General features: G+C 32.2%; 9 protein-coding genes and 1 long non-coding RNA gene across 22 annotated transcripts; 3 read left to right on the top strand and 7 right to left on the bottom strand.

Annotated features, from left to right (window-relative positions):
• Positions 1-33,660: 33,660 nt before the first annotated feature.
• Positions 33,661-72,522, bottom strand: LOC123693141 (acid sphingomyelinase-like phosphodiesterase 3a). 2 transcript variants are annotated; one of them, XM_045638106.1, is made up of 10 exons: positions 72,371-72,522; positions 43,457-43,594; positions 43,016-43,081; positions 39,402-39,552; positions 38,098-38,303; positions 37,354-37,520; positions 36,828-37,026; positions 36,216-36,325; positions 35,045-35,217; positions 33,661-34,800 (listed from the first exon to the last, which is right to left on the bottom strand). In XM_045638106.1, the coding sequence occupies exons 2-10, from the start codon at positions 43,524-43,526 to the stop codon at positions 34,581-34,583; spliced, it is 1,362 nt and encodes a 453-aa protein (XP_045494062.1). In that variant the 5' UTR covers positions 43,527-43,594; positions 72,371-72,522; the 3' UTR covers positions 33,661-34,580. The 2 variants fall into 2 exon arrangements, with proteins under 2 accessions (XP_045494062.1, XP_045494060.1); XM_045638104.1 differs by having other exon boundaries at positions 72,392-72,522.
• A 35,740-nt stretch (positions 72,523-108,262) lies between these two features.
• LOC123693034 (oxamate amidohydrolase proenzyme-like) lies at positions 108,263-115,445 on the bottom strand. The gene is made up of 2 exons (XM_045637905.1): positions 115,347-115,445; positions 108,263-109,993 (listed from the first exon to the last, which is right to left on the bottom strand). The coding sequence occupies exon 2, from the start codon at positions 109,963-109,965 to the stop codon at positions 108,376-108,378; it is 1,590 nt and encodes a 529-aa protein (XP_045493861.1). The 5' UTR covers positions 109,966-109,993; positions 115,347-115,445; the 3' UTR covers positions 108,263-108,375.
• Positions 113,450-133,982, top strand: LOC123693033 (calcium-binding mitochondrial carrier protein Aralar1). Of its 3 annotated transcripts, none has more exons than XM_045637901.1 (15): positions 113,450-113,775; positions 115,640-115,778; positions 116,090-116,266; positions 116,345-116,436; positions 116,790-116,984; positions 122,488-122,726; positions 125,461-125,551; positions 127,041-127,116; positions 127,474-127,682; positions 128,009-128,089; positions 128,406-128,618; positions 129,121-129,243; positions 129,836-129,938; positions 130,337-130,427; positions 130,852-133,982. In XM_045637901.1, the coding sequence occupies exons 1-15, from the start codon at positions 113,725-113,727 to the stop codon at positions 131,012-131,014; spliced, it is 2,043 nt and encodes a 680-aa protein (XP_045493857.1). In that variant the 5' UTR covers positions 113,450-113,724; the 3' UTR covers positions 131,015-133,982. The 3 variants fall into 3 exon arrangements, with proteins under 3 accessions (XP_045493857.1, XP_045493860.1, XP_045493858.1); XM_045637904.1 differs by having other exon boundaries at positions 113,450-113,779; XM_045637902.1 differs by lacking the exon at positions 113,450-113,775 and adding an exon at positions 114,347-114,405.
• A 672-nt stretch (positions 133,983-134,654) lies between these two features.
• LOC123693310 (ubiquitin thioesterase OTU1) lies at positions 134,655-137,620 on the bottom strand. The gene is made up of 4 exons (XM_045638349.1): positions 137,087-137,620; positions 136,745-136,917; positions 136,251-136,409; positions 134,655-135,968 (listed from the first exon to the last, which is right to left on the bottom strand). Exons 1-4 carry the CDS (start codon positions 137,478-137,480, stop codon positions 135,759-135,761), a joined length of 936 nt encoding a protein of 311 aa, XP_045494305.1. The 5' UTR covers positions 137,481-137,620; the 3' UTR covers positions 134,655-135,758.
• A 3,430-nt stretch (positions 137,621-141,050) lies between these two features.
• Positions 141,051-188,168, bottom strand: LOC123693085 (tolloid-like protein 1). The gene is made up of 20 exons (XM_045638039.1): positions 188,072-188,168; positions 182,708-182,950; positions 160,877-161,124; positions 158,944-159,509; positions 158,557-158,860; positions 158,056-158,279; positions 156,922-157,100; positions 151,589-151,819; positions 151,125-151,265; positions 147,587-147,790; positions 146,931-147,043; positions 146,449-146,597; positions 145,926-146,131; positions 144,667-144,842; positions 143,669-143,797; positions 143,162-143,388; positions 142,850-142,964; positions 142,354-142,534; positions 141,627-141,877; positions 141,051-141,421 (listed from the first exon to the last, which is right to left on the bottom strand). The coding sequence occupies exons 2-20, from the start codon at positions 182,895-182,897 to the stop codon at positions 141,176-141,178; spliced, it is 4,080 nt and encodes a 1,359-aa protein (XP_045493995.1). The 5' UTR covers positions 182,898-182,950; positions 188,072-188,168; the 3' UTR covers positions 141,051-141,175.
• A 25,424-nt stretch (positions 188,169-213,592) lies between these two features.
• Positions 213,593-238,771, top strand: LOC123693462 (methionine aminopeptidase 1). 3 transcript variants are annotated; one of them, XM_045638589.1, is made up of 6 exons: positions 213,593-214,058; positions 235,088-235,358; positions 235,621-235,792; positions 236,211-236,505; positions 236,802-236,938; positions 237,623-238,771. In XM_045638589.1, the coding sequence occupies exons 1-6, from the start codon at positions 213,935-213,937 to the stop codon at positions 237,722-237,724; spliced, it is 1,101 nt and encodes a 366-aa protein (XP_045494545.1). In that variant the 5' UTR covers positions 213,593-213,934; the 3' UTR covers positions 237,725-238,771. The 3 variants fall into 3 exon arrangements, with proteins under 3 accessions (XP_045494545.1, XP_045494544.1, XP_045494543.1); XM_045638588.1 differs by lacking the exon at positions 213,593-214,058 and adding an exon at positions 234,762-235,020 and having other exon boundaries at positions 235,091-235,358; XM_045638587.1 differs by lacking the exon at positions 213,593-214,058 and adding an exon at positions 234,764-235,020.
• On the bottom strand, positions 214,582-234,650 carry LOC123693464. 6 transcript variants are annotated; one of them, XM_045638595.1, is made up of 8 exons: positions 234,604-234,650; positions 234,155-234,211; positions 232,926-233,112; positions 218,317-218,466; positions 217,901-218,014; positions 217,033-217,113; positions 216,467-216,511; positions 214,582-216,173 (listed from the first exon to the last, which is right to left on the bottom strand). In XM_045638595.1, exons 3-8 carry the CDS (start codon positions 233,091-233,093, stop codon positions 215,928-215,930), a joined length of 804 nt encoding a protein of 267 aa, XP_045494551.1. In that variant the 5' UTR covers positions 233,094-233,112; positions 234,155-234,211; positions 234,604-234,650; the 3' UTR covers positions 214,582-215,927. The 6 variants fall into 6 exon arrangements, with proteins under 6 accessions (XP_045494551.1, XP_045494546.1, XP_045494547.1 ...); XM_045638590.1 differs by lacking the exons at positions 232,926-233,112; positions 234,155-234,211; positions 234,604-234,650 and adding exons at positions 219,527-219,628; positions 219,790-219,973; positions 226,092-226,297; XM_045638591.1 differs by lacking the exons at positions 232,926-233,112; positions 234,155-234,211; positions 234,604-234,650 and adding exons at positions 219,527-219,628; positions 219,790-219,973; positions 225,995-226,020.
• Positions 231,421-232,212, top strand: LOC123693465. The gene is made up of 2 exons (XR_006751690.1): positions 231,421-231,604; positions 232,052-232,212. It is a non-coding gene; the product is annotated as an uncharacterized LOC123693465 (long non-coding RNA).
• Positions 238,772-240,542: 1,771 nt separating the features above from the next.
• Positions 240,543-247,564, bottom strand: LOC123693461. 2 transcript variants are annotated; one of them, XM_045638584.1, is made up of 8 exons: positions 247,309-247,564; positions 243,633-243,829; positions 243,145-243,299; positions 242,649-242,755; positions 242,475-242,573; positions 242,280-242,405; positions 241,014-242,108; positions 240,543-240,766 (listed from the first exon to the last, which is right to left on the bottom strand). In XM_045638584.1, the coding sequence occupies exons 1-8, from the start codon at positions 247,315-247,317 to the stop codon at positions 240,578-240,580; spliced, it is 1,977 nt and encodes a 658-aa protein (XP_045494540.1). In that variant the 5' UTR covers positions 247,318-247,564; the 3' UTR covers positions 240,543-240,577. The 2 variants fall into 2 exon arrangements, with proteins under 2 accessions (XP_045494540.1, XP_045494541.1); XM_045638585.1 differs by having other exon boundaries at positions 242,649-242,734.
• A 4,864-nt stretch (positions 247,565-252,428) lies between these two features.
• On the bottom strand, positions 252,429-275,048 carry LOC123693350. Of its 2 annotated transcripts, XM_045638407.1 has the most exons (7): positions 274,810-275,048; positions 265,125-265,282; positions 264,158-264,326; positions 263,580-263,811; positions 259,562-259,702; positions 253,328-254,072; positions 252,429-253,057 (listed from the first exon to the last, which is right to left on the bottom strand). In XM_045638407.1, exons 1-6 carry the CDS (start codon positions 274,831-274,833, stop codon positions 253,351-253,353), a joined length of 1,446 nt encoding a protein of 481 aa, XP_045494363.1. In that variant the 5' UTR covers positions 274,834-275,048; the 3' UTR covers positions 252,429-253,057; positions 253,328-253,350. The 2 variants fall into 2 exon arrangements, with proteins under 2 accessions (XP_045494363.1, XP_045494364.1); XM_045638408.1 differs by lacking the exon at positions 253,328-254,072.
• Positions 275,049-279,330: the final 4,282 nt, after the last annotated feature.

The following is a 279,330-nucleotide window of genomic DNA, read 5'->3' as shown; positions in this document are numbered from 1 at the left end:
GTTTAATCTACACTAATATTATAAAGAGGAAAACTTTGTTTCTTTGTTTGATTGTAATGAATAGGCTCATAAACTACTAGACCGATTTTAAAAATTATTTCACCATTCGAAAGCTACATTATACACGAGTAATATAAGCTATATATTATCACGCTAAGACCAACAGGAGCGGTGAAACCGCGCGGCACAGCTAGTTACTCATAAAGCAGGTAATAAAACGACTGTCTGAAAACTTTAAAGCAATAAAACCTTAAACTATAATTTACATTATTTTTATTTCATTAATATTTTTAAAAACAATAACACATTATATTCAACCTATTATATGCATAAATTTACATATTCGAACAGAATACCTTCATTGCCTGCGTGTTAATATAAGCTTCGACCGTTTAAAAATTTCCTTTGTATTGCAAACGTTGATTGATGAATTATTTTGTTGTTAATATTTTTTAAAGTTAAATCTTTTAGCCCGGAAACATCTCTTTAAAATTCATGATTGAAATAAACTGGTCAGAGTAACTATGAACAATATATTAAATATTCAGTGTATTTTATAAAACTTCTAGTATAAATTGTTATTATCATAATATTATAAATATTTTGCAAATAAATACAATAAATATTAATAAAAAATACATATTAATAACGTTATAATTTAAGTTTTAACTATCTTTAACATGACGTAGCAAGTACTACGCCGTAGAAGTCCGTAGCAGTAGCTACGCCATACCCAAACAATAATAATTTATTTCATTAAAATCCCACCACAATGATTATAATTTAACACAACCCATTGAACACCGAAGCTACTTATCAAGCACAAATCCGCAAGAACTCTGAGTGATGCATGGCCTATTGAACACAGACGTCGCGTCGATCCGTTCAGTGGGTACGTCTCAAATCCTTCTGACAAGCGTCAACATTTATCAATGTCTCGGCAAACGACAGCAATTAACATTCTCAACCATTGTTAGCGTCGAGACGGTCTTCCACTGCACCTATTGTTGGTTCAGCTTTGTTAAGTGTCGTCTCGCTTTAATGTACCTGCATAGTTTGGACATTGCAAGTTTATGTGCTTGCATATTTTTGTATACAGCGTTAATAACATCGTTGTGCATTTTATTAATTAGCAGTAAGTCTGGATTTATAGAAACTGATGAAACCAAATAAACAATATTTATAATACATTCATACTCATATTGTATCTAATTAAAACAATATAATAGTCGGGAAAAACAGATTAATGTTCGTTCTTCTTTAACTGATCTTTCATTATCTATTATACAATATCTCATATTGAACAATGTATGCGAAAATCTAAACTATAAACCTAATCACATAAAGTAACACAGTAAAAAAGGCGTAAACGCGTGACGTATCCTAAAAACGCATGTTCGAGTGTTTAGTCACGATGAAAGGCTATAGAGGTATGCCACTTGGGAACTTTTTGCCTCTTTTTACCTGAAGTGGTGGTTTAGTTGCGGAGTTTTAGTGGAATATAGGTCAGCAGTTGATGGACATTTTTCTGACAATTTCTTATAACTCCATTTTTAGAGACACCCCAAGCAGGCTTTTCGGAATGTTTCGGAATATTCCACTACTTAATAGACTATACTTTGAACTACATGTTCTATACGTCTTATAGTTATTATTTATAAGAAAAATGAAAAATTCGTCCACAAGCCACAGATTAAATACAAAACAGTTTTCTTCTCCATTTAGAAGGATACATACACACTCAGAATAAAATACCGTTGAATGGATTATCTTTACCTCCTATGAGTATTTGATGCAATTTTGAAGCTTCAAAGTTGCGGGAAAAACGTTAAAGTGTCAAATAGTACGTTGAAACACATCAACCACAATCTTAATCCATACTCAAGTCGTCTCTCGGTCTAAATGTTTTATGTGGCGCGTCAAGGGGTTGAATTTTCCCAAAACTCCACACTTTAGGGCAACCCGTACAAGGGAACTCCATTACTTTGTCCCCGCCTTCCCAAACCTTCGTCTAAATTCTGCTTTTTATGCACAAGGGAGATTAGCGCTCGTAAATCATTATTTTCTTTAACTATATTGTTTACTGCTAGTTATTATACACTTGGGGAGCGGAATATTTTCTGGATAGGAGTTGTTCATCGATGAAGATATAATCCATTGTATAATGCTTTAGAATTCTTAACTTAATGACTTTAAAGTAGTGTTAATTGTCAAAAAAACGTAAAGTTTTTATATTTCCTTTAAATATAGAGCATACATAAAAACATACCTACGTTTTGTCTCATACGTTTCAGTGCTATTTATTTTTAGTGATTGATATGAAAAATTCGCTCGGTCCCTCAAGAAAACAAAGGTAGCCTTTTTCACATTTCATACTGAAATATAAATTCAAATAGAAGAACATGATGCAAACATCTCATTTCATCCTACCGTAATAGGGTATAATACTATCATTGCGAACCCAACCCTGACAATATATTAACTCCGTTAGAGCCATCAACTATCTCACGAACACGTCACGGTCAATTTAAATGGGTATCCGAACTAAAAGCTATGCCGTCATGGAATATGCACAAATTGTGTGGGCACAATATACCGCAACACATTATTTGATGTAAAGTAATATTTACACACCATACACATTTACAGATGTATACACGGGTAACTTGCGTAATATTGAATACAAAAGCTTCATTAAAAATTCATCACGATGTTAAGTAGTCCTATGAGGAAACTCGTCTTAAAAACGCGTGGGTCGACCCATCTAAACCTATCTTGCTTTCTCGATATTGAATCCAATTTAGTTGGACACATCTCCCATAACTGAATGCTTATGAGAAGCTTTATGTGCTACCATGGCTTGACAAGCTAACTCGTTCGTCTACTACAAAAAGTGTCACTGAATTTAGATACTTATTGGCTGAATTCAGATACATTTGGTTTTGCGATCTTTATTTATTTCAAATACCTATCATTTACACAATTTTTTTGTGGGTAACGCCTATCACAAAGAATATAATCCGTGTTTTCGATAAATAAAAGATTTTTACTAGGTACACTGGAAAACACACTAGACAGCTTAGCGTATGTGTTGACGTTAATTTCAATCTGAAATTATTAGATGTTATATGAAATTATTAAAGATATACATACGAAGTTCTAATGAACTATAACTGTCTATACTGTCTACATGAAGGTATAATTACCTACATGTAGACAGTTAAGAATTTAGATTGCCTAAGATCCCTTTAATCTGCCAATCATTATAAATGTATAATATATTGTTTCAGAATCTTAGATACAATTAGAAGATCTAAATAATTTACCTACATATGAAACATAGATCAGTCTAATTATAAGAGATATATATATAACAAATATTCAAATATATATTTAGCTCCTTGTTTTTATTTATAAATGTTTTGGATCAAATAAACAACTATGAACAATTGTAATAATTAATCTAAGCCTTAAACTAATACATTAGCCAATTTATTGACTAAAAAATAATCATCGATAAATAAAAAATCCCGTAATTATGTAAATATAGATAATTAAAATGTAAAAAATATCATACAGCCACAAAGTGATACTGAAGCCACGGGTATTATGAGGACTTCGGTAGGGAACTTTCTATTCCATTCAGAAAGTTATATGGAAGATATAAAATTTAAATGTAATAAGCCCCGCATTCAAAGCTTTTTAATAATTAATTTTACAGAGAAAAACACTTGTATGATTGTGCTAAACAAAGTTTTAATTGATTCTCCTTTTCATTTTCATTAATGGTTTAGATATTTTCTTTTCAAATTTGTTGTACAGCTTCGAAATCACATTGAAATCATAAAATATAATGCTGTTTTTCAAAAGCTGAGTGTGAAGCCTACGATATAATAATTATCGCTTAGTAAAAATAAAATAAGTATTCCAAAATTCCTTTGTAAGATACATGAAAGGCGATGTCGTTCAATAAGTTTTTCGTATATCGCGAAATAAACATACACGTTTATTTAAACTGCGTACTTGTCTCATTTCGAATAAAATTTCCCCGTATTTATACGACTTACCTGCCAGACGGTTATTCGTTTACTTTTATTTAGAATATCTTGCGACCTTAATATGTTTCATACATTTCAATACGAATATGATTGCGGAATGACTTTACAGCAACGATAATGTTATTCAGACCTGAATAGAAAAATAATGTTCCTTCAATATCTACGTATTAACTAAGTTGGAATGTTTTGAATGAGATTACAGCGAATTGAATAATCAGAACACTCGAGTTTTGCAACAACTTCGCTAAATTTTCAATATTTGGTAAAAGTTCTTAAATGGTAATTTGATTTACAAAATCGTATTAAATATTTTGCTCATGAATGTCTGTGCTTGAATACTTTCTAAATTATTTTGGTGATGCTGATTAAGTATTGTGTATTGCAGTAAATATATTGCCAAACCTCAATAAATTTCAGTTTATATTGGCGAATTTCCATCGAAGTATATCTTGTCAATCTCAACATAGAATAGAGAACTAAAATGGAACTATTAAATACACACAAACCTTTATTTCTTTTCTTCCAGCCATTTAAATGAGTAATTTTATAAAATCACCGGTTTTAATGAGAAAGGTAATTTTAAAAATGATTTCACGTTGTACGTTGTAAAATAACATACTTATATTCGAATTGCTATTTTTTTACATAAATTCCCAGAAAAATTATTTGGTTAATAACAGAATGCTTGTAACTAATTGGTAACTGGACCATAGCGTTGTAAATCTATGTAACCATACTTGAATATGTGCCAAAAATTATTAAAACAATATACGTAAACCCAAAATTATAACTCAGTGAACCTTTTAACAAAAGAATATTTTTGCAGAATATGAGTTCACAACACTCGGCCTACATACCTAGTCCCCTAAAGTACCGTCTTGTCACGTGAAATATAAGTGCTCTGCTAATGTTGTTAGGTTATAAGTCATAACTTAGAGACTGTCTGGTAATTAAAACGTGCCGTGGCCCGTGACATACAAGCGTTTGCTCAAACTTAATTAAAAGATATAGGAATATAAAATGGGTGATATATTTTTCTGAATACCAAAATGTTTCTTTTAATATTAATTTTATAGAATTCGAGGGAGTCGAGCATGTTTTTTAATTATTATAACTTTATATCTGAGACAATATTGCTAATTAAGTAGTTTAGTAGCAATGGTCAATGTCATAGGAGAAAGTAAAACCTTATGGTTTACTCCGATCTGTTGAATTTAACTGTTGAAGCAGCATTTCGTACACTTTTTTATAATATACCTGTAATAAATGGATAACAACTTAAACGAAATAAATAACGGGATGATTGAAACTTTACTCTTATTATAATCGAACTCATCGAATATAATAGAATATATTATATAATTAAATAATACATCTTGGAAGATAATTACAATAACATTGTTTCCTGATTCCACGTAGTCAGATAACTTAGGAGTATTTTATAAGTTCCTAGAAAGTTACAGATAATAAATTTGTTATTTCATTTATAGTAACTAAAGACCTGTGCAGTTGTGTAGAAATAGATTTCAGACGTAATACTCTTATATTATTTCCTATCTATAAATATTTCCTCTTTGATGCATTTAACAATCGATGCTACTTATACAATATCTATACATATAATAAATCTGTAGAAGGGTCAATTCTGTACATTGAAAATATTGAAAAAATAAATACCAGGGGGTGTTACTGGATCGATACCAAACCCAAATATGTGATTAAAAAAATTTTTGTCTGTCTGTCTGTCTGTCTGTCTGTCTGTCTGTCTGTCTGTATGTGAAGGCATCACGTGAAAACTAGCGGTTCGATTTCGATGAAACTTGGTATAATTATACCTTATTATCCTGGGCGTAAAATAGGATACTTTTTATCCAGGAAAAATACGTAGAAAAAAATTAATCTTAATTTTTCAGTTTTATCCATAGACGTTGTTCCGTAGAACCGCGAACACACGTTGCGTATTATTATAGGCCTAACCGTATTTGGGAATTGGGTCCAATAGATATTTATAAGATGTTATTGTCAGAGGTCTCAAAATGGAGAAATAAACCATCCACGCGAAGACCGACATCCGCGCGGACGGAGTCGCGGGCGGAAGCTAGTACAATCTATAACTTTCAAAACATACAGATTTAACAGAATGATTCCATCTCCTATTTTACTAGTCATATAAATAATAAAGAAGTTGCGTACTCATAATATAATTATTCAGATTTTATATCTTATTAAAATTCACAAGAACATGCAAAAAATTTAATCTATTTGCCAAGTTATACTTATAACATAAAATTACACTTTACGCTGAAGAATTTCTTTTTATTTCCCTTAAAAAACAGTTGTGAAGATGCTCATAATTTAAAATAGTTGCCATAACTCCGAGAAATTTAATTCACACTTGGTAGAGCAATTTGGTACAAGGTTATTCTTTCAGCTTCTACATAATATTATTTCAATATTACGAATAAAACCACAGTGGTCTTGGGAAGCCAACAAGCTTTATTTCATATGATATATTCACGTACCTAACTGAAATAAGTGTCAGTATTCATGATACATTCACGAATACAGGCAATAAATATGAAGATGTTAACCGTGATTTTATTTCAAGGAATGAGGTCACCGAAATCAGTATACAAATTAAAATACATGAGGACATATTATTATGCTTTCATATAAAACATTGAAAGATAATTCAAATAATTTTGTTTGAAAGAAATTTCATACATTACCTACTTTTTCTTAAATGGAATTTTTATATATGTTACCGGAAATGTATGTAATTCGTCATTGTATACAATTCCTAGGAAATGTATATAATTCCTAAAATCGTACGGAAATGTGTGAAATAAATTATTTTATACACATTTCCTAGGAAATCTATACATTTCCTAAATAGCTATCGGAAATGTAAAATATTTAAGATATTGATATGTCGCAGGCAAGTTGTATATAATCTGGCCGTTTACAAACGGTCGGCATTTTGTAGTAACTATGCCGATAATTCGTAATCAGAAATTTTTGGTTTGGATAAGGGGGTGGGTTAGGTTAGGTTCGTGTTTTTTAAAACTACACAGAAATAGGAGCCCCACGTAGTGGGGCTCCGTCGGCTCGCGACCGTCTTTTTGTAGAATTTTGGAAAAAGATGAATTTTCGGCATATTAAAACAGCTAGCCGTAATGTAATACGGCGGATTGTACAATCCGACTGTGCAAATATACGCGAGGACAGCGGGACGAGGGGACTGATTACTTGCAAAATGAAAATTTGATTTTATAAGAATAAATATAAGTTGATTTTGTGATATTTACGTTAAAAGTTAGATAGTTGATTTTTAAAATGTTAATTAGTAAGATAATAATATTAACATAATATACATATTAACATAATATTATTACAATTTTACGGTATGAATGTTACCCGATTACAATCGGGTATTGATACATCAATAAGAGCTATAATAAAAAATAACAATGTGTTTTATTACAGAAAGCATTTACTTTACACATTTCCTAATACGATATCGGAATTGTATACAATTCCTAGGAAGATTATACATTTCCTAGGATATGCATGCATTAAATAGTTTTTTAAACAATATTTTATACATTTCCTAAATGGTATCGGAATTGTACACATTTCCTAGGAATTGTATACAATTCCTTGATTTCATACATTTCCGGTAACGTAAATATTTCGTCCAGTTTAAAAAAAACTTTATTGATGGTGGACTTAACTACAGAATATTGAATTCAAGTTTCTGCAAGTTGCATAACTGCGGAATTTGCTGACAACCACGTTTCAGCAGATTCCTTAGTTACGCAGCTCTACTGTCTACGTGTGTGCTACGATTTTAGGATGCATTGCGATAATATTATCATTATACTTAGGTTAAAATTACATGGTAATATTTTTACAAATATATTTTGTACCTCTATAGTTGTTACCTACCTGTTTCTGTTGTTATTATTCAAATTTATATTTATTTAATTGTTATTTCACTCATACATATACCATAATAGCCACAATAGATTTCGTTTACGGGTTTGTTTTAAAATAAGACGTGCTACTTCTAATATCTTCTTTTATATATAAAAGAAAGTCTGTATGTTCCAACACTTATAACTCGAGATCTGCTGAACCAATTTTCATGGTTTTGGATTTGTTGGATTTGTCACCGCCCAGAATAGAAGAATAAATCATAAAAACAACAAAAACTAGACGAATAAATATTTTCCGAAAATTTTGATTTTCGTACATGTCAATCATTAGTTGTCAATCCTGTCAAATACGGAAAATAATGCGTTCAAAAATGTATTATGTGTAAAATAATTAAAAAGTAAAAAGGGTGAATTAATGTTGGTTTTATTTATTTTAAAATCAATTATTAAATTTTAAAAAGTGCAATAAAAGCAGATACATAAAAATTTCTCAAATGTTTGTGGTTAAAAAAAACACGCGGTTTTCAGAAATTTATAAGGTATTTTTGGTGGGGAAACTAACCAAGAAGGTTGGTTCGATTAATTAATGAAAAAATTCTATAAGAGCTAGCGCGCACGAGCAACTTTGTCTCCGCAACTTTTTTGTCTCCGCAACTATTTTGTCTCTCCAGCCATGGGCTAGTATGAAAGTGCGCGCACGTAGCGACGCAACTCCCCATACAAATTGATGGGAGAGACAAAATAGTTGCGGAGACAAAGTTGCTCGTGCGCGCTGGCTCTAAAAATGTAAAAATTCTGACAATTATATTTTGATGCGATTTCGTCGACTGCGTCAACAATATAAACAAGCTAAATTGCGTTTTGAAGATTGCAACCATATATGCGATGCAATTATTACAGAAGAAGATGCAGAAAATGTTGGTCTATTGATTATTTTACCGGCGACATACACAGGCAGCCCAAGTGAATATGCGCAAGATGCAATGACATCATAATATGTTCGTCATTATGGTCGGCCAGATTTATTCATTACATTTATATGTAATCCGAAATGGATGGAAATTGTTCAACTGCTGCTTCCCGGACAAATATCAAGTGATCTTAAAATTAAATCATTTTTCTCTGAGACGTGTTTTAAGTAATAAAATAAAATACTATTACCTATCAACCCATATAAATATTTATTTTGTATCATTGTATTACGTTCATCAAAGCCTTAATTAGTTCAGCTAAAAGGTAACACAACATTCATTGACAGGGCGATACAAAGTTCGCCGGGACAGCTAGTAGAAAATAAAACATTGTCTCTTTTAGCATGAAATAAGTCATTTTGTAAAGTGACAAACTCGAGGTATCTTTCATCCGATGTCACACACCTACTCATCATACATCACATTCAGAGATATATCACCCACGAAATTAAATTAATATTTTCCACCTTTTTGTATAACAATACATTATGCTACATATATTTGATGATTACAGTAAGAAAAAAAACGACGTTTGGCACTCGGGGACTGCCGCGGTAAAGCTATTGCATGCTATGCCTTCATGCCAGCCATGCGATTCGGTTCCCGCTCTCAAGGCCCGCGATAGAAGCTATGCAATAGCTTAATAGATATTCTTACTCTCTTTTTTCTTAAATGGCAACTGCCGATCCCAATTAAGCACGGATTCTGCCAACAATCTTAAACTATTTTGACAGTTTACTCCTAAATCTTAAAATCCTTTCATTTTCAGCATTATTAATAAAAAGTTCTTCTGCAATAAGCCAAATAATTTAAGACTCGTTAAGGCATTGCAAGAGGCCATGTGCACAAAAGTCAAGTTCTGTTCTAGCATTCCGTACTGACTCCACCTATGCACGAACTAAAGTGCCTTCCATAAATTTCTCCCTTGTAAGTTTAAGCGGGATCGTGGATTTAAATATACAGGAACGGTACGAGGTAATTAATTGATGTTTGAAATTTCATATTTGTCGATGATAATATGTTAAAAGGAAAGAGTCTTATTCAAATTCAAATTACATTTATTTGCAAGAATGTAGTTACAAAAAAGTTACTGTTTTGGGTTAATGTTTAAGATAGAAGTGGTAAAAAATTGGTGCTTTTAAAATAGTATTTGAAAGAAGAATTATTATTGTATTCGTTTTGAAACAGTATTTTAATTATTTTTAAGCTATTGCATAGCTTCTATCGCGGGCCTTGAGCGCGGTGACCGAATCGAGAAATTCCGTAACGAAAAAACCTCACGCTCCCCACTCCGACGGGCGGAGGTGTGGCTTGAAGGCATAGCATGCAATAGCTTTACCGCGGCTGTCCCCGAGTGCCACACGTCGTTTTTTTTAATTAAATGTTCGTCATATATAATTCCTGTAGAAGAAAATAACAAGCAGCGAATTGATGATGTTAGGGTATATTTTTTTTATATTTTTATCATCTTTAAATTTAAAAGTAGACAGACCGTCTCTTTTAATTTTGAAAACAATCATTGCACGTAAAAAATATGTATAGGCTAACGTAATATTGTCATTATCAAAATTTATTATGTCTTCAACAAAATACAATGTACTTACATAGTTAACTTATTCCATATCCTAAAATTATTTCAAACTACACAGAAAATGAAATAACAACCAGCACATTGAAATTCAACAAGCCAAATTTATTTTCCCCATTACGTTATACATTTTCAAATTCCACCCGATCGATACACCGTACAAGCAACCAGCAATTTTGACTTGCAATCGCAATATCGTTTTCATTTCCTGCAATTCTATATCTGAAACGAAACTTTTCCCCGAAGGCGTATATTTCTCTATACACGGGCGTCTCGGTGTCTAATAAAGTGGTCACAGTCGAAGCAAGATTAACAGCGCCGGTTTATTATTGTTTGTTTAGGCGACGTGCATATGGGACACTTATTCACCAACCTTTGAGCTTGTGGATACGGTTCGTTTAAGCTGGCAATTCATCGAAACGGGCCCAATATCGGTCAGCGGAATGGGGACTCGAAATTTATGATGGAAGCTAATTTGTAAAGTACGCAGTGGTTCTGTAATTGCAAATGCTGTCGTGAATTAAGGGTTTTAGTACCATTTGCGCTATTTGTTTTGTGTCGAACTATCCTGAATAGACATTCTTGATTTCGGATTTATTTTAGCATTTAGGATTTTTTGCAATTAAGTTACCTGTAATTTAATACATACCTACATACATTTACCTACATAGTTTTTCTTTAAGGGCATTGAGAGTAAAATTTCAAGGTCCTGTTATGGCAATACCATCACGTCATGGAGTAAGGTAACGATTTTGGCATCTTTGAATATTGCCAAAGAAGTTTCACTTATGACACGTGTGCATAATGTTATGTATTAAATTTTCCACTACGTTCGTTGATTGAAAATCATTCGTGGATCAAAATTCCCGATTTAATGTCGTATAATTACTATTGTATTGCCCTTTATGCATAATTATAATAATAAAACTGTTTCATTTTAAAGAAAATCTTCCGAAATATACTTCGACAATAATCATCATGCATGATGTGAAATCTATCTTATAAAGATATTTATGAATAAATTATGTAACGAGTATTTCATATTATGTTTTTATAGCTAGTTCGATCGAAATATTAAATGCGTATCGACATGAAAACATTTAATCATAAATAGTGGAACATTATTAGAAACAAACACGCAACAACTATCCGATATTAATTGAAGGATTTGACATCAAAGCCCCAACGTGACTTCGGCTACGAGACGCATCGACCAAATAAAGGACCAAATATTCGGCAAACGAATCGCAAACAACTATTTACTTTGATAATGGCTGAATTTCATTATGATATTGTGAACGCCACCCGAAGGCCACGTGGGAAGACTTATTTAAATTAGGGCGACAATTTCTGAAATTTATCATCTAGTACGTGAGGCAAGGCATATTGGCAGTACCGAGCTTCCTTATTTAATTTAGCAAAGCATTTGTTACTCGTTTCAATTATACTGCTCTCGACAGCTTTACATGTTGCTTGCTTAAAGGGAACAATGCTTTTGAAGAAAAATGGTTTTGATAAATTAAGCTCAGACGCTTACAAGCTCATGGAGGGCATCTTCAAATTGTTCTATTAAGTTTGAAAGAATAAATGAAGTACCACGCTCAAGCTGCTACAAAGATGTGTTAAAAATATGTATGTAATCGATCTTAATCTTTCATTTTCCCGTTATTTTATTTACATAAAGTACAACCGTTCAATGGTTTCAGTTTGACTTTTGTATTCTAAGAAAGCTCACACCATTCCGATGCACGTATCGCGGCGAAACTTACATTCGACAAATCTTATCCGCCCTGAAAACATTCTAAATGTTCTAAATCCCACTGTGTGTACCAGAAGATTGTGAAGAGATAATATTTTCGTAAAAAGTGGTTCAAATTAAACTAAATTCGTGTTTACAAACATAAAACACGTAAGAATATAAATAACTAGTGTATAAATGGATTATAGATTGTGGCCTGAACCCTCATAGGAAGGTTGGATCCCAGCATTGGGAACATATTATATGGGCTGATGATGATGATCATGTTGATGAGAAGTATATAAAAACCAACTTATTTTCACTTTATAACGTGCGCTTTTCTTTTTATTACCACATAAAAATCTAGCTAACTAGATTATTATTTAAAACTTTATGTTATAGGTACTTTAACAAATAATTAACACTGAATACAATTCGATTATTAACGTTAAGTAGAAACTAATTGATAGTATAATATATTCTGAAAATGTGTCAACTATTAACATATTTAAATCGATACATTAATCAACACTTATTTTAATTTATTCTATATTAATTCAACTCGACTAAAGCCAATTAATTTTGAAGTCGAGCAACTGGTTATTAAATAAATGGAATAATTAGTACCTAATCATTTAAAAATAATGGCATAGAGCACTTAAATGTGATGCAAGTCGAGAAAAATACAATGCGATAAGAAATAGATGCAATACATGTTGTAGAGATGCACAGCGACGGTATATTCATTCTTCTGTTGAGAACAGTGACCCCACTGTCATTTGGAAATTCCTTAAAACGTTAGGTATTGGCAAACAACGAAATAATTCAATTCCATCTAATATAAACATAGAACAACTTAACTTACATTTTTCTAATTCTTCGCCTTCTTTTGATACTCAATTAAAACATAACACATTAGATTACATTTCCAAATTACCACGTCCCAATATTCCTCCTTTTAGCTTCAAACAATTTACCGAGTGTGATGTCAAAAGGAACATATTGTCCATCTCGTCGAGTGCTGTTGGTGGCGACTGCATTGGACGTACTATGATCTTACCTATCCTAGACATTGTCACACCTGTTATTACCCATATTCTGAATTATTCCATATCCAATAGCTCATTTCCACAGGTGTGGAAAGATTCCCACCTCATACCGATCCCCAAAAGAAATAACCCTTCCTCTTTTTCCGACTTTAGACCCATCTCCATCCTTCCATTCCTTTCTAAAGTTCTGGAAAAGTTGATACATCATCAATTGCAACTGTTTTTAAACTCACATAATCTCCTTAATCCTTACCAATCCGGCTTCCGTCCAGGTCATAGTACGGCCACTGCATTAGCTAAAATAACCGATGATATTCGAATGGGGATGGACAATAAAAGGCTTACAGTACTGACCTTGTTAGACTTCAGTAATGCTTTCAACACTGTAGACCACGACATTCTCCTCACCTTACTGTGTTCACTAAATATATCCGCACCGGTAATTGGTTGGTTTCAGAGCTACCTGGATGGACGACGGCAGCGAATACACATCGATGACGTTTTGTCTTCTTGGTGTGATGTCTCTGCCGGGGTTCCTCAAGGTGGTGTTCTGTCTCCGTTACTGTTCTCAATCTTTATTAATACCATATCAGATACCTTGCTGTCTCTCTACCACATGTATGCTGATGACCTTCAAATATACACACAATTTACACTTGACGAAATACACCAGGCTATTCAAGATACTAATACAGATTTGAATACTATAGTCCAATGGAGCTACCGCTATGGCTTGCAGGTTAATCCACTTAAGACCCAAGTTATTATTATTGGTAGTCCTTCGTTAATCGCAAGGGTTAACTGGGTTAATCTGCCACCCATTGTAGTTGATGGTGCGATAATTCCTTATAGTGAGTCTGTAAGAAATCTGGGTTTGATTTTTGATCAAACCTTATCGTGGAGACCTCATATCAAGGAAGTGAGCAAAAAAATGTACGCAGCAGCTGGATCCCTGAGACGATTAAGAAACTTTCTTCCTTTGCCTACTAAAATCCTTTTAGCTCAGTCCCTCCTTCTCCCTATATTAGACTATGCCGATGTAAGCTATGTAAATTTAACGATGGAACAGTTGAATGTGCTCGAACGCCTACAGAACTTCTGCATACGGTTTATATTTGGGCTCCGTAAATATGATCATGTTTCGGAGTTCCGAAAAAAGCTCAACTGGTTGCCGATTCGCTTGCGGCGGGATGCGCATGCTCTCCAACTACTGTATCGAATTTTATTTGACCCTAAAACGCCAAAATACCTTAAGGAAAGGTTTGAGTTTAGAGGTCATTGTAGTGAGGTTCGTTCATCCGAAATGTTGAGGATAATTATGCCTCAACATCGCACACATTTTTATGATGGATCTTTTACTGTACATGCTACTAAACTTTGGAATGCTCTGCCAGACTCTATCAAAAATGCTCAATCACCAAATAGTTTTAAATGTATGGTTAAATCTCACTTTCTCAGTGTTAGCCGTACATAAAATTTATTTATATTATATATGTATTATTAATTACTATGTATTATTTTAGTATGGTATATTTCTTCGAATCTCTATTCCCTTTTACTTATTTAGTTTATGTCACAATATAAATAATATGTATGTGTATCCTAATATCATAGTTATTATTGCACTACCCATTTATGTATTTTGGTATTTATTCCTCTATTGTACCAAAGGTTGTCTGGAAGAAATCGCTCTAAGCGATAAGACCGCCAATTGTACTTAGTGTAAGTTATATTTAAGTGTTTGTATTTCTTGTTTTGTTATCTTTAAGTGCAATAAAGTATTTATAAATAAATAAAATAAATAATGCTATATCAAGGTTACCTTTAATTATTTTAGTGTTTAAAATTTATCAATTATCACTTTTGGTTAAAATTGTTTTTCATTGAAATGCTTATTGCCTAGGTATTAAAGTTATAGATAAGTTCAAAACAAAATAAGTTTTGTAATAAAAAATTACGGATCATGCTAAAAACTCTACCACCTCTACCTACATTTATGTGCAATTCACAATTCTAAACAAATACATTGCTACAAAGAATATCAATGGTGTAAAATATGCTGACACAATATAATATGACTAATAGAAATGCAAATAATTTATTATAAACTAATAATCCATACTAATATTATAAATGCGAAAGTAACTCTGTCTGTCTGTTACTCAATCACGCCTAAACTACTGAACCAATTTTCATGAAATTTGGTATGGAGATATATTGATACCCGAGAAAGGACATAGGCTACTTTTTATCCCGGGAAAATGACGCAATCCCAAGGGAACGGGAACTATGCGGGTTTTCCTTTGACTGCGCGGGCGAAGCCGCGGGCGAAAACCTATATAATTTCCGTCAAAACATTTACACACATTTCATTGCACACTTAACAACTATGCATAGTTGATTTAATGGAAATGAATTATTACGCAGAAATAATTACAATGTTTTAAATGAAACATATTTATTTCGATAAAACAATAATGAGTCGTGTATTTGTCAGAATAAACGATTATTACTAGCGAAAGATACAAATATGCGGTTATTGCGGTATGTAACCACACCATTTGATGTCAATGTTTTATTTTGTTCCACTCGTGCTAACTGCGCTTTTGCAGATAATTCATACCATCCAGACACATGTGCTTTTTACTGCAATTTAATAAAAAGGTTTAATTTATAAAAGACATTCCAACCACACGGATGAACGCTCTATTTATAATATCTCAGAATACGCTCAATATGTATTATGTTATTTAGTTGTTACAAACGAATAGTAGTATAAAGTAATTTATAGCCTATACCTATAGGCTATAAGTTACTTTCAATATTTCGAAATTAACTTTTAGGTCCGCTTTGTACCTAGCGCTATTTAGAATTATTCATTCGTATACCAAACTCAATAAAGCACTCCAAACTAATTGGACCCATTCTCAACATAGGCTCCATGTCTGTCCATGATAAAGTCACACACCCGTAACGTTGATAGCTGAACCCTGAAATAAAAATAAAGAATAGCCAAAAAGTTTCCTGGGTCACATTAAGTGACCGACCACAAACCGTAATGAAACACACATGACACTATCCCGAAAGTTCCCACATTTGGACCAGACATAAGGAAATAACGAAGCAGAATAAATGTGGACGTTAAGATGAATCCTTCGGAGCCTCTCTACATAGATTAAAGACGAGCACTCAAATGGAAAATCTGTTCGACTAAGCATGTGCCTACTGTTTGATTTGTTAATACAATTTTAATTTAGCAACCCATATGTACCCTTAACAAATGTCTTTCGACAAATCAAAGATAGAATTATTTTTAACTAGTGGTTCGCCCCGGCTTCGCCCGTGGTACATATTTCGCAATAAAAGGTAGCCTATGTCCTTTCTCGGGTATCAAAATATCTCCATACCAAATTTCATGCAAATTGGTTCAGTAGTTTAGGTGTGATTGAGTAACAGACAGACAGACAGACAGAGTTACTTTCGCATTTATAATATTAGTAAGGATTGTGTTATAAAGATATTAATTTTACGAAGCAGTATTTTCGAGATCACAATGTAGATGTTGTAAATATTTATTATAAATATATAAAATGAATTATATATCATTCCAAAATAAATGATTTAAGAAGATATATATTATATATCTTTTATTCGCTATAATGAATGGCTTTACAAATAATTTTCCATGACAAAAATATAAGTGGAATGTCTACGGCGGGTGAGCGTCAAATTCAACCTTTTGAAATAATTACAAAACTTTATTTTCTGTCAAAACTTTCCCTAACCATTATTAATTCTATAATAAACGTTTGTTTTAAATTAGCGATATTTGAATACAAACCAAAGATTATAATTATAAATTCCCTGCTGAGTTTTGATAAGCTTTATGTAGTTTAGTGGTGGTGAAAAATCGTAGTACCTACGATGCAGGTACAGGAACTAAAAAAAACTGCAAACGTACAATATAATCTGGTCTTTCATAAATTAAATTCCATATAATTCGTATTAATAGCCTATTGATGCACATTTACGTTGAAGCATTCATAGGTATATTATAATCCATAGACATCTGTAGGTTTTTGTCGAACTGAATTTCCCAAAAAGGGAAAGTCTAGTCTAGCACCTATTTCTTTTCTATACGAGAGTTATTTAATGGCAGTATTGAGTGCATACCTTTTTAATCTAAACACAAAAAATACGAAATGACACAAAAACAAATAACCATTTTAAATTAATTTCATCAATTTCAATAATGATGATGAGTAAACAGAAGGGCAACATCCCTTCTGTTTACTCATACCCCAGTAAACGTATATTAACTGCATGTATCTAATTTATCACATTAGATACGTAACATCTGAATCTGATATGAGAGTCGAGACCTCTTGGAGTTAACTGGTCTAGCGCGGATGAGAAAGAAAAGTATTTGTCAACGTCTGGTGTCAAATAGCGAGCATTAAGATCCACTGACAAAGGAATTTTGTGACGATTGTGCCAACATACGGATGTGTAAATTGTTGAACTTCTTTTTTGTAATAGATATAATATCTATCCGTATATAGATTTTGAGCAAATCATAAAAATTTTGCATGAAAATCCGTAAAGCAGGCGCGAAGCAATATTACTTTCCAGATATTATCTTTTTTCCAAGTGATTACATCACCATTTTTTTTTAAAGTCGATCAGGAAAAAAAGCATAAATAGTAACTGATGTCATTTGTCATGGTATTCAATTTTCTTTATTTTAAATGTAAAACAATACTTTTGTATCTATTTTTATGTTTAACGAGCTATATTGGGCAAATTAATGAATTGTTTACCAATTCAAACGTACGAAGTTTTGTAATTTGGATGTATGTTTTTTCAAAGGTCAAACTTCCATTCAAATAATTTCAGATCGATTAAGCTATTTTGGGAGGAACCAAAAATAATAAAAGCCAATCGCTTAAAACTTTATAATTCTAAGCATAAGTTTTTTCAAGTTTTAATTCTTTAGGTATGCTCTTGTTTTTCCTCCTCCACAACTTCGTCTATATTATATTGTTTTTATTTCTCGCATCTGCACATCCTATGCAAATACCATGTAAATGCCATGCAAGTGTCTTGCAAGTGCCATGCAAGTGACATGCAAATGTCTTGTCGTGTCTTGGTTAATACGTTATTCGTCGAATAACGTATTAAACTACCATTTAAAAAATGTATTCTAATTGCCCGTATTTGACAGTTTACAGGCGACATTTTAATATGTTTGTGTAATAGTTTATTAGACGGAAACATTTAAACCAAGGAATGAAAAATCGGCCCTTAAATTCACATTTTTTTGAACTTTGTACATCATCATCATCATCATCATCAGCCCATATACGTTCCCACTGCTGGGACACGGGCCTCCTGAGGTACAGGCCATAATCCACCACGCTGGCCAAGTGCGGGTTGGATGCGCGGATGACACATGTCGTCGAACTTTTTAATTCTTCGACATGTCGGTTTCCTCACGATGTTTTCCTTCACCGTTCGAGCAGTGGTGATGTTACAACATGCGCAGATAAATTGAAAAATCAATTTATTTCCTGCGCGCTCGCCTGGGCTCGAACCCCGGACTTATCGATTCGAAGTCCGAGGTCTCACCACTGAGCCACCACTGCTCGAACTTTGTACAATTATCAAGAATCGTTCACAATACAATAATTTCATGACTAAAGCGTTAGTTTTTGTTAATCTGTTTTAGTTATTGTTGGCAACATGAAAGTCCAGTGTGTCACGGTGGAACATAATGTGCGTAATTCTGCGTTATTCGTCGTGATCCCGTTGAAATGATTGCGTCTTTATATAAAATTATGTGTTTGTTTGACATCGTAACTTACTTTTTTCGTGGAATATCTTCAATGTATCCCTTGTCGTCTTTTACTTTTTCCTTACAAACTAATTTGTGTTGAATTTGTTATGCTTTTCGAATGCCTTTGTACTTATGCCTTTGTTCAATTTACATTTTATCTTATATTGGGAGTTTGAACGAGAAATTTAAATACACTATTTTGGCATAGAATTTTATTGTTCATTGATAAAAATATAGTAAACTATAAATTAGGTAGTATAATTTGTATTCAAGGTAATAAAATAAGATTAAAAGCAAATTTCCAGCGAATGCAAGATACAATATTCTCACCAAAAAGGTTCTACTGCGAAAAAGTCTCAAAAACCCAAAAACCCTTCTATCACTATATTTTCATAATGAACCAATTTTGAGAAATTGCAAAATTTCCGATATTATTAGTACTTACTTACCTTATGTAAGTACGAAGTAACAACACTACACCCGTACACAATTAAAACTTATCTCATTAATAACTAGAGATTTAGGTCGTCGCCTGTAGTTGCTTGAGGGATTTGTGTTACCGAGAATACTATGCACTATGATTATGCATATTTGTTGAATAAACTCATTTATTTCTAGCTGTTACCTATAAACAATTTACAATTTGTTTTCATTTCATTTACTTAATTCTGTTTTTTTTTTAAATCCATTTTGGCTCTATACGGATTTAACCCAGATGAAAATTTAAAATAATGTGAAGTAAAAAATTGGCTAAGTGGTTTTAGAGTTTATAATATGCAAATAGAATAGAAACTTATCACGTTAAAACTATTTTAGTATTTTTATTTTATGGAATTGTTCATATGGGCGTAATGAAATTCATTGCATGAAATACATAATAATAACTTAATTAAAACTATTATTAATTTGATATTGACGCTTAATTAACTATACTTATATATAATATTCAATTAATTTATTTATCATTACATAAAATCATTTTATTTAAATGTTGAAATACATTTATTTTGTCTGGCATGTGTAAAATGATGATGGTTTCAATTTAATCAGTGCAAATATATAATGAAGAAAGAACCAACAATCTATATCAATATTAGAATACTGAATTTTCATATTGGCGTAACCCACAAAGCAAAACTAATATTTATTCTTTCATTCCAGGAATATGCATACACGCGTGAAATATTTTTACCTTCGTCCCGAGTAAGAAATATATGACACGACACGTCCTTGGTCGAAGCTAAAAAGAAGGATTATATTATCTTCGAGAAGAAAGGACAACTGGAAAATGCAGTCATGATAAATGAAAACGGCTCAACTAAAGCACAGACCTAAAATAACATTGTACATTCCGACATTTGCATAAGCATGTTTTGTTAGCAAACTTGAAACTAAATAAGCTAAGCCAGGCTCCAGTGCCATGATAATAATTAATAAATTAGAGTGACAAAGCGTGGGCTAAAATAAATATTGCTTTATACATGAAATTATGAAATTAATATCATAGATTCCATTTATCTTTGAAAACTACAATAGATTTGAAAAGCTATTTGTTAATTTGGAAGTTGCCCCCCTAGTTGATTACCTACTACTCAATTTGGTATTACAAACTGGCGTACTCGCTAAAATTTAATAACAAATATTTTCAGGTATCAATTTAAATTCAAATTATGCCTAACTTTTATGAAAATTTAAATTATTACAAGACATCTTTATGAGTCAAAAGACTATTGAAGCCTTTAATTAACTATCAAAATCAAGGCTATGTTATATTAAAATACTTTTATTACGTAAATAGTATAAATCTTTACTAGTTTTTTAAGAACAAACTAATAAATTAATATTAACAAATAACTACCACTTATGGCTTATGAATACTGAAAACAATGGAAGTGTTACAGGTGCTTTATCTAATCATACAGGCTCTTCTATAAAGCCTTAATATCGTAGTTGTTAAGGAACACCGCAGGTGGTAATCATTTTAAAGTTTTCCCTTAGAATGAGAGCTACCTATAAAACGTTTGGTGAAAATGCTAACTAGTATGCGTATTAACATTATATGATTATTAATATTTTGTTTCACTGAAAAATGAATTATAAAATCTTATCATTTAAATTTACATTATTTGAACCATGGATAAACTAAAACTATTTCAAACTATACCATATCCTAAAATTGTTCTGAGATTTGGAATTTACCTCGTAATAATATATTAAATTATATTTTTAAACAAGATTTTGTATATAAAACCTCTATCAAAGAGCTAGCGAATATACTCCTATTTTTATAAACACTCCACCATGACATCTGAAAAGGATAAACCTACACTTGCAATTTAAGTGTACCTTTTGAAATGCAAACACAGAATGTACATTTAATTTATGTAAAAACAAACCTATTTAATATGTTTAATGGGATACGCGGTTAATTAATATTTGTTCAATTATATTTTACTATTTCGTTATTTTTGCGTTTATTACTTCCTATGATTCGCGACTTTGTTCGTGTTTTTAAATGACTTATGATGCACGGCCTTAAGTAAGTAGATCTAAGTTAAATCCAAGGTATTTCAAATTAATTAGTAATTATGAGCAGCGTTAAGATACTTTTACACATCTGCAGGTGGCCAACCTGGCTTCGTCAACCTTTTATATATTTTATGGCAACTTTCTTTATACTTATCAGTTTAGAAGATAATAATATAAAAGTAACAAAACAACATTTAGTTACAAGATAGTATTATAACACTTATATCCTGTATGCAAATGAAGGTCGAAATCGTGCATCAAAAGTAACAAACCAACAGTCTGCTCACATTGTAACAATCTTAATAAAGCAATATAATAAACTATACATTTACTTTACATTTATTCAAATGAGTGAGACCATTAAAGCACACTTAACTTCAAGAGTTAGTATCCCAGTTGAGTATCAGACAAAGAGAAGTGAAACTTTCTAAGGCTCGAGCCACTGTGGTGGAAATATTGATAGATCGATTACAAGACCGAGATTTGGCGTTATTTTTCTGAAACTAAAATGATTTATGACTGGATTTTGATAGAACTAAGATTTTCGTTACGTGCTTTCCAATGAAACAAAACTTTGTATTTACTACTATTATACTATATTGCTTATTGCTGTGTAGGTTTGCGCTTGAGTCTGTTATTATAGATCTTGTTATGTAACATTGCAGATTTTCGTTTAATGAGAGCATATAATATTATGGTGTGAAAGCGTATTATATATTGTAGGAAGTTGGTACATAATTCTTATACCTATAATAATATTAAAATTGTTTTCATTTATATAATATGGATGAATACAGTATTTTTTAATAATATAAGTACGAATGTATTCGAAGAGGTGTACCTATCTAACAATGAAAACGTTAAATTCACATCTATACTAATATTAAAATAATATTAAAAGTTTGAGTTGAATAATATTAAAAGTTGATTGAGTTTGTTTGTTTGTTTTAACGCGCTAATCTCAGGAACTACTGGTCCGATTTGAAAAATTATTTCGGTGTTAGATAGCCCATTCATCGAAGAAAGCAACAGGCTATATGTCATCACGCAAAGACCAACAGGAGCGGAGCTACGCGGGTGAAATCGCGGAGCGCAGCTAGTATTTTATATGAAGAATCTTACATTTTTTCCTCTTGGCTAGCTCCCCGTAGCTACTTACGCAAAATTCCTATACCAATTACCTATTCCAATAAGTATATCCCTTCCTGAATTCAGAACATCCACACTATGGACATCTGCGCATTACAACCGCGTAGTCCACAAATTATTCATCCCAATATTTGGCAGCTGTCAATATGGAGTTACACCATAGCATAGCTCTCTCACATCTTGTTAATAGACCATTATGTTGCCGCGGCACGTGGCAATGTGCTACGATTGGTTGGATATTTATTGTCGAGCTCAAGAATCGGGCCATGAAAGGGTCAAGTAAGTTATATTATAATGAGTGAGAAACATGGAATTCAATGCCGGTTCTTCTCCATAGATACTGCTCCGAATCGGTGGTTAATGGTAAAACCATGCAATGACGATACCAAAGTGCTCCTAGAATTAACTAAATAAATGTTTGAGTAAAATGGATTTATTATTTCAGACATTTTAAGATATAGCTATAGTAATAAGTAGCTAATATGTTTATGCGGCTGTTTATGTTTTATGTTCTTTGGAGAATATGATTATAAATTCAATTCACAAAAAAGAAAATAAGGAATCGTCAAGATGTTTATTATATTCTTTTATTATTTCGCACCTGCTCTTTCAAGCTTATCAATAATTCTACATCTCTTTAACGTGATAATAAACTAGAGATCATAAATTGATTGGAACGAGCTAGATTGGTTTGTACTTACTAAAGTACAGTAAGTAAATCAGTAAAACCTGCAGGAATTGTAAATATCAAATGGAAAATAAGGAATCGTCAAGATGTTTATTATATTCTTTTATTATTTTGCACCTGCTCTTTCAAGCTTATCAATAATTCTACATCTCTTTAACTTGATAATAAACTAGAGATCATAAATTGAGTGGAACGAGCTAGATTGGTTTGTATTTACTAAAGTACAGTAAGTAAATCAGTAAAACCTTTAGGAATTGTAAATATCAAATGAATATTTCATCACAGTGAACAAAAGGAAAATCAATTAATAATTTATCATAACTTCAACGTTGTATATTTATTATCGTATACATTCGTTAATAATTCTATAACTGGGTAACGTAAAAAGAGAATCTTTAATGAGGCATTCATACGCAATTACACTATTTTTTAACCGACTTCAAAAAAAAGGAGGAGGTTATCAATTCGGCCGGTATATTTTTTTTTTTTTTTATGTATGTACACCGATTACTCCGAGGTTTCTGAACCGATTTACGTGATTCTTTTTTTGTTCGATGCGGGATGGTGTCGAATTGGTCCCATAAAAATTTTATTCGAATAGGCCCAGTAGTTTTTATTTTATGAGCATTTTTGTCTGTAGGTATTTGTAAATTTTGCAAGTGCAAGTTTGAAGTCGGTTGTTTTTAACGCAGTTATCACTTGTGCTATCTCTGATTATGCTAATAGTTAGTAGGTAGATGTTAAACCAACATTTAAAACATTTAACTAAAGCTCTAATTAAATATTCCTTTTCATTTCTTTACATTTTATTTATTCGATTCATCCAAATTGGAAGACAAAAGATGATGGAATGTGCAATGTTTTATCTGGTGATTTTATTCATACTTTAAATTGTAGGTGGACCTTTCAACACAAAAATAGGCACAAAGTATTTTGTCATTAATAAATTTAAAATTCAATTAGATTAAAATATGAGAAATACATCTCCCCTTATACCACAAAGAACACACGTAATTTCAATGAGAGTAATTTATTTTTAGCATGTTCAATATATTTTCTTTAAAAATAGAACATATTTTAATGAAAGCACATTTGTATTCCTATGAGCAAAGTTATTAATATCATATTTTATAAATCGTAATTGTTAACGACGTGGAAACGTAGTTATAAAATCTATTTTATTTTTACCCTCTCCTATTTCCTTAATGGCTTTAACAATAATCAATATCCTTATCCAAAAGCTATACACAAAAATTTAATTTAGAACCTACGTACTTATTATAGTGAAGCAAGATTAAACGCTAGGAGACATTTCACTGGCCCCACTTTGAGATTTACGTCGCTCTCAAGCGTAGAGCATATTGACCTAGCATAGTGGATGTGTGTTTGTATGTATGTAGCTGTATTGTACAAACAAGACGCATTGTCAACTACGGGCTCGTGCCTTTTGGAGCTTAATAAGGCCAAACATTAACCAGGGCTAGCCCAGCTTGAATATGTTTTGCTCATTACGATTTCAACAACTATGTGCATTCGTTCAACTTCTTGCTTAGAGAATGTTCACTTAAATATGGAAGGCTCTTTATGGAAGGCTTTATTATTTTTAATATGAATTATTGCTGTATTAATTATTATTTTTAGGTTTTGTTTATAGGTATTGTTCTAGAAATTAGTTAAGGACCATTACAATAACCTCTTTTATAAACGCAATCACAATCAATTGACTATTTGAAAATGTTTCTTAAAGTTTAGGAATGACATTTTTTTAGTTTATGAGTAGTTTGTTCTTAGTTATTTTGTTTATATTATTATTTTTAATATGTACCAAATTAAATTCACATTATATTCACGGTGTAGCATCTTCCGAATAATGATAGGTAGGTACATAATTATTCTCAATGCCCAATGGACCAAATTACGACTGATTAACTACATGCCTGTAATACAAAGTTAATCACTGATTACCGGTTACGAGTATCTCATCTCATTACAAACAGTCAAAACCAAAGTTTTGTCAAAAGTATGTAAAATTGAAAATACAACTGTCAACCCTTACAAAATTAAAATCATTTCCAAATTATCAAAACGAAAAAATGTTTCAAATTTAACAAAATTAGAAGTGAACTCTCTTCCCAATAACAGTAATTTAATACCTTAAAGAACTTTTTACCATTTTTTAATTTACAAAAATAATTTATTCAAAGAACTTCAATACGATTAAGTAAGGCTTTGGAAATCTAATCAAGCGTTCAGTTTGAAATTAATTTGATCTTGTTAAATATATTCTGAAAGCATCGTTTTAAACATTATTATATGTTTAAATAGTTATTTTTAATGCTATTATTTTATTATATCCAGATTCCAGGTTCGAGTCCCACCTCATGATCGATTTTTTTCTATTCTTTTTAAATTTATATTTATAAAACATTTGAATGCCATTAAAACAAAAATATCAAAATTGTTTGCTATATACGCTTGAAATTGAAGTATATAGTGGAAGTAAAGCCATTAAAAATATATCCCTGCTTTTAAGTGTAAATCAAAAATACATGTTCTCAATCAATAGTGTAGCTTACTTGTTTTAAGGATATTGTTTACATTACTTACTATATACATACATATTGTTGACATAGGTAACAAAAACTTTGTGACGTAAAGACACTCGTAGTAACGTTCTTACATTTGCAAAATGATTTGCAACTCTCACAGGACTTGTGGGACATCCTGTTTTCAACTTGACAACACTTTAATATTCACAAGAAGGAAAAATATTATCAAGGTGCAAAAAACATCGATATATTGTACAGAAAAGCTCATTTTCTGCTTATGGATTATTTCTTATACAACCCTAATACGAGGGTCATTAGCTTGCGAAATAAGTACTTTCTTTAAGAGTACGGTATTTGACGCTGCAAAATATTAATATTACAATTAATTAAAAGCGTATTTCCTATTTGGTTTAATTCATTCATGTTAAATATGTTTAACTGTTAACGAAGTTATGTTAAGAAGAACTTAATTGGATTTCAAATTGCATATAAATAAATTATAATAATAATTGACTAATCCTTATAACTAAGATCGTAATGAACAATGAATCGTTATTCGTAGCTCATTTTTTATTTAGTTTTGTTGAGTAAGTCATTATCGTAGCCAAGTCTTGTTATTTACTTACAATCATCGTAAAAAGTCATCCAAAATAGCATAACCTTTTTATTTAGAAAGGGAAATCCCAATTTTGTTATCCCACTACGACGATAACCAATAATTCCTGAAATTATCCAAGCCTTAAATTCTTTACATTTACAGGAGCCCAATTGGTATCCTATTCTTCTATAACCCCTGTTACTATAACATATTTTATAGACACGAAGAGTTTTCAAGGTTATAATATTAAAACAATAATTTTAATAAAAACACACTATGCAAATAATACCATACCAATTAATATGCTTGATCTCATGATTCCCAACTGACAGGATAACTGTTTGGATACATAGTTATGCTGTCATTTAGCAAATTACAGGAATGTGTGGTCAATGTGGTCGAATAACGTTAGGAGATCTGCACGATAATTTACACGCTTTGCCTAACCAAACAAACAGCGACGGCTAGTGTTTTCTTATTTAAATTCCCGTTACAAAAAGCACCACACAAATGCACACTATTAAGTTTGCCGCGTGGTTTTGGCGTCGCATTTTATATTCGCCCTTTGTCAAACGCGGAAATTTAGTTTACTTTTTCCGTACAAAATTCATATCTACACCGAATGAATTGTCCGCACAACGATAAAACGAACCGTGTTGATGGTTTACGCTAAATTTGCCAATGAGATAGCGTATCAGATTCATGGCTTGTAAAACTCGATGAAAAGGACTGAACGTCGGTGGGCGTATTGAAAAATGATATTTGCCATTATCGTAATCATGCTTCAGCTCTTTAATGGAAATATTTATTATGAAGAATGTTGAGTGATGGTTATCCTATTTAACCTCGGGGAAAGATTGTTTTTGTGGTGATTATGTTGATTCTGTAATGTGGCCGGCTCTCTGGGGCGATTCGTCAGGCGAGATAAAACATGCTCTACAATAATTAGGAGGAATTGAGTTTAGTGATTATTTGTTTATAAATTATATTGGAAATTATGTTTATAAATTATTAATAAATTATTACTTACATCTTAAAATATATACCAATCTTTAACCAATTTTTTAAAATTATAAAAGATTTTAAATTTGAGTAATTTTCCTTAAAACTTTTAGTGCATGTGGTATATGCGAAATATGCTGAAAGACATTGAAGAGCTAAGAGCACTTTTATCGTGTAAATATTAATCATAGGACGTACGGATAAACCTGAAATTGTAACAGTGCTTTCAGTACACATTATCTTTACGTAAAATATGTAATTTTTGAATAAACGTAATGTTTGTTACTCTTTCATGAAATCATCAAATTGGGTTTAAGTTATGCTAAAATAAAATAATCATATTTTTATCCGATACCACATAAGTAAGCCTGCAAATGGAAATAATTATCATATTTGATATTTTTCTAAAAGTTTTAATAATAAAACAAACAGAAGATTAAGTTTTATGTTCCATCACGTCAGGATTTCTTTATTCTTTTCCTCGGAAACAAGGAAAAATAAACCTAAAACTGCATAAGCGATGCAAGCAGACAGCAGTGTTTATTTTTATTGTTTTTTTAACTTTTAAGTATTATGATGCACGAGGCATGGAAAAGTCGAAATGTTTCGTGTAAATACGTAAGTTAATGTTTACTTTTACGTTCAATTATCGAGATGTAGCTCTTTTTCAGATCAATTCAAATAAGTGGGATAGATAGATTTGCTTTTTTGTTTCTTACCTGGTAACTTTTACTGTATGAACCTATTTTGATGAAATTGTTTATTGAATAATGTTGCCCCTCGTTTGATCCCATTTGGTCTAGTTCTGTTTCATGCTATATACGCTATGTGAATGAATGTTATTTTAATTACAATATGTATTCATTACTCATTTCTGCTTATAGGTAACATGAATTGTGACTAAATATAATGTAAAATACCTATCATAAACTGCAAGTAAAAATCTCTTTTTTACTTCAAGCGCTTCAAGTACTTAATTTTGTTAAATTATGTAAGGTAATTTGATGTTATAATACTAACATTTATGATTGTCATCGCGTTGTATATAATCAGCGAGGAAACTGGTGACTCATACGATTTACCCGCGTTTACAAGCGTAATTCTGTCCTTACGAACGGTTGCCAACCCATCATCGTATGTAGTTCTTTTTATATGCTATTTATGTTATAGAACCTTAAAAATATTTTATATTGATTGTCAATTATCTCTACATTTATCATATTAATAATATTAACATTACAAGCGGTAAGATGCCTTTAGAAACCTATATTGTGTCAAAAGTCGAACATCCTTTGAGCAAAATATTATACACTCGAGGGTAAAAAAGTAATTGACCAACAAGTTGTCAAGTTAATATTCTGACCAGCAATACAAGAACTACGCGGGCGTTTCGTATATTATTATCTAAGATAATTTTCGTGGTATTTATTATTGATAAATCAATTGCCTTTCGGAGGAGAGTTCAAAAATAGAACGAACGAGAATAATTACCTACTATTTTTATACTCCCTACTTGCGCAGACTAAGAAGAGCGCGTATTAAAAATATAAAAGCGTCAATAAGCTTTAAAAAATAACCCGCAACAGAGTGGAAATTAAATACGTGAATAATGAAACGAGTTAATATGGTAATTAGAGCGATTCGCGTTGTTTGCTACATACTGTAATACCATAGACCGCAAATTTATAACGCTTTATGACTGTCTGAATTTACGTAATGATGGGTGTTTAATATTTTCATTAATTAAATGTGTCTATTTAAAATTTATAACAGCAATCACACATGCTATTGTAATGAGCTATTGTATTGATATAAAAGAGGAGAAACGATTAACCTTCTTTGTAGGAGATTCTTGTTTATTTATTGCTTTATTGTTTAATTAAAAATTATTAGTATTGTTTTTAACTAAAATGTTCTTGACTTATCTAGGTATATTTAAAAAAAGTTAATAATTTAACCTAAATAAGTAATCACGGAAAATACTACATTCAATAGAAAAGGTCATTAACCTTTTATTTATAGTTACGGTAAACGACAAGTCTTTTATAAAAAGTAAGATAAACGGATAAAAAATTGGCCCACGGAATATCTTACGTTCATTTTCTTATACTTCCTTTTCAGTTAAATACCTACTAATATAAACGCTGCGCAAAAACAAACAGCGTTAAACGCGATAAAAAATCTCGTTAATTTTATATTGTAGATAAAAAGAATTCGCTTTACAGATAATCGATAATACATATTATTATAGCAGCTTAGTGCCCATCGGGCCAGTTCCGGGCTGGGAAAGACTATAATTTTATTACTCTTCTGACTAGAAATTTATTTCCTCGGTCAATGTACCTATTGTACATTTATAGATACCTAGTTCTTGTTAATTGTTCTGTTATTGGATTGCAAACATTTCTTATTTTTAGGAGCTATAAGAAATTTTATCTGTGATATAAAAATTTAATTTAATTTCATATAATTTTTGATAATTACAAAGATAGGCCTTTAGTGGACGTCTCACGCCTGAAACAACAGCAACAACAAAGATAGTGGTTAAAATATGTTAATAAAACTAATTATGTATCACAAATAAAACGCTAGTTTCTTCATACATATTTTTTTTTTTTATATATATGAGAAATGCGATGACATCGGTCGGGTCTCAAATACGATTTGAGCAAGTCGTGACGTCCTGAGCTTTGAACTGACCATGTCTACAATAATCCTAGAATACCGGGAGCAAAGTTAAAAAAAAAAAGATTTGTGTAACTAAATTAAATAGATTTTAATTAAAACCTTTCAGAAACACGACATTATTCGGTTAAAAAACGGTCGAAATGTTTCGTTGAAAAAGGAAAATTCCATGGAGCTTATAAAGTTACACTTGAAACACTAACAACGCACATATTTCAAAGTCGACGCGTTGTTAAATTTCGACCGCCGAATATACAGTGTAAAAGGAAAAAATATCTAAAAATAAACTAAAAGTAAGTGACAAACGCGCCACGGGACCGGGTTCCGGGATAACATGAATTTGCTCGCTTTGTTTCCAGTTAATATTGTATCCAGGTATTTTCATCTAGCTATATTGGAAAATTTACAATAAATTTATACAAATTAATGTATCTGTCCTCTTATTTATTTCATATTATTTCAATCATAAACGAGGTGCGAAAACAACACCTAAAGACTTCTTCTCTTCTTTAGGCACTACTTGCCGAAGCGGTGGCAAATTATTTTCTATAACGTCGTATAATAATTGTCGTTTAACGACTCTAGTGTTACTCAAATAAATTTAGATGAATAAATGTTTGAGTTTAAGTTACTTAATTAATACTTTCTGACAAAGAACGAATACGTCACAAAATCTAAGCCTGCGTTGCCTATTTTTTGCACTAAACGGCACATGGTTATTGGTTCCTCTTTTTCAATTAACAAACTTAGTTCATTAAGTTTAAATAATTGAAAGATTCATAGTATATGGCAACAAATACCAGACCTAACTTATAAATAATAGGTATTTTATAATGTACAAACCATCTATTAAACATTTTCAATAACTCACTAATTACGACCAACCATGCTCTCTTGTCTGCATTTGCCAATCGTGCCATTGAAAAAATCCCAAGCCACAAACTACATTACGTACTTTCATTAACAATTAGCGGTCGCGTACGGCACGTCTAGCAGTATTCAGTGGGCATATTAAATTGCTCTGTAAAAGCGGATTGCCTTTGCTTTATTAGTCCACTAATTTGATTTTATGTCCGGCCACTGCGGTCCTCCCGTGACTGGAAAAGTAAATAAAATATGCGTGCTTTGCAACGATTTAGCCGCGGCTTCCACATCGTATTCCGATTTTAAAAGATATAACTGATGCTGTGTAAACAAAAATACCTGAGGCGTGTTTGCGTTCGAAATGAAAAAATATACAATTCCGTTTTAAAATAATAGCTTAAGCTCCGACGTAGATTCTGTGGCGTTTAATATTTAGATTTCATTTGGAGTATGCGGTTTGAATATAATGTTGTTTTAGCGCTAGATGTGTTTAATGTGTTATTAAATAGAGATGAACGTTTGTAAGAAAATTGTAATCGTGAGAAATCGTAATTGAGATTATAGAGCGATGAATGTATAACTAGATGATTTTATAATGCGTGGAATTAAGACTATCTAGTATTTCAAAACAGAATTACTAATTCATAGCTCAATATTTTTAATTAAGATTTTAATTGTCTTATAAAGTAGAATGCTCTTGTTTAGAAAAAATATATTTAATAACTACCTCCGAGTGGGAACATAAAATCATGGGACGTTAACATAATTTGGTCATGGCCGATATGGAGTAAGTAGCTGGCGGGTCGTACGCCATTAATTTTGCAGAAAATTTAATTAGCAACAAGGGTCAGAGAGCTAAACGCGTAATATAATCAACGAAGAGCCACACAGATACATTGTACTCTAATTAGATGTACATACCAAAGGACAAACACAAAGGTTTTATTCCTGTTGATGTGACTCGCAAGCCTATTAGTGTCAACAAAGGCAAAATAATTCCTTTATTTAGGCCCTTCCCGGGTATGTTCGCTTTTTATCTTATATCCAAATATTTCATAATTTATGCGAATTATGTGCAAACAACACGCAGGACTATTTTTGGACATCTTATTTGCATAAAAGATTTTGCCTAATACTCTATAATACGGAAGTAAGAATAGAAAACATGTACCTAACTAGCTACTTCTTTATTATTAAACTACCAATAGTCTACGTGAGAACAATTTTTCAAACTTGTAAGAATTCTACTTATGAAAAATTTTCATTTCATTACTTGGGTTTTACTAAAAAGCACTCGTAACCTTTTTGAGACCGTAAGACATATAGGTTTATAATATGTGTTTTAGTAAAACTCTATATATTTCCATATCTTTCTGAAGATTAGGAACAAATTTTCTTTGTGGACCCTTTTTTATATAAGCCGCTTAAAAAGTTTTCCATAATTATGTCGTCTAGTGTCAGCAATATTGCTTACACGGGCCTTCTTTTGAATACTAAGCGCTCACAAAGAATCTCCAAGTTTGAACTATATTTTACATAAATTGAAATAAATTCATATAGAAAATATGCTTATTGCTTTTCGTCGACTGTTTCTTTATGTACATGGACAAGTAGCATTTCATATATCGTATATATGGAGGAAACAGTTATGATTCAATTGAATTTTGGAAACATATTGAAATTTGGATTGTACCATGGACGAATATATTCGTCCATGATTGTACATAGAATAGCAATGATGAGGGATAGAAACAGCAACGAAACATTGAATAAAATACTTTTTGAGTCGTTATTTTCTTGCTACCTATATGCTGGTGTTATGGTATTGGTAACGTGTTTTACATTGTTAATAAAAATCCTTTTATATAACGTCATATTTTTGATTATCAAGGTTTGTTAATTCGAGGCTAAGACGGTACTGTAAAAGGTCATCGTGACCTATATCATAGTCACGGTATTCGAACTTCTAAGTTATTAGTTATGATAGATTGATACTTGATATGTTTATATGAGGGAAAGGGGTAATCGATCCACTGTGCCGATGAAATGCCAAAGACAGTAGCATAAATTGTGTTATTTTAAAGACTCTACTTTTGTAAAAAGAAAACCAAAGTTCTTCTAGTATTTTGTTTCCATATGAGCATTATCAGGAAATCAGCTAAATTTATTCTTCAGCTGAAATGATACCTATTCATATTATCGCAATGCAAAACAGTAGTTTAGTCTATGAAAAACAGTTAAAATGTGAGCTCTTAAAAAAATGTCAGCAAAATTCTACAGTCAAATCGTTTTGGTTTCAAATGGTCTTGGGCAATTGTATCAAATGCATATTTGGTGGTCCAATATTTGTTAATTAAGTATATACTAAATATTAATAAATATTGTATAATATAAGGGATCAGAAATAATAAACACCGCCATTTTTCGATGCCTTTAATATTTCAGTTATTACAATTAGTTACTTTTCTTACCTTCTCTAAATTTATACAGATATAATATACTATCACATTGAAATTATAAATAACTAGGTTTACAATAGAATATACATAGATCATCAACTTTTCACAAAATAAAAATATCTATCTAAAGTCAATAATTATATTGGTTGCTGAAGTTTTAACAAAACTTTGATTTCGCCAAGTAATTTTCCAGATTGGAACTAAACACAACACTAACAAAAAGAAACACTAAAATCCTATGCATTTCTACAAATAGTTTCTTAAAATAATTATAATTAATCAAATGTCAAAAATCACTTTGTACAAACATCGTTGGACGAATCTGTAGAATGTGATTAAACTTGGCAGAAATAACAATTTAGGAAGCTTTTATAAAATAAAGCAAACAAGTACATAGTATTTTCTAAATAGCTTTATAGTATTATAAAATTCCAGACAACAACAAGAACTAAAAACAAAAAGTCTGATTACAACGATATTTTTCTTTTCCGTTTACTTACTTTCTTCTTAATAGAAATGTTAAGGGAGATTTGTAGTCTTAATAAAATTATAATAAAAAATATAAAAATTCTCTTAACTTGGTATCTATTCTGGAGAGTTAATCGGAATCTAGTTCATCTGTTTGTATTTAAATTTACCTAATTCTATTATTTACAAATGCCTACCTGATTTTTTAATAATTTGAACTTTATCTTTATTTTGATATGACAAATACTAGTTAGATTCTAATTATTATAACCTAGAATAATTATTGTAATTACAGTACACATTAAGTCGGTTAAAGTAGGTATATGATGGGGGCTGGGGCTTAGTCGCAAAGAGGACTAGTAAAAAATGACTAGATTCTTCTATTTATTCACTAGCAATTAAAACATTGGTTCAATATCGTTTAGAAGAAATTAACAACAAGATGGCGTAAAGCAAAATGGCGGCGGATAGGTTCGGCGCGCGCGACGCTAGCGCCGACGCGGGGTTGCGGACGCATGCGCGAAACTCGTGAAATTCAGCGTGAACTATTGCGCAGTAGTGAACGTGCACGCAGGTCACGTCGCAGTCTAGCACATCCGTTGAATGGCGTACATGAAGAGCAGTCAGATACCTATGAAATAATAATTATTTACAAAAGGCTTTAGAGGATCGACATTTGACATGAAGAACTCTACAAAAAAAGATCAGATCTATATTTTTAGAGTCTAAAATCTACATGAATTAAAAATCTTGTCACCAAAATATATGCAAAGTTTTTCTGCAGCATTCTTATCGGTTATTCGAATTTTAATCCAATTACTTCACAATAATTTAACGACTAAAAGCTGTCCTGTTTCCTTTTCGAAAATACTCACTTGTTCAAATAGGTTCGATCATTGTAGTTCCTTATTTTTTTAGATAAAGCGTCTAATGATACGGCATTTATTTCTCTAAGATTATAGTATTGTGTCAAATTATATTCAACTGCCCAATTCAGTTCACCTCTCTTATTTGTAACATCAAGATAAAATTGTGTATAATCCAAGACCTGTAAGAAATTCAATCAATCAATTACTGTAACCAAAAGCTATTACTTATTTTGAATAGATAAATACTCAAATTCTTATACAATAGCTGGGCATAAATCACGTATTTCATCGCTCTTGCTATTGTAAATGTAAAAAAGCAATATATAAGTTCATCATGCTTTCCCTTTATATTAACTTGATATAAATAAACAGTAACAGATGTAAAATAAAATACACTACACTGTATCTTGTTTCGTAGCAATTAGCTATTAAGGCTTTCATTGCGTATTTAGAAGGATCGTGTTTAGTAAGAGAAAGCAATACGATCAAACAAATTCCTAACACGGTGGGGGAGGAGTGGGCTTAAATTAAGTGGTGTCATGTACTGTGAGAACGAAATGGAAATTCATTACAGGCATTAGAAAACCGCGAGAAATATATTAGTTTGAATTTATCACAAGCAGCTCTAATACGTAGGAATTAAATCATAACTAGAAGCTTTGTTCATAGTGGGGCTTAGGCCTCATAATGCCAGGATCGGGGTATTTAATATTTATTATGACGGTGAATGTCACATGTGACATGTTGAGCCCTTTGGTTTCATTGATACGATTAATTTAACTGAATAGAATATATAAATTAGTTTAAAATATAATAATTTATATTTCAAAGAAGTCTATCAATGCCTTCCAAGAAACTCGACACCGAGAAAATACGAATCAATTAGTAATGGTTATTAGTAGAGCTTCAAACTAAACGTCAATATAATATAAAAAATTACTTTTCATTTGTGTTAATGAATATTGCATATTTTATAAGTTAAAGTAATTTACAGACTCTCGTAAAACGTTTTTTATGATTTAACCTTATTTTCCCATAATAATTTTGAAGTTCACTTCGTAGATACACAAAAACAATCATCAATGTTCAAACACAATCTTTATACCTACAATGCTCGTAGATCGCTCAAGTTAAGCACTGAATACAAACACAAACCTCGTTATTAAGCCATACTCACTTTTCCATTATTTGTATCGAATTTATACAGTCTCAATCCTGGATTAGATATACTACCAGCTCCTCTTGGAGTTATAGATGGCGCTAGCAACGCCCAAGACACAGGTTGACCTTTGAAAATTATTAAAACGAACAGTGAAACAATTTTAAAAATCTAAAATCAAATTAATCACGAAGTTGTAGCTTTTAATCGCGTAAAGCTTTGGGTTTACTTTGTTTCCAAGTTTATAACTTCATTATTATGCCAAGACTTTATTACGCAATTAAGTTTTATTGACTTTTTACATGTTTGTCGTTAGCCACGAATTCTATTTAATGATATTATATAAGTCGGTATGGCTTTAAGTTTTTACTACTATTTAAGTAGTGCTTAAGTTTCATACAATTATAACAGATTGCTCCGAATACTATTATTATAATCCAGTTCCTAGTTTTCGTATATACTACTTCGTATATAATATATAATATTTTCGTATATACACGTATATAATTCGAATATGGGAAAGTAGTATGAAAAGGTTTTAGGAATTCAAGTTTAGGAAAAAAATGAGTATTATATATTTCTGTTATTCGTTAACAAATAAAAATATTCATAAATCAAGAAAAATCTCACCATCGCTATACATCAATCGGAAGGTATCCGTATGCCGGTGACCATAAAACTGTCCAACGATGACGTCACTGAAAGCCTTAATAATTCTCACTAGATTAGAGTTAGCGGTGGGGGTGAGCTCTCCCCCACCCGCCGCGGAGGAGCTGCCGGCGTTGTGCCTTTCCTCCACGCCAGGGCCAGCGTGGGCTACTAGGTATACCTAGATGAGAAAATATGGTTGAATTTTGGCAAACTTTAAAATAAATTAAGCATCAAATCATAAGAACTTTTTAAAAAAACAGTGCAAGTGCCCTGGCTAGGATTCAAATGTTTTTATTAATTTATTGACAAAAAAATTTAATTACACATTTTTGTTTGAAATATAATTCATCAGTAAGTATGTATGTGTCTGAAAACTCCTATTAAACTGATGCATGGATTCAAAAAATAGTAAAATTCACAATTTGACTAAAACAATGGATTATTTACAGCTACACATATTATTAATATTATTATAATATAAATATCACACGGCTTCATGACTTACCATTTCATTTTTTCGCCTAGCCTTGCTTAGGACCTGTTCCAGCCATTCCCACTGAGCCCTGCCCTTATGAGGGCCCTCCGTCTTGACCGCGCCGCCAGCCCATAGCACGCTATTCAAAACTACAATACGTAGCTTACTATAGGAATGTTCTATTGTGTAATAACCACCTGAGAATGTAATAATAATGCATTAAACTTATTAAGATATAGAAGAATTATTTTTTATTTAATTACGTGCTTCGTACAATCTAATAAATTGAATTCTGTGAAATGTTGTCCTCCCGAGAAATGTTATGTAGAGTTTTCCAAGAAAAAAAGCCAATGGAGAAGGCACAATAAATACACTTTAAAGAAGCAGCAATCAATATATAATTACTAGCTATAACCCGCGGCTTATCACTACATAGGATAAAACAAAGTCGCTTTCTCTGTCCCTGTCCCTATGTGCCTTTGTATGCTTAAATCTTTAAAACTACGCAACGGATTTTGATGCGGTTTTTTTAATCGATAGAGTGATTCAAGAGGAAGGTTATAGTATATAATTTATTAGGTTTAGACAAAGCGGGCGAAGCCGCGGGCGGTAAGCTAGTAAATAATTATTAAAAATCGTTCAAAATAAAATTTCTGATATTCCATCTTTAATATCCCAAAATGTGTTTAAATATACATATAATATTTCTTATGGAAAGAGTTACATCTGTTTACATCAAAAAATACTGCAGCAATATAGTACATAGTTACCTACCTATTTCAAATGTCTGCAAAGCATCTGATGGCAGCCACTGCATCCACATCTCAATCAACTTCTTTGAAGGCGGAGGATCGTTATGTCCTAGCGCCGGGAAAATGAATTGACTGCTGAACGTTCGACCCAGCAAGTCTGTTACATTTCTAACCGCTTCCAATTTGATCTCGTCACTCAAGTGTTCCATAGATGATGAGAGAATATCCCTAATAACAGAAATCAAAAATAAATAAAAATAAGCACGTAAATTCCCATACCCTGTAATTAACTTTACTTACGAGAAAATGACTGGCAATTACGATCATGTTATTAAAATATGAAGTCAGCGGAGTGGAAAAAATTCTAAGAACATGGTAACGTGAAGGATTATTAAATTATTTAACTCAAAGGAATAAGAAATAATGCGAATTATATTTATGTGAAGTAGCTTGTGAATAACGCTATTATATGTTCGCAAGCTCACGTGAAATTCAAAATGCATCTGATAAGTATTTTCTGGACATTTAATATATTTATTAAAGCTCTAGCTAAACTAACTACCCTGCTTGATAGACAATATAAAAATGACGAAAATATTAAACTTATTTTCTCTTTAAAATACATAATATTCACATGAACCATTCAAATCCAATTTTCGTCACATAATATTGTTTTAGGAGTTCGGATCGAATCACTAACGCCCTTCCCACTACTTAAAATAATACCCTTTTACGTAACGAAAAATACTTTAAAGTGATGATTATTTTAAAGTGCGATTAAATAAGTGAGTCCTTATAAGTAATTGCAGTTAATCCTAATTTAACAATTAATATTTGCCAAAAGGTACGTATAGAAGCCAACAGCTAATAAAACCTATGTAAAGGAGACATTTTAAAAAAATTGAAAAAAAAATTCACATTGCGGGAGTCGAACCCGTGAAATTTCTCAATAATAAAGCATTTGAATGCTATAAAACTAAAGATTAATATGTACAAACTATATGCTCGTATTCGGATACAATTACCAAACTAAATACATTTATATACAATATAATTATTTGACACTGCATACTAGCCTACATTTACATTTTCAGCCACCCGCGTTACATTAATTATATGTGTTATATATCTATCCTCTACCTTAGGTGGCATAGCAGAAATCGCTAATAAGCGATAAGGTCACCTTTTGTACTTTACCTCGCAACCATACAAATATAATATATTCTGTACATTGTAATGTTAAATGGTGTGGTACAATAAATGGTTAAATAAATAAATAGCCTACTTCTAATCCTGAACCAAATACAAGAAACACTCAATACGTACCCAGTCCACAGCACGAATTCCAATGTTTCCGGGTGGCGTTCTGCCATAAACGCCACTGCGCTTTGTATAAGCAACCACGAGCTGTCGCAGGTGTGGTCGCGGTGCCGCCCGTTCCTATGGTTGTGGTCGTTGTTGCGATTGTGCTTGCAACCTTTACGGATGAATTATTCAATGTATATATGTGAGCAATACTAAACTGGGAATAGTAGGATGTCAAAATTAATGTTATTGCACGTGGTTGACTAAATTGGGAGTAATAGGGCTGGCAAAATAAGACTCTTGTTGTTGACTTGCTGTATGTTTGAATGTAGATTCTTTGATGGATTTTACGCAATGCTTTTCTGAAAATTATAGAAGCTCTCCTCTTAGTAATACGTTTAACAGTAAATTATTAATAAATTTTAAGTACATTAATTATAAAAATTTAAAAAATGTTATTTTTACTTTCAAACAAGTTACAGTCCGTAGAGTACCATAACACCACAATATATATTTTAGTTGGATTGGTTTGTTGCTACAAAACATCCCTTGAGATGCAGTGACCCTACAAATCTCCGTTTAAATGCCGCGACGAGGACAGGGAAACACCAACAAATTACAACTTATGTTATCTTTTTGTCTCTGTTTTATTTGCGACCAATTTATTCTTTCCTCAACTATTATCTTTTCGTTATCATACTACAACATTGTTTAAATTAAATCAAGCTCAGCAGATAAATTATTGTACGTATACTTTGTAGGTTCTTAAAACAAACAAAGTACATTAAATTAAAAACATCAAATTCACAAAGTTTCAAAAACGTATAAAGCAAAGACACGAGTATTACAGATTACTTCGTACATTGTTAAAGAAGGTTGTTAGCAACAAATGTTCCAAACAAGTTTAAAGAAAATATTAATAAAAATAAAACGTACAGCAACAACTAAAAGCTGTTGTGTAAGTATTTTTAAGTAGCAACACTAGGTACGGGGTACGTGATTCGTTAAATCTGCTACGAGCGAGTTTTCTTTAAGTAAGGCAATCACAGCTCTCACGACGTTTACAAAGCCAAGAAATACAGAAATATTGTTTATCTTCTTCTGCAATAATAAATTATGATTTGTGATCTTTTTGCTTGTTTACCTTTTACCGTGGTTGCCTGGAAGAGATCACTATTAAGTGATAAGGCCGCCAAAATAGTTGTACTCTGTTCTATGTGTAAGTAGTTCTAAGGCTTCTGTACAACTGTTCTGTACAACTATTAAAGAGTTAAATAAATAAATAAATTATGATTTGGTGTACACTAGTATAAGAAGAGATCAGAGTTTAAGATTAAGTGTAGGCTATAGACCTGATTGTTAGGATTTTAATGATATGAAGAAAATTACTAGGTTTAGGTTTAGAGACATTTTGTACACTGAGTATTTGAATACTAAGATACAAAATAAATATATTAAATCTCATAGATATTTAACAGACTGTTTTTAGTTCAATAATACAAATATCCTCTTAAACGGAGCGTTCAGAAAATCTTTATTTTATTCCATAAAAGAAAGAAGCGTAAAATTTTCCCGGAATAGTAAAAAGATACGTCTTTTGAAGTGATCATTAATGCCTCCTCGTGCAAAATTCAACTAAACGGTATTCCTCGTTAAATAACTGCTTTTGCTAGAAAGAACCAAACTTCTGAGGTATCACGAATGCTAGAGGATGCCGGCGCAAATTCTACAGTAAACAAATTGCAGCTTTTGGACTTTCTATGGAGAATTTCGAAAGAAATGGATTTATTAAATTCTGCCACCACAGGACAGTTCTTTGGCATATTATGATATATTATGTAGTTAGATATAAGTTACATAATATTATGCATAATTAAATTTAAATATTGACATGACTATAAATATATAGTCTATAAACTATGGAGTTTATTGCCTGTCCATCTCCATAGATACTGCTTTCCGAATCGATGGGAAATGTTAAAATTTGTAATGACGATTCGAAAGTGTCTTGTAAAAGAAGTCTAATTGAATAAATAAACGTTTGAGTTTGAGTCTGGTGCAACAGTTGCTTCTTTCAAATAATGGAAAGACTAATAATTATGATAGTCCGTTTTCTTATGGGAAAAGGTATACATTTTTGAGTAAAGCAATGCTATTTGGTACGAATGATGTACTCGTCCACCTAAGCCCAAATCGCCCGGTAGCCAGTCTTTACTCCCCTGCAGAAAGGAAGGAGGGGGGGTTATAGAAAAGAGCGCCCGGCGCTCCGAAAAAGAATTCTGGCGGAGCCATTTGGATCTTTGAGTCGAGTTTGGTATCGTTTTCAGGTAACTAGATGATGCCTGATTCATTCCCCATATTTCTTTTTTTTTGGTTTCCTCAGCAAAATATGTCACAATCCTTAAAATAATGAACTTTTGGTAGTGGCAAAATCCAAACAAACTAGTGTATTTTCATATTTTTATATTAAACCTGGTTTATAAAAAATTACTGTCTGAAAGGCAATTTAATGCACATTATAAAATTGATACCAAAAGTTCATTATTTTAAGGATTGGGACATATTTTGGTACGGAACCCTAAAAAACTGGTATGGGGAATGAATCAGGCATTATCTAGTTACCTGAAAACGATAACAAACTCGACTCAAAGGTCCAAATGGCTCCGCCAGAATTTTTTTTCGGAGCGCCGGGCGCTCTTTTCTATAACCCACAACATTCGTACCAAATGGAATTGCTTTACTCAAAAATGTATACCTTTCCATACAAGCATGCCCATAAGAAAACGGACTATAATGAAGAACGTCACAATCTCTATGCACATAAAGTAAAGGTAAATAGCATTGTCGTCCAGCCCTGTCTCTTAAACTATTGTAGGAAAATGTATTATAATTTTCCTTGAATAATTAACTTAGAATCTAAAAGCGCTTATTTAAAAAAGATTACACTGCTGTTAGTCTAATGAGCTTCACAATTAAACTCGAACAAGAAGCAATTATGATATTATTTATTCCGCACTTGTTGTCTTTATACCGAAGAATACTAACTATTACAACATAGTTGTACTAATTAAGAGAGCTTATAAAAATTAAAAAGTATTTTGTCTTTAGTTACTTAATAATAGTATAGAATAAATAAAACAGTTTTTATTAAGTAGGTAGTTATATAAACTTATTAATAAAGAAACAAGTTTTGTATAATTATAGATCTTAAATAGATTTACTTGTAGGTGTAAATATGTATCTTATAAGTTGATTCAATATTTAATTATAATAGTTAATTTCATACTTTATCATAATATTCCATTCGACATAATCTAACTCATATTTTTTTAAAGAATATTACTTTTCTCTCATAACTATTTTACGTTACATACGAACTATAAAATTGCGTATTCGAAAACAAAACATAGTTATTCCAAGGATAGAGAATAACGATTCGCAAACAGAAACAAAAACTAACAACCATTAATTCAATTTGAAAACAAAAACAATTCATATCTTTCATATTAGTAGTCGCATTGAAAAGATTTATAATCCACGTATACGAACTTTGTTGCAAACAAAGGACAATTACGCCGCTTTCCACGATACACTTTAAAAATTAAAACAAAAATTTTCCTTCATAACGAGCGTACCTCTATGGAACTCCGGGGAATTGTGGAACGGGTCATAATGAAGATCTGTGATGTGCCAAAAGTATCCTGCAAGGAAAATTTTAATATAGTATAGATAAGGTCCATTTGTAAGCAAAATTCAAGGTATAATTTCCTTTACAATTTCCAAGTATATTCCTGAACATCTTGTAAATGTATACAATAATGTAGTAGGCACTTATACTACTTGAGATCAGCCAACTGCATTTGAATATTCAAATTACGAATGTATTGATAAAGGATTACCCAAATAACGGTTATTCACAAAGCCTTGATGCTCGAATGTGAACAAAAATACGTGTATATGTGGACGTTACATTTGCTGAATTTATTAGCATATTTGTATCGGACAAAGTGGTATTACTTTTTCGGGCGTACCCTTTTAAAACAGTATTGGAATAAGCTATATTGCAATATTCTTACCTATTTTAGCGTCGCTCAGGTTTAGCCAAAAAAGGCTAGTAATGTATATGGCGAAGGTGATAGGGTTCATGTTAATATATTACATTTTGGATGGGCGAAATCGATCAACGATTGTGCAACCATAGTTGTAGTGATCACCTGTGAACAAGAAAAAACTAAATTCAAAAATAAATTCGAATCTAGGTTAACAACATTTGTTTATTTAGATTTTTGTCTTCCTGCAGGAAATTTATAAGATATTGTTATTATATTTTACATACAAAATAAATTCTTCTATATATAATATAAATTTAGCCTGTTTTTACACATTTAGTTTGCACACATAATATAACGTTTTTACAATTTGCAATTTAAATTCCAGTGGAACGCAATTTCTGTCTTGCATGGATTTATAAAAGGAAAAAGAAACCTATTCCCTTATAAAAATCCAGCTCGTATAGGTACGGCAACGTTTGGATAGATAAAAGAAATAAACTGTGCTTTAATTTGACGGCATGAATAAGCCGGATCTTCCTGGTCGAAGATCGGCATATTTCAAAAGTAAAGTCAAAGCCTTCGTGAAGAAGACGTTATATCCGCTTTCTTTTATATAATATTATATAATCGGTCTTTGTACAAACGGAACATTTTTGCCTGGAACGTAGAAATTATGATGCAATAACGATGCAATTGAAAATATTTTTCCTTCACGATGTTGCGCTGTGCTGTTTGCTTGAATATAAAATAATAATGTTTAACTTTATATCGTTATCTGTGTTATTAATACTAATGGCTTTATTTAATAGGCGGATCCTCACAGAGCGTGCAGCCTCGCGAGGAAAATGCTTCACAAAGCTCGGTCTATGACCTATGTAGACTCGCCTTTTGACATTTGGGTTGGTCCTTTTAAGAAAATCTATATATGGCATTTTTGTTTGATTTGATTATATTAAAAAGTTTGAATCAATATTTTTCCATAGGCATACAGAAAAGTTTTACAAGGGTAATTTTAATAAAACATTCAAAAAAAGACGTGGCAATATATTGTCATATCCGTATATCTATAGATAATACGAAGAATATTATAAAACCACTGAAAATATTCCTCGACATAGTTCCACTAGACTTTAATGCTACCGGTATTCATTCTCAATGTACGAAGCAATCCATTTAATTATTCATCTATTATGGTTCCGGCTAATACTGATTTCTGAATAGCATAGTGTGAAAACACCATTAACTATACAATACTAACAAAGGAATTAATATTTTCTATAACGCAATAATACTAAAGTTATTTTCAGTTAAATTATGTAGGCGTTGAATAAACATTATTGTTATATGCTGGAAAAATTGTATTCGGATATAATAAATCATTAAGCTGTATGGTGACAGTAATTTAGTGAATTGATTTAATATAATTCACGTAAATGCTTGATCAATTTGCAAAAATAACAAATCATTAAAAATAGTTTACTTTCATGATCGCAGCAGTACAAAGGATGGAATATAAAATCTTCCATCACTTTTCAAACTATTTAACCAGTCTCAAATAAAATAATACAAGAACAGAAAACACTTTATTATATTGCAGAATGCACACAAAAACAACATTTACAAAAACGCGACTGGTAATTTGGCGGCCTTATCGCTTAAAAGCGATTTCTTCTACGCAACCTTGGGATATAGTATATAATATAGTATAAAATAGTTATAAGAAATTTAACTTAAGAATTAAATAATATTATATAAAAAAGGAGAAATAAGCAGCATAGGAATACAAATTATACAAGCAATATACACACATAGTATAGAAGACCAAACAGCGAAATCAAGACATGAATTTCGCTATCATTGGTCAAGCTTCGGGCAAGCTCTTAGTGTGACGGACAAATGGGTACTTGACATGAGTTAGACCCACTAGAAAGTTTGCGGTCCAAGTACAACTACAAGATATTAAGCGGTCTAGTCGAGTTGTTTATGTTTAATTTAGGGGTGGACAAATATTGATCCTACTTTACAGTTAATTAATAGCGTGTATTGTTCTTGTTACGGTGTTTGTTAAGGAAGAGATTTTATATATTCTGTATGTTTATAATAAATTGTACTTTTTACGGTATCAGCCTTAGAGCATTAAACCAACCTAAGGTATTAACTATAGAAGATATTTTAATTTGTAAGCTTTATAGTTTATAAAAAAGAGTGTGCGTACTTATGTACACGCGTTAGAAGTTATACTTCTTTGGCGTATGGAAAAAATGCTAGAATATACAACTAGAACATGTGGTATGATATCGGAAATACATTTATTGGAGTCATTATTTGGTTTTATTTATATGTAAATCTCTTCCAGGGGGAGTATGATATCGGGGGAGGGGGGTTCAGCTATGATATCGAAAATACAGGTATTGGAGACGTATTAATTATATAGTTATTTAATATATTCTGTATCCACACTCTCTTCCAAAAAAAAGTGTACGCGTTAGAAGTTATACTTCTTTGGCGTATGGAAAAAATACTAGAATATATGTATACAACTTGAACATAGTTGTCAATTTTCATACTACCTAGCACTAACTTCATGCTGTTAAATTTAAATCAAAATATAATTTATGACTAAAGCCTGTTTGATGTTATTAATTGTACATTTGAGGCTTCGCAATTAAAACAAACTTGTGGTTTGGATGTAATATGGATTGATTGATATTTAATTGACCTATAAATGATTATTGTTAGACCGTAGGGCTTATTGCTAAATAGCAGTGACTTTTTTCACACTATATACATGAAAAAGAAGTTACATTTAGAAATTGATAAGGATTTATTAGGATTGATTTTTTGTCGCACTGTAACAATAATAACACTTATGTTTTCATCCATACATCCTTATAAAACCTTTATTCCCATAAATAACGTCTAAAGATAGTTGTTGTTTTTTCAATTATATAAGCCACTATCAGATTCGGGTTAGAAGGTTCAATAGCTAGTGATCGAGCTGTGTTCCACTATTTTATGTATAAACGAATTTTCCCATATAAAACCTGACTACATCAATCTGTCATCCATAAAACCGCTCCAAATTATTTATACCCGTTTTTTACATGACGTAGGGAACCAGGGAAAGCTTTTTTTAATGCATTTTATTTACAGTACAGAATTTTAGTAAGATTTAATCGGGAATATTATATTATTTATAATGAGAAATTATTTTTCTGATGAAAACAGTATTAAATGAATCGAAACATAATTCTCGAACTTCATTTATTCCCTTTTATTTCAAGTAATAGGTATAATAACGTCTCGATAACATAATTTTTGGCATTTATTACGTTAATATACACATTTCTTAGAGCATCCTAGCGCAAACTTTTATTTTATCTCAAGAAGATACTTTGTTATTATGATAAACAAGCGTGCGATACGCTTCAGTTTTCGGAAACACGTGCTCATGTTTTTATTGAGTCTCTGGCTCCTTAATATTAACATAAAATATTTTATGAGATCGAACACACATGATGCTGCCAGCTTTAATTCTATTATATTCTTTCTTTTTACACGTGCAAAATGTTAATTACAACGCACGAAGGCTTTTGATGTGTTTACATACATACAGACATCTGCGTAATAAAAATTGTATCCTCAAATTGATGATCATAGATGTTTGCTCTGTGTCTGGATGTAAATTATCTATATAAGTGTTTATTTAAAATTATATATGTATTTTTATCAGCCATATGGTTTCCATAACACAAGCGAAAGCTTATTATGGAATTAGAGCGTGCCGTGTGTGAAAATTGTCCCGAAATATTTATTTTATATAATTAAAAATTCTGGCATGATTTAAAAGGTCCTATTATCTTAATAATATATAAACCATTAATAGATTGCATATATCGCTTACAAATTTATTCAACTAGCCACGGTAGCATACTCTATGTTCTATAGATGCCTAAGGGCATTATAACAATTTCGAATAGCATAGCAGCTACCTACCTACCTACTGTTTCTGCTTGCCGAGAAATTATACAAGATGGATGCTTCAGTATAACAGATTTGATCAACTTATTAAAAATTGGTACAAATCTATATTGTAGAAACTAAATAATGGAATAAAAAATAAATAAAATGGGTAGCTTTTAAACTTCCATAAAGGTAAATAAACAAAAAGGTGTAGAATAAAGCTTATATTTGGAAGCTGTTTCTGTGACTTATGTGAATTGAACAGATAAACCTTTTAACTTTTTAAAGCACACTAATAGCAAGTCTATTTATATTTGTGACTCATCCATCTATCTTAGTTAGGTTACTTAGGTATGCTATAATTGCTAATGGAACTACTCAATTCCCATTATACCTACTCGAGCCTTGTTAATAAACGAAAAGCGAAAAGTCCTTAACAATTCTGTACAAAACAAGTCAGACATCACACGACCTATCACGCAAACATCGTACTCAATAATAGACTAATGATTAAATGGATCGATATAAATAATGTGGAGACAGGAAATTGTGTTCGTAATTCTTGTTATTTTCCTGCAAATCACATTGCGTTAATCTTATTGTATTTAACACTTCATTAATTCAGCGAATAACAATGTAAATGCCAAAACAATGTATCAAAACTTCGGGGTAAGTGGTTAAATGGAATTAAGAATATCAACATAATTTTGGGTTCATTTAGGGTAAATACGGCTATAATGCCTACATCTTTATTGCGAAATTTAATCTTAAAAACGGAAAAAAACAAAGAGCATCCAACACTTCTGGTGTATTAAAAAGCCTTCTTAAAATTAATTATGCGTCTATTTTGTAGCTTATTTACACAATAACTAATTATGTATATTATTATACAAAATAAATGAATAACTTTAGACAAAATATATGTATACTCTAAAATAAATATGATAAAGTCTCCATCGTTCCCATACTATATACAGCTTATTAAAACCTTAACTTGGCTCGATCAAGGCCCTTGTATTGGGACAATAGGTCGTATAACAATTTTCAATGGTCTTTGTTACTTCCTCTCTTTATTGTGAAGTTATTTCACGAAATATGGGAGTGAAGTTAGTAAGCATCGCTTCTTTGATGTCCTAACAAAGGGAAGATTCTTCAAATTGTATTTTAATCTTAAAAATCGTAATTGTTTTGTCAGTGATGGGATTTACTTGAATTGCCGAGTACTTAATAGCAGAGCTATTATTTATTATCAGTTTACAATTTGCTTAAAAAACTAATTAACTCATAGATACAATAAATGTCTTAAATTTACTGAATTGTAGACTTGTGTTTCATTTGACATTCATTAGAAACTAGCTTTCCACCCGCAGCTTCGCCCGCGCAGTCAAAGAAAACCCCCATGGTTCCCATTCCCGTGTGATTACCAGGATAAAACCTATCCTATGTCCTTTCTCGGGTATCAAAATATCTCTATACCAAATTTCATGCAAATTGGTTCAGTTTGAGTAACAGACAGACAGAGCTACTTTCGCATTTATAATAATATTAGTATGGATAAAAACATTAAAAAATCATCAGAAATTAAATATTTTTAACCGACTTCAAAAAAGGAGGAGGTTATCAATTCGGCCGGTATATTTTTTTTTTTTTTTTTTTTTTATGTATGTACACCGATTACTCCGAGGTTTCTGAACCGATTTACGTGATTCTTTTTTTGTTCGATGCGGGATGGTGTCGAATTGGTCCTATAAAAATTTTATTCGGATAGGCCCAGTAGTTTTTATTTTATGAGCATTTTTGTCTGTAGGTATTTGTAAATTTTGCAAGTGCAAGTTTGAAGTCGGTTGTTTTTAACGCAGTTATCACTTGTATTATGATAGAGCAATAGATATAAAATATTGACATTAAATATTTTGTTTTGTTTTCATTTTCGTTTAATCGATTGTAATTTCTAATACGTAAATATATAATGGATTAAAAATACACCTTAATAAACAACAGATGTAAGCTAAGCTCTAGACGTGAATATAAATAATTAAAGTGCGTGGACTTAAATATACAACAAAAAATAGCAAGACCTATCAGGTCCGTTAATAAGGTAAAGACTTCTTAATGCGCGTCCTATGTTAGACTTCGTAAGCTCCCAGAAGACTGAAGTTGACCTGGAAAAGCGGATTTGCATAGATTCCAGTAGTTTGCATGCAAATGCTGCTATTTCGTTAACCAAAAACCGATACTTGCTTGCCAAAAGTAAGACACTATGTATCTATGCGGGTATTATTTATTTAAATCTCCTCCCCTTTTATATAAATAATTCAGCGCTTTAACGGAACGATTTCCAGTATTTTAGTAAAGTTCCGAGTTTTACGGTTTCATCAAGCCACGAGGCGATGTTGATGGCGATCTAGAATATTCCAACTTACGCTTACCGAAAGTAAAATTGACGAGTTTGATAAATTGTTCAGATTCTCTTTATACCCAAATTGGCATACCTAATTATGATCTTATTAAAATTGGTTAGTATATTAACGTTCAATAATTCTGTAACATATAACTGTAACATAACATAATATAACATGTAAATTGTAACATATAACATTCTATGTAATAACACATCATTTTACGACACCAGTAGCAACGTACTGACGATGATTAATAATAAAGGATAACAAGGTTAACTAACAAAGTTCACCATCCACCTCGAGCTTCAAACTCGAGCATATACTTTAAAGAATCCTTCCTCACTTTATAAACGCACAAAGATTTATTATTACCCCTGTTTACAAGTAATGTTTCGCCCACACAAGCTACACATCATCTCTAGGAGCAAAAACGGTAAGTCCAGTGCGCAGGTGGCTCGGTTTCCTGATTTATAATTTAAGTCCGCCCATCTGGTTAAGTGGTTAAGTTAAAGTGACGCACCGACAACGTTCCCTTCTCCTTTAGGAAAAGTTGGAAATTGTCCAAGGGTATTAAGTATATTTTTATTTTTGTAATTGCGACTGGAAATTAGCTTTATGCGCGCAGTTTGCAATTAGACTGCATGGTTATGTTTTAATTTGTGGACGCATAAAGTTTGATTTCTCTGTAGATTGCAACGTTTTCAAAACTTTTTTCAACATTATACATTATAATATGAACGTTTCAGTGATTTATGTTTATTAATACAATTTCGTTATCAATTCAATTTTAAACCGTACAAAAAGTGATGGTTTTATTAGAAAGAAATTAAAAATTAAGACATTTATTTCCTGTCTGTACTTTTTACGGGTCTTTTGGTAAAAATAAAAAGAACGTGATAACTTTGAAGTTGGAACATCGTAATTAAATTTTAATTTACGTTAAAGACTTTATAAATATCCACGGCGAAAATGCTCGTTTCTTTAACCCTTTCTTTTTATCACAGTGAAATATGATTTATAAATTGTAGCTTAATTAAAAGTAATTTGAATTTAATAATTTGCTATTTTACTGGACTTCTTTTATAAGCATTTTTGAATCGTCATATAAGAACAAGCTACACTGGTTCTAAGAACAACTGCTGCAAAGAATTGACAAAAAAAATATTTCAGTAAGTACCTATGTGATTTCTTTAGTAAAATATAAACAACTATCACCATTATTAAACAGTACCTACACTACATCACATGATTTTTGTTTGATTTTGAAGAACCTTACATGCCGTTCTTCATAATATGAACAAATCTGTCGACATCAAACCCTATTGTTATACATTCGTATACCTACTAAATCCGATCAGGGAATGCCCTAAAATCTACAAATTCAATGAATTGTATATAATCAAAATTTCATTGTATCACAAAAACTGTATACTTATCTCCGATATGGTTGCTACAAAGGTTATGCGGGTTAAAAAATATACAAAAACCAATTTATCATCGCGTTCGTTAAATATTTAACTAATTTGATCCATGATTTATCTGTTTCTCAATAATATTATCATTTGTAGCATGCCTGTACTTATTATAATAAATTCGTATTAGTGTTTCATATTGGAAACTAGGATTTAGTTCAAAACCAGCGTCGTGTTCAGGCTCACGTCTGACACAAGCTGAACTATTTTAGTCTGTACTGACCGGGACACACCGTTATGTTATTAGCCACATAGCTATTTATTTCTACTTCTTTTTGTTTTGTGTTATTATGCAGGTATATGATTCCTTAGTTCTTTTATATTTTTCACTTGTAAAATGTTTTTTCTTCCTTATTTCATTCTAGAATAGCTCATTTAACAGAACAAAAAGATCTAGATAACCATCGATTTAATATTTCATTTTAAATAACAACTAGGTCATCATGAAGTTCTAGTGCTTACAAACAGCAGCACTAATTAAATAAGATATCAGGTTGCCTATCCAGTCTCAGCTGTGATCAGAGAACTTGAGAAACTTTTCTTTTTAATTTGCTTTTTAACTCGCCTCGATTATTTATAAAAATATACGTTTCTATATTTTGAACATTTAATTATTGAGTTAATATACCTACCTAGTTACTTTTTAGTATAGTATATTATTTATCCAATACCCTCGAGTCTTTTATATACCCGTAAATTCAATCAGACTTCGGGTTGATTTTTCAATGCTTGGATAAAACTTATTTTTCGAATAATGTATAAAACTACCATTTTAAAAACGTATTCTAATTGCCCGTATTTGACAGTTTATGTGACATTTTAATATTATGATCGTGTAATACTTTATTGGTCGGATAAGTTTTATCCAAGCATTGAAAATCGACCCTTAGTATTTTAGAAACTATTTCTGATATCTATATGTGTATAATGTATATCGTACTGATCAATGGATTTGAACAGGTTCCATATCATAATGTAAAGATAATATTAGGTATGTTTATTTTTAGTTATTGAATGTTTGAGATTATCCTGGTGGACATCGATGAAATCGTTAAAATTATCTCCATTAAACTGAAATTGCAGCCGTCTCTTTAATTTGTTGTTGTCAAGTTGAAAATAGAGTTGACATATTATTTTCTTATGAGGTTTGCTATGCATTGTATGTTTTGCATTTTTAAAAGCTTGCGTTAAATTAAACAATCTAATACAGCAAATGAATCTAGTATAGCAAACTAAAATGAATGAAATATATATCAAAATGGCCAGTATCAATAAAACTGGATATATGAAAAGATACGAATTCCGACTAACGATTACAATATTCGCATAAAATCCAAATAGATAAAATGAACGTGACTAAAAATATACATTAAATTCGAAACATTCCGTAGCTACGTTTGAATAAAAATATAACAAAAGTGAATACGGTTGTTGAATGACTTTGTAAAATAGAAATATAAGGCTGTTCTTACAGCTTGATATTGTTAGATCCCGTTTCAAGAGTTCAGCTATGTCCTAAAACGGTTCGGTATGGCCGTATGAGTTAACCATTACGAAACCACTCGACTTCACTTGGTGAGACTTTAATAATACAAGTTTTTCTCGTTCAGTTCACATAATACGCTTCGTTTGTCCTATGAGCTCGATATCTAGCGTGGAACTTTATCTGCTCAGTTACAATGGGCGGTATCTGCTTTTCAAATAGTTTTGATAGGTGAAATACCTTAACTTCTAACTAATGCGTTTTGGTATAAATTTTTTGCGGAAAGTTTGACTAGTTTTATGATGAAGTTTTGAAGTTCGATGAAATATAGAAAATTAATTTTTAAATTTCTATATTTATTTTTAGTAGTAGAGCTTATATTTTTTAATAATTATTTATTAACATAGGAACTCTTAGCTTTGTAAGATGATAACTAAAATCAGGTTTTGCCTTATTTTAAAATAAATTATTAATTTATTTATGTTATTTAAATATTTTAATTAATTATAACATATTTGATCATTTAAATTTCAACAACACAAGTTACGTTAAGTTAAGTTAGTTTAGTAGTTGGGTTCTACTAAATTGAACTACAATTACTAAAATCAGCTTTAGACACTTGTTAACAATGCAGCTCTTATCGAAAAAGGTAGTTAAGTCCATTATCGATATTGTTCCGAATAACTAAAACTGGCAATCAAATTGCTATTAACAAGCGAATTGGCAAGTAAATGATACAATTATACAAGTATTACGATAATGCATGTTGGTGTTTATCGATTGCGTGCTTAGTTAATTTTTGTTCGTATTTATTTATTTTATTTATTTATTTATTTATGTACAGGTACCTTACAGCTAATCTTACACTAGATATAACATTAACATTTCAATACGCCAATTAAAAGGTACACCAATAATTATTCGAGTATCTTTATAGTTTATCCCACATATTAAATGGCCGCCTCTTGTACAAACTATGCATTTATTTTGTATTGTTATTGTTTGTCATAATTCAGTTTGTGCAATAAAGTATTATATAAATAAATAAATATTTATTAAATCATCGAGCACGTAAAATATAACACTTCCGGACTCACTCAATATGTTGTTTAAAATAAGAATCAAATCATATTATAAAACTGAAATTTTTACATTTCAAAATGTAAAAAACTACGTTTATGTACGATACCTATCGTATTATTTTTCAGTAATTGCAATGAAAAATGTTGGAAATTTTATTTCGCCTACGCTTTATATATTTTATTACTCACGACAAAAACTTCCCGTAGCTAATTATTATTAATACCTAATTTTGAATTGATTCATGCAAAAAAAAATATCGAAAGAACTTTATTTTCAACCATCTTCCAGTGACTTACAATTATTAAGACCTAAGGACATCTCTGAAACTAAAAATCATCAATAAGTTTACTTCAAAATATAGCAAAGAAATATACATACTAATAAAATAACCTCAAGAGGTTTACAAAAACAAATCTCATTAGCTATTATCTTCAACGAATCCTTTGCTAAGATTCGGATCGAGTCTTATTTGCTTTTCAATAACACGATTATTGTTCCCACTGGACTCTGTTCTATTTTTATACGTCCCGTTTTAGCTGTACATTCGTGTCCCTTAATTCAGTAAAACCAATACTGGACCCGTATTTTTAAAGTACAATAGGTATATTCCATTTCTCATACGCAACCGTGAACGAGTACGTACGTAATTTCTATACGCGGGTGAATGGCGGGCGACTGAAAAGAATGTCAGATTTTTCTATTTTATTTATGATTTTTTTTTCTGTTTTTTGGTAATATTTTGAAAGAATGGATACCGTTATTTTGATAAAATTTGAAAAGAACATACGAACTGGGGTACAATAATAGGTTAGATACGGATTAATATTGTGAAGATAGTAATTAACACTTAATAAATAAAAAATGAAAAACAATCAATGTTTTTGGTTTAATATTGAAACGGAGGTATTATAGAGAGATATATAGGTAAAAGTTGTAATAATTTCCACCCTCCTAACCGTTAACCTTTTTACTATTTACTAGAACATTTTCGTTTATCAGTTCATTTTTGAGTTTTTAATCAGCTAATAAATAATTTACACTCATTAAACTCTTCTTGAAATCTAGTAAATGCTCATTCTGAGATTAATATCGATATAAATCAACTGCTCCAACAATATTATGCTCAGTGGCTGTCCGCCTCAAAACCAGACTGCATTTAAATTTAAGGTCCTTAATATTTTACATTTATACGCTTTTGTGGTACAATTTTAACTGACGGCCGCAGACATTCTGTGTTATATTGCAGCGCACAGATGACATTAATAAAAAATACTGAAAGTAAATTCTATATTTTTCCTATAAATCATACATTTACCTAAGTATTTTAAAAGAAATTTTTATGCAAAGTGGAATTCATTTTACGCATAAGTCAAAATTGACTTTGACTCGTATTTAAAATTAATAACGTTTGTAAGTTGGATGAACAATCAACAAAGATGAAATTTTCCTATATTTTATTAAATATTATATTGTGTCAAGTATTCTACGTTTATTTTGATTAGATGAAAACATAAAGGAAACGCTGCATAAAAGCCTACATAAGGCCGTCAAAAATCCACCCATGTTCCATACACTATAATATTCATTGGCTTTTCGTCAAAAGAATAAACGTGTTATCTTTTCATTTCTAAACTTTTGTCATGCATTATAAAATACCTCAGCGTTAAGGCTCATAAAAGCCCGCTGAAAAAGGTTGAGTTATGCACAGGCACTATGTATTGTGTGGCTATATAAAGTTGAAAGTATTTACATAATGTCCCCGTAATGGGTTCAAGCAGTAAAGTGCGGGGCCCACTTATGATAGACAACAAACGACGTTTTTATTTGCGCTAAAAGGTCTATAATATTCCTTACCGTATGGGAATGACAAGAGACAATATCAGATTTTTTAAGTCAAGGCTGCTCCCCTACGTTATAAACATACAATATAAAAATTACCTTAAATTATAAGAAGCGAGGGATAGAAGATTATTTTACTGGAATAACATTCAGTCATCATAATCTGAGGCTCTGCAACCGTGCCGGCCTTGATCCGGTTGATATTATATTTTGCGAATAAACTAAGTACCAATTGTATAGGAGGTATCAACGTTGACAAGTGAGAATTTTAGTATAGTTGGTTCTTTGATATGCTGTTCCTCTTGCTATTTCGGTTATAGTCTGGGCTGTCTGGCTGGCCGTAGTGGTTGCGTTTATTAGTGCGCATCTTATCTGTACAGGAAAATATCCTTAATTTAAAGTCATTTTTTAACGCGTAATTTTTAATCTTTTGCCTTTAGATAGATCCATCAGACATACATTTTTTATTGCAAGACGTTTTTTTCGTTGTTAAATAGGTGCCAGACGCAATTTTTATTTCAAAATAATTAAAATATCATCGAAATAAGTGAAATTCCATCAACATGAGTCCCCGTGAAGGATAAGTAATCACTGTGTTACATATACTATTTACAATTTTTTTGCAACAATCTACCATGGTGCCTCCTTTTCCCAACGAACCTCAAATATGACGTTAAATGTAAACTTAATAAAAACCAAATACATATCATCAAATTCATATTAATACCCAAAAGTGTTAGTTTACTAATTATTTAATATAAGTATTTAAAAAGGATAATATTATAATATAAGCAATAAAGTTATTAGTTACTTATCTTTTAAGCGGACTCATGTTGATGTAATTTCACTTATTTCGATGATATTTTAATTATTTTAATTAAAAAATTACGTATAGCACCCATTTAACAACGATTAAAACGTCTTGCAATAAAAAAATTATGTCTGATGGATCTAAGTATCTAAAGGCAAAAGATTAAAAATTACTAAAGTTAAGTATATCTTCCTGTGCAGATAAGATGCGCACTAATAAACGCAACCACTACCGCCAGCCAGACAGCCCGGACTCTAACCGAAATAGCAAGAGAAACAGCATATCAAAAACCCAACTATACTAAAATGACTTTTTTTAAAACGTTGGTAGCTCCCGTACCATAAGTATTGGTAAGCTATGTTTAAAATAAGGTGTTAACTAGGAAATCACAAGCATATAATATAATAATAATAATGAAATACATGCCCAGCAAAGAAAATCACTCTCAAAAATCATACAATCAGTCACACGGACAACAGGAAGGGTCTTACGATGTCCTTATCACGCTGAATATGCGGGTCCATCCAACGGCTCGTCAAGTACCAGAGATTATAATAATGAAAGAGACTCTTAATCACTTTGTATATGCTATTAAAGGCCGATTCAAACCAAATTTCAGTAAAAGAAAAAAAAATAATATAAAATAAACTGTTTATTATATTAATTATCAATAACAATATTCCTACAAAATTTTAGTTTATTTAATATCGTATTATAGAATTCCAATATAAATAAATTGTTATTCCAACAATATTAAATCATAATATTGATACTCTCTAAATGTTTGCGCTCTTGCAAAATCTATTTATTGCATATATTTCCAATTTAGAATATTCAGTTTATCTTCGTTGAAATATACATATTTTATAATCTGGTATGTTTGCATTCATAGTTAATTTGATAATTTCATTTTGATAGTACACTAATATTTACGGGAAAAAAGAAAATTTGAATTTTTGTTTATTTTAAATCTATTAACTAAAACTAATTTTTATTCGGATAAAATCTGTGTTTGTTTAAATAGTCAGTTAGAGCCGTGCCTAGTAATTTAGTAAATTATTCTCACATGGTGTGCATTAAATTGTTGTCAATATTTTATAATTTAATATTTAAACACTAATTAATAAAGAAAAGTCAATATTACCATCTCGATATCATAAAATTAAAACGAATTATCACGTTCACTGAGATAATATTTTCATTTAATTATTTTAAACTCGACTCGATAATCAAAGGCCCGCATATAAAGCCTTAACGAGGAAATAATTTTCGAATGAAATCATTTGCAGAAATCGTGATTTAGCCTAAAATGTGTCGCGGAAAGGTCGCACGTCAGTTCTGTCTACGTGACCGCGCCCTAAGAAGGGTGGACAAGGGACATTATGATTTAATCAGAAAGAGAAAGCCCGCCCGGCGTTTCCAAAATCTCATTATAAGCCCATATATTTCGAGAATGGAATAAAATGGAATCATCACATTCATTTTTGTCACCCGGATAGCGTTGAAGATTTCCTTTATGCTGTTTACTAAAATTCGTCTTTGAAAATAATGAAATACAATTTCGTTTAATATATTTTTAATTATATTTCAGAAGAGGGAATTCATCCATAAATGGCTTCTAAAATTAATTATGTTCTGAATCAACGAACCATTTCATCAAATATCAAAATAAAAGTGTTCGTTAACTGGTGTAATCAAAGAGTTCTCTATAAATTAACCTTTCTCGAGGATGCTCGTATTTCAGTATTTACGTAAAATTGAGCTTTACGAGGTTCTGAGAGTAATTACTGGAGCCTCTGTCCTCTCGCCTTAATGACACGGTGGGGGAGGAAAAAACTCTAAGGTGTAATATTTATTTAACCCGGAAAAAGATTGTACATTTGCTTTTATATACGTCCTATACCACTCATTAATGTGCAGGGTTTAAATAAGTATCAATATTATATTCACCTTTGTGATGTATAAACTTTAACATAAATTCTAACAGCGCAAAATATAATGATCATAGTATGATTTCTACATTAATCATACGATTAGATATTTTTTTGCTATAAGTATATTGCAGAAACATTGATTATAAATTTATTTCTTCGAAGGAACATATACGCTTCATGAATGCTTTTTATATAAAAAAATAAAGCCAACGTTAATATTATAAACGAATATAAATTTTGATTTTAAAAGGTGTTGACGTTTAATCTGCTTTTGAAAATATTGGGTTAATAGCATCTGAATTAAATTATGATGTTCGTCGATATCGATAGATTAAATGCGATGTCGTGGTAAAAAATAATATAGTATAGTATACTGAATTAATTGGTTGGGAATTTCATCTACCTGTCACTCAGGAAATATTTAAAAATCATGATAAAAAAATTATTTGATATTTTAAAATGGGTCACACTCACATTATCATTATGTATTTCACACTATTATTCACTACGGAATCTAAGAATATGGTATTAATTATTATAGAAAATGCAGCCACTAAAACAATTACATTTAAATAATTGAACCATATTCATTAGATACTATTCCTGCATTACTATTTAATCCCGTAATTTAATACAATGCAGTTAATGAGCAATAGAAAAGGGCTTTAAGAGAAAGTCTATGTTTTTATACGTTATACTTAAAGAGATAAAAACGATTAAAAAACAACATAAGTATTTTTAAATAAAGGAAAAATAGCTTTCTAATTAGGGATATTATATACCATTGAGTATTTTTTCTGGGAAAAATGGCGAAGTGAAGATTTAAATTAGATAACAGGGCAACAGCCTGTAATTAAGAAATCTTTTTGTAACAGTGACAGTTGAGTTTCAAATTAGATCAGCCGAAATTGAAAAATAAATTATAAAACTATGCTGTATTTAGGTATTAAAGACTTATCATCGAATTTTAACCTTTGAATAAGTCACAAAATATGGATATTTAAACTTCAAGCCAGAATCTTGATGATTTGAGATACGAAACACAATTAATAGATTTTTATTTAAGTTAAATACACTCTAGAAAAACACAAATAGGAAATACAGAGAATTAAGAAGTAGGTATTAGGAACATTTTGAAAACAATAATTATACTATGTAGGTATGTAAATATGTACCTCAATTTGTGAACAAGAAAATTATAATTTTCTTATTTAGTCCAGATTGAAAACTGTCGTTATAATCACTATATACCGGTGCTACAGAATAATGTTGGTTTACATCATCTACTTAATCCGACCCGGCCAAAACATGTTCATAAAATTTTAGCGTTTTGCTAGCTTAGGTTGTGATAAACTACACACCAAAGTGTACTCCATAATGTGGAGTTTAAATTAATATTGGTATACAAAATAACGATGTAGGTACTATAACAATTTAGTGATTAGATATAAAATGTTTAATATTTCCTCAAACATTCTTCTTACATCTTAAAATTCTGAATAATAAAACCGCCTTTCTTTTTACGATTCGTGGAAGACTGGAGTTCAAAGCATGATTCCGTATGAAATATATTTTGCAAGCACTTTGCCATAGATTATAATGATCAGACAACTGTAGCCTTCTGGACCAATTCTTTAAGTGTAAATCAATAAACCATGCTTTCCAAAATGTTTTTATTTGACGTAGACATGATATTATAGTATCAGTGAGGAAAGCTTTCCTACAAAAGTGAGCTTCATCTAGTCAATATTTAATGTCTGGAAAGATTATTTTACGAATGAACGCAAAAACTGCTCTATCGATTTTTTAAACTGTTTAAACAATGGAAAGCTACATATTTACCCAGTAGGTATCTAATAGGCAGAGACTATATAAATGTATGATTATGTATATATCGACTACGGCACAAGCTTAATACGAGGTCATCAATATAATGTAAAAATTTATGTAACTGAATCATGTTTGTGCACAATAGTTACTTTTAAAATAATATATTATACTGGAAGTAAATCGTTTCATAGTGTACTAAGTAGCTTACCGCCCGCGGCTTCGCCCGCTTTGTCTCAAACCTAATAAATTATATACTAAAACCTTCCTCTTGAATCACTCTATCTATTAAAAACTACATCAAAATCCGTTGCGTAGTTTTAAAGATTTAAGCATACAAAAGGACATAGGGACAGAGAAAGTGACTTTGTTTTATACTATGTAGTGATTATAGAGACAGTAAAGGTATTTTGAATATACCTATAATATTCTTGCAGAACATCGAAATTAACATCCCGCTTTGTCCTTTAACAAAACAAAGTTCCTCAACATTATTTCCCTATATAAAAACTAGGACAATAAACCTTTTTCACTGTGAAAAATAAAGATTCTTTGGTGTTCGCCGGAAAACTTTGTCATTATGCTTTGACGCCTCTTGTTTCGCAAATTTTAGTGGCTCTGGACGAATATTATGTACAAACTATTTGGAATTGTGGCTTGGAGTTTTAAATATTCGAGAATTTGATACGAGAATTACAATTTCATATTTATTGAGAAAGACTAGTTAATCTTTATCTATAAAACGCAATGGTCCGACTGACTGATCTATAAGCCCAAAGTTTTTTGGGCTTATAGATCATCACGATCGGGCTGAAATTTAGCATGCAGATAACAACTATGATAGCAATAGGCATCTGCTAAGAAAGGATTTTAATAAATTGATAATAGTTTGATAAATTATACTTCCAAGGGAATAAAATAGAAGATGAAAATGATAACCCTGAAATTTTATTTTATCACGCGGGGAAGCTGCGGTCAACAGCTAGCTTTCCACCCGCGTCATCGCCCGCGCAGATGAAAGAAAAACCCGTATAATTACCGTTCCCATGGGATTCCCGGGATAAATCCTATCCTATGACCTTTCGCGGGTATCAAAATATTTCTATACCAAATTTCATGAAAAATGGTTCAGTAGTTTAGGCGTGATTGAGTAACAGACAGACAGACAGTGTTACTTTCGCATAATTATAATATTGGAGGATTAAGGACATAGGACCTATCCTACTAATCATTTGCCCGGGAGAAAGCGCAACCCCGGATCCCACGGGAACGGGAACTATGCTTGTTTTTCTTTGATTGCGCGGGCGAAGCCGCGGGCGGAAACCTAGTAATTATATAATGTACCTTGTGTATGTACCTACTTCGAAAGGCAGGTTACATACTGTGGGTAACTAACATAATTGAATAAGACCCGTGAGGTAATGTGGGTAAATAATTCATCTTTTTCATTAGATTCGCAACGGAATCATTATTAATTCACTTTACAAAAATCAGCATTGCCAAACAAGAATAATGTGATTCTTGGTTAAAAGAAAAATATTTAAATATTATTCAAAAAGGAATACTTACTGAATAAATTTAACAGATAAAAGGTAAATGTATCAATATCGAAGTAAATAATTATTATTCAAAAATTAAATGCTAATAATGTCAGCAACTCTACTATAGCTATTTTGTTTTTCAAACTACTCTTTTATTAAAATTGCCCTTTAATACTGACACCACTGTTCTACACCTACACTTAATAATTTATAATTTTATAGTATTATAAAACTTCAGTCCCTTAGCATTACGCGCCTTGAGCATAAGGTAATTATGGCTTTCACAGTTACTTAATTAAACTTAACAACCGATCCTTTGAGGGTTAATGGTTCTTATATTCTGGTTGCATCCTCCTGGCAGCTGACATGATATTATATTGCTTAATTAAACAATATTCTATAAACCTTTCCTATACATACTTATAAATTGTTACATAAAATATTATAACCATGATTATATAAAATAGGTACGAGACGAGAGCGCGCAGGAAATAAATTGATTTATCAATTTATCTACGCATGTTGTTACATCACCACTTCACCAACGGTGAAGGAAAACATCGTGAGGAAACCGACATGTCGAAGAATCATAAGTTCGATGACATGTGCCATCCGCCAACCCACACTTGGCCAGTGTGGCGGACTATGGCCTGTACCCTCAAAGGAGGCCTGTGTCCCAGCAATAAATATAAAATGATGACATAAATAAATAAAATATGCCATTAATCTTTGAAAGCACGATAGATATTATATCTTAAATTAAAATTATCTGATATTATTGTACCTACATGAAACTTTTTATAATAATATTTATTAAAATATTTTCACCAAAAGCAAGTAATTATAATCCATGATATTTAGAAGCTAAAAATCCACGCTGACCCATATATTTTAACATTAAATTCTTAACATCGTGAAATAAATATGCACGTTATGAAGATATATTAAGCCATCATTAAAAATAATGTCTGCTCGAATGTGCGAAACATTACAATACAACTTTAATGCGATATTCGCGTACTTACAAAACCTGAAACATCCCATAGGTATAATTAGCGCTCGTAATTGACGACTAAGCATAGTTGGCAACGCGATTATTAAGTTTCCTTTACCCTTATTAAAATATTCATACTGTCAAAATTCACGACATGGAATTGTGATAAGGGACAAGAATTAATGTTATCCTTCAAAGTTACCTCTCTAACGAGAAGCTGTTTTACGCTCCCGAGGGAGGCCAGAGTGATGTTTATGATAGTCATTGACCATTTTAACCCTTCCCGACATCTTTTACACAAGAAAAGTGGACTTTTTGTTTCGAATATTATGCAAGGTAAAAAGATGAGAGTTCTCACTACATTTCTTAGCATTGTCAGCGTATTGTTATGCTTTAATGGTTGTCGTTGCAAATAGTTAGCAGAAGTTAAGATAAAATATTTTTTACGGAATCTGTAACAATGTAATTTTTAAAATTGTTAGATTTGTTATATATAAGATTTCATGCAGTTAATATACAGTTATAGACTTTCGTATGGTCGGGAGGAATTTCTAAAATGATCGCGAAATTCAACACATATTTACTGAAAAATATATCGATTTCGTAACGCGATTATAAATTGAACTTATTTGTCTATTATCATTTATTTCACTTTAATAATTATACTTATTATATACAATATTATTAAACATTTTAAAATAATTTTCCAGTTAAGCCCATATTAAAATGCGTAATGAGTGAAAAGCTTGTTGAAAGACGGTAACGACTTTTTATATCGTAATGTAATTTCAATTCCGAAGTTAGCTGCGGGAGTCGTTTGTCCGCAATTTGTACAAGGAGAGACCAACAGCGTATTTACGTATTAATTAGAAAATACGAGAAAATAGTTCATTAGTTTGTATAAACTTTGGAAGTGAGATTAAAACGAAAATAGTTCTCGAGTCCGCACTGTTTGAGTGTACTTGGCAACTCTGTAATACCCTTGGTATGCAAATACACAAGACGGTTAAAAACTGTTGCTATCAGTAAATTTTTAATGAATTTTGTTGTTTGTTGCCGAGTGTGCCTATTAGTGGACCGAGGAAGTATAATCCAATCGTAAATAATTTATATGCAAAGTTTTAAATCGTTTTTCATTAGGTTTAATTGAATATACATTTCCATCAAATAAATGTATTAATAAATTGGAAATATGCGCATATATAATCATTAATGTTAAATACATAAATATATACTTATTGCAGATTTAAACGTAAAAATTACAATTTATATTCATAGTAGGTATATTATAAATGTAACACAACATCCCGAGGGCGTACTCAACGAAATATTACTAAAAAGGTAATCATATCACGTAAACGAATTAAAATAAATAGCAGCGATATGGTACCGTCAACAGAAAAAGATAAATCTCCGATATAAGTAAATATGAAATAGAAGCAATCCGGCATGTTCGTTTCCGGGCTTGGCATTTTGTATTCTAGTCGCATATAGGATAATAAAGCTATAAAATTTTATGCGATTGTTGTAGTGTATATTTTGTGCATGTACACGGTACAGTCAGCATAAAAATGTTGTATAATGTGAGTCATTTAGGTTTCAGCTGTAGATACTGACAGTCGAGCTACTCTGTACTATGATTGCACTGCTGGGACAAGACAATTCGTGAAGCAGTAGCATTTTATTGCTACCAATTTTTTATTTGGGGAGGAAAGAAAAATTCTAACCTCATATTTGCATTTGACAGAAATTGACAGATATACGGATCGTCGTACGGATCGTCGCGACATATTTTTGCTTAATATTTTAAATATTAATAGACCTAGAGCTCTCATCAACAAATAGCAAATTCGCTTAAAGACTTCGCTTACTTTAATTTAAGGTATTTTTATCGTTTAAAATATTCATTTCCATATTCATTTACGTAGGTCGTTTAAAATTTTACCAAATTATCGATATTTAAAATACCGAAACATTTATACCTCTTTTAAAAATGTTATCATGTAAATGTAAAAGGAATTGAGTTGAATATTTTCACTTTGCTCAATGAACGGGCAGGAATTTTAATACTGAAATGTCGATAAAATTGCGCATTTGAATAGTTCGAGAAATTCCACTTTTCTTATCATTTAAAAGTTAAGTAAAGGAATTTTACTAAAGAAACGTTGAAACGTTAACAGTTTCATTATAGAAGAACATTTAATATTTCCTTTTCTACAATATTTGGTTAAATTACAATAAATAAAATATACTTGTACAGCTTTTAAGAGAAAAGAAGGATTGAGAGTGTAAAAATTAAAATAATTAGCTACTATAGTAATAAAATAAATCACATTGAATCATAGGTATATAAATGAAACGTATATACTTGTACGTTATATACAATCGTCTTACACTCCACATTGTAATAATATTATGTGATAACGCGCTATGTTTCATACATGACCCAGTAAATCATAACCAATTATGTTGCTATACTATAACCTATATCACTATGACATAATGTTACACTGCGCCGGTTAAATTACTCAATATATACATTATGTATACATATAATGTACTGTAGCAATTTGAATGTCTATGTATGTATATTAGACTAGCTTTCCGCCCGCGGCTTTGCCCGCGTAGTATAAGGAGATCACGTATAGAAACACCCCCGATTTTGAAACATTCTTGAGTGATGCTTCGCTCCTGTTGGTCTTAGGGTGATTATAATATATAGCCTACAGCCTGTAAAAGGAGATCACGTATAGAAAAACCCCCGATTTTGAAACATTCTTCATTGGTCTTGTTGGTCTCAGAGTGATGATATTAAAAAAAATCATTGCCTTCATCGGTAAATGTAATATAACACAGAAATAATTTTTCAAAACAGACCAGTAGTTCCTGAGATTAGCGTGTTCAAACAAACAAACTCTTCAGCTTTATAATATTAAGAATAGATTTAATAGTTAAGGACACAGTTTCCTTTTATTTGGGGTACGTGACGTGATATGTAGAAGTTGATGAAAGGTAATGGCTGATCGTTAAAATAAAAAATTATGATATCAAATACATAAAGAGCTATAATTTATTTCAGACATTCTGTCTGATTTTGATCTATATAATTTATATCATTCAGCCAATTTGATACGATTCATTTTACTTTCATATGCAGTGTCGAATGTATACTATACATTATTAGGGTAATTTTAACCAAAAGTTTTTAATTTCTGACGGAATACATAATTAGAAAACAAAATCAACAAAAGCAAAGGCATAGCAATTATTTAACACATTATTAATTTATCCCACAAAATTAAAAAGTGTAACTACTTCTATAACGATAATAAAACAACAAATATATTATTATAAAATATATACCTGATATTAACATATTATTATATGCGAGTTACTTTTCAACAAAGGTCTCAACTCTAAATATGGTCGATATCATTTCCAACATAGATAAGTTTCGCCTGAGTATGAGTTAGTCTCTTAATATTTGTTCAAGTACAAAGTTAGATGAACTGTGTGAAGTTGCAACAGATCCAGACTGAGCTATCTGTCTAGATGAATTTGTCAGTTAGATGTTCTATTCTGAGTTTCGTTTACCGTATCAATGTTTGATATTTTATCCCATGATAAGTATTGCTATTTCTGTTACAGTTCTTTGAATAATGAAATTGTTAATAGAAAAAATATATTAAAGTTTAAAAGTTTTACTGTTGAAATAATAATTTGGAAATTTAATAAATTGTCAATTTGTAGAGAAAGCGTAGAGTTCTACACAAACTAAATGAAAAGGTTAAACGTAATAACAAAACGTCACAGATAGCAAGTCCATTTTATTATACTAACGGCCATAAATCATGAAAGCTTTAAATCGTATTATAATATATGGAAGAGCGGAGCCCATTTAAAGAATGAGTTCATAATAACATTATATACACACGAGTTGCCGTATTATAAGAATGTAATTCATATAATGTCTATAAAAATTTCCGTTTGATCTAATGTAATAGCGGCATAAAAGTGGAACAGCGGGATCGATGCAGATGGAATGTTGACTTAACGATAGATTCTAAGTTATAAGCTTCTTATACAAAATATCAAAAAATATGTAATAAAAACTTTATCCCTTTATAAGCTGGTAGAATGGGTTTTTGATAACTATTTCATAATAATTATTTAAATCGGAAGTTTACAATGCAGATTAACTTTTAATTTTGTCGATTTAGATTTCTATGTAATCAAGTCGAAACAGGAATATTTTACACAAATCTCAAAGAATTAACTATCTACTAAATATAAAATATTTTTAATGTCAATATGTGTCATTTGTCTTGTTCTCATTTGCATTGCATGCACAATGAACACCCTTAATTAAATTTGATAATTTTTCGTATATTATTACTACTCTATTTTGAAATGGAGTTAAAATTTGTTGTAGTCTACGTAACTACGAGTCATCGATACTACTCCGTCGCTTGTTACGTACACCACACTCCCAAATGGTATTTCATTTTCTCGATTGAGAACCAAAGAACTCTTTGTAATAAAAAGCCGTGTGAATGAGCAAGCGACACGAAATTGTTTCCACGGTAATATCCTACGAGTGCAGGCAATTTGAAAGTCGCTAACAAAACAGAAAATAGCAACCAGTACGTTGTGAATGACACAGCTCTGATTTCTGTTTGTACGAATTTTGAGAACGTTGATTGCCCCCCAACCTAGTTAGCTGTATATGACAAAGATATAGGAAGGGCGGATAAAATGAAATGAATAAATGCACGATCGTACTCGTAATCAAATAAATGAATCCTCTTAATATCGGTAAAACAAAATTACATTTTCATAAATACCCCCGTTACTTAAGCGATGTGTTGACTAACAACATTTTAACATCAATTTTAACCCGATACTGATTTATATTACAGATATGAATATAGGAGGTGAAAGAAATTCAGCATCTCCAAATTTAATTTAAGTCTATCAGACATATTGTGCAATACATTCTAAACAAAACGACATCTGACAAATGTTTTTCCGAATAGCAAACAACAATGCGTCAAAGAACAAACTTGTACGGGTGTCACAAGCTCTCCGGGAGAAACAGTTTCACATTTGTTAGATCGAGTTCGCTATATGCATGTAAAATTGCAATGAAATCCGCTTAACCACGGCGTACCTAACAAACTAAGAGTAGGTACGATTTGATTGAGCTAACGGTTTTTCTAGCCAGTACGGATCACGGAGGGATTTGTGTTTTGTGAATCGATTTTGTAGAGAAAAAGGTGTTAAATAAATGTATTTTACCATTGATATTCGAGCTGTAAATACTCATCGAATATGTGTTACGATATATTATAATAGTTTTCATGGAATCAGAATATAAATTTTCTGAGTGCGTTTTATTCAGCGTTATGGGTAAAGCATGTTGAATAAAATGTAAAATAAATGAAAAGTGTTTTCGTAATATTTTACACAACTACATAATATTATCGTTTATGAAAGACTAGCTTCCGCCCGCGACTCCGTCCGCGCGGATGTCGGTCTTCGCGTGGATGGTTTATTTCTCCATTTTGAGTAACTCTGACAATGACATCTTATAAATATCTATTGGACCCAAATACGGCTAGGCCTATAATAATACGCAACGTGTGTTCGCGGTTCTACAGAACAACATCTATGGATAAAACTGAAAAATTAAGATTAATTTTTTTCTGCGTATTTTTCCAGGATAAAAAGTATCCTTTTTTACGCCCAGGATAATAAGGTATAATTATACCAAGTTTCATCGAAATCGAACCGTTAGTTTTCACGTGATGCCTGAACATACAGACATACAGACAGACAGACAGACAGACAAAAATTTTTTTAATTACATATTTGGGTTTGGTATCGATCCAGTAACACCCCTGCTATTTATGTTTTCAATATTTTTAATGTACAGAATTGACCCTTCTACAGATTTATTATATGTATAGATTACGTAAATGGATTTAGTTAATCGACTCGAACATTCAACTTTTTATATTGAACTGTCATAAAACGTTAAGGACTAATTTTTCAATCCTGGGTTAAAACTTATTAATCGAATAACGTATTACGTAATAGTGACTAATTTTGTTATAACAACGAAAACGTAAAGATTGTTAAGAACATGTTACTAAATTAATGCAACATATTATAGCCGAACGTACATTTCCTAATAGTCTCGTGCAAACAATAAATGCATTGGATCAGAGATTTCACCCATTGTGTGTTGATACTTGTACAAATCCCTAACTCCACATCCTTTCGTGCAATTCTTTCTTCCCCATAAAACGCTTCGACTAACGTTTATAAAATAGTTTGATCGAATCGAAGCTACGTTCAATGAAAAATCACAATAACGCTAGAATGACGGGGATTTATACCGAAATAATAATAAATGATATCGTTGTGACATTCCCATTTCTCTTCCGTTCTATGAATCTTTGTAACGACATCATTTTCCTTCCCATGAGATTTTTCGTGTATTCTTAACTTTTGGGATATTCTGCGGTTCGTTGTTCGATTCGGGAACTTTCCTTTTCTTTTGTACCCTTGATTCCCTTTTTATTATTTATGACAAAAGTCATAACACAGTATAGATGCCTACCGCAATTCATACACAAATTGAGAGCTTTTATAAAGCTTTCAATCAATTACTTAAACGTAATTTATTGAAGTTTTTGATTATAAACAGTTTTATAAGAATCTGCTACTCATAAATAGAATGCTATTTAAAAACAGAGTAGAGTAACGAAGCAATAAAATTCATTCATATTTACCATAAATGTAATTCAGAGCGCCATACGTGTTTAAATAAGTACTTATTCTTCAGTATTGGGTACTTACTTGCCAGCAACATGCACAATAACGTGTTCAGTGCAAAATGCAATATTGCGTGTTTCACACTCAAAAACGCGCATAGAAATATCAACTTATCAAGCAAATAAATTAAGCCCAATTTTCGATAATGTTCCTTTCACGTTGGTGTTTTAGATTTGAATCTTAAAAGACGCAATAAATTTTGTTGTAACGACCATGTTTGTTAGGAGCCTTATATGAAAATTTTTATTTGCATTTTCGTATTTAGAATAAAACCATAGTTTAATAGTTTCCAATTTTGTTGATATTGTAATACTATCGGATATCGATTTACACTATTTTAAAAGTTAAATGCATTCGATTTTGAATCTTTTCAAGTGTGATGATTTATGTTTAAAATGTATATTCATTTTAGCGTATATTTTTTCTTCAAACAATAGTTGTCAACAATATTTATATCCATTTGCATATTTTAAAAAGCTTTTACTCGTTTACATGCATCAAGTTCACGATGGTGAACGGTAACGGTTTGCTAATAGACAGACTGAATGTTCTATCTTATTTTTCATATAGAACAAAGAAACGGAAGAATTCACTATTTACGGGCTTTTCGTCGCTATTCTCATTTTAAAAACATAATTAATCAAGTATTAATAGATTTGTAATGTTAATTTTCTATAAATATTCTTGTTATAATACACTGACTAATGACTAACCAAATATTAAGAACCTCAGTATAAGAGGCTATAAGCTAATGTGAATATCCATGAGTATTCTCAAAGCCATTAATAAAGAATTATTCATAGTATAAAGATGTTTTTATAAGGTAAAATTATAATTCCCTAGTAATAAACATGCTTAATATCATAATAGTCTCTCGTCGGAATTTAGCGCAACAATGTTATTAGCGCATGAAGTGGGTATGGAAGTAAACAAGTCAATTGTTCAGAATAATAACTATACGAAATATATTAGTTAGTACATTAATAAAATTTGCATTATATGTATATTTTCATCTAATACGTTTTCTTAAAAATGTGGTTGTCTATTTTAAAATGATATAATATATTTGTATATAATAACAGAGGATAGATTTTACTTAATTATATGATAAGACATTCGTCAATAAAATATCTATGAAAAAGGCTCCTCAGAAACCAAACTAAACGTTTACACGTGTAAAATTGTTTTGTTTATGGGTCTAACAAAGTACTAGATTATATTGTTAAACTTGTCTGTATATTTATAAAGTTCTCTATCAGCCCGTAATTATTCAGGGATCGTACGAAATTTCAATAATAAAGGTTGATTGTTTTTAAGCTATTCTCCTAAAATATCTCCGAATCTAATCTCGAAACTTAACTTATTGAATATGAAATTCCTTGTAGAATTTTGATGATTTCATAACATGCATAGAAGTATGCAAAATCCGTCATTTCTTTAAAAATACATAAAAATGAATATGTTCTGTAATAAGGTATAGTGGTAAATATCAACGTGACAATTGTAACAAAATGAAAAGCCAACAAATGTATAATTAACATGCTTTAATACCACAAGCATGTGTTAATAATCATATTTTGTTATCTATAATATAAAAATGAATCGCAAAATGTGTTGTTGGTAAGCGCATAACTCGAGAACAACTGAATCGATTTCGTTTATTCTTTTTTTATTACATTTCTTGAAGTACGAGGATGGTTCTTATGGAGAGAAAATGTAAAAATGTACCACGGGCGAAGCCGGGGCGGACCGCTAGTTTAGAATAGATTCATTTAAGTGTACCCAAAAATCCTATATATAAATACTATAAGTATATGGAAGCAATATCTACAAAGGCCTTTCCTAAAATAATTATGGAATCCGATTTAACCATATTATCAAGTGGCTAATATAAAAGTTAGTGTCAAAACTTTCACCCTATCGTCGGCATAATTTTGCTTGAAAACAAACTTCAATATTGAATTTTCGAACTTGCGTTTGTCCATATTGTTTTAGAAATATTAATTTAATATTTATCATTTCGTTGATTTATAAATTAGACTTGACGTTGAGGTGTTTATTGAATTTAGTTGTTATCATTTAGAAGTTATTTATTTTAGCGTTTTCACTGTTATTCATTTTATACAAATTTAATTATTTAGATTGTATATTTTTTCAAATATTCAAAAGTCAAATGTCTTATTTGAGAGAAGATATAAAGAGTAGAGGTTTATTTTTAAAGTTTATTTTTTATTAGATTTTTTAACTCAAAATATTTTGCAATATTATGCCACAAATGTGTATATATAAATAATACGATTCTTCACAATGATAATAAGAACAAATTATTTACATATTCTATTGAATAACGTGTTAAAATTAATGTTCTACATTATGCTATAGGCCGCCAGCGTAGCACTTGCTACAACGTAGCTGCTTCTACGAAAAATCTTTATTATGTAGAGATTCAAACATAAATCATATAAGTTAAATTGCAAATCCATGTTTAGAAAATAGATTTTAATACCAAATGTTTTGATAAAATATTAAAAGAATGAGTTAATTCTAAATTTGAAATTTAATTGTAAACACGAATATAATTATACCTTTATCGTTACGATTATAATAAGATTCTACAATAATTTAAACTAAAATATTACGATAAATTGTAACTTTGCTTCAAATAAATAAGTAAAAAATTCGTAAGAAAAATAACATAAAAGTTCAAAATCACAAATCAAAGTCAAACAACGAAACAAAAAGTATTAACATAAAGGGATATTGTCCTCACGCTTTGTATTCCATCGGCGTACCGATTTGAATGTTCTCCAAAAGTCTGTACATAAATCACGAAATTAACAACAACACGTTCACACTCGCGATTTCACAGTTCTTCTGTTCACACACGACCGCTCCAGTCGAGAGACGAGCGAGGAGTGAGCATGCCACGGACTGCGTCGCCCTGCTTTTATTTTACTTGAAGCCAGGTGAGAAAAGGCGAAAGGCATGACCAACTAGATAGGGCCTGTGTTAAACCACGCGTAATGTCCTCGCCGTCAAGCCATTATAAAACTTCAGCTTTATTGTAATGATGAATACTGGCAGCTGTAGTTTTATAAATTGGCTATTACAATCCAGCTGAAAAGGTTAACCCTATTAATGATGTGCCTACGCAAAAATATGGCTTATCTAATACCTGAAAGGATATCGAAAATAGAACACAGATAAATGTTAGTTTAAGTTTACTTTTATTAATTTGAAAGTCTATTAGAAAGAGATAAATAAAGTATTTTATTTACATCTGTGTTCTTACTTCTATATTATATTTATATAATACTAAACTATTAATAATTTTTATAAAATTTTTATAATAAGTCTAATCAAATCCATGACAACGCCGTTGTAAATCGTTAAATATAGGATTTATTTGAATACATATTTGAAATGTTGATGTAAGATTAAACGATATTTGATATTTTATTAAGAACGTAAGATTAATTATTCGTGTCTTTCGATAAGTAGATACTAAATGTGACCGTAAATTCCGTTGAAAAAAAATTGTTGTTAAGCTTGAAATTGTCTCATTGGTGATTTGACTAGGCAGGTAGACTGCGTGCGTTTATAGAAAAAATCTATAGGGATGAAATGTTTGTCTGTGTGTCTTGTGATGATCTTTAGCAAAGTGTTGTGCCCACGAAGATTTCGTAGTTGGTAAGACCAAACTTTGACAGTGTACCTACAGCCGAAGCCGGGGTCCACGGATAATCTTGTATAAAACACGTCACACTCTCAATACGATATATTATGTATGAATATAATATTTGTTTAAGTAATAAATATACTTAGACATTATAATATATTTGCACAAACTCACTTCAATCCAATACTCTTTAGCTATGTCACACAAGGACAAACACTAAAACACTTTCGATTATTACATACGAGAATGAGTTTCTTTTTATAGTCATGAACTGTATTCAGTAATAAAAACATATCATTTTATCTCATAAAGTTACAAATAACAGTTGATATTACAAAACAATTTTCTGTATATGTATCTCATTTTAGTCACATGTAACTTCATAACGTCTATCTATTGTGTTTTGAATCTTTTTTGTACTTTTTCTTTAAATTATTGAAGTTTTAAAAGTATATTTTCAAATACGAATAAAATACTTGCCTATTTTGAAATAGTAGCATTCCGAGATACATACCTACTGAAAAGTCATATAATAAAATCTTGAATAAAATATGTTGAATAATAACATCATTTGTATTATATTATGTCACTAGAGGTCCGCCCCGGCTTCGCCCGTGGTACATATTTCGCAATAAAAGGTAGCCTATGTCCTTTCTCGGGTATCAAAATATCTCCATACCATTCAAATTGGTTCAGTAGTTTAGGCGTGATTGAGTAACAGACAGACAGACAGAGTTACTTTCGCATTTATATTATTAGTATGGATTTCATGTATAACTTTGGTGTTTCTACACCGATTTACATGATTCTTTTTTTATTGAATAGGTAATAAATTTATGAACATTTGTGTCGTACATGATTTCTATGTAGCTTTAACCATTAAGGCTGCACACGCGACGGAAGCTTAAAAAATGGAGTAACTTCTCCCGTTTTCCCAATATTTCCCTTCACTGCTCTACTCATATTGATCGTAGCATAATAAAAAGTATACTATAACCTGCCCAGGAGTATGAAGAATAATTGTGCCAAATTTCGTTAAAATCCGTCGTGTAGTTTTTGTTTCTATAGCGAATATACAGACAGACAGACAGACAGACAGACAAAAATTTTACTGATTGCATTTTTGGCATCAGTAGCGATCCCTTATCACCCCTTCATAGTTTTTTTTTAATATATTCCATGTACAGAATTGGCCTCTCTACAGATTTATTATAAGTATAGATTAAATATTTAAAAAAAAAATATTATCAAACGTTCAGAGGATTGAGTTTACATAGCAACAATTACCTTCTTTGATATCTAAATAAGAATCATGTTTTCTCTTTTATCATTTTATCTTATAATAAGCAAAACCACTAGTAGTTTAATAAAGATTTTATCTTTGTCAATTTTGCGTCGCTCTTTTTACAAATACCTTTCAGAATTCGATTCTGAAAACCTTTTATAAATCCGTTCCACATTTACGTTCAACGACTATCCATGATTTAATATTAAAGATCCAAGATGCAATTATTAACGTTTCCGTATTATATTCTAAACTAGTGGTCCGCCCCGGCTTCGCCCGTGGTACATTTTCGCAATAAAAGGTAGCCTATGTCCTTTCTCGGGTATCAAAATATCTCCATACCAAATTTCATGCAAATTATTTCAGTAGTTTAGGCGTGATTGAGTAACAAACAGACAGACGGAGTTACTTTCGCATTTATAATATTAGTATGGATAGCGTGAGCAAATAAAACTGGAACAATGAAAAAGCATGTGTAAATAAAAGCCGTATATTGAAGTGTCATTTTCAAATACAGACAAAAGCCCACAAAATAAACACCTCGGGGCAGTTGTCGGTAAATTTCTGCTGTATACATCCCATTGAATGGCATATAAGAGATTCCCTACATGTTTTATATATCTTGGCTTGACGCCAGTCCACCTACAGCGTACTACACTGGAATTTAGCGAATTTCTTTTCAAGGTATATAGCTTAAATTTTTAATGAGTAAAGGTGCTTTTAAAACAACACCATCTCACTCCTCTTTGTTAATAGCTCTGCTTTATAATACAAAAACGGCCTTTTACCGGAACGCTAGTACACAAAAGATATTCACAACTAGCATTTATTTTGGTAATGATGTAGTTTTCGTATAAAAATGTAGCGCATATAAACGCTTGTTCAAAATTAAAATGAACGGTCTAGAAAACACAATATTAAAGTAATATTAAAGTACGTAATAAATATTATATTTATTGGGTGATCAAATTTTCAATATACTTAAGAGATTTTTGGTGGTGATAACTCGATCTAAAAAGGTCAAGCGGAGAAATTTCGTTTCCACGAAAGCTCGGTCAACCATACTTTATTAAATAAACCTAGATTTAATCAAAAATGGTTCATAATTATATTTATAGCGAAGGCTTTTATTAACGACTTTTACTTTAATTTCAAATACCTGTTTATTCGGATAAATATATTTTATAACTCAAGAAAAAAATAATTGTGGAAGTCGAATAACTTCTGTAATTGATAAGTTTATGTAAAAATATTTGGAAACTACTTTCCTTTATTAAGAATCTCTCATAAGATTTATTATATTAAACGAATAAATCTATACATATAATAAAATCGTAGGAAAGTCAAAACTGTACATTGAATATTTTTTTAAAAGAATACTTGGGCCGTGATCTATAATCGATATAGAAGCCAAAAACATAGTTTTTAGAATTTTTGTCTGTTTGTCTGTTTGTCTGTTTGTCTGTTTGTCTGTATGTTTGTCTGGGCTAATCTCGAAAAGTACTGCATAGATTGACTTCAAATTTTGCATTAATATTACTAACAGGTCGGGTGAGGCTATAGGCTACATATTATCAAGCTATCACCTACGGGGGAGGAGCTGTGAACCTTTATTTTTCTTACATATTCCGTGTACTACGACAGCGTACAATCTAAAGACTCATGTTTAAATGTTGTTTTTGAGTAAGCCATGCTATTATCTACCTTTACACTATAAAAACTACGTCATTTATGTAATTTTGGCAGAGAAACAGTTAAATGAATCTTAGCAGTATAAAGACAAATTTGAAACAGCGCCATCTATAGCCAGTGTTATAAAAATCAAACACACATTAACTATTGGAAATTAATAATTAAATGACGCATATATAAATGTTGTTTGACAATATCTAGATTGAAACTATAAAAATTATGCCATTTAAGTAACTTGGGAAGAGAAACATAGTTTAAAGAATGTAAGTTGTATAATGTTAATTTTGTAACAGCGCCATCTATGAGATTTCGTAAAAATCAAATCAATTTACATGTTAACACTACTGAATACACTGTTGAAAATTAATAATTTAAATATAATCATGTTATTTATTTAACTCTTTAACCCATATCTTCCCTTCCCTATAAGGTATATTTCGTGTAAATAATAAATATACTACATTTTTTTAAAGTGAGGGTAGATGTTTATTATTTTAAGTAAAACTAGACACCATTATCTACAGTAATTAATCTAATATTGATTGTGTTCATTAGTTACAATTTTAAAAATCTTCGTGTGTTATAAATTTACTAGCTTACCGCCCGCGGCTTCGCCCGCTTTGTCTAAAACCTAATAAATTATATACCTTGCTCTTGAATTAGTCTATTTATTTAAAAAACCGCATCAAAATCCGTTGCGTAGTTTTAAAGATTTAAGCATACAAAGGGACATAGGGACAGAGAAATCGACTTTTGACTATTGAATGCCATAAAACCAAAAATATCAAATGCAATCTTAGTGTTTTGTGAATTTTCACCATCATGCGTTCCCACTAAAGGTAAGTTGTATACAGGTATTTATTTTTTTATAATGATAGCAATTCATGTGTTTTGTTGGTATTATATTATTACACTTTTTGAATGAAATAATAAAATGATGAATTGATGAATTCTTTTGTATATGACTTTTACAAGATTTTGAGGTGCATTGGGAACAGTAGTTTTTGATAAAATTTTATTTGTAAGTAGCTTTTTTTATAGATTTACAGTTAACTTTTGATTTTTTTATTTACAGATTCAATGCTCATAAAATTATATCGCCTTTGGAAGACGATTTCTGCTGACAATTTTACAACACCACTTGAAAATTGATGATTTGATGATAAAGATAGTGGCAGCGAGGATTATGTGGAAATTAGTAATCATCCGCTTCGTCAATTTTTGACTGAAGTTAATGTCCAACGTCCAATGGTTCAATCATTGATCAATATCAATAATAGTGTTAATCATAATGGTTCAATTATTGGAAGTATCTCGGGAAATTTTGGAGGATATTTTTCAGGAAGGAGAGGAGGGGCAGCCAGCCACATATCAAACTACTACGTTTTAGTACCGAAAAAATGTTATTGCCAAATGAAACGTAAATTTTGCACTCACAACTGTACAAGTAATGTTTTTATTTTGACTTTGCGGTTATCTGATTATAATATTTATCGTTATGGCTATCGAGGTACCGACCGTACTGGGATCAGAGTACATGATATACAGTTCATCATCCAGGATTGCTAAGAGCATTTTCACACTGAAAAAGATGTTTTCTTTGAATCGTAGTTGCTTCATTTATTTATTTTTAATCATTTTACATAACTAATATGTTTTATATTTTATAAATATATAATTTTCATTATTTATAAATAAAATGGATCCAACATAACTTTGTTGTGTATCATTTCTCTATTAATAACCCATAGGCATATTTTCCGAGCGCCCCATTTAAGTTGCGGTCCTGAAATTATAAAAAATTTATGTATACTTTTACCAAATAGGTATGTATAAGTTCATTGCTCAAGCTCATTTTTACATAAAAATAACAAAAACTAAACTACTAAATAAAATAAATTTTATAAGAAAACACAGTATATTTATTAGGAGACGGTGATCTCTTCCAGGCAAAAGATATTCATCAGCTCAATAAAATTGAATAGTATGTTGTTAGTTATTCTTTAGATTCACAATTGTAATGAGCATTTCCGCATGCAAGTTATTTCAAGTAGTATCGTAGTTTAGATATATCATAGTTTTGACACATTAAAGTTCCAACAAAACCCTCAAATTTTTGAGCAGAGTTGAGCAAGATAATTTGAAAAATGTGCCGTGTTAAGTATTATAGAAAAGGTTAGTTCGTTGGTAATTATTATTTCTTCTTCATTTACATGTTGTTAGTAAGAATAAACTTTGACTAACAGTCAAAGTATATTTTAACTAATACTACTTAAAACTAACTATTATACTTATGTTCAGTATTTATCTGTATTATTATTGCTTGGTAATTAATATATTTTCATGTCGTATACCTAATTATAAACATGAGTTTGATGTGTTATTAGCTGGATTTATTGAAGTGAAAACTTTTTTAGCGGCGTTGGGTATAAAATCTTAAACTCGCGTCAGGACACGTGACCATCGAAAAAGAGTAAGACGGATGTTAGTTTTTTTAGCCCTTATATTCCATGCGTAAGACAGATACCTACCATTCCAAAATATCAAACATGCTGAACGTTAATAATCAAGTTTTCACTTCTGCCGGCACTCCCGGAGTGCAACCCGTCTTTTTTTTTAAACACTCACAGACTTATAATATTTTATGTTAAAATAGTGTTAATCATATTAATATTTTTTCACAATTAAAAATATTTCCTTTTTTCTGATGGTGATGTTATGAGGACCATATTCGGTCATCATTAAAAATCTGTGCGAAAACTATAAACACTTGTGAGGCCCTCACGGCAGTCACGGATGAATTCTACACATACCCGTGGCCCTGTCGTTGATGCGGCTCGACGGAACACAGTGGGGTTTTGGTCGGTAGGAATCCGACATAACCCACGGCCTCTTCCCCGGAGGCCGTGGGTATCTATGCAAGATTTCCCCACTAAAAAAAAAAGGCCCTCACGGCAGATCGGGGCGGTCTGACGCAAAGTGGGGACAGCGTTGTCACTGTATCGCTTTTGCCACGCTTTTCAACAGACTTATTCGATAGTTCAGTTTTGTGTTAAGACCGCTGTGACAACCAACCCGTGAGACAAACACACCCGGTTTCCCCTATTATCCCGTTAGACCGAAACCCTCACTGAGAGGGAATTACGTCTCACTACTGATCACGACAGTCATATTTTATCTCGAGAATCTGAAACTTTACTCAATATGAAGACCGTTTGACAAATGATAGGGTGTATCATAATATTATTCGATCTCTTGAAGATGAACATGAGCATAAGCAATGACTAGAGTAGGGACGCGAATATTACAATTATTTGAGACAAGAACGATTAATATTTGTTTAATGAAAGATTAAGAATTGAAATTATTCAGTCTCTGAAAACGGACGAATAGCGAGAGGCCCGTCTTACTGCAGACGATTTCGTCATAGTCTTGATGACTTAGAGGTAAACAATCTACGAATTCGGTGGTGTGGTCCGACAAATATAAAAGTGGGTTTGCTTATAACCTCACAATTTATTACAGATCATCTTCTGTATAGGCGATATTAACGTAGTATGTTCTTTGCATGCTTTACATGCTTTAAAGTGGAGTAAGGAGACGGCTTTCGTTTGAAGATACACCGGAACCTTTGAAATCACTACTTTTAGAGGAACATACTAGAGACAATAATTAAGAACATTCAAAAATAAAGTGTCACGTATTTTTTTTTAAACGACGAATGACGAAAAACGACGTAATCGCGGACGAAGTCGCGGGCAACAGCTAGTAAATATACATAAAACTGGTATGTACTGAATAATTATTTAGGCCTGAAACAACAAAAAACGTTTACAGTTTAATCAATCCAGCGCTATAAACGCTACAACACCTACAAGGGGTTTTATCTAAGATATATTCGTGTTAATTTAATCAAACATCAGCCACACCGCGGAATAAAACACGTAGAACATTTTAAGTTGGACAATAGAATGTAATTCCGTGGTATATTGGGCTGGGTGATATAGCATAAAGTAAAAGGTTGAGTATTAGCGCACGGGAAACGCGTTTCATTAAATATTTTACAAGCGGCTTAGTGGCTCTTGTATATTAATAGAACTTTATGGTCAGAGAAAAGTTTGTACTGGAAGTTATGTTTTTTAACATTGAAGTAGATCGTATTAATAAAGTTTAGGGTGAAGGAAATGCCTTACGAAATTTATATAAACATAAAATATATATATATAAATATAATGACTCAGGCTATGGTGTACTAATAACTAAGCATGTTTTAATAAACAATTGTTTTTCGATGGCTTTTTATTTAATAAGTTTTAACATGAAATATAATTACAGTTCCATACAATACGAAACTAACTGAATAATATTTAATTTTGAAGAAATTTTAGCTGTATACGCTTTTAAATTCCGCCCATCTTATGACGAAAGCCGTTCCTTACCCACAGGTAAAGCAGCAAAAACCACGAAGGGCTAACCATAAACTTTGATTAGATTTTGTTACACGCCGCACCACGGTACATTAAAATGCGTGAATCGCGTCTGCCAGAATTGAATTTTCTAGGTCATTGCTTCAGATTTTGTGTTCGCCTTGAGATTATGCATTATTTTCTCTATCCCTTTGAAACACACAGATAAAACAGATGTCCTTTCCGCGGATTTATTCCATGTTCAAGATAAAAATATTATTTTCCATCTCCATATTCAATACCACACGAGCTCAGTCGACACAGTTCTATATTTGTAAAACATTATAAATTCAATGAATGCGACACGTAGTCGGAAGAATAGATTCAACAGCACTATTTTTCCGGTGAATAAAAGTATGAAGGTATTATCATAAAAAGTAGTTGTTTCCTTATAAATATAGTGGATGCGTGTCACGAACATCTCGCTATATAAATAAAGACACGTCCCCGTTTATTGCCGACGTCTGCAATTTGTTTCACCTGTAATTTGATGTATGAGCACTGAACAAAATAAGAGTAAATTCAGCAGTGATTTTCTCTTCATAAAAATTCAATAAGAACATCTTTTGTATGTGACAATGTTAATAAATAAATATTATTTATGGTTTTCAAAGAACATCGAAGTTTAATTGACTTCTACCTTAAATTGGCCTGAATCTAGAAGGGTTATAAATCAAGTGGCATTATTTGGCAATGACGATCCTAAGTAACATTCAAAAGCACTATTACAACATTATTGTTCAAGCTATCAAATCTGCAGAAAGGCATCAAAATGCTATAAGGTACCTTTTTTAATTTAAATTGCATTATTTACCTTTTTTAATATTATGATTATCTTATTCCATGATTAAAAAAATAAGACTTCTCATTAGTAAAACTTGGCTATCATAATATAATTAGTTCTATTATTATCGTATAATCATTAGTATTATTGTATAATCATTCATATTATTTTGTATGCTGATTAATCACAATATTATCACTGCGTTAGGAGCCGAAACTTCCGTGTGAAAATAGTAATTAAAATATTATTTAAAACGACTCTCCCTACATAAACTTTTATAAATCCATTACGATTTACCTGTTCAGTGTTCAGACTTAAGAAGTTAACGCGTCATTATTTGGACTAAACTATACTAATGTGATAAAACTGAAGAGTTTGTTTGTTTGTATGTTTGGTGTTAGATAGCCCATTTATCGAGGAAGGCTATAGGCTATATTATATAATCACATTAAGACCAACAGGAGCGGAGCACTGCGGGTAAAACCGTGAGGCAGAGAACACAACGAATGTATGTTGTTTTGTTACTAAGTATTCAATTAAAGTCCTTCGTTCGACGCAGTTTTAAAAATTGACGTGCAATAGACCGACTCTGGTGCATACTAGGTTGTTTTTTACAGTATTCTCTATTAGAATGCAGGCGACAAACGAAATTGTAATTGAATTTTTCCAAGCCGTTTGAGAATATTTTACAACATGGTATAGCACGCCACTTTTGATTAAGCGTTTATCTGTTAGAACGATTTAAACCTACATAGTTTTATAGAATGTATGTGGAATATAATATTGAAACTTTAAGCAAAAGACGCATGCTCTAGTTAGACGTAGCGTTCTACGTAGCGCATTGAAAGTGCTTTATGTAAAACATTTTAGAGAACTTGGTGACAATTTAGTACTTTCTGTAGTTAAATCTTAGGTCAATCGTTTTGCTAATTTGGTAAAAATATGTGTTAAAGACAAGAAAAGACATTGCTTGCATTCGCTTAATTACTAAAAGAGGCAAGCGCAAATTCTTTAATCTATCAAAGTTACACAGTAATTAGAGGAATGTTAAACAGTTCACTAAATGACGGCGCCGTAATGAAGTAAGCAAACTTAAGTAGAAAGCAAGCTGAGTAGAATTTAATCAGAGCCGACACGCGACGTCACTCGGCTCACCAACGTTGTTTAACTATTATCCTGTCAATTTGGCTTAGATTGTGTTTGCGATCTTTAGCGTGTTTTGTATCAAACTTTTAATACAGGATACGTGGTAATTTACACGCTGGATAGTAAATGGTTACAACTCTATTTACAAGGGAAGCTTTCCACTGTACTATAGATGTGTAAGGCTAAATATAATTTCACGGTTGTGATTGTAGATTACAGGATACCTTAACTTAAAAGATGAAGATTGATAGAATAGAATAGAAAAGAAAATACTTTATTGTACAATACACGCAAAAATTACATACAGAAATAATAGGTAACTTTAAATAATTAATGTACAATTGATCAATATTGAGTATAATATTGTTATACAAAAACTAAATCAATATAACCAGAACAGTACCTGCTGAATGTATGATTTTAGAGCATAAAGTTTTAATCAGCTTTGACGCTTAAACGGAATTGTTCATCTATGAGGCCCTATTTCAAGTCTCATTTCTCAAAATACAACCATATCAGCAATTTCCCGAAGTTGTTACAAAAATCCGCTTCGATGACAATGATGTATTAGTGCGACGTGGTTGCTACAATATTACATACAACATTTTTGTGCTTATAAAAGAATTAGCTTTTCGCCCACGGCTTCGTTTGCTTGGTTTAAATCTTAACGAAATCAATATAACACACAAACATCTAAACATCTTACAAACCTTACTCTAGAACAACCGCATCAATATCCGTCGCGAACTTTAAATATCTAGTCAAATATAAAGGCAGGCTGCGGGAAGTGAATTTGTTTATACTATGTAGCGATACCAAGATTAAAGTTCTAATAAACAACAACACAAACAATGTATAACTATTAAGTTAGGGAGAACGGTATAATCGTTACATTTTAAGATATCGTCGTATAAAATGTACTGCAGTATAAAGTAAGTACTACATTATATTGTAATTATTGTGCCGGGCATAATTACCCTGAAGTAAATATTGTAGGAAGAAATTTCATAAATGGCTTATTGGACTCGGCAATAATATGAACAATATTCTCATTATTTCCCTCCTACCATGAATATTTTAATATTCAGATTTTTTCTAAGAAAGCTCGATGTTCATTTCTAATGAGATCACGTTAATGAAATTAATTAATAAGTTATTTTTACAACAAAAAATATTTGACCTTATTTTATTTTGTAATCCCTGAATCCTTCTTTTAAGCTAAAAACAACATTTATTAATATACGATACTGTGAAATCAGTGATTGAAAATAAAACATTACCACACCCAAAACATCGCGCCATTATTGTGTTAACAAAAGATAAAAGTAGAGTTCTATGAAACATAAAGGGTGGTGGTATTTTTAATAATTCAACATCGTTTCCTCCAATCACGCGCGAGCATTCGAATTAAACTTTCATATGCCTTCACATGTCAATCAGCCCACGCTGGTTTGAATAGAACGGCCTATCTTATTAATTATGAATACCGCAATCTATTCATTTACAATACATTGATGTACCTGCAGTATCAGATCTAAAGCCTTTTATATTGTGCCCCGTTGTGACGAATACTGTGCACAAATAAAGCTTTAAAGCCACGGGGATTAAACATGCGTATCCAGTGTTGTGAAATTTTTAGATATTTTTGTAATAGTCATCAAGTTTGACATGCGTTTCAGTTTAGGATAAATTAAATGAAAAATTAGAAGTAAGTTAACTTCCGAATAATCATGCCGTATAATTATTATGCTAGTACACAAAAACTTGAACAAATATGGAACTTGAACAAAATGGAAACAAAAAATGGAAAGAACTTGTACAGTGTACACCAAAATGCAAATGAATTTTCTACGCAATTCTATTGCGCGTTTCACGCTTATGCTTCAAGGTACGTAAGCAATCTGTAAGCAAGCAATCTATTTATTTAACCTTCAATCAACAAGACAAAGAGCTCAGTTAAACTAATTAAGAGAAAGGAGGATCTATTTAAAATGCAGGCGCAACGTGACTAATCGATGAGCAAAAAATGGTTGAGAACTCTGGCTCACAACATCTCCAGCATGACAAAAGGGTTTGGAGTAAATAAAAATAAATATCTACAAGTTTTAAATTCAATTATTATTGTTTAAACACTTGTTAAACTTCTCCAAAAGCTGAAATCAATGAAACCAACACTAGTTACGTATTACGAGTGATCCTAAAGTGACCGCCAACCCGCCACTTAGCGGCAGAAGGCACACATAGGGATTTTAGTCACAAGAGGTTTCACATAAGACCCATATCTCGTAGATATATTTCTTTACTCGGAAAATTTATCAAAAAAATTATCATTGAAACACGTTTTACTCTGAGGTTAATTTCGTCATATTATGTATATTAATTATTATTAAATTTATACGACTATGTCATCAATACTCTACAAATTAGTTGGCTAGTTCCGTAACAGGAATCGGGCATAAGGGTCAGAGTCAAACAGGGTCAAATTCGGGAAAATTACCACACCCTTACATGTGAACGTTTTAGTGAACGGACGCGACTCTTACCAGAACTCTGAATATGGCAGCATGTATATACTACAGTGTGCATAACATGAAGTAACATTTAAATCAAGTCAATTATTTTTGTTTCTTTCTATTGGTAAATTAAGTTCACTGAAGTTTTTAATTAGTGTTAGGTAAGAGTTTTCTTTAGCAAAAACAAAGCTCCGAGTAATTACATAGCCGCGTTTCTAGAACACTGTAATTTACTACTCCAAGTAGTAATTGCCAGGCCTTTATCAAATTACTTATAACATTCAATACATCATTATTTGGCGTATTATTATAGGTTTTCGTCGCTTTGTCTTTTTATTTTTTAGATATTTGTCGTTTATTTGTTTATTTGGAATGCCTTTAAATTAAATTATTCTAATAGGTATTCATTTCGGCATGAATAAATAATAATACTTCGCAATAGAACAAATATAGCTTTTGAACATTAAGAAATACCAATAATTTTAAAATTACTCCTTGACAAAATTTCATTGAACCATTTTAACATCATGTGACATAATAATGTTTTAATTTCATACTTTAATCGTATAAGTATATCGTGTAGGTATAAGTAAATTAAGCTTTACGATAAATATATATATCTATTATACATATATGTTAGCGCGTTTAATTTAAACATAAAATTATATTTTAAAAGTAAATCAATTGATTATAATCATCATAATATTTCATGTCGTATTCAAAATAACGATCAAAACAAATTATTATTTGTTGCTGCGCTGACTCACACTGTCACGCCACTCGAATAGTTGTTTTGATCGTCCTATAAATAACGGTCGTCTGCAGTTGCGAGTCATTCTTGTCTTGACTTTGGTCGAGTAAAGATGTCTAAGAAATATTATATCAGTATTTAATTACGAAATACAACCACGCTCTAACATCAGAAGTGGAAGATGAACCAGCCCTTACTCGGAATCCTGGCAGGCTGGCACAAAATCTTCCATCATACTACGTGACATTGTGTACCTGTCACTATCACCATTATTACTGTGCACTTCAACCTTTGAAAAAATTGCATTGAATTGACTTCAAGTAAACAAGGATGAAGGAACTCGCACAATGTGTGTTTTCTTGTGCGTTGTGTGAAGTAAATATTTGTGATGTGGAATATTGTAACGGTAATGTAGTTCATCAATATTATAAAGTGATGTGCAATCCGGGCGGTTGTCCAGGATAGTTGAGCCTTTAATTTTGGTAAGCGAACGACGAGCTTATGTCACAAATTATAAATTATTGATTCCGTGGGAATTTAAATCTAATGTGGTGCCTTCAATGGTGCCCAGTGTAAGCTATTGTGCTGATAAATTATTATTTTTCTGTATTTTGAAGATTCAAAAGCATTTCTAAACGAAGACCAGTAAAATATTTGAGTTTGAGTTTGTCATGTGGATTTGATTGGAGTTCTATAAGGTCAGTTTGGCCGAGCGGTTATGTTTGTGTCAAAACATTGTGTTTTGACATCACGAGATAAATTACCGTACTCATTTAAAATGAACGTACGAGGACGTTATTGTTTTACTTTGACCAAGCCGGATATAACTTGTGTTTTAACTTTTAATTATGTTCCAGGACTATGGTTATCACTTGAGAGTTGAGATACAGATGAGATACAGAAGCCGCTGTTCGCAGCTGGAAAAACTCGTTGAGCTATCGAATACTATGCAAATGTTAAATCACAATAATACTCCACAATGATTGCTATGAAGCGAAAAGTACAAGCAATTGCTAAACTGCTATTGTGTCCTATGTACGTGTAAGAATAGTACCAAAGCAGAATTTAGATGACCGCGTTAGCGGTAATGGAAACTAATTATGATAATCGACTGCCACTTGTCTGTACGGGTCTTCTGTGATTTAGTCTGACAACTGGGCAAATAATAATACAAATCGAATGCCACTTGTCTGTACGGGTCTTCTGTGACTTAGTCTGACAACTGGGCAGATAATAATACAAATCGAATGCCACTTGTCTGTACGGGTCTTCTGTGACTTAGTCTGACAACTGGGCAGATAATAATACAATCGAACGCCACTTGTCTGTACGGGTCTTCTGTGACTTAGTCTTACAACTGGGCAGATAATAATACAATCGAATGCCACTTGTCTGTACGGGTCTTCTGTGACTTAGTCTTACAACTGGGCAGATAATAATACAATTGAATGCCATTTGTCTGCACGGATTGTAACAACCGGGCGGGAAATAATAATAACCTGATTGTCACTTGTCTGACAACTGGACAAAGAAACAAATAATTTGAATACTTAAAACAAGTCTGAATGTCACCAGCGCGAACTATATCATTCCAACAAGTGTGAATTATATCATTGATATTTTGAGTTTTGAATTAACGCTCAGAGCACGAGCTTTTTTCAGAATGGCCGTGTTAGCGCGTTTAATTTAAACATAAAATTATATTTTAAAAGTAAATCAATTGATTAACTTCATTAATTATTTAACAATAACCAATTGGATAAAAGTATTAACAATCATTTAATTATCGAGTAATAATAATATTTCATGTCGTATTCAAAATAACGATCAAAACAAATAATACCTGCGCTGACTCACACTGTCACGCCACTCGAATAGTTGTTTTGATCGTCCTATAAATAACGGTCGTCTGCAGTTGCGAGTCATTCTTGTCTTGACTTTGGTCGAGTAAAGATGTCTAAGAAATATTATATCAGTATTTAATTACGAAATACAACCACGCTCTAACATATATATCTTCATCATATCGGAGAACTTATTTCAATTGTAAGAAGGTTCTAGATGTTCAATAATACTTAATTACAGTAACACAGGTGCAACTGACTTCATAATTCTTTAGCTATTTTATTATATTATCTATAAGATTTAAACGAAATTGAATATGAAACTTAATCATTCTTAAATAATATGTAACCATGTAACACATTGTAAATTCTAATTTTTGTTTCCTAATAAAAGTATTTTTAACAGCGTTTCATGCCATTTAATTATTTTAATATTAAAATATATGACATTCGTTTGTAAGATGTGAGAACAGAAAAGGCCCCCCTAGACAAGTGGCTTTCTATTAGCGTAAAGTTTGATAGAATAGATTATGAATGTATGAGATTGACATAAGTTGTAGATAAACGTATCTCCAGCTTACGTCAATCTCATACATTCATAATCTATTCTATTAAACGTTACGCTAATAGAAAGCCACTTGTCTAACCCCCAAGCTTTGAATATACCCAGTACCCACTCACAAAATGACAATATTTTATTACGCCCATCATATTAAATAAATAATAAATAAAAATCATTTATTTCGGGCCACATAGCCCATATTGTAATATCTTCATCTTTTTCATATTCACAGACCGTGAGGTAATATTATGTGTATAAATACTTAACTTACGGTCGAATGAAAATTTAGATCTCCCAATTCTTATTGTACCGTAGTCGCAAACACAAATATCATTACCATACTTTTGTCCTTTCATCCTTTTTAGCCTATTTCAATAAAGAAGGGCGATATTATTATTACTTTCGCGATGTTTAGATATCCATTTCTTTTTAGGGAAACCAAATTTGCGTTGTCAGCGGTGATAAGATCTAGATCATTTTTAAAATGACTGTTTTTATGGAAATTCGCGTATCATCACTACATAGTATAAAACAAAGTCACTTTCTCTGTCCCTATGTCCCTTTGTATGCTTGAATCTTTAAAACTACGCAACGGATTTCGATGCGGTTTTTTTTAATAGATAGAGGGATTTTTGAGGTAAAGCGGGCGAAGCCGCAGGCGGTAAGCTCGTTTTAGAATATAATTCATTTGAGGAATATGTGGTTTTACGAATTAAGTAAAAAATAAATAAAATATTAGTCGTATTAATGAATTCGCTAAATTACTGTAAATTATAAATTCTGTATGAACCGCAAATACTATAGCCATTTAATATAATATAATATTAATTGCGAAGCGTTACCAATAAGCTTTTCATTTGTGAAACATTTAATTTTACAGCTTAATTTAATCCTGGAATATATTGTCCTAAAGTATTTATTAATACATTTCATAATTTATTAAATAAGACAAATTTAAATGTAATTTACATTTACAATAATTCGGATAATTCGATTAATGTTAAATTATTTGTAAATAATATTAAGTGTTTCCAATGACCTATTATACTAGTAGACGCGGCATACGCCAACATCATTGCACTAAAAAACAGCGTAATTAATACATACCTACTTACTAACGCATTATCACCATTATAACAGTTGTTCTCTCATTCACTCTCACGCACGAGACATAATACATGTCTCACTCATGTACTTCGTAATAACAACTGCCGATTAAAATATAAAAAGAACGTCCAGCCACGACGCTGAATGGTGCGTGACTAAGTGAAACTCGGGCACTTAGCTGAGTTTTTTCTTGCCAAAATAGAGAGCGGGTAACGTAGGTGTCTAGCTTTTTTATATATCATAGAGTGTTTCATGATATTTTGCGTATTTTTTTATGTCATAGCGGGCAACTGAGCTTGTTGGTCGTGAGTTGGTAAGCGACCACCACCAGTCATAAACATTTGCAGGAGGTTATGGTCTATGTAGAAATTAAATGCGTTGACTGCCTTTATAGGGCAAAGTATACATGGTTCAGGACGGGAATAAAGAAATGCACTAAAAAGGGAGAGGAAAGGATACGGGCCTCCGAACTCATCGCACAAAATACAGGTACTTTTTCTTTCTTCTATGTATTTCACTCCAATCTTCTGTGATGGTGTGGAATGGCACCTAAAAAATATTTAACAATTAATAAAAAAATTTATATATTACTTACAATACAATATAATATATACCTACTTGTGTAAAAAATAGCATTCTTACATTATTTAGACGAAATATTCCTAAGTTCTGCAAAGAATCACATTCATGATACAGTTACAAGTAAAATTATGTTTATCTATGTTTTTAGAAAAAATATAAACGTGCATTCTTATAAATCATATAAACCACCATTTCCTTTTAATCTAAAAAAGTTTCCATTATTCACTACACATTCAACTATGAATGCGTAACATTCATACGAGCCACAATGGCCGACCCCACCAAATTCATGTTTACGTCACGAGCACTGCAATGAAGTGTTTCATATTACTACATAAAATTAAAAACTTCTTTTCGACTCTATTCCCTACAAGACAACGTCTATTTTCCGTCGCGTTCGCTGGGAAAAACGCGAAAACATCAATCTTTCCGACTCATCCATACAGTCAATTTAATAGAAATAGAATGAAATACATTTGTTGCTTGGCGTTGCGACATCGCGAAAATAAATACGTTCATAATTGACGTATCGGTTTTTTGTTTTATTCTGGTTTTATAAAAGTTGTATTGAAGTCTGGGTTGCGGTATGAACTGGGAATGCGTAATTTATACTCTGGAAATAGAGTGTGTAAAATGTACCTAAAGAAGTGAATCAGGAAGATAAATGTACATATACGTTTTTAGTATCGATATCATTGTCTTTTGATCTTAATTAGACATACGGCTTCTTTTTCCGTTTTGCAGAAATATACAAAATTAGGTACTTATCTTAATATTTGAAGATCTCTTGATCTTACCGATCCGAGTCAATCATACCGTATTCGACTTCATCTTATATTAATTTTCTTCGTTTGCGTTATTCATGATTTTCTTTAAAAATCCCCGGATTAGCCGACGTAATCGCATATTTCGTGGAAAAGATTTATCATTAACGAAAATAATACGAAGCTCCAAGTTAAAACGAAGTGACACATCACAAAATTTTCATTTTACCTTTACCATATAGCTTTTTACAAAAGCGTGGTAATTCATTTGTTACTGAATAATTGAATAAATCACGGTAATGGACGAAGGTTTTAAGCAAATGGATTCCCTATGAAAAAGACAGTATGTTGTCAGTAGCGGCTTTGACCTTTTTGAATGCGAACTGTTTTTAAGTAGTTGATTTATTTACTGTTGGAATAATTTACGACAATGCAGGTACAAATTGTGTGGAATATATGAATCTGATCATTACTTACAAATTATATGAACATAGAATTTGTAAGTAGGTATGCTTAATTATTGATTGATACCTATATGTATAATATTTTATGTGAATCAAATAATTTCATTATCTTCTTATAGCATGTATTAATAGTAAATGTTAATATTGAATTATGAACCATTGTATACAAAAAGAAATCAAGGAAATTAAACTTGCTATTTTCGCTTCATTCCTTGTTATTTGTATTAAATTAGTCATTGAACTTATGTAATGGATTGTTTAAATATGGTACATGACGAAAGTGAGTTCAACCACAAGACACCCACAAGATGCTAAAAATATCTCCACTTTGTGCATGCAATAATAAATTATATCCAGCCAGGGCCAGATGTACTTGCAATTAAAACAGAGCAACTCCATTCCTTTCCTAGCTCTCTCCCTAATAAGCTATCAAGAAAACGATTCCAGTGTCACCATTTCTATTAGCTAGAGAAATAAATAAAGGTGAAGTAATAGAAAGGCAAGAGGATATTAATATAATCTCCTAGTGTCCGTATAAATTAATCCAAAACGTCGGCGCGAAATACTGGAACAATAACTGGATAGAGTGGTAAACTCGACACCCGGCTGTTTTGCTATTTACGATTAAAATGTATGGATAGAACATTACTCATATTTTTTATATTTATATATTTTGTAATCACTACATATTATTAAAGAAAGTCGTTTTCTCTGTCTCTATGTCCCTATGTATACTTTAATCTTTAAAACTAAGTAAAGGATTTTGATGGGGTTTTTTTTGAATAGATATATTTATTCAAGAGGAAGGTTTTATTATATAATTTATTAGGTTTTAGACGAAGCGGGCGCAGCCGCGGGCGGAAAGCTAGTAAGTTATAATTGATGAGGATGTCGTATTTTATTACAAATACTACTTATTTTGAGGCGAATCTGCATTATGTATTATCGTAAAATTTGATTTCGTATTTTAAAGCCGTTTTTTTTTTCAAGATAATTATGAAATCTAATTTAAAATCCGCTTTTGCGGTGCGCCGATTAACATACAGTGCGACACAAAAGAGATGAAAAAAAATGAGGGCGCCACCGTCGCTCATATAGCAACACTGATACTGCGACGCAAGCGATCTTGATACTATAGAATAAAAATCAAAATATTAAAAGTAATAAATACCGCGATTTAAAGTTGTTTCATTGATCATCGTGTAAATTTAAGACAAAAATACATTAGTATTTTAAATAACCTACCTAGGTCAAATTTTACTTAAATGTATTTGGAATTAGTTTATAGAAATCGGTCAAGCCATTTAGACTGCAGAGGCGCACATAGAATCAAACATACGAACAAACAAACATACATACATACAGCTCAAACCTTAGGCTCAAACACATTACCCTCCTTCTGGGTCCGTCAGGTAAAAAAAAAAACAAGGTGATTTGAAAACTACATATTTATTTTTTGTAGATATTCTCCTTCATTTTTACTCCATTGCTCCACTATCCTGCGTACTGTGCTTTCAGAAACCCCTATAACAAACGAATTAAGATGAATAAAATCAAATACATAGTGCATTGAACATATTTATTTAGTAGCTTAAAAATATTTTTTTTTATGTCGGAGGCCAAGAGTCACTTTGGGTCCCTGCGCCACTCTAGAGTAGTAAGTAAGGATTCATAGGTAGTTGTATGAAAATAGTTATCACTATACTATTTAAGGCTGGTTGGATTGGATATAACTTCTTGACTCAAATTGTGCTGGTCGCACTATAAAAACTAGTTTTTGTTTACATACAAATAACCTCAAATTAAATTTCAAAAACGTAATAATCGCCCTAGATACGTACATTAAACACTCGTCACTAATAGAATATTCTATTTTACGTAGTACTGAGCAAAAACAAATGGAATCTCACCGGTATAATCTGCTGTACGTTTTAAAACGTTTTCCAAATATTTTTCTCGTTTTTCAGCTTGAAATTATGAGAAAAACCGAATTAAAACTTTATACATGGCATCACGGACACCGCTACGTTTAACCTTTTTCATGATTTCTCCTTTTTTGAGTAAATTTCTTGTTCAAAATTACAATTTTATCTTAAGAATTCTCAACTTCACCAAAAAAACAACAAATTTTTATTCAACTTGACAGCTGCATTGAAAATTTAGGGTTGCCAGATAATGAAAAAAAAATTAGTTCCAAATTAATTAATTTCATCTCTTTTATGTCGCACTGTAGGTGTTCCGCAGTGATCTATCTTAGGACCGTTTTTGATCTTAGTGTATATTAATGACCTACCTTATTATTTGCAGGATATGTGTGAAATAGTACTGTTTGCAGATGACACCTCATTAATATTTAATGTGGATAGACATGACACAAATGTTGACGAAGTAAACTCTGCTCTTTTACGAATATCCGATTGGTTTAATGCGAATAATTTACTACTAAATGCAAAAAAAAACTAATTGTGTAGAATTTATCCTCCCAAATGTAAAAAAGGTGAAAAGGAATATTATTTTAAACGGGGAGGTATTATACCCTGTGGAATCTACTGTTTTTCTTGGTTTGACACTAGATGAGAAGCTACAATGGGGGGCCCATATTACCACCACCGCTGCTAAGCTCAGCTCAGCTGCATATGCAGTGAGAAGAATAAGGCATCTCACCGATGAAGAGACGGCTATATTGGTTTACTTTAGCTACTTTCATAGCATTATGTCCTATGGAATTTTACTATGGGGCAGGGGTGCAGATATAGAAACTATATTTATACTACAGAAAAGAGCCATACGCTCTATATATAATTTGCGTGCTCGAGACTCACTAAGAGATCTCTTTAAGAATACTGGTATCCTTACTGTACCGTCGCAGTATATATTTAATAATATTTTATATGTACACAATAACGCTTATTTACACACAAAAGTAGGACATTGTTATGACACAAGAAACAAAAATAAAATTGAAATTCCATTTTTCCGGCTAGCTAAAGTTAAAAATTCATTTATGGGTCAAGGTATACCTACGCTTTTACAACAGAATTCCTCATAATATTAAAGAGTTCAGTAGTTCTAAATTTAAAACTTATATAAAAAATGTACTAATTCAGAGAGCCTATTACAGTATTAAGGAATATATGGACGATAAAAACCCATGGAGGGTTGTCGCGTAAAAACCACAGGACAGTTCTTTGGCATATTATGATTATAATGTACATATAATGTATTTTGTAAAATTAAATTGTAAAACTGACATGATTAAAAAGAGCAACTATGGAGTTTCTTGCCGATTCTTCTCCGTAGATACTGCTTTCCGAATCGGTGGTAAATGTTAAAATATGTAATGACGTTTCAAAAGTGTTTCTAAAAGAAGTCTAATTGAATAAATAAATGTTTGAGTTTTGAGTTTTTTTTGAGTTTTCAAATTCTTTATCGTATCTGTCAGAACTTCTACGGCTAAGGCTGGTTGCAGAGCTTGACCGACCGTCAGTGCGTACCGTCGGTCCTGACGATACGCATCAACAATTGTATGACTATGACACTAATGCGCATGACAATACGCGTGCGTATGGTCGGTCTAGCTATGAACGGTTTTATGAATTTCCATACATATGACAAGCGCGACTGACGTACGCACTGATGGTTGGTCAAGCTCTGCAATCAGCCTTAAACTCGTTTACTTCTGACGTTTACAAGAGGATAATGTTAAGACGCCTTTCTAACGGATTCTAAGAAATCGTTCTGTGTTTTAATTTCTACTTGTATTTGTATTATTACACAATTTAATATTAATTAGTGTTATTATATAACAATATATGTGAATCAAAGATACACACAGTTTCGATCATCATCATAGTTTCTTTATCTTATCGCTCCATTAGGTACTTACTGCCAATTTATATGGCCCAATTTTAAAACTACATTAGTTTTAAAATTGGCTTTCTGGTAAACGTAAATCTCATTCAAATGTCTCATTTTGTATAGATAGTATTATTATTATATATCTATTTAAACAAAATGAGAAACATTATTCAAGCGTATCCACGCGAATCTTTCGCAAGACCTCGTCTTAGGTATCCTCTTAATTTGTTGACCGTATCTCCTAATAACCCGGCATAAACACCAAACGTCCAAAGGTCTTCTATTATCTGTGAAACGAAGCTGTTTCAACATCTGTAATTCTTATGGCCGTTGAGTTTAACGTGGTTTAATATTGCGAAACTGCCAGGACTCCGTATAGTTGGCCCTAAGGTAATTTGATCAAAGTTTTGATCAGTTCGGGATTTCAGTCTTGAGGCTTGTTAATTTAAGCAATCGAATTTGAATGAATTTACAGAGCGTCGTAGTTCAACAGTCTTTAATTAGCTCTACGGCGTTTTCTTAGATGAAGACACAAAAAGAAAAATGATTTTTTACACTGAAAAAAGATCAGTAATGCGTTAATTCTATTTTTAACCGACTTCAAAAAAAGGAGGAGGTTATCAATTCGGCCGGTATGTCTTTTTTTTTATGTATGTACACCGATTACTCCATGGTTTCTGAACCGATTTACGTGATTCTTTTTTTGTTCGATGCGGGATGGTATCGAATTGGTCCCATAAAAATTTTATTCGGATAGGCCAAGTAGTTTTTATTTTATGAGCATTTTTGTCAAAGTGCAAGTTTGAAGTCGGTTGTTTTTAACGCAGTTATCACTTGTTGTTTTATTTTGCTTTATTCAATAATATTTTATAAGTATTTTTAGGGATACAATTTAACGCCTTATATTCTTAAAAACAAATAGTAAATAAGAAATATAATACAATTATCTAAAAGCTTGAATTACAGAACACAAGAAATTACGATTAAAAAATAGAGGCCATTTAACATATCAACTGTAACAATTAATGTATCCAATACGATACGTATTACAGAAACAGAATCGTATTTTACCGTACAATAAAACGTAATCCGAACGTAAACAAAAGGCACAATACAAATGCAGACTTTAAACCGCATTATTCCTCAATAGGGGTTATTTTAATTAATGTGCTTTCATCAGAATAATAACGAACATTCTGTTGTGCAATAAGCCAAGCTTAAGTTTTATTGTTCGTATTCCATACGAGAACACTGACATATTTACAAACCACGTTTCCGTAAATAAGATTGGGTACGAAATGTATTGATAAAAAAGAAGATTATTTTTTTATTTTTAGTGTAAATTGAACGTTATAATGATAGTCTTCCGTTTGTAACTGTAAAGTTCCTGAAAATTGAATTTCGGGTAACACAGAAAATAACTGAAAATATGCGCTTATCCGTAATTTTTATTCTTTATTATTGTACCTATAGGAATTTAACTCCCCTGAATAAAATTACATCAACACCTAGCATTAAATGAACTAACTAACTAATCCTGCAAAAATATTTATTCGTAGGTACCTGTATTATATTCTAAGGCAGATCAAAACATAAAAGTTATTAGCTTGTTTGGCGCATGATGTTTTTGGAATAACAGCGTAGCAGCTCTACGCGTTAATGCTACGCTTGCTACGTAAACACCAGACTCATTATAATGTATATTATGATTATATTATGGAACATACAGAAATTTTGTCTATATCTTTTATGTTTCTTTTACTATTGGGACAAGTACATGTCTCAAAAATAATTAGTTCAAAAAAGAGAAAACTAGTTCTGAAGAATTGGATTAAAATAAATATAAACTTTTGTCCTTTTTACATAATATAACCATCATAACTTGTAAAAATATCGAAATTTTTCTTTGAAAAAATAAGCTTAAGTAAATAAGGAAAATATTTCATTACACAAAAAAATTATACCTACTTTTTAATTGAAATACCAAATCGGAATTAAAACATTTCAGTTACTCAAAAGTTCCGACAAGAAATAACAATACATTCGACGAACTGTGTCCCTTCAGAAGAAACTCTAAAGTTAAGAAATCCAAAGATACTTATGTCACTTTTTCCAATTCCGCTGTAACAGTTTTATTTATGGGAACACTTATAATTTGTTGTAGAAGAAACGTTTCGGATCCCTTCAACGAAATCAGGGCAAGACGAAGTTTTAAAGTTACAGTCGGCACCGAGCTGGACTTTGTGGGATTAAATTAAAATGTAGCAATTTATGGGCAGGAAGCCGTCATAAATTTCAGCTTCTAATTGGCTTTGCTGACTTGTTGCCACCGTAAACTCTTTTACAGCTCAATAGCACACTTTATTAAATGTTCGCGTTTTAGTGCGTGACGATAATCGTGCTCGCCTTGAAACTGAACGTACCCAACCTTAATGCTGACCTTCGTATTATTATGTTTTGCCTTTAACAACCTTATTAAAAACAATAAAGAAATGACTAGCGTATAGTACATTTTTCACGAAAATTTTAATATAACGTCCAAGGCTAGTAAAAAGAGTACCGTAATATCTCGAAGGTAATTAATTATTATTTATTACACACCTTATTAGTAGACGGGAGCATGAACACTTTATTTATTTTACTAAAATTCACGTTCAACGTTAGATGTTTTTCTGCTTTAATAAAGTGCAAAATATTATCCAAACATTTATATGTGGGAACATTAGTTAATAATTTTACTCTTTCAACTGCGACATCGCTCAAGTGTCTGATTTCCAAATGACATTAAAAGATACTATATTGAGTTCATCCGAAATAAAAAAAAATATCATTCAATAGCTCCTTGCAACATGAGGCGGATGACAAACTATTTATGTACCTACTTAATTAAACTAAAAATGCAACATAACTAGTTAACTACACATTGTACAAAATATAAGCCAGTTTAAGTAGTAACAATTAAAAAGTTGTTGTTTCCTCATACACGATGGCCGACCCGAACAACTTTTCTCGTCTAAGCCCAGCTCGTGAGCGATCCCGTTTCTATTATAGTTTAAAAACTTTATTAGCGTTTAACTTTATGTGGCTTGAGAATGGTAAAACAGTGCTGTCTTTCAACTGTTTAAATAGACTTCAAGCCTCTGTACTGACTTCAAATCTGTTTACACAGGGTTTTTTTTCGCGTCAGCACTGATTTGCCTCGAATTTGTAGTCAGTTACTGACCCTGTGTAAATCAGCACTCATGTGGAATTTGAAGGATTAGCAACGAAGAGATTTATTTTAGAACGTCAGCAAACAGCCAGCTACGTCAATCTGATTGAGCTTATTTATTTTGTAATAAACATCTATAATAGTCGTAGTAGGAGATTTTAAAATCTTGCTTTAATTGACTTTTGTAATATTATCCCACATGTCTTGGAATGAAGAAAAAATTGAAAAGGGAATTGTCCATTGCTCTGATATTGAAAAGTTACGATTGATCAAACTTTTAAAATGCCCTGGTAAGAATATAAGTTTACATTTTATTCAGCCTTCTTTTGATGTTCAAGCTTTCGGCTGAACTTAAAATATCAGATAAGTTCGATTATCAAAAGGCTTTATATATATATGCACGCGTTGTAATGATTTTTAATCCAAATACAAAGCCTATAATTGAATTCTTTTCTCGAACACAAATGATTATAATTATTGCACATAACTATGAGAATATAAGACCTAGAGATTCCAAGGAATAATTTAAAACAAAGTAAACAACAGCGGATAACTGTAGTCAAAGTGCAGAGCGGTTCGAGAAAAAACTTTTCTCATTCGGGTTCCATTTCTCAAACTAAGATGGAATATCTGATGCCAGATTGGTATATTTTTGATTACTGCAAATTTTAAACAGTTGGGAATTATTCATAGTTATTACAAAACGATAAGTTTGAACAACAATAATCAAAGAGCTTTTACTTTTGACATTTAAACTTAAATCGTTTGAATAAGTAGGTACATTTTAGTTAGTACATAATGTGTTTAACACTCTATACAGTCTTCAGTACAGAGCTTTACAGAAGCGAGCTAGCGATAACCGAAACATATACGATTTAGATTTCAGAGTTCAAACATCCTCCTGAAGGACATTGGTTTCTTTCCCACAAGTTCAAGACAGATGACGACGTAGCAAGCGACTTGTCTTATATTATAATATTATAAAGATTCAATTAATATAATAGAAACATATTTAAAGAATTCAACATGAAATTGGTTCTCTTTGCGAGGTTCTATGAAACGTATTTAATAAATGTTGCAAAGCTAGTTTTCATTAATAAAACGATATTATTTATTAATGTTACATTCAATATAAAATATTGAATAACGAAATATAAAGTTACTACTGTTATCTTAAACTTATTAAAAACTAGCTTTCCACCCGCGGCTTCGCCCGCTTTGTCTAAAACTTAATAAATCATATTATACTAAAACATTCCTCTTGAATCACTCTATCTGTTAAAAAATCGTATCAATTTCAGTTAGGTAGTTTTAAAGATTTAAGCATGCATATTGCATATGTTTATATTTTTGTGATATACGTAGCAATGTTTATCTGGCAAACGTTTATTTCGAAAACCTAAAATAACAAAAAGTTGTTTTTAATTATAAACTTGTGTAACCCTTTCTTTTCAGATACGATTCCAAATTGAAGTCCTCACCGAATAAATAATGCTGGTGGATCTGCTAATTAATCGGCCAAGATTGGTACGTGCATACTGACAAAGCCAATATAAAGATTACACAGGATGGCGTTTCCTAGTGTGTGATTATTGGTAGGGTCAGCAAAAAAGGCTTCTTACGTGACTTTAAATTTGACTTTTTGGGGAAAGTATGCATATGCTAACAGGAAATTATACTCTATTACTCAACCATTTCACTACTGATCTAGCCAGCAGATTGACTGCAAAATTATTTATTAATTTTTATGTTTAATATTGCAAACAATCTAGATTATAAAAATTATATATTTTTACTGTCAATTAACCTTTATGGTCCTAACCTCTACTTAAAATTATAAAGCTGGCATAACTACAGCAAAATATGTTGTAATATTATTATGTTCGTTTAATAATTAATTAATGGAAAACATAACACTCCAGAAATTCCTTGATTTAAATATTATTTTTATTTCAAGTCCATTTCAAAACGTCCCTTTTTTGCAGACGCTACTACACTGTGACCTCACTGATTAATTGCTGACATTTGTATTGAGAGTCACAGTCGACTCGGCTCGATCGACAGGAAAGCTTCATCTTGATTTGAATTCCAAAATCCAGTAAGGATATTCACTGAAAAATAAAACTAACTTTATATAATAAGTCTACAATTGTAAATATAAACCCTATAAAAGGTATACCCGGATTAATAATGATGGAGGTATTATTAAATATTCCACAGCCTAATAAATGTAATTCTTATGTAATACTACGTTACGATTTAACAAATTCAATTACAGGAAGGTATTACATCAAGGATGCCAACCTTTAAACAAAATTGAAAGTGTCCCTCGTGCAATTTAATATAATCGGATTATGAAGGGATTTCTCGCTTCCAACGATATTCCGCTGAACATTTGTAAGTGAGAGCTAATACAAGGTTTTATATTGGTAAATATTGCGCGATTGAAATCTGGATCAAACACCGGGTCATATATAAATTGGATTGGAAATGTAATCAACAATGCACACACAATCTAACTGTGAATTCACTTCCTATAAAATAAAATCGGATTTTTTATATATGTATTCCATTTATGTTTTGCGTAGCAATTTCTTGAATTAAACCTTATTCAAACGAGTTTGTATAGTGATCCATGATAGATTTATTATTTCATTATACATCATTTTTACTTAGCTTTAGTCGAAAATTCACATACGTAAAATCCTATTATGCGAAATCAACGTCACAGAAAAATCGATAATCCGTTATCTGCGTTGTCTCAAATAAAAACTACTATTGTGAGTATAATCGAATATAGTTTGACTTGTAAAAACACGAGCTTTCTCCCGTACGAATATTAAAATCGATTTTACAAAGGCAATCGGCGTAACCCAGCTACCGATCGGACGCAGCTCGCGCTCCAGCGCTGTTGCATTTTCACCATTTCAGCCATTTTTTTCCATTGTCGCTCACAAAACGGCTGAATGGAACGCACATTCAAATAACATTCAGCCGAATTGAACTGGGGAGTAAATTAGAAATGACTTGGAAGGTTTATTACCTTTTCCTTGATTCTTCGTATATGTTAGCAAATTCGCAAAGAACATTCTACGAGGTGACAGAGCGATATTAATATTATCATAAATTGTATACCTAGCCTTTGTCAAATCATCACGAATAACTATAGATTGGATATGTATGGATATATATTATATGGAATAATTATAGACTGCGGATCTGAACAGCATCAACGAAAAAAGCATAGATTCTAATAGGGCAAGCAATTGACGCATAGCTGAGAGACGTAGGTATACTTACCTATAATAATCTATACTTACCTGCTTTTGAATCTACAACAGAATAAAAAAAACATCGAATTCAACAACACATTATAATCCTTAGTAATATCCTTGTTTCAGATATCCTTACGAATATCGAGCTTAAGAAGAGCCTGTACACTCGCAGAAATGTTCTCAATTGCCTTTTGTTATTTGAATTGTCGTTTCAGTGACGGATCAGTTTTTGTGACAGACATGTGAAGCCTGAAGGTAATCAAGGAGAGTCACCCGCGACGAAACATCATAGGGAAGTATTGTCGAATTGTTAAGGTAATAAGGTATGAATGTATGTAAATATTTATGTATGCATGTAGATGTATATTATGTGAATAATATGCCCGATATTTTGGGAGGTCATTTTTAATAAAAATGTTGTAAATTGTGTAAAATTATATTTTTCTGTACACATTATAATATAAATAATACATGGAAGTATGCTTTTATTGTATGTAAGTGTTAATATCTATGAAGCTATATTAAGGGCCACAACTGCAGACCACTAACTACTTATTTATACGTGGCGTAATTGACGTCGGTTGCATGGCGAGTGATGGGTAATGATGAATTCCATTCCATACTGACAAGTGACGTTGTTATGATTAGTACTAACGAGCGCTCTAATGATTGTTCCACATGTGAAAGTTGCAACAAAAATACCGTTAATCAAAATTTTATTACTACAACAACATTTATGTTTGCGTACTATAATAATAATTGTACTAAGTAGATGGAATACCTAATATATTAAAAAGTTCATTTAAAACGAATCAATCATTAAACTATACCTACTCATAATTATTGATCCCTAACCTTGTAATTTTGACGTGAAACCGTAAACTTTATTGTACACCAACTATAATAACCACTAATATTATGACGTAGTAACTGCATACTGGGATCATTGAACCGAACAACGTGATTAATAAAAAAATAATTAGAGCATCATTTTTTCATTATATACCTAAACTTATTTCGACGTCCCGGCAAAGCCTGCTGCGGATTATTAAAACCAGTAAAGGTTTCATTTATTAAAACATTTTTGGGTCAAGTTATAAACGTGATTCATAAAAAATACCTTCTCATTAAAGTCTTTGATTAAGGTTGTATTTTACTTTTTCATAGTAGAATATTGTAGGCGCCTGACGCAATTAAATATTTTATTATAGAATTAATAAACAGCAACCGATATTTAAACCAATAATTAATTTATATTTATTAGGCGAAGAATTTTTTTACATTATAGATCCAGTAAAATAGAAAAGTACAGTAGAGAACTACATCTTTTTAGTTTACCATTAGGTACTCACGAATGTAGAAACTTTGTTCATGTGGCATGTGGTAATAAAATATCAAAGCATTAACGCACACATAGAAATCAACCACAAAACTTTTATTAGGCGTTAAAATCAATCCGATCAATAATTAGTACTCACATGAACAAAAATTTGAAGCATTGCCACATTAACAAATGTATGTTTTGAAATACATCTATTAGTTACGTTGTTATAAAAAACACATTTACGTTATAAAATTATCCAGCATTAACAAATAATAATCACTCTTCGTTTGCCTGTAGCTCGACGTAATTGTATTACTGTTGGAACTGAGATCTTATTTTTCACGACAAATTGTACTTCGTCTTGATGAGACGTTGAGTTATTTTAATCCCGGCGAAGCGTTTCTTTTTTCAAATTACCACCCCATTGTAGCAATGTGACGTATTTATGACGAAGTTTTCCCGTCGCCTTTTGTATACAGCTGTTGTTATAATTTTAAAACATAATGTTTGGAAAATCTAAGAATACCTAGATAAGGCGCAATCTATTATTTCTTCTAGAATTGGTAAGAAAGTATAATAAATAAATACCTGTATGAATTTTGGTGGACAGTAAGACCACGGTACTTTGGTTAATAATTATATTTCCGGACACCTGTATTCAATCAATTACTGGTAGTGTTGACACCTATTACGATTTACGACATACAATCACAACACTTTCTTATTCTTGGTACAATATACCATTCCGACCATAAATCACACACTTAAATCTGTCCTCTATTCATCACCCGAATTATCTATCGCTCCTGCTAAATACCCTCGTTTTTTTAATAATATCTCAACTACCCTCCCCTTTTTTGAACTCCTAATTTGTGATCAGGAGTTACTGAAGAGCCACTTAAGAATTAGAATAACAAGAGAAATTCTCAATGTAACATAATATTATCTTGTTATTTTATATTATTATTTATTTTTAACATTATTATTGTATATTCTTTAAAAAAAAAAGATTATGCTATTAGTGTGTTAATATGAACTGTGATAAAATAAATATGCCAAACATTTTTAATACAGAAATATGCAACCTATTTCACAATATCTGTCCAGGCAGGTACTATATAATATACATCTTTTAAAGGCACAACGAAGAATGCGGTCAATTTTGCGAACACTGCTTTATTTAATAAATAATGTTATAATAGTCAAAGCGTTCTTTAGATAAGTTCAGGTCATATTTCAGCACACTTTATAGTTTATAATATGCGTTCAGAGCTCTTTTAAATTTAATTAAAAAAGATAATGATATAGATGGCAGCAACATAAATGAATAGCTTTAATAAATCTAATTATGATAATAAGGTATACAAAATACTTCCATTTACTTACTGTCCTAAGCCCATATAGAAATAACGTATTATTATATTTTTTAAATTTTAAAACTACCAAGAGATACTTTACATTTTTTTTTGTTTTGTACAAACGGACGCTCGTGACTTCGACTGCGTATCCTATCGTACATATGATAAGATCGTAAGGCAACTTCTTAATCACTATAACATTTAATTTTGTATTAATTAGACATAGTTTTTCATTAGGCGTTATATATTATATCCATGAGGGTAGAGCTGGCAGGGTCTTAGCTTGTTTGGGCCCGGCGACGGGCTGCCGCTAATGGGGTCACGGATGAATTCTACACATAGCTACCCGTGGCCCTGTCGTTGATGCGGCTTGACGGAACACAGTGGGGTTTTGGTCGGTAGGAATCCGACATAACCCACGGCCTCTTCCCCGGAGGCCGTGGGTATCTATGCAAGATTTCCCCACTAAAAAAAAAACAAAAAAAGGCGTTATATATTATATAACGGTGCATTTACATGAAACGAGCGAATGCTCATTCTAACCCCACTATGTCAAATTCTTTTAATGTAAAAAGGCGAAGAGCATTATTTCGTTGTGTGTTGTGTGCGTTATGTGCGTTCGAAAAGATTATAATATGATTTATGAAATATTCCAACTTCCAATACTGAACGACACTGAATACGAGTTTTCATTTACACTAAAGATCTCGAAAGAATGATCTTGCTCTAGCTATAATAGCTCTACGTTCATTTTTGTAAATGCACTGATATATATTCAATTTTAATGTCATAATTATGGTAAATTTTGGTATGTTTTTATTATGTCAGTATTAATTTTATAAGAGTTTCATCATTTATTAGAATCTCGTATTTTTATTGTATTATTATTATTTTGGCTCTTCTAACATTTAGAGATAATAATATTCTCATTTCTGATTAGACCATTAGCTCGATGTGTATGTATAATAATATAATTATGTAGATAAGATTAGGGTACTCTGATATAAACATGAGGTGCAAAAAATAAGTTTGAGTTTTTCAATTTGCAAGGTAGGTACCTAAAGTTTTAATGTGGAATTTTACGTACTTAACTACAAAATGAATGCCTATAATAGAATAATACTAATTTATTACGGTTACATTATGATCGTTTAAAAAGAATATTAAAGCAGTTAAAATTACTAAAATGGATATCTACGACTTCCTCTTAGAAATCACTGCTACGTCCGAAAATAATATATAATTCCTTGCACAACTCAAAATCAGGATAGGTATGCACCACATTTTAAAAATACCAGCATACCTAGGTATATACTAGGATAAAATTATAGGCCCTGTCAAATGCATAGTCAAAAAGTTGAAAAGTTTCAGAGCATTTAAGATTTCCTTTCATAAAAATCCTTATTATCTTCGAACTCCTTTGTTAGATGAATCGCGAAAATAGAAAAGTAATTTAGTGGCGGTCTCTAAATGAACAGTTTAAATTAGACAATCTTTTTGAAATATACTCCTGCTTTCCTGAACAGTGGTCGACAATAATTCACATTTATTGGAACGATAAGGTACGAACAAAGAACAGTTGAGATGTAAATCAACATTTGCTATTATAAAATTATATTCCATACATGCGTTCATAACCGTTCATAATACATCATTTCGTGGTTTATTTAATGAAACGGATAATTAATTTATTGCTATTTTTCTGTCACGCGATTAAACTTGTCTACGCGTTTTATTTATGACCAGATAGTTTTCAATTTTATCAATCAAATAGATTATTACATCACGATACGGAAATTACAATAAATAAATGAACGTGAACAATACCGTAGCATGTCATTAAAATGTTTTTGCCATTTATCATTTCTGTAGTACCTACCTACGTAGGTAACTAGGTACCTATTAAATATTGCATTCCACTGAATACGAGGACATACCTGCTATTAACATATCTTTATAGAAAAAGCTATATTGTAACGCTCTCACTTTTAGGTTAGGTCTTTAATTTGCACCTTGTGAAAGTAGGTACCTATTATACTTATCCCAATTAATTATTCTATTAATTTAAAATGTATCTATTGTTATATTAGAGAGTGCGAAACAAATAGCTAAAACATTGTATAAAAAGACTATAAATCCTTTAATTTGTCACCGACTGGCGCTAATGCGGATGAATGGTCTGAGAGAGCGCTAAATTAAACTCTCAGAATAATGAAGTGGAAGCATTCGTCTTCATTTGAGGATTCACGGCTTATTAGATACATATTAAGTCGTCCGCGAACTTCCAAGTTTTGGGTCATTCGCGTGACAGTTCCTTGTTAGGTTGTTTGACAGTTTTCGGTTCGATATGCTATATTACCTTCGATACCTGTCTTTGTTAATACGAAAAGGAAACACGATGTTACGTGCTATAATTAGACGGCATTAATTGTTTTTTGTAAATTGTTAGAACCATTGGTTAGAACTGACAAACTTTAACTAACTTTTGTAAGCACTAAATTGAGTAAATATGTACCTGCCTATACTATGCTTACAAACTCAAAGTCACTTCCATGCCTGAATCTGATTATAGAATTAACTGCTACATAACATTATTTTTATTTAACACTTTCATTACCACTACGATTTTCACGATGTTTTCTCGGATGCCGCATACATTTTACGTTGGACTCACTAGGCGAGTCCCCGGCGCTGCAACACGAATTGAATCACTCGCCAGGCGAGTTCAGTGGCATTGCGTTAGGGTAAAAACAATGTTTTGTTATTTTTGTGGCCGTGACAGTGTACGTTACGTGTTTAACGCAATTAAAAAGAGTTTTACTAACATACGGTGTAATTTAACATATAAAAATGGCAAGAAACACTATAGATAAAAGAAAAGGTAAGTTTGTTTCGTAATTTATGCAGTGGCTCTCAATCTTTTCAAGTTTCACACATTTTTTTATTTAACAATACGAAGGGATCCTCTTTCAATTATAACTCTTAAAGTAATAGACCGAGAGTTGAGTTTAAAGAGCAATACTTACAACAATGGTTACTTAAACAGTTCCTCTGACTCACAAGAGTAATGATAACAAACTTTGTACGAGTATAATAAATATAAAATAGCTCATAGACAACTATTTGCACATTATATTCCACAAGTGTTAAGTCACTATTACATAATCCTTATTACTTTGACATAAGTTCGATAATTGCGTGTTAGTATGTGAATTGGTTCGGAATGCTTTTCATAATAATAACTATGCAATTTATTATCCTTATTGTGTTTACATAAGGTCGGCAATTGCGTGATAAAGTAGCGTGTAAGGTAACCTTTGCCTATTTAATAACACCAAATTCGAGCCCCTGCAAGGTGTAGAACACAATCCGCCGTTGTTTTACGAGTGAATGTGACTTTTGGTAAATTGAAAATAAAAGTATCAACCGTACATATAGATATTTCATTAATAAAAGTTTGAGAATCTATGTCAGTGAACTCGCCTAGCGAGTTCAAGGCATTGCAGAATAGTTTATTTTCTTTCGATTATAAACTGGGTCTGCACACCCGGCCCACCACGTAATTCTTTAGATTAGGGTATATTTAGTCTTCAGTATCATTTTAACCAGAAAATACACATGCATTTCGGAAAAAAATAGCAAACACATTGAACTCGACGGGCGAGTCTACGGCGCTGGAATAAAATTTACGTGGACTCTCCGGGCGAGTCGGTGGCACTGAACGTGTTAAGTAAAGAGAATTGATACTGTAAGAACTGTGTGTTATTTCCTCTAGTTAAATACATAAAAAAGAGTCAGAAACATTTGAAAACAACATGATAAGGTAGTTACAGCGTAAAAATTCTGCAGACTTAGGTAGTTAGGTAATATTTGTTACTTAACCATTTTTCTCGCTACATCTACAGAAGGTAAGCCTACAGTTCCATTAATTATATCGCAATCGGGATGACTATTTTTAGATAATAAGTACCAAAACTTCATCTTAAACATTTATTTTATACTTAAATTAGAGTATTTTAGTGGAGCAAAACGATATCTTTTTACAATAAAAATAACTTGTACAAAAATAATACAAAAGTATAAAAATGACTAGTATCCAGCAGCAAATCCATTGCTACGTATATCCCAACCTCCTTCAAACATGCCATCAGGGTGCTTGACTAAAGCCCCGGCCTGTCCCATCATTTCCGAAAATTCTGCAATAATTTCAATCTTATGACCTCTTGCTTTCAAATAATCTACAGTAATAGGATCAAATCTGTTTTCGAGCCGTAATATGTTGGTAGGATCCATAGTCAAAGGACCATACGCCCACCTTGGTAAGTAAATAGACTGTTGCAAGTTAATTCCTTGCACGACGTATCTGTGAAATATTGCTGCTTGAGTTTGAGGTTGACCGTCTCCTCCACGTGTCCCATACACCATGACTCTTCCGTCTTTAAGTATAGCTGCTGCGGGATTTAATGTATGGAAGGGTTTCTTTCCCGGTTCTAAACAACGTAGAGATCCTTCCTGTAAATTAAAAGAGACCCCTCTATTCTGCCACAATATACCCGTTTTAGGTAACACTACACCACTACCATATTCATGGAATATACTCTGTATAAAGGAAACAGAAAATCCATAACTATCCATAATACCCATCCAAATGGTATCACCAGGACCGTCGCCTTTAGCGTCCTCCGATGCACGCTCAAAATTAATACGACTTGCCATTTCGAAGATGTGTTTATGTGATAATAACGACTCAGGAGTCACTTTCATATATTTCGGGTCCGTGATATATTCATCGCGCATTTTGAAAGCTTGTTTTGTAGCTTCTACTGCAGAATGAATAAAATGACCTTCATTTTTACCATCAACGTGTAACTGGTCTAGTATACCGAGTATAGACAATGAAAGTATACCTTGTGAAGGTGGAGGCAAGTTCATGAGCTCTCCATGAGAGTGTTGTAAGCGTAATGGCTGTCGTCTTTCTGCGTAATAATTGGTAAGATCTGATTTAGCTATGGGCATACCGATAGATGCCAAATCTTCTGCTATAAGATCAGCTATATTTCCACGATAAAAACTATCTAATCCTTTATTAGCAAGCTCTTTAAAAGTTTCCGCTAACGCTTGTTGCTTTAATATATCGCCAGTTTCCAAAACTCGTCCACCTGGATAAAATACATCTTTAAATCCTTGTGAAAAGTTTGCGTGTTTTTTAGCGAATTCAAGGTTAGTGTGAGCCTGACTAGATGAAATTGGAAATCCGTGTTCAGCGTATCGTATTGCATCTGCTAAAAGATACGACAACGGTAATCGATTATAGCCTTTTTCAGTAATATATTTTAATGCCTCTTCCCAACCCCCAACAGTGCCAGCAACGGTAAGTGCCGATTTTGGACCTCGTGTAGGTATCTTCTTCAGCCCTGCATAAAGATCTAAATTTGCTAAGCTTCCAGCTCCTCCACAGGCTTCTATTGCGATAGGATCACCGCACGGTGGAACTATAAGCCAAAACCCGTCTCCACCAATAGAGTTCATATGCGGATACACGACAGCTATTGTAGCTGCCGCAGCAACCATGGCTTCTACAGCAGTTCCACCTTGACGAAGTATGAGTATAGCAGTTTGAGTAGCTAAGTGGTGTGGTGTCACCACCATGCCACTTGGCGCCATAACACTGACATTCATCTTGATTTACTGCAGCCGACACCAATATCTGCAACAAAAAAATATTTATTTGAATCTCTAATTTTGTTTTCTTTGAAATCCCATAGTAGAAAAATTTATTTCTTCCCCGGAGGCCGTGGGTGCAAGATTTCCCCACTAAAAAAAAAAAAAAAAAAAAAAAGGTACTTTTTCAGAAAAATCAAGCATTGTGGTAATCATAAAAGCATACATTCTTGCTTGTTGAATACGTGCCCATTTCTTAACACTATACCTTTAATTAACAATGCTTGTACTTTGTAATGCATTCAAGTGTACAAATTATTTTATTATTATTTTGAATGCTACATAATTGAAAAGGTAACTAGTTACTTAGGTATAGGGTAAGTCCGGGGTAGTTGGCCATAGTTTTTTCTAAGCTCTATCGGAAATGAAATACTTTTGTTTTTGTGATTTTATTTATATTTTATTAAACTTTGAAGATTCAACTATGATATTCTGAACATGAAAGTAACAATTTCTAATAAGATCACCTAATTAATTAAATTTTTTTAAAAATCACAATTGGCCATCTCTCCCGAGGTGTCCGGGCGTGATGGCCATGGCACTAGAGGTAAGATGGCCATAACTCAATTCTAGGCTAAGGCTAAGGCTAAGTCTAATTTTTAGTTTGAAGTTTTATATTCTCTTCTTTTTTTTTTGGTTAATGTATCCGCCTTTTCAGTTGACGTCACTTTGGAGACTGGTTTAGAATATTTTTAAGCAAGCACGTGTCCCGGATGTCTGTTAAGATTTAGTTCAGCTTCATCCATGTTAAATAAGTAGTTTGGGGGTAACGTATGCATTAACTTCTGATCTGTTCATAGTGTTGGCTCTAGGCTCTAGCAAAAAAAAAACTCTTTTTGACTTTCTAAGGATAATCACTATTTCTGCTTTAGAACATCTGTTACCAGTCATATCCCGCTTTTTGATTTTGTTGGTTAAATTTATGCTATAATTTAAAATGTTCGGCTTATTCGTTGGCTATCCGCTCACGTGATCCATCGTTAAAGGAATTATTTTTCTTTATTCTTCTTTTTAATGAATGCCTAAAAAAGTTTAGGTATTTGGTACTGGAGTCCTGCCACGCGTACGTTTATGCATTAACAGCTGCTTTTAGCGATTTTTCCGACCTTTCACAGCCACTGCCTTTTTCCTGTTTCTATAAGGCATTTAAAATAAATTTAAAAATAAATCAATTATTTGTGCAAAACGTGATTTTTATACTGTTACACTATGGCCATCATATACCGACTAGAATTGGCCATCTGTCCTTATATTCCAGGAGAGATGGCCACAACAAAAACTAAAACAAGTAACGACTTGAAGCAAATTATTTTGAGGTTATAACGTAGCACTGCTCGTATACTTTACAACAAAGACAAATATCACCATTATTTTAGTTGACATCTAAAAAATATTCAAGCTATTTGAATCAAAAACCAAAGGATTTACTTATTTTTTCTTTGTTTTTTGCTTAATATTTTGCCGTACTTTTGTCCTCACGCACGACGAGCAGCGAACTAAGCGTTAAACAGTAACAATTAGTGAGCGAATCACTGAAATATTTCAATAGGCCATCTCTACCTTATGGCCATCTACCCCGGAATTACCCTACAAAGTTGAATTAAATCTGTTCGTTTAAAGTGGGTCAAAATCGAGTATAAAGATGTGTAATGTGTATGTTTTTTGTTAAATAGTACCTACAGTATATTATGTAATTACCTAAAAGATGAATAAGGAATCCATAATATTATTATTCGTGTTAGGTACACACTTTTATTTACCGTCGTTCATAAGTTTTATTGACGAATGGTAGGTTCTTATTCGAGGTTAAGTCGTCAGATAAAATTACAAGTAGGTAATTAATTAAACTATATCTAGTAGGAAAATACAGTGCCACAAACTTAACTGACCCGGTGGCAAAAACTGAAACTACGTGCCGCCGCCCGCCTTTTCGAAATGTCATATTATTTTCACAGACTTTTCATACGGAATATTTTGTATAAATAAAAAGTTACTTATTATTGTTAATTTACACCACTGGCAATGACATTATTTTTACCCTTGCATCCGGGGAAATACCTACTATTTAGCGGCACTAAAATCGACATCAGTGACCTGTGACACCGTCACCAGATCAGTTAAATAAAGATTAGGATTTAAAAAATGTTGTGTGGTTTTATGAAACCACGGTAAAAGTGAAACTTTTTTTCACACTATAGACATTTAACTAAAAATTATCGTATTTGTACGATAATTATCGTACGTATCGTGCGTCACGCGCTACACAGACCAAAAAGTTTGAGACGATGTAATAAAAGTTTCACTTTAATATTATTATGATGCAAAATTCCCTGCCCCAATTCAAAAAAAATCTGGAATCGCTCTAGGCCCGCGATAGAAGCTATGCAATAGCTTAATAATAAACATGGACGAATATAATCTAGATATTTATTGGGTCCATGATAATAATTAGAAAATATTTTATAAAAAATTCGATACGAAAAGTATGAGCACAATAATAATTAATACCTACCTTGCCAATTCAATGCTATGCTAAGTTAAAATATTCTTATTAGTTCAGAATAAATTAATATATTAAATTTTTTCCCTATTATTAGGCATTGAGATATACGTACGTACCTACGTAGTAATAATGTTAAATTATAATGGGAAATAGGTAGGTATATTAGTTACAATAGTTTGTCAGTTTATGTAGATTGGAAAAAATGTATTTTTTGGTCATGGACTGGTTTTGTTAATAACATAATATTACATAGGTATGTATAAAATATATAGTTAATTAATATTGTATTCGTTAATTATAATTTATAATTTTTTGCTTATGTAGGTATACGTATGTAGCCATTAGGTATTTTTATTTAAGCACGCCATCTACTTCCAATCGCATACAATATCATTATAGTGTATAACAGCTGCCAAAGGTTATGAAAGTAACGTCCTTATTACAGAGATGGCTCACCTGATAAATTTCACAGATCTTATCTATCCCATACGGTCTATCAGTTACCGAAAATATTATTTTAAACATAAGTAGTTCACTGTTTTTTTCCTCGTAGATTTTATTATAAAGCGGACCTACCTATTTACCTACTGATACCTAATATTGAAAAGTTAAATTCTAACGTAGGTACATCACAGAGCAAGACATAAAGGTACCTAATATACATACATAAGTACAATAAAATAATATTATATTATTATTTCTAGGTACGTACAATGGTACTTACCTATGTACTTATAATAATTTACCTATAGTGTTCTGTAATTTTTCGTTGTTTTTTTTTTTTTTTTGGTTTTTTTATATCTGCATTCTATATTTTAGAAACCAAGTATTTTTATACAATCTAGTTATTAATTAAAATATAATCTAGGCAAACTAAATACCTAACATCAATTATGGTAACCCTAGGGAAAAAAAATTGCAAACTGTACGAGACCACGAATTGTGTCGCGAATCGGTAATCGTAGGATTCGCATTCGCTTTTGCTAATCGCAATCCGCTCGTCGCCTTTCCACAATCCACAACCGGCAACACCCGGCGGACAGTAGTTGATCATGAGAATAGTGCGTGAACATCTAAAATAGATTCATATTATTTTCTATTATTGTGACGTAATATCAAGGCGAACGAACTTTACTCCGTTTAAAAGTTCCGACTTAAATATTACAGTAATTTCATCAAAACAGAAATAGTGTGTTGTGACGAAAATTACTGTAATGTTTAAATTCTTGTCCAACTCCTTGATCACTCAAGCCAGCTGTCAAGAGGTGGGTAAGTTTATTTACAGTTGCGGCCTTGCGGGATACATAGTTAAAATTTACCTGCTATCAGTTCCCAACTGTTATCGGCTATCAATATGCGGTACTTTTGAACACAAACGCCCTTGAATAATTTGTCCTTGAAATGAAAGACCAATCTTCTACAAACTAACACCATAGTTTTCTAAACACGATTTCATGAATATTCAGTATTTATAAAATTTTAACTTATTTTCCATAACTTGTTTTAGGATAATCATAATATTAGATAATCAGTCAACCAGCTTCCTAACCTTTTTGACCTTAGTCGAAAATAATAGAAACAAATGAATTAAAAAAAATGTAGCTTTACTTTACCCTTTATTGCAAAATATATCAAACTTACCGATTTTGACACACGATTAATTAGTCATGATTAATTTTCGCTACATTTTTTATTTTGTGGGTAATACATACTAAATGAATTTAATAAATGTCAGGTTTCATGAATGATGAAAATAATCTGAACATGGAAGATATATCAATTTCTCGAGTACACAATAATTTGATAACAAATTTCTTATCTATTACGTCAAGTTGTTTAATGTCTGATAATTTTAGTCCTGCTCCAAGCTTTACATCAAAATGACTTCACGTCGGGTAACCTATCTACCTATACCTATATTATTTTATTGCAATGTTATTGAAACTTTGACTGTGTGTTATAATAGTGAATTGTGAAGTTAATTTTTAGTGAAACAAATAGAAAAACCTAGTGTGTATTAAATAAAAAGATTCTGTTCCATTCACTATTAAACCGGTATAAAACTGCTCTGAAAAATAATTTAGAAATACACAGACCAATTCCTAAAAATGTAAACGTTTGTGGATTAATAATGTAAAAAATATCTACATGAGCTAGAAATCTGTATCATTAAAAATAATTATTCCAAATTAACCTTACTTGAGATTTATTCTAAAAGAATTTGTTTTGTATGATGCCAGATACATAACACTACTAGTCAGAGTTTGGAGCGGTCAAAACATTTAACAAAATTTTTATAATAATCATGTGAACGGTTAGTGATTGATAACTTATCATGACCCTGCACTTAACTTGACAATTTTTTTACCATAGTAAAGAGACGCTTATGGCAATAATTAACGTCATAACTTATTATGTAATCAATTTATAACTTTATCACTTATATTATGATTTAGCATAATCTATACAGAGATATATGGCACATTTGTGCTAGAAGTTGTATAGATATTATATGTGTTCATGAATTGTCAATTGTTTAAGTATTTTTAATTTAATAATAGTTTTAATTTATTGGTTATAATGAAAGTAAGTAAACGCACTTTCAAAGTTTTTAATTTGAACAAAAAAAGAATTGTTGCTTCATGCTATGTACATATAATTTTAAATATTTTTATTTTATTAAAGTTAATCGATTTTTAACTAATATTTGAGTGGGAGACTGAAATTTATAAATAATATATAAATAATAAATTTATTGGACATAAATTTAATAAATACCCATAAAAATCAAATAAAAATATTGAATAAACAACTAATAATAAATATTAATACTCACATAAAACTTGTATTCCCAGTGCAACACTATTAAAATAATATAGGCTAATATAAAAATATTATTTTCGTTTATTTGTTCATCTGATGATGCTTATTAACTAAATGTTAAGATTTTATAACATCAGATGCTCTTATATCTGTGAAATCAATGAATTCATATCTTAATTAGTGTATAATAACATTTACAAACACAAGTTTGTATCTCCACTGGCCAAATATTCTAATTATCTATATCAGTAGATAGTTAAAGTCAATTCCTAATGTTTTTTTTCTAACTGCCAAGTATATTTTCAGGGGGCTGGTTATTTAAAACGGGCCGAACCAGATAAACTTCGAGAGATATTCTTGAGGTATGCCACGGTAGAGAAAAATGGTGAAAAATACATTACTAGTGAGAATTTTGTCAGGCAATTCCTTGGACTCTTTGATGAAGGTAATATTGTTATCACTGTTTCCTTTATGCATAATTGCTTTTTATAATGCATGAATACCATACTCCATTAGTTTTATCTATCTAAGGTTATTGATAGTTAAATACAACAATAATTGCAGGTTTCATTGCTTGCTGATATGTTCTGTTTCATTTATCCGTCTTTTAAAGTTATGATGTTTCAAAATTATTGTATTTAATTGCTATAAGCTAGCGATAAGCCATCAAAGACTTTATCAGCAAGGGTTAAAGCTATCCCAAGCTTAATAACTTCCAAAAAAATTGCGAAACTAATACAAAATTTGTACATACAGATGACTACAACAAGGAGTCAGTCCAGCTCATCGCTGGCATCGTTGACATGGACAAGGATGGATTCATTTCATTCTCCGAGTTCCAGGCGTTCGAGGGACTCCTGTGTGTCCCCGATGCACTGTACAAAACTGCCTTCCAACTATTTGATACTAATGGGAATGGACTGGTCACATTTGGTATGAAAATTACCTTTTTATTTGATGATTATGAGTATGAAAGTTATAAGAATTAATTTTTTATTGATTGAATTTCAGAGGAGTTTGCGGACGTCATGAAAAAGACGGCTTTGTACAAGAAACTGCCGTTCAACATGGAGAGTACGTTTGTTCGCCTGTACTTTGGAAAGGTAACATTTGATTATTGTTTTGCTTGATTGTTATTGATAATATAAGAATAGGGTTGACGTAATAAGTTTGTACTACAGCAAATTTTGTGTATTTCGCCTAAAATGTATACATTTCTGCTCTTCAATACCGAAGCCTGCATTCTTGCAAATTATGTGAATAAAATTTCATGTTCTGATTAGCTTCTGTAACTTGAATAATTAAAGAGTAAGTAATATTGTTTGGCATGAGCTAATCAATCAAATATCAAAGGCGATACTGTTATATTAGTATATGAAGCATTTATGACTCAATCAGGTAAAGAATAAATTGATCACTTTTTTTCTTTCTACAACTATTCTTTATTTCTTCGCAGGACAAGAAACGTCTCGTAACATACCCAGAGTTCAGTCAATTCCTACACGATTTCCATGAGGAATACGGAGTTGAGGCTTTCAAGAAACGGGACAATGATGGCAGCGGGTTCATCAGTGTTGGGGACTTTAGGGATATCATGCTGTCCGTCAAAAACCACCTTCTCACTAAGGAGTTGAAGACGAAAGTCATTGAAGTGAGTTAAAGTTTTATTATAATAGTTTTTATTTTAGTTTAAGAAAATTTTATGTTAGATTATATTTTATGGAATTTTAATAATTAACCCAGTTCTTTTTTATTTGTATCTTTTGCTTGATTTATCTTATGCCTATGGTTATTGATAGTTTCTTTTTAGTGTTCCATGATGAAAGAGAAATCGAGACCGTATTACTGAGACTTTGCTTTCTATCTATATGTCCGTCAGTCTCACAGGGCTGTATCTCATGAACCGTAATAGACTTTTTTAATATCTCATTTTGCATTTTTTTTCTTGCAATATGACCTTCAAGCAACATAATCACACAAAAACTAGAGCTTCAACTATTATTGTAGATAATGATTATGATGATGCTATTTATTGTCTTATGCCTAATCTGACTCGAAAATGATACAATTATAAATAAATTACCACAAGTCTATATAACTGCGTTAAAAACAACCGACTTCAAACTTGCACTAGCAACATTTACAAATACAGACAAAAATGCTCATAAAATAAAAACTACTGGGCCTATCCGAATAAAATTTTTATGGGACCAATTTGACACCATCCCGCATCGAACAAAAAAAAAGAATCACGTAAATCGGTTCAGAAACCTCGGAGTAATCGGTGTACATACATAAAAAAAACATACCGGCGGAATTGATAACCTCCTCATTTTTTTGAAGTCGGTTAAAAATGATAAACTTTTTGCTTTGTAACAATAACTTGCATTTAATCATAGCAATTAGATTGTAGTTAAAGTTTAAACCATGCTTAACTACTTTTTAATCATGTGCTAATATTATCTACATTTGGTTATCCCTTAATATCACACCAAGACCACAGAAGTAACCACACTATTATTATTTTATATTGTAGGTACTAATTATAATAAATTTAATTATTTTCGGTTCGATTAGGTCGAGTAGTAACTATTATTCGAAACAAAAAAATAAATAAATCTTATCACGTTTTAATTGGAAAATTAGATTCAATAACTATCTACCTATAATTTTAGGGTTCAAGTTAAAACTATAGTTGCTCATGAAATGTAATGTGGTGAATATATTTTCGGTATAAAATCTATGTTCTCATAGAGTGTAATTTAAATACACAGTGCATTTATAGCTTATTTATGATACATTGTCTCCTTTATCTTTATTAAAATGCTTGACACACTTATTATTTTTATGGCGTTTATCGGTGAAACTAACTAGTTATGTGTTCTGTATAACTATGCTACATAAAAACTATTTTTATTGTGACTTAAAAATAATCGTAATAGTAATTAGAATATGTATTGAAAATATTTTATGCTGTTATCTAAAAATACAGTAATCATAAATTTCTGTGCTACATTGGTCATACTAGGTATTACTTTGTATTTTGGCTTTACCTTGTATTTAAAGAAAACAAAGAAAAACCACATTGTTGCGTATTGCATATTAATGCGCAAAGCATTCCGGCACATTATCCTGATATGCTTGCTTCTTTTGTTTCTGATAATATCCATGCCATCCTAATTTCCGAATCCTGGCTCAAGCCATCCCTTCCATCCTCAAATTACTCCCTTCCTGGCTTCAATCTAATCCGTAATGACCGCATTAGTAGGACTGGGGGAGGAGTCGCGATATATCTTCGCTCACATATACCTTATTCCCTTATCAGCGCATCTGCTCAACCCCCTCCTCCTGATGCGGCCGAGTATCTCCTTCTCGAAATTCTCCTTTCTAACACTAAAATACTACTTGGAGTATTTTATAGCCCCTCCCTTACCGTTAACTTTTTTCCTTCATTTCATCTTCTCCTTGATAAATTTGTTCCTCTTTACCAACACATAATTTTTATGGGAGATTTTAATACTTGTTTACTTAGGGACGATTCCCGTAGTAAAAAACTTCTCTCTCTACTTGATTCCTATAACCTGAATACCTTACCTTTAAATCCTACTCATTTCTATCCCAATTCCGCTCCATCCCTCTTAGACCTCATGATTGTTTCTAATCCTCAATCAGTCGCAAGCCATGGTCAGTGCCCAGCTGATGCGTTTTCGTACCACGATCTCATCCATCTATCCTATGCCCTACGTCCTCCTAAACCTAAACCTACCTACATCCTGCGGCGTAATTTTGGTGGGATCGACTTAGAGAGTCTCTGCTCTGACGCTACTAGTACTAACTGGGACATGGTATTCGAAACTAGTAGTGTAAATGATAAAATTAATCTATTCAACAATTTGCTCATACAGATTTTCGATAAACATGCACCTCTTAGACGTATTAAAGTTAAGCACCTTCCAGCGCCCTGGCTTACTCCAGAATTAAAAATTCTAATGAATAAAAAAAATCGTGCTAAAGCCAAACTCAAATCTGCTAAGACCGATTTTGCGCGGGAGAAATATAAAAATATCCGGAATCGTTGCAATACATTGTGTAGAGATGCACAAAGACGCCATATCCATAGCTCCGTCGAGAACGGCGACACTGGTAAAATATGGAAATTTTTAAAAACATTAGGAGTTGGTAAATGCGCCTCAAATGAATTTCCCACCAATATTGACATTGACTCATTAAATAAACATTTTGCATCATCATCTTCTATTTGTCCAAATCAAAAAAGGTCTACCCTTAAAAATCTTTCATCAACCCCAATTCCTACTTATCCACCGTTCTTTTTTAATCGATTTACTGCTAGTGACGTTAAAAAGAATATTTTGTCCATTTCGTCCAATGCCATCGGTTGTGACTTGGTTAGTCGTAATATGATTGTCCCTATCCTAGATATAATTGCCCCCGTCATAACCCATATTCTTAACGCCTCCATTGCCTCCAGTAAATTTCCTGATGTCTGGAAAGACGCTAAAATTATTCCACTTCCCAAAAAGACTAATCCTAGTATTTACTCAGATTTTCGCCCTATCTCCATTCTGCCTTTCCTTTCCAAAGTCCTTGAACGCCTCATTCATCAACAGTTTTGTTCCTTCCTTTACACCAATAATATCCTCAGTCCCATGCAATCCGGTTTCCGTCCAGGTCATAGTACGACTACCGCACTCGTTAAAGTCACGGATGATATACGGTACGGAATGGACAAGAAGCAGTTGACTGTTCTTACTCTCCTAGATTTCAGTAACGCCTTCAACACCGTCGATTTTGACATACTACTACAACTGCTTCATTCTCTTAACGTATCTCCTACAGTAGTTGATTGGTTTCAAAGTTACTTGCATGGACGCCGGCAACATATTTTACTGGAGGAGAAGAAATCTTCCTGGTGTGCCGTTACTTCCGGTGTCCCGCAAGGTGGCGTTTTGTCCCCTCTCCTTTTTTCTGTATTCATTAATTCTATAACAAAAAATTTGTCTTCTCTCTATCACATGTATGCCGACGATCTCCAGATATATACCCAGTCATCCCTAGAGAATTTACCTGATGCTATCAAGACTACTAATACCGATTTGCAAAAAATCTCGGATTGGAGCCATAGTTTTGGTCTAAATATCAATCCTGCTAAAAGCCAGGTAATAATTATTGGTAGCTCTTATTTTATATCGCGCATTGACTGGGAATACCTCCCTAAAGTATATATTGGCGGCACAATAATTGAATATAGAGATAGCGTCAAGAACCTGGGGATACTTCTTGACTCAAATTTGTCTTGGTCATATCACCTGAAAGAAACCAGTCGAAAACTTTACGCTGCTTTTAGTTCTTTGCGTCGTTTACGTTATTTCCTACCGATTTCCACCAAAATTATGCTAGCTAAGTCCCTTCTTCTCCCACTCCTTGATTATGCTGACGCTTGTACCACTGATCTAAATGAAGACCAATTAGATACACTTGAGCGTCTCCAAAATTTCTGTGTACGTTTTGTTTACGGTCTTCGTAAATACGACCACGTTTCCCAATTTCGAAAAAAACTCAAGTGGCTTCCTATAAGACTTCGCCGGAATGCAAATACGTTGAAGCTTCTATTTTCTATCCTTTTCGATCCCAAATATCCTTCCTATTTAAAAACCCAGTTCAAATTCCTTGATTCAGATAGTTACTCCCTTCGCTCTGTTGATAACCTAATCCTTAGCTTTCCTTCCCACCAAACTAATTACTTCGGAAATTCCTTTGCTGTAACCGCTGTCAGACTTTGGAATTCTTTGCCATTAGCTGTAAGACGAGCTTCCTCTCTTAGGTCCTTTAAAAATCTTTTACACCAGCATTTTTTAAATATAGCATTTCCCTGATATTAACTGTACCTATGTATTTTATTTATTTATATTTTTATACACACTATAGTTTCTTTATTGTATTCTTTTATGATTAATACAGGTTTTTATTATGTAATATATTATATTACTTCTTATTTTATTTTTATCTCATAATATTATCTTTTTTTTTTCTCTTTTACTTTTTCAGCCACCCGCGTTACATTAATTTTATGTATTATATATCTATCCTCTACCTTAGGTGGCCTGGAAGAAATCGCTTTTAAGCGATAAGGTCACCTTTTGTACTTCGCATCCATACAAATATATATCAATACTGTACATTGTAATATTAAATGGTGTGGTACAATAAATGATTAAATAAATAAATAAATAAATTGTTTATCAAATAGATCCTACAGTATTTGTTACAAGGCAATGAGCATGCATCAAAGGCTAACATAATCTATACATATAATAAATCTGTAGAAGGGTCAATTCTGTACATTGAAAATATTGAAAAAATAAATAGCAGCGGGTGTTACTGGATCGATACCAAACCCAAATATGTGATTAAAAAAATTTTTGTCTGTCTGTCTGTCTGTCTGTCTGTCTGTCTGTCTGTCTGTATGTGAAGGCATCACGTGAAAACTAGCGGTTCGATTTCGATAAAACTTGGTATAATTATACCTTATTATCCTGGGCGTAAAATAGGATACTTTTTATCCTGGAAAAATACGTAGAAAAAAAATAATCTTAATTTTTCAGTTTTATCCATAGACGTTGTTCCGTAGAACCGCGAACACATGTTGCGTATTATTATAGGCCTAGCCGTATTTGGGAATTGGGTCCAATAGATATTTATAAGATGTTATTGTCAGAGGTACTCAAAATGGAGAAATAAACCATCCACGCGAAGACCGACTTCCGCGCGGACGGAGTCGCGGGCGGAAGCTAGTAAAGAATAAGTCTTTGAATATTAAATTTAGTACCTACTTCGTATTTTATGTATATAAAAGATAATCTTTATAGTTAGTTATTATATTAGGACTCTTAACTCAAATTCAAACATTTATTTATTCAATTAGACTACCTTTAGTAGCACTTTCGAATCGTCATTACATAAGTATTTTTAACATTTAACTAAATATAGTGTTTTACGTTTACAACACGTAAAACATTATATATACACTATGTGCCCTTAAATAGACTTACTAACGTCTTACCTTTGGGCAGGATTAAGTGTTTCCTAGTCCTGCCTTTAAAACTTCTATTAAATACCATATAAAAATCTTCCAGGCGTCCGGATTCCCGCAAGGCGAAAGAAAAATCAGTTTCCCATACTACATGGCTTTTAATTCCCTCCTAAATAACATGGAGCTAATCAAACGTGTATATTTGAACGCAACGAACGGACACCGAACACAAGAAGTAACGAAAGAGGAGTTCCTACATTCTGCCCAAATGATGAGCCAAATCACACCTTTGGAAGTGGATATATTGTTCACTTTGTGCGATATGATACATCATACTAATGGGTGAGTTTCGATTTATTTCTTAGTAATAATGTTAATAAGAGATATAAAGTACCTAGGTACTGTTTAGCACAAATATGTGCTGTATATGTGGGGCAAAATATGTTTCTGTTAGGAGAAGTCACTTAGAAGAGATAATTGAGAAACAATTTATAGATTTTTCAATTACATTCTAGTGTGTTCCTGAAATATTAGATATTTGTTATGTTTATATTTTGTAAAAAAGTAAACATTTATCTACTAGGGTGATGTAATAAAATAATTGTTTTCATTGGATTTTAAGATTATCGTGAAGCAGAAAAAATTATGATTTTGTTATGAAAATGCCTATAGCACAAATGTATTTGTCCTTAATGGTATGTTGTAGCTATTTTCTGAATCATTCCAGTATATTATTCAGATAAATCAAAATATTTCAAAACATATTGAGATTAACAACATGAGCTGAGTTAAAGTCGATTTTTTCTATTCGATTCTTTTTGGATTTCAATCTATACTTCGTGCTATAAATTATTTCATTTAGATGATTGCTTCATTGAAGTAGATCAAACAAACATTAATTTCTACTATTATACATTACAATTGCGATTTCTCTTTCTCGAATTTGTAAAACTAGCATTGAAATCTGTTAATCAATAATAATTACGAGGTTTAATAATTCAGGTTAGTTAAAGTCATATTAAAGCATTGGAGTCGTTATTATCGAAACAATCAGACATGCAGTCGATAAATTCTATATAGTGTGTTATTATCAATACCAATATCTTAGTTCGCATTTGTCTCCCAAAATATTAACAAAGTAATTACTACAATAATTGTAGTATCTATATTATCCACAAATCTAATCATCCTACCGCTAATTGTTTATTTACAATCCAATTAGAATCAAACACAAAACGGTACTATTAATGAGCGATATTAGCGTAAACCAATAATTACTTTGCTAATAACTCGGGCCTTATTGATAAAGAGAAACGGTAAACAGCTGATCTAAGCAATAAAATATAACCTTTAGGCTGGTTGCAGAGCTTGACCGACCATCAGTGCGTACGTCAGTCGCGCTTGTCATATGTATGGAAATTCATAAAACTGTTCATAGCTAAACCGACCATACGCACGCGTATTGGCATGCGCATTAGTGTCATAGTCATACAATTGTTGATGCGTATCGTCAGGACCGACGGTACGCACTGACGGTCGGTCAAGCTCTGCAACCAGCCTCAAGCGTTTTGTTCAGAAGAGATCGAACCTTTAGATACACGTGTGTTATAATCTGATAAGGCGTAATCTGATTACATACATATGATTATGTGTTATAGCATACGTACTATGTAATAAACAGTATTAATGGCAAATGCACTTAATGCTAACTACGCATTGAGTATTGATATACCAAAGTGACTTAGCATAATATTATGAATTTATTTGAAAAAAAATTCCCATCAATTCATAAAGATCGCTGTGATGTGGAATATTCTAAACGTATACTTACGTAATTAAAACAAGGTCTTTATTTATCTAAAACAATAAATAAGTCAATAATATCAACAATGTTCTTGCAAATGACTTTGAAATTGCAAATATCATTTGCCAAACCTAAGCTATATCTATAATTATCAGGAAATTATTTTAAATACAAAAGCATGGTAATAAAGATTATGATTGATAAAAATACGCAAGAACGTAGAATTATAAAAAAGTTCCACTAAATTTCCACATGCGCGTTACGCGTAAGAATATAAATGTCTTTAATCTTTCTTATCTACACAAGATATCCCTAAATTATCGGTAATCGGTAAAGGTAAAGGTAACGCCGAGACATGTTTATCACGCTAGCTGAATTATTATTGTCATAATAAAGATTTGATATGGACATTGCAAATCGTTAACAGTATGATAAAAACAATATTTAGTTCAATATTACATCTAAACTTCAGTTATTATCGAGTAATCTGCTAAATTACATTTTTATGTATAGTAGGTATACTGCAATTTGCTTGTTTTTGATGTAACATTAGTATATATTTTGTTAGATAACCTTTTGTACCAAATAGAGGTATAGATGGATTGTTTTGCTCTATTATGCTTAAGTAGGTATAAAGTTAGTAAGTAGTTAGGACTCAGGACTAATAACAAAGAATAAAATCTGCAGCAAAGTGATCCTATAAGGGTACGTTTTTTTCCTTTTGAGGTTCGGAACCCTAAAAAAGTATTGGTTTAACAGGGGGAGAAGAGTCATCAACGAAACAGCACAAGAGGACACAGAACTTTATTTAATAAATTATTATAACACACAAATCTGCAAAAAATTGAAATATAACTTCGTTTTATTATACATAAACAAGATTTTAAAAAAAGTATGCACTTGCGATGTTATTCCACAAATTATTTAATATTATTATTTTATGTAATATATTATATTATTCTATACCCAGTCCTGATTCGGCTACATCAGCGACTCCCGCGGACTTGGCTTACAATACGAGACAATCTGGGTTCGGTTGCTGTGTGAAAAAAGTTTGTTACAGCTTAGAATTGCACTACAAACCACTCATAAGTTTCCACGCATATTAATATTATTTTTGTGTCACATACATGAAAACACAGAGATCGCTGCGGGGTGTCTATCAAATCCATGATGAATGGAATTTTTCTGAAATAATTACTTCGTTTTTTCGCATTAACTGCAAATACAATTGTTTAACTATCCTCTCATAAATAGTATGATTTTTCGCAGACGTATCGTCTACAATGACTTGAACGCAATCACACCTGAACAATACTTCAAACAAGTTACAAGAAGAGTTGCTGAAATCAAAGCAGTGTCGGTAAGTTCACCTTTTATCTTTAGCATATCATCTCACAATGCTTCTAATCCTTACAGGGGCAGTCTGGAAGACTAATGTATGTTTGTAGTTGTATGTATAGTATGTTGTTAATATGAGTTTCGGAAACATCACTAACTCACCGCTATGTATTTTTCTCTTTCTTTCAATGCTCAAAAGGAGGAGGTAAATATGTTAAGAGGGCCTTTTCGATTAGTAAACTTGTTTCGGAGCATCTTGGTGAGTACAAAGGACATTGAAGTTATGATGTTTCTATGTTTCTTTTACTTGCTGATTGTGAGATTTTGGTTATGAAGTAAGAATTTTAAAGGCAAAGTGTATATACTGCATAATATTATGCAGTAAAGTGGTAGCAGTGGGTAAATATTGCCAAAGATGCTGAAATCTCGCGACCCTCCTTAAATTTCCGACATTTAGAAATCACTACCTAATTTTTCTTTATATTTGTTTATTATCTACCTACTTTTATTTTTTGGATATTTGAACACTTCTCACTGAGATTTATTTTTGGAAACAGGTGATCGTTAAGCATAATTTATGATCTGCTATTTTACTTTCTTCCTTTCATACTGCTAATACAAGAATTGTAATTTTTGTACATGCAATATTGTTTAATGTTAAGCTAATTCATCTTGTTAAGACACACTTAAATTCACCATATTGCGTCCATTTATAATTAAAACCTGAAACTACAAGCTGATTACATTCAAAACATCACGTATATAAAAACAAAAGTCCACTGTTAAAAATACCATAACAGGTCATAATATTATATACTTGACGGTATTTCTCCTTGGAAACTGAAAATTTTTAACAAAATGTGATGGGCTTGTATATTCTTACTATTTAAGTATTTCCACCTGATACCAGACCCATTTTTACGTATATTGCTAATACAAAAGCCTCAAAATATACATGTTTAAACCAATCAGGAGCTTGCAGACACCATAATGTAATGCACGTTAGCTTATTTTAATACTTGCGTTGCCGCGGATGGCCATATTAATCTTAATTGGCAGAATAAGATATAATTTCACTAGCCTGAAATATTCATTAATGATTAAATATTTTATGTTGGTTATCTGTTTTCATTGATCTTTTTATTTATTTATCTTTTGTATTTTGTCTTTTTTCCGCTCGACTCGCGCTTGTCTTACAAAACTTAAAAGTATTTAGGGACCGAAACATAGTTTACCCCAAAATGAGTATAGGAGAAGGATTCAAAAATCTTATGGAAACAAATAACTAACTTCTAATATTCATTAAGGTTGATGGACATCTCTTATCCCATATTTAAAGGTATTTGCGAAATGCTAGAAGCAGGAGAAAAATGTACTAAATAGAATTGATTTTTCCAAATTATACAATGAATGATGTTTTGATATCCGTGTCAACGCACTACATACTAAGCAAATCATTGAATAAAAGAGTATAAAAGATTCCGATAAATATGATGTGTTGCTTGTTTCAGAGTCCCGAAGAAAGAAGTGTTTTAATTCAAATATTGGAGAGCACATATAGGTTTACCCTGGGTTCCATCGCTGGTGGCAAGTATTTTAACATTCCTGATATTTTAGCTACTAAATAGATATTATGGGAGGTTTATAACTAATGGGAAAGCTGACTCTTTAAGAGCAAATAACATATGTCATCAAAAGATATGTAGATAATCCTCGGTACACATTTTCAAAATTGATATAGGATAGGTTAGGAACTTAAAAGTAAAGTGGTATGATTATCATCTTGCTTATTGAAATGAATTCTAAGTTTCGACATCTATCTTTCTAAGATCTCTTAAAATTGTAAAAATGTAAATGATATTTTAACGCAACATTTTCAATTCGTAAGACTTTTAGGTAATTTATCAAAATAACCTATTAATTTAATTTAAATTCGTCTTCCAGCGGTGGGAGCCTCAGCGGTATACCCAATAGACTTGGTGAAGACCAGAATGCAGAACCAGCGTACAGGCTCGTTCATCGGTGAAGTGGCGTATAGGAACTCGTGGGACTGCTTCAAGAAGGTCATCCGGCATGAGGGTGTCTTCGGTCTATATAGAGGTCTAGTGCCTCAGCTGATTGGAGTCGCCCCGGAGAAAGCTATTAAATTGACTGTAAGTATTAGTTTATTTTTGAAGTTAATAATATTCAAATGTTTTTATAAGGTGATTTTTTTTTGTAAAAAATCGTTTTTGGGTTTGGTTTGGGTTTAGTTTGTAATTTGTTATTTCATTGTAATATTACATCTATCTCACTAAAACCTTGAGAAGTTTAATTTTTTGTTATTTAAAAAGGTTATCAAATTGATCTAAAATTCTACCATTACTCAAAAATTAGATCAATTACAATATTAGTATGGAAAAATATTAGTATTCAATTTTAACACCTAAATAGTCTATAGAGAATAAATCATACTAATGAAAACTAACTTATATTATAGATGAACGACTTAGTCCGAGATAAGCTAATGGACAAGAATGGCAACCTTACTCTTACTGCTGAAGTTATAGCTGGTGCATGCGTAAGTATTAAAACTATATTTATACTTTAATTGAAATAATAAAAGCTTTTAATTGTAGAACTTCTAAATACAATCATTAGCAAAGTTATAAAATTATTTTTGATCACTTGTTGTAAATATTGTACCTGATTATTTCGTGTCATTTTCATTGAAATGTATAGGTAATTCATAAAAATCAAATCATTGCAAACTTAAAACTAACAGTGAATTAAATTACAGGTTTTATTTTTTAAAGTTAAATCTGCGATTATGTTTTTTTTTTTTTAATTGTTTTTTAGCCTAAAAAAATATATTTTTTAATTTCGTTTTTTTACAGGCTGGCGCGTCTCAAGTAGTATTCACGAATCCGTTAGAAATAGTGAAAATCCGTTTACAAGTGGCGGGTGAGATTGCTGGCGGTACTAAAGTGAGGGCGTGGTCGGTTGTCAAGGACTTGGGGCTCTTCGGCTTGTACAAGGGGGCGAAGGCCTGTCTGCTGCGTGATGTTCCCTTCAGCGCTATATACTTCCCCGCGTATGCGCATGTTAAGGTGGGTTGATTGGTTTGTAAATATTTTGTTAATTTTATAGCAGTTAGTTATTGATCAATAGTAAATTAAAAGATAAAGCTAGACAAGATTGCAAAAAAATAACTTGACATTATCCACTTCCCTATTACTTGAATCGATTTAGCAATATATAACCAATATATAATATAAAACCGGTGCTGCGATGCCTCTGCATCACAGAATATCACCGAGTGGTTTCCTTTTTTAATGTTTGATGCTGCACAGACCCTATGTGTTTAGGTTTAATTAGTATTTAATATAATTTTCTGTTTTCTTCGCATCCAAACTTTATTGTATCTTACTATTCTCAATTTTTTTCCTGTGTGGCAAGACATTAAAATAAATGTATTTTCTTTCTTTCTTTCTTTCTTTCTATATATACGAATTCAGCTAGTTCGGATGCGTTTTTTATGGTCTGATGATTATGACAACAAAATATAATACATATCCCCATATATTTCATCACCTTACATTTTTTTTCCAGGCCAAATTCGCAGACGAAAACGGCTACAACCATCCCCTAACTCTGTTAGCTGCGGGAGCCATCGCCGGTGTGCCCGCGGCTTCCCTCGTTACACCCGCCGATGTTATTAAAACAAGATTACAGGTATGTTTTATTAGTTATATTATGTATTAAAAACGAGCTGCTCAATGCTCATCCCTTGTTGACCCGGGATAAAAACATCATCTACACTAATATTATAAAGAGGAAAACTTTGTTTGTTTGTTTGTAATGAATAGGCTCATAAACTACTGGACCGATTTTGATGAAATTTGGCTACTTTTCAGGCTACTTTTTATTGCGAAATATGTACCACGGGCGAAGCCGGGGCGGACCGCTACTAAAATATAAACTAACAATGACGATAAAGCATACAATCAAAACTCTTTGTAATATTAGTATAGACTAGATATTTGCCACAGCTTTCTGACTTTCTAAGTTCCCACGAGAACAATCGCTTTCGTCTGATTTTTAAAGAAATTATAATAGATATGAGATGTTTTACCGCGGTAAAATATACCACTCTAGTAAGCTAGACGCACCTTTCTCGGGACAAAAGACTTAAAAAAAAGACAAACCAACAAACATACTGTTACTTTTATTCTATTTGTAAAGAAGAAAAAGCATGCCACTTTATTCTTCACTTATTCTATAAAAATTATATTTTTAAAGAAACTAAAATAATATTATTTTCTAGGTGGTAGCGAGATCCGGTCAGACGACATACAACGGAGTAATCGACGCCACTAGGAAAATATACGCCGAAGAAGGTGCTAGAGCATTCTGGAAGGGTGCTATTGGTAAGTGATAGATAAATGGAGCCCAATATTGTCAAAATGTATAAAACTAAAATTATGTGTTTTCGCATTAAAGCCAAATCGTTTATTTGAAAAAAATATAAATTTCTATTACGCTACCATATTCCTTCCGTAATGCATGCATTTTCAGTATTCGTAACCTACCTAAACTCCGAAGTCTAATCTAAATATTTTTATATCCGCCATTGTTAGATTGATCAAAATTGATGTACCTGCTTTGGCGCGAAAACGATACATAACATAATATACATATTATTATGCATATATACATATTTACGATACAATGTAATGTTAATAAAAATATTATAATGCATAAAATAAAAGTAGTCTTTTTTGTACAAAAGTTAATACTTTAAAATTACTTTATTAATTTCCCATAGCTCGTGTGTTCCGTTCTTCGCCGCAGTTCGCGGTGACGCTGGTCACGTACGAAATATTACAGCGTCTGTTCTACGTGGACTTTGGTGGATCGTAAGTATTTACTTTTTGTATACATTATATTATTGCTCTCTCAAGGCTAATAGGTCGATGTCACGGTTAGATAATAATGTGTAAACAAAGTAAATAATAGTGGGAGATAATGATTGAATCACATGATTTTGTTGTTAAGGTGTCTCTAAGCAAGTTTAAATTTAATTCATTTTGGATTTTTATATATTTTTTTAAAATTGTGAAACTGATACTGTTTAATAGTTCCACAATGTTTAATTAGTTTTTATTTCTTAGTTTTTATTTTCTTAAGACTCAACTTTTTTTTTTTGTATTATAATATGATAAAAGGATGAATTTGTTTTTGTATGTAACGAATAAAAAGCTTAGTTATTTTAACTATCGATTTGCTATTAGATTATTTTTCTGGACAAAACCTATTAATAAATAATTTATTTCCATCCAGTCGTCCAGCGGGCTCCGAGCTCACAGTGGCCACGCCAGTAGAAGAGACAAAGAAGAAGCCGCATCACATTGGCGGGTACCAAGTAGCGATGCCGATACTAACAGGCCTAGAAACCAAGTTCGGAATCTCGCTGCCGAGGTTCTCGTACCCGAAAACACAGTAAAATGGTGCGAGAGATGTGTAGGAAGTGAAAAAATTTGAAAAAATGTCAAAAAATTTGTGAAAAAGTTTCAAAAAATATCTTGGGAAGGGATTAAATTGGAGAATGTCAAATATCTGGAACCAACTTTCCCTAAAATCGTGACAGAATATTTTAATTTTTAAGCAATGTCATTAACAAGTAAGGTTCTATTGTGAAAAGGACTTTACTAATTTTAGCATTTAAAGTGATAAATCGCTGTCTCGCTCATACACACGAGATATATTCCATAAATACGACTGCTATCTTAGTCACACGCATCAGTTGTTATAATATGAATTATGAATACTCTGACATCCTTCATTCAAAGGTATTGGAGAATATACTGGAATCTGTACACTTTTTAAAAGATTTTCTTCTAAAGAAACAAAAAAGGAAACAGATGAATTGTCTAAAAAGGTATTCATATGAAATATCACATAACTATATTTCCCTTACTGTATTCCATGATGGTTCCAGTTATTTGACTAGTTTAAAATCAACACCATAATCTATTATCAAAATAAAAACCACTTCGTTTGTAATTCTTAATTTTTGAAAGCTGAGAAGTTTTAATCCATACATAATTCTGAGATTCGTGAGATACAGTTACTTCTAGCTATCAAAATATTAAATTTAAATTAGTTATTGTTTTTAATATAATAAATAAAAATTCACACAAAACGGAGAAAGCCAGAAAATAATATTTTCTATACATCTCTTCCATACATTTATATGAAGACCCGTAGGGGGAACTATAGATCTACTAAGTATCGTGTGCCTACAATAAACACAAGTCAATAAACAATATTCTAACGTGAAGACATTAATAATTACTATTGAGATTTCAATTGAATAATAGATAAATTACGCAATCATCTTTCGCAAAAACATTTAAAGATGGCATTTAATTTTAACGAAATCGTTAAAAAAAGCTATTAAAATTGAATTTGAAGGTCGTCAAGTCCAAATACTAATAACATTTTCAAGGTTACCTAAAAACTTCTTTGCTAAAATTGCTCTATAAATATTGCGATTAAATCTAATACTTATGATCAAGGTAATAAGTATCAGAATAGGTCATCAAAGTTTCCCGGCATTAAATTACTGCCATCATTAAATATTAGTTTATTTCTTTTAAATCGGAGTTATTCACTGCCTGTGCGTGCGTGCGTATCGATTTAACTTCAATTATTTAATTTTTAGGTTTTTAATTCTTATTCATTTATTAATAATTGTTCCAAAATGAAGCAATTTCATAAGCAATATTAATATGAAGAATTGGTGTTTTACAACCGAACCATATATTTAATTTTGATAACTATCATAGGTATGCACCTCGCAGCATTTTATACTCCAAAACGATTGATTTATATTGTGTATCTTATATTTTTATACAATTATTTTGCCATATTATCTTTGCTTATGCAGTTTTATATTATTTTTAGCGCTAAGGATAACGTCGAATCGATTTTTTTTTTTATATTTACCGATGCCGTCACATTTTCTGCTTAGATAGACAATTATACGCATTATAAGGCTTTTGGACACTTTTTCAGTAGTTGCTTTGTAAAGCTGTTGTTCATAAGTTATTTACATGTTATTTGGTTTATAAATATGTCGATTCATTGCGACCTATATCGTGTCTATGCAAGACAATATCATGAGCGAATTTGGTTATATTGTGATTGTACAAAATTGAACACGGTTACCTTAAACAGTATAAAGACGAGATTATTCTTGTGTAGTTAGACTTATTTAATACTAATTATCTCGCATATTTTGTCTGTTATATATTTAAATAGCTTGGGTGCATCCATAGATAGTCTTATTCAATCAGAGTACAAGGATCAGGGGTAAATAACGTTTTTAAATGAATTTCTGCACTCGCACTATATTTTACTGTCTTGTAATAAATTGCCAAAATTATTCTATATTGAACAAATTGGTCATGTTATAATGTTTAAGAGATTATACATAATTGATTAAATTTTTACCAATACACTAATAACTAAATTTTTGTATGGAGTGGACCGTCTGTTGTATACGTAGTATATTATTATTAGTCTGTGCTAATAATGTTAAGTACATATAAATCGCGAATTGCTGACTATCTTTAAATAAATTGTAAATTCAGTACCAATATTATATAGAATATTTTGGCAATTTATTCCCTTCGTGTTTTATCTATTTCAATACACACTAGCTAGTCCAGCACGGTTTGAAAATAGCCATTTTGTGTGTAAAAATTTGCCTGGATTCTTAATAATTGTAAATAAAAGTTGTGAGCTAAGCAATACACATCGGCAATATTAAATGATATTAGATTTAATTTTGTATACAAATAGAGATTTACGAAGCAATTTTTACATTGTCTTTTCAAAATTTCAGTTTTCTAGTCCTGTGCTAATATGTTGTGTGAATCAATTATTGGTTGTTATTATTGTATAAATTTATTTGAATACCTTCTGAAAGGCCTATTACGAATCGCGAAATAAGAGATTGTTGCCCTACATTGTGTTGGTTAAAATAATGTTTAAAGCACAATTCTTAAAAAAAATTTACAATGTCCACAATAAGAATAAAAACGTACTTTTGTCTAGTTCTAAATCATAAGCTAAGCTTCTATCTAAATGTATTTTTAATAACGGGACTTAATGTTCCTTTGTAAAAGCGGTAAAGCAGTAAACAAAATGATTACTATATACATTATAGAGTATGAAATACTCACAAACTAAAACTTAACTCGATTCTTCACTATGGATGGCCCGCAGTGCACAATTTCAATATATTACATTATAATATATAATATAAATTTATAAGCTTAATGTTGTTAAACAACATTGTATAAAAACATAGGAGTAACGACAAGTGATAGCAGCCGACGTGACTAGATACTATATTTATTGATACTGTACATTTTTGTGTTGAAAATAAATCATGTCAAAAGATATTATCTTGTTTTATTTTTCTTAAACCCTATGAATTATAATAAACATGTACTAGTATACCAAGTGAATGTGACATTTTTTGTGTAGGATTTCTGCTCAGCGAGGGCTTCTGAAGCTTAACCGGCCTTGCAATATTATAAAATATGCAAGGTATGATTATGATAGATTTTTGTTGCGCAGTTATTCTAAAACTACTGAAGGGATTTAGAAGATTTGGCAGTGTTCTGTGTTGTACAATATGTACCAGAATAACACAGTCAGAAATACTGGCTTTATGAATATTATTAGTTAATGCGCAGTAAACATTCTTTCCTTGCAGGTGTCACAATGATACACCTTTATCAGCGCTGTTTCTGTGCAGCATTTTGCTGAGGCTGTCCATTTGCCTTATTTAATTTTAAGAAGTGTAACGTTTTTGGCAATCAATTTCTTTTGTTTTTTTATTTACTGATCAGATCGGATTTTGAGTAGCTGTAGGGCGTCTAAACTATGTATAGTTACAAATGCAATGGAAAAAAATGATTCTAATTTATATGTGATCAGTTAACTTCGTTATAACTGTGTTACTAACCATCGATTCTAAAAGCGTTTCTAAAAGAAATCTAGTAGAAAAAAGTGTTAAAATCTATTAAAATGAATAAACATTAGAAAGGGTTTGAAATAAAAGAAAATAATAAAATGATGGTGTTTATTTGCATTTCCAAGTCAACTTTCCCAGCTAGAACTAAATAATTCATGTAATAATTCAAACATATCAATGACATTGTATTGGTAAAATGGTATGATCTAAGATAATAATAATTACATATTTAAAAAAAAATGCATTGATAAAAATCGAAGGAACACGAATTAATAAGTGCAAAAATGAAGTTAAAATATGCACACATGCTATGAACATAATATCTACAAGAACCAAAACTTATGTTTATTGTCATTAGTAAATAATCTGGTGTTGGCGATGAACAATGATGTTAAATATTACAAATTGCTACATTTCTAGCCCTTGCTCTATGCAATCTCTTTTCAAATCCAATAATTGTCCCAATATTATCAATATACTTTCTATAAATATTACGTAAAAAATTATCAAATTGTAACAGTTATTTCGGTACTTACTATATCAGCACTTAGTGAATTTACAAATTTTCAATCTCTTACTTTTTCTATATTTAATACTAGCTCCAGAACATAGCAAAAACTTATTACATAAACTATAAGACATTTGTTTATGTAAATCTATTTCAGTCTCAAAAAATAATCATGGTATATAATATATATTATTAAGTAGCTAAAACAATTATTAACATGAAATATATAATTATTTATTGCAATATTTCTTATATTTATAATCTTTAATGTAATGAAATATATTATGTTACATGACCAAACTCCAAAGGTATTTAAATGGTATATAACAATAGACTGGACATTGAAATACATTATCTCAAGCATAAACAACAGTTTTGAAAATCCTAGTTATTCTAATAAGATTGTAACATTCTTCACAAAAACGTGCCGAAAAGCACAGACACACAAAAATAAATGATATTTTCGTTTTTCTAATTAAAACTAGATGGTGTCACTCATAAGACCAAATCTGTATAAAAATTCCCTAATGGCCACTCTATAGTATATATTATTAAATCTCTTTGATAATAACTAATTCACAATTGCTCAAATATTTTTATAGTAACAATCTAGTTATGAGCTTGAAGAAATTTCTGTAGCATCTTGTTGAGTGATGATAACAAACTCCGTTTTGGTTCTTTTAGCAAATGCTAGACTTCTCCAAAGCTTGTGTGCATTGTTTCTTTAGCGTGCTTCTGCGCCTCAACCTGACCCGTGAGGAGCTTGTCACAGATTTGACATTTTAAAGTGAATTTATTCAAGTCCGTGAATTGTCTAGACGATTTTGCTTCTTTGGCAAGCTGTTCCGCTTCTTTGTAAATATCCATATCTTCAGCGGGGAACACAGTTTGGATTCCACCCTGTAAATAAGTTTTGTTTAAATATTATGAATTGTAAAATTTCTTTTTCATGCCTTATAAGAATACTCTGACAGCATTAGATACTTTCTATTGTAAAAATAGTTTTAAAAGTTTTAGTAATAAGTTTTTTTAGTCTATATTAATGTTCCCTTAACCCATTGAGCCCCGAGCGGCCCGATCCGACCACGACACAATAGATTTTCTATTATGTCTGTGATTCCGGGGCCTGAGTTATTAAATTATAATGCACTTTCCTAACTAATAATAGTTATGAATACTCACATCAGATTGCTCCAAATATAAAGGATCATAGTGCACCCCATCAAACAATAAAAATACTCTCTGTCCATAATTCTTGTCTTCTCCAAATCTATTGATGATTGCATTTAATGTGTCTACAACAGCCATTTCCAAGCCATAAAATCTAGATAAAATTGCTACCTGGAATAACAGAACATTTGAGCCATCAATTAATTATTTAAATCAAATATTTGAAGTCTTAAATCTTGGTAAAACCATCATGGAAGCATATTATCATGTATCATTTTTGTTCTTTAATTATGAACAAACAGAGAACACAATTAGATACTATTATTATACAAGTGAAAGTATGTCTGTCTGTCCGTCTGCAGATATTTAGCTTTCACTGGGTACAGCTGGTCAATAAAAGCTGGAGGCAATTGATTAGTTTTAATATTTACTATGGAAAAAAAACAGGGGCCTCCAATTTTTCATGCAATAAATCTAGTAGGCCATGCCTATAAAACAAACTTCACCTCAATAGCTCCTCCCCAAGAACTTGGCTGCTGAATCCATGCACAGTACTCAGCGTTGGGCTTTCCTAGCATTGCCTCATTGTATGTCTCATGGTCACTAGCCACTTCCATCGCTATGATTTGTCGCATGAGAGTGTGAACTGTCGTATCTACATTGCCGTTTAACACAAACCCTGTGTAAACATATTGATAATTGAATTCACATTGAAATAAAATGTGTAGAGTTAATAGCATGTTAGAGCAAATTTATTTTTTATTGTATATAATAAAACTGAATGACACAAGCTTACATTTAGTATCAGACAATTAATAATTGATATTAAATAAAAGTTTATAAATTACCTATACTAGTAAAAAGGCAAGAATTATCTGAAGGAACAACTTTCTTCATTAAAATGCCAGGCCTACAAGGAGTCTGGTCTTCATGGGACACAATTCCGTTCTCAATTGGTTTATCTTTACTAGCTTGAGGCACACTCTCTCCAACAGATACAGATTTCTCTTCTATAATTAATGTTTCACCGGTTTTCAATCCTATTTCACACAATTTTTTGTCATTGTTACTAATGTCCAGAGGTTTAGGCGGATAGCCTAGTAAAACGCTTATATTCTCACAGCTTACATCTGTAAGACTAGATAGAAACATTTTTAGTTCACCCACGGTACTATCAGAGGTCAAGTCTTTTAATATCTGCTGGCCGTTTTTACTTTTTACTTTAATAGCTAACGATGCCATTTCTGAAAGACAACTAGCACAACGACGTTTAATTAAACTAATTGAAGTGTTTAGGTTTGTTAAATAGTTATTAGCAAAGTAGTATTTTAATAAATAAATAACATAACGTTACGTAGGTAGACGTTTGACTTTTTTGGCTGAGGTTGACAACAACTGTCAAGTGTCATCATAAACTAAGAAGTTTCATGTGGTTTCATTCAAATGAGAAGTTAGTGGATAAATCTAGGATGAATCTAAAAATCAGCAAATGGTAGTTTTAATTATGTATTAATAGTATTATACAAAATTGGAGATATTATATTTTCATTAAGTATTGTAATTTAATTGTTGAAAATTTGCCATTTTTATTAATAGTAACATTAACTGAATAAAGTTCGCCACAAAAAAAGTCTCGCACACGCGGTGCTCTTGGCGCCCAAAATAATATTGCCAGTATTATTTAATCGAAACAAATGAAATTTGGACAAGTGCAGGCTAACTGCGTTATAAAGTGGTTATAAACAACCGACTTCAAACTTGCACTTTGACAAAAATGCTCATAAAATAAAAACTACTTGGTCTATCCGAATAAAATTTTTATGGGACCAATTCGACACCATCCCAAAAAAAAAGAATCACGTAAATCGGTTCAGAAACCTCGGAGTAATCGGTGTACATACATAAAAAAAAACATACCGGCCGAATTGATAACCTCCTCCTTTTTTTTGAAGTCGGTTAAAATAGGTTTTTTTTTATCAGAAGGGTTTTAGAAAACACAACTTCACTATTTGTCTTGATTCTATAATCACGCTTCATATTAATCGCAATCGTTAAAAATAAATAAATTCTCATTAAAATTAATTTTAAAATAATTATCCAATGCATTTAATTAGGTATGTTTGTTTTAAAAATATTTTATAATATGGAGAAAAATCCTAACTAAATCGCAATGACTAATCGTAAATCGTAATCCCATAAAATATTTTACTGTTTAAAATAGATATTATATTATGAAAAATGAAAATAACACTGTCTGCAGCCTCTTCCGGGCCTATACAACTGAACCGATTTGAATGAAATTTGGTACAAAGATAGTTTGAGACCGAAGAAAGGAGAGGACAAAGGATAGGTAACTAGCTCATTTTAAGGTTTTCTCATTGAGCTATTATTGGTTTTCTACGAGCACGTACTATATTAAGTTATCTATCACGCATGGTTGATTTGTTGTGTGTGAAATTTGAATTGTAGGTAGCTATAATATGCACAGTTTTTACAACACGGTTAATGGTTAAAACCAAAAAATGAAAGGTAGGTAGTTAAAATGAAAAACGCTCTCCTTTTGCATTGTTTAATACAAACTATATAACATTATACATATACAATATTATACATACACATATTGTATTTTTTTCGTAAAATACCTACTGTCCCTTAATAAGTAGGTAACTTTTGGCACTGAACAATAACGTTAGGCATGACAATTTTATGTTAAAAAATTAATCTTGCATACAACATTCAAACACTACTTGCTACGTTTTCTCGTAAAAATATAGTAACCGTCTACATGAAATTGTATAAATTGTGTTCGTACACATTGAGATAATAGTACTATGTAGGTATCTCTCAATGTTCGTACCTACATAATAATAATATATTATCCTTATATTATATTATTTTAATCCTTAACTATATGGCCAAGATTATCAGGATGTAGTACCTAATGACGTTGGCGGTTGATTGTTTTTTTTTAAATAATGTTAAAAAATTAAATTAGTTTAAAGTTAAATATCACTATGATCATTATTACGAAATTATCTTGACCATGTTCAATTTAGATTATTAATAAACTACAAATTACAATCTAAACTCCATACTTAAATAGTTAATAATTAATGTAATTACTAATAATAATATGTATTGTCTCATTATCGTTTCTAGATTTTGCTTTAATATTACAGCATCTAGGAACAATTTTTTTAATATCAAGATTCTTATATTTAAAAAGAATTGTACGTACCTACTTTTAATAATTATTGTAAAAATTTAAAGATAACTGCGTTAAAAACAACCGACTTCAATCTTGCACTTGCAAAAATGCCCATAAAATAAAAACTACTGGACCTATCCGAATAAATTTTTTATGGGATCAATTCGACACCATCCCGCATCGAACAAAAAAGAATCACGTAAATCGGTTCAGAAACCTCGGAGTAATCGGTGTACATACATAAAAAAAAAAACATACCAGCCGAATTGATAACCTCCTCCTTTTTTTGAAGTCGGTTAAAAAAACTTAGACAAATAAATTATTTAAAAATGTTTTGATCCATCTGAGATTCTTGAAATGACTAAGTACAAATAAAAAAATGCCTAAATTATAATATAATGTAAAATATTCTTATGTAATATTCTTTGGTTTGAACAATAACTTATAAAAAATCTATAGAAACATTAGAACTACTCAAAATATTGTCTTTCCTAATTATTGAACTTCTAAGATGAGTATTTTGGTAACTGATGGGTTTTACTAAAACTAAGTACCTAATGTATATCTAAAACTAACTTATATACAATTAAATTCAGTCAAAAAAATAATAATAGTACAATAAAGTGTCCTGCCTAATAAATAGTTAAGTAAATTGTACTTGCGTAAAATGCGATTTATTATTTGAATTATTTAATTCATTCAAAGTATTTTTTTTAAGAAGTTAAAAAGCATCTTCCGCTTTTAAGTTGCTACAGGCACGATCCTTTCTAACATACTTATTGAAATTAAATTTTACCGCCTTTAAATTTAATTCAAATTGTATGATGGTAATGATACATAGTGCCTTTGATTTTACAGTTCAATTCTTTTGCAGCTTTTTATAAGATGTTAAAATATGTATTTTCCGTTTTATTGTGAAGGTAGATATTATCTGCTTATTGTTTTGGCAGCAACGAAGCCTTTCTATAATTAAAAATAAATACCTAAAGAGGAGTGGTGGTAATAGTCAGTAGGTAAAGAGATTTGGCAGCGTTCATTTAAATAACTTAAACTGTGGTTTAATTATTATCTGCGAGTCTCAAACACACGTTCTTAAAAATACAATAAACAAAAATGTCAGCAGTACTCATAACTTCCATGTATAACAAAAGTTGCGAATGACAGCTTACGCATACATATTAATTTGATGTTAAATCACAGAATACGTCATAATAGTAGCTAAACGCTACAGAACGGACACTCTCCGCCTCACGCCAAAATTAAACACTTACCTCACCCCGCACGATCAGACATGTTATGGTACCCATTTCCCCGCAAGGACGATACCAACGACGTCTTTAGACGAAATGCAACGAAGATTGACAACATTAATCAAATTGACTTAAAGCAATTTTATTATTTTGGATTTGTGATTATCGTTTTTCGTAGAAAATGGTTAGATATTGTGCTGTTTACGGATGTATTTCATCAGAAAAACGCGATTTTTTTTTTACGCTAGTCACAAATGTGCCAACCATAAAGAGTTTACACACACATTTGCAGTCTCTACAGTGTGACTGTCAAAACTATAATTTTGTATGGAGTGTCCGGGGTGTGGTTAAATGCCCAGTAGGCACTCGAAGAGTAAATCGATCAAAAAGGCGCATTAAAATGGACCGTTAAACACAGACTTGCGAGTTTTGGTGTTGCGATGCGGGCGCCTGTGCTTGGGATGCCTTATAGGCCACCGTCACGTGGGTCGTCTTACGAATCTGGAGGTGGGAGCCCGTAATCCTCTCCTCCCAACCACTAATGGGGGCATCTCTTCATCCTCTTCTTCATCCTCATCCTCGCCACCCTCAGAACTGTCCTCCTTGCTCCAGACGTCTGGTTTAACCGCTTGGTATGACGCAGAGAATCCTTTGAACACAATGGTGTCGTCGGTACGGAATTTGACTAGAAGCGCTTCACTTGTTGACACGATTTCTGGTGGCATCTACAAGATAACATCTATTAAGACTAATTCTTAAAACATAGGTAAGTACTTAAAAGTGCATCTTATCTGAATAGTATTCTATTTCCTACATTTGTTATCCTACGTATTCATAATATTTAATAGACAAATATTTTAAATTACTTACTAATACTTATTACCCACAAAATATTAAAAGTGGTAGTAAGAGTTTAAAATATTACTATACCTTTGTACCGCAATACGTTCCATAGCATCCCCCACTTCCTTCCAATCCACCAAAGACTTGTACGAAATCATATCCACAATTCGTCTCCGGTTCCAGCTCAAAGGTAAGGAAGGTGAGTCTCACGAAATGGCCGACGGGAGCAACAATACTCCAATCACAGTTGGCTCTCGACTCGTACGAATCGTGCCCGTATCGGGCGTGTGAGTAGAGATGCTTTACAGATTCCGTTGCTGTCAGGTAGCCGCCGCAAGCTGTTCAAGTTAAAATTAAAGATGTACTTTGAATCCATACTTAATATTATAAATGCGAAAGTAACTCTGTCTGTCTATCTGTTACTCAATGACGCCTTAACTACTGAACCAATTTTAATGAAATTTGGTATAGAGATATTTTGATACCCGAGAAAGGACATAGGATAGGTTTTACCCGGAAATCCCACGGGAACGGGAACTATGCGGGTTTTCCTTTGACTGCGCGGGCGATGCCGCGGGTGGAAAGCTTAGTACACTATAAATATGACACGAAAGTAGACAATTTCTTTACCTATTCAAAATGTTGATAAATTAATATCTAAGTGTCATATACAGTTTCAAACATAATGAGACCAATTGACCCCTTATCATATTATTTTGATTAACAACAATACTACACATATACTACACGTATACTACACGTTACACATATACTACACGTTGATTAACACGATTATGAGCGAAACTTATCTTACCAGTAGAATAAGTAGCAAGGAAGCCCTTCCTTTGTACGGATGCATCAGACTTGAACACGACATACATTTGATTCTGCGAAGCTACTACGGGATGCGGTAACTTGCTTCCACAGAACCTGCCCAGTGTCTTCTCATCAGCTGACGCACCATCGTATATTGTAACATGATCGTATGTACATTCCTAGAAGAATTGACTTTTGTTAAATATGTGACTTACAATTTATAATAGGTAAATAATTTTAAGAACTGTAAACATTTGGATCGATCTCGCTCCATTTTTATGTGTTGCTCTGCTCCATGGAATCAGCGTGATAGATTTATGAAATTTTATAGGTTAAAATATTTTTATTCTCCTAAGTTAGCGTTTAGCTACTATTATGTATTCTGTGCCTAAGTGTAAAGTTATAGGTAATTGACAGAAGAACGTTTGGCAGATCAGTTATTACTTTAAAGGTTCTTAAGAATTATTTCGTTAACATACAGAATAGGTTTTTACCTGATGCGGCTCAAGTTCAAAGACATTGAAGATAAGCTTAATTCTATGTCCGGGCGTGGTGGAGAACTGCCACACGCAATCTTTTCGCGATGGATACGAGTCGGGATAATTCGGACTGAAACAATATATGTATTTCCGTTTTGCTTACAACTAATCAGTGTAAATTTGAAGATGTTGAAGATGCTACATTATACAACACTGGCTAAGACAAATGACATTATTTTATGCACAGAATAAGGCACCACATAACAATAATCCATATAAAAGATAATTCGTACCTTGTCAAAATAATATGTGATAAGAGTTTCTTACCTAAAAATAGTTCCATGCGGATGCGTAATATCATGCTTGCATCCACCCTCCTTACAGTCATGTTTGTTGGGATGCAACGTGAAGCCGCTGTGACACGCGCACTCATACCCACCGAGGGTGTTGTGGCACTCGTGCTGGCAACCACCGTTGTTCACTGAACACTCGTCTACGTCTATGTAGTATGCTGCTGCGAAGCCCGAGTGGTGGACTGATGTGTCTGATGTGAACTGGACGAATTTGTATATTATTATTATTTAACGTGTCTTATTTCGTATGTTACAACTACGTTAACAAATTTTTACTTTGAATTCTTATCATTTAAATGTATCTTAAAGTCTTTGATAAAAGTTGTTTGAATAAAAAAAAAAAGAAAAGAACAACTTCATGCAAGAGCCAGGGAATACCATGTTGACAACCTAAAGCTCGAATCATTAACTACCAAGGTACACGTCTGTACGTATTTATGCCGTATTTATACCATTACTGTTAATGGACAGGATAACTTACCTGTACACGTAACACAGATCCATCTGAAGTTACAGGTGGAGGTAAAGCAGTTCCACAGAAAGCTCCGTGTCGCCGCAACACATCAGCGCCGAGCCTCGAGTGAACTGTCACACTGTCGTATTCACATTCCTGTTAAATGAAGTAAATATAAGTAGCATATATACCTGAAGAGCAGATTTTTAGTCCATGCAATGCCTTATTGCTACAGGTGTTAGGTGTTTCCCGTAAATATGAGTCTCTTCTATGGTGCCTTATAATAATTAATAATAATGTACTTTTAACTTTATAATAGGTAGGTACTGCTTAAAAATAGTCATACAAAAAAATAAAACAATAATTGATTAATTAAATTACTGTAACAATTGATCTGTCTGTCTGTATCACCTGTTTACCTGACAGTTGTTTCCACTACAATGAAATTAAATCTTATATATCTACTTTTATACCGAATTCTATTGACAGTTTAAATTGCATCAATATTAGGAATTACCTAGCGGCCCACATGTCATCAAAATTGCTGTCTTCCTACTAATTTAGATCTGGCCTTGTTTCGATATTATTCGTAGTACGCGTACTTAAATCACCTCGCAAATGTTCCGACATCTATATTGCTATGATCTCAGACTAACTGCATACTTCAGTAGACTTATAATAGCTTCATTTATTCTACAGTGATGATCTAAAGGATTCATCCTGATAAAAAGTCTAAGTCTAGTTAGATAAGACAGTTTTTTGATCAGTTTCTCTTTATATTCTTAGTAAGTTAAATTTTTACTTAAGTTGAACCATTGAGTATGGATAGGATTTCTAAATGATATGCAACTCAAGCTATTCATTACAAGCAGAAGGAAGATAATATTTTCCCTAATTATTCATCTAATTACAAAAAACTACGTTAATGCGTTTATATTCAATCTTTATTCGGCTTGTTTGGTGAATTTTATCCTAATAATGAAACTTTTAGATAAGGATTCAATTATAAAGAAGTAGATATTTACCTGATGATACATATTATTGCTGCCTTCTAAATCGAAGTGTGTAAAGTTAAGGGTAATACGGTGTTGTGGTGGTGCAACTATCTCCCAAAGACAGTTCTTAGAAGGCGGGTACAGGTCCGGGAAAGATGGAGAGGTGATTGTACCATTTGGCGCGTAGAGCACACCTCCGCATGCGTCTGAAATAAAATTGCATAGGAATTTAGGACATACTAATGAATAAATCGTTATACCAAAATGATAATAATTTGATATCGTGGTACATATTATAAAGCTATATTCATACTTATAAAGATAATCGTCGTAAATATCACTAATTTTGTACGTGATACAATACTAAACTCTACCGTCATTACCATAGTTTAATTTAAATTTTTTGATATTTTTTAATAATGGTCCTTGTGTTGTTTGAAAATTACTATTGATAATTAATAACTACTAGATAACTAGTAAGATACAGAAAATAAAATTTTTGCAAAAATGTTCTAAAAATATTCAGTTTCAATTTGCAGCGCTTATCATAATCGGACGTTCGACGAAAAACATAAATCTCGCTTGATCGCTATAACAATATTGCGAGCATTACACTTCATTCCCTGAGTAGATACCTCGAGTTCTAGTGATATTATACATTTTAATTAATCTGTCTCTTTTATTTCTTCCTTTGTATGTTTTGTGTAGCGGAAACTAGCTACACTATAATAGCTATACTATCCTACACGGTTTGACAGAATATTCGGTACTACTTTCATAGGAAATTCATAACCCAGGGCCCTTTCCCCACATTAAAATCTACATAAACATCACCTACGTAACTAATATCTTATTTTCCATCAGAGTGCATTTCGTAGCCGATTTCGCAAGGATACTCGTAACCACCTAGACTGTTGACGCGTTCCGTAACAAAGAAATGTACTTTCAGTCGTACTCGTAGCCGCCTAGTATGTTGACCCAGAATTCACTACAAACTGTAACCAGTGACGATCAACCTGTAAAAACAACCATATCTTAACCATATCTTACTTTCATATTTCTTCCCATCGGAGTGCAGTTCGTAGCCGACATCACAAGCGCACTCGTAGCCGCCCAGACTTTTGATACAGGATCACAACAAAGAAAAAACTGTGACAACATCATGTACGTAGCTAAACAATATCTTACTTTCACATTTCTTCCCATCATAGTGTTGAACGCCCCTCGTAGCCGCCCAGCAGTTGACGCGTGATAAACATCATGTACGTCGTAACTAAAGAATTACTTACTTTCACACTTCTTCCCATCAGAGTGCAGTTCGTAGCCGATATCACACGCGCACTCGTAGCCGCCTAGCGTGTTGACGCAAGAATGGCTACACCCATGGTCGATGGACGCACACTCGTCGAACTCCTTCATGAAAGTGGCAGAGAAACCCGCTTTCTGCACTGAACTATCTGATTCGAATATTACGAGCAGCTTGTTTGATGTTGATCTAAAATAATCGATATTGAACAGTTAATATTCCACAGTTTTTTTATTTATTTATTACATCAAAATATCATCATGAAAAAAATTAGTACTTAACTTAATACGGAAGTTAATAAGTATTTTTGTTTACTACAAATAATCAATTATTAATAATTTATGTATGTTACTAGATAAGAGTCTTTACATTGCAATACAGACACAGTTAACGAACGAATTTAAGATCAAGCATAGGCAAATTCAAAACGTTTTAATAATCATAATCGAACATTCCTACAAAGACTATAAATATTGATGTCTGGTGGTGGTGGATTAATAAAATACCTGATATCTGGTGGAATCTTGTGTCCACAGAACATGCCGATGAGCGGGCTGTCCATCGAGTCTCCATCTCTCACTTTAACTTTATCATAGTTACACAGGTCGTGGTTTTCCACCTCGAATGAATGGAACCGCAATGCTACTTGGTAATCCTAATTAGAAGAAACAAATATTAAGTATTAAAAATTGTAGTCTAAATAGATAAAAATATATCGGTATTAATTTATCAATTTTGTAATGTATTGTAGTTGGATTGAATTATAGAACCTTCCCTTTTATTTAATTGCTTATTTAATGATTAAAATAAATTTAGTATCGGTAAAATTCAATAGAAGTATCTATACAAATAAATGGACCTACTTATTTCAATAGAGTTGTCGGGTCGGACTTTAAAAATAAGCTGGTCTACTCCTACTTCAATAAAAGAATTGTTCCTTATATTAGGTGAGTCGAAATTAATTAAATAATGGAAGATAATTATTTACCTGTGGCACAGTTAATTTCCATACGCATAGCTTATTGGGTTGATAATCGTCGGGATAGTTGGGTGACTCCAAATGACCGCTGCTATCTACTTCTATATTTCCGCCGCACACCGCTGTACAAAATAAATTAAATTTTAAACACATTCTGTTAGGATATGCGAGTAAGATTTAAATAGATATTTTTATTCCTTTTAGATACTCTCAAGCATTTGTTCATGAATCAAATTCTATAATTTATTTCTTTTACTTCTTTATAAGAATAAATAAAAATTAATGTCTTTTCCATGAAATAATAACAGAAAGTAGGACGTATATTTTTTATTATGCTGAGAGATGTAAATAATTTATAAGCTTGAGGAAAATGCGCATTAAGTTCATCCGAAAGGTGAGATTTCTTGGAAAATAATTCGATTTGAAAGTGTGAAAAATTGTGTATGACGTAAGAAAAATAGATTTTATTACAATATTTTTTTAAACATTTGCATGAAATGCTGTAAATGTAAACTAGCTTTATTTTAGTTCAAGTCATCATAAGATAAACATAATATCTAAATTTGCTAAAATAAAATAACGTAAATCATTAGGATTTGCATGGAATACATTTAAAACAATAAATCTAAACTACAAATTCTATCAATTCATACTATCCAACCCACCTTCATAATAAGCCCTAAATCCGCGATGCGGTTTGGGTCTCAAGCCGGGATGATATACAACGGTCAGTCTGGATCCCGTGGACCTCATCATGGGCCCCTTGCCTGAACCGCAAATCCTGCCAAGCACTGGTGCGTTGGGCATGTACCCGTCCAACACTTCTACCCACTCGGAACGGCATTCGTCTGACTTGTGGATGTCTATCTCTGGAAATAGATTTAGAGTTAATTCTACGCCTATTGGGACAAAGCTTCGCTTCCATTGTGTTAGACTAGTTCATGTCACAATACATATTGTGAAAAAACACTGATCACTGATCGCGTATATGAAAAATTATGAAAAAGCAATTAGATAACAATCGCTCATTTACCTCTACTTTTACATTATCTATGACGTGATTTCGCGTCCTTTTACAAGACACGCAATACAAGAATATACGAATAATTTCCCTAAAAGAAAAATGTGTACAAATATTTCACAAAAATGTACAAAGAAAAAAACAATCAAAATATGGTTTCGTAAACGACCACAATGTTCTTTAAATTGTATTTCTAAACCTTCATCTAAATGAATTCTAAGATAAACCTAAACCAGCACGTGCAGATGAAATCCCGTGTGTTGGAAACTCGCATTAGATAGAGTGCCTTTTATTTTCCCAGCCTCGGAACCCATCGAAATCACTTATACAGTGTGTAAAGGGGAAAAACACGTTGAACCTATAATAAATCGATTAATAGGAACATTTATTTAAAACGATGATATATTAAAGGACTATAATAAAAAGATTGGAATCCGAATATATCAGTGACAGTAATTTCGCAATCATTGGATAAATTATATAATTACACGAGCTGTAAAAGGTTCGTCGAAGAAATTAGGAGCGCAGCTCTAAACATCAATTTATTGTGGTCCAGCCTTCATTATCCCTTTTAATATGGGTTATATGGAAACATAAATGTATAAATTATTTCCATTAGTATTAAATGTGGGGTATAAATTTCATTATTTCAAAGCGATTTTATTAGGGTAATTTTCAATGAAAAAGGTACTTCTAATAGATAGCTCTGTTATTACAGCTCCGCAATCATTTGGAGATTTTTATTGCATATTAAATGAATTGTTTTTATCGCCTGTCTTTTTAACATTTACGATTTAACCTGGCCTGGCTTTAAATAGATGTCTGATAATACCTAAATTATTTCCTGGTTTCAATAGAGAAAACTTTTTTACGTGGTTAATTAAATACCTGAATTACCCATTGATTATTTTGAGTTATTCTAATAGAACAGCCCTGCTTATTAAATTAACGAGGCAGTCGCAATACTTATCAAACTGACACATTCTTTGCCTCAATTTGTAACTCAAATCCAAGTTCTCTTTCAAGAGGTTTCATTACATAGCTCGATGAAAGCTGTCTCATTGTGTTACGCATACAATAAATGTTGCGAAGCCCCAGAATGGTTTCGTACCGTACCGTCTTCTCGATAAAGGAATTTAGAACAATATACGTGTTTTATAGAGAATTATTTACTACCTATGGTTGAAATTATTGTTGTCGGAATTGAGAGATGTGATATTGTGTTCGTATAAATATGAATTGGTTAATTGTATCTGATATGTAAGGAAGAGAAACCAATAAATAAATGTATCCATAACGATCGTAGCCTTCGCCTAACTTGAACTACGATAATGTTTTTAGATGCAATTAAATTTGGAAATTAAAGTTCCTTTAGGAAGTAAAAAATTAAAGTAGCTCTTATATTAAACTACTCTTGCGAAAAAAATTAACATATAAGATAAGGATTATCAATCATCTCAACTAGCAGGAATATCATCAACTCAACAAATTACGAATAGCATTAGTTCAAGAATCGTTTCAATCTATCTCCAGATAAAGTTATAAAGAGATATCTATTAATCTTTAAATACGGACTTTATATCGGTACGCATCAGCAGAATAAAAGTGGTGCTCAGTAACATTGAAGAGGTACTTTGCACAAAATTAGGGTGGCCCTTACAGCCTCCGGCGAGCCCCGTAACGCTTATGGCCTTTACAATCCCCTGACCCTGTTAAAATGTTTAATAAAAGTTTAGTATAGATCCGATTTAAATGGATACGGACTCTTTGTCACCTTCTTGCAGGTAATCTCTGATTATGTTGGAAAGGTAACTGTGATTATTTTTTATTGGATTTTTGTTAAAGAATTCTCGTAGATTGTAGAGTATGATATATTTATTTTTTTAATTGAATATTTGAAAATGTCTTTCTTTAACTAAACCAATTGAAATTTATTTTCAATTTATTATATGTATTGATTAAAGAACCTTTTATTAATATCGAAGTTTGTAATAGGTACAAAATTATTTTAAGAATCGAAGTTTCTGATAAAATCAGCTCATATTTACTGACCTAAGCCTTCAATATTATAAAATATATGTTATATGAATATATTTTTTCATACAGTCATTAGGAGTTCATATCCTGCGATGATGGTGCAAAACTTTGTAACATTAACCTAAATGACTAGGTTAATAAGTTATATTTGAGTCTGTATCATTGTTAACTTGTTAAAGTATTAGAAGTTATTAATTCGGGTAAGTCGCTTACAATGTAATTAAATTCCTTGATTGCTAGAGATACGGGACTCATTCATTAACTTGTCGTATTGAGTCTAGTTTAAATTAATCCTGTTTAGGGATTTGCAAAATTTCGCGTTCAGAATATCGCTTATTGATTATTATCGATAGGCATAATAATTTTCATTCCTTCAACTTGTTCTTCCTACTGTTAGGAATTATTTTCTAATCCAAGGGAAAATACGAAAACATTAATTATTTTTTCTTCAAGTGCAAAATTCCCAATTCGGTGGTCTTTAAAAATGTTTACCGTGATATTATATTATTTACATTTTAGTCAAATTTAGAAAACACATTGATGTTTCATCTCTTAATCATATCTCAATCGATTCAAGAATTTATCTATTAAATACACATTAGCTGGACAGAACTATTTTAATGGTACATATTTATAACATTAGCAAGGATGTAACAATTTATTACCACCGTATTGTATAATATGAGCTCGCTTGTTCTCCTTAACAAAAGACGAAGGAATGTTTAGATTAAGTTAGCTCAGGAATTTCTTTACAACTTGCTAACCAAACTTTAAAGTAAGCCCATTAATGTGTTGTGCTTGAGATATTCCGGATTCTTTGGATTTTTGTTTATATGTATATCACAGCAGATAGCGCCATTTTCATACAAAAAAGAAACTTCGGGGTTTCATTTTTTAGAACTAAAAAAGACTTCGGACGTCAATTGTATGCACTACCAGCATAACTACCATACCACTAACAGCATACACTGCAAAAGTATTCGACGTCCTTTTTCAGCATTTGTAATAATATTATAGAGTCATAATAATTGAGAGAGGTTCCTGAGCCTCGTCGATAAACTCATCGATAAGTTATCCCGACCATAGCAAAAGGCTAGGAGTGGTTCTTGTATCACAAAGTTTATAAATCTATCTCTAAATATTACCTGTAATATTAAGTACGACTCGCTCTCCGTGTGTAGCAACTATCCGCCACTCGCAGGTCTCAGCGGTGGCTGGCGGGGTCTCTGTTCCCCACCCGGGTGAGTTGAACCATCCCGAGTTGCCGAGGATTGTTTTGCCGCATTCTGTTCAAAAAATGTGTTGTTTTAAGCGAATGGATTTTTAAATGTGTGTTAGACGTATGTTATTTGGCTGCTTCTACACGATGATTTAATGGTGGGATGATTTGCTTCTAATTGAAAACATTGTATCACCATCAAGATGAAATATAACATGTTTAACTCCTATTCAAACGAATGAACCAGTTTTAACATAAGCTTTAAGTTGAAATCGGAAATGCTATGTTTATAATGTAACGTTTAAGAAAACAGTGTTTAGATATACAGTAAATAACAATGCGTCATCATATTGAAACCATACATGGTTACGAGGTCATTATCAAACTTACTTGCACACTTATAGAGTAGATTCGTTTGGGCAATATCACTAGCGCTCAGGCGCACTCTTTGCCCGATCTCTGGCCGTTTCTTCCCGTGCACTTCTAGGGGCAGAATTGTGTCCAAGTACGTGCCCTTGCTGAAGGTGTTCCTTGCGTAGTGCATGATGGAATCATAGTCGTACGTCTGCCCAAGCGAGTTCACTTCTTCTTCGGTTAATTTGTTGAAATTGTACTCTTGACCTGGATACATGTAAGTAGTTAAATAGTTTTTGGTACATAATTTATTTCATTGTTTTGACAATAATTAAAGAGGATTTTAATTCTTGCCAATAAAACGAAAGTAAAACAGAATTTGAATAATTTTTAAACGTTATAAAATCCATACTAATATTATAAATGCGAAAGTAACTCTGTATGTCTGTCTGTTACTCAATCACGCCTTAACTACCTACTGAACCAATTTGTATGAAATTTGGTTTAGAGATATTTTGATACCCGAGAAAGGACATAGGCTACTTTTTACCCCGGGACATAGGACAGGTTTTATCACGGAAATCCCACGGGAACGGGAACTATGCGGGTTTTTCTTTGACTGCGCGGGCGAAGCCTGGTATAAAATAAAAATAATCCATAATTTGATACTATTATCCCTAATGTTATACTGTGCTTTTATTTGATTAAGCTTTAAGGTACTGTGAAATATATTCCAGTCGGCTGTAAAAAAACAAAAATAAGATGTGATTTGAAGTTATTCTCGGTGAAGCTATATTCTCAACGTAATCGTAATATTTTGTCTTATAAAAAGATATAGGTAATTAAAATTCCAGAGATAACTTGCAAAGTAAGTAGTTATGTGAATCATGAAACGATAATATCAGTAGGTATTATTAAAATTCCTTGACAATATTCTTTTTCATTTTGTCAACATGAGATACAGCGGGAATATACCTAAGATATAATAATTATGTCATATTATTATCTTATTGCGTAACAATTTTGAACCCAATTATTCGTTAATGAGAAGTTCCTCAGAGATGGGATGTAGGGAATATAGGTAAACACAAACATTCATGCGGTAAATACCTACTGTATATTAGGAATGCACTATGACAAATAAACGACGCATTATTGCAGTAGTACTGGTAACAACAATATATTCACAACAGACTCTCATTTATAAGAAAATTAGATGAAGATTAAAGGATACCTCCGAAAAGTGACGTTACTTATCATCATCATCATCATCATCATCAGCCCATATACGTTCCCACTGCTGGGACACGGGCCTCCTATGAGGGTACAGGCCATAATCCACCGCGCTGGCCAAGTGCGTGTTGGCGGATGACACATGTCGTCGAACTTTTTAATTCTTCGACATGTCGGTTTCCTCACGATGTTTTCCTTCACCGTTCGAGCAGTGGTGATGTTACAACATGCGCAGATAAATTGAAAAATCAATTTAATTCCTGCGCGCTCGCCTGGTCTCGAACCCCGGACTTATCGATTCGAAGTCCGAGGTCTCACCACTGAGCCACCACTGCTCATAACGTTACTTATGTTGGCGGGAAAATATATCGTCATTGGCAAGTGAAAATTATGACGTCACTGACATAATATTATGCTGATCTGCACATTTCAGCTCAACAAGTTGAGACGATGACAAAACAAGTAGATATCTAATTATCTCACCTACGATACAAATTAAACAAGGTAAGCAGTATATTCAAACAGTGTAAGCAATTTCATAACTGTTTGTTTTGTCTAATTGAACAAATTTAATCGGTAGTTGTAACAGAAAAATCTTTCTCTAAATTTCATTACAGTGACAAATTCTATTCAAAAAGGCCTGAGGCCTAATTCCACAGCGGAAGAAATCCAGGATGATAAATAATTTCAAAATCCACAATAGGTAATATAATATTGATGTTTAAAGTTCAAAATACCTACATGTCTATTATATTATGGAAGCAACATTTCGTAACAAATCAGTGGGCTATACACCTCAAACACGTTTTGAAAGTCGGTCACGATCAGAGGGGCACATTGAAGAGTATTATAATACACAGGAAGAGATCCTGTTCCCTTCCTGAGGTAACTTTTGATTGCAACGTGAAGGTGATATCTGTGTCTATGTTATATTGCATAAGTTTAATATTTTTACTCGACATCGAAGTACTATCTTTATAGTACGGGAGCTAGCAACGTTTAAAAAAAAGTCATTTTAGTATAGTTGGGTTTTTGATATACTGTTTCTCTTGCTATTTCGGTTAGAGTCCGGGCTGTCTGGCTGGCCGCAGTGGTTGCGTTTATTAGTGCGCATCTTATCTGCACAGGAAAATATCCCTAATTTAAAGTCATTTTTTAACGCGTAATTTTTAATCTTTAGATAGATCCATCAGACATAATTTTTTTATTGCAAGACGTTTTTTTCGTTGTAAAATAGGTGCCATACGCAATTTTTATTTCAAAATAACTAAAATGTCATCGAAATAAGTGAAATTACATCAACATGAGTCCGCTTAAAAGGTAAGTAATAACTTTATTATTTATATTATATTATCCTTTTTTAATACTTATATTGAATAATTAGTAAACTAATATTTTTAATAGATGGTTTCATATTTATTACACTTTTGGGTATAAATATGAATTTGATGATATTTGTATTTTCTAGTGTTTGATTTTACGCGAGTATTATACATTTTGAAATTAAAGACTTGGGAAAATAATACAATGAATAAATCGCGTTTAAAATCCGTTAAAAAGTCTTTAATTTCTTGATGATATTTGGTTTTTATCAAGTTTACATTAACGTCCTATTTGAGGTTCGTTGGGAAAAAGGAGGCGATATGGTAGATTGTTGCAAAAAAACTCTAAATAGTAAAATGAATATTATATATAGTATAAGTAACACAGTGATTACTTATCCTTCACTGGGACTCATGTTGATGGAATTTCACTTATTTCGATGATATTTTAATTATTTTGAAATAAAAATTGCGTCTGGCACCTATTTAACAACGAAAAACACGTCTTGCAATAAAAAATGTATGTCTAATGGATCTATCTAAAGGCAAACGATTAAAAATTACGCGTTAAAAAATGACTTTAAATTAAGGATATTTTCCTGTGCAGATAAGATGCGCACTAATAAACGCAACCACTGGGGCCAGCCAGACAGCCCGGACTGTAACCGAAATAGCAAGAGGAACAGAATATCAAAGAACCAACTATACTAAAATGCTCACTTGTCAACGTTGCTACCTCCTAGAATATTAGTAGTTCGATGAAACGTTCCTGAAACTAGTACAATTTTTCAGTATTATAGACCTTTAGTTAACTAAACTGATGCAATATAATATGGATCAATGTGTATTGTGTACTGTGTAACTGTGATGTAGGTACTGTGTGAATTGACATAAGATAGAATTAATGTCAATATAATGTTTGTCTATAATATTGAGCTTGTTAACTCGCGTGATCGGGTTTAATTATTATTTATTAATGCATAATATAGCTTATCGCTGTTACTAGTGCAAAGATTTCTACATAAAGTGGATGTGATTCACCTCAATACGCACTAGAATTAAACGAGTCTCTATTCAGGATGGCGTGTATTTTTAGCCTACGCATACAAAGGGTGTAAGGTTCGTAACTAAGTGGTAGAGGACTTCACAGCGTGGAAAATAAGGTAGCATTTGTAAAGATTTCAGCGAGGGTGGATCGGGGTCAAGCAACACATTCAAAGGCTACGCAGCATAACGCGTAACTCGACGAACTCCAACATTTACGGTTATTATATCTGCGATGGAGGGCAATCCCATGTAAGCTGTGTACGTGAAATTGTTTTCGCTTAGTCCAATTGATTTATTTACATATTTCGCCAATTTATCAACGATTTATGAGGCAGCTTCCTCGGTTTATGAAGTCAATTTGAAAGTAATCTCGCTGGGATAACGCGCGTAAATTTAACGTGTAAATCAGTTTGACGAAACTTTTTTTTTAATTTCCTCCGCTTGTGTTGTGAACTTTTTATTGCCGCACAGGTATTCTGAAGCGGCCGTCGTGACCGCAATGAACTGGGGCAAACGAGCCGTGTCCGCATTTTCTAATTTGTTTTATTTAGCGTATACAGGGTGACTCTTTAAGTGGTCTTCAGGGTCAAATGAGAAGCTACAAAACATGTCTAAGTGATAGTCGATGCTCGATAGGGTGCTTTTAAAAAGAAGTGTATATTATAAGCATAACATTTTTAGTAACCTTAAAAAATTGAGTTTCATAAATATTCATATTTCAAACAAATACTACTTATTATGAACGCACCCAATTACTAAAACATTAAGACTACTTGTAAAATACAACTGCTAAGCTTTTAATAAAGCTTATTAATAAGCGGTAATCTACTATAAATAGATGTTTAATTGGGTATAAATAGTCCCTTGCACTAAGCAGATTACATGATGAGTTAAGAGCTACCGGGCGATGTGCACGCGACGCCACTTAAACCAATTTCAATCCAAATTAGGCGAAGACGGCTTTTCGACAATTACGGTTCACTTTGAATACTTTGAAGTGTATTATCGACGACTGGAGACTGATTCAGGCATGATTGTTCCAGTAAAAAGTGGAATTCTTATAGAATTATACATATAATCTATTCTAAAATGATGAAATAGACATTGATTGTTATTTGCATTGATGATTATTTGAGTTTTACGCTAAAGTTTTCTTGAATGCAGTATCGAAGTTAAAGTGTAATTTTGATTGAACTTTAGTAATAAACTATTCATAACTAATCCCGTGAACTGAATTAGACGATAATATAAATCTGCTTATAGCTGATACTAATTATAAATAATTTGGTGATAAAATTTTATGGCGTTGAGTCCTTCAACCTATTATTTATTTTTGATTACAGATAAAAATTATATTGATTTGTTTAACAAACTTTATTCTTAAATGAAAATATTTGGGTAACCAAAGTCTGTACAAATCAAAGATTACAACAATATCGAGAATATGTTTATGCCATTCAGTTCCAATGCTTTATTACTTCTGCACGTAAGTATTTACCCGCCAATTTTACGAGAGCTACATTTCTAGATAACTAGCTACCGATTGCGATTTTGTTCTTGTGATATGATATACAATAAAGCTTATTTGTTGAGATTTTTTATTATTGGGAAATATCATTAATGTGAAAAACCTTTATAGTTTTTACATGCCGATAAAACTGATAGCTTTTGCGTTTTTAGATGACCTAACAGACAGTATTTTTACAGGATTGCCAGTTCGTTATAAAATATAAATTAAAATACCACGAGGAATAAATATCAACTTACCAGTCATAATATTATCCCGGATTATCTGAACATGTCTATCCCGATCAGGCCGCGTGTGTTCATGCCAGAAGCCAACAACGTGACCAAGTTCATGTACAACGATGCCGAATTTATCACAGTTCTTTCCAATAGAAATCGCTTGAGCTCCATTACCGCGCTTTCCGACGAAGGAACAACAACTGTTGGACAAAAAAAGCACATAACAATAAGGTCAAAGTAAAAATAAGATCTGGTTTTCATTGACCATGATCAATATACAAAATAACTAGATGTACCTATATTTATTGTATGGCTATTGTCCGTGACTATGGAAGAATTTACTTGGCTCTTACATATTATTATGTATGAATTGTTTCAGCTTAGAAACATGGAGACAAGTAGATTTTAGATAATATGGTATTATAGATACTAGAAAATGTGCTGAATTTACTCATCTATGTATATGATAGAGCAACGAATGTAAGGGAATATCTTACACGTGCGTAGAAATAAGGCTTAGACTTATTCACTAATATTTGTAAAAGGATAGATAGGTCAACGAAATAACGCAATGTCATAGAAAGGATATAATCATCTATCACTTTACCAGCTCGTCACGGCTCAGGAAATAAATTGATGTGGTCAATCACTAGCAGAATAAATGCTTTCCAATTACATATTACGGAGATTTTGGATTTTTGTTACTAAATATTTCAAGAGATTTTTTACGTGTGAATGATACACCGACGAGTTTGTCTCGATATCTCAAAAATATTTTAAAGCTTTTCCGATTTTAATAGAAGTCCCTTCATAAATTTAATGATTATTTTAATTTAGATTATTGGCAATTTGAAATATTTTGGGTATAATTTGATATTAATTTGCCAATTGAATTGATTCATTTGGCTTCATTTGATTAATCAGGGAAATTGCTTACGCATTCATTTGAAATTTATTTTAATTTAATTTGGCTTTCAATTTAACAAAAGTTACTATAAGGTAAAAATTTATTAATAACTAAGTAAACACGGCTTAGATAATCAACAATACTACAAATTACAATGAGAATACAAATCTCAATCGGATGTATGTTCCGGAAAGACCTCACACATGCACAAACTTTGTTTATAATAAAGTTTAAGATTCAGTACTTACCCGCAGGGTCGTTCCGTGAAAACAATGTAGTCTCTATGTAGATCGGGATCTCTCTCAACGAACTTAACGCAAGTGAAATTCTCCCAATGCCTCATCGCTTGTTTGAAGAGAGATTTATGTGCGCCACTAAAATTACCATCAATCTCGTAGGGAATGACTCCGTTCTCCCAGATACGCTCCTTGCGATTTGTGGCCGCCCGGGCGCTGCGATGCCGTATTTTTATCTACAACAGTATGAATATTATAATTATAATACTAATAAAGCTTAGAACTGTATGAAATTGTATATTATATTAATTGTCATTTGTAAGAAGGTACCTACTATATAAGTAAGAACTATAATAAGATGCTAACTTTCGGGCATTTTTTTTTACTAAAAATTAGATCAAAATATAACTTATTATTCATAATATTGAATACAGTCTTTAATTTAAAATGATTGAATTAAAAATGGTATTAAATATGTATGAATTATTAAATTTTAATAATTATATTTTTTACCTCTGAGTTATTATACATTTGGCTCTCAGCTGCTTCTAAATCCAAGTCCGAGTCCCGAAAAAACCATTCCTTAAATTCTTGTGTGTCATTGTTTTGCAATTTCATTTTAGTTGGAGAAATTACTTCAAAATTTTCTTCGAATTCATGCTCTGGCACTTCGAATTTTGGATATACTAATTTATTTTTAACTTTTTTCTCATGACGAAAAAACTTTTCTCGATTAGGCTCTGCTTCAATTTCGTCTTCTTCGGACAACTTTAAACTGTTATGTCCTATCCTCTCAATCGATTGTATGTTTCGTAACCTTTAATAGTAAAGATCTTTGTATTAAATTTACAAAATACTGAAATTTATAATCTAAGTGTTAATACGATGTTATTTGCTTACCTTCTTCTATTGCCATGCCTTCTTCTTCTATGGCGTTTATGAGTTGTTTCATCGATTAAGCTTTGTAAACTCTCTGTAGGTTTCAATAAATCGTTAGATTCGCTCTTTTCAGTTTTTAATTCATATTTAGTTTTGTTTGCTCCTTTCGCAATGCTATATTTATCCTCATCACGATCATTGGGAGATAATTCTCCGTTTGTCGGAGCTGGCGCTACAGTCATATTTTCGGGTAACTTAAATTTTATATTATTATTATTATTTGAGTCACCGGTAATTTCACGACTGTTGCTTTGTATTTTATTTGTTACTTCATCCGTCTTTGGTGAGAAGTTCGATGATTTGAGATTTACATACATTTCGTCAAGATTGAGAATGTTATCCGAAGAAATGTTGACTAATAAGACACCATCTTGTTCCAAACTCTCAGATTCTGTAAGATTATCTACAATAACGTTTTGATTTGTGTGGTTATATGAGTTCCCTGAGTCTAAAATGTCTAAATTTTCTCCTGGTGGCAATTTTCCATTCTTCATTAAAAGAGATTTGTCCAATCCTGCAGGTAATACCTAAAAATAACTTCTATTGAATTCAATGAATTCCATGAATCTTTTAACCTCCTGGGGCCTGCGGTCATATATATATTACATAAACAATAAAAAAATATTTCAACGCCATCTTTTGCGTATATGCGCGAATAATACCTCAAATCGATGTAGTGGTATGTCATCCACTATACTAAACGGTTTTTGGTTTTATAAGTGACAGTGATTTGAAGTATTCTCATTTCGAAGTTGACGGTGGCTGTGCGACGGCAAACACGTGGTCAGTAATCTTATATTTCTAGTGGAACCATTCGTATATTGCAGTATATCTTTGTATATCTAATGATAATAGATATTATTTCTGCAACTGCAATAGTTATTTTGTAAGATAAATCTAAAACTTGTGAAAAATATTAATGTTTTCTTTTATGTCATACTGGTAAGACATTTGGTCTCAATTCTTGCCAAATTGGTATTGGTTACTAGAGCCCCATGTATTACCTATATGACATTCTTTAGTTTATGTTACAGATTTTATTATAATTTCCAAGGATTATAAGATACTGAGATCTACCAACACCTGGATGAGTCAAATATTGACCTATATGATGGACCTATGGAGTTTCTTGCCGGTTCTTCTCCATAGATACTGCTTTCCGAATCGGTGGTAAATGTTAATACTGTTGTGACGATTCAAAATTGCTTTTAGAAGAAGTCTAATTGAATAAATAAATGTTTGAGATGAAGGTAATACCCCAAATGATACCGATGAAGCCGCCCAAATACCAGAACATGATTCTTCTTCCATTCGTCCAATGAGTATGAGTCATTTCAGAACAGAATCGTCACTATGTATGTCATCTTCAGTTGTTGGCAGACCATCTCGGGGACGCACATGACGTGGACCAAGCTTATGGGGAGGCTGACCGAGAGGATGGATTAGAAATAAGACCTAGGGGTGGACGTGACAATATAAATACACCACCACGCCGGTGCAAAATACATGAACTGGTCGTTTCTCACCCTTAAAAATACCTATCTATGAACCAAGGTACAAAAAATAGACACAGAACAATGGATAGAATAATAACTATTTAGATTCAAGTTTAAAAATATATAATAACTAAAAAAACATGTAGTTTTTCTTCATTTTCATAAACTTATTACACTTGGAACTGGGACCCCCTGTAATATATACATGACATAAAGAAAATCCAAGATTTCCACGAAAGATTTTTTTTACCATTTTTTTGAATATCTATAATTGCATTAGAACAGATACAGCTAATTTTTATTACAAAAGAAAGAGAAAAAAATCCTGGGTCTCAGGAGGTTAAATACTGGGTAAGATTTAAATTATGAATTGAACAGAAATAATACGGAATTAAAACCTTTGTGACGATGGAAGCTTCGTTGTACTTCTTTGGTTTTTCTTGAGGCAGTGGTAGTGGTTGTTTTGTTCTTTTTCTTAATATATCAGGTAAGCCTTCCTCTTCAACTTGCAGTCCTTCCAGAAGAACTTCTTTTTTTAACCTTTCAACCTCTTCTTGTAACGACTTATTAATTTTGGTTGTCGAAGGAGCAGAATTACTAGGTTTGAAGTAGTCGTCCGGAATTGCAATATCTCCTTGAAAATTATCTGTAAAAAAATTCTGAGTTTATTTGAAAGAAATTGGTGAGTTGCATCTCTATCACAAACATGTTTTATCGAAGAATAGCGTAGAAAGGATATGGTTCATAATGAAAGAAAACAAAGCAGTTGTCTGTTGATAATATAAGCTTCTTAAATGCTTGAAGCATCGTTAGTTGTATAATACTTTATACTTAGCTATTCCAGAGACGTCTCTAAGAAATTTGTATTTTTAAAGTTTTAGCAGACGTTTCTTAAAATACTAACAATCTCTGAAATTGTTGAACTAATTACACCAAGTATCTGCGCATTTCATTGTACATGTTACCTTCATAAACTTCTCATAATACATTTTTGTAGACAAGATATTATTAATTAAGTATAAATTATAATAATGTAATGTTTCAATCTTCAGTAACAGTTAATTCGCTTTGATGTTGCGTTTCTGTCAAGTAGATGAGCATTCCACGTGATATCAGTTTGTGTAATTAAGACTCAGGATAAAGGACATAACACGAAACCAATTATCTTCGAGCGATCAAATACACAGGAACATCAATTAGCAGCCTACCTTCGGCAATGCGCGTGAAATGCTGCAAGCTATTAACGATGTTAGCATCTGCTGCGACCATAAAATGTAATGACCGCATGTTTCTGTCGCAGCTGCGACCAACGCTTGCTGCCAATTAATTAATTCTCAACATACGCATACACGACGGGAATTGGACAGCATGGTTTACGATAGTTCCAGCCAATATGAATATTCATGCCTATACGTGATGAAGTTGATTATGCGCGCCAATTATGATTTTACGAGTACGCTGTTTTTAATTTGAGAGTTAACAAGTATAATGTTATACACGACAACATTATATATGAAACACCATAGTATTATAGAATGTGATTCTTAACCATATTAATGACAGGCTCTGCTCAGAAGTAGAGTTTATAAATTTATTACTAAAAATCTATATACGGAATAAAATGTGGAGTGGTTTCATCAGTTCTACATTGTTATTGGTTTCTAATAAGTACTTACTAATAAGTAAGTGGGTACAATAACTAGTAAATTTTCTAGGAACAATGATTGTTAGCAAATAATAAAAACAATTTAAACTGCAAATATTTGTATTGTACCTACGTTCGTTAAATTATCAATTGGAAATATAGAAATCGTCGTAGCGTAGTTTTGTAATAAGAAACCAATTTAAACTCGACTTTATGTTGTTCTCGATTTCCGCTTCTATAAACCTGATATTTTCTGTATTGAATCTGAAGTATACTTTAACATTACTAAGGAGAGAATTCTTAATAACACTTTTGTGTTTGAAAAGAAAAACCTTTGAATATTAGAGGTAGAAGAAAAAGACAATATTCTCGTGTAGGTATGTCGAACATAACAAACTGAACTTGACTATATATTAACCGTAAATTAAGTACCTATGAAAGGTATATTTTACGGAGGGAAATAATAAGATAATGCCTGAGGGCCTTCTGATTATTCGATAATTATTTTTCTTCCTATTTTATACGGGCTTTTGTGTTTACTCGTAACATAATACATAACATAATACATCTATAATAAAAACAAGATTCTCAGAAAATATTTGAAAACTTTCTTATTGCTTAATATCTACCTACGTAATAAAAAACATACCAATCGGCTGAAAATTAATCCACAGACGTATTCAAAACTCATTTTTGTACATTGAAAAGAAAATTAAAATTTTATGCTTACTTTCTTTCTTCAATAAACATTAATTTATCAATGCCAACTGAGCAAATGTGCGCTCGGCTATATAGCTTTGGGGAAGAAGTATAGGTAACTTAAAAAGTTATAACTTATAAGCCTATAGGAACATTCTAATAACATTGACTTTAATATATTTATAATATGTAACAACCTCTTTTATATTTTCATATTAGCAGCCACTAGGATTATTTCTGACGAGTTATATCGTATCTATAGGTAAGTACTTAGCGATTGTTAAAATATATTTTAAATCACATAATATCTTCTCTGATATACCTGTAATATCCAATCATATTATTATGTAATATACAATTATGCTGTGCCTTTTTATAAAATGAAACACGACTTATTCCTAGATATTTCCGACCTTGCATGCATTGTGGTTTACAAGGCCTACATTGTAACCTGGTCGGTTATTTATAAATTCTATTTTACCCTCTTTTTAACCTATTCATATTTTATTACTTGAAGTTATAAAGGTAGGTACATACAATAAAAACTTTAAATTATATGTAACTATACTGTATGTACCTACAGCTTATTCGCTGATTTGTAAGTTTTAGGGAAATATTTCATGAAGATTTACTCAGCCGTTTTTGCGTGAAAGAATTACAAACGTCGTTTCTTTCATAAGTTCGTCTATCCACTGAATATTTAGAATAAGGTCAAACAAAAATTCTATGGGTGATATTAGTAGAAAGCAACAACATGATCAATTATCAAACCTACCTTACATATATAAAGTAATTAAAAACTCGTTTATCAGATCGATCAATGAGATATTTATACTTGGTATCGATATCCAGCACCGTGGTTCTGTATTCCATAAAAAAAGGACAGCCATGTTAGGTTTTACCTATTTCACATTGTAAGCGAGTCTTATTGAAATAAGCTCTTCAATACCTTTTAGTTAAGGATATATTATATGAACATATACCTAGAAATTGTACTGGTCTTAGTAGCGGTAGGTTGTTAGATCTTTCATCTTCCCAAGGAATACACTACTCTGTACCGAGAGTAGATCTTCCGTACAATGTTTATGCATTAGTGAAACAGAATTGATATTCGTTGTATAATTTAATCTGAGTGAACCGCATCGATATCGATTGACGGACTGCATACTGCATAACCAAGTTTTGATTGGTCTAGATTATGATGGCTAAATAATAACTCAATAGGCATTGTCTCAAAGAGTTACCTGATAGGTTCATTCGCAAAACAAAACTTCTGATTTGAAAATAAGTATCAAATACGTATCATATAATATCTATATATATATATCAATCAATAGGTACTAAGTCGAATACTCTGGTAAAAGCTATTTTAAACAATTATTTTCATTTATGTGACTAGATTCACATCCAAAATACCTACTTAGATCAATCTATCCAGCAAGAAAGTTAAAAAATACGTAGAAATTTTGATAAACATGTTTTAGAAAATATAATCTTTTAGGTGATGCCACATAAAGTACCTAACTACGTAAACGTTTATACATAGTTATTTATAAACAAAGATTAAAAATGAGTCAATCACAGAACATATTATACGACATCGATAGCAAAAAAATCATACGAAATTATTAATAAACAAAACACTCACAAGTAAAAACCAATTAAATGGAAGCTTTCCAAATAACAGCAGCGTAAACTTTAGTCGTACTGAACTCCATTAAAACGAATTTATTTTTATTTTATATTAATTCGCGCTCGAGCAATCTGCAGTGGAGTAAACAACGACCCGATATTGGCAGCGATATTTCTTAGCAAAAAATATAACAGTACTCGTATCATTAAATTATATAAATCTTTGCTTAAATGACCCGACTTGCCACATATTGAAAATAAACGGTTTTGGAAGTAGTCTTAGAGCATTACCATTTGGTTCGGCTTCTTTTATATAACTAATACCTTCATCGTTTGAAAACTGATTTGGATGTTTTTGTTTTGTGTAAGAGTATTATTATTTACTTTAAATCAGTCCCATAAAAATAACATTAACGATCGGATATCGCTTCAGATATTTTTCACTATGAATATGCAGCTGAAAATCGTTGCCAAAACGGAAAAATGTGTCGACTATTGAACAATTACGCTCTACTTCCTCTTTCCAATATTATCGTTAATTTAAAAGTTGTATTCTATGTCGATTACATAACACAACAGAACAATAATTTGTAAATAACTTACTACTTACTTTTAGATTTAAATATATAGATTTATAGCTTCATTCCTTTAGGTAACCTTAATAATTGTTGTTGTACAGTGTAAACATTTAGTTTTCTATCTACATTTACGCATGAAGGAATTGTTTGTTCAGGCTAACAAACGTTATTGCGGTCTAACTACGTTCATAGCTTCGTAGTTAGACAAAATTGAAACGAACTTCACAACAAAATATTCGCAACAGTAATGAAATGCTTTAAAATATTATGTAGGTACAATGTAGATCCTTTTTTTAAAGTTCTATTAACTTGCATGTATGTGTGTGTTCGGGTGAAACTTGAAATCAATTTCGAAGCATTTTAATACTTTTAATTTATTAATCGATAATAATGCAAATAGTTACCACTATAGGTAGGTTCCTACATAGATTTATCATTATTTCATATACATTTTTAAATCAATTATTTTAAAAACTAAGTATATTTTAGACATAGATATATTTATCACCAACTAATATTAATATTATAGGTATGCTTGTTGATATTTTAAGGAATTACGTCCCTGGAAAGGACTTTAAACACTTCGATTGGTAGCATCTTATCTTTGGACACTCAACTTCAAAAGTCCTCGAAAATCACCCGCGATTTTTACACACACAGTTATTAACAAATTGTTTGATTCAATTCTCGGTTCACCGTAATACAGCTGGGTACCGAAGCGCGAACTTCTGTCGTTGACAGTACGATATTATGATATAGGATGCCTTTTTGTATTGCGAAACCGAACTTATCGATTTAAATATAGAAGAAAATATTTCGACATGTGTACGAAGAAATTGAAGAGTTTGCACAAATAATTAAAAAGATGCACAAAATCGGCAATGTACAATTTAACATTTTTTTTATCACACGTGATTAAGATCAGTTTTCGGTCTGAATAGTACGTACTCTTTTCGAAGTTTTATTTTTTTCATTTAGAGATTAGTGCTATACTTTTTATGTGTAATCTTCAAAGATACAATGTCCTGTAGGTAGAGAATAGAGATCATCTTAAATTGATATAAGATACCTATTCTGGAATATACACATATACTATACTAGTATCGTTTGCGTTAGTAACACAAATATTATCACATATTGTTTGTATTATTAATGATAATACGTTAATTAATAGACGTGGCTTTATTTATAGATCTAATGAGATAATTAGCAGAGCTTCAATCGAAGTACAACAAGGCCACAAAGCAAAATATTTTATACATAATATTTATCTAACTCTATTATCAAATAAGTATATTATGTGATCAAATAATTAGGTAGGTACCTAAGATAAAAGAGCGTGCGTGCCGAGCACACGTGTCAGAAGTGAAACTTATTCAAAGACACCAAAATCGTTGCCTTACTCCATGACGTGACTTGAAAATTTTACTCTCAACGCGCCTAAAGAAGTTTCACTTCAAAAATGTAAATAAGGCATACCACAAAATATATATTATCCTAATCTATATAAAGTTATTTTTAAATTAAAACGTTATAAGACAAAACACAATAAAAACGGTGTAAAAGCAAATAATTCATTTTAAACTCTAACATAAAATCGTTTAACCAAAACATTTATAATTCAATATAACTGCGACGAGTAAATAATGTCTTCCATTTATTACTGCTATGTGCTGAGTGTGATAATTTTCTGCTTTACTTCTGATGCGCCTATAAAACATCTCCATTTAACTTCTTCACACGAAAAACAACTTTATTTCTACTTAATATAGTTCAATTTACAGTCAGATAGAAATTGTAGAGCTATTTTCTTGCGTCAAGATCGTTAATTGCAAAGGCAATTCTATTTGTAAGTACCTTCTTGTCGCTGATGTATGTAAATGAGTTAAATACTCTGTTACGTTATCAATTAGAGAAATGTAATGAAATTTTAAAACCTATATAATAACATTATATAGGTTTTAAACATGATTAAACGTATAAATATAAATATATATAGCCTATGTTCTTTCTCAGGGTCTAAAGATTGTCTGTGCCAAATTTCATCAAAATTGGTCCAGTAGTTTATGAGCCTATTCATTACAATCAAACAAACACACAAAGTTTTCCTCTTTATAATATTAGTATAGATAAAGAATAGAAAAAAATGATTTAACGTTCTGAATATTTACGCTAGTTATTAATAATATGAAAGGTTGTTTATTTATTAAGATTTTATTAATATTCAAATCTTATCTCTTCTTCATTCTAATCTTTCATAAATTCACAAAGGATCACAATCGTACTACCATCAAAATATAGTTTTCTATTATTTAGACATATCAAGAATATAAAAGAAAGTCTTCCAAATCTTAACAAAATTCTTAACAACGCTACTTCATATATAAATTTATGTAACGCTACTTCAATCCAGATTTTATTTTTATTGAATTTAAGGCATAGTGGAATAGGTGGAGTATCTAGATAGTAAAATACTAAATTAGATAAACTTTTAACAATAAGGTTTTTGTGAATTATTGTTGTATTCAAATAAGATTAAAAAGGCGAGGTACATGTACGCAATCACTATAGAAAATTAAATGACCTAATATTTTGGACGTGAATTGTAATAGCGTGTTCGAAGGTCAGTTTTATTGTAATTTTTTAAGCCTATTTTTAATAGGATCATGTCATATATTATAATAACTATAATATACGCTAAAAAATACCTTGAAGCTATGTAAATTAAAATCTTGTAATGTAATAGTTCTCATAAATATTGTACTTTTATTTTAGGTTTTCAATAGCGAAATAATATTTCTAGTAATATAAGTAATACTATAAAAACAAGTTCATCCAGAAAATAAAGTTCCGCCAAACTGCCACAATATAATCCATTTCTAACCATTTAGAGGCGGAATTGTTCATTTAAGTACAGTTCGTATTTTATGCGCTGCTTGGCCTGAGATTGCCTTTTGAAAGCCAACTTTAAAATTATCATCTCACGCCAGGCTTCTATATCAAGTTCTATTGTGTTTGGCAGTCGTGCTTTGTTTTTAGTATTTAATTTCATACAGCAATATCATATTAGTTTATGATAATGCGTATACAGGGTCGTCCCACTATTGGTATACTAAGCGCAAAGAGACTTGTAGTTTAGCATACACTGATCATATAAAAAATACTTAAACAACAAAATTACCTACGTCAAAAATTTTTTGCAAATTTTTTCCTGAATATCATGTTTTCTTCTCTAGCTTCGCGCAGCCGGCACATCGCTAATGTGAGCATTTTGTCTATGAAAACATAATCTTAAACGGTAGCTCACGTGCTAATCACATAGAGTTCTAAGAATTCATCTATTTGAAAAAAAATGCGTCTGGAATTTTATAAGTATTATTTACGAACTCAGCGTATGCAAAACTATAACTTCCTTTGAGCTTAGTATACCAACAGTGGGACACCCTGTATAATTATTCTGGTGGTAAAAATGTTCAACTCTAGATCTAGGTTCGAGTTTTGTTTTTACAGCTGATTCACTGCTTTTCAAATTTCTAAGAACCCATAGAAGGCGGCGGAACCGGCGAGTCTACCAGAACCAACAACTACTTATACTAATTTTTCTCGTAGAGAAGAGTTATACCTAGTTGTCCTACGCCCGGACGGGTCGTGGCGATCTTCCGTCAGATCAGACTACTCCTAAGCTAAGCAACAGGGAGTGGAAGTGTTTTGCCATACTCATGCATTTATAACATTTCTCTTGCTCAGTTAGTAATCACAGTTAAGTGAACTATTAGTAACTTATTACATCTCTCTCTATCTACAAGGGTGAGCCCAATGAAAGGCCAGTTCATAATTAGCAAAAATAACAGTATACAAAGTATATGACGATGAGAGCTCTTCAATATCATCAAAGGCACACCCGATAACAAAATGCTGATATCGGGGTTTTTAAATGACAATATTACATTCTTGGTCATTTACTTTGCAAAGTAGGTACGTAATATAAATAATGCATGATAATTATGAAGTATGATTAAACTTTGACTATGTTTACTTGCATATTGTATGAAAACAAATGCTTTTATAACCAAAATAATTTATGTTTGATTCAATTAATAAATAATGGACTAAAATATGTATCTCCGTCTATATCTTAACTATCTATAACAAACAAAGAGAAGTAGAGCTATAGCACAGTATTACAATATAGATATTGTAATACTGTGGCTATAGTATATGAATTTTTTTATAAAATTTCAAGTAAGTAGGTACACTAGGGAAAATGTTTTCTTGAAAAAAATATATTTTCTGGTAATAAAAATTAATGCATGCACGTTCTGTTTATTCAAATGGTCTTTATAATATCATATATGTAGATCAGCGTGACAGCTCTGTCTTTTTTTTTCGCTAGGTCATGTCAAGAGGATTATTGCTTCTTGGCGAAAGGTGGGTGACGGGCCATACAATCCAAACTTATTAAATATTTATTTCTTATCGTACCTATTTCGCTCGTATACATTAATGTTATTGAGAAGTAAACTTCTGTATTCCTCCTTAGTCCTTAGTTTAATCACTATCAAGGTTTAAAATCCACTATATAAGAATTATGATTTTCTTTTAATATTATATTCAACAAATCGCAGTCTCAATAGTTACTCTACAGATTATTTCTAAAGTAATAAGAGTATTAAAAGAACTATTCTACAAAGTATCAAAGCAAGTCTTGGAACCTTGACTTCGACGTCTAAACTTTTAGCTTTGTACGACTTCATGTACGATGCTCTTAGCTAATTCAATGGGAAACCCGATTCATTATATAAGGGATCCATTTGGGTTGTATAGCATCGCTACTTTCTTAAAAAATGTATTATGTACCGTAATGGCAAGAAAAATGATATGAATTATTTATTGTTTAAAAAGGCCACGGTTTCACCTGCAGTCAAAAACATAGCCACAAACTTTCATCGAATACCTATTTCAACGTTAGAATTAATTTTTGAAAAAATGATAGATCACATAATAAATAATGTATTACTTATGTTTGACTCTGATACGTAGTGTTTAATTACTTATCTATAATATAAGCATAAGCATGTCATAACTCATAAGACATATATGAGTAAACAAACCAATCTAAAATAAATACGGATTAGGGGGTTATTGTAAATTTGCCACAAAGTTAATTCGTCACGTTTTTAAAACTCCATACATTGAAAGTAAATTCGTCACATGCCTTAAAAAGTATGTGTAAGTTCGTCACAGGTATATTCGGGTTATTGTAAATTTGCCACAAGTAGTAAAGTACCGCCAGCAAGCAAGGCAAGTGAATTATACCTGTCAGCCTGCGATGAAACCAGCAATATAATGATTTACATTTTAATATTACAGTCATCATTCACATAAGGTAAATTCATCAATAACATAAGGTAAATTCATTATTGAGTCAAATTGATTTGCGCTTTTTAAAAGTTTGAAATGATTTTTTATGTATTAGAATTTTTATTTTTATGGAAAACGAAAGTTGACTTATAAAAATAATTAATCTGATTTTAACTGTGATTTATTAAGTGTCATGATCATGAAACGCGCTAGTCTGTTTGAGTTTTGATTTTTATTTGCTTTGTGTTTTTCTAATATTATAGGATATGATTTAAGTAAAGTAAGAGCAATATCTTTACTTGTTAAAATAAAAGAATAATATTTTATCCTTATTTTTAGGATCCTTATCCTTAGGATTGTTATAAATTTTGTAGAGCCGCTTTTAGTTCATTGCATTTTAAAAATATTTATAGAGAGAACTGTGATTTTTACCATTACCTATGTAGAATAATGTAGATGTTAAGTAATACTCTTTATAACTGCTGTGAATTTTTAGAACATATACAAAATAGATGTTCCTTGGTTTTTAGCAAAATTTATCTTTGTTATGCTTTTCCTTATGTTTTTACAAAGTCCATCCAACCAAAACCAAAATCTAAAACTGATTAAGAAATAAACATTTTAAATTAATTTATTGTTTATTTTTTTTGCTATCTGTACTTAAATTATCGATGTGACGAATTTACAATACTTGATATTAAATCGTGACGAATTAACTTTAAAAAAATAAAAGTGTGGCAAATTTACACATACTTTTTTATGTGACGAATTAACTTTGTGGCAAATTTACAATAACCCGGATTAGGGGGCTTAAAATCAATTTGTCAGGGTCGCACCTTCGGGAAAAGTCAATTTCAATCTGGTTACCCAAGTTTTATATCATAAATGACGTTAAATTTTAACCGAATGTTTAGAAAACAATTTTTGGATTAGGAAACTTAATTATTATAAGTACAACAACAGTCAAAAAGTTCAATCAAGTCGATCAAGTTTCTTAACCTCAAAGATGATATTGTGTTTGAGAGATTTAAACAATATCTTATTTATGTTTAGATTAACAAATATGTTAATAAATTTGTAGTGCAAAGTGATAATTTCTAAAAAAAACTTTGAAAGACGATTTTTCTCAAAGTGTTAAAATATGATCCTGTTTATGGAGGTTCTAATTTTTTATTTTATACATTGTTTTTCATATAAAATAGCAATTGTGCATTTGCGATGGGTAATTATTATAACATTTGGTCATGAACAAAGGTTCTTGACCAACGTCCAGTGTCAAGGTTCTGATAACGACAATAATTTCTGCCGACGCTTATTAATATTTATATACTTAGCTTATTAATTTAGATCTTTAAATTAGTTTTACAAATTAAACCATTTTAATCTCAATTTTAATATAAATTGAAATGTTAATTTATCAAAACATCGACTGATTCGACTCTACAGAACATTCAGAAACGAGTTAAATTTTGCCAATCATATTTGTATAATAGATAATAATTGATTAAAAGCTTCAATAATTACCACTTTCATTGAATATTATGATGATTACGATATTATAATACTGTTTCATACTCTTTACACATGCTTATACAATTAAATCGTACCTCATACCTCATAACATAAAAATATAGTACAACTAGCTTTCCGCCCGCGGCTTCCCTAGCTTTGTCTAAAACCTAATGAATTATATACTAAAACATGTCTCTTGAATCACTCTATCTATTAAAAACCGCATCAAAATCCGTTGAGAGGTTTTAAAGATTTAAGCATACATCTAGGGATATAGGTAGCCTATAGGAGATACATACGATTGTTCCCTACAGAGAAAGTGACTTTGTTTTATACTATGTACCTAGTGATGTGTTAATCAATTCGTATAACCAAGTTTTCTCATGTCTATCAAATTGATACTGTATACTTTGGAGTATTTATTTATAGTCCCTATAAAACACTGCTAACTCGTAGCTATGTGTTAGACGTGTCAACAGTTATCAACTAATATATCGAATGCTTCACACCCCGTGGGATCGATCAATGGTTCCCATGGACCAGTCATGTTTCAATGGACCACTCCTCTCGATTGAATGTGTACTACTGTGTACAGATTTATTTAACTTGTCCATTTATTTATTGTGTTATACCTAATACAAACTCGATACGAATTACGATATACACCCCGCGGGGATCCTAAATCGGCTTATTACGTTGTAAAAATATTTTCCTGATCTGATTCTTGCTAGAAATGTTGGTAACTAAGAATAGTATTGGAATTTGATGATTGTTATTACTTATTGTACGCTTATAAATTAATATGATGCGTTATAACTTCAAGTTGTAACTTGATTTAAACATCACTGCAATATAAATAAATAAAATAGATAAATAAATAGGTAAAAACATAAAGCTCTTTAAACAACGAGTGATAAAAATGATGATAAGAAATCAAAGTAAGTAATTATAAATTATTTAACGATTCATTCTTCTTTGTAACATCTGTTAAAAAATAATGTGATTAATTAAGTAAATTTAATATTAATTAACTTCTGAAGTACAGAGCTCTTCAAGATCCACATTTAAACATCTAATTAGAAGGAGAACATGCTTTATGAACTAAATTTGCGTATGAGCTAATTTATCCGCTGTATTTTGAAGTGAGCACCTCAGTACTCATAACATTAATTAAAATATATACCCAGTACCATAAGTATCATTAAAACTGACATGACTTATAAAATACTTTCTTAATAGGGAAAGTAAGAATAATAAACGCTCAGACCTAAATTTTTATTTTTAAAACAAAAACTAATAATTATAACTGAACAAGGTTTTGCACTCGATTGTACAACATTCGGTTACAGTTCACAATAATAGATCTGTAGGTACAGTCGCGTATATTACCGACGGACGCACTTGGACAGTTGCAGTGATCGTAAAATGTGCCGCCAGCTTCCGGCCTTGCTAGTGTTGTATCGAACACAACACTGAGTTATCGATTTCGTTTGGAACACAACACTGAGTTATCAATTTTGTTTGAACACATAAGCACAAGTTATAAATTACTTGGCTAGTTTTAACTAGATCTTGTTTTCTGTTATAAGTACTCACATTAATTCTTTGAAATTTAGTTCGAGCTTTTTCGCTCTATTGCAATCGCAAAATAAACGAAATACAAAAGCATACAAAAATTGACACTATCATATTTAATTTGTTCCACATAATTATATCGATATTGTAGCATCTCTACATTCATACAAATATGTCGATAGTTTTTGAATCGACACCTACCAGCCTACTATAGAATATCAGTAAATGAGGTAGCGCTGTGCGTGTCCATGCCCACACATGATTTATTATGTGTTACTTTTCGACTGAATTTAACCTTTATTACCACGTGATAAGAGTTAATATGATAGCTTTACACTTGCAGAGCAGACTGTCAACAGAAGCTGCTAAAGAGCTCTTGAATAAACCTCTCCATATAATATAGGCTGGGGAGTAAAATATTTTAACGGCTATTTCTTTTAGCGTATTTTTGTTCTGCTTTTAAATTCCGAGTGTTTATAAGATAAACATTTATACAGGGGCAATAATGCAAGGGGCTTCTTGGGCGATAGAAGGTTGGATAAATAACTGTTTTATTCATTCATTGGCCGAAAAGGTATACTAGATCGGATGTCTGGCAAATTTCAGTATTATGTCGAAGTAAAGAATCTTGTTTTTTTTTTCTGTGTTTGATTTGTTAAGTTTGGTTTATTAATAATTATTTAATTATTAGTTAAATTAAATAGTAAATACATTCAAAATTGAAGCGATAAGAGAGAGTTATCACATTGTTATTTTCGCAAATAATATTAATATTTTCATCAAATTTCTAAAGGTATTCAAAAGTAACACGTTTTTCAAAACAGCCAAACCAGTATTCAAAACCCTTTGCATCTATAGAGTAACCGTAATTCATTTTGCTTTCATACCTAGCTTTTTCCCATGTTTTCTAACATTTATAGTGGTATTACATTTCATCAAAGGCTGTTTCAAGCAAAGCGTAAAATTACGTGGCAACAACAAGCTGTGCCTTTTATACGACATAATCTGGGAAACGCGTTTGGTCATATAACTCATATATACATGCCCACTTTATTTCCAACCTTTTCACTATTTATTCAATGCGGTTATGTCTTAAGTGGAACACAAACTTGTATCGAAAAATAGTTACACAATTGCTTAATATTTTGAATGTCTCTGATTACTTCGTCAATTACGAAGCTGAGTTGCTCTTATTTAATTGTTCATTTTTTTAGTTCCTATACTTAAATGTTTCCTATTCTACTTTTTTGTTGTCCATTTTTTTGATTAAAACTGTCTCGACATATAAATAGCATTTCATTATCTATTTATTTTTATTTCTCCTTTATTATTTTTTTATTTTAGCAGCCAGTTTATCATCGTATATAGTAACATGATTATGAAACAGTTTCTGTGTCATTAGGTTGCTTGGAAACCCATTTCCCTTGGGTAAAAACGCTATAATGAAGACTCGTCTCGCTAATTGAAGGAATTATAAATTAAAAGTTGTGTTTTAATTAGCTGTAAAGTTTATTTAATGTATTTTATGTAAAATAATAATTAAAAGCGTGTATTCGGAATCTATCCAATTGTGAATTACTTCATGTTTACCTAAATAATGTTTTTATGACATATTAATTTAATTTAATAGATAAATCTGTGTAATAAAATAGTTAGTTGGTATCTATACAATTTGTGTAATGTATAAATAGTTAGTAATTGAGGGGCCACACCATCAACGCCTGTAGGTAAACAATTTAAAATACATACGCAAACATTCAATAAAAGTTATGCATGACATTATTTCTATTAAAGTTCTTTGTTCTGTTATAAACTATCGCGAATGAATGCAGGATACTTTCTTTTACCAAGAGATGTGTGTGTTTAATAAATAAAGAATAAACTAAAATATGTAATAGTATAAGGCAACTTGTATATTCTATTATGGAACTCGTCAAAGTTGCCTTGTTAGACATGTGGGCGTGCGTAAAAGATATTTGATACAATATGTCTCCAGGTATCTAGGGTATTACGGTAGGTTTAAAAATATAAACCTATTTTATAAATTAAAGGCTTATCTTTTAAGAATATTGTGCCGTTGTTTTAGTATTAATAAAGCCAGCTAAGACTGCCGTATGCATTTGCGTATATCGTAACATTTGTACAGTATGTTCTGTAATCTGTATTATAAAAATGTGTTGTAAAAGCACCGTTTTCATTCATCAATTTGATAAGACAAACCATTCACAACTGACAGAGAATAATACCCCAAAATAAAAGCGAAGAAAACCCTACTATCTCCATAATATCCAATATCATTTGTAAAGCGCTTTAAACGCTTATTAAATAAATAAACACAAGCCCATCAATTTGTAAGGGCAGACAGCGCAATCCTCATCGCTGTATTCCCACTAACTATGACAAATGCGTTGGGACCTCATTCCTGCCGGCCCTTTGAGTTTTTCATCCTCAAACGAACGCGCTGTTTAGTACCGCAATATTTTTCTCTTAACACTAATTTGTTTGGACAGACGTTTAGAGTAATTAATATTTATCCCTTATACCGTTATTCATGAAAATTATCTTGGGTTCTAGGTTTAAAAATAAATTAACGCCCTCATACTGAACGATTTCAATATTTAATACAAAAAAAATTCCAGCTTTTTAGGCTTCGTTCGGAAAATGACTGTAGGTAGGTATATTTTCAAATTCTAGATTTTATGATCAATTTCTCCGTATAAATGAATTTTGTTATTCATAGAACTGTGTAAAGTAAACAACTTGAAAAACTTTCACAGGATTACAAATACAATTTGGGCTAATTATGTCTAAATAAATCATTAAAAAAAAAAGGAAAAATCCACCCCGTCCCATTAAGAAATACCAAAATTCTATTTTTGTCAATAAATTACTTACAACGAGTTTTTCTGAGAATTTGAAAAGCTGTCTTTTAATAGACGTATTCAGTTCGAATTATTTTACTCCCATTCAATTACCAAGAAAGACGGAAAATTATTAATATCTTGAAAAGCAGTGTTGTGTTTACGACGTCTCGAGTGGGTTGGATTACTTACATAAAAGTTTGTATGCCATTGATAGTTATTTGGGTATTATTCAAATGCCCTATATATTTTAACATTATGTTTAGTGATCATATACTAGAAGTGTAAAAAATGCTTAGGCCTTTTAACAATAAGACAAAAAGCTCTGATTCCTCAATCAAGATTATCAAAATGAAAAACTGTGTCGATATTAATGAAAAACTTGGCTTTAATTAAATGTTTTAATAATGATCCAAGTTGATAATTTTATCTAATATTGGAACAAAAACAACGGAAATCTTTAATGGGTAAAGTAAGAAAAACTTATTTGAAAAGCTACAAATATAAAATACAAATAAAATATAAAGAAAACACGCTTAAATTCCTTTAGTAGGTATATTCATTTCATAATAGGTATGTCACAAAATATTACTCTCTCGTCTAACCTAATATCCCCATTAAAATTTGCCACATAAGTTTTGCTCGGGGATTATACACATTACCTGAACAATACATCTTAAAATTATTCTATGAGACGGGATTAAATTAATTAACCTACGTCTTAGTAGAACAATATTGTCATTCCTCTGCGTTATTATGGTAATAAGTAGATAGGCAAATTAGTTTCTATATTTGTTAAGGTTAAGGCTATTCAAATCTCATACTCATAAGAAAAATAGGTGGTACTTAAGTCTATTATATTTTAGCATATTATATATTGTATGGTATTATTCTATTAATATAATTTGATAATGATTCAACTGTACGTTAAAACTGAATTTGCTAGCTCCTAACACAGTGTGTGCACAGGAGATAATTCCGTAACTAACGGTTATATACTTTAGTATTTTTTTTAACCGTTACTTTTAAGTAATTTTGAATAAACTTATATAGGAAGTATTGTCACTTCTTCTTTATGACAGTAATAACTTTAGAAATATAAATATCAGTTTAAACTTTGGTTGATATCTGTTAATAGTTACGGAATAATCACCTGCGATTACACCCTATGTATTTCTAAGTCTATGATTTCATTTCCTCAACTGTCGCCTACAAATTAATTTCTGTTCCTGTCGGACATCATTGCTATAAATAGGTGACGTTGCTTGAATCATATTATGGTTTACGCTGATTTAGTATTATTTTATATCAAATGCGGGATTGCAGGAATATACAAAAAGAATGAAAGATTGCTCTAATTTGCGTATCAACTCACAGTTATAGCCTGGTGCCTCTAAGGTAGGAGTTACATATTGTTTTCTTGTACAAATAATAATATTGTAAATTGAAATATAGCATGGAGCAGTATTTCTATCCATACTAATATTATAAATGCGAAAGTAACTCTGTCTGTCTGTCTGTCTGTTACTCAATCACGCCTAAACTACTGAACCAATTTGCATGAAATTTGGCATGGAGATATTTTTATACCCGAGAAAGGACATAGGCTACCTTTTATTGTGAAATATGTACCACGGGCGAAGCCGGGGCGAATCACTAGTATTTCATAAATCTCGGAGAAACTGCGCCTGTTCATATGATAAAATAAAGTTCTTCGAAAGATAAAAGGTAAACAATCATAAAAAAAACTGTGTGATAACTATAATTATTTATGATAACCCCAAAATCAATCCAGATTCAATTATCACTTATTATAAGATTCATTTCAATTCCAAATAATTATTTTTTTACGTTTTATCAATTTCTTAAAAGCAAAAAACCAATCAAAGTAAGAAATTAATGCTTTCTAACTTTTAGAAATGTTTTCAAAGTTTAATTTCAAATATTGAGTCTGCAAAATTTCTCGATTACCGCGTATTTTTTAAGAAGTGAATCCGCAAAGAGGTTTTCCCTAAGTTCATACTTTTAAATATATTACATCAATATTACAGCTCCTTCTCAATATTAATCTATAGTTTTCTCTAAAATGAGAACTTTATAAATACGACTTTAATCATTTTTAATTTTTATACTACTTAGCTACATTTTATCTACAATGAAATGTAAATATTAATAAAAATAATTATTGAGACAATTTACTACTTTATATTTTTAATGTTTAGTGTCAACAACCGTTCCATAATGGTTTCATATTAATTTTTAATCCTGTGAAGCTTTCAGGTGTGAGGTGTTATGGAGTAGCCATGCTCTATCTTCTATCTATGAAACCATTGCCCTACATACAGGGCGCTTATTAGCAATGCCATACGTGCTTATACTAAGGTGTTAAGAAAATGAAAATAATGACAAAACGTATTTTACACATTTTTTTTAAGAATTAATAAAAATGAGATCATATCAGATAATTATATGATGAAATAAAAAAGAAGTAGAACAAATGTTGTTACTTATGATGTTAGCTATCGCCTATCTTGTCCTGCGAGGTTGCTGGTGTTTTACAAGTAACCCTGTATAATCTCTATAAAATAACCAGTTAGTTTCTTTGAACACTCAATAAATAGCGTTCTAAATACTTAATGATAAGGCGCTTTAAAAAAACATTTTACACAAAGGAATTCTCAGCCGATCATTGTTAGACAGACCTTTTCTTGCAGTCTAATCCCTCATTAGTGGTCTCATAAGGCTGAGTTATCCGTCAAGTTGTTTGTTCGGAAACAATACAGCTCTTTAGTTATCTACGGGTATTAGTTGGAGGGGATCTATTTCTTTCTCTGTGTTAAGTATTGGGAATTCTTATTTTCAAATGCCTTTGTAATTGACCTAGAAGCGATAGTCAGATTATTTTAGAACTGTGCGAATTTTTATTTTATTTTAGTTTAAAATAAAATTACCGCCCGCAGCTTCGCCCGCTTTGTTCAAACCTAATAAATTATTATACACTAAAACTTTCCTATTGAATCACTCTATGTATTAAAAAAACCGCATCGAAATCCGTTCCGTAGTTTTAAAGATTTAAGCATACAAAGGGACATAGGGACAGAAAAAGCGACTTTGTTTTATACTATGTAGTGGTTTGCGAAGGAGTTGTATACAATATTAAGATTCTGATATACTTTGTTATTTTTCAGCGATAGTTATTTAGCGATAATTTACTGATGTAAAGGAAAATTATAGAACAGTATCAATTATTCTGAAGTTCAATTATGAAAAGATGTACATAATATTTTAATTGTTTCAAGATCGTTGACTGTTGTATTCATTAAAACTTTTCAAAGGATTTAATTCGATGTATAATAATATAAGTTCATAATTAATTCAAGACGCTTTAGACTTTACAAGTTTATATCTTCCACCATTCATAAAGGATTATTAGAGAATGCACACTATTACTATAACACAACTAAGTTTATTATTTTTTTCTGTATTAAAGGATATAGTAAAAGATAAAAGATATGATATCAAAAGTAACTCTCTAATATAGAGTATCGCTAATCAAAGTCTAAAATAAGTGATAACTGCGTTAAACACAACCGACTTCAGACTTGCACTTGCAAAATTTACAAATACCTACAGACAAAAATGCTCATAAAATAAAAACTACTGGGCCTATTCGAATAAAATTTTTATCGGACCAATTCGACACCATCCCGCATCGAACAAAAAAAGAATCACGTAAATCGGTTCAGAAACCTCGGAGTAATCGGTGTAGGTACATACATAAAAGAAAAAAAAAATACCGGCCGAATTGATAACCTCCTCCTTTTTTTTGAAGTCGGTTAATAACATAAAACAGATGATAATGAAAAACAATTACCGTAATCAAAAAATTAGAATGCAATCTACATATTTGCTAATTAAACATCACACAGAGTAAAAGCTGCTACAAAAAGAAAAACAATAATTCAACGTCAGCGCCACTTAAACAATTTGCATATTATAAACGAACAAGCACTTTTGTATGGCTCACACAGAGAATGCTCTATCCCGCAATTTGTTGCGTTATACCATTTTTATTTTGCGGATGTCGCATCATTCATACAGATTACTTTGCCTAATGAGTTTTTTCATTTTAGACGATTTAAAATGCAAATGAAATTGGTGTACGTTACAGAGCCGTGGGTAAAATACAACCGTGTAGATAATATGAAACATGATGTAAAAAGTTTTTGGTTTCATGCTTTTTTCATTTATTTAGTGATACCTAATACTCATTTATATATCCTAATTAATTTGGTTTATATGTCATAAAGATTAAGTTCTTCACAAGCAATTTAAAATGTACTACGAGAATATGTTTAAATTTAGCGTAGCACTTTCGTCTTCGTAGCTGTTTGTAGCGCTGTAGACATTTATTTAGTTTGTAGAAAATCTAATTATTCTAAGGTATATTTATGTGCTTTGCTTGATTTTCACTAACAGTAAGTATAAAAGTTTTTTTATATCCTGTCAAATACTTTGATTTTAGTTACAGCGTTTATATTATTTTTTATCGTAATATTGTGCTCATAAATAATCTCATACAAATCATATTTTACAAAGGAAGCTAATTTTACACGGTAGTAATAAAGGAAGATTTCGGCGTTTTGCTCTATCAACTAAAAAGAGATAGGTATACAAACAAACAAACAAACAAAAATACTTTATTGTGCACCACAGAGAAAAGTACAAGTAAGGACACAATACATTGTTAATAAAAGATATAATTATGATGGTATATTAGGATAAATGGAACAAATTCGATTTACTTCATAATATTTGAGGTTACCATATTAAGGTTATTATTTGTGAACATTTTTCAAATACAATTCTATAAAAAGCATTACAAACATTAGGATTTTCAAAGGCACCATTGTGTATACAATCTGTCTAACAAAACAATCGATTATTTCTTTAGAATATAGATTGAAATAGACGTCGTATTTGAACTTTCCCTTATATTGACGGAGTCTTTCAAGTACAGCAAAGAATCGTTCTACAATAAATTTGTTTCACATAAAGGTAAGGCTCAAAAGGCACCAGTAAAAGGTAAAATGTTTACGTCTTACTTTATTATAGGGAGGTTAAAGTGTGATTTCTTTTTTGTTACCCCTTTATTTTTGAAATCGGAGGGTTGTTTTAAGAAATACTACATTTATTTATCATTCGCTAGGTCTATTGGTTTTACAGGCTGAATAATCTAAATGACTCGTTATTCTGATATGGTATATTTGACCTTATATTTATTGGAAATATTATCTTCTTTCTCTCCCTAACCTTAACTATAATAAAAGGAAATTCTTACAATAATTTCATATTACATGTCAACGTTTACTTTACGCGTAGGTGACTCTCATAATTGCTTCGAAATCTGTCGTGTAAAATATATAGTTTGACGTTGCGACTAACGAGCTGACCATATGTGAGCTGGATTACCCAAGGTGCAGTCACTAGTCAAGACTAGTGACTGCATTAAACGGAGTTATCTGATGGATCATGGGACATCTCAAAATCAAAAAAGGAGCTTTGGGCCTTGTCAGAAACTTTTTAGGGCCCCTTATTAAAGAGGCAAAAATGGTGTCAACAAAATTAGAAGATGACGAAAATAAATCCAAAGAGGCTGTCATCATTATGATATACATAATCAGTACTCAGTTATTTTGAAATTAATATAAGAAGTCTTTATTTCAATAGGATAACGTTAATTATCTTTAATATATAGTTATATTAAACTAGCTATCATACATTAATTTTTTTTTTCACAATTAAATCATTCAAACTTTTAATGTAAACCTATGGCAGTGCAACTGATTATATAAGAAAGCAATTTGGAGCCATTTTTTTTATTCTAGTCGTGTTTGCGTGGAAATCTATCCCAACGTCGATGTCATTAAAAAGAGCTAAAACTGAAATCAGCAGAGGACGATGAAATCCACCCTGTCTCCTCGATCAAACCCCGTAAGTCACGTCCTAACAAGGGGAGGCGATGAAACAAATAATAAACATTCAATCGTAAAGGACCTCTCGAAACACATTAATATCCGACTCCTTGAAGACATTTCTATTTTCGTGATGCTCAAGCGCCTTTTTAATTTGCGACTCACCGATCCGGTGTACGGGATGTCTTGTAATGAGCAAATTAAATTTAAATGATGTAATTTCTTTTTCTACTTAAGTTCTTAAAATGAATGAGGAAAATATTTTATGCTCGAAAAAATTGTTGATGGAACATTACCATCAATTTCTAACATATTTGAGCACTGTTTATTTAGTTGCTTATAAAGTTTGCAAAACATATTTTAATTCTATTTTTTTTTGTTTCGTACTAACCGGCTTTACAAGGATCCATGCCAAGGTCGTTAGACGCTTTATTTTCATAATTGTTAGTCAGCAATTCTTCTATCGTAAATTTTCGAGATTCTTCTCTCCCCTCCACCGAACTTACTTGTAGACCAGCACACAATGCAATAGTCATTAGAGCACCAACCACCCGCGTGAACGCACTACTATATAACGTCATTTTGAAGACGTTCACTGGACACAGCACTTAAGCATAATTCATACTCGTTTAATCTGAAACAAATGAAAGGTAATTTTGAGTTTCATTGAGAAAACATTTATTAATAAAGAATATAACGTAATATACCCATTTATTAAGGTATTAGTTTCGAATATAAATGTGGCTTGGAAACCGCCTGACAAATAGTCGCATTGCTCCAACTTTAGCGAGGCTAAGCCACTAATGGGACTACAGATCATTTGAAGGAGTTCTATTACAAATTGTCTTCTTGCTAACAAAGACGTATTTATTTGATTTGAAATGAAACTTAAGAAAATGAAAAAGGTCGGATTTCCTTTAATCTGAGTCCAATTCGCTTCCATGATTGCTTCATAAAATACGAACCAAATATTTTTTATATAATTTGTTGTTATTTTTACAACCAGTTTTTAGTGTCAAGGCAACGTCATCAGTTAAAAAACCAAACGACTGATAAAACTTTATGTAGGTACATTAGAACATGACTAATCAAGGAAATTTCTTCAAAATGTCTTGTGGTCTGATTTATTAATTTTCTCTATGATGCGATAATGATTAGCCTCTTATGTATGTAAGGAAGTTCCCGAGAGTTCTGGCGAAAGTTGAGTTCAAATTTGCAAAGATAGTTTCTTGTTGGAATTTCAGGCGTGCAAATGACGGTAATAGTTAATTTTAGATGGAATTTAATAAATTAATTTCACGCTTGTTAATTATAATTGATGATATTAAATATTCGAAGTAGATATTTCTCGCTTCGCAAAAGTTTCAAGAAATAAAAGGCGACGGTAGTGGAATTTCTTTAGAAATATGAAACCTGAAATTTCTTATCAAAGACATAGGACAAAAAAAAACGCTACAATTCTTTTCTGAACTTTTTATGATAACTTGGGTCAGGTTCGAGATAAGACGTATTCTTGTATGATTTTTTTTCATTTGTCGAATTTTGAAGCCGATCTTTTTAAATTATTTATGTTCTTCGTTCAAATTGACTAATGTTGGACGCAATGATGAAGTTATCTTTAAGTACAGTAAATTATTAAAATGTAATGTTATCTACATGTAAGTTTTATTTTTTGTTTCTAATTTTAAGGAGGATAAAAAAAGCTGATATTTAAATGATTATAGGTTAAGATGTATCGAATTGAAAAATGTATTTAAATTAAGATAGCACGTGAAAAAAAGACGTGTGGCACTCGGGGACTGCCGCGGTAAAGCTATTGCATAGCATGCCTTCAAGCCACACCTCCACCCGTCGGAGTGAGGAGCGTGAGGTTTTTTTTCGTTATGGAATTTCTGGATTCGGTCCCCGCGCTCAAGGCCTGCGATAGAAGCTATGCAATAGCTTAAAAAAAACATTACTTATATTTTACATTGCATTGCAATCAATCTAGAATTTTCGACTCGTAATTACTTACAACATTCATGAATAATGACTTCACACAATAAGTGAAATAAACATACCTAAAGCAATTATAATCAGATAAGGGGGTCATTCAGATATTATATTATAGGTAGGTATGTGATTACAATTTATATACAAATAAAATAAATAAAACAAATAAAATACAAATTGCGCGAAATTACATCGATGTGCCTGGCGACTAATACAAATCATCAGTCCCGATAAAAACAGTTGTTATTCTAAGTACACAATCGTTGTAATAACTAATCAGTGTGTTCTTTGACCTTATATTCAATTTCCTTCACTAAGTCCCCTTTATGATACAGGCGAATATGAACTCTTGCACTATACAAACAGGGATGTGTTTTTAATAATTTCTATTGGCAGTTAATATTTTGTGCAACGCGAAAGGTTCGGAGCCCGGTCAACATTATCACTAAATGATAAGGGAGACACATTTCAATAATGGTTCGTTCGCTTTCTTTGTGTCTCTTATTCCAGGTCTTAATGGCTTTAATGCAAAAGTGAATGGGAATATTCTATTTCATTGATAAGCGACGGCCATTAAAAATACCTACGCATTTAACTTTTCCTCTTTCAATACCTAATTACGATTCAGTAATTACCGTGTATTTTAAATTTTTATGAAAAATGTGTTAAAAGCGTTGAGTTGAGTGCTGCGTTTTGCATAAAAATTATACGCGCGTTTGTTGTTCGATTTTTTTAACGGATATTCCTATTAGAGATTGTTAACCTTAGTGTTCATTTGTTTTTAACATCAAATAACTTGTATATATATTATGTATCTACTTTTAAATATACCTATTATATAAAGAACTCTACCTACCTACTTTGTTTTACAATAATATAAACTAAACTGCCTTCAAATAGTCAGACTATTTTAAAGTATAAAACAATCTTCAAAATCGGTTCCCGTCTTGTCGAAAGTCCGAAAGTTCTGTATCAATCCCAAAAATAGGTACTGTCGAAGTGAGAACCTCCTCCTATTTTGAATTAATTTGAAAAGACTCACTTCACACCCTTTTTACCCTGTAATCCATCTATCTGCCTAAATGTGTGTAGGTACTATGTATACACACGTAAGAAGTGAAACTTCTTTATGACTTTTTTTTTCAAACAATAATTTACTATATGCAATTTTACAGAAATACGTCGAATCACGCTTGGTAGGGATAAGAAAAACATGGCGCGTAACGGAAAAATGTCACGCGTTACGAAAAAATGTTACTTACACTAAATTTTTTTCCAACCCCGATAAAGAAGTTTCACTTAAAAAAAACTGTTCACATTCATAAACCTATAAAAATACATAATATTATATACCGTTAAAACTCTACCATGTTAGGGAGTCAGCCTTATTTCATCAGGTATGTCTGTTTGATAACAATTCGTTTGTTATGAATCTGTGGACTGTATATAAACTTTAAATTACATGTGCGTGTTATTGTCTTGTAAAATATAAAACTCTATACACTAGGAAATCGATACAACTAAGTACTATTAAAGAAAGAATACGATCGGAATTTGTTGGCATACTGTGGGAATAACATCGAGTTTATTTGAACACTAGCCGCGCCCTGCGGTTTCGCGTGGCTCCGTTCCTGTTGGTGTTAGCGTGATGATATATAGCCTATTGCCTTCCTCGGTAAATAAGCTATCTAATACCGAAAGAATTTTTCAAATCTGACCAGTAGTTCATGAGATTAGCGCGTTCAAACACACAAACAAAACTCTTCAGCTTTATAATATTAGTATAGATTCCACAGCCTATTTCATTTCATGAAATTTCATTACTTTTCAATATTAAGTTTTATTTAAAGCCGCATGTAAATATATTAATTAATAGTGCAGCATAGGCAGTATTGCGTTTTATAAGAGCATGTTCAATATAAATATGATTGTTATGAATGCATATATTGTTTATTATTAATAGAACTTGAACTATAATATTGATCTCTATAATGACTATTTTTACCCTGAGCTCATATCTTTATTTGCGTGTCAAGTTGCAAATATAGTGGCAATGAAGATACACTTTATAAATAATAGGTAGGTATGCGAATATTTTTTTTATAATTCACATTTTTTTGTAAAATAAGATAGGACTTTTCAGGATCAAAGGTATCAGCAAAAAATAGAATGCATTAAGTATTTGTAAATGAATGCTTATCTCTTCTTAAGTATAGTTGGGTAGTGAGAATTTGTACTACCTACTTCTGAAATACCTACTGAAAATTGCATGAATCTCTGTCAAAAAATTCACGCGGGAATCGATTACGAAGAGAAATTAAGATTAGCACCTAAGCCCCCCTAGCCAAGTGGCTTTCTGTTAGCGTAGCGTTCAATAGAATAGACTACGAATGTATGAGATTGACGTAAGCTGTAGGGCTTTCTGTTAGCGTAGCGTTCAATAGAATAGACTACGAATGTATGAGATTGACGTAAGTTAACTACAGCTTACGTCAATCTCATACATTCGTAGTCTATTCTATTGAACGCTACGCTAACAGAAAGCCACTTGGCTAGGGGCTGGTCTAAACATATTTAAAATATTGAAGCCTATAAGTATTAATTAAACATCCTTTGCAACTTGCACTGAATTTAGTACCTATTACTTCTAAACGACTTGCCCAAAACCGACTGAATAATGTGTTCTCATTTCGTAGCATATTTTGTATTTATATGATTAGGTCAATGTGTCATATTCAGGCTCGTAAAGTTAACAAATTATGCAATCGAAATGTAACCTAAATACCTATCTTTTCATAATATTACCTGATAACAATAGCATAAATTAAGAAAAGGAGAAGGGAAAATAATGAATAAATACTAAATAGAAGCCTATAAATACAAAGATAAGATCTTCTTTCAATTTTTGGTAGAAACTGAGAAAGCACTAACTTCCCAACCTTGAATTTAAACTTTGATTAAAACCCTTCATTTATTTTACTAGATACCTATTTTGAACTAATCTAGACGTCCCATTAAATACCAGGCTATTGTTTATTCGAAAGAAATTTCGCTTCAAACTGTATTGAGTCAATCGCGCATAATATGAATTATTAATATTATATTATACATATAAAATTTATAAGTTATTTTTTTCGGTTACACATCTCTACAATCTAATTGTAGATACTTTATGAAAAATATACTAGCTGCCCGCCCCGACGCGACTCCGCCCCGGTAGACTTTTATTTATGACGGAATTTATGTAATATGCACTAGTTAGGTATTTCAATTAGATACTTATGTTATAAAATAGAGCAGTCTTAGTCTTTAGTGTTTATTTTACAACAAATTAAAAAGCATTTAGGTACAGTACATAGGTATACAATTAAATTAAATAATTACTGTAGTACAGCTACATAATATTATGTATATTGTATACCAAAAGTTAATCAATTTTAAGTAGAGTCGGTAGGTATTATTATTGTTTCATAAGTTTATAAATAACTTAAAACCACACAAGCATATTATGCGTAGGTAGGTACATAAACTTGGTGTTCATCCACATGCATTATTGCATTATTTCAAAATATATTTTTAATCGTTTTTTTTTTCGTTATAACTACCTATAATGCATATTATGTATAGATTGTAAAACTTAAGAGGATTTTTTGAAAATAAATCCCGTCCCAAATTCCACAAAATAAAATAAATAAATGCAAAATACGAACAATAATTCATAATTCGCACAAAGCTAAGAGCTAAAGCTGTTTAAACTACTTACATGCACTCGTAAAAATAAACACAGTAACACACTAATTTACGCGTCTGTAAAGGTTAGGTCACACTCGACAAACGACTTGACAATGCGGCGTCCCGAGGACAACTGATATCCTAGCGATTCGGTCGGGAACACTTGGTACTGTTGCATTCACAATTGTTATTAGTATTTTTATTTTTACAAAAATAATTATGTTCATTAATTATGTAGGCATTTTTTAATCTTTGAATATTTCCAAGTCTTTTTTCTTTAAGTATATTATTTGGATGTAACATGAACACAATATGTTCTATGTATCAATAAAAAAATTGGACAATAAATTATTCTTGTCCTACTCTATTGATCAAGTCAATGAGGATGTAACTTTTTTTTTATATCGTAGCGGCAAATTTACTGAGTTGTTGTGGATGGTAGGCGATCGCAAGTCGCAACCGCCCATTAACATTAAACAATTATTAAACATATAATTTTGCAGATCTCAGCAAGTTGTTACAAAAAGAGATTTTTTTTATATTTTTAAATTAAATAATATAAACAAATTTCGCTTCAAACTGTATTGAGTCAATCGCGCATAATATGAATTATTAATATTATATTATAGATTGGCTGAAGAATATAAAAAAAACTAGTGACTATCTAAACGTCCGCGTCGTAGAGACACAGATAATGTTGGGTGTAAATTAGCTTTACTGCAATTGAAATAATAAAGGACAAAAACACTTCTATTCACAACTGTACTGGCCTTTATTTAAACGTTTGTCAAAACAGTGTAACAACCAGCTATTCATTATTATGTTAAAGTTTATCTTGTTAAGTAAACAAGCAGTAATTACCATATTCACGATGTATGTAATGTGGAATGGAAACATTTAATTAGTAGTCTGGACTGGATGTACATATGTGAGAAATGTAATATGTATTAATTGCATATTACATTTCTTTAAATTTCATTAATCGTAAAAAATAAAACTTGAACCGAAAAAAAACATTACTCTTATAAGTTTTTGCAAGTGTTTGTAATTTTCTTTCAAACAACTACCGATCCGGAAAGTCAGGGGAAAAATTAGCAAGAAACTCTAGGTATGTGTATCTTGTTCCCATTTTTAAGCATGTTTGTGCATATTATTATCTACAAACAGAAGACTTAAAAACAAGAGTAAGAACAAGAGTTTTCCTTGTTCATATTAAGCAATGTTACAGATAATGTTCTATATTATGTTTCAACCCGTAAAAAAACTACATATAAATATTGAGTTGGACATTTTAGCGTTATTGAGTAACTCATATATTGATTAAAATCTGGACCAATATATACTGTACGATAATAATAGTGGACTTTGATGGTTTAGTGATAGCCTTAATTAAAATCTAAACTAACCGTAAACGAAGCGGCCAATAACTAATTAATTTTACGAACCTTAATATTACCATGTTAAATATTTAACATATACGTATTATTATAATTATTGTAGTTAAAAAATATAAAAATATAGCTTTTTTAGGTAGGTGTTGAGTTAATTCGTAACAAAAAACAACCAAAACAATTTAAGTTTATATTGATAAATTTAATAAGGACATACTTACTTAGTTAATCGTGCAAGATAAAATAAAACCATAGATAGTTTTAACAATAAATCTCCACTTCATATTATTGAAATGGGAAATCAATAATTGTTACTAAAATTGGAGTCTAAGGGCGGCCGTACACGGACCGCTCGAGCAGTTAACGGCTGAGCGACGTACACGGACGGCTCGAGCGGTCGGTCGTTGACGGCTCGAGCCGTCGGTTCTTGACTGCTCGAGCCGTCGCTACCAACCGCTCGAGCCGTTGATTTTTTGACTAGTCGCGTCATTGATTTTCAGGGGGAGAGGAAGCCGTCGACGGCTCTAGCGCAGTCAACGGCTCGAGCAGTCAGTGTATGCCTCACGACCGCTCGCGAGCCGTCAACGGCACGATGGAATTTCGTCATGCAGTTGACGGCTTGAAGCGGTCGCGACGGCTCGAGCCGTCACGTGTACGGCGGTGAATGAATGCCTATAGTTCACCGCGCGGTCGCGGCTTCAAGCGGTCGGTCTCAACTGCTTGAAGCGGTCCGTGTACGGCCGCCCTAAAGGATAAAGTTTCTTTCAAAGTTTAAATGAATCTAACTGTTCTAGAACAATAAATGAATTGAAGCCCGGTGTCAAATATTAACTTAACGCGAATTGAGTGACAGAATGAGGAATAGGATCTTGTTAAATAGGTTTTTACTACAAGCTTGGATACTTCAATATTGTGATAAATTTCAAACCAAGAAAGTAAACATTTAAATGATATTTTTATGAGAAAGAAAGCACACAATCCGCTTTCTCAATACTATATTATGTAGCTATTATAAGAATATTATTATTTTTAAAACAGCATAATAATACTAAGCTTGTCTACACTATCAGCTTCTTTTTAAACCGTTTAATTCGTGTACAATGTACATTATTATGAGCTTAGCTCAGAAACGCCGCACTAAGTACATATTTTCCTATATATACGTAAAGCTTAAGCTTTCCTTGATTAAGAGCATTATGCTGCTAATATTTATATGTCTATACCCTGTCTATGCAACTGCATTGTTTCACGGACGCATAATGTATATGATTTATGAATGCATTATTTTATTTTTAACTAGCCGCGCCGCGCGGTTTCACCTGCATGGCTCCCTGTTGATCTTAGCGTGATGATATACTATAGCCTAGCCTTCCTAGATAAATGGACTATCTAACACGAAATAATTTTTCAAATCGGACCAGTAGTTCCTGAGATTAGCGCGTTCAAACAAACAAACAAACTCTTCAGCTTTATAATATTATTATAGATTCTTCGGTCTATCTTTTGTTGAAGATGATATAATAAGAAGCTGCTTCTCCTGTTATTTACTTAGATAATAATATTATTATCTTCTAACAAATCATTTCGTTGTGTGTTAAATCGTATTTACATTATGCTATCACTATTTTAGTACGAGTCATTTACCTTCAAATAATTTAAAAACTTTATCATTAGAGATAATCCTTCATTTTTAAAGTGAAACTTTTATTACATCGTCTCAAACTTTTTGGTCTGTGTAGCGCATGTCGCGTGACGCACGATAATTATCGTACAAATACGATAATTTTTAGTTAAATGTCTATACTTAGTGTGAAAAAAAGTTTCACTTTTACCGTGGTTTCATAAAACCACACAACATTTTTATTTATATCCGCTTTTCATAAAGTTTTATTAAAATTCTGTAATATTACGCATCTACCCATTATGATAAATTATATGACAAATGCGTACAAAATTCACAGCCAGATTTTCCAATAATGGGAGCTTCGATAATAGATTATTGAGATCGATCATCACCTTTGTTCACATTTTAGTAAATTTTTCATATCCACGTCCGCTGTTATTTATTACGAACAATATTTTATATCGCTGCAAATATTTACAGATCTCCACTCTATTATATTGTGGGAATGGAAACAATATTGTTAATTAAATTTAGAGCTCCTGGATATTATCATCAGACATTGATTGATATTTAAAATACAGATATTAATTACATTAAATTTGATGATTTGTTTCCAATATAATGTTTGATACTCTTCTTTTTTTCAAAACAAATTAATATGAATGGATCTCCAATTAAACTAAACTTAACAACTCCTTTAAAATAAGATTCATAATAAATTTGAGTATAAATTGTGTATTTTTCTTAAGACAAATTGTTAAATGAAAAAAATTAAACCTACCACATTAATCTACCTATTATAAACGTATTTGAAAATATGTGTGTCTATTTTGATTAGATTTTAAGAATTGACGGAGTTTCACAATTCGCTTTAATAGAGGTATACCGAAAGCACAGTTGGATAGAATTCGTGAAACAGCTTTGTTCATGGGATTTTGACAGCACAGAACAATGTCTAACGGTTCAACAAGTTGAAAATATATTCAGAATTTTTAACGATGCTGTAGAATTTAAAAACTATTGGAAATAAGTATTTTAAATGTGGATGAAATTGCAGTACGTGTAGGAAAAACTAAACTCTTAAAAAAATTTATTTCAGAAATTGTTTTAAGAGTTAAAATAAATAAAAAAAGACAACATAATGTAGGGAGATCTAAGGTGGGGAGTAACCACTGGTTTGTAATAGGCAATATTATGTATAGGTAGATATGTATTATTAGTTCCGTTGATCTTCGCTGAATATATTATAACTGGGTCATAATTATTGTTTGAATGCATTTCTAATCTCATTAATAAAATACTTAACTATAGTTACCTATATAGTTTTTGACCTGAACCTTCATAAATTCTCTCACCGTTGGAATGAAAACTAAGTGCTATACCAGACAGCGCAGGACAATGAGCCTCGCGCCTCACAAGTCACAGCCGAAAAAAAAAGTAATTAAAGTTCACGCCACAAGCTTTTAGGTACTTATAATGAGTACCTAGTAGGTACATGTAAATGAATGCTGTTGTTCAAAACTCTCTAATCTGTATTCTGACTGGCTAATAACCTATTTTATTTAAAATTCTCTTCTGTCTCATGTACCACAGGCAAAGCCGGGACTGATTCCTAGTAAAAAAAAAAATAAAAAAGTTATAATCAGCAAGAGTCGTACATCTCGCGTGACAGGCGAAGACATAACTCAGAAAGCCGACACTTTTTTAAGACCCCATAAAGTTGCGCTAATCTTAAAGCGAGTGATAACACGAAGGCCTTAATTAACACTATTAAAGCCAAGATCTTGTCTGTGAAAATGATCGTGAAACGCGACGATTGTGATTTCCACGTTTAAGATGAGAGCACAATATGAAAGAAAGAAATACCTACAAAGAAAGTGTTTATTTGGATTTATAGGAAATAATAGCCTTAATTTTGTTGTATTTTAAATCTTAAACAAAAAATTAACTGATAGCTGTGTGATAATTAATTTATATACCTTACTAGCTATTCCCCGCGGTGTCGCCCGTTAGTCTTAGCGTGATGATATATAGCCTATAACCTTCCTCGATAAATGAGCTATCTAACACCGAAAGAATTTTTCAAATCGTACCAGTACTTAGTTCAAAAAAACAAACATCAAACTCCAGCTGTATAATATAATTATAGATAAGAATTCTTGTACCTATACGTTATAAAAATCCCTTAAGGGAGGCACGTGTCCCAGCAGTGGGGACATAATATTATGATGATGATGATGATGAGAATACTTTTATTCAATTGTAGCCAAATTGTAGCTATCTACTTACGTTATTATTTTTTAGCATTTTCAACTGTAATCAAATATTTTTTTCAAAAATTAAGCTCATCCCATATAATTTAAACAAAGCCTTCATAGAAATTTGATAGCACTTGAAAAGCCGGTGGGAGTATATTTTTAGTCTAGATCCTCTTTAAATCGACCACTGAAATCGACAGACGTAGGTACGTCGTACACGAACTCAATATTCTAGGAGGTAGCAACGTTGACAAGTGAGCATTTTAGTATAGTTGGTTCTTTGATATGCTGTTCCTCTTGCTATTTCGGTTACAGTCCGGGCTGTCTGGCTGGCCGCAGTGGTTGCGTTTAATAGTGCGCATCTTATCTGCACAGGAAAAAATCCTTAATTTAAAGTCATTTTTTAACGCGTAATTTTTAATGTTTTGCCTTTAGATAGATTCATTAGACATACATTTTTTATTGCAAGACGTTTTTTTCGTTGTTAAATAGGTGCCAGACGCAATTTATATTTCAAAATAATTAAAATATCATCGAAATAAGTGAAATTCCATCAACATGAGTCCCAGTGAAGGATAAGTAATCCCTGTGTTACTTATACTATATAATTAAGTTAAATGAATATCATTTAACTATTTACAGTTTTTTTGCAACAATCTACCATATCGCCTCCTTTTTCCCAACGAACCTCAAATAGGACCTTAATGTAAACTTGATAAAAACCAAATTTCATCAAGAAATTAAAGACTTTTTAACGGATTTTAAACGCGATTTATTCATTGTATTATTTTCCCAAGTCTTTAATTTCAAAATGTATAATACTCGCGTAAAATCAAACACTAGAAAATACAAATATCATCAAATTCATATAATTATACCCAAAAGTGTAATAAATATGAAACCATCTAATAAAAATATTAGTTTACTAATTATTCAATCTAAGTATTAAAAAAGGATAATATAATATAAATAATAAAGTTATTACTTACCTTTTAAGCGGACTCATGTTGATGTAATTTCACTTATTTCGATGACATTTTAGTTATTTTGAAATAAAAATTGCGTATGGCACCTATTTTACAACGAAAAAAACGTCTTGCAATAAAAAAATTATGTCTGATGGATCTATCTAAAGGCAAAAGATTAAAAATTACGCGTTAAAAAATGACTTTAAATTAAGGATATTTTCCTGTGCAGATAAGATGCGCACTAATAAACGCAACCACTCCGGCCAGCCAGACAGCCCGGACTCTAACCGAAATAGCAAGAGAAACAGTATATCAAAAACCCAACTATACTAAAATGACTTTTTTTTAAACGTTGCTAGCTCCCGTACTACAACATACATTGATTTATTATTATAAAATATAAAATGACACACGAGTGTAGAACCAGCTTTATCTTTCAAAATAAAGTGTATGCAAAGGGGAATACGCAATGAAACATTTTTATGTTTAAGAAGAATGTTGTTAAAATGTCTTGAACGTTATCTTTAAATGGGCTCTTCATAGTAAATGGACTGTCCCGAGTTCCAAACTTCTTTGTCTCCTTCTGAATAATTTTTATACCAAATGACATTATTTTAATATTTTGCATTCAAATGTACATTTTGAATTTTATCGAGTAAAATAATAAAAATAAAAAAATAATCAAAATGCTATAAAGATCTTGTGATAACGATTATTTAAAGATTCTGTATCATTAATATCACGTCGTGTCTTAAATAAAATTAATATCTAAAGCATAAAAACACGGTTTAATTAGGCTAATCTATTTAAAAGTGACGGACATAATCTCTGTGGCTCCCGAAACGTCACGTTTACGGGTCATTATTATTCTAAATTGTTGCGAAACATCAATAAATTTATTTGTGTTTCGTTAAAATAAAATGTGAAAGGGTATTTTGATAACACCTCATTTCAAAGTGCTTATTGCTTTTAGCCTAACAACGTTATTACAGCGTTGTAAATTTTAATTCATCACTGTCACCTGCATACCTTCAGTGTAAGCTTTTGACGAAATAATAAAATTGATTCTTTCAAAGGGGATGCCGACGCGTCGCCACCAAACATTAATTTGTTTCGTGTTATTGGAACGTTTGCTGAAAAGTAAAATGTATTTTATGCAACGTGAAGCAAACTATGAATATGTTTATTTATTTTTCCAGAACGAATAAAGCTCAGAACCGTTTATAAAATATTATCTTCCCGCCCGCGGTTTGCCCGATTTGTCTAAAACCTAATGAATTATGTACTAAAACCTTCCTCTTGAATCACTCTATCTCTTTAAGTAACTCTATCTAGGTATTAAAAAAAACGCATCATAATCCATTGCGTAGTTTTAAAGATTTAAGCATACAAAGGGATATAGAGACAGAGAAAACGACTATGTTTTATACTATGTAGTGATAACAAAATATACCTAACCGTTTCTAATAGCGATCCATCTCTCTATGTTTAAATTTATAACCCAAATTATCTCTATATCGGATATCAAGAACTTTTTAATTTATCTAATTTACACACTATCTACAAATCTTTTCAAAGGTTTTTTTTATAAATTAGGTACCTATAATGTTAAGGACAATAATTTAGATAATTAGGTAATACTCCTAATTGAACAATGTTTTAACAAAAATGAATAAAAATAGTCTTGGATTTAAGCCTCAAATATCATTTAAAAGCAAAACGGTGTTTACAGCTGTAATAACTAATAATGCCCGAAGGAAGGCTTTTAAAGGGTCTAAATATTAAATTGAAAAGGTTTGTTCCCGTAAAGTGTTTCCTTTTAACTTAAAAATTAACCTATTCACTCCCTTGTTATTGACTCCAGCATCCCTAGAACTAAAATTAAATATTTAATTCATAATATTATTATTTTGAAAACTGAACCGCAGAAATAAGTTAAGGTAATCACTATGGTCAAAACCGAAAAACACCTTATACATATTGAATTTTGTTGAGAAAACTGTTGGTACGATTGTCTTAAAAAAAATATATGTGATACTCAAGGATATAATTAACAAAGTATATTGTTTATTTTTCATTTTAGAACGGCCTAAACATAAAAAAATACATACAAATCAACCCCTTTTCGAACATAAAACGCATTTTGTTAGGAAAACGGCTACATATTTATACATGAAATTTATACCAAAAAATATGTTATGATATTTGTAACAATTTGTATTCTTTATTTTTTCAATTTTCATTATGATCGTTAAATTATCAAGAAAAAACTCGAATTTATAATAAAACCCACATAAAACCTCATCTCTATTGCATATTTTCGACGAAATTTGACGGTGTCAGTTCGACTCGGACGGGGGACTGTACGTGCGGTTTTTTTTGCAAAATAATGCTTAAATTCAATAATTTAATTTTTTAATTAAATTAAACCACTTTTTAAACAGCCCGGACATAAAGATTTACACAAAATAAACTACATAAATACGGTTGTAAATATATAAAATTTAGTTTTTGTTTTTCAAGCACGTCAAAGAATAAAGATGCCTAAATACAAAAATAAATCTAAAGTGAAGCGTGGACGAGATCTCCAAAATAATTGGTAAGTAACTGTTCGCGACAAGACTGATCGATTTAGTAATGTATGTATAAAGTTATAATAAGTTTAGATTCATTTAATATGTTTAATTCGTTTGCATAATATAAGTTTAGTTATTTGTATTCAATTTCTTTACGTAGCAAATTTAGTCGTTTATAATATGTGTGTTATAATTATAACTAGTTGTAAGAAGCTATATTGATTGTAATAAGTCTAATTTTGTTATGTTATGTTTGTTATTCGCGATAATATATACCTAAGAAAAACAGTTTGTGTTAGTAAATAGTAAACGTTCGTATAGTTTATAGTTTATTTATGATAATAAAGATTCTGATTATTGGTGTGATTATTTAGATATAAGTAAATAGTATACAGGGTTAGTTTTCAATGACCAGCCAAAATTTAAAATTAAGATCTAGATATTAAACTAAAGGTACATTTGAAACATTATTGTCGAATAAAATAAAATAAAAATAATAGCATTCATTTGAAAATGTCTTAAAAATTTCCTAAATCGTAAACACCGCCAGAATCAATGCACTTGTGTGCGTGCGCGCATCGCCAAATTTATGTGTGTGCTAACTTCTACCTATCTAGGTTGTTGAACTGAATTGTGCATTTGTAATGTCCACACGTTCGCTTTTTAGTGGCGGACAGGAATGAAATCTAATTTAAAAAAAAAAAAACGTTTTTTTTTTCATTAGATCTAAAATGTTATTGATTCTGAACCATTTCTGAAAATTTGGCCGGTCATTGAAAACTAACCCTGTATAAATAAATAGTATATAAGTAAATAGATATAAGACATTAATGTATACAGTTTTGTAAAATAAATGGTTACTGCACGGAAGTTTTCCTACCGCGCGCACAAAACGTAGTAGCGACATTAATTTGCCAAAAACACACACGACACAACACAGTTCGAGGCAGCAGTAGGGAGCTTCTCGCGCAGTGAAAAGCGACATTCGGGCTTTCTTTCTTCACCAACCCCAGCATTAATAGGGTGGAAGCCTCCACCACATGTGAGCAATACAGTCCCTCACGGTAACATTTCTCAATAGCTACGATATTTATAATAGTAACATCGCACATGAGTGTCAGGGTCAGGGTAATTTTCTTGAACATCCCACAAGCTTAGCTATTATGAGAAAATTGATTGAAGGAAGTTGAAAACATACCTTAGGGTGAGCTGCCAGGGTAAATGTTGAAATCTCACACTTAAATCCATCATGTTTGGGGTTATGTATATAAAAGGATTCTTGGAGAACTAAATGACTATGACAATTTTCCGTCCGTGTACGTCGCTCAGCCGTTAACTGCTCGAGCTGCCCGTGTACGGCCGCTCTAACAGTTCGTTTTTAGGGTTCCGTACCGAAGGGTAAAACGGGACCCTATTACTGAGACTTCGTTGTCTGTCTGTCTCCAGGCTGTATCTCATAAACAGTGATACCTAGAAAGCTGAAGGACGCTGTCACATATCTGCGTAACTCAAATTTAGGTATCTAACGTCGCAACGTGGTTCGCGGAAACATCACGCTCACGTAAACATAGCGCATTCCATTTTATAGATCATCTTCATATTTGATATTATTTTTATTTATTTTTTTATTTTATTGAAATTGATTCCAGAAGATTACTGGGAACTTTAAAAATTCATTTTGTTAATTTTAATAGTAGGGTAACGGGTACTAACCTTGGCACCCCCCCAGTGATTGGCACTTTGAGGTTTAATATGCAATTATTAAGGTTCGCTGACTAATAACCAAAAATATAATTTACCAAATAATGCCCTCATTATTTATTAGCAACACTAAAATGGTAGTTATGAATTTTAATAACTGGTAACACTGAGAAAAAAAATCTTTTCTGTCGTGGTTCCGAGCGCAACAACTTTATCGTGATTTTTTAACAAATTTTGCTCATACTGGCTAAGTTTGTAGGTTGTTTTTCTTTGTTACTAGATTAATAAATGATTGTTGTGTTGTTTGTACTTGTTAATGAGTTATTATATTACAGTTTTAAAGCAAAATTTGTCATAAAATCTATTGATTTTTGAGTTCTTGGGGTGCCAATGGCTATGCCCATGTTTTGTATGAAAGTACAGTTTTTTGGCACGGGGGCCAATGAATAGATAATAGTTTAACAATTATCGATGTTAGATTTTGGACTTTATAAGACGTGTATTAAAAGTTCTATTCATAAAAAGCCATATTATGGTGATAGTGAGTCTGCATCCAAATTTTGGCAGGGCCAATTATTGTACTTTTAAGGCGATTGGCAGGGCCAATCATTATACTCGTATGGTCCCAATAATTATACCTACTTTTAGTGAGGAGTAGTAGTGATGTGCTAACATTCATGTGATTTATTAGGTAAATAATTATATGATATAACAATAACAGGCCTGATAGAAAGTAACATTGCCACCTACGCAGAAGGTCCTGGATATGATTTCTTCATAACAAAATCATGTTGCGTGTCTAAGGTGCTATAACATGTAGGTATATGTAATTAAAAAAAGGTGTTTAATTTAGGTGGTAAACACAATGTTGGGTGGTGCTGTGTGAATTAACCCAGATTTTTTTTATTATTATTCAATTCAACAAAGATGTTCAAGATACATTTTTTCGTGTAATAATTTTATTATCAATACTTACTATTATATAATGTACTATATTCTATAATGGCGCGCACAAACTGTTTCATTTACGGATGTAAATCTACAACGTAGGAAAGTTCCCAGAAGGAAACAATATTTAAGAAAGATTGTATTAATTGTATCTGTAGAATTTAAATAAAAGCTATGGATAATAATTATGTTGTCCTCATTATTTTCTTATCAGATTGTTCTTCCCAATGCAATGCATTAACTACTTAGTAAAATTTTATAATGAACATCCAAAAATAAAGTGTCACGTAAATATTTAGTAGTGCAATATATGTAATCCATACTTCCATACTAATATTATAAATGCGAAAGTAACTCTGTCTGTCTGTCTGTTACTCAATCACGCCTTAACTACTGAACCAATTTGCATGAAGATAATTTGATACCCGAGAAAGGACATAGGCTACTTTTTACATAGGATACGTTTTATCCCGGAAATCCTACGGGAACGGGAACTATGCGGGTTTTTCTTTGGCCGCGGGTCGAAAGCTAGTTATATATATATATGAACAAATAATTACATCATTAATGGAAATTATTTTAAATGTACATATACATAAATGATTACATCATAATAGTAATAATCACAATTGTTTTATTTCCCATTTGTTGCAACCCTAGCATATTTTCGTGTGGCAGCGTAAGTACCTACACTGGAGGCGGCATCGCACGACATCTTAGGCGTTACCTTACTGTAGGAAATAATATTATTGTAATACCGTAATACTGTGGTATTACATCGGGCCTAAAGAATATGTGATTAGTAGAGTCAATGCTGGCTAAGAAGGAACAAAACAAACATACACAATGCTTACCGTGAATAAAATTTGATACATCTGAGAGAAAACGTATATTAGGCAAAAACTAGTTCTTCATAAATTGTAATATATTGACATTTCTATACTTTTAATCTTTGGTCACTTTTACTTCAACAACAATATATATTATAGAGGGCGGTTAAAAAAACAAATTCAAATGTAGTGACAGAATCATCAAGGTCCTTGAACCACGTAATTGCCTTAAGTGAGGCAGTTAGATATTGTTTAGAAGAGCAATCATATATTTTTTATTGGCTTTAATAGTTTCAGGTTTTAATTGAATCAGATGATTTCATTAGTTTAAACCAATCTTAATTAAGACAGTGAACAATTATTTGGTTATGTACAATGAGATAAAAATAAACAATGACAAAGGTTTTCTTGAGTTGAAAATTAAATAGCCCTTTTCCGTTGACCACATTAAATTACACACAATGTGCCAAACAATGAAAGCGAAAACATGTTCCTACTTACGTAAAGCTTTTTTTAAATGTATCTAATACCAAAATTTCACAATAGATATATTATTAGAATAAAACTAAAAACTTTGATATATGATTTACCTAAACAAGGAAATTTCATAAGAATCCAGTACCTATTTTTATGAAATTGAATTTTTGGAGTTTACTTACTAGAGTCTGGAGATTCTAGTGTTGCTAAAATTATATATTCAAGTACAAGAGACTAGCTGATTTTTGAAATAACTGTCCTGTATTTTTTTCCTTTTTTCGAAGTATAGATACAAAATTTTAAGCTTAATTTTGCTAATTGACGAAGAACTGAAAATCGTTGCTAAGAGATTTACCCAAGTTTGAACTTAATAGGGAAAACAAGATTGAAACTACGGCATTCATTCAAACTTTATCAAGGGATCACTGGTATAGTGTTATAAGGCGTATTACAGGAAACACTTATCTCTTTGGTACAACTTAAAAGGCTTCTATAAACATCTACCTCTTTTTAAATAAACCTACTTACTATATTTTAGTCTACTTCTACATCTTGTGAACTTTATTTAAAATATCCAGGAGAATGACATCGTCTTGTTAGTCTTTTCTGTTCTGTTTCTATGTAAAATAATTAATTCCTATAGTTTTATCTATTGAATACATTTGAAATTATCGTGTTTAAAAAAATACTACGATGACTCGTACAACCCGTTTCATACTTAGATTAAGATAGAAGTTTCTAATACATCATCATCATCATCATCATCATTCCAGCCTTTCAAGACGTCCACTGCAGGACATAGGCCTCCCCCAAAGATTTCCAAAACGACCGATCACCAGCGGCCTGAATCCAGCGGCTCCCCGCCACTTTGATCAGGTCGTCTGTCCACCTCGTTGAAGGCCGTCCCACACTGCGACGTCCTGTACGTGGTCGCCACTCTAGAACCTTTTTTCCCCAGCGGCCATCGGTTCTGCGGACTATATGCCCAGCCCAGCGCCACTTCAACTTACTAATACGGTGGGCTATGTCGGTCACTTTAGTTCTTTTGCGGATCTCCTCATTTCTGATTCGATCACGCAAAGAAACCCCGAGCATAGCCCGTTCCATAGCTCATTGAGCAACGCGAAGCTTGTGCACCATGCCCGCGGTTAGCGACCACGTCTCAGATCCATAAGTCAACACCGGTAACACACACTGCTCGAAGACTTTCGTCTTCAGGCACTGAGGGATTTTGGACGAAAAGATGTTGCGTAGTTTCCCGAACGCTGCCCAGCCGAGTCGGATTCGACGATTGACCTCTTTCCCGAAATTGGACTTACCTAATTGGACGCTTTGTCCCAGGTAAACGTATTCGTCAACAACTTCGAGAATAGAGTTTCCAACTGATACCGGAGTGGGCACAACATGGACATTTGACATGATTTTCGTCTTATCCATGTTCATGCTAAGGCTCACTTGTTGTGAAACTCTGTAGAGGCCACCGAGCATTGTATTGAGGTCTTCCAGGGATTCTGCCATGACTACGATATCGTCGGCAAATCGAAGGTGAGAGATGTACTCGCCATTAACATTAATGCCAAGTTCTTGCCAGTCCAGGAGCTTGAAGACATCTTCCAAAGCAGCGGTAAACAGTTTCGGAGAAATAACATCTCCTTGTCGGACCCCGCGCTGCAGAGGAATTGCCTTTGTGCAATGCTCCTGAACCCGGACTGACATAGTGGCGTTTTCATACAAACTTCTCAACACTTCGATATACCGATAGTCAATGCGGCAACGCTGAAGAGACCTCAATACGGCCCAAGTCTCGATCGAATCAAAGGCTTTTTCATAGTCCACAAACGCCAAGCATAATGGCAGATTATACTCCTCCGTCTTCTGTATAATCTGCCGCAGCGTATGTATGTGGTCCATGGTGCTAAAGCCTCTTCGGAAACCGGCTTGTTCGGGAGGCTGGAAGTCATCAAGCCTGCGTTCGAGACGATTCGTAATGACTCTCGAAAACAGCTTATAAACATGGCTCAGCAGTGATATTGGCCTGTAGTTCTTCAACAGGGTTTTGTCTCCCTTTTTGAAGAAGAGGACAACCATACTGCTGCTTCATGCTTTTGGCGCAGTGCCCTCGAGTAAGGTGGAAGTGAATAACCTCTGTAGCACTCTGAGGATTGGTGTGCCACCCGCTCTCAGAAGCTCAGATGTGATTCCATCCTCACCCGGCGCCTTGTTGTTCTTAAGCTGTTTGAGAGCCATTTTAATCTCGTACAGGCTGATGTCCGGGATATCTTCGGTGTAATGTCGGGTTAGTCGGGCTCTAGGATCTTTCGCCGGACTCGCAACAGGCTTAGCAATGGAGGTGTAAAGGCGTCCATAAAACTTCTCGACCTCGCCTAGTAGCTCCGGTTGAGACGACACAATTTTGCCACTATCCGTCTTCAGCTTAGTCAACCGGCTTTGCCCAATAGATCCATCTCTTGCGAACACTTTTGAGCCTTTATTTCGCTGTATCGCTTCTTCAATGTTTTTTGTATTGAAGGAGCGGATATCGTGTCGCAAGGACTTTGTAATTCGTCTATTGAGCTGCCTATATGACTTCGCTTCATCGGAAGTATTCAGTAGCAAAGAGCGTCGCTCTGCCAGGAGCTTGAGGGTATGGTCGGAAAGTTTTTGTGTTCGATTCTTACGGGGAATCTTGCAGTGATGCAACCCTACCGTACGAATCGTTTCGATAAGCCTGTTGTTCATATCGTCCACAGATACGTCATCGCCTAGGCAAGCGAAGCGATTTTGGAGCTCGAGTTGAAAGCCTTCGGGGTTCTGAATTAGGGTGCGGAACGGTCGAAGAGTTGACTTAATCAAGCGAGACCTTTCGAGTTTGATCACTGTTGATCACAGAAACATCATTGAATATATGTCTCTTTGTAGTCATGATAAAGTCAATCTCATTCCTCGTTTTACCGTCGGGGCTTATCCAGGTCCACTTCCTATGCGGAGATTTCTGAAAAAGGAAATCATCATGAAGAGTCCTTCTTTCTCCAGAAACTCAGCGAGCCTCTGGCCCCTCGGGTTGCGCTGCCCAAATCCAAATTGCCCCACTCTCAACTCATCATCGCCTCTTTTGCCCAGTTTCGTGTTGAAATCCCCCATCACAACATTGAAATGTGTTTTCGAGGTGTGTATGGCTTTACTGATGTCCTCATACATTACCTCCACATCTTCATCTGAGTGTGCCGAGGTCGGAGCGTAGACCTGAATCACCTTTAAAGAATATCTATCAGATATTTTGAGGATCAGGTACGCTACCCTGCTCGACACACTTTCGATGGATATGATGTTGTTAATGAGGGGTCTGCGAACGATAAACCCTATTCCACCTTGGGACTGTTGGTCGCCCTCCCGGTAGAAGAATAAATTACCGGATGTCAACGTTATCGTGTCCTCCCCCTGTCTTCGGACTTCTGATAACCCTATGACATCCCAGCGTAACTTACTCAATTCTTCTTCCAGCTCAACAATCTTTTCGTCCGTCCTCAACGTGCGTGCGTTGTATGTTACCAGGGCCAGGGGTCGTCGGGAGTGGTAGCCGGATCGCTTCCGGTGATTCTTAGCACCCCTTGCCCCGCCGTTACCATGGCCGCTACCGTAGCCAGGAATAGCGGAGCTGCCGGGTACTAGGGGCCTGGTTGTTGTTGCACTATTCATGTGTTTTTATGTGTATCTTTTTGGGGGGAAAGAATGCCAATACTCGCCACGCTTGGCAGGCGGGTTGGCGAGCGCAGTTGATGGTGGGGGAGATCATGCATAACGCTGCTGCCCGTTTGCATGTAGTTAACCCTTAGTCGCCTTTTACGACACCCACGGGTAGAGATGGGGTAGTGCTATTCTAGGCCGGCACCACACGGCACTAATACATACATAAAACTTGGACATTTATTATAGGAACTCGATAGGTTAGCTTACATAATTGATATTTAACAGATAATTAATAGCTGAAAAATAAATAATCCAGTTAAAGACAAATCCGCTGAACGGATTGCGAAATCACATTCCAATTCGTTATTACAAGATGACATCGATAGAGGTCGGAATTTGTAAGACGCGTCGATCGTGACAAACTGGGCCCAGATTATCTTGATAGAGGAATGCCGACGATATTTCGCTAGGCAACACCCTTTGGGTGATTTAGGGCGAAAGTCAGAACAGGCAGCGATATCCTGTACTCCCTCCAGTAGGTATTTAAATAAAATTTTGATCATGATTAGGATAGGTACACCGTACATGCTTCAGTTCTGTTAATGTACTGTAATCACGTAATGTATTATTTTAGTGTAACTATAACCTTATTAAGGAAAGCGACAAAAAAGGTAGAAGTGGAGATTTTTGAAATTGTATGTTGGTTTTATTTTTTTCATTTTTTTGAATCTAAAAAGTTACTAGTTCCCTAATAAAAGTGTAAACATAATAAAAACGCCGCGAGAACATTGCAAAGCCGACTTGCAAAAAAAATACAAACAAGCTCTTTCAATATTGAGCAATATTCTTCGTGTATTTCCATATTATGACCAGTATAAAACTACGACTAACAACGGAAATACCTACGTCCTACAATTTGTACCACCCGTTGTTTTTTCGTCTACCCTACCTTATCGTTTCAACATAATCCTTATGGATCGCGATCGCCTCTACACGGCTCCCTGCAGTGAAATCTGCTTGTGACATGCCATTAATTTGCGTGCAACTGCCTCCAAATCCGGATAACTGATTAGCGAATACTCCCAATTTAGACGAATTTCCTATAGGGGGCGCCGAATTTAACTGCCTATCTATAGATATGATTTTTAATGATGTTATATGTTTATTAATAATGTTATTTATTACAATATAAGTATAGGTAATGATCGTTATAATGTGGAGAAATTAAGACCCACTTCATCTTATTTTGCATTTTGCATAGGTACCTTTAATAATATGTATAGGTATTAATAGATATCAAAAAGCTCTAAAGGTTCTTGTAATGACATAACTGCGTTAAAAACAACCGACTTCAAACTTGCACTTGCAAAATTTACAAATACCTACAGACAAAAATGCTCATAAAATAAAAACTACTGGGCCTATCCGAATAAAATTTTTATGGGACCAATTCGACACCATCCCGCATCGACCAAAAAAAAAAATCACGTAAATCGGTTCAGAAACCTCAGAGTAATCGGTGTACATACATAAAAAAAAAATACCGGCCGAATTGATAACCTCCTCTTTTTTTTTGAAGTCGGTTAAAAATGCTATGATTTGAGAAACTCCTTCGTTATTTGGAACGTCTTACGTCAGTTAAAAAGAGAACCCCTGCTATATTTCACAATAGCTATTTGGGGATGACATTGATTTTGATTTTAATATGTCTCACAACTTTCAATGTCGTTACTCCATGAGTAATTCCCATGTAACCAAATATTTATTATGGCTTGGCTTATTTATGGCTATTGTATTTTTAGATATATTATGACGATTCCATAACAATTTTAATAGATATCTAAATTATTAATAGTACTTGAGCTGAGTTAGCATGTTTCAATATTAAAGACCATTAGATATATCAGACTCACAATACGTAATCTTGTTAGGTACGGTCTATACATGTTATAGCGCAATTTCATGTAATATGTTTAGCTTTGAACCTCGATAAAGCCTAGATTAATTTCACAGAATAGGTGTAGTCTGAAGATTATACAATTATATCAGTTCCATATCTTCTATCATTACGTATCTATATTCAGTACAAGTATACATCAAAGCCCATTAACCCTTAGCAGGTATCGTGGGTCAAATTTGACCCAGAAGCGAACATTTTCGGTTATAATTCTTTAAATATTTATGCAACGACTGTGCGCTTCTAAGTATTCTCAGTGCGTCGCTAGCTGCAGCGGGGGGTGGATGTGCAGAACTGTAACTATCTTAGGAGCGGAGGTAAGTAGCTTTCTGGGTCACGTTCGACCCACGACACCAAATAAGTAACTTTTTTCACTGAGTGTAATTACTTACTTTTTGGTTTTATTGTTTATTTGTACTACATTGGAGGGCTTTTTGAACGACAGACAAATCGAGGAGTTGATGAACGACTAAAGTGATGATTTGGAATTGAAAAATGAAAGAATACCAAATGTAAACCAACTTTGTGACGACGAAATCATCAGCGATCGAGACAATCCCTAATCTGTTAGTTGCTTAGAAGACAGTGTATTTGGAGTAAGTTCTGACGACGATGAAAACGAAGAGGAGATACGAGAATAATGAAAATATACGAGGATCGAAAATACGAGAGATGAGAGTGAAGAAGATGAGGATGATAGTTGATGGTAGAAGTCATTTTGGTTTTGGCTGTCATTTTTTTTATTTTATGCTGATTTCAGAAGTAATTTGTTTTTTTGTTATAATAAAGATATGAGAAGTGCCATAAATATATTTTTGTTAAAGTTTTTCTAACATTTCTATTTTTTTTTTTATGTTTTAAGTTCACATTAACCAAAAAGTGCCAAAAAATAAGGTTATTTTCAAATGTGTGTAAAATATGATATTTTTTTATATTCTAAAATTAAAGAAGGTTATTTTGTAAAAAAATATTTTTTTATTTCTTATCTAACCATATTTTATACAAATAATAAAAAATCTACGTTCTACAACAGATTGTTTGGTATGGGTAGAATTTGACCCACGATACCGGTAGTGTTGCTAAAAAAGGCGATACCAGCTAAGGGTTAATATTAAAAGCAATTAGTAAATCATGTCGTCTACGCGTTCAAAATTTAACTGATTGCAAATATGTTATTGAAATGTATATATCACTATTCAGGCTTTATAATTAACATTTAATGTTATAACTTTGATAATTATTTGACGCTTATAATTTTATTACATAGAAAGCTTTTAATATAATAAGTTCGTTCCATCATGTAATTCATGTATTGTTCTTAGTGCACCTAATAAATGTTTGTGTATGAATACCTACTGCTATTTTTAGTAAATATTATATTCCCACTAGCAGAATTAAGAGGCCTTCTCTGTATATAGTTAGTTACAATGTTGCAAACAGTTTTTTTAGAGAGACATTTTAAAATAACAATATATGGAACTATTATTTTGGACTAAAAGATGTTTGTTATGCTTTCATAAAAAATAATTGAAAACGAGTTGTTTTTACTGTAATAACTAAAATATACCCATTATTATTAATTATTGTTACTTTTTATACACTTATTTAATACAATTATAAACAGCAAATGTGGAACCCCAAGACATATGCATAGTAGAGCAATAAAATCTAGATAATAACAAATTGAACACAAAACGTTTTATTTCGAAAAAGCCTCAAGCTTTCCAGGATTTGTTACCAGTTACAATTATGGGCAATGACTGGCTAGAAATTGTACATAAGGTTAGAAAACTAAGGTGTTTTCTAACGAATACGGACATTTGTGAGAACAACAATGCAGTCACTAGACGCGACAAGTAATCAGTGGAGAGCTCTCTGCATAGGGTTGTACGGGAAAATGTGGCTTTCCAAGGAATATTAATCATTGTGACTTTGACTTATCACCCGGGGAAGGTTTGCTTATAGATTGACGGTGTATTTGTGTAAATGAATTATATTAATCTCTATTATAGCGTAGCAATCTTAAAGTATGCAGTGATTAGTGGTTTAATATCAACATTCATCAATTTAGAATAGGTACAAATAAACAAAACATAGTTATTATTTTAAAGCAGGCATGACATTAGAAAATCTTGTCAATGAATTATGTGAAAAATGATATTTAAATAATTAACTAAAGGTAAGACAAGGTATTAAAAATTTGTCAATAAATATTTTTTTAATTATTTGTTTTTATTTATTTTCACTTTACGGTTCCTCTATTTCCAACAATCGAAGCCATAACAAATATGAAAGAGTCAGCTGATTGATGAAGTTGGCTAGACCGATGAAAGATTGGAGTTAAAATCGATTTTATCTGTATTCGATTCCATTCGAATTCGCAGACACTGCGTCATATAAAATCTGTTACTTACATACTTATTCTCCCTAAACTCTCCCCACGCGGCGTGTCAACATTGAAAAGTTTTTTTCATTTCGAATGCGTAGCTACCGACGTTTCGTTTGTTGTGATTGTGTGTTTGTAACCGTTCCTTGTCTGGGAAGTGTGTGTATGTATTTTAAATTGGAAATCTTTTATTATGTACCTACTTATTTGTATCGATATAGGTACCTATATAGTGTTTTCCGAGAAAAGTATAAAGCCTTACTAAATTATTATTATTATTTGTACTTATTAACGCAACTGTTTCTATACAGAGAATGCGAAATACCTACGGAATACCTTCATACCTAACTACTACCTTTAGTCTTTACCTACTATAAATTTATCTATACGGATAAAATTTTCCATTAAAAAACAAATAAATCAGATCGGTTTCAACCCCAATCACCAATTATTTTAACTTATAGGTTATATTTTATAACATAGGTAATTTCCGTAAAAATATTGAAGGTATACAATGCCCATGCCATGGACGGGACGGAGAAGATGGATCCATGGATGGAGAAGACCGTTTTTATGATAATATTTTACCTTCATACACGCTAGGTAATATTTTACGATCGGAAAATTTAAGAAACTCAAAAGGAAATGTTTATTAAAGTACTTCCTCATATTTACGGTTCTTTATAGAACGTGCTATTTTATAAGCGATAAAGCCTCTCCTATACTTCGTGAAAATGAAAGGTTAATGGCCCATCTGAGGGTGTAAATGAAGTTCTTTCTTTTACTAACCCCTCATGCGGAAAGTCACTAAAGTGTGTGAAAATTTACACATTTTTAGTAAATATAGTGTTTCTGCAGCGTTTATTTTTAGCTCCCTTTTGACATTTTATCACTTTCTTCATTATCGAAGTTTATTTTCCTTCCTTAAATGGATTTGGTGTCTCTATATTGATTACAGATTCCGAAAATATCTTAGAGCATTAAACCAACATAATATTATACATTATACAATATACATATTTGTGGTGAATTCTTATAAATACACAGCCATTTTAACATAGATTATAATATTTTGTATAGAATTTTTATTGAACAATATACCGTGACGAAAATGCCTATCACTTTAAAAAGCATCAATCACCTTGGGCCTACGTGGTGCCCGGTAACACTAATATTTACATTATTTACATACTTTAATTTAATATTCGCAATAAAATTGTACTAGTATAGAAAAAAATACTGTTATATGTTACTTAATGATCTAAGGTTATATGTGCATAATCGTTTATACCAACGTTAAAGATAATACCCGAATATCATAATTATTTACAGCAATTAGGGAAAAATAAAAAAATATACCGGCCGAATTGAAAACCTCCTCCTTTTTTGAAATCGGTTATAAAAAAAAAACTATTTTAGAAACACTGAGATAAAAGTTTTATCAACACGAGATAAATTTACGTTAAAACACAAAAATAATCTGTGAATAAAATCTGTAAAAGAAGTGCAATATCTTAAATTACTTACCAAAAACAAGAATATAACTTTTCCCGCGGCTTTCCCGGCAGCGCTGTGCAATACCGTTCTGCACGGATGCCGCCTACGATCTGTCCAAGCTACCCCTTGGCTTTATCAACTAAGGGCGAAATGGTAGACATGTCGCATTACATTGATGCTCATGTAGCACACAACGATAAACCTTTCGATTGCAAGCGAGCAAGCTATGCTTACACGAACAAAAAATGCAAGTGTGAAGTACTCGTATTAGGTGTCAACCTTTTGTGAATTGACCCTTATATCTAAGAAGATCGGATTATGTATGACTAAAAATGAATCATGTGCTAATATTATTTCACGGATAGTCATATGATATTGTTCATCTTTCTTCTTGTATACCTAGTAATGGGCGGCAAAATGATATCATTCGTCACAGTTAAAAAATAAAGCTCCTGGACATATTGTACCCAAACAAATACATAAGAGAAAGCACCTCTACTAACAATATTTTAAGTCTCTCTTATCCCCTGACTTTACAATTTTAGGTTACATAGGTGTCTTGTCCTTTTCTTTAACAATGTATTTAAAGTTCACCATGCTGCATACATCCAGTGTTCCACAGAGAACAGACAACGCAATTAAAAAGTTAACATGGACAAAGGAAGCCCGAAAGTTTTATTTAAAAATATCGTTAGTAGCATACAATTTATTGGAGTATAAAGGAAATCTTGTTGACCTCACTCAAGAGGTCTCAGGTGCACTGGTTAACGTACAAATTTCTTGTAAGTTGTACGACTTAAGTGGTCTTAAAGCAGCTAGTCTAGTTAAGCGCAGACCTTGTTGCATAAGCTTTAGTATCTCTGGATAGCTTAAGTAATTTTCTTCTTGTTTATCCTTTGGTTTGGGATTATGGAACTTGCTTTGGAATGCTTATTTCTTAGTCTACTGTTTGTGAATGCGGAGTTTTCATATAATTTCACATCTTGATTTTATCGTTAGGTTTTCTCATTGAAAAACCCGCATAGATCCCGTTCCTTCAACTCTTAATCCAAGTTACCTTCAATGTGAGTGCCAAATTTCATTGTTATTGGTTCGGTATTCAATAACAAACATCCATACATACATACTCACAACTTTTTGCATTTATACGTACGCAATATTATCTATTACAATACGATATAGATACCTAGGTAGCTAAAATATGTAAATGTTCCCTTCACGAGTTTTAAACTCTACCCACACGTAACCAAATAGCAGCTATCATTAAACCGCCATAATTGGTTCTTCCCACCCTACAATTGTCTTATAATGACTAAAGTTTCAGAGTAAACACAAAGAAGTTTGAAATGCCCGTTGCATTTCCTTTGTCAAGCGCCGGAAAATTAGCGTCGCAAGTCCCAACTGTTTGTGGTCGGCCGGATACTCGAGATTGTTCAGCATTAAACACCCTTCAGTGGCTCCTTTACCTACTGCAGCTAAAGACAATATCTATATTATGTACCTACATTGTACAATGTTAAGTACATAAACGTGAAGTCCCGTGTCGCCTAGTGTGGTATATTGTGGCAGATGCGTTATTATGCGTTAGATGCGCTATTTAATTACTGATGATCGTCTGGCAGAACACAGAAGGCTGATCACCATTCATCTACTTGTCCCTAAAAGAAAATCGATCAGTGAAACAATGTACCAAAACAATGTAGGCAGAGGCGGCTCGTGAGTCGTGACAAAATTTTATGGGTGTTCACTTGAAATAAAACACTGAAAATACATGGTGTAAAGCAGTACAATTTATTAAAAAAAATACTTATAAATTAAATAGTACCGAGATTGTGAATGTTTTTTCATCTTGATTGAAAGATGCGCTAAGTCGTCAACGCCCGTTTCAGTCCAAGCAGAGTGCTCCGCCGGCCGCGCCCGCTTCAAATAAAAGACACGGAAAACAAAATAGTTTGTTGCTTTCATCACAACCACGGTGTTTTCACATATTGTTTAGATTTAAACACACGCGTATATGTTTTCGTTTTTGTCGTACATTTTTGCGTAAGTTCAAGGGCGTGGCGATCTCTTAGCTTTCAATTCAAGCCGAATTTGTAACGTTTTAACACACTTTTTAATGAACGCCACTTATAATTGTCCATTAGTAGTTAATACTGATAACTACAGGCTATTTCAACAGTCAACACGTATCTTATGATTTTAATTAGAAAATTCCCGAATTTGCATTCGCGCGCGTGCAGTCAAGTTGACTAGAGTGTTTGTTTATATAAGAGTGGCAACGTCGCGCGCAATCGCTGTCCTGTGTACGGGCGCCCGGGCGCGCGGTAAAAACGAACCGGCAACGTTGCGGGAGCGGCGGCGCGCGCTCCGAATTTTGCTATTTTTTCATAGAAAATCTTCTGTTTCACGCGCAGGACTCTGGCAAACTTTCTCTTTGACTCTTATTGGATTTCGTATTAGGAAATGTACTGTGTATGTAATGTAATATTTTTTCATTGGAGCGCAATCGTGAGCGCTCCGCTACGCGCGTTATATATTACAGTATTATACCTACAGCTGGTGTATGGGATGATGGAATGATGGATATATTCATTGGTACCTATTGCCAGTAGTTTTTTACGATTACGATTGATTTTAAATAGTAATAATTAATATTAATAATGAAATTAAGGAGTATGATTTTATTATAATTATTTATGGGAGTTCACTGCACCAGCGCTCCTTAGGGCGAGCCGCCTCTGAATGTAGGTAATGTGAGCAATGCGCGTTCGTTTCGATTGTGTATGATATAAATACATGTATCTACCTAAATGGTAAGATACTCGTATTGTTAATAGATAATTATGATAACATAGCCACGATTACATTTAATTTTATAACTAAGTAAGTAGCTGCTCACCCCGGCTTTGCTCTGGTAGGTATATTTTGTTTAATTGAAGCGTTATCTATTATTCCATTTATATTATAAATATATTTCTAACTTAGCACGACTTTATACTGAGATTTTTTTATTAAGTTCTCTGTTGTTCTATATATTTTCGATCGGATTAAGTTCTATGATGCATCGCATCATGATTCATGAGTCGTGCCAAATAAAAAATACAAATTACCTAGTAAGTCATAAGTAAATCTTCAATTTTACAAGCTTTCTCGGAATTGTCTCTATTGTGTTATTCATATCAATCTAATCTTATCAATGGACAAACCGATAACACTCAATTTATTCAACGGGCGTACAGTTGTTACAAAAGTATGTTAGACAACATACTTTTGTTAAGTGCCGCTAAAAATAAATCTACGAACTTTTTTATTACCCACTTTATTTACTAACTTTGTAGTTTGTGACCAATTTTGAAGCGTACTTATTTTCAACATAAGGCAAGAAATTTACCCGTTTTTAATAAAGACAAACTTTGATCAATAATTTTAAAGACGGCTTGCGGCTTGCTGGATATTACTGGAAGGAAATAAACACAACAAAAATAGAACCACTTTTAAAACTAAACCAAACGTCATAGTGACGCATTTGAGATTCGTTGTAAAATTTTCGTATTGATGGTATTTTGTGATTAAAATTTATTAATTGATTGTGCAATGAACGCTCAAGACTTGATATCTGGATTTAATTTTTGGTATATTCAAGCAAGGAACGCTTTTATCAGGTCCACGGATTTACCAGACGGTTATTTAAATCGGCTTCATAAATATTTAGTCTATGGTAAGTGTTTTTTCAAAATATTATCTTCTTATTATTTGTAGAATACCCTCAAACACAGGAAATATGAATTACAAAAGTTCCTTAAGTTACGAATTACGATTGATTTGAATTTATCCTTTCACAACATTTAGAAATAATGAGGAAGTTAATCACGTTTTCAGACATTTGTTTATTGTCTTCTCCTTATTTCATGACAAATACTCTTCGATGTAACTTGAAAGCTTCGGCAAATAGTAAACTCGTATGTTAAAATGACAATGATGTAGTAACTTTTCCTATATTTTTAATGTAGTCGAGAATAAGTTTTGAACCTTTATTTACTTGTATTTCCAACAAAGATTTCAGAGAACATTACATTTGGATCTGTTCATAATATGCTACTTAATTTGAAAGACATCGTCATTTTTTGTTGTTATTACAGACCAATAAGAAAATGATTGAAGTGGAGATTCCTTTATCCGAAGTTTTAGTAATAGGTACGCCATAATGTATTAGACAACAATTTTAGAATAAAACTACACTATTAGTGAACTCAATAGTATTTATTATAAAAATTAAAGTGGATTGACATCCGCAGGTGGCGGGGTTACCATGACGTCTTAAAGAAGTATTCATTCCAGTGTGGAAAATAAAATTCAAATTCAAATTCAAATTATTTATTTGTCAGATTTGTGGTGATACAAGGTCACATGATTTAATTAATAAAATAGTCCACACAATTCGTCAATAATTGGCATACTTTTGATTTAATTCGCCAATAATAACAGCTATATCGTCTAGTTGTCTAGTGCCATCTCTTTCCCTCACTGGAAATAATGCTGATAAAAGACATCATGGTAACCCCCCAGTTCATACAGTATTGTATCAGCTAGTACGTGCTAAAATCTATATAAACATATTTTTCAACTACGAACTTAACGATAAAGTCTTTTAAAATAAACAGGTCAAAGATGAATGAAAAATGTTTAGAAGTGAAACTTCTTTAGGCTCTTATTAAGGTCGCGTCATGGCAATAACGTTACGTTGTGGAGTAAGGTGACGATTTTGGTACCTTCTAATCTTGCCAAAGAAGTTTAATATCTGATATGTGTGCTCGGCACATGCGCTCTTTTTTTTTCTTTAATGTGGTGCTTCAAATGGCGCCAATTTCCACATTAATTAAACAAGATATTAAGCATTGCATTATTATATTTTATTAGTGCTGATTTACTCAGGGTCAGTAGACAAGTCAGTCGCGGCGCCAATTTCGGCGCCGCGACTGACTTTAACTGTTTACATGAAGTAAGTAGTAGTGGTGCGTTTCTCACGGTGACCACACGTTTGTGAAGTCAGTGGGAAAAATGAATTCACGAAAACAACTGAAACGACGATTTAATTTTTTTTTTTTTTTTAATTAAAAATTTATCAATTTTGCTGTTGAATGAGTTAATAAAAATTGTAGAAAATGAGATAACTAAAAATAAACGACAATGGGTAAGAAAATGGATTTTGGGATTTAATATCCCAAAGGCACTCGTTTTTGCCATATAATTGCACCAATTTTAAGATTTCGTCTTCGCTTACGGGTCATTTTTATCGTCAGCAAAAAAAACGTGGTCACTCTACAACGCAGCGGCAGTGACTAACCACGCACTGACTTGTCTGTTTACACGGGGTTTATTTGGATGACGCGGGGGTGCGCGGGTGGCGGGGGGCGCCAACTGACTTTAAAATATTCGTGTCCGAATATTCAACTCAGCGCTGAGTTCAAGCCTCTGTACTGACTTCAAATCTGTTTACAAAGGGTTTTTTTCGGGTCAGCACTGATTTGCCTCGAATTTGTAGTCAGTTACTGACCCTGTGTAAATCAGCACTTACCTAATCATTTTTTCACTTGCTGTCACTGTCACTGTCATCATTTATTTTAGCATGACAACAACATTTTCCCTCTTTATATGTATTCACAATAGTCTTAAGGGAAGCAACTTTTTTTGAAAGCCTTTGATTTCTTTTATGAAGTGCTCTGACTTTATTTTGAGTTTTTTTGAGCAGTTCCAACCTCTTTTTTAACTCTTTACGCATCATTGATACTTTTATCGATTCTAATGCTTCATCTACATCAGAACAACTTAAATCCTGAAAAAAAATTGCCTTGATTAATAGCGGTATCTTATTTTATGAGAAATAATAAACCACCTTCACAACAGGACAATATTTTAATGAGACCAACGGAAGGCACTATTGAATAGAATTTTGTGATGACAAAGAGGATGGAGTGGCTCATAGGCTATTATAACTAAACAATTTGAAATTTCGGCCCTTTAATGCCTTTGTGTTATCTATACCTATTCCCTACACTCAAATTTATAAAAATAAGTTCATATTAGAACACATATAATATGATATACCTAAGCAAAATATAAACTTACAGAATCTGATAGATTTCCATCATCAACCGGTTCCGTAATTGATATCTAAAAAGAAAACGGTAAAATTAGTTTTTATTGTTGTTAAAATCAATTAAAAACTCATATTATTATATAATAATTTGTCGTGTCCGCACATGATAGCATGTTGTCCATCACAACACATCTGAGTGCAATGTCACTTAAAATTTATTAAATGATTGTATGCAAAAAAAATGAATTTTCAAGCTCAAACAAACAAACTTGCATGGGCGTAGCCACGGTGGGGCAGGGTGGGGCGCTTGCCCCACTCTAGCTTTGACCTGGAAGGTAGGTAGATACCTAACCAAATCTACAAATTGAAGTACCTACCAACTACTAAGCTTAATATCCGTAAGAAAATTTACACTCGATTCTCGAAAGTCAACAGGCGACACAGACAATGCGACCTTTATAATTAGTATTATTTACCTCTAAATTGACTGACTATAACAACTAACAAGTGTCGCCCAGCGACCAAACGGCTGAAGATTTTTGGATCTATTTCGTGGTGTGGTAGGTGAACAATAAGGTGTTTTGAATAAGAATACCTTCTTTGTTGATTTTGATTCATTGTTGTCTTCCTCCATTTCATCGTCACTGGGTGATCTTTTTATGTATACACTATGGGTCTGGAATTTAAACGAAATAAATAATGTAATGCTTGATTTAGTTCACAGTAAAATATAGTTGACGCGTGAGCGTAGAACCGAGGGGTCTTGGGCCGATTACAGAGCTTCACCGACCGTCAGTGCGTACCATCGGCCCTGACGATACGCATTGACCGACCGTCAGTTTGTATCATTAAGTGCTCTCCGTACCAATAAACTGGCCAGACCTATTCAGTATGGTCAATTTACTGGTACGCAGTGCACCGGTCGGTACAGAACTGAACGCGTTCATTTGTTTCCATAGCGCGCCAGTCGACCGATGCTACGCACGCGCACGCGCTCGACCGACGTGACGGTCCTCGTACGCAGTGCGCAGCAAAATATGCGTGCATATGGTCGGTCTAGCACTGAACGGTTGATGAATTTCCATACTTAAAAAAGACAACTGACGTACGCACTGACGGTCGGTGAAGCTCTGTAACCGGCCTTGGGTTCGACTCCCGGTGTAGACGAAGTAAAAAAAATGTCTCGGACTGCAGGCAGGACACAGAAGACCAATCATCTAATTGTCTCTGAAGAAAATCGATCAGTGACCCAAACAGATGTATGCATGCATCTGCACCTTACCCCACTAGAGACACGGGACTTCACGGGATAAAATTATTTGCAATATTTCAACATTCTTATTATATGCCTAAGTTTAAAGTTCTCTGAATTAACTAGTATTATTAGCTTTGTATGTGCATATACCTACATGGAAAATTGAGTCAAAACTAGTAAGTTAACCGTAGTCCATACTGATACCTACATTTGTAGCTGCTCCAGGATTACTTATTGTAATAGGTTCTGACACTGATTCATCTTTATCTCCTCCCAATTCATCGTCACTGGGTGATTTTTTAATGTATGTATTTTCATGGGTCTGAAATATAAATGAGATGTTTAAAAGCACTTTATCGATTGTAATTATTTTTGAGTAAAATCTGTTGTTTCGTTTCGTTCGTTGGCGGTACGATCGCCGATCGCCGCAAATTGTTACCTACTTATTTCGCGTTAAATCAAGATAGCTACACTATACTACACCTCCTAACAAACTGTATTTATTAATATTTTCATGGTTGTTTGTGTTGTACCTACTTATTCTGTAAAAGTAGGTATTAACCCTGGTACTGGAACCATATTCACACGAAAGCGATTCACTAGATGAAGATGATAGATAGGTACCTCTTTGTTTAAAAGTTGTCCACGTTCCATTCGATTACATTCTTCATAAGGCTTTTGACAGTCGAATTTATGAGGATTTATATTCGGTTTTATCCTCAATGTTCCTCCAACGAGTTTAAATTGAACAAAATTGTCGGTATCATTTTCAATCTGTAATAAAACGACCTATCAATAAAAGTTACATAAATACGAAACGGCTAGACCGTAGACACCAATTATATTTTAAGAAGATACTATGCGATCAAACTTACGAATAGGATCGATTCAGAGCCATATAATGTGATGTCTTAATAGCAATGATATTATAGGTAAAAAGGTGTAGGTAGTTAGGTTACCAAATACGAACACAACATTTGATCTAAGTACAAAAACGGCACATTACCTACATTACGATTAGGCGTCAAAGAGAAAATTACGATAATTGAATAATTTCAATCGCTGTGAGAGAAAAATGACAAATAAAATTGGATAGAATAGAACGTTGTATCGTTTAGTACCTATAGCCTACGGGTACAGCGTGTGAAACAATCTATAATATTTAATCAAATATTATATTTTGATTCAAATTAGGCTAACTTAAGCATGTGATAAGGGTCAATTAATAACCTTGCTGCTTCGCTATCAAAACGGTTTTAAAACATTTCGGATTTTTTCAAATTGTCAATCGTCAAAAGTTGCGACGCAAACATATCCTACTGGAAGTTTCCAGTCCTCAATAAACGCAGTTAAAAGACTTCTGTTACTATTTGTCGATATTGGCGAAATCCACCTGTCTTTTTCCCAGTCAACTACTTAGTTACAAGAGTGTAGATCATTATTTTACTTGAATTTTCATTTCTTTTCTTTATAAATCAAATGCTTCATCAGTTCATCAGTTCATCCTGGTGAAATTGAAACTTGCCCAATACATTTTGGGTATGCCAGAGTTTTTTGAAAGAATCGGCTCACATAATATTATTTATCCACAGCTGGTGAATAAAAATCTAAAGTAAGTAATTGCGAATAATACCTATGCAAAAATGCAATAATCGAATAGTGCTTTCATTCAGACTCAATTCGTTTAATTGTTCATCAGATATGTAATTATTCTTAATTTTTAAATATTTTAAATATTTCACTCAAATGCGCTATACTTACGTGATACGTCTTTATAACCTTTTGTTTTTTTCTCTTCCTATATTACTAATATTATATCTTTTTGAATACTTACTCGTGCAGCTTTTTGAGGGGTATCGAAGAATGACTCTAAATCAGACGAATTTTCTTGAGTAAGGCTGTTAGGTCTGCCAGATATTGATTGTGCATTAGGTAACTGGAATTTGTTTTTTTCGGAATTAAGAATAAAATATTCATGTTAATATGCAGCGACTATAAACATTGAAAATGCAAACTTTACAAAAAAATAATATGTTGCCTGAGATAGAACATTATCAATGTTTACGCGGAAATAGTAATCATATTGTTATAAATTACATCCAAATCAGGAACCGCAGTATTTTTTAAATATATGTTTCCCTTGTCAGATGTGTACTTGTCTTCGTCTTTAAAATGAACGGAGCATATTTTGCTCGATTTATTTGGTTTCCAGAACTTTTCCTTCCTCTGTTTGCGTACAATTTTAACCCACTGGTGGCACTTAAGTTCATTTGTTGGAAATCTAGAAACAAATTAAAACATCGCTGAAACGACAGTTCTGGCTCTAGCGCATATTGTTGTAAGTTGTAACTAAATAAATAAGTACTTAAATAAAGATTGGGGTCTAAGGATTGGTTACCCAAATTATAAATATTGACACCCTAAAAATTACGCACACGAGACGAGAGTTAACAATTATTACGCGACCAAGTATTTACGATTAAAGTCGGGCCATTTAACCCGAATTTATGGTGGCACTTCGTGAGCGCGTATAACGTATCTACGCCCTATTACCTAGGTATATTATATCGTTGAGATTTTTCACATCCAAAAAATCCGGTTGAATCCAGTTGAAAAAATAACTTAACTTACTTAAATATTTTTGATTACAATAATGCAATATGCATTTTACATTATGTATTTGAATGGATCGTAGATGAAAGGTGACATCGTTTCGTAACTCATACGCCAATTATACTTTCGCCATTAGTACAGGCCGACTAAGGAAAACTGGCATCTTCACGGTACTCAAACTTAAGCAATTTTACTGTACAGTATATTCAAAAGTAAAGGCAACTCTAGTTTAATTATTTTAGACTTGAATTGTAAAATCTACCACGCACTGTTGTAGATAAAATATAATTATTAAAGCTCTCACAATTTATATGTAAAATTACAATTTTAAAGTAACTCAATCGATGAACTTAATGAATTATTCTCATAAGTAATCAATTGTAATATAGTATTGAAAATCATTCAATTATCAAATAATATTTAAATTTCATGTCATATTCAAAATAACGATAAAAACAATACAAATAACACGTGCGCTCACTCCCAAGAAACAATTCAAACGAAACCCTAGAACGTAAGGGATAAGGCTACATTAAGAATTGGGTGAATAATCTTAAATCTAAAAATAAAATACAAACATGTAACACGAACTTGAAAAATAATTATCTTAAAGAAATGTCTACTGAAATTAATTAATAATAAATCTGACAATTGTAAATTTCGTATAAATAATTTAGAATCAATAAAATTAGGAGAACGGCTTATACATAATCCTGAAGAAATTTCTAGAGCTTTTAATTACTATTTCATAAATTGTAACATGAATTTGAAACCTCATTTTATTAATAAAAGTTTCAAAGGAATAAATTCTTCAATGTTTTTATTACCATGCTCAGAAAACGAAGTTAGTAAAACTATCAGTCACCTAAAAAACACAAACGCAGTAGGTTATGATGACATATCGACGAACATACTAAAATGGTGTAATAAAGAACTTACATATGTGCTGACCCATATAATAAATAAATCACTTGACGAGGGAATATTTCCAGATAAACTTAAGATATCGGTTGTAAAACCAATTTACAAAAAAGGTGAGAAACAGGTAATGGATAACTATAGACCAATTACCCTCATCCCCACTATTGCAAAGCTATTTGAGAAACTGATGTATGTAAGAATTGAAAGCTTTCTAAAGAAATTCTCTATCATAAAAAAGGAACAAAATGGATTCCAAAAAGGGAAATCTACTACGCTTGCAGCCTATTCACTTACGAAAGGTATTTTGGAAAGTATTGATAAACGTAGACCAGTGAGTGTAATATTCTTTGACATGTGTCGTGCTTTCGATTGTGTAGATCAGGGATGGGGAAACTTTTTCCTTGGCGTGCCAATATAATACTAACGAAATATATGGCGGGCCAAGTTGTTTCATTTTTGGCTATGTTAATCACCGAAATAAAAATATTGATATGTATTTTTGAAACACTAATTTATTGTGCAATTTAACAAAATAATTATTGGAATAAAAAAGAAATTGGAAATTGTAATTAAATTAAACTTTTAAGTTAGCTGCGAATTAGAAGGTTGAGGAGCGCTGGTCTTTGTGGGGACATGTGACATGTGGAACTGTTTTTGTTTTTGCATGATTTCATCATAAACCGGCTCCATTTGTGATGCTGAACATTTTAGTAGTGAATAAAGGTGGTCATCCGAAAGCCTATTACGAAGACAATTTTTTCTTAATTTCATTATTGAAAAAGTTTGTTCGCACAAATAGCTTGTACCAAACATAGCCATTATTTTTTGGGCGTGGGCAACTATATTTGGGTATTGTGTCCTAGGTATGGACTTATAAAATTCCAATTTGCTGGTGTTAAGAAACAGTTGCTTCAAATGGGTATTGCATTGCATCTCAATTAGTTCAAGTTGGAGGTTGGCGGGTGTTTCATCGATGTTGACATTAAAAGGCATCGAAAAAATATTTAGTGAAGGCTCAATTGTCATAAAATCTTGAAATCTCTTCTCAAATTCTTCGTGCAGTTTCTTTAGCTGTTGAGCGAACCTTTTTAATTTGTCGTTTGAGACAGGTGATATACTGCTCAGATTGGGAAAATGGGTAAGTTCATTTTTCTCTATACAACAGCAAAACAATTTAAGCTGCAATTTGAAGGCTTTTAAATGTCCCCAAAGCTCATCTAAGAATTGATTCTTGCCCTGAAGCTTTGTATTCAATTTGTTTAAGTGCGACAGCAAATCTGTGAAAAATGCGAAATCAGCAAGCCAATTTTCGTCAGACATGATCTTAAAGTCGTCCCATTTGCCTTGCACCGTCAGAAAGTCTTGAATCTCCTTTCTTAAGTTCCACACTCTCTCAAATGCATTGCCACAGCTTAACCATCTCACTTTAGTATGGTAGAGGAGATCAGAAAACTCGCTTTCGGTGGATTTTAGAAATGCTTGGAATTGTCGATGCATCAAACCCCGTGAACGTATTGTGTTGATAAGTTTAACAACCACACTCAAAACGGGTTGTATGTCAATAGCTGCTTTACACAACACATCTTGGTGTATTAAACAGTGCAGAAATAATACATTATTATTAGGGTTTTCTTTGCAAAATATACCCATAAACCCCAAATTGCTACCCACCATATTTGGTGCTCCATCCGTGGTTATGTTACATAATTTGTCCATAGGCAAGTGAAACTTTGAAAGACCCTCAAAACAAGAGTCGTAAATATTCTTTCAAGGATTGTAAGCATGCTAATTCTTCGGTTATGTTGAATTCTGAATCAATTCCTCGAATAAAAATCAGCAATTGGGCAGTATCGCTCACGTCTGTGCTCTCGTCCATGGTTAGAGAGAAGTATTCAAATTCGTTACAGTTCTGTTCCAGCTGTGACGATAATTGTGCAGCGATGGCGTCAATTCGATCAGTTATCGTTCTCCGTGATAAAGCTAAAGATTGAAACTCTACTTTTTTCTGGACAAATAATGTTGCTTACAGCCACCATGCAATCTTTTACAAACTCACCATCCGACAAAGTTTAATTGCTTTTTGCGATTTTGTAAGCTACAACATAACTTGCCAGTGTTGCAGCTTTCTGAGTATCAGATTGCTTCGTGAACATGTTCTGCTGTCTACGTAACTTATCTTTTTGCCTTTCAACAAAGGACTTTCTCTCTGCCTCTGTCATAGACGAATATTTCGCATTTGCATGTTTTTTTAAGAAGTGTCGAGACAAATTAAAATCTTTAAAAACTGCAACTGTTTCATTACAAATGAGACAAACTGGTTTGTCTTTAAATTCTGTGAAAAAATATTTCCATGACCATTCTTCTTTAAAAACTCGACACTCAGAATCAACTTTCCGTTTTTTGGTCGTCATTTTGCTGCTGTAACAAAACAACAAAACCAACATCACTACATCGCTCAAACATATTTTACAATTAAATCATTTTAAGACACAAAATGTGATGAAATTTATGCTACTTGTATATTATTATATTAACAAACTGTTTTCAGAATTTACATACAAAGAACATGATAACATGTAAGATGTTATCTTGTGGATTTAAAAATGTCACCACTCACCGTCTGTTAGGCGACTGTTGTAGTTTCGTAATTAAGAATATACGGCGTACAATCATGCGATCTGAAGTAAGACAAAACTCCGACTGCGGATAAAAAATGTACTCTGGGACTGCGGCGGCCGGCGCGGGTGCGGCGCGGGCGGCGTGTATACGGGAATCCGAGGGTGGGCGCGCGGGAGGGGTGTCCGACGTTCGGACCGCACATGCACAGCACATGCCACGACCCATTTGACCAAACAATTGATTGTTCTATGCAAGCTGGCCATTGCCAACGAGAATGAAATTACTAACAATACGAAATATTCTCTTGATTTTTGTTTGATGGTCGCGGGCCGGATTTCAAGCCTTCGCGGGCCGGAGATGGCCCGCGGGCCGTAGTTTCCCCATCCCTGGTGTAGATCATGAATTACTTCTACACAAATGTGAAATTTATGGTCTACGTGGTCCGGTCCTTGACTGGATCAGATCCTACCTCAGTAATCGCATGCAATGTGTGGAAATTACCTATACAGATAATAAATCACAAGAAAATACGGTAAAATCGCCATATCTCCATAATAAATTAGGTGTACCGCAAGGCAGTATTCTCGGACCTCTTCTTTTTATATTATATATCAATGACTTGCCTAGCATCACAAATTATTCATGTAATTTATTTGCGGACGACTTATCAATAACGATTCCAAACTCAAATACTCACATTACACATGATGACGAAATTAATATCACTATACAAAAAGTAATGAAATGGATGACATCTAATAATTTGACAATAAACTTAAGTAAAACAAAAATCATTAATTTTAGAAATTATGGCAATCAACCTAGACATCATAAAATATTTCATGAAGGAATTAAAATTGAACAAGTAGATGAAACAACTTTCCTAGGTATTGTTCTGGATGCTCACTGTAACTGGAAGAGCCACGTAAGTATCGTGTGCTCACGTATTAACAAATTCGCCTTTGCATTGAGAAGGCTCAGGAGACTAGTAAATCAACAAACTGCGATAACAGCATATCACGCATACGTCGCATCTATTCTAAGGTATGGCCTAATTTTATGGGGTAACTCCACTGATATAAATAGAGCTTTTATAGCTCAAAAAAAATGTATACGAGCTTTGTGTGATGTTGGGCCACTAGATAGCTGTAGACCTCTTTTTAATAAACTTAAAATCATGACCCTTGTTTCGCTATATATTTTTCAAATTGGTATTTTTGTTAAAAGTAATCCACACTGGTTTTTAAAAGCGAATGAATGTAGTCTTTTTCCGTCCCGAGATAAAGAAAAACTCATGTTACCGATGTGCAAAACTGCTTTATATCGCAAAAGCTGTCATTTTATGATTATTAAAATTTATAATGCCATACCAAAATCAATACGTGAATTACCAATTTCATTGTTTAAAAAAAGACTAAAGAAATGGCTTATTGACGGAACATTTTATAATTTAAATGAGTTTTTCTCTACCCAGACATGAGTATTATTATCGGTTTATTATTATTATATTCTTTTTTTTTAAACGCTGACATTTTTTCACTATACAATTGCATGCCAGTTCACATGGCGAACACTGTTACCCAATACTTTGTAAAACATCTAATGTACCTACGTGTTCAAGCAATGAATAAATGAATTTTGAATTTTGAATTTTGAATTACAATAAAAGCTGTATAATTGTTCAGCTTTGTATTAAAAAAAAATCATTTTGTTGACAAACTTATTAAAATGATTACATAATATTTTAACCTAGGTAAAGTAAAAAAATATTCTAATCCGCGTGCCGTGAAGTATCTCGTCGAAAATAGTTAGTAGTAGATAATATATACTAAACATCTTTGTTTAAATTACATCGCCCTGTTTTTATAAACAATTGCAAAATAAAAACAATAATAATTGTCCCCTTCACCCTCATAATCTAGTCTGCGCGCGAGAGAGACGGACAGACTTTTCATGATGCGTATGCAGTATGACGTCACGCCGCGCGCGTCTTCACAGACACTACACAATATGTGCAATGTGTAAATGTTGTAAATGTTGACGTTCCAGCTCTTCTTAATCTGCCTGTACATACTTAACTGGACTTATCTGTTCCTTAAGCGTTAATTAAAATCAATAACAATAAGAGAGAGAGAATGAGCATACCTACTTTTGTTGCATTCAGTCTTCTCTGACGCCACAATATTATTTTACTAGTATATAATATTTCATGTGTCCAAATAATTAAGAAAAAATAGTAAACTTACGAATGATATGTTATGCCTTGACGTTTACAAGTTTTGCTTGTATAATTTGTGCAATATCTCATGACACACGACGGCATTTTCGATAGTTTTGAGTTTAAATAACACTCGGCATGTGTTGTGTATCTTTTGACAACAGCATCGCGATACTGAAGTCAATTCTGGCTAATAAGCCACATTTCAACGTGCCACTGACAGATAGGGTTGCCAGTTGCCACCCGTACTATATTTTATCTATACCACATCACTAATATTATATAGTACCTAAATAAGTTAACTGAAATACATGTATTATATAGTGTAATAATGAAAAATACACTACCTATTAAAAAAATGAAGTAAGAATAATTTTACATTTCCAGCGGTAATTCAGTACTTGAGTTTTTTTATTAGTAGTTACTAATTGTAAGTTACGTTACTGCGGATAATATAACGCGGCCGCTTCACAGCATTTACTTTTAGCATTTTGCTTCGATCCCTTAGATAGGTATATCAATCAGAAATAAGAAGCTATTTAATAATAATATTATGTAGATACCTACATCAAAATGATCTTCACACACGTAGTGAGTAGTCTACTTGCACGACTTTTTCCTTTTTAAAGAAATAATTGGTACACGAAAAAAAAAATTTTTTTGGAGTTTTGACTTTTGTGCTTTTATACATAGGAACAATACAATATTTGTAGCTTTTATTGTAATGACACTGGATTTTAACTTCTGCCAACGTATAATAAACAAAATCGAACGGCGCAAGCAAGAACACAACAATAGGTACTAAAGAGGTACTATAATACAGGCTACGTACTCGGCAAACAATAGAACTAGCTGTGTCGGCAAATACCTACGAGCTAACGGCCTGCCGCGCCGGCTGTGATGTTGGTTGGTCGTTGGTCAAACATTATTATGACGTCACACGATATAGCAAAGGGTTAAGCTACGCGTGTCAAGCACGTGCTACCAAAGAAGTCCCGTAGACGTGGCGCATTCAATAATTATTAAAGATATGTACCAGTTTTTTAGCACGTAGGGTCCAGTTGTTAATGGTATGGTGATATTAGGAGTGTGATTTGTCTTACAAACATGTTACGTACATATTTTTAACTAAGACGTATTTCTATGTACTAATAGGATATTGAAAGAACTTTAACTGAATAGTGAATTAATAGTTTTTAATCAAGCCAAAAGGAATGTCGCGTCACACTACACTCTTCCCGCGCAAATCGACTGACATCTGCCATCATTAGGGAGGGGACGTGTCCGCGACTAGTGATGTACGTTCTTGATTTCATCTAACAGTACATAATTCTTCGTTTGATCGAAATCCATAATAATTTTTATAGGGTTTATCAGGGGCAGATTTTCATTTATTTAATTAATCATATCCCTATTTTTGAAGTGAAACTTCTTTATAGGGGTTAGAACAAAATTTAGTGTAACATTTTTTCGTTTCGCGTGATATTTTTCCGTTACGCGCCATCTTATAGAAGTTTCGATAGTTTTGCGTTTAAATAACACGTTCTTACGTGTGTACACTAGTACACACACACATTTTTTACACTACAATAATTCTTTTTTGTTTTCATCCATTACTTAAAATGGAAACTTCCGAATTAGTCCATTGAATAAAAAGTTCTAGAGTGCGTGAGTTAGTAACGTAAGATGTTTCTTCGGAAACATGTCAAGAGTCCCTAGCTAATAAACATACTAAAACCCCGGGACACTAGGAGGAGCCCCGGAGTGGGGGGAGGGAGGAAAAGGTCCATTTTTTCATTTTTCGCTTAAATCTCAAAAACGGTACATGTTAGAGAAAAACTTTCAAGGAAAAGTTGAAAGGCCATAAAATTATCTACAAGTTGTACCTAAATCATTTTTTCCTATATCCTACCGTTTCTGAGTTACACGCAGTAAAAAATGATTTTGGCTCAAACAATTTCCCCATACGATCAAAAAATATTTCTTTCTTCCAAAAAAACTCAAATGTGCAACTTGTGACCAGGTCTGATAGATTGCTCTTAATTAGTTTTATAATTGGTAAAATAAACACATTCCAAATATTATATTAGGGTAGTTTGAGTTACTGAACTTGATCTTTTTATTTTATTCTTCCAAAAAACTCAAAAGTGCAGATAGATTGCTCATAATTAGGTCTATCATTGATAAAAAAAAACAGATTCCACCATGGAGGCGTTTAGGAGGTATTGAATTTATTAGAGTAGTTAGGTAAAATAAAAAGCTTTCGAATTTTTCACATTTCATGGGATGTAGCTCGAAAACAGCTGCGAATAGAAAAAAATGATTTAGGTACAACTTGTAGATAATTTTATGGCCTTTCAACTTTTCCTTGAAAGTTTTTCTCTAACATGTACCGTTTTTGAGATTTAAGCGAAAAATGAAAAAAATGGACCTTTTCCCCCTCCCCCCACTCCGGGGCTCCTCCTAGTGTCCCGGGGTTTTAGTATGTTTATTAGCTAGGGACTCTTGACATGTTTTCGAAGAAACATCTTACGTTACTAACCCACGCACTCTAGACCCCCCTTGGAGGGACTCATTCAATGGACTAAATTGTTATGTATTGATTTTTGAGCGTATTTAAATACGCTCTTATAGTATTATTTTGATTCAGTTTGTGAATTACGTAACATTTCCTTGAATAAGTTTAAGAACCTAGTTATTCCTTTTTTGTCGTCTGTAATTTTAAATGTGGATTATTTTTATGCACGTAATGTATGCGTGCATTAGTAAACTTGCTGAATGTTGTGTTCGTATTATCCTGTGCCCCAGTGGGGAAAGGGGCTTCCCCAGGCATTATCTTCTATAATCGCAGGCATTATGCATAAATCTGTTACAAGAGAATCGCAAAAATGTATGGGATTGACATTAGATAGACCACGTGATCTAACGCGGCGTATGTCAATCCCAATGACTAAAGTAGCCTACTCACGATTCAATTTCAGTAACAATCTGTTGACACAATCTGCAGTGAGCTGACAGATTGTGTCGTGAATAGTATAGTTGAGGGCACGTTGGGGGCGTAACCCAACATGTTGCGAATTGGATCGGCGCGGAAGCAACCCGACAAATTGTCTCAGCAGATTGTGTGCGTGTTGAATCGTGAGTATTGTGATTGCTCCAATCTCGGCTCAATCGCGCTGCGCAGTAATCGCAAAATGGCGGTTTTGAGATAAACGCGGGAAAGACATTTTTACATATTTGAGGAAGATGTTTATATTTTATAGCCGTTTATACTTTATAGCCCTTGAAATCTATCAATAAAATTGGAAAAAATACAAGCTTTACAAAGATAATTATCTTATATTTCATAAATTAGTATATCCATTAATAATGCGTATTATTGCGTTGAGGTTTAGCATCAGGCCAGGTATCAACGTGACGTGCACACGTTGTGGCAAGCAATCGCGGAATGAAATTGTATCAGCAGATTGAGGGTTGGATGAATCGTGAGTAGAGAACGCTCAATCGCGACTTCAACAAATTGTGTCAGCAGATTGTGGGTTGTGTTGAACCGTGAGTAGGGCCTTTAAGCCCCTAGTACACAATGGCCCATGCTGATCCATTGCAGGCCATTGCCATTGTGTACACGGGGCAATGGTATATGATGGCGGGCAATGGTCTGTCGTGGCGTGCAATCGGGGAGTTGTCGGTTTTTTGGGCACACTTCAAAGGAATCGTGGCGTAGCGTGGCCTGCGGTGTTCACACAATGGGCCATTGTTTAGTTCGTAACCGACCGCTGACCGGATTAGAGCACTTTTTTGTTGCGTACTAGAACTAGAATTTTATTTTTATATTAAAATATAGTATTTGATCGCCTAAAATGTTAGTATCGTGGAGCAATGAAGAAACTTTCAGGTTTATTGATTTATATCAATCTGAGCCCTGTACGTCCATCGCAAGTGGCTTGCCAGGCAGCAATGAGACATGGGCCATTGTGTGAACAGCAATTGATCGTGGCCTCCAGTTGTGCATTGCCTGCAATGGATCAGCATGGGCCATTGTGTACTGGGGCCTTTAAGGAATCCTATGGACAGGGCATAATGTTCTATACAAACAACTGATTATACAAATATCATGCATTTCGATACCGAAATAATAAAACGAATACTGTCTCTTTCTAACTAATAAATATTCTGCTAAGTGAAAATATATGACTATACGTCAGTCAGTGCTAATTCTATACCGTTTGACATTTGAAGTTAGCTCAAATACCTACTGTGGCCGGGCGCCATTTTGTGTTCTCGCTTCTCGTTATTATGATGTGCATGCTCTGTCATTGCTCCGTAGTAAACATTGAAAAATATTGAATATTTTTGTGATTGTGACAAACATTTGTGTCTAAAACATATAGAGTGGTCAAGGACAAATAGTGGCATAATACCAAAGCGCAGTATTGTGGGATGTGGCTCCAGAAAGAATGAAAACTAGAAAAGTTTGTCTTTGCACCGGTATGTATACGTTTTGACTGAAATATTAGTTATTACTTTGCTGATTTACTTATTTTCATGTATATTGAATTGAGGAGTATTCACAGACTATGTTCAGTGTAAAATTGTTACCAAATATAGCTTTATTTTGTATATTTTCGTTCTAGTAAAATAATGAATTTGGGTGCTAGTGATGACTTATAATATCGACATCAGCAAAATGTTCGATGAAGACGTGCGTCTCCCAAGGCTGTGTCATTAATCTTAAGAATAGTTGCTTTGGTGAATACACTTCCTAAATAACAAATTAATTTTGCCAAGAGCAGCAGAAGGAAAAATAAAACACTTAAATTTACCTAATATGAATTTTAACTTAAGTAAGATTAATCGCTTTTATAGTAGGTACTTTAAAAATGTATTTATAAATAAGTCAGGTCAGGACTAAAATTATAATAACCTAAAAATTCATTTTTTGAAGGTTACCAAGAAGCACAGAATACATAATAGTAGCTAAACGCTACAGAACGGACACTCTCCGCCTCCCGCCAAAATTAAACACTTACCTCACCCCGCACAATCAGACATGTTATGGTACCCATTTCCCCGCAAGGACGATACCAACGACGTCTTTAGACGAAACGCAACGAAGATTGACAACATTAATCAAATTGACTTAAAGCAATTTTATTATTTTGGATTTGTGATTATCGTTTTTCGTAGAAAATGGTTAGATATTGTGCTGTTTACGGATGTATTTCATCAGAAAAACGCGAATTTTTACGCTAGTCACAAATGTGCCAACCATAAAGAGTTTACACACACATTTGCAGTCTCTACAGTGTGACTGTCAAAACTATAATTTTGTATGGAGTGTCCGGGGTGTGCAAGAAGTGAAAATAGAAAAGGAGAATGGTTAGAAGCAATTGAAACTGAAAATATCAAGCCAAATGTAAAGGATATAATATCATAGTATGTTCCCTACATTTACCCGAAAGTGCTTTCAATAGAACAATGGATGTGATTAGTCTGCATGATGATGCTATACCAGTATGTCTGCCGCTGCATTCACACAGGGTGAGGTTTTTATCTGTAGACACGTGATGTCTTCCAATTTACTTTTGATCTTTTTATTTAGATTTAGGGCTGTCATTTATAATCTAACGTTTCTCCTATTCTGAAGGAGGCCTGTGAACAAACTGAGATGGTTTTATATGATTTTTTGAGTACAAACTTGGGTGATATTTGGTTGTTGAAATGTTATTGACTGAGGGAAAGTGCAATTTACTTTAAATACATGGGGTGTTTTAAGTTATTTTTCTATTCTTTATAAATTTATATTTATAAAGCATTTCAATGCCATAAAACCAAAAATATAAATTCAAGTTCCGCTATTGTAAGCCCTAATGTTGATATTAATTTCAAACCATCAGCATTGCCCTTTTAATTAAAATGTATTGCATTTTAGTTTAAATGTAAAGTGAACAATGCTAGTTAATGTAAACTGTGACATTTCATTTCCAGGTACCAGTTGAGCCTCAAATCCCGAACTCAAAAATGAACAGAGTGTATCCGAGTGCATTCCAGGCTGCACAAAATAGTTTAGCTCTATAATTTTCTCTATTATTATATATTATTGTTTTTTTTTGTCTATTATTTATAAATAAATAAATACAATTACTGTATATTGTGTTGTTCATCGTAATAAAATACTATTATATACCTATATTAGTATATATTATATGTTGTTTCATTATATTACATTCCTCAAAACTGAAATTACCAAATTGTAAGTCTACCGTAATCCTTATATCGAAGTCAAAATTGAACTAGATTTATCAAATTATACAGGGTTAGCTATCTTGTCCTGCGAGGTTGCTGGTGTTTTACAAGTAACCCTGTATAGGTGTTACCGTCACGAGCAGCCATCGTCATACTTAATTTTATTAATTGGCATTGTCATTTTTTCCATTTGTAATTTTACTTCTATGTTTTGTACAATAAAGTTAAAATAAATAAAAAAGAGTGTGTGTTTATGTACACGCGTTAGAAGTTACGCGCCAAAAGAAGTATATATTAAAAAAAAATATATTAATATTATTTTTATATCGATAAATATAATAATGTTTATCGATATATTCTCGGCACTAAACACCGCCATGTTTTGTTACAAGCAATATGGCGCCGGCCACACTTTTTTTGTAGGTATGTCACTTCCATGTGATTCCTTATTCATTGGTCAATCCCATACATTTTTGCGATTTCTAACTTCGTTATCGTTTTGTAATTGTTACTTTGTCTAAGGCCCCAGGTCAATCCAAGGTACTTTTTAATTAATCAATAAGCAATAATGTATATAATATAATATAATAAAATGGAGTATTGTGTAGGTATTTACCTTGATCACAGGTACCGCATTTTTTTTCAGTCTTCGCATATTATTCTTTTGTGTAGTTATAAAATCAGATGACAGAAAATGTTCGGAACATACTGTAGAATAAATAGTTGGCATCCAATCATCTTCACTTCTTTGATTCCTAATTACATTTAACCATGTGTCTTTCATTGGACCATACTTGGGTAAACTGAAATAGATTTAAGCAAATGATAAGTAATATTGTTAGTAACTACCTATTTACTTTATAAATTTATATTAGTGAGTATGAACAATATTCCTGTGAAATCTTTATCGTTAATCTTAGAAAAAAAAATAGCTGAATGCGTAGACAGTTTCCTATTTCTACGGCTGAACGTGACAACGATTGTGCTTCTTTGTCGCTCGTTCCGCGCTCTCGCTTGCACTTCAAGCCACATGGAACGCCTCAGAGCGAGGTAACGCCGCATGAGTCATGTTTTTTCGTGCGTGCAGCCGGCTCTATCGAATTATAAGACGTTGTCACGTCAAAAAAATTCTGAAATTTTCCCTAAATATGGGTATATTCCCTAATATGGGTATTTTCCCTAATATGGGTAATTCAAACTTGCACTTGCAAAATTTACAAATACCTACAGACAAAAATGCTCATAAAATAAAAACTACTGGGTCTATTCGAATAAAATTTTTATGGGACCAATTCGACACCATCCCGCATCGAACAAAAAAAGAATCACGTAAATCGGTTCAGAAACCTCGGAGTAATCGGTGTACATACATAAAAAAAAAAAAAAAAATATACCGGTCGTATTGATAACCTCCTCCTTTTTTTTGAAGTCGGTTAAAAAAATTTTATTCGAATAGACCCAGTAGTTTTTATTTTATGAGCATTTTTGTCTGTAGGTATTTGTAAATTTTGCAAGTGCAAGTTTGAAGTCGGTTGTTTTTAACGCAGTTATCACTTGTGGTTATTACAATACTTGTATCTGACGTGTTGCGGTGGTAACATGATACATTGCATGGTTATTTTGTATTTTCACATGTAGCAGGCTGTTGGTTTTCCTTCAGCCGCGCCTTACTTTCTCTTTCTCTCTCACGCATAAAAAAAAGATAAATATTATAATATTATAACAGCTAAGATTATATTATTTCACTCACTGTCGCTCGTATCAACACCTTTCAAATATAATATTAAATAGATACATTATTTCATCATTACATCTCTTGTAAGTATTAATAAACAATGTGCTTACGTATGAAATGATACGTTTTTCTTGTTTCTTACAGAAGCCGTGTAGTTTTTGCACCACCTAAAAACACAGGAAGGCATTTTGTTCCATTACACTTAATAAAATATTAAAACGTAGTACCTAGCGAACTTCACTCGGCGCGAGAGCGTGCCCGACTGACAGCGATTCTGGCATTTACCTGACCTTGGTATTGCCATTCTGAAACGTGTAGAATAAAAGGTCTTTCTTCTTGCTGTATTACTTTTATAACTCTTTTAAAACGCAAGGTGCGTTAAGTGCTGTGGTTTAGTGCTGTGGTGTTCCAATAAATACTAGTTTAATGTGGTATTTTAATTCAAATTGTAATTAGCGAACTGACTAATGTAGTCCAATAATATAATTTTAATTGGGTACAGTTGAATTGAGATCCGACCACCTTTCCTGAGCTCGATCGACAAAAAAAATGTACATACCCTTTTCAAGTTACTACTACTTGTTGTAATATATAATTTGAAACTATATTTTTAGGTACTTATCGATCGACAATATTATCTTTTGTAATTTGGACATTAATTATTACCTATATTTTGATGTATAATCTATTTTTAGTACCTTTGTCAAATGTCAATGTCAATTGTCACCACTCACAACTCAAGAGTTGTTTCACAGATTCACAGATTAGTTATTTTTGTAATAATATAATATTTATCCATCAATTAAGTTAAGAAAAATGGCTTCAATTGGAATGTGTGAAACGCCTGGCTGTACTTCGAATGCACAGCTACAATGTCCTACTTGCGTGAAATTAGGGATACAAGGGTCCTTTTTCTGCAACCAAGACTGTTTCAAAAAATCATGGAAGACTCACAAAATCATCCATACTTTAGCGAGTGAGTGTTTATAGGTTATGTTTCGGTGACTAGCACTGAAGTTCAATTCATTGATACTTTGTTGTAGAAGGTGAAAATACAGATGCATCTAACGGAGAATATAATCCTTGGCCGTCTTATCCGTTTACGGGGAAGCTGAGGCCATACCCACCTGGACCTAAGCGTACTGTGCCGCCAAACATCGGCCGCCCGGATTATGCCGACCATCCAACGGGATTTCCAGCATCGGAAAACGCTGCTAAAGGGTCTGGCCAAATAAAGGTGTTAGATGACGAAGAAATAGAAGGCATGAGGGTTGCCTGCCGCCTTGGAAGAGAAGTGCTTGATGAAGCAGCCAAGTTAGTAGCACTACAAATTATTCTTCTAAGGGAAATTTACAATACTTGTAACATAATCTTTAAATTGTCTTAGAAAATTTGTGTGTATTTAAATATAAAAAAAGCTATACCATCATGAAATACTTTTAATGATAACAGATTATTTAGACTAATATGCCAATATATTTTATCTTTGTAAAACATATCTTGGTTTTGTGTTTTCATTAAATTGTTCCTGAAATGTAAAAATAGTCAACCTTACTTTAATGAAATAATTTTTCAGGGCGTGTGGTGTAGGAGTGACTACAGATGAAATAGACAGAGTGGTTCACGAAGCGTGCATTGAACGGGAATGTTATCCCAGCCCTTTGAACTATCACAATTTTCCGAACAGTTGTTGCACATCTGTTAATGAGGTTATATGTCATGGTATCCCAGACACCCGTCCGTTGCAGGTATTTTTATAACAGTATATTATTTAATGATGTTTACCTTATTGATATAAGTCATTAAAAAAATAATATTTGAAATGGTTACTTGGAAAGGATTAATTTATAAACTAACATTATTCATACATTGAAAATTTTCCTATGTTATTTCTATACACTTTATTGGCTTTCCCGGCAAATTTTACGAAAGCAAGTCTGTACAATTGTTTTTAACTCTTTCACGAAAATATGTCTGATCAGGTATGTATGCGATTTGGTACATAGGAATATCATAGTATGGATTAGCACATAGTTTTTTTTGCGTGGGTGCCTCGAGAATGCCGCCGATTCCAGCTAGTATTTTAATTTAATTACTTAAAATAAATTGTCCAGTAACTATAAATAACTCCTTTTATCTTATACATGATCATCTTGTTTATTGCAGGACGGTGATCTTTGCAATGTAGATGTAACTGTCTATCACAGGGGCTTCCACGGTGATCTGAATGAGACTTTCTTTGTTGGTAACGTTCCAGAATCCTCTCAAAAATTAGTTCAGGTCACATATGAATGCTTGCAAAAGGCGATAGCTATCGTTAAACCGGGAGAGAAGTACAGGGAGATTGGAAACGTGATACAGAAACATGCACAGGCAAACGGACTCAGTGTAGTAAGGTCATACTGTGGTCATGGAATACATAGGCTATTCCATACAGCGCCAAATGTTCCTCATTATGCTAGTAAGAAAATATTTATACGTTAATTTAATCATTTTATCTTTACAAACTAAAATATCACACTTCAAATTTTTGTTAAATCTTTACGTGCTAATTAAATTCATGATTATTGTTATTTTATTAATGTAGGAGTAAGAGTTTTACCAAACAGATTTTATTGCTTGAAATCAAAAAATAATTGCACAAGTTATTCCCATTTAAATAATTTATATTTTATTTGTTAAAGTTTTCTTTATAATATATTATTTAAAACACAAATTATGCTACACTGAATCTATTAAATCCAAATCACATTACAGAAAACAAGGCAGTTGGTGTGATGAAGCCGGGACATTGCTTCACAATAGAGCCGATGATCAACGAGGGTGGCTGGCGAGATGAGCAGTGGCCGGACCAGTGGACTGCAGTCACTGCTGACGGCTCGAGATCAGCTCAAGTGAGTTTCTTACCATTTCAATACATACTAGGTTTCCGCCCGCGGCTTCGCCTGTGTAGTCATAGAAAATCCCCCATAGTTTCCGTTCCCGTCGGATTTCCGGGTCTTTTCTTAGGTCTTAAGCTATCTCTGTACCAAGGAAGTGAATACTTGCAGTACTTTTTGAGTTTAGCTTGGACATTCATACAGAGAAACAGACAAACATTCTAAAACTATATTTTGGGTTTTGATATAAATTGTAGATCACACACCCAATATTATTGTATGTATAGATTCTGTCTCTTTTGTGTCTGTGTTTATTTCAATGGTTGACATTATTTTTTTTTACAAATTTTCTGGATTAAATGGTATTCTATTATTATTTGTCTGTTAACTTCATGTTCAAATAACTTGACAAATAAATGTCATCAATTTATTACAAATGTACGCAGACCGTTTGTTTATTAAGGGCTGATTTTTCAATCCTTGGTTAAAACTTATTCGTCGAATAATGTATAAAACTACCATTTTAAAAACGTATTCTAATTGCCCGTATTTGGCAGATTATTGTGTAATACTTTATTGGACGGATAAGTTTTATCCAAGCATTGAAAAATCGGCCCTTATTCTATTAAAAAGTGTAGTCATTTTAACCAACTTATTCCTATTATAAGAAATAAATTATACTTTTTTATTAATTTTCAGTTTGAACAAACACTTCTAGTGACTGAAACTGGTTGTGACATACTCACGCAGCGAGCGTCCGGCCGGCCTTGGTTCATGGATCAATTGGAAAAACTTAAGTAGCGCTAGCGTTTTGTTTGTGAATGCTGTACTAGGAAAACAATATACAAACACTTGAATGGTTATGTCCCGGTGGATTATAGTGATTGTTTCAGCTGGTTGGTTAGTTTTTCTTTGATTTCTATCATGTTAAAAAATGCTGCAAATTCTCATGATCACGATATTAATTTATCACATGCAAATGTTTTTGTGTTTTATGTTTTATTATTTTTGTACAGATTGTTAATGGGAAAATTAATTCAAATGCTGAAACACTCAACTAAACAATCAAGCATCAGGGTCCAACCATTTAGGAATGCATAATGCAACATTAAATCTATTTGTTTTGTAGACCCTATTGCTGTTTCTGTTTAATATTTAGAATTAGAGACCTTGCATAATACATATAAACAGACAAATGGTCCATAATATATTAATTTAGTAAACTGTAAGTGCAAAGACCTGCATAGAATTACAAATTATAATAAAAAAGAAAGTTATTCTAATATGTCATATATTTAAACATTATTTTGCCTTACGTTCTCATAATATATTTGTTGTCACAAATTAAACAAATGATTTTTTTTTATAAATAATTATATTTATTAAAAAACCAGCAATATTTAAGAAAGAAATAACTTCCACACATATCTCGATACCTATATGACACTAAAATAAAATTACTCAATACTCATGGTAATAGAAGCCAATGTCTCAAATACCAATAATTATTATTCAATTTGTGATAGGAAGCAATAACTTAAAGCCCAGTGACTTGATAATAAGAGTTTTTACATTTTTTAACTGTTGAGCGTAATCTTATAGACTTTTTTATAATAGTTGTATGCCTTAGGGTGCTTTTCCATCAATAATATGCGAGGATGTATAGCGATAATGTGTTTGTAAATAACCTATCACATTGTTTCATTTAGTTCGAAGTTTGAAGCTATACCACAGAATATAAATAATAGTACTACGTACAGAAGGTTCACTCCCTCGCAAAAGTCAACTTTAGGCATAAATAAATACTAGCTGTATAGCTATTCGTTGTGTGCGCGATGACAGCGCCCCTAGTGGCCGCAACTATTCAGGATTTGTCATCTGTCAAATCATGTCAACTAGATGATATTTTTGTGATATTGATTTTCGACTAGTTTTTCAACGAAATTGAAAAAAAATAGTGTAAAAAGTGAGTGTGTATATTATACTTAGCGATTTTCTTCCTCGTGAAAAATAATTTTTTCTCTTCACAGCAGCTATCCATTTTTGTCTTTGCTGTAATGTCCACTTTGATGTTGGAAACAAATTAAACTTGCAGGAACTGTTTTTCTCATTGTTTTTACAATTTACGACACAGCATGTACTATGACCCATATCGCTAATTTTTACGTTTTTACTTAAAATTATAAAGGAAGTTAAGAAAATAAAGCAATTTGACACGTGACAGCCCAGAAATAATTCACATTTCTGCCACGTCATGCGCTACGGTCGATTTGCCGTTCCCCACCACCCACTTCGCACATAGCCAATAATAGCTTAGGGTTGGTACTCGCCGCCGATTTATCATAGGTACGCGAACACACGTCACGCGACCAACTCAGTGAGCGCGCGAGCGGCGAGTGGCAGGCAACCCGAGCTCGACTGCCAACTCAGTCGGCAACGGCGCGAAACATACCTATACTTTGTAGTGAAACCCCCTGGCTATACTATTAGTTATTTACAAATACATCCCTGTTTTCACATCCTCATACATTATTGGTGTAAAAGCACCCTTATCAAGCCAGTAAAATAAATGTTACTATAATTAGAAAAGCGGACAGAACGGAAGATATAAATTATTATTGGAATGTTTTACATGTTTGTGAATGTTTTTTGTTTCAAAAAAATATTTTAATTTGTTCATATTTTGTGTTGTTTTCAATTGTATGGTTTAAAGCTCTGTTTACTTTGTATTCTATAAATATTTTGTGTACAAAGCGGAGATGTGAAATAAAAAGCGTGTATTTAAATTGTTTTTTATTGCAATATTACTATAAATAATTATTCTATAAAGAAAATAAATTAAATGCTCAAATTATTGAAGTTAGATTAATATTTATTAGTCAATTCTATACCAATTTAATACCTTATTTTCCCTAAAATCTGTTAGTAGGAATAATTTATATAACATAACACAAATTTAACTACATATGATTATCTGTAATCTTGTTTAAACATTAAAGAAGCATACCTTATATTTGTCGAGTAAGTATTGTAATAATTAAATACAGGCAAAAATTAACTGTATTAATACAAATATAAAATACTATTTTACTTTCAGTTACGGTGTATATCAAACTAGCGAATGCTCATTCTTGGTTCTAACTCTACTATGTCAAATTATTTTTAGTGTAAACAGGCGTAGAGCATTCTTTCGATGTACTTAGTGCGTTCGAAAAGATTCAATGGAATGTTCTCATACTGAACAACAATATAAATACAAGTTTTACACTAAAAGATCACGAAATAATGCTCTTGCTCTAGCTGTTCGTTTGATGTAAATGCACCGTAATATAAAATATACTACATGTAATATAAATGTGTAATCTGAAATCAGTTTAATTAAACATTATTTTATAGCAATAGGAATTTTTAAAACAGTCATAATTATTAGTCTTGCTTTTACTAAAAGAATTTTTCTGTAAGTCAAGTCTTTGGAATATTTATTGTTTATTAAAGTTAAATATTTACATCTTAAAACTAATTTATATCTATTTATGAGCAATTTGTTATTTTTAAGTCGAACGTTAGTAATTTTCCTTTTATTATTTCGTAAGTAATTTAAATTAACCAATACTAAAAGAATAGTTTAATTATTTTAATTAATAAGTGTATGTATTAATTATATTCGTCTAATAATATTTGTCTGGCGGCGTCATTTCTCGATTTTATCTTCTGGCCAAAATTATTGACATCCGATGCTAAGGCATTTACCGTGGCGGCGTCGAAGCGTTCTGGGCTTTCTGGCTTCTTTGGTACCTCTCTTAGATGCCTCATGTTGGTTAGTTTTTGAGTGATTGCTTCTTTCTGGAAGAAACGGTTATTTGCTTTGTAGCTAAATTGTGATTTGCCTCTTTCTAAAAAACGATAATTTGTGAATTATTGTTAAATGAACATCTGAAATCATAGCTGGGTAATATAATCAAAACGTAATGATTATTGCGTGTTTTAGTCTAAATTAGTGGAATATTTTAATTTTTTCAGTACATCGTGAACGTTATATTATAATATGAGATTGTCAAATTTTTATGTATTAAAATAATTAATAACTCACCCTTGCTGGATTATCGACATAACTTGCATAAACCCTTAAAATGGGTTCTCCAGTCTTATCGTCGAATATAAGTTTGCTTTTTGGCGGTATTTTCGCTTTGACCACCTGTTGTGGATCGCCATCAGCTGACCTTTTATCCGTTAGTGTAAACCTTATGGGTTGTCTGTTCAAAAATGATCTTTCTCTTTGATTATCTTTAGTCGCATTTGCAGTCGTTTCTACCGGTTTTTCTGTTGTAGTAGTGGTTGTTATTGTCACATTTTGATCTACTGTTGGTGCTGTTGTAGTTCTTCTTAGCAAAGAATAAACTATATTTACAGATTCTGCTGGCTTTTCAAAGGGTGATGCTATGAAATTTTTATAAACATGTATTATTTCATTAGCTTCTGGTTTATCTTTACTGTCCAAATAATGCGTCGTATCGGGTTCCTGTGTAGTTGCTATTATAGTTGTGCTTTCCGACTTTACAATGCCTTTATCGAAATTTTTGTTAATTATTTCTTCCTTCGGCGATATTTCCTTTATATCATTGATTGCTGAATAAAAACTGTTTGCTTTAGCACTGTTTACTGTTTGTCCCATCTGTGAGTAATAAATTGCAGGATTTGATCTATCGTTTTCTGATTTAACTTCAATCCTTTCGGTTGTTGTTGTAGTAGTTTGAGGATCAGTTACTACATTTGAAATGGTAGTTTCAGGGGGATTTGTAGTCGTCACTACTGTTGGAGTTTCAGTAATATTGTTTGGTATAAACGATTCTGGGGATAGAGATTGAACAGTTCCTTCTTGTGTTTCTCTCTGCACAATGTTTCTGTTCCCATCACTAGGCACAAAAGCCATAGGAGCTTGTTTAATAAAGTGCTCATTCTGCGAGTAGTATGATGGCGCTTGTGGTTCTTGGTTATGCGAAGGGATTTGAGACTGTATTTCTGGATTGTACGGTATAAATTCAACTGCTGGATATCTTTGCAATAGTTGTGTTTGTAGTTTTTGTAAAAACAGTGGATCTGATTGTAATAACGCGGTTGGGGGTATAATTATTCCTTCTGCACCAGAATGTATCAAGTCCTGATGAGACGGCAAACCGTTATATCTCTGAAATTTTGTTATGATATGAAGACATAGACGAAAATAACATTAAGAAGTCTAGTGGAATGCTTCAAATAGAAAGGATGAGATGATAGATTCAGAAATTTTATCAATTAAATGAAAGGGTTGCTCAAAATGTTTGCGTAATAATTTATAATGATGTAATTTTTTATGTACCTGCACTGTAAACTCTTGGGGTATAATAGAAGACATTTGTTGTTGTACTTGTATAAGTCCATATTCCTGATTATATTGTTGAGGTGCTTCGTTGTTCACATTTTTGAACTCGTAATTGACCCCAGACTAAACGTGTAAAATGTTTAATTTCAATATATTTAGAAAAATGCAATGTCATTAAAGAATATCACTTACATCTGGCTTATAAAATCCCGTAGGTGCCTCTATTTTTGCCTGTACGTCATATGAATGATTCTCTGTGACCTTTTCTGTAACCTCATAGGTAGGTTTCCCCTGTTAAAGGTTATAGTCATCAGTATGTTAACAATTTAATGCATACTCAATTGTAGGAAATAAAAACTGTCTTACCCCTTCAGCAGTGTTAGCTTCTCTGGCTTCAGATGTCAGTACTTCAGCTACTACAATGGGTTTCTCTGACAAGCTCAGATTCGGCGCTGGTATAGTATGGATCGCACCTGTTAGCATAAGGACTTTTACCAGAGTGTCCGTCCACAGCATTGAGGATGTTTATGAGCAAATTAACGGGTAAAAATTAATACAAAAGGTAAATTGCAGTTCACAAGACATCCTCTTGCCGTGGACGAAGGTAGTTATAACACGTGCAAAGGAAAATGAAATGCAGATTAAGTTCATAAAAAATCTGGATTGCAGTACAAATCCAAGATTGGAGAAAATTTTGATAAATACAGTAATTTTTTTTTTTTAGTTTTTTCAGTCTGTCTCACCTCTTGAATTCTAAGTACATTAAAACAAGAACACATAGTACAAAATTACCTAACTTTGCACTATTGAAACAACAGAAATAGTTTAAAAGTATTGTGCATGGTGATTGGTGGAATACTACCGTCATTCCGAATCACCGGTTGCGCAGACGCAGCAGTTCTAGCGTAATCATAATCTGGAGTTACGGGAACTGGTACGGGCAAACGGGCTGTGGTTTTCCATGGTATACCAAACACATTCCGTGTTGTTACGGGCGGCATTGGCTTCATTGCGTATCTGTGCAATAAATGTATAGTTTTTATAAGTTTACAGCTTAATTTGCTTTCGCTTGGGATGATCCGGGTAGATAAAAATAGGAATTGTCTACGTTACAAACTAGTATTTACTATGGTAAAAAACAACATATTAAATCTTTCTCCTTAATAATATGATCTCAAGACGTAAGTATAAAGGAAAAAAGTGTAAAAATAATTATCTCTTTAAAATATTATAGTATTGTAGTTAAGTTGGTATTTAAAGTTAGGATAGGCTCTCGCAAACATTGTACGATGTTAAGATGACGTTAAGTTTTGTTTTTTTTTTTTCAATAACTTATTTTGAGTAACTAACCTGTGTGGAAGATTCCTATAAACAACAAAAGGTGTTCGATGTGACGCTGCTGGCATCATCCTGGGGGGGAACATATTCGGCCTCTGCAGGATGAATCCCGGCCGAAACGCTGTGGGCCCTCGAAACCGGCTTATAGATGACATTCTACTCATATAAGCTCCATGGCTTATTGACCACAATGCACAGAATATTAGTAGCTGAAACATAGGCATTAAAATTATAGGAAACTAGCGATCCGCCCCGGCTTCGCCCGTGGTACATATTTCGCAATAAAAAGTAGCCTATGTCCTTTCTCGGGTATCAAAATATCTACATACCAAATTTAATGCAAATTGGTTCAGTAGTTTAGGCGTGATTGAGTAACAGACAGACAGACAGAGTAACTTTCGCATTTATAATATTAGTATGAATTCGTAGAAAATATGTGGTTCTCAAGACTCATAATAAAGTTAGGTGCTATAGGTATATGAAATTAATACCAGATTTGAATTGTAACGATCGAATGAAACGGGTTGTACTGCCTTTTATCAACACATACAGGAAACTTATAAATGTAAGTTACTCGGGAAAGCCAGTTTTTGCTGCTGTGCGAAACGCAACCGGTTCATCTATTTCTACTTGAAGAGAGTTGAGAGACATTTGCCATTATTGGCTTTCAAGGTAAGGAATTCCGATCGAGATACGAGACGGGATGTAGTTTTTCCTTTAAAATGTATGACTAATGTTGGGGTTTAGTAACTTTTAAAATTTATGAACATAGTTTAGTCTTTGACTTTTCACTAAACTAAAACTTAGCAATGCTTGCACCTACCTGACCTAACCTAACCTTAGTCACACCTAGATAAATATATCTACATATAATTAATTAACCTGGTCAAGTTTCAGCACTGCTTGCATTTGCATAAATTTTGATCTAGAATTTATTCAAGACGAGAAAATAAAATATAAATACTTAGGTATCTATTTAAAACAAGTTACATAGTTAGTAGGTACCAAAGCTTAGGTAATATTCTTCGTAAAAAAAACATGAAAACATTTTAAACAGGGTACCTAATTTACATAGAGGTACACTAGGTACTTAAATACTGTTTTCTTTATAATATCTCCCTACTCCATTTTTGTCCCTCTAAGTTCTAATCTCAAAACGGCTAATTTGTCGACGTTCTAAGATTAGCATTGCATCTGTAATTACCTTTTTCTAAGCAATATGTACATTGTACATCATTGTGCTTAATTGTCGTGATCATGCAAGACGTTTTCATGTGAATGTCCTGCCTCGCGTCACGGGCGGCTGGTTGCGAAATCGTCTCAGTCAAATTCATTTGTAACGCCTTACGATTACATAATTAATGCTAGTTTTGTCAATTATTCAGTTGTTCTTACTAAGAGTGATGTAGCGGTTGCTATTAGAAGATGGAAAGTATGGCTGATTATAGACTTGAGTTTAGAGCGCCATTTATTTTGGCCGTTGAATTTTAATTGTGGTTTATATCTCTGGCTTGTCTCTGGTATCTCGTATCTTTTTTGTTCTTTATAAGAGGAATGGTATGTAAAAATTATACGATTCTATTTTGCTATTATAATAGGAGTATTGAGTATCTACCTCTATGGAATAAGTAAAGTTAACTACTTACTTTATTATAGACACAGATTATTAGATAATATTTTGTCATCATAGCAAGCAGAGAAATGAGTTTACCTATCCTTTATTTTATGATATAATGCGTTACTATATATAATTTAATTACTAACTAATTTTTAATTCAGCCGAATTAAAAAAAATAAGTTAACTATCTAGTTATCTAACGGAGGCAGAGTCGGAACTCTGTCTTCCCGGGTTTCCGTTCATATACTACACTTTTAATAACTAAGCACGTTTATTTAACAACAAATACATGAAATATGTTAAATGAAATAGTTTTCGCTTTTCATTAATCTAAGAAAAAGCGAATTAATTAAAATAATGTTCCTTTTCTATTTCACTGAAGCGTTTGCAGTGTCAACGATCGCGTCGCGTGCGCATTAGAAACAGTCTTGTAATATTCATATAAATGCTGTTTTTAGGTAGACATAATATCGATTACAATAACTACCTCCTTAAAATTGACAGCTGAAAAGTGTTTGTAAAATAACTAAAGCTTCTCGTGGTAAGCTTGGATATAATATGTTGGCAGTCATTATCATAATGGTGTTTTTCTTAGTTTTTGGATCATGACTATTAACATTTCTAATTGTTAAGGCATATTTGCTATATTTAAATAGAGCTATAGAGAATTCTTACTACAATCTATTAATTAAGTACATATAAGAAACTAGAGAAGGAAGTAGTTACAAGTTGACTAGTTATACCTACGCCGTGATAAGATTAAAACTTAAAAGGTTACGGAATGTCCAAGATGCGTCTGTTTTGAAGCTAGAGTCTAATATATCAATGAAGTTAAAGAACAACCTTATAAATATAAATTTAAATATTGTTAGATTTAATATAAACATCCGTTAAACCCATAATTCTTTGTAACGTTACGTGCAACAAATAAAGCAGAACGTTAACTGTTCTCTTCAGTCTAATTGTTTAGACCGCTAGAGAAATTACTAAATGTGCTCTACTTCAAATAATAGATAAATTATATATATGTAGGTATATAATTTGAAATGAAACTAGTCACGTACTTAATTGCTTATGATAAATTTTTTGGAAAAATAAAATTTCATTCAAAGTTCTATGAGACGGTTGAATATTTTTACGTTCTTTGTTACGTTACATAACTACGTATGATAATATCTCCTCGTAAGTATGGTAATGTGAAAAAGAGATAATGCATAGTAAAGTACCTAGGTATGTTAAATATTTCTACAAAAAAACATAGTTAACTAGGTAGGTATCAAAATATTGGCTTCTCTGTTTACAAAACTATAAAATTAAATGAATAATTGAATAACCAATAATGAAATCAATTAAAATGACTCATTTTCTAAATACCTATAGGGTATAGATGTAGTGAGAAATCTAGATAGACCAGTTTTTAAGAGAGTTGTTCTGCTATCTCGTACATTTCTCATTATGATGTAAATTTTAAAACTCTCTACATTTAATTTTTTGTACAATCACACAATAAAACGTACCAAGTTTAAAAACGAGATTTGTAAAAAATTTCTAGTTGAAAATATTTTGTATAAAATTAGCATTTCTACTTTGATTTTAAACGTAACGACTGTTTGTTTATGGATAAGCAACACTTTATTTGGTAAATGGATACAAAATCCTATACACAACGCGACAGTTCATTAACCAGGATATTTATAATTTAAAATTAGATAAAACTCATATACTTAATCTAAAATAAGTAATGACTGAAAGAATAATAGAGCGAATCAAATGAGAATCACAGGTACTCTTCTTTTCGGTAAATAAACGTTGTATAAATAAAAGATGAAACAATAATTTTACGGTTTAATCAAAACTGCTGATACCGTGTAGGTCCACGTATTATTTAAATGTATCTACTACTTAACTAAACTATTTTTTAACGTAATTATATTACTGAGTATTAGTAAAAATTAACAATACTTACACAATCATGACGTGTCATCAATCATTTGATGTGTTCGTATTTTGTTTTTTATTTTGATATGGGTAGGATAACTAGGCAAAATATATGTCTGAAAATTAACTTACCTTATACATCTTCTGGTATTAACAATATAACACAATCCACAATAGTTTAACAAATAGTCATTTCGACAACTCTATGAAATCTATTCAACAATATTGTTTTCACTAATTCACTGCACACACGAATTATTTATTATTTTTCTAATATAATTCTTAAAGTTTAGTGACCATATCAAACACGACAGCGGTATGAAAAATGAAATAGGTCAGTGTTCGATTTTATATGAGCCCCACTGCGCTCGCGCACATTATGGTCAGAGAATGGACAGGAGAGAATTAATATCACACTTAGCTTCTTGCAGTTTTCTATTACATGTAATGTGACGAGTTTGGGTTAAACGCATCTTTATAACATCTTATAGATCCATCGTAGTCAGATTTTACTGGAGTTAATGGATACGATGATAAACGAAGATTTAATGGATATTGAAACGAATATATCTTTGTTACTAGAAAAGCTATACTACCTATAGGTATCTAATCGTATTATAAAAAAGGCTTATCAATAAATTAAAATATCTGTGATCTATCTCTAAAATAAAATGCAAGGGAAATATACTTTTTATGTTTCACCTATATATTAAAACAAGCTTTCCGCCCGCGGCTTCGTCCGCGTTTTCAAAGAAAAACCCGTTCCCGTAGGATTTCCGGGATAAAACCTATCCTATGTCCTTTCTCGGGTATCAAAATATCTCTATACCAAATTTTATGCAAATTGGTTCAGTAGTTTAGGCGTGATTGAAGTAACAGACAGACAGACAGAGTTACTTTCGCATTTATAATATTAGTATGGATAACATCGTAAATTAGATGCTATGTCTTAAAATTATAGAGAAAATGAATTTATGGTTGTAATATGCCTAATGAATAACCAAACTTGTCTACACGTTGTATTTTTTTTGTAATATCAAATTCGGAAGTAAACTTCTAATTATAAACTTTTCCGAGGAAATTCCCTCACTCGATCATTATGATGATAAGAATAAACATTGTCCCAATCATGAATGTGAGCTATCTTATATAAAAATCTCATCCGTTAACATACCTAATGAACATCCGCTTTAACTTTCATATTAATAGTTTACAATGTGTTTTACTAGTTTTTATCTGTCTTTTCGCAAAAACTAATACGAAAACTTTCAACTAGAATTCGATTCCCAGTTGAGCTACTGTCCAGGGCTGAAGCTCAATAAAAACGTAAGACGATACTTTGTAAAAATAGAAGAAAATAGGTACTAGGTTTATCTTTTACCGGCAAAATTGGATATATAACAAAGATGTTGAATTTCTTTATGTTCCCTATACAGCATGTTATGTAATGTATTGGGTAAACCAAAATATATTGTCTTTGCGTAGGTACCTATACCTACATCCAGATGTGACCGAGAACATATTTGATCTTACTGTCGCTTATGCGTATCAATAAAGATTTTATTAGAATTCGAGGCTTCACTTTTACGTTATAGTACCTACCTATCTATTCAGGATTACTGCGTTCAAAAACGGCTCACTAACGGACATACGATTAGACATCAAAGTAAGATAGCATGATTCAGTTATCATGAGCGAAAAGGAGAGAACTGAATAAATTCTGGTTAATTAGCCACATATCAACGTGTCACTGCATGAGCGCTTTTAACTTATCTAGACACTTTGCTTATGATATCGTTAATCGACTTCAAAAAAAAGGAGGCACCGACATCAAACCTATATAAATAGCATTTATACAACATATAAATAATATGTAGGTATGTGGTGGTGGTAGGTGTAAATAATAATATGTAACATTAATAATATCAAATCTTTTTTTTTTTAACACAGTTATTTTTTTTGAATAAAAAACTCTCCTACAGGAAACTACCATAAGCTGCACGTCATAAACACATGCATTATATTGAAATGTCACTTGTTTAGTGATGATTATAGCTGCAGTATGGAAAGCGAACGCAATGACGCCCAACATACAGGAACTACTGCAATAATCTCCAGATCAATCAACTCACATAAATATCAGTGATTTTGCTTGCCTTCCGCTTTCAATGGTGAAGGTAGAGTTTATTTGTAGTATTTTAAAGCTTCAATTTTGATATGACTTCCGTTGTAAGTTTGAAATGAGAATAAGTTAACGTTTTAGAGCTTATCCCATTGGTTAAAAAGCAATTCAAAAGGAACATTGTCACACAAAAGGCTATTCGAGCTATCCACAGACCACAGAGAAAATATCATAGCAGATTTAATATACAGGACCTTACTATGTTCTCATTCTTTTTTCTATACCTTCCATTTTCCATAGAACCCATAAAGAATTGTTATATTTTCTATAATATACGTAAGTATAAAGATGAAGACCTGTACACTGTAATAACATGGAAAATTGTTGTATAGAAAACGTGCGTATTGAAAATGAGAAAAACCCATGTACGCAAATTGCATGGTAGGATATAGGTATCATTTGCTTCAATCTTGTATAGCTACAAAAGTTTTTGCTCTTTCAAAAATGATATTTCTAACTCAGTTACAATATTGACGGAAAATTTACTTCATTTTATGTACAAAACAATACAAAAGCTTTTGCATGTTTTTTTAATTTTTTGCAATAACTTAATAGTTAGGTTAGGTTTAATTTTTTGCAATAACCTAATTTCTGTTCAGTTTTTAAAATTTAATAAATGCTTAGAAATGTATAACGTCACGAAACTAAAAAGCGACCTCTGGTGTTAATCTAGTGAATGATGCATATTATACAAGAGTTGTAGCGTGCACTTACTTTCTATTTTCGCTCATATTATGGAAATCTGAACCAGGGGCGATAGATGGCTCTATTTATATTTCACTGAATTAAAAAAAAAAACTTTTTATGTTATGCTTTAGATTTTTTTTAATAATTTCTATTTTTATATATCTGCTGCTAGTAAAAAAATCGTGTGTGCCGAGCACACGTGACAGAAAAACTGAAACTTCTTGGACAAGATTCAAAGACACCAAAATCGTCGTTTTACTTAATGACATGACGGTATTGCCATGGCAATGACGCAGCCTTGAAGTTTTACTCTCAACGCGCCTAAAGAAGTTTCACTTCAAAAATATATTCAACTTTACCTTCCTTCATTATCGTCTTCTAGCTTTCCACTCGCGTATTCAAAAGGAAAACGCGCATACGTACCATTTCCGTGGGATTACCGAGATAAAACCTTTCCTATGTCCTTTCTCAGGCTTCAACCTTAGGCTTCAACTATCTCTGTACCAAATTTCATCCAAACCCGTTCAGTGTTTTAGGCGTGAAGAAGCGACAAACAGACAGACAGAGTTAGTTTTGCATTTATAATATTTAATGAATACCTAGTTAAGATTTATGACTAGGTAGGTACATTTTAGCTTACTATGGAGGTATTTATAGTTTAGTAATATTATGTTTTTATAGGCTATATCTGCGTCTGTAAATTGTACATAAATGACTACAATCTCTTGTATAGTATAAGTACTAAGTAGTAGTACTATAGTACTTATTTATTGCCCCGATTTTAATTTTCTTTCAGTGTTGGATAGCCAATTTATCGAGAAAAGGCTGTATATCACGCTAAGACCAACACGAGCGGAGCAATGCGGGTAAAACTGCTGGGTATAACTAGTTGTTCATAAAGCTCCTAATAATTTGAGAAATATGTTATTGGATTCGGATTATTCCGTATCTTCTAGAAAATTTAGGTACCTACCTATTAACACGTTCACTGCGGCACAGAAATATCTGTACTTTCCATTACTGCGTTACGGGTCGTTTTAAACCTTGTCCTATACCAGAGATTGTGGCGGCACGAGGCATATTAAACCCCACCGCCCGTAGGAGACCAAAATCGTTTTTTTGGCGCCAAAGAAGACAAAGTGTGCGGCTTTTGTCGTGATTATTATTAACAATGAGTTCATTAACCTAAATCTACCGTCGCCCGTAGTTAGATTAGTTAGTTTAGATTCTAGGGCTAAAATAAAATGTGGGGTCTGATGTACCCCATACCGCACTGAACAATAGCAGTTTTTCATATAATTTAGTGATGGGAAAAGAAATATCGATTTTATTTAATTGTATTTATTTATCAAACTTATGGATGTTTTTCATTAAAACAGGCCAAACAATAATATTGTTTGCAAGCAGTGCATTCTGTGAGAATTTTCTTTACCTTTTTCGGCCTCACAACTTGTTAAGAAGATGCGGAGTTTTTCGTAACATCCTACACATCTACTCTTCTTTGATCCCTTTAAGAGATGATCTGCCTTGTTTGTTGGCTTGTTGACTTGGGCAAGAGTTAAATTTTGATGAGCCATACACCGATTGCCGGGTGTTTTGGATTTGCCGCTAGTTGATTCAATGAACAAACACACTAATAGTAATCATGAATATCAACCTATTTGAAGAAAGTTACTCAACATGTCACATTCACGATTCTATTAACGATATTTATTATAACGAGTAATTAGGATGTTTGAAAATTACCTGTATCCACATTCAAGTCCTTCTTTGTAAAAGCTTCAATAAGTTGTTCCACAAATAGTCTCGAATGCGTTGCACAACACTAACCGCGTGAAGCTAGCTTAGGGTGCGGTACGAGGTGCGTGGTGGTACGAGGTGTTCGCAACCTCGTTCCGCACTGTGTTAGAATTTTTATTTGTTCAGTGCGGCACGAGGTCTAAGAAACCCGGTATTAAGGTCGGTATACCATTGAACTAGGAATCAATAGCACATCTCAGATATATAGATATCACTTTCCTACATTGAACCAGGTGGAAGTTATGCCTCCCGCACGACAGAGAAGTTTAAGTTTTTTCCTACCGCTATAATGACGAGACACGGACAGGGTGTTTCAAGCCCTGTTTCGCAGCTAACGTGTTAATATTCTTGAAATATTTAGATCTAGAGTATTTATTACAATAAAAAATGCAATAGGTAGGAATTTTAAATTCATTTGTTATCAAAGGAAATTTTGGTTCATTAATTACATACTTACTTTGCTTAAATGAAAAATTATTGTTAACTTAATAATAAGAGATATAGGAGAGGTGCAAAGGAAACAAAATAATATTTTTCACACTTGTATTTATTTACAATTCATTAAAATAGAATGAGTCTTGAGCAAAAAATATTTACAATGTCATTTTAATCGCGTTAATTTACAAATATTTGATTTTGTTATACAGTAAAAATAATAATAAATAGGTACTGTTTTATAAATAGACCAAAAGAATGAATCTGACAGTGAAAGCTTTATAGATATTAATAAATATTTAAACACACACCTAACAGTAAACTTATAGGTACGTAACTTCTCTAATTAACCTAATTCATAATTTATATAATCAATTATATATTATATATCGCTATTTGTAATTAATCATTAGTAATTACAATCGTTTTTGGCTAACACTCCTAAGTTTACATACTTTGTTGGTAATTCCATACTTTCATGACGCATCTAAGTATCACTTTTAAAAGAGAGAAATTTAAGCGACAGTCGGTCTTGTTGTGGTAAAAAATGTATAATACAAAACCATTGTTATTATAAATCATTATTATAAGTCTTGCAAAAGTGTATACAGTCATTAACAATTTCTACGAATGAATTATCGAAAAGACAAATCATTACTACAGAAATTATATGACTTTATACCACTTTACGTAAAAATCAAAGGCGACGAGATTATTAAAATTGATAATTCTGCAAATGTTCGCCACCCAGCTGCACTGTATTATATCCAGGAATTTCTGTAAATAAATATAAAATATATTAGTACACATGCAAAGATTTTTAATTTTATGACATAATTTGGGAAGAAAGAAAAAAAATAAGAAAGCGTATTTTTCACTTTTAAAGAAGATACGATAATACCTGAAAAAGGCATCGTAGAATACGTTGCGTAGTGCATAATATTGAAGTGATTATTTTCTGTCAGTGATTATTATAACTAAGTGCTGTGAAAAAATGTTAAACCTGGAAGACAGAAGATAACAGTCACTCGTCAAGTCAAAACATACCTCAGTCAGTCAACAGTCATATGTCAAACTTGAACAATCTTGTTTCCTCGCAGTATGAATTTTGTGTCCTTCTTCCTTCTGGTGTTCCCGTCAGTCGTGTTTGGTTTTGTAGTAGTCGTAGTAGTAGTAGTTGTAGTCGTAGTGGTAGTAGTCAAAGGATCATCGTCAGGAAGTAATTCAGCGGGAAGGACACCGATTTCATTATCGCTTATCACAGGAGTGGGTAGGAACGGAATCTGGCCTTTCCTTAACATGTCGACGTAATTCTTGTTAAACTTAGGAAGCACTTCGGCTGATCTTTGGTTTTCGTTTAAATACGCTTGTACTTTATCGAGATTTTTGTTTATTTTTTGTATTTTCTCTGGAGTCAGGCGTTCGTTTTTATGGAAGGTGGGGATTGCGGATTTTTTTGATGATGCTCTACTATAAGGATGGGGAGAGCGAGGGTCATAATCTGAATAGGTTTCGATCATGGCGGGTTCGCCGTAGGAGTCGACCGCTCCCCATGTCATGGGCCTGAAAGGAGGAGCGGGGTGAGGTGGAGGAGTTTCTTGGTGTGTAATGTAAGACTCGGAATGTGGAGCGGCGGAGGAGAAGACGCCCTTTATGGCGGAATATACGCTGTTGATAATGGAAGGTGGAGATTCAAGGTGCGTGTATCCCGAGTGGCCCTCGCTGGTGGCGGCGTGCTCGAGCGGGGTCAGTATTACAACACCGGCGTGCACTCCGCTCAGTTTTCCATGTCCTGTCTCAAAAATATGTTTGTAAGTTACGTCAATAGTCACCTGAGTTGCATAAGGATGTTAAGTGTTCCTCCTTTCTAAAGTTGATTTTATTAATGTATATGACAAAATATGAAAGGATTATAATTATGCATAGCCATTAAATTTGATAAATTATGTTCAGAACATGTCTGTGTAATTTCATGTTTTGACATAGATTTTGATGCCACTATTAACATAAATTGCATCAATGCGTCATTTTGCACCTAGAGTTTGTAATTTGTAATTGTATTATCGTGTCAAGCAATACTATAAGAATGAAAAAGAAATAGTAGCGGCTAAATAATTTGTCAAAAACGGATCCGCAACCTGACCTAACAAAAGATGAGAATATCAGCCGAGTGTAATGACCTAGTCTCAATTTATTTTGGATCGAAACCTTTCACGAGCGTCGCTACACTGACTATTACGTAATCGTCAGTCCTGTAACAAAAGTAGGTGATACTTGATAGTAATAATACGTCTTTAGCGATACCTCATTCAGGTGTTAAGTCGACCGTATCGCATTAGGTATACACAGTAGCGTTTCAATCAGTTTGGCAAATGTTTGAAGGAGGTCAATGATGAGTATGTAATATGTATCGTTTGTATTTGGGACATATTGATTCGTAAGCTATGCATAATGCAGTTAACAGTTATATATAACTTTCGATTTCAATCCAAAATTGAATTTTAGTTTTGAGGGTTCGAGTTTTATTTAGGTACCTATTATTAATTAATCCTCCTGAGTTGACTGGCTTTGTTTGTGGATATATTATTGAACGTAAAGCATAAATTTTTCTTGTTGACAAATTAATTAATTTTAATGCAAGCCAATTGTAATAGTCTTCAGTTAATAACATAAGTGATTCCATATTACGATCAAGGTTCACTAACTATGTTTCGATATCATGCAATTTATGAAGGCACTTATCAAAGGAAAATTTCAAAACCTAAAAACACTAAATTTCAATGAAACAGGAAGTTTTGAAACGTTTTTAGATTTTAAATTGTATGTGCATATGAAACTAATTATTTGTTATACGTATGTATTCCAGACCTTACAACATCCTGTACTAATGCATTATTATAATTTATAATCGTTGTGAGGTAACTTTATATGAGATTAGCCTAGTTGCACGTGAAAATTCCAATTTCTCTAGAGATAATTATTATCTTCCACGAAGTGATTTATTGATCACGGTAGCTAAGTATAGATAATTACGTAACTATTAATAACTTTTCATTTATTACCTAATATATAAATAAGAGCTAGTAATATCTCACATGACTCTACTATTTTTTATACTACATAGCTTAACAAGTATGCAGCCTTATGAAAGCAACTTTTTTTCGTTTTCGTAACAAATACTACCGAACCGAAACACAAACTATTTACATGTCTGTCAAGAAGCTTAACCATTGTAACAGTCACGTTATACATACAGTAATATTGTATTGTGCAATCTCATTATATTTTCCTACAAAAGGAAAATTTTAAGATGTGATAAATAGTATAACACTGTAAGAGGAGACCAGGAACCGTCTATGTAGGTCAGTATTTGGTTACGTCACTTTTAGCATCTTTATCATTCGTAGACCTATTACGGCATCCCAGTTATTTCCTTCGTGAAAGGGCTTGGTTGGGAATTTATAATAACCGTATAAGTTGTGTTACAGCTTACATCATTTCATGATATTAATATCTGGAAAAAATGTCTAATTGACTCTACTTTTTGCATTGGTTTCGTAATAAATAAGGTAGTAAGTGGTTCTATTGACGTTTCTGCATTTCTTCGTTAAAAATGTATATTAAATTGTTTTTATAGTGCTCAATGTTTTATATTTTATAGTTAAGTATACAGTACATAATAAGTTACTTTTACCTTTTACCATGTTACAATTATTAACCTCCCATGTGTTTGTAGCGTATAAATAATAAATATTTTATGTTGTGATATAACAATTTCATTATTTTAATTAGAGGAAGGTATTTCTTATCATTATAGTATTATGATGATGATACTTTCGGTAATTTAAAAATTAAATGACAGGTACTTATTCGCTATACGATCAATGCTTTCTTGTGATGACTGAATAATATATCTATGTATTATGCTTATCAACGGAGATTTCAAATTCACCGTAGATCGTAGAATTTTACAAAAACTTTGTTTGAAAAAAATAATTTCTTAAGGTTGTGTGTGTCGATTGGCTATAAGAAGATTTTTATCAAGCTTTTTTTATTTGTAGGTTCATACAAAATACACTAGACTGAAGTTCCTGTAACGATGTGAATAATAATGATCAATAATTATAAATAATTATAAAAAAAAACTATCAAAGTGTGCTACATAAGAAAATTACCGGAAACGGAAAAGCTCTTAAACTCCACATACGGCAATCGATTGAACTCATTCCTATACAATAACGGGTTACGTTCAGAAATCTGATTTAAACTTATGAACTTGTATGACATAATACACTTTCACTGAGGGTAACAAACGCGTTCTATTTACGATACACACCCTGATTTATACCGCTAGCGAAAGTAGGAAGACAGTTTTCAGTTTATTAAATCACTATTATGTAATGCAGGTCTAAAGCTGGAATTCAACAGATTAAAGGGCGATTAATAAAAACATAACTAACGTTATTAGGTTCAGTGCTTTATATAACTTCTCTTATAAGCAACTATAAAGGTAAAATGGTATACAATGATATTGATGAGATACCCATAAAAGCGCAGGTGGATAGTTTAACCTCACGTTATTTAATTGTAAGAGAAAGGTAAATACAAAAGATTCTATTATTCGTTTCTTGGAAACTTAACAATAACATGTCTTAATCACAACGAAAGAAGAAGAAATACTTTGCAAATGATCACTGAAGAAACAGATGTTGAAAATATACAAATTGAATAGATATTGAATTTACATCAACTGAAATACGCGATAGGAAACATCTTATGTAAACTAACAAATGAATACAGCACATTGAGTAACCATTTAACAGTTATTTACTACGTGTTTGTGCTGATGAATTTAAATATTTATGTAAGGTTCAAAAACTAACTGAAACTACGTATTAAATTTACGTAGTTCGATCAAACGAAGGAAGGTTTAAACTTTAATAGTTGCTTGAAAACAAAGGTATAGATTTAGAAAATCATCTTTATATTATAATCTATTGGATATAGATCGTCTTCCCACTTATAATTTCGATATATTATATTGAGATCATGTGCATCTAGTTTGTTCTACTTATTTGTTTTTAAAAATCCAGGTTCTTTCGCTCCAAAATACACTACAGATTCAAAAATTGTTTTAAAAGTCTATGGACACTTCGTTGAACGTTAATGTGTATGCCAACTATTGTTTATGGTGTAAAAGTGAAAGCGGTTATGCAAATGATGTAAAGTCACAATTTGGCAGCTTGCTTGGTCAAAATGCTATTTGAATATTTAAAAGATACGTGAACGAACATAAATATTATAATAATAAAATGCTCATAAATAAAAAAAGTAAATAGAAGATAGTAAAGTAAATAATTGTGAGTTGTGACACTCTATAATCTACTGTAACAACTTTTCTCTAAACAAAATTATATCATAAATTTTTATTTTACATTCGAATCTTTTAAGTGGCGTGCTAGGCAATATTTTGTTTTTAATAAGTGGTAATAAAATAATAATGTCATGTCTATAGTTTGTATAAAAACAAATGAAGTGTTTGCGAAGTAGATACAATTTTATAGTTTCTAAATAAAGAATTAATGAAATGTGTGGTGAAGTTAATAGATAGGTATATTAAATGTGATCGATAGAAAGACTGAAAATCTTGTAGTGTATAGGCACACAGGTGAATTTCAAAGCCGTGCTTTTGAGTCACACTAATGTATAACCTTACCAAAAGGAATTTAATAAATCGTAATATCGATATAATAATTCCGGTGATGGTTGTGGCATCGGTTTCTGTGTAACCACGTCAACTACTGACGACATCACTATTAGTTCTGAAAAATATAATCATTGTATGAAATTATGGTTTGTGGTGTAGACTGCGTTGAGTTGTTGTGTCTCCTGGTGATTACCTATGTTTGGCAATGCTCTACATAATATATTAAACAATTACCACTTTGTTTGTAAGTACTGACAAAAAAATCAAATACCATAAATACATCCCTAACAATCAGAAATAGTAATGAAAATAATGGATATGTAATAACTAATAATGTATAAAATTTTAGCTGGTTAATAAAATATAGGTACAGGTAGTCAATTCATTGTATTATTGTTAAGTAATGTATCGTTGTATACGGATATGACTGTATCGAAAAATATGTAAATACGAATTCTCAAATTTGTGTCGTTTCTGCAATCGTTACATAAGTGGGTGATGTGTTGGAAAGTTGTGTAATTTTTCATACTTTTAGTTCCGGTGTTCGACCTTTACCCCGAATATGCGTTCCACTAAACTTTTAATGTTAATTAACAGATAATTTTTAGGTTGAATTTAATATCAATTTTAATTACTAGAAAGTAAAGCTTTTGGTTACATATTGGCATTATAAAATATTCAGTTAAATTTACGAATAATTACGCGTATTTTTTGTATATAATATGTATTTAATTCTTTATTACTTTTTTTGCTCCTAAACGCCGTACAAGTTAGTACCTACGTAACATCAGAATTTAATTTAAATACTTAGGTACTTGGTTTTTTCAATTCTTTTTAAATATTCATTCAGAACGATATTTTAAAGGTATTACCGTAGTGCTATTCTTGGCTAAGAGTGGTTTCTTTTAATGTAATGCAACTTTTTATCATAGTAAGTGTTTAAAGTAGGTCTTATTCAAATTAAGACATTTTTCTTGTTTCATTTTATAAGTTGCTGTAGTGCAAGTGGGAAATTTTATGTGAAACTTGTTTTAATATTATGTTGTATGTTACGTATACATTCATTATGACTGTTTTTATATCTACTAGTAACATAATATTATCTGTTTATAAATCTATGCCAAAACATGAAACGAAATCAGTAAACTGAACAGTTTGAAATTATGTACCTATACGACAGTTTGCGATATATTTTTTATGATTTATTTATAAAAAGCGTCAGGTTTAATATTTTTATTGTTCAAGTACATCAATAAAAATAAATAACCTCTATCCGGTAGAGTTTACCGGCTTAGCGTAGGTATACAGTGTACACGTCTAAATTTTGCCCTATCAGGCATACTCTCATAAGTTTTTACATCTATCAGTTAAGCAATTTTTAGTTTTAGTCTAAACAATTTATGTTTTGTCTATTCCAATTTCCACTCAAAGTTAATGAACTAACAAATATTTAATTATAACTAAAATTTCGAAATTTTTTACCACAAATCACGAAAACAAATATTTTGAATTCAAATTTGAATAAATAACAAGTCACACAAACAAATATTTTAAATTTGAATTTGAATTCTCACCGTCCAAATGCGCGGGATACTTGTGCGCGGCGAATCCCGTGGGCGCGGCCTGTACGTAGTGCGCGGGAGCGGTCGGCGCGCCGTACGAGGTTGGTGCGTACTCTATGTGGCTGGTTGGTGGCGGACCGTACACTGCGGTCGCTGGAAACCGGATGTGGATCTTTAGAACCCGTGTTTGTTTTATGGATGGTATTTAGGGAAAGCCTAACAAATGGCATTATAAACGGCGCGGACCGTATTCGCGGGTTCTACAAGAGGGGAATGTAATTTAAGGGAGAAAGGAGATGTGAGAATTTTAACCATTTTTAACCTAATAAAAAGAATAATAATTGCTCTGTTGCAACTGTGGAGGTGGGAGGATTAAATAAACATTCGATTTGCGTAGCGCTGTACTCTAAATAGCCGGTTGGTGGTGGACCGTATTCTGTTGGCTACTGGAACTGGGAATGCATAATTTAGGGAATGATATTTAGCATTTAAGTCCAAGAAAAAGTATTACAATAGTTTTGTGCCCTCTGAACACACGCGAGGGTCCAATAAACATTCAAATTTGCGTAGCGCTGTACTCTATAATACGTTGAAGCTCCATATATTTTATAACCTGATCGTATAGAGCATAATATATTGTAATTTGTTTATATTACGTATACGAATAAATTTGATCATTGATCCTTCATTGATGCAATATCCTGACCGAGTTAAAAGTCACTCCAAAAGCCAAACCCATTCCGTAAAACCTAAAAAATTATTACTGAAAATAAACTAAAATATCGGCGTGATCTTGCGTAAGGTATCCACTTAAAGCTTGTGAATTGAATTCTTTATAAAGATTACAATGAGAACGAACACTATGACAATCTACTGTGAACTACCTTTGTGCTCTTCCAGATGTCAGAGGCTAGACTGTGCAATTTTCTCACATCAAATCTTTTGAAATGCAAATCATAGGAAAATCCGAATAATAGAATAGTACTTGCAAAACATTTCTGAAGTGGTATATGTGCTACAAATTATGTATAATGCGTGGATAAAACGAGATTTATGGAATCTCACGAAAATTTAGTTTTATAAGATGTAAGCTGTGAATTACTTAAAATTTATAGGTCTGCGTAATATTAGGTAAAATAGGTATCTATATCTTTAAAGTTAAAATCCTGTTCCCTTACCACAATAGATTTGTTATTGTTGCCAGTGTTATTTAAGATATTTATTATTAATAGAGTATTTAAATTACAAGAGAAACCATACACATATAAGTGGTGACAACAGATGTTATTATCTATAAGAATGAAGACAATAATCTCTTCAGTGTTAAAAAGAATTAATTACAATTATCAAGCTTAGAAAGTAGGAACAAAGTATATATAGATACAAATCTATTTCGTTGTAAAATTTCATAGAAATGTAACTGTAGCGGAACATCACGTGAAATTTCTGAATTTCCTCATAACGGAAACAACACAGACTCTTTCACACCAAATTTGAATAAACCCAATTCAAATAAAATGGATGTTTTAAATTTCTTATTTATTACGCAAAGAAATATGTAATTATATTATCGCAGTTCAAAAATATTATTGTGAAAAAGATCTGTTTTGCAACACTATTAGCATAAACAAAATATTTTTTTTATTAAATTTTGAGTAGGTATTTGATGGTTGTATAAGGGGGTATAGTAGATTTTTACATAGGCAAAGAGTCTGTTATAATATACAGGGTTACAGGTTAAGTCGACCTATTCCTGTTAAGAGCGTATAGTAGGGGTCAAAACAAACTGATTTGATCTTATAATACCATATCCAAAAGTTAGTCGTTGAAGAGTTATTGCAATTTTAATTTTTTTCTTGAAAATGCCACTTTATCTTCGCATTTAGCGTTTAATTTTTTATTTTACTTATTTGGTCTGGGTTTTTTTGAGTTTTTATGTAAAGGTTGAGTTAAACAATAATTCTCAGCAATAAAAATCCATATCGCTGCAAACAATTCAAAGAAATGGCTTTTAATCTAAAAATAATAACATTAAAGTAATTTAGTTAACTCGTTTTAAAGAAAGATATTGAAAAAAATCTCTATGAAAATGTGTCTGCAGATGTTTTTAAAAACATGTACATGTTCTTAGCTATGTAAAAAGGTATGATAACCTCAGGTAGCATTCGTAGATTCCAAGAAATCGGGGATAAACATGGGACAGTGGTAGTAAAGTACAACATCAGAATAAATGTTGTCATAATTTATTTTTCTTAAAAACTTTACAGTTCCTGCTCAACATGACTTCCTCTATTGCGAACACATATTCGAAACCTTTTCCGCAGAGTACTCTTAGTCAAGAGCCAATTAACAACTGGGGTAGTCAGCCCAGTTGTTAATTGGTTCCTCATCTTATTGGCTGCATCGATAATTTTTTGTCGTAAAATATCAACAGATGGAATCGGGTTCGGCTCATTGTACACCAGACTCTTCATATGCCCCCATACGTAAAAGCCCATGGGGGTTAAGTCTGGACTTCTAGCCGGCCATGGTATGGGCCCACCTCTTACGATCTTACTTACGACAAAATTTGGACTCATCTGTCCATAATTTTTTTTTTGAAAAACGAGGGGTTTTTCAGATCCGCATTCAACATGAATCTAATAAAAATCTAGTCTTAAAGGATCTCATTCTTCCATCACGTGCACGGGCATGTAGTGATATGGGTAATATCCTGAAGTGTTCATTGTGAACCAACCACTGAGACAGACCAAGTTCTCGGGCAACCGTTGCCCGAGAACTTGGATCACAAACTACCACAACGCTCACTATTGGGCTCCGAAAGCACGTGGCAATCCTAACAAGAAGAATCCAAAAAAATCACAAAGACGATTCAGTCTTAATGTGTGGATGGGGATAATTTCAAATAAATTAATTAGACCATACTTCCTTCCGGACAACCTAAATGGTGAAAATTATGAGACCTTTCTGCGCCAACATTTAAGTGACCTACTTAAAGACATACCCTTGACTTTGTTAAGAGACATGTGGTTCCAACATGATGGCTGCCCTGCACATTACAGAAGAAGTGTTAGAGAATGGTTAGACATCAACTATCCAAACAGATGGATCGTAAGAGGTGGGTCCATACCATGGCCGGCTAGAAGTCCAGACTTAACCCCCATGGGCTTTTACGTATGGGGGCATATGAAGAGTCTGGTGTACAATGAGCCGAACCCGATTCCATCTGTTGATATTTTACGACAAAAAATTATCGATGCAGCCAATAAGATGAGGAACCAATTAACAACTGGGGTGACTACCCCAGTTGTTAATTGGCTCTTGACTAAGAGTACTCTGCGGAAAAGGTTTCGAATATGTGTTCGCAATAGAGGAAGTCATGTTGAGCAGGAACTGTAAAGTTTTTAAGAAAAATAAATTATGACAACATTTATTCTGATGTTGTACTTTACTACCACTGTCCCATGTTTATCCCCGATTTCTTGGAATCTACGAATGCTACCTGAGGTTATCATACCTTTTTACATAGCTAAGAACATGTACATGTTTTTAAAAACATCTGCAGACACATTTTCATAGAGATTTTTTTCAATATCTTTCTTTAAAACGAGTTAACTAAATTACTTTAATGTTATTATTTTTAGATTAAAAGCCATTTCTTTGAATTGTTTGCAGCGATATGGATTTTTATTGCTGAGAATTATTGTTTAACTCAACCTTTACATAAAAACTCAAAAAAACCCAGACCAAATAAGTAAAATAAAAAATTAAACGCTAAATGCGAAGATAAAGTGGCATTTTCAAGAAAAAAATTAAAATTGCAATAACTCTTCAACGACTAACTTTTGGATATGGTATTATAAGATCAAATCAGTTTGTTTTGACCCCTACAATACGCTCTTAACAGGAATAGGTCGACTTAACCTGTAACCCTGTATATTGATCAAGCCGAAAAAGAACTACTGCACTTTACGAAAATAAAAACACCTCAAAATACTACACAACTCTATCAATATTAGTTGATACTTACAATGCGGCCTCTTTTCGCTCAAAGCAGCCGAGCTGACGATCTTCCTTCCCAGGTTGCTGACAGCGTCTCCCTTCGACGAGATCACTTTACCCAGAGTTGCGGCAAGGGCACCACCTCCCTTTATCAATTGCCCTTTAAGAATAGTGACTCCACCAGTAATTGCCTTCACCGCTTGGAACAGGGTGTAGAGAATCGATTTCTTCAGACCTACGTAGTCGTATTTTTCTTCATGCTGTGATTCAAACAAACATCAGAATCAGTTAGATAAGTAAACTAAAAACTATTTTATACTACAATGTTCCTGTAAATCAATGGACTTAGTAAATCATTCATCATTCGGTCAATTAATACGAATCAAAGAGTGTATTTATTAATCATCCTTTCATCATCATCATAATCAGCACATTATGAACAAGGGCCTTTTGTATGTCGATACAAGCCATAATCTACCTATATCTTGCTGGCTAAGTGCGGATTGGCAGATTTTTTATTATTAACATATTTCTAAACTGATTATCTAATAGCTTTTCTACAAAAATAGTATCTACGTTTATTCTCAAGCAAAACAATTTAATTACCGGTTCATAAGAATATCCAGAGTGTTCATGGCCTGTTTTGCTGGAAGCTGAGGCGATTAGAGACGCAGCACCGGCTGACGCCTGACCGAGGAGACCGACCTTGCTCTGTATACCTGAAGATGCTTTTGATACAACCGACGTTAATGCCTGCGCTGATGACCGTTTTGTCCTAAAGGAAAATATTATAAGTAAAAAAATATCCGTAATGATGCTTGTTATTAAATAAAGGCACGGTAATTTAGTACCGAGATTAACAGAATATTTCGGTTCGTACCATGCGAGTAGAAAACACAGCTTAATCTTAAGAATTGCAATAATTCATATAAAGTACGTATATTAATGAGCATCTAATTAATATCAAAGATAACATGATATGCGACAAAGTAAGAACAACGCTAGGGAAAATGTTAAAAAAATACAGCGAGGAAATTATTGGTTTAGTACTTACTACAATAGGCGATCTCACGCTTTAAAATTGTCTAAATTTCGTTTGTGTTCATTCATAATAATGAAAATTAACTATCATAATAATTGTCGTGAGTTTAAAAAAAGATTTTTTTGTATTCTTGAATGTCTTAATATTTAAATTCCACAACTTTCACTTCTATATCATATATCATAATGTTTGCTGTAAATTGTGTTTCTACGTCTTTATATGCGTCGACGAAAGATTATGTTAGTTATTATGAATAGCATTTAATTGTTATTCAAATAATTATTATAATGCATTCCTCTTGTATAATTTCCACTACCTTTATAATTAGCTACTTGAAAATGCTATTCTTGTAATATTTGCGAAAATTCTTTGTCAAACGTTTGACAAATTCTGTGTCTTCTTTTGCTTATATCATGTTAAATGTGCGTCTGTCATGTAATTTATTTTAATGCCTAAACTGCTGTTTAATCAGCTCTGACAAGAGGGATACCACAAAGATGCGAAAGAATAATAGTAATAGTAAGTACTAACCTCATAATTTCTTCAGCAGCGAGACCTTCAGCCAACGCCTCCAATTGCTGTGGTGACATTCGACTGATGGCTGCCATGTCGATGATGTCGAACGTTATGGGTGGGTTCGGGGCTGGAGCACCCATCGTTGTGGCCATGCATGCTATGCATATCCAGACCTGGGAATAAGAACAGTTTTAGAATCCAAAAAATTTAGGCTATTGAAACCTGAAAAGTTGTTTTAAATCTAGGGTACAAATGGTGAAAATAAAAATGTTGAATTAGGTGATGTGTATGGAAAGATACCTACAATTAAAAATTTATTTTCTTAGACTAATAGAAGATAGTGATGCTATGCTTGACAACTTGATGAAAAGTAATGTTGTTTTGCTTTAGTGATTCTATTAAATTCTGAAATAACATGCCTTTATGATAATTTAAATTAATATCTACAACTACAGTTCCATTACGGTATTTGTGTGTTAATAATATCATATTGTTATTTCTCTTCTTTTACGATACTTCTTCGAAGTATCATATTTTGCTCTCCCAAAATAAACATCACGGTACTCTTATGATATAACATCAAATCTCTGCCATTTCTTGCATCATAGCAATAAAAAAAAAATGAAATATAGTTTAAGAAGTCACTAGGTAGTGTTTTTCCGAACGCTGAGTGTTGTCCGGTCACGTTCGTTAATGAAAACGAAAGTGCTCTAGCAATCATTGATGCGCGCTGCTATGTCGACATATATTTTGTTTGCGTGTATAACCGTGTGGCGACTATTAGCAACGTATTAATTAATAACAATTAATTAATTGAAAAATGAAGATATACTGTATAACCTAGTGCGTAATATCTATATGTGTATTTGTACAAAAGTTAATATAATAGAAACGATCTGTTATGAAAATAGAAATAATGAACACATAATGCTAGTGACAATAAATTTTTGAATTATAATTTTCTACTTTTTTAATTCTCCGTGAAAAGACTGAACCTTAATACTAAACCTGATAAGAAGATAGAGTCTTGAATGTCCTCGTTAGTATATAAAGTTCTTTAATAATATTGTATTTTATCTTTAAAGCAAACAGTGACGTCACATCATCAATTTCCTCCGCGATTTCTGGAAACATCTCCGACGCGCCAAGCCTTGGCAGTGAAAAGCGAAAGTTTTTATGCTCGCGCGCACATTGCATCGATTTCTTCCGTATACATTGCGTATGGCTTTAGTCGTTCATCGGTTTGTGCTAACGAATGGGTTTTACCATTGATTATTATACTTATTTATAGAAAGTTATCCTGGCCTTTTATTTGCTTATTCATATTTTAATTCAGTTGATCATGCAATAAACAAAAACTTTATACATGTCAGAATATGTTCGCTCTCTACTATATTTTTATAATAATTTTAAAATCGAATTATGGATTAAGTAATATTAGTTTATATAAATTGAAGCAACTACATAATACTGATAATTAAAAACTTATTCCACGCTTCCGTGATAAGTAGCAATATCTTCAGACTCCGTTACAATTTAATACGGGAGAAAATTTTTACAACATAAAATAACTGGAATTTCATTTTCAACATGATAAATAAATGCTAATTGAGTGAAAGGATGATCGTTTTAAAATAATTGGGACAGTAGGTCAGTTGTTAATGATTATTATGTGAACGCTTGTGGTTCTCTATAAAAAAACGCATAAACTTATACGATGACTACTAATGACTTATTTACGCAATACCAAAAGTTATGTATCTATCTGTATAGATAGATAGGTGTTTTACAAGTAACCCTGTGGTTACTTGTAAAACACCGGCAACCTCGCAGGACAAGATAGCTAACATCGTAAGCAACAACATTTGTTCTACGACTTTTGATAATTTGTTAGATTTTATTTTCATACAAAAATAAATATTCATTTAATTTTCCGTTTGAATATTATAAACTCTACGCCTCCCAAAAATTACGTAAACAAGAAGCGAACGAGAGGGGGAAGGGGGTGTCGCGTCGTCCATCCGATAATGAATAGAACATAGACTTACAAATGTTAGGAGAGTACCTACAATAAAAGTTTAAAAAATCATTTAAAAATAATTTATTGCGTTATGCCAAAAGTCGTAGAACAAATGTTGTTACTTATGATGTTAGCTATCTGGTCCTGCGAGGTTGCTGGTGTTTTACAATTAACCTTGTATATCTTTGGGGACCAGCTGATGCATAATATGTAATACAGTGGGGGCTATTAATAACCCATTTGTAATATCAAAGTAACATTCTAAATTAAACCAGGTACCGAAATACTTCAAGGAAGTAATCTTTGTGCCTTGTGTTGTTTAGAAGTTTTTACATGGTGCCATGCCAATTGCCATCAGAGATGTAAAATTGTATAACCGTGTGGCGACTATTAGCAACGTATTAATACATACATACATTATTATCTATTCGTAGACGACGTGCGTATCTTAGACAGGATTTTCAACACGCGTCGCGTTGATAATATCTATTCGTCGTTATTTTCATAACGAATGTATCTTCTATCTTTCATCGCGGTACATACAGTGGAACACATTACACAAGTGAGAATCATTAAAATGAAAAGGTTCTAACTAGATTCCTAACAATCCAGAGTATCCACCGCGCGAACTATTATTTTGTATCATCAATATATTATATGCTTTATTATCAACACATAGTTACTTTTCATAAAGCTGTTCTATAACGAGGTGGAACAATTCAGCCACACGTTACTAAGTAATATCATCAACATAACTATTGTATATATGTCAATAAAACTAAAGGAAATTGCCAATATGTTATCATTTCAACTAAGTTCTCATTACAAAATATACGCTTGCATGGCTCCATTGATTGGCGCCTGTTTGACATTTTTACCACTGTTTACAGTTTGTTGACATTTCTTATCGAAAGCTACGATACGAAAAAAAAATTGCTATATAAAGTTGAACAATAATATGTTTAATTAAACGAAACAGATTCATTGAACTTAGTTCTTTAAGGATTTGATGAAAAAAATATAAACGCCTGAAAAAGACGCGCATTTCTCAACTCATTTAAAATCAAAGCCAATCTTAACTATCAAAACTAATAGTTATTAGTTATTACCTAGACGTGTAAAATTGTGTAATTTGTTTACGTGCATTTTAAAAACAATATTGAAACGTTGATTCGTTTTGGATGTTATTTCGCAAAGTAATTAACAGGTGGAATATTTTGCTATTTTTCATCATTTTGGCGAAGTCTGTTGAGGTCAGGTTAGGTAAGCATCAAAGATTTAAAAAAAATACTTGATGAAGATATTAAGATCATAGATCATAAGTCCAGAAGGTTAATTAATCATATTTTTAAGTGCAACATGGTGAAACAAAAATCGGGGTTAACGAGATAGCATCTTTGCATATTTATTTTTATAAAAATAACAAAGAGACATAATTACTTACATGTGTAGACAATTTAACACGTCTTATATATTATTCACTACCCACTTTTACGCTCTTTTTAACAAGCTGAAGATGTGCTCTTCCTTTTAACCACTTTTAGCAATTGAAAGTACATATATTTCATGGTATACTTGGCCAGCGTGGTGGATTATGGCCTGTACCCTCATAGGAGGCCCGTGTCCCAACAGTGGGAACGTATATGGGCTGATGATGATGATATTTCATAATGCGAGTACGTTATAGGATTGCAAATTTCCGTATTTTTTCCATAAGATAATTAACGGATATATTTATACGCATTGGAAAGGTGAAATATCAATGGAATTAAATCGTCGACCATACCCTGTTCTGAGAATAATTATTGCTAAACGAGATCCGCTTTCTTTCCTTTTCACGTCCAACCGGTAAGGTCTATGACACTAAATCAAAGGAAACACATGTTAAAGTCAATGGCCAATAATAACCAACTTATTCAAAAGAAAGAGTATTTACAAACAACGAACAAAATTAATTTAAACAGGAAATCAATGAAATAATACGTTATTACTTAACCTATATTGGTTAGCCACTAAAAATAATAGTGACACATAGGCTACGAATTTAGAACATGTGGTATTTTAATAATATGTGGTGATAAGGAATGTCCGTAATAATATCCGTAAAGGATTTCAGTCCTCTTAGAATGTTCGGACATAGACATAGACAGCCTCAATAAAAAAGAAACGGCTAAGATATTATCTGTTTCCATGAAAATTATACAATGACCCTAATCTAACTTTTAACTGACCACTTATTAAATATTTCCATTGTTATGTTTAACGTTCGTAACATACGACTTCATTAAACTGGAAGTATTGTATAACACCTGTTTTGAACTGCGTTAGAGATAATATCGTTGCAATTATGCAATTGTAAAAGGATGAACAGCATACGGAAGTCGACACTCGATGGACGTATTTGGGTAATGATTAAACGCAATCGGATTAAACGCAATGCAAAATCTGTTTAATCAATTTGCATGACTCTTTAATGAAGATGTATCTCTATAATGTTTATTTTGCCTAATCTGTAATCATTATTCAGACATTCAGACAAATCTTTAATAATTATTTAATAATGTCTATATATAGCAAGTCAAGGAAATTTAAATGCAGATTTCCAATCAAGAAGTTATTTTCGAAGATGTTTTGAACTAATAGTTATTACCTAGACGTGTAAAATTGTATAATTTGTTTACTTGCATTTTAAAAACAATATTGAAACGTTGATTCGTTTTGGATGATATTTCGCAAAGTACCTAAGTAATTAACAGGTGGAATATTTTGCTATTTTTCATCATTTTGGCGAAGTCTGTTGAGGTCAGCTTTCGGTCAGGTCGGCTTTCTGTTAGCGTAAAGTTTGATAGAATAGATTGTGAATGTATGAGATTGACGTAAGCTGGAGATACGTTTATCTACAGCTTAGGTACGTCAATCTCATACATTCGTAGTCTATTCTATTGAACTTTACGCTAACAGAAAGCCACCTGTCTAGGGGGGCAGGTTTACAATTTTTTTTTTTTTTTTTTAAGGCACTACCGCCTTACACAGCCAAAAAGCGCTAGACAGCGGGTAGTGGCGGCAATCTTACCGAATTTCCATTTATGGATTAAAAGACGCTGGGGGACAATTACTTTTAGGATGACCCAAATATTCACAGGACATGGATGTTTTGGTGAATATTTACATAGAATTGGACGGTCTTCGCAGGAAAATTGTCATCATTGCGATGCGATCTGTGACTCGGCTCAACATACACTCGAGGTATGTCCTGCTTGGGATATGCAAAGAATGGTACTAATCCAAGAAATTGGATCTGATCTATCTTTGCCAGCAGTAATTAATGCTATGCTAAGCAGTAGATCTGCATGGCAAAGCGTTCAAAATTTTTGTGAATGCATTATGCTTCAAAAAGAGTCAGCGGAGAGAGCTAGAGAACGAGCTAATGCTGGACGACGTTCCAGGTGATATATCACGACCACTATCGTTGATAAGTTTGGATTGAATAACCGGAAAAGGTGCTTTCCTTCTCCGATTTTGCGCTATACACTTAACTACACTGGTAGTTTAGGACCGAGGGCGGTTCAAGGGGGTATTGAGCCGCCTATAACATCTTCCCGGTCCTGTGACTGTCCTACCCACTCTGGGTAGTTGATAATGAGGCAGGGAAGCCACATAGTCTGGCATATAGCTGCGGGAGCTCTGGTGCGTTCTACGAGAGATCCCGGAGTCCCCGCTACCATGCTTTGGGTTTGGCCATCGAGGAGGTTTTAGTGGGTAAGAATCCCACATGCTCTCTTTTTCCCCAAAAGAGAGTATCTTTAGAAGATTTCCTCCCCGTCAACAAAAAAAAAAAAAAAAAAAGGGGGGCAGGTTAGGTAAGCATCAAAGATTAAAAAAAAACTTGATGAAGATATTAAGTTGACAGTTAACAGTTTGTATTTGAATAAATGCCAGAATTATATGGCCGTATAACTATTTCATTGTTGCGTTAATGACGAAGTTTTATAGTAGTAATGCGCGTTTAATTAAGTATTAAAATGTTAATGAACAAAATTGCAATTTTAAATGCAATAAAAACAATAGGCTCCATAACATTAAATCGTTAAATAGAGTTACATTGTTGGTTTATTTAATGTTAGAGAATATTTCAGTAACATTGAGAAAGTTAAATTATGTCTACACTCTGTCTATATTTAATTAGAGTCTGAGCAAAAAGATAGGTAGATCCTAAGATAGAGAAAAACTTTTTTTCAACTAAACATCTTATAGAAGAGCTTTCAAAAGATGCCTAATTAAAAAAGGAGAGTTGACAAAGTTGAATTTATTTCTTGAGTAAAGTTTTAAATATATTACTTAGGACCAGACTATAAATAAATATAAACACAATATCGAAAATCGGGTAAACGTAACCCAATACTATCGGAACAATATTGAATTGTAAGTATTATTCAATCAATGCCCAGCGGGTTGTGTTACATAAGTAAAGAGAGTGCGTACACTTAATCGCATTTGTATAATAATATGCATATATTATTCAGATTCGAAGGGCTTCATAACTCCTATCAAAATCGATTCTATGTTAAAGAAATTAATATATTTTGACCCTACATATCTAAAATATCGCCAAATGTAGGTGATTAGCCAACTTTGTAAATAATTCAATAAAATTCTTAAGATTCATTAGTAGGAAAATTATTTAAAAACACTCATATTATATTTAATACTGATTTAAATAATAAAATGTGCGGAAAGTAAAAGCGATTCACTTTCGTTTGATGTTAAGTCACTGACCTTTACGTCTGGGTTGGCATACTATGTTGTAAGACTACTCATTACCCAGAATATATGCAGTTGCACTATATAAAGTTTTTTTTATACTGATACTAGCTGCGCTCCGAGGTTTCACCCGCGTAGTTCCGCTTCTGTTGGTCTTAGCGTGATGATATAATATAGCCCATACTCTATAGCCTTCCTCGATAAATGGGCTATCCAACACCGAAACAATTTTTCAAATCGGACCAGTAGTTCTTGAGATTAGCGCGCTTAAACAAACAAACAAACTCTTCAGCTTTATATTATTGGTATAGATGCAGTTTCTACCAATGCGCAAGTAAAAGCTCCTCTTGAATAAAAGTCAAATGACCAATACAAAGCAGGACGTCAGATCGAAAGGTTGAATCATTGGTGCATGTATTCTGCAATAACAGTGATTGATAATCACCCACGTATAGGTTTAATTCTAAAATTTATTCGCTTGCAACACTATTCGGTTTTGCGGTGCTTTAATTTTTGTAATTATTAAAGCTCTCACATCTATGCCTATTAAAATGGATATAAAAATAATTAGGTTTCTTAATCGACGTTCTGAAAATTTCTTGCGCCGACTTTGAGCATAAATTCAGAAGCCTTTATTTTCCAATGATGCAAAACCAGCTCTTCTCGGTAACCAGTAGGTATCTGCTATAAATACTATGGGAAAAGACGAAGTGAGTGTTTGTGGTTAAATGTTACAGTCATAGGAAAGTCTTACGTTTTGCGGTCATTATGTTTCGCATAATATGATTAAGATTTCGCAAAAGACTTATACATTCACGAAGAGGATAACTTACGTAACTATAATATATTTATTCCAAATTGAAATTAGTTATTTTCCGGACAAGTGGATCAATGGTCAATACATTAAAAGCCAATTATTTCTTGTTAATCAGAAAGCTTCCACATATGACTAGCAAGTATATAATATAGATGTTATAACTGAAACATATACAATCATGCTTTTTTCTATCCTTCCATTGAACAGCATTTGGAAAACAAGCAAACATAAGAAAAGGTGATTGTTAACAGACACATTTATTTCTATAGCTAAACTCAGAAACAAAAATAACACAAGATTTTATTACCATATAAAAGCGAGGTCTTGCAAACCGCAGTAAGCGTGATATTTAGCAAAGATGTGCTCTTTGAACATTCACCGAAACGAGACGAATTACGCAAGGGTGATGGTAATAATAATAAATCGGTCACTTGTGAACGTCGCACACCCGTATGACCACTGCAACTATTCCATTTAACCTAGTTTTTACGTGTTTTACAAACATATGAATTATGCAATCGAAGTGGTGATCTCGGAACTTCATAAAAAGTTTAATTTTTGATATACCGAAATGGTACTCTTGGTAATTTTACACTTGTGTTCATTTATTTTCGGCTCAGAAGGAGTAAGCTATGGAAATTTCCAAATGGTGTCTACACGAAATCCTAACTAATATCACAGAATACATAATAGCAGCTAAACGGTACTAATATTATAAATGCAAAAGTAACGGACGTGGATGAAATTTGATTGATTTTGACGTAGACGGATTTGGATGAAATTTGGTAGAGATAGATTGAGAAAGGACATAGGACATGTTTTACCTCGAAAATGCCACGGGTGAAAAGCTAGTATAATATAAATCGACATGGCACAAATTACGAGCAAAAACACGCCCAAATATTCTACGTGATTTTACAAAATGAAAGACTCACTTTACCATGAAATATGTTAGGGAATAGAGCTTTTATGACAGACCATCGATTTCCGGAATGTGTATCATCCTCCATAGCAAAATATCTACACCAATTTTTGTATATTTTTTTACTAAAAAAGCTGTGTAAAAGTTGTCCTTTTTCCGCTTGTTTCCCTTTGTCTTTTTAGATATTACGGTACGAGAACGATGATTTTATTAAGAAAAAATCATGCAGCTTGATTTATTAATCAAGCATGATTTTTCCTCGCACTATATTTGTGAAAAATAAATACGAAAGATTAACAATACTGTACTACATAATAATTTATTTCCTGTTTACATTAGGAGAGTTCAAAAATTTACAAGAAAGTCCGTAATTTAACTATTGCCAGCTTAAGTAATTTTTATATTATCATAGTATTATTGTTTTTACTCAAACAATAACTTTTTTATAACAATGTTGAAGATTTTTAATTGGCTGCAATGTATTTCCTTAAGCCTATTAACACATAGAGAGGAATGAAGAGAATAGATTCATTTTTTCATTTCACAAGTTTTTATTAGTGATTGTTCTTGTTAGAGAAATAGCTTTCTTTTACTTTTTCCCGTCTGTTGCCGGTAGCTGTATCATATATGCATCATTTAATAACACATGAGCTTTAATTATGAAGATAATGTTAGTAGTTTTTCCCTTTATTTTCATTAAAACCCTTTCTTCTTCCTAATACTGTGAATATGGTATTATTTATTTATATCATTGTCTTTAAGAATTTATTTTCTGATGAATTAGTCGTTTCCTAATAATCTGTGAAAATATTTTTCAGCCCCGACAAAGCTCACGTGGATCCTCTAGCTCCAAAAGTGCTGCGTGTTGTTCAAATTATGCTGTCGCATCGTCTCAAATTGAATAAAATATGATTTTAGAAATTACGTCGATTTTATAGATATATAATGTGTTGTTATCTAAAGGTAATTTGTATTAAAGATTTTTTACTTCAGATGTTGAGATTCACTATGAATTATGCAAAAGAAGAGTGCCAATCTGCTTATGAAAAGTTCTAATCGCTTCTTCTGCATTACTTATTTGTTATTACGTTTAAATACGTATACGTAGAAATTTTTATCCTCTTCACGGATGGATGCTAAAACAAAAACAACAATAATGCTTTCCATAGCTTTAGCTCACCTTGATATTACGTGTGTTAGTCATCCTGCACCGGCGATGTAACAGGGAAAGTCACTTAGCACAACTATCACTGAACACAGCACAATGTTCAAGTTCGAAAAAAAAAAAATATTTAAAATGTTTTTTTTTAAGATCTGTCAAAATTTTCAGCTTGTCTATGGATGAGTTTGCCGCCAAGTTTGTATTTCGAATGCTAACTTTCACACGCGCAGCAATGCGTTCGTTTTGCGCGCGGTCGCTGTCACTCTCACCGGTCGGCTGTTTGGTTTTTTCTTTTTATTTAAACTACAATCCCCGCTCTAAAGATTGGTTATTATCACATAACACTGTGTTATCAAACCTTATTCAGGTCATCGGTCAGTATCAGATGACAAATCTTATAATTTTCCGTTGGCGCCTTTTTATGCTTTCTAAGTGCTAACTTTACAACATATAGAGCATAGTATTATAATATGTAATAAATATATTCAAATTCAAATTAATAAAATACAATTTTAGTACCTTATTGATGCAAAAAAATCCAAATTTTTTAAGTAACTTAATATTATTTTCAGAATTTATTGTATTCTTCAGGATAGCATATGTTTGCGTTGTACGCCAGTCGCCAGTTAAAATAAATTCAGTGTGGGGTTCTCTTGGAGAAATTTTATTTCACAACACTAGCAATGATTACGTCTTTATCTTTTACAGTAATTTAAGTAACTAACAGTTATTTAAATTAAATAAACTTTATTAAGAGTATTAAGTATGTTACGGTTCCGTATCATACCAGAAACTATAAGGAGAACACTGGTGTCAAGGGTCTTTCTCTTTGCTAAGCAAACGTTTCCTAGTAAATGTACCTGAGGATTATCTTGAGAACATAACGTTTAGTTTCATTATACAGAATTTAACCGTCAATTAAATCTTAATTATTTTACAATTATGATACATGTCTAAATATATAAATCTCCGAGGTGACTGATTGACTGACATCGTGATATATCAACGACACCGCAAACCACTGAACGGATCGGGCTGAAATTTGGCACGCAGGCAGATGTTAGGACGTAGGCTTCCGCTAAGAAAGGATTCAACGGGGCTAAAATAAAAAATAAAAAAACTATACATAATTTATAATAACACTTCTTGACGCGTTCAAAAGCTAGTTATGGTTATAATATAATTTCAGTGACTTGTAGAGCAAATCTTCAAGATTTAATTGCATATTGGACTAGGTAAATAAAGTTTTTAGGTACATAATAAATTAGAATACATAGAGTTACCAAATATGTTTATGAACAGATGAACTATTGCTTCACAATTATTATAAGTAGGACCTCATAATGCATGTTTTAGAATGTTTTGTTTCAAAACAGTATTTTTTTGAATTTCGTAATGTTCAACATGAGTTATTCCTAATTAAAATTTTAACTTCTTAATTCCGTTGGTACGTAATCATATTTTATTTCCTTATTTGAAAGTTATGTAATTATAAAACACACATTTAAGCTTAGGTTGTATATAATTGCCGATCTTTATATTAAAGTAGCGGTCCGCCCCGGCTTCGCTCGTGGTACATGTTTACGTTTTCTCTCCATAAGTCGAACCATCCTCGTACTTCAAGGTCTTCAAGGAATATTATAAAAAAATAATTATCAAAATCGGTCCACCCGTTCACACGTGATGCCGTAGACAACGACAAGTAGGTAATGTCTAGAAGTTTTCATCCAATATCTCGGTGAAATAAAAACAGTGAAATTTAAAAATAATAAGGTTAAATTAAATATGAAAAAAATAAATTAAAACAATACCAAGATTTCTTGTTGGTTCATTAATACCGCTATCAAGCAATGATAGTTTTATTATAGGTACTAGCGGTCCGCCCCGGCTTCGCCCGTGGTACATATTCACGTTTTCTCTACATAAGAACCATTCTCGAACTTCAAGGAATATTATAAAAAAAGAATTAACGAAATCGGTTAAGCCGTTCTCAAGTTATGCGCTTACCAACACATTTTGGGATTCATTTTTATAGCACCTTTTTTCTTCTCTTTTCAGGAAATCTCTATAATCTATATAAATATTTTTATTATTGCACAGATTACTTCAACGATCGATTAGTTCAAACTGAAGATAAACGATGGATAGCGGATACAGGAAAGTTGTCGTATAATTTATTATGCAAAAGAAATAAAAAATCATTATCAGATTCTCTGTGGGTTCCTATATGAAGAGAATATTAGGTATGTCTCTACATCTGGTTGTCGATTGTTTGTCACGCTCACATTTTGGTCGTTTAATCGAGCAATACAACCTACCCTACAATATAATATTTCCTTACAGGATAATAATATTACGCACCTACTTTCTCTTCATATCTATAATATTATATTGTATTCAGTAAATACTTGGGATTTGTTCTACATTAATGATTACCTACACAATATGTAATTCATGCTATTTAATAATTTTCTAGTTTAAAGTTTTATACCATATACAGTAACATAAGCTCCCAACAAAGCATAATTATGCCCTTACTTATTATCACGTTTATTTAAATATACGTGATAATAAATAAATTCGAAATTTTAAGGAAAAGCAACCTCTAGTAAACTTTGACTTACAAATACAAAAAGGTCTAAAGTTGACAGTAAACAAGGTGTTTACGTAACTTGTTCCACATTACCAAGTGATCCGTTATCCAATCATATCCTCGACCACATCCGAGCTGCGCAACACTGGATTTTTGAACCTAAAGCTATTATTATGACGCAAAACTTAAGGAAACTATAGATTACATTATGTGGAGGTTAGAGTAAATATTGCTAAGAGAAACTTCAGGATATCCATGTATGCTCGATATTATCTAATAGTAGAGATACTGTTACAAAGTTGGTTAAAATATAATGTGTTTCTTTCGAAATATTTTTGAGTATTTTTGATGAATTTTTCTATTCAGAAAAATATGAAAAGACACTACAGACTGTTTGTTTATTAATTATATTTTAGAATAACCTTTATAACCTTAATTTCAAATAGTCAATAAATTTTAAATAGTGCATTGAATTATTGAATCACTGGTAAAAATCTTTATTGTTAATCGAATACCACGCAAGGCAACTAGTTTTAGCATTTTGTAACCATTAACTATACTGTCATAGAAACATGATAACTTGATAAATCGCGTTTAAAATCCGTTAAAATCTTCAAATAATTATTAAAATTAACATAATTAATTTTAAATATATTATGATTTCTGTAACAGTTAGGCCCAGTTTAGCCATTCTCCTTTCTAAATGTGTAATACTCGCGTAAAATCAAAGAAAATACTAATCTGGTACTTATTAATTATATAATAATAATAACCTCTTAGTAACCTACTAACGAAGCGTTTCCTCAAGTAATTTAAATTTTAGATTTTAAGATGTAACTATACTTTTTTAACCAACGTTCCCAAAAACGACGGAAGTTTCAATTCTTGGCATATTTTTTAATCTTTTCGCTGGTTTTAATGATAGATATGAATAGTAGAAGTTAAATATTAAACAACACCTAATTAAACTTTATTATAATTTGTTACTTACTAGTAGGTATTATATTATCTGTGCTATTAGCATGATTTCAGCTGCCAAGCTTGCAATAAAACGCATCTTACATGCGTTGTGAAATGAAATCTACATGCACTTTAATTTTAGCCTTAGCTGGTGCTACTTTTATATACTTACTTATATATAATTATATATAATTATATAATTATGTATATATAATTTCATATTATACATATAACATCTTTTATATTTTATATAAATAGATAAAAGAATTAAATATTGTTTAATTTACGGAGTTAACTTTTTTCCTATAGAGTTACTGAAGCTTAAACTCAGTACCTGAAACATTGACACGTTTACAGATCAAGAAATTATTCTTTTAATATACATTCGTCTAATAAATAATTAATTAATTAGGTAATTTTAACTTGCAAATTGTCACCTCTTTACAAATTGTTTATATCTTTTTCATCAACGCGATTAAACTTACAAAACAATGCGAGTTATGTCTGAAGTAGGAATATTTCTATACCGGAGGTGTTAAAACTGTCGAGTAGAATATACTATTAAATGTTGTGGTTCTTCATATAATCGTTTAGAAGGGAGACATAAATATTATGTGGTATTTATTGCGTATAAGCTAACCATATTTTTATATAATATTGGTCAATTCCTCAAGTGTTTATTACTATCTTAATTTTATACGTATACTAGCTTTCCGCCTGCGGCTTCGCCTGCTTTAAAACCTAAAGAATTATATACCAAAACCTTCCTCTTGAAACATTCTATCTATTAAAAAAAACTACATCAAAATCCGTTGCGTAGTTTTAAAGATTTAAGCATACAAAGGGACATAGGGACAGAGAAAGCGACTTTGTTTTATACTATGTAGTGATTGGAACCTAGATTAGTTGGATTAGTAAGAATGTGTATAAGTGATTATCACTAATAGACGCTATTAGGTATGTACTTTACCTTTTTTAAATGATTT

This window comes from Colias croceus, chromosome 7, assembly GCF_905220415.1.
Source record: "Colias croceus chromosome 7, ilColCroc2.1".
Lineage (NCBI taxonomy): Eukaryota > Metazoa > Arthropoda > Insecta > Lepidoptera > Pieridae > Colias > Colias croceus.
This window is presented reverse-complemented; position numbering and strand designations above follow the sequence as displayed.

Coding starts and splice junctions, on each gene's coding strand:
- LOC123693141 (XM_045638106.1), bottom strand. CDS start 43,526: ATGAACCCTATCACCTTCGCCATATACATTACTAGCCTTTTTTGGCTA. Junction 39,553..43,015: donor TTCCCCGGAGTTCCATAGAG/GTACGCTCGTTA, acceptor TCATCCGTAAAG/GTTGCAAGCACAATCGCAAC. Junction 37,027..37,353: donor CTAGGCGAAAAAATGAAATG/GTAAGTCATGAA, acceptor TTTCTCATCTAG/GTATACCTAGTAGCCCACGC.
- LOC123693034 (XM_045637905.1), bottom strand. CDS start 109,965: ATGAATGTCAGTGTTATGGCGCCAAGTGGCATGGTGGTGACACCACAC.
- LOC123693033 (XM_045637901.1), top strand. CDS start 113,725: ATGTTTAAATTCTTGTCCAACTCCTTGATCACTCAAGCCAGCTGTCAA. Junction 127,117..127,473: donor CCTGGGTTCCATCGCTGGTG/GCAAGTATTTTA, acceptor TTCGTCTTCCAG/CGGTGGGAGCCTCAGCGGTA. Junction 128,090..128,405: donor AAGTTATAGCTGGTGCATGC/GTAAGTATTAAA, acceptor GTTTTTTTACAG/GCTGGCGCGTCTCAAGTAGT.
- LOC123693310 (XM_045638349.1), bottom strand. CDS start 137,480: ATGGCATCGTTAGCTATTAAAGTAAAAAGTAAAAACGGCCAGCAGATA. Junction 136,918..137,086: donor TTGCCTTTTTACTAGTATAG/GTAATTTATAAA, acceptor ATGTTTACACAG/GGTTTGTGTTAAACGGCAAT. Junction 136,410..136,744: donor CTTGGGGAGGAGCTATTGAG/GTGAAGTTTGTT, acceptor CTGTTATTCCAG/GTAGCAATTTTATCTAGATT.
- LOC123693085 (XM_045638039.1), bottom strand. CDS start 182,897: ATGACGTTATATAGTAGTGCGTTCACGCGGGTGGTTGGTGCTCTAATG. Junction 143,798..144,666: donor GCAATAATATGTATCATCAG/GTAAATATCTAC, acceptor TTCATTTAACAG/GAATGTGAATACGACAGTGT. Junction 143,389..143,668: donor GATCTGTGTTACGTGTACAG/GTAAGTTATCCT, acceptor AAATTCGTCCAG/TTCACATCAGACACATCAGT.
- LOC123693464 (XM_045638590.1), bottom strand. CDS start 226,168: ATGCCGTCGTGTGTCATGAGATATTGCACAAATTATACAAGCAAAACT. Junction 219,974..226,091: donor CAAGGCATAACATATCATTC/GTAAGTTTACTA, acceptor ATTTGTTTCTAG/ATTTCCAACAAATGAACTTA. Junction 216,174..216,466: donor ATGGAAATCTATCAGATTCT/GTAAGTTTATAT, acceptor ATTTTTTTTCAG/GATTTAAGTTGTTCTGATGT.
- LOC123693462 (XM_045638587.1), top strand. CDS start 234,861: ATGGCTTCAATTGGAATGTGTGAAACGCCTGGCTGTACTTCGAATGCA. Junction 235,359..235,620: donor GTGCTTGATGAAGCAGCCAA/GTTAGTAGCACT, acceptor ATAATTTTTCAG/GGCGTGTGGTGTAGGAGTGA. Junction 235,793..236,210: donor CAGACACCCGTCCGTTGCAG/GTATTTTTATAA, acceptor TGTTTATTGCAG/GACGGTGATCTTTGCAATGT.
- LOC123693461 (XM_045638584.1), bottom strand. Junction 243,300..243,632: donor TATAGGAATCTTCCACACAG/GTTAGTTACTCA, acceptor TTTATTGCACAG/ATACGCAATGAAGCCAATGC. Junction 240,767..241,013: donor ATGTCGATAATCCAGCAAGG/GTGAGTTATTAA, acceptor CGTTTCTTCCAG/AAAGAAGCAATCACTCAAAA.
- LOC123693350 (XM_045638407.1), bottom strand. CDS start 274,833: ATGACTAACACACGTAATATCAAG. Junction 263,812..264,157: donor CTGGATATTCTTATGAACCG/GTAATTAAATTG, acceptor TTTGAATCACAG/CATGAAGAAAAATACGACTA. Junction 259,703..263,579: donor GAGCGAAAAGAGGCCGCATT/GTAAGTATCAAC, acceptor TCCGGTTTCCAG/CGACCGCAGTGTACGGTCCG.